General features: G+C 37.9%; 1 protein-coding gene and 15 non-coding genes across 16 annotated transcripts; 6 read left to right on the forward strand and 10 right to left on the reverse strand.

Moving 5' to 3' along the window:
- Nucleotides 1-2,727: 2,727 nt before the first annotated feature.
- Nucleotides 2,728-146,484, reverse strand: LOC145670716 (crustapain-like). Its single transcript, XM_081739497.1, has 4 exons — nucleotides 146,443-146,484; nucleotides 106,590-106,697; nucleotides 43,616-43,768; nucleotides 2,728-3,013 (listed from the first exon to the last, which is right to left on the reverse strand). Exons 2-4 carry the CDS (start codon nucleotides 106,683-106,685, stop codon nucleotides 2,948-2,950), a joined length of 315 nt encoding a protein of 104 aa, XP_081595623.1. The 5' UTR covers nucleotides 106,686-106,697; nucleotides 146,443-146,484; the 3' UTR covers nucleotides 2,728-2,947.
- A 41,500-nt stretch (nucleotides 146,485-187,984) lies between these two features.
- Nucleotides 187,985-188,058, reverse strand: TRNAN-GUU (transfer RNA asparagine (anticodon GUU)). The gene has a single exon. It is a non-coding gene; the product is annotated as a tRNA-Asn (tRNA).
- A 720-nt stretch (nucleotides 188,059-188,778) lies between these two features.
- On the reverse strand, nucleotides 188,779-188,850 carry TRNAI-UAU (transfer RNA isoleucine (anticodon UAU)). Its single transcript has one exon. It is a non-coding gene; the product is annotated as a tRNA-Ile (tRNA).
- A 1,038-nt stretch (nucleotides 188,851-189,888) lies between these two features.
- On the forward strand, nucleotides 189,889-189,961 carry TRNAV-AAC (transfer RNA valine (anticodon AAC)). The gene has a single exon. It is a non-coding gene; the product is annotated as a tRNA-Val (tRNA).
- Nucleotides 189,962-190,818: 857 nt separating this feature from the next.
- TRNAN-GUU (transfer RNA asparagine (anticodon GUU)) lies at nucleotides 190,819-190,892 on the reverse strand. The gene has a single exon. It is a non-coding gene; the product is annotated as a tRNA-Asn (tRNA).
- A 720-nt stretch (nucleotides 190,893-191,612) lies between these two features.
- Nucleotides 191,613-191,684, reverse strand: TRNAM-CAU (transfer RNA methionine (anticodon CAU)). The gene has a single exon. It is a non-coding gene; the product is annotated as a tRNA-Met (tRNA).
- A 1,055-nt stretch (nucleotides 191,685-192,739) lies between these two features.
- Nucleotides 192,740-192,811, forward strand: TRNAV-AAC (transfer RNA valine (anticodon AAC)). The gene has a single exon. It is a non-coding gene; the product is annotated as a tRNA-Val (tRNA).
- Nucleotides 192,812-193,668: 857 nt separating this feature from the next.
- TRNAN-GUU (transfer RNA asparagine (anticodon GUU)) lies at nucleotides 193,669-193,742 on the reverse strand. Its single transcript has one exon. It is a non-coding gene; the product is annotated as a tRNA-Asn (tRNA).
- A 1,829-nt stretch (nucleotides 193,743-195,571) lies between these two features.
- TRNAV-AAC (transfer RNA valine (anticodon AAC)) lies at nucleotides 195,572-195,644 on the forward strand. Its single transcript has one exon. It is a non-coding gene; the product is annotated as a tRNA-Val (tRNA).
- An 857-nt stretch (nucleotides 195,645-196,501) lies between these two features.
- TRNAN-GUU (transfer RNA asparagine (anticodon GUU)) lies at nucleotides 196,502-196,575 on the reverse strand. The gene has a single exon. It is a non-coding gene; the product is annotated as a tRNA-Asn (tRNA).
- A 720-nt stretch (nucleotides 196,576-197,295) lies between these two features.
- On the reverse strand, nucleotides 197,296-197,367 carry TRNAI-UAU (transfer RNA isoleucine (anticodon UAU)). The gene has a single exon. It is a non-coding gene; the product is annotated as a tRNA-Ile (tRNA).
- A 1,055-nt stretch (nucleotides 197,368-198,422) lies between these two features.
- On the forward strand, nucleotides 198,423-198,494 carry TRNAV-AAC (transfer RNA valine (anticodon AAC)). Its single transcript has one exon. It is a non-coding gene; the product is annotated as a tRNA-Val (tRNA).
- Nucleotides 198,495-200,144: 1,650 nt separating this feature from the next.
- On the reverse strand, nucleotides 200,145-200,216 carry TRNAM-CAU (transfer RNA methionine (anticodon CAU)). Its single transcript has one exon. It is a non-coding gene; the product is annotated as a tRNA-Met (tRNA).
- Nucleotides 200,217-202,195: 1,979 nt separating this feature from the next.
- On the reverse strand, nucleotides 202,196-202,269 carry TRNAN-GUU (transfer RNA asparagine (anticodon GUU)). The gene has a single exon. It is a non-coding gene; the product is annotated as a tRNA-Asn (tRNA).
- A 1,847-nt stretch (nucleotides 202,270-204,116) lies between these two features.
- On the forward strand, nucleotides 204,117-204,189 carry TRNAV-AAC (transfer RNA valine (anticodon AAC)). The gene has a single exon. It is a non-coding gene; the product is annotated as a tRNA-Val (tRNA).
- Nucleotides 204,190-225,249: 21,060 nt separating this feature from the next.
- Nucleotides 225,250-225,322, forward strand: TRNAV-AAC (transfer RNA valine (anticodon AAC)). Its single transcript has one exon. It is a non-coding gene; the product is annotated as a tRNA-Val (tRNA).
- Nucleotides 225,323-288,358: the final 63,036 nt, after the last annotated feature.

The raw sequence follows: 288,358 nt of genomic DNA on the forward strand, positions 1-288,358 counted from the left end.
CTCTATAACGGTTATTTCGGACGATCTTTTGGAAACTTTAACGATTTCATAGTTATGTGTCCATTAAAATAGATAAAAAACAGAATGTAATGAATTTCTTGGAAAAATGACGCCATATTTAAATATGGCGGCCTCATCACAATACTCTACCACCTTTTCTCATTTATATTATCTATTACCATCAATATGACATAAGAACTAAGCTTCTATCTTAATTCTGTGAGAAAATATAATTGCTTTATCTGAAAAAGATGTTTAGTAACACTATCCAAATGGTAGCTCAAAATGGCTCCCGAATGGTCGTCTAACTTTTACTAGTTTTTGATATGTTGTTCAAAATGGTTTTCTCTACTAGAAAAACTAAAAAATTAAGCTTTTCTTGCGATTTGTTAGCTGTCTAACCATACATTAACTGAACTAAATAGTTAAAATAGTTTCTAGAATTAGTCCTTCCAGAAGATTATAAATTATATGTCTTCATTAAGAGTGAGATATCCTACTAGTACTGTGATTATAATTATTATAAGTTGTATGATCATGGAAAAGTACTATTGTTTCTATGACAGGTGGTGCTGCATCTTGAAGCCTTAATTGCTTGCATTTGGGGCTCAGATTAACTCACCTATCTTCTATTTTTAGATATTTGGACATTACTATGTTCAGCAGAGGCAAAGTTTTGGTATGACTCTAGTGATGATGTTTGTTGATCTGAGAGTAATTCATAGAGATCTAGCAAAAGCTTCCCATATAATGAATACGGAACCTGGATTTGCTACCAAAGAAAGAAGTGATCCCACACTTGATACTATGTTGCATAGTACAAAGGTATCGGCGTAATAACATCGTAGTATTGCTCTTAGCCCCAGGAAACGTTAAAGAAGTATGCAATATTTATTTCTATGAATATTGCAATGTATTCAGTTCTTAGTCAGTCTGTTTTTATTGTTGTACCTATGAACAAGGAGAGTCAATGGAATATGTATGTTATAATAGCGAATGCCGTTTCCATGGAAGTACGTAGTGGAAGTGAATTTCTACGCAATAAGTATCGTGAAGTGATATTACTGCTGTGAGCTTGCCAACGTTGAATAAGAAAATAAACCTGAGTGTTCATAAGATTGAGGGAGATGAGGTTATTTGGGCTCCATGTAATGTTGCAATTCCTCTAAAGACCAAAACTTCTGTAGATTCGGCAACGAACACGATTGTAGCTTTGAAGTACGTTAGGGTACCAACGCCCATATCTTTGGTGAATGTGTAGTTGGTCTCTACAGTAAATCCTAGAAATCCGATTGGTAATATTGGATAAATTAATTCTAGTACTCCAAAGGGATCTTTTCCGAGTACCCTTATTTCTTGGGTTATAATGTGAAAAATTGTTGTAAATCCTCGTAAAATAATTCAGGATGACCAAAGAATTAGTATAGACGCTCACATAGAATAGGTCTCCTCCTTAAAGATCAGATAATGATGTATTAAGATTTATAACTCCTCAGTGTATAGTAATGGCCCCTCCCAGAACTGTCATTGATAATATAAATACAATTGTAATGACTACTGATCAAAAGAAGAAAAAGAAGAAGAATGAAGTTTACTACACATAAGATTGAGACTCCAGCTAAGTGATAAGAAAAGATGGATAGGTCTATACAAGGGCGCCCATGTTGTGGTTTCCAAGGGGGGGGAAATATAAGCGAGGTTTCAAATATAGTTTCAAATTTTGCTATAACCAATGTAAAAATTCTATTGGGCTTTCGATATTCTCAAGTACGATTTCCTCTTAGGGGGCGAGCGCCCCTCCTTGTCCCCCCTGATGGGCGCCCTTGGGTCTATAGATACTTTTCTATAAGGAAAAGCTCTAGAAAAGGGAGGATACGCTATTGATCCAGTTCCTGGTCTATTTTCTGCAATTCTTGGAGTTAAAAGTAGGACAAGAATGAGTTTAGTAATGAGATTTTTGTATTGTTTAGATGGGAGAAGGCTCTATTACCTAGGTAATTGGCCCTAGTATGAGAGGAACTAATAGCTTTCTAAAATACCCGATTATAATTGTTATATTGATACTATTGTTGATATTATGAAAATAATATAAAAATGAGTGGACAGTAAGTACTAAATTATAAGTTTGATCAACTCCGATTAGTCCACGTTGATGATGCAGTTCTGCTCAAATAGGAAAACTAAGTGATTTGCCTACTATGTTATAGTGTTGGATGGTAGAACTTCGAGCATCTCAGGTAAAATATTTTCTTCAACAATGGAATGAATTTTTAAATCTTCATATTTAAATCTTTCATTCTTTTTTCATTATTTTAAGTTTGTAAAGAACAAAATATTGAAACTATGCTTATTAGTAATTTTTCTCTTTTGTTTAAATCTTTCATAATATCGAATATGTTGAAATGGCACAAGTATATTCGAGGAAACGTCAATTACAGAATATGAAATATCACTTCAAATTCAATTTTGCCTACATACAACTCTGAAACTGAATTAAAACAATGAGTGCTACATGTTTAAACTTAGTTTTCTAAATACCAGTATATTATTATATTAATATCGTTCATGGTCTCGAGAAACAGAAAAATAGCAATATAATAAAAAGTTAAGTTTTCTAATTATATTTTATTTTTCTTTGACCAAATATAACATAGAGATTTTTCTATTTCTATAGGAATAACCAAAAGACATTTTAATCTACTTTGTGAAATACCCCAAAAGTTCCAAAGCTCGTCATAGTATTTGTAATAAAATAATGTAAGATGTGAAACTATAAGAAAGTTTTTGTGATAATCCAATTTTCCATTTGTGACATGTATGATGCTTTGCTGCTTTATGTGTCGCCACTTTGATTAACTAAATACGCTTTCTCATACTGCATTTCTAGTCAAGAATCATTATTATGAAACGCTGATGCTTGCAGTACTACACCAGGAAATGCGCAACTTCATTTCTGCCGTCCACTGCCATTCATCTTCGGCTTTTTGTAACCATGTGGGATTTCTTCGTATGTCTAAACATAAACACAAAATATAAGTATCTATTTATCTGAATCGATGTTCATAGCTATAACTATATATAAATCTTATTTATCTATTTATACTTCTATGCTACATTTTCAAAAGTTCGTTAAAAAGTTCGTCATTGGATTCTCTGTCTGTGTGTGTGTCTGCCTGTTATTTGCGAGTTTTTCGATTTTAAATCTTCCATCCGATAGAGCATCAAAAACTATCTGAGAAAGTGATAGAGTTTTTCGCGTCACTCTTACTGTTCCTTAGATATTGGCCAAAAAAGGTTCCAATTTCGGGAGACTTACTGCGCCATATCTCGAGAACCGTAACTCATAGATAGATGATATTAGTGTTGATCAATACCTAATAGTCTGGAGGAAATCCATCGAAACTAAAAATTTCAGTATGTCTAATGTTTCTCGGTGGCTTTTACCTAATTTGAGGGTGCTGAATCTGAATCTGCCGGGTTTACAAATGTACACCTTGAGCGTTTCGAGTAATTCAAGATGGCGGCCAATATGGCGGCTGTAAAATTGATAGGAATATTTTTGTATATTTTATCAAGATGGGTATCAAATTATATGTTTTTTGGGTTGCAGATTCCAATAATAATGTCAAAAATGTTATGAAATTGATACAAATCGAGGTATTCAATATGGCGGCCGTAGAATTGACAAGAATATTTTTGGAGTATTGTATCGACATGGGTATCGAATTATATGTTTTTTGGGTTGCAGATTTTAATAGTTACTTCAAAAACCTTATGAAATTGATAGAAATCAATATATTCAATATGGAATATTCAGATTCGCGATCCTCGAGCTAGGTACATACTTAGAACAATATCTGATACACTGAAATTTTGGATTGGGTGTTGATGCTTTCTCCGTCACCGCAACTCACCTTTTTTGCGCTCCAGAACATTTTCCCCCCATATTTTGGGCTTCTCTATATTTATTTACAAAACCATTCCTTTCTGTGTGCAAAAGAAAACAAACACAAGCTTAGATTTGAAGATTTTCTTATATTTTTTCTTGGACGTTTTCTTAATCAAGAATTATGTTGCTGGCCACATTAATGCAAAATATGTACATTTACAATACAAGATTGCCGATGTTTCTATGTTACTCCGCAACAAAATAATAAATATCACAGATCAGTCACTTGTCAGTCTTCGTCAGAAGAAGTATCCATGTTTTCGTCTTCTAGATTCCTAGTATTTTGACGTGTGAAGATATTCTGACATCGTTTAGAGGCTTCACAATTGCAGAAGTCAGTGCAGCTATTATGATTTTCCACACAGCCACAACGTCCTTTACACATGTTTTCAGAAAAACAGCCGCAACTCACCATCTTGAAGGTGTCTTTCGGTGCCAACACAGTTCCCGGTGGTACAGTAACTGGTTCCAATGTTTCGTTCAACTCATCATGATACCACCCAAAATGTGTCAGATTCATGTCTGGTGGGTCTGATTTATCTGCTTGTTTCCAAATACAAGCCTGGAAATGAGCTATTTTTACATTTTCAAAGAATGCCTCCTAAGTTGGTGGCAAGCTCTTCAATTTCCGGATATGTACCGCACACTTCTTTGATAATTTCTTCAGCCAGACATCTCTTCTGATATCAGACATTGTAGGGCCAGTTTTCCTACTACCATAGCAAGAAGCTATAAACTCAGTTGCCTCCTGAATCACATCTTCAAGTAGTGATGTCTTATTTCCAAACTTTCCAAGCTCCTTCCCACTTTGTAGTACTTTCATTGCCTTCTGCTTTCCAATACCATAAAGAGTAGGAACTGTATCGCAGCCAGAAAGAGAATGAAGTGCTAGTAAATTTGAAACAATATCACGGTGTTTGGACTCAGACAATCCAATTTCAATAACCCCTCTATGACTTTGAGTTGCCTCCATAAAAATGTTACAAGTAAGTTTTTGTGTGTGGTAGTGGTGCATCAGGAGGAGAAGAACATCCGTGTTATCACTAATTAGCTACATTTATTGTACAATTTCTGTCCAGCTGATTGGCTACCATCACTACTTGTGTGATAATTATACATCAGCCTCTTCGTGAGGTGTTTTTCATATCTGGGCGTTTCTTGATACAATCAGCAGTTATTTCTGTTGTAACATCTTCTGGTCCAGTGATAAATAGGCTTTTGGTGGAATCTGATGGCAACCCTTCTGTCATTAGATACTTGCAGATCAGCTGTATTCAGCACAACTTGTTGGGAGGGCAAGGACGTGTTGAAAGACAATTTATGATACCTGCTACATGTTGATCCTGTTATGAAGCTTCTTATTCCTCCTTTGGCGCTGTACTCCTTAGTCAAATATCAGGTACACGTTGCATTTGTTCAATTTTTCAAGCACATATGACCGATACAATTTTATAAAGTCAAGAACAGTTCCGTTAGATGGCCAGTTGATCACCCAAAAAACAGCACAACCATCAAGTATGATAGCATCTTCGTGCTTGTACCATCTCATAGACTTCTCTACCTGTAATATTTGTTTCAGTTTTGACTTACTTTTTCAAAACTTGGGAGTCCCATATTCATCAAACAAAGATGTGAGGACAGCGGCAAGCTCATATGAAATCACTCCTTTAGCATCAATATCTCTTGTAGATGTGAGACAAGAGTTCTGTGTCAATGACACCAATCCAATACTAGCTGTTCTTTTGACGTCATCGCAGCAAATATTACGAACCATTGTTTAGATTGGATCGTGAAAACGAGTTGGTAGTTTTTCTTCGTAAGAACACAACGCCTTCTCACCTATCTCAACAGCATTATCAACATTCACTTTCTGGGAACAAATTTTCCCTGTCTTACACAATATTCACAATAGTTTTTGGGTGATCATCGGTCTTCAGAGGATCTATACAATGAGACAGCTTTTAGTTTAAATTAATTCAGTCTGCAGCATCTCCTTTTACTCGAGATGGCATTCCTCCCTTATGTTTAGTTATTTCCATATCTCGTCCAGCATCTCTCATGACATAAATGTCATTTACTAAACGACTGCAGGTGTGAAGGCTTAAAGCCCATCGCTTCATTGCGATGGATTTAGTGTAAGTCCGATTATTCCTATTGGTCCATGGCCATAACGCATAAATGTATTCTCAATGAACATGTCTAACAATATAGCATTCCAAATACCTGGTTTGTGACGCAGAACATATTCGCCTTTCATAAATCGTTCTAGTATTACACTTAGAAGTGTCTCTTATTTTGTTTCTGAGATATTTTTCCTAAATTCAATGAAAATGCTACCATCTGTGAGCACAAAATTAAGATTTTACGATTTACTATTACTCATGTCAGTAAATATTTTTTTCAAAAATAGGTTTCAGAAATGACAACATAAACTTTTTTGCAGCCGCCATATTGGGCGCCATATTGAATATCTCGATTTGTATCAATTTCATAACATTTTGGACTTTATTATTGGAATCTGCAACCCAAGAAACATATAATTTGATACCCATCTTGATAAAATATACAAAAATATTCCTGTCACTTTTACAGTCGCCATCTTGAATTACTCAAAATGCTCAAGGTGTACATTTGTACACTCGGCAGATTCAGATTGAGCACCCTCAAATGAGCTAAAACCGCTGGAAAACATTAGACATACTGAAATTTTTGGTTTGGTCCAAAAGTAGGGTTTTTCCTCCAGACTATAAGAGAACAGTGAACAGTTTTATATTAAACAGTAACAGGTGGCAAATGGCCAACTACCCACCGTTTCCCAGATATTCGCCAAAAAAGGGGATTTTTCAGTTATTATTCTGTATTTGTTCCTTCAAAGCACAAATACTTCATTTTAGTTCTAGACGATTGACATTAATCTTAATTTTCTGCTTTAGAAGTGAGATTCTGATTTCAATCAAAATTTTCATATTCATAATAAAAATGTGTTATAAAATGTTTAAAAAAGGACAGAATATCATGAACGTAAATACAGCGTTTTTTAAATGGGTTTATTATTATTATTATTATTATTATTATTATTATTATTATTATTATTATTATTATTATTATTATTATTATTATTGGGGTATGTTTAGTACAAGGGGTCCAGAAGCGCGTAAAAAACACAAAATTTACAGGAGAAATGGGTGATGCAAGTGCTTAAACGTAACATAACCAAATCTAACCTAACCTAACATAAACTAACGTAAGCTAACCTGAACTAACCTAAACTAACGTAATATTAGTAGAAATAAGCGAAATTCTATGATTTTTTGGAAAATTATGCGGGACTAATATAACGTAAACTAAACTAACCTAACGTAACCTAAACTAGCCTAACATAACTTAAACTAACCAATCCTACCCTAAACTAACCGAATGTGAACAGAAATTACCAAAATTTGTAACATTTTTTAGAGAAAAGAGCTGGACCCCTTCTGCTAAACATAGGCCTTATTATTAAATATAGCCTAATGTTAATGTGTGTGTGTGTTTAGTTTACAACATCTTAGGTACGGTTGAAGGTGATGCAATAGAATTTTCTGTAATGATTCAGTACTGAGAGACAATTGTAAAACTACCTCTGTAAAGAGCTGGTGGAGTTGGTTAAAAATCTAGTTGCAATCGCCTTGGGGTTCGATGTATTCACCACACAACACTCAATTAAAAGCCGTCTGGTAGACTGTATTGTCCCGCAATATTATTATTATTACTGCGGGCGTTACTGGTCATCATGCTTCTTAATTACTGTATTATATTGTGTTTTACATGGAATAAATACTTGCGAATTTTATATAATAATTTGAACCTTATTTACATTATTACGATCCTTGGTTTACGATAGAAAAACATGCGTGCTCAGCATAATCAGTTTCCATTCTTAAATAAAGATACAGAGGCGAATGTAATAATTCACGCGCACATTTGAGATTTGGAAAAATGTTCAGCGAATCGGTCATGGTAAATTAGTGAACTGAAACAAGCACTATTAGACAATATGCTGTCAAAGCAGTCATTAGCTAATTCGATAGAGCTCTGACTTTCAAACTCTCAAATTACGACTTCGAGTTTAGGTCACATAGAATTTTCAAGGAACTAAAAAGGTCGCCATACAGAGATAGTAAGCCATACGGAAACCATATTGGTGTTGATCAATATCTAAGAGGATTGTGAACATTTTGGTAGCAAATAGTAACCAATCGCCATTGAACAATTTGCCGCCGTTCCCAAATATTAGCCGAACAATTTCGGATTTCGGGTAAGTCATAAGGGGTTATATTTTGGAGCATTGCCAACTGGTTGATGTTAGGCGATGTTACATCTTTTTAAGTATAAAACACATAGGTTTTCATTCTATATGATTGTTTATTCAACAATATAATTTATTTTTCTTCCTTTATAAACCTTTTATGCAACAGAACCTTGAGTAACACAAATAGTGATATAATGGAGCGAGAAGCAAGTCCTATATGACAATTAAATTACGTATAACAAATAGTTTCTTTAAAGTAATATGACATTTCCAGTACATGCAATGATATAGTAGTTTCTAGGTTACAAAAATATATTTTATATCAGAAATTGCGTGAGTTTGGTGAGAGGAGGGTGGTTACAGAATATTGATTGTTATATTAGTTAAATATAGGGTTCGGACAAAAACCTAAATGTTTTCAAATTGAAATTGTGACCAGATTAGTTGTTTCACATATGACTGTGTTATTTCCGAATTGAATTGTATCTCAAACCATTTTGCTACAACAATAGTTTATTACAATATCGCTCCTACCTTTTGAAAATAATATTTCTGAAATGTTTTTCCCATATCTGAGAACCATATTCACAAGTGGCGTAACGGAAAGATTGTTTCTACTTTCCTCCTTCTTTTCAGATTAATTCTGCGCATATGTCACTATTGATGTTGATTATGACATTGTAGTAATCTTGCCATAACATGTTACTATGAAGTGTTGGTTAGCTGAACATTGAGTATTCATCATAGAGGTTTGGAAAACAATGAGGGAATGACTGTAGTTCAGAGTACATTTCGACGGCAATGTTCATCAGAACTACAGCATTCCAAGCCGTCATAACAGAGTGATGTTGATTGGAAAAGTTTGGGAAAGAGCTTGACCCGGAAAGAAGAGACTTTCGGGAAACCAATGTAGTTTTCAAACTCCCGAGAATATTGACGTTGTTCTGTTATGGAAAATTCACCGTATTTGCAGCAAAACATACAAGTGCCCATTGAGTTTCAGACTGCTCTGTAAGCATTAAGCCATTTAGATCTTAATTTCCACCCATAAAAACTGCTGCAGCAATAGGATGTCGCAAATTAGGGAATTTGCAGTCTTTGTTACAATAATTTGAACATTTCTAATGAGGAAATTGTTTGAAAAATGTAATATTCAGAAAAAAAGCGGTATGTATCGTGCCTATTTATAGTAACCAAAACACTTCGGGTCATATTTCAGCTGGAAATAAAATATTTACAAAACATTTAGTCTCATCAAAACATCAATTTGCAAACAGAAAAGCTTTTCTGTTGGACCCTGTAGCACAAGTCAAAAATCCTTAAAAATTCTTCCTTCTTCAAAATGTTAGAGTTAACGCCTATTTTGATTTACGTATGTGAAGTTGGCCCCACCACTTTCAAATTTCGATTCGAAACTGAAGCCAATCGATTGTTTTTCGTTTGTTATTGATTGTTTTGAAGAAAAAATCCTTTGTTTCGAAAAACGTACAGAAATATTCAAAAAATAAAGTTGGGGGGCCAACTTCACACTAGCCCCCCACTTTCAAATTTCGATTCGAAACCGAAGCCAATCGTTTGTTTTTCGTTTGTTATTGATTGTTTTGAAGAAAAAATCTTTGTTTCGAAAAACGTACGGAAATATTCACAAAATAAAGTTGGGGGGAGTTCCTTCACGCTGCCCCCCACTTTCAAATTTTGATTTCAAACTAATGCTAATCGTTTGTTTTTCGTTTGTTATTGATTGTTGTGAAGAAAAAATCGTTTGTTTCAAAAAAGTTACGGAGATTTCACTAGATAAAATTTAGGGGTAGGCAATTTACCGTTGGGCTCTCTACTATGAAATGTCGACTCAGAACTGAAGCCAAACGTTAGTTTCTCGTTTGTTATTGGTTATTTCGAAAAAAAAACGTTTTTTCGAAAAACGTACGGACATATTCATAAAATAAAGTTGGGGGACACTTCACGCTGCCCCCCACTTTCAAATTTCGATTCGAAACAGAAGCCAATCGTTTGTTTTTCGTTTGTTATTGATTGTTTTGAAGGAAAAACCGTTCGTTTCGAAAAACGTACAGAAATATTCAAAAAATAAAGTTGGGGGGAGGCAACTTCACACTAACCCTTCACTTTCAAATTTCGATTCGAAACCGAAGCCAATCGTTAGTTTTTCGTTTGTTATTGATTGTTTTGAAGAAAAAATTGTTTGTTTCGAAACTGTTACGGAGATTTTCACTAAATAAACTTTGGCGGTTGGCGATTTCCCGTTGGGCTGTCTAGTATGAAATGTCGACTCAGAACTGAAGCCAATCGTAAGTTTTTCGTTTGTTATTGATTGTTTTGAAGAAAAATCGTTTGTTTTGAAAAACGTACGGACATATTCACAAAAAAAGTTGGGGGGTCTTCACGCTGCCCCCACTTTCAAATTTTGATTCCAAACTAATGTCAATCGTTTGTTTTTCGTTTGTTATTGATTGTTTTTAAGAAAAATCGTTTGTTTTGAAAAACGTACGGACATATTCACAAAAAAAGTTGGGGGTCTTCACGCTGCCCCTACTTTCAAATTTTGATTCCAAACTAATGCCAATCGTTTGTTTTTCGTTTGTTATTGATTGTTTTAAAGAAAAAAAATGTTTGTTTCGGAAAAGGTACAGAAATATTCAAAAAATAAATTTGGGGGGCCAACTTCACAATAGCCCTCCTACTTTCAAATTTTGATTCGAAACCGAAGCCAATCGTTTGTTTTTCGTTTGTTATTGATTGTTTTGAAGAAAAACCCGTTTGTTTCGAAAAACGTACAGAAATATTCAAAAAATAAAGTTGGGGGCCAACTTCACACTAACCCTCCACTTTCAAATTTCGATTCGAAACCGAAGACAATCGTTAGTTTTTCGTTTGTTATTGATTGTTTTGAAGAAGAAATCGCTTGTTTCGAAAAACGTACGTACATATTCACAAAATAAAGTTGGAGGGGACAACTTCACGCTGCCCCCCTCCACTTTCAAATTTCGATTCCAAACTAATGCCAACCGTTTGTTTTTTGTTTGTTATTGATTGTTTTGAAGAAAAAATCGTTTGTTTCGAAAAACGTACGGACATATTCAAAAAATAAAGTTGGGGGGCCAACTTCACGCTGCCCCCCACTTTCAAATTTTGATTCCAAACTAATGCCAACCGTTTGTCTTTTGTTTGTTATTGATTGTTTTGAAGAAAAAATCGTTTGTTTCGAAAAACGTACAGAAATATTCAAAAAATAAAGTTGGGGGGCCAAGTTCACACTAGCCCCCCACTTTCAAATTTCGATTCGAAACCGAAGCCAATCGTTTGTTTTTCGTTTGTTATTGATTGTTTTGAAGAAAAAATCGTTCGTTTCGAAAAACATACGGAGATTTTCACTAAATAAAATTTGGGGGTTGGCAATTTCCCGTTGGGCTCTCTAGTATGAAATTTTGACTCAGAACTGAAGCCAATCGTTAGTTTTTCGTTTGTTGTAGGTTGTTTTGAATCAAGAATGCTAAGAATATAAGTATTTTCTGTACCCTAATATCTCTACTAAAACCAGATCCGAAATAAATCTGTCACTTATAATTTCAATAATAATTGAAAAAAAATATCACACCATAAAAACCAAATTAAATCACATGGTGTACACGTGACACTGTCATTCGTTTAATGTGTAAGGAGAGGATGAAACGCTATTGTTTTATTCAATCTTTGTTAATCTCACATACTACCGTATTACTCTCTGTCTCCTCAATTTGTAATATATATAGCAATTATAAAGCATCGCATTATTATCTAATCTATATGTGTTGTACTATTTCAATTCTAATTTTTAACGTTTAAAATAAAAGAATGAACTACTAGTTTATTATCTAGTCTATATTCGATTTCGCGATTTAAGACCTTCCTGGAGCAACGTACTATGCAAAAATAAGCATTTATCACACACACACACACACACACACACATATATATATATATATATATATATATATATATATATATATATATATATATATATATATATATATAGGGTGTAACAAAAAGATAAGGCAAAATTTAGGGGGTGGATCCCTTATGGGTAGACAAGCAAAAAAGTTTATATCACTATATGTCAGCAAATGCATCGTTACAGAGTTATGGCCATTGTGCCGTCTGATGCTGTTAACAATCAAATTTTGGTCGCCCCTTAACATGACTCAATTTAAACTTCAATAGTTCACCCACTAATTAAGCTAGGAAGGGAATTTTAATATCAATGTGTTTCTGAAGAATGAAGCTTTCGGCTGATATATATTTCATGTATGGGGAGGGTACCACGGTAAACAGGGGAGGGTAACTACGTGTTTTTTTCGTTTGTTTCTTGCATCAGGATTTTGGGGAAGGCATTCATTCCCCAGGGGCGTCATTTCATATTTCGCTTCAGGCTGGCAACAGCACCACCGACATAAGACTTTCACGTTTTGCACTAGTATATTAGTAGACAATTGATTAAAGTAAATGTATTCCTCAAACCCTTGAGAAGGGAATTGCCCACTCCTGGCCTCCTAAATGACGCCCCTGTCCTTCCCCCTTCGGGGTACACTCAAAAAAGTTGGTATGTGAAGCAATAAAGTAGTCCACTATATGAAACCCCAAGGGTGTGGTTTGTTGATGCCAATTTGTATTCTTTGCTCTGATGATGCACATTTTGTGTTCGTAATTGGACTGATTTCAACAAAATCGTAGACTCTCACAATGGGAACTCTGGTGACACACTTAATTACCACAGAGTCATGATTCATACATCGTTGGAAACTCTAAAGAACGCAGATCTCAACGAGGCCTCCTCCCCCATACATTCAACAAGTACGCATATAGGGGTATTAGCATGTAGTGAACTACTTCATTGCTTTCTAAACCAATTTTTATGAGTGCACCCCAAGGGGGAAGGAATGCCATCTCCAAAATCCTGATGCAAAAAAAGAAGAAGAAGAAGAAGAAGAAGCTTCGCACCCCCGTCCGTAGAAGTACTGTCAGATACATGAAATACATATCGGTGGGATGCTTCATCCTTCATAATCACATTGATACCAAAATTATCTTCCTACTTTAATTAGAGAGTAAGTTATAGAAATTTAAATTGAATCACATCAAGGGGCGACCAGAATGTATTCTACAGCATGAAACGGCTCAATAGCACCCCTAGCTTTATTTTTTGAATATTTCTGTACGTTTTTCCAAACAAACAATTTTTCTTCAAAACAATCAATAACAAACGAAAAACAAACGATTGGCATCAGTTTGGAGTCGAAATTGAGAAGTGGGGGCTAGTGTGAGGTTGACTCCCCAAACTTTATTTTGTGAATATGTCGGTATGTTTCTCGAAACAAATGACCATTTCTTCAAAACAATCAATAACAAACGAAAAATAAACGATTGGCTTCAGTTCTGAGTCAACATTTCATACTAGAGAGCCCAGCGGGAAATTGGCTACCCCCAAATTTTATTTAGTGAAAATCTCCGTAACTATTTCGAAACAAACGATTTTTTCTTCAAAACAATCAATAACAAACGAAAAACAAACGATTGGCTTTAGTTTGGAATCAAAATTTGAAAGTGGGGGGGCAGCGTGAAGTTGGCCCCCCAACTTTATTTTGTGAATATGTCCGTACGTTTTTCGAAACAAACGATTTTTTCTTCAAAACAATCAATAACAAACGAAAAACAATCGATTGGCTTCAGCTTCGAATCGAAATTTGAAAGTGGGGGGGCCAACTTCACATACGTTTTTGATTTTACTATTATATTTCTTATTATAGTAATTTTATTTTTATTTATGTATTTGAAATATAATTCCAGGTACACCTGAATGACAGTTTACACTGATATATATATATATATATATATATATATATATATATATATATATATATATATAGATAGATAGATAGATATATAGATAGATAGATAGATAGATAGATAGATAGATAGATAGATAGATAGATAGATATAAATCAATGTGACAATAACATAAATGACAGCAATAATAAAACTAGTAACATCTAAGAAATAACAAGAGTGGTTAACAATAGTGGGTTTTATGTAAGTTCAGAATTAAACAAATGGACGGTTCGTTATCACGGTGCGAACGTGTTTGAGTGGTGGTATTTCGGAACTACAATTGTGGGAGTAGTGTTCGGACCTGAGTTAGCGAAGTGTAAGTTTATACAAATATTTAAGTTTATACAAGTATGTCAGGTCTTTGAATACTTTGTGTTCTTAAAAGCTCCAAAACGTACTATTGAAACGAAATAGTTTAGTACTGAAATTAACTTCGATATTATGGTAGGAGCTGTCATTGTCCACATATGTGAACAATCAGACGCGCTAACTTCAGGGGTACTCCAGTGCTCCAGCACACCTCATTATTTTCGTGGAGTCGTCTGCGCCTACACAAAAAAGAAGAAAGAACCAGTTGAGAATGCTCCAAGAGCATTGACAGAATGGACTTGAAAAGAATTATTTTTCTTATTAACTTGTACAAAATTTATACCTATTGTTCTACGTACTTTATTATTATACTCATTAAAGAATTCTTGTAACATAACCATCCATTTATAATTTCCTTGCGTACTGAATTTTTTTCCACACGTTTACTTTAAGACTTGTGTTAAAACGTTCTACGATATCTTGTTTTGCGAAGATACAAGCTCAAAATGGAGGACTCAAAATTGAAAATTTCGCAAAATATCATCTCTCTATGACTTACGGTTCTCCAAATATGGCTCCTTAAATCTCCCGAAATCCGAACTTCCTGGCCAATATTTGAGAACGGTGGCCATTTGGCCGCTGACTATCGGATACTATTTGGTATCAAAACGTTTACCATCCTCTTAGATACGATCAACACCAATATCATCTCTCTATGACTTACGGTTTCCGAGATATAACTCCTTAAATCTCCCGAAATCCAAACGTTCATGGCCAATATCTCGGGAATGTGAGAGTGACACAAAAAATTCCATTTCTTCTTTGAGATAATTTTTGATGCTTTATCGGATGGAGGGCTCAAAATTTAAAAATTCGCAAATAACAGAAACACACACACAGAGGCATAGAGAATTCAACAACAAACTATTTAAGTTCGTTACAAACTCTCTACTCGATCTAAACTCGAAGTTGTAATTTGAGAATTTGAAGGTCAGAGCTCTCCGAATTAGCTAATGACTGCTTTCACAGCATAGAGTCTAATGATGCTTGGTTCAGTTTAGGAATTTACTATGACTAGTTCTCTGGACATTCCTCCAAATCTTAAATGTACGCGTGAATTATTACGTTCGCTTGAGTGTCTTTATTTAAGAATGGAAACTGATTATGCTGAACATGTATATATTTTGCTGTCAATGTAAATAAGGTTCTAATTATTATATATAAACTTCGCAAGTATTTATTCCATTTAAACACAATATAATACAGTAATTAAGAAGCATGATGACCAGTAACGCCCGCAGTAATAATAATAATATTGCGGTACAATACAGCCTACCAGACAGCTTTTAATTGAGTGTTGTGTGGTGAATACATCGAACCCCAAGGCGATTGCAACTAGATTTTTAATCAACTCCACCAGCTCTTTACAGAGGTAGCTACTTTTACAATTGTCTCTCAGTGCCGAACGATCACAGAAAAGTCTATTGCATCATCGTCAAACGCGCCCACAATGTTGTAAACTAAACACACGCATTAACATTAGGCTACACTTAATAATAATAATAATAATAATAATAATAATAATAATAATAATAATAATAATAATAATAATAATAATAATAATAAACATATTTAAAGAACACTGTCAGTTACGTTCATGAAATTCCATCTTTTTTAACATTTTGTAACACTTCTTTATTACGAATGTGAAAATTTTGAAATCAATATCTCTCTTGTAAAGCAGAACATTAAAACCAATATCAGTCATCTAGAACTTAAATGAAGCCTTTGTGCTTTGAAAGTACACTTATAGAATACAAAATAAAAAATCCAAACATTTTTGTTCAATATGTGGGAAACGATGGGCAGTTGACCAGTGGCCACAGTTAGTATTTGACACCAAAATGTTCACCATTTTCTTAGGTATTGATCAACATAAATATGATCTCTCTATGACTTACGGTTCCTGAGATATGGCTCCTTAAATCTGCCGAAATTAGAACATTTTTTGGAAAATATCTCGGGGACAGTAAGAGTGACGGGAAAAATTCTATCACTTTCTCAGATAGTTTTTGATGATCTATGGAATGCAGGGTCTAAATTGAAAAATTCAATAATAACATATAGACAGACACACACACATAAGAGACATAGATAATTCAGTAACGAACATTTTAAGTTTGTTTAAAAAATAAAAATATAAAATGAGAAAAAGGAAAGGAAAACGTAATTATGCATGTTCACAAGATTGAAGCAACAACTAAATTGAACTCACAACTATGGCTAATTTTTCATCAAACGATTGCCTGTTCAATGAGATACTTTCTTTGCCGTAAAAGTAAGAAATTTTGAAGATTTTTATTTTGAACTAAAGAGAACTGCTTCCTTTAATTTGCTTTGTTGTACGCATTTTCATTATACAATAATGCATGTCCTAATTTTGTTATAATTAATTAAATTCATTTAAACTTTTTCCCTTTCAAAATCTGTAAATGCACAATTTACTGTTCAGAATGACGTGACAAGAACTAGCATAGGGGTTGAAACATAGAACCTCTTGGGTTACTCAGCCATACTCTGATTCCATAATATTTTACACTGTCCAGAAAGAAAAGATAACTGTTTAATTCCGTTCTAAAATACATAAAACTGCATTTTCATTAAACTGAATTTTCAAATATTCCAGGAAAGAATTCCCGCTAAGCCTGAGGTTTCCCACACTGATTTTCACACGGCACTACTGGGAGCCATATCTCATTTTGGAAAAAATTTCTGTCTTGGCAAATGCTATTCAAACACGAGAAGTTCCGTATTCTTGTTAATCTCTAGATGAGTCCTGGAATGCACATTGATTGCGTAGTTGCTGTGCCTATACGTTCTGTAAAAGTTTGGTGCCAAAAGTAACTGTGAGATCCTTATTAACTCTCGTGGTGAGCAGATAATTTAAGTTGTACGTGGTGTGGCAATATTTTTTCTTTAGATACAGTGTTATGGAATTACTTTTATTGAAGATTTATTTTTAAGCGCTATGCTTTACACCATTAGGAGAAAATATCTACATCGTTTTGAAGTAGCTCGGAGTTTCGTTTTTCCACTGTTGATTTCTCTTAAGATTTTTCAGTCATCTGTCAATAACAAAATTCTGCTGCAAGTTGAATTCAAGCAGCTAGCCAAATCATCCATAGTGGTCCAAGTACACTTCCTTGTGTTACTCTGGATGTTACAGGTATAGGCTAGACATCAATCCTACCAACACAACTCTCTGAGTGAGGTCTTGTAGATAGTCAACGGAAGGCTGTAGATTTAACGCAATAGATTTATGTGGTTTGCGTTCTTGCAAACCATACTTATTCTATCTTCAAACACGTTGCTGAGGTTAGTATGCAAAACTATTAATTATGAATCTATAGGGATATATTGATATGGTCATTGGCAAATTTGTAAAGATTTTCTTTGATAATCTACTCACAGATGATAGACATGTTTAACCGAAAGAGATAGATCTTTAGTTGTTTTCAAAATTAGAGAAAGTAGCCTTGAATGAAGCATCTGTTAAAAGAAAGGAAATACGGGAATAAATTAAGATTATATTTAACGTAGAAAGATTAAGTTTATATTTTCAGGGTATGAAACTTTCAGATGAGAGGGACAGTAATACTAACTCAATCTCTGTAGGAGTTGTAGATATATGTGATAACGTGAATAAGTAAAGAACGAGAAACGCGAATGGTATGTTTACATTTAAGAATATGTTATAAAGTGATTCCTTAAATGCTTGTTCTTTCGTTGTCTATCGCACCTGAGTCGCCATTTTACATTACAAGGTGTATAAACCTTATGAGAGTTCATAAGTTTTTAAGGTTGCTGATGCTGATGTCCGAAATTTTGAAATATAATCAAAATTTTGCATTTCGATATTTTTCTGTCCGTGTGACGTCTTATATCGCAAAAGTTATGTCATTTGAAAAAACATGCTATAGTTTACAAGCTCTTCTTATTACGCAGTGTTAGCGCGTCTCTCTATTCTGGTATATTGTATTTTTTTTTTTTTTTACTTTTTTCTCTGATCGGCCTTAAGTCTTTTACATTTACTGTAGCATGGACAATAGGGTGGAGTGAAAAAGAGGCCAACAATTTTTTTTTTTCGAAATTCGATTTTGGATAGGGGGCAAAAGTTGCATCGTATTATAGTACTTTACCATAGAAAATTTCAATTCTCTAAAATATTTTTTAACCGAGGCGCAATGAGCCTTAAGTTTGATAGATTACGTAAATAAGTGAAAAGAGGCCAATTTTTAAAAGTAAATCTAAATTCGAATTTGGATATGGAGCAAAAGTTGCATCATATCGTAGTAAAATTTCATTTCTCTAAATTTGTTTTTAGCCTGGGCTCAATAGGTCTTAAGTTTCCTAGATTTTGTAAACAAATACATGTTTGCTGTGTATTTGTGTAATTATTAGTTCTTTGCTTGAAGTAGACTGTAATTTGAGGGTTAGGATTCGTTGTCGCGACGAGATGAATTTTTAAAGCTACCGAAGTTCATATTCTATGTTACAGGCTACATCAACCCAGAATTCACCACTAAGAGATGACTACCGTCGAGTTCAATCCCACCCACCCTCAACATCAGATTGAATGTTTCGTAAGTTTCATTCGCGTCTTCCTGCAAAATACTGCGACTTTGTCTCAAAAGTAGGCATGTATCTTCTCGAGTCAATTTTGGAACGAATAAAGAAATCGCTCTCTCGTGCCTCACATACTGAAAGAAGCTTCACTAATCTCCACTAGTTGCGTATGACATTTGAACTCAGGGATATCAACACATGTATTTTCTAAAGAGCGAATTTCTTGCAATTTTTCATCTGTCACATGAGTCAGTATTGGCGGTTCTGTTATGTTACACTCAGTCCAGTTTATCATTTCTGTGTAATTATTAGCCTCGAAGTTTCATACTGGTACTTCGAAGGAACGAATTTCAGAAGGTTTAAACTGCTTTTAGGATTGGAATATTTTATCAGCAGCAAGGATTCGTGTAGCTGATCTGTCGTCACCAATCATGACAATGAGAATGTTTTAAGGATTCGCATAGAATGCATTTCTGGAAATTACTTTATTGACTAGAGTCTTGTATGGCTCTTGCAAACATCGCGAAAGTCTTATGGTCAAGAACAAATGGTTTAGCTCCGTATTTGACAAGAGGTTTCAGTTTGATGTTGAACCACACTGGTGCATATACTTTTACCACAAACTTTGTGAGAGTTTTGAGCTCCTCTGAAGGATTTGGCATTGATATATATAGACGCAAAAGTCGGTAAGCCATTGTTAACCAGCAAACATGCCCAAGTTTCCCAGGTTTCTTAATATGCTAGCTTTTATCACAGTTTTCTCTTATGACAGATTGGAGTACTTCACACAAGTACCTCTGATCATAACTGAGATCACTCACATTTAGGAGTATAGAAGGTTCTGAAGAAATCTTTTCGAAGCCGTACACTGAATTTGTTTCACAATTCACTAATGATCTACCAATAGAGCCAGAGAAAGTGTAAGGGCCAGTACTTATACCATCGATTTCTTTTAGTAAATGACGAAGTGGTAGTTCAATGAAATCCAATAAGCATATGCACCACTGCAAGGGCCTCCCTAAATCGTTTTCGAACACTAATCACTCCTTCTTTTGAACCAACATTAATGTTAGTGCCATCGCAGCCGATAGCTACCACATCTGATAGGTCCACATTATTTTCTTGTAATTCGCGGCAGATTAAACTAGCAATATTCTTTGCTGATGCTGATACGGTCAAAGAGGCATAGCCGAGAAATTTGTTACCCGTTTCTTCACGGATACAATAATGTTCTTCCATCTTCATATCTCTAACTCCGGACATCACGAACGTTTGGTCTTTCTTCCAAACAAAATATATGGCACGAGGTTTCACTTTATTAACAGTCTCTTTAGTTCTTACACTTACAGGATTTTTCGCAACCTCTCTTTGAATTTTAATTCTGTCAATTATGTTTTGCGACTGTTCTATTTAAAATCTTCCAAAACCGCAGTAGCAAATACTGCAATTTTTCTTCTAGTTACGCCGGTTTTCTCCTTCACTTTTGCTAATGTTGAGACGAATTTTATCATTTGCGTGCATCCAATCTGCGATTGCTCTCTTGTCTTCTTCAAAGGATACTTCCAACTGAAATAGGATCTCCTCTACCTTCAGTGTGTTCTTTATTGCCTTCCTATCTTGATTCCGAAGATGACAAGTAGTCTGAAGATTCTACAATGTAACTAATAGAATATAATACTCTATGGTTGAAAGCTTCACCGTAATATCGCTTTTTGGCTTTCTTTCCTTCTCTTTTCGTGAATGTCTTTGTCCAAGTAATATCAATAATACCGGATATCATTTTTTACTCACCACTCAGCGACACAACTAGGTTAGTTGTCACCCGGGGCAAGAACTCGCCTTAGCGCCCCGCTTCCCCGACCAACCAAACCAAAACGCTCCCCAACTATACCTGATATTGGCATCATACAGTAGTTCTCCTATTCCATTCTTTCTTGAAATGGTAAAGCTTGATTTCAAAATTGTAGTACATACTTTAATTTTTAGTACAAGATAAAACACTAAACTACTTTGTAACTGATTGACAAATAATCTTAGAGTAGCATGCTTTACACATTCTTAAAATCTTAACGAAATAACTGCAAATCGCAAGTTTTTGAATTATATCGGGATGTGCATATGTGTAGAATGAATCAACAGTCTTTTGCTTTTGAATAGTATATTTAATTATGGCAAACAATCAAGCTGTTGTCTCGAGTATACTCGGACATTTTACAAATCTCTTAAATCGATGTAAGTTAAATGAAAACACAAAAAAGATAGAACTAAAATTTAACCTTGCGGGCTCTTTTGGCTGCAAAAGTTTTTATAGTGTTCTCAAAAGATAACTTTAAGGCTAACTTATGATCTATGGATATGATCCTAAGGTTGATGAGTCGTTGTTATTCTCTTAAGTTTCTGAGGTAATTTTTTTTATGATCTTTAGTTTGCTAAAACATCTTTCCTTGCCTTATAGTGAAAATAAATATTTGCCCAGTTTTGCGCCCCCCAATTTGGCGTCCAGGGCACAAGCCCCGTTTCCTTCCTTAGTTACGTTACTGTCACCACCAACCAAACTATTGTACTATTGACAATACTACCAAAAATTCATTGTACGGTATAAGAAGACTTATTAAATAGCAAAAACCTTCTTTATGACAAACTCGCAAAATGCTTGTAGTTGATCACTTTTCGTCTTATTATTTCCAAGTTGCAGGACCACTGCGCCCCGACTAAAAATAATTTTAGAGAATTAAAAGTACATGTTATTATCTATTGACAAAGGATACATATTTGCTCTCTATCCACAATACACATTACAATCTACTTTCAGCGAAGATTTGCTAAATAGTTACATAGCAAACGGAAATTGATTTGCAAAATCTCAAATTTAAAGCCCCTTGCGCCCCGGCTAAAAATTATTTTAGAGAATTGAAATTTTCTATGGTAAAGTACAACGATATGATGCAACTTTTGCCCCCTATCCAAATTCGAATTTCAAAAAAAATTTTTTTAGCTCCACCCTAATGGACAACTTCAGTTAAGAAATCCAATTTCGCATCTATTATCCCTTCTAGTATATGTGTCTACTGCAATAGCCCCCCCCCGTCTTGGTGGGGACCTCAATGCAGTCTGCTTGAACCTTTTGTGTTTGAACTGGGTCGTTGACTATCGGAAGGAAAGAGTAAGACGGGGAACGCAGAAGGTCAATTCCAGAGACTTATGGTATGAAACAATTTTTTGGATGGGACCAAATTCTCTGGAGGAAAGTTTAGTCTCGGACTTGGGCGTATAGGATCGCGCCAGGAGCCTCACTTGGAGGGCCCCATCTTTCCTTCTTATGTAGCATGTAGGAGCCTCACAAAGTATACTGAGTTTCATCTTATTTTTTTCCGCTTTTGTATGACACTCTATTTCCAATGGAATTTGAAAAAGTGCTAACTGAAGCATTATCAATATAACCTGAATTAGAGCTAACACTCACAGATCGAGTATTATGAACAGTTCTAACACAAAAATGAAGTAGTTTCTTCACGAATGTTGTTTCAGTGGAAGCACAAAAGCCTTCAATTATATGTTGAAACATTTTAAGATTTTATTTTATGTTTCTTAATGTATATGTGTACCAAATTTTATTTATAGCCTATGTGTCTCTAGAAAACTAAAAGTTGTTATAAACACAAGGTATATAGTTTATTATATACAGGTATATAGTTTATTAAAGTATATAACACATGTTACTGAATCATATCATGGCACTGCTGGTAGACTCAAAATTAAAGGAAACACAAGAAGCTAACTACTTTCTAAGTTAACAGCGCAACAACTTCTCAAGTTCTTCGGAATATTCACAGAGCTCTTCTAACATCCTTTCAACATTGATAATACTAGAGACATCATATTCCATGCTGAATAACAAAGATTTCCAATATGTCCTGAGACAGGAGAGAGCGCAATTTTGTTTTAATTAATTTCAGTTTTGAGAATACTCGTTCGCAGCACACTTGTGTCCATGTAATGTTAAGGTATATTTATAGGCGACTATATTTATAGGCATATTATTAGAGTGCATTTAATGAACTCGTTTGTTGTATAAAATCAAAAAGAATAACTGATGCACAGGCCAAACATGTGCGACAGGCTATAGACACTAGGGATGGCCAGAGCCGGTTCCTAATGGAACTGGTTTTCGGCCCTGAACGTATTCGGTTCTAGAAGATTCGGTTCCGGAACCGGTTTTTCGGATCCAGGTCTGGAAACGGGTTTCCGGATCCAGGTCTAGAACTGGTACCTAAGATCTGGTTCTGGAACCGGGCTTTCGGATCCAGATCTGGAACCGGTTCTAAAAACCAGATCTCCAAGAACCGGTTCCGCCGGAACCGGAACTTTGTGGCCACCCCTACGCCAAACCCAAGCTGCTGACAGACTGTGAACAGTGTGCTAGATGAAATGGTGGAAGCGACAGGCAGGAGCTCAGGCGGCGGCCGCTTGTCTCATTTGGCTAACCAAACTGGGTAACTGGCAATCTCATTGCCTAAACAGCTCATTGACTGTTGGTGGGCTTCTTCTTCGAGACTTTGGGTGCTTTCAGATCCAGGTCTGGAACCGATTTCTAAGATTAGGTTCTAGAGCCGGGTTTTGGGATCCAGGTCTGGAACCGGTTCCTAAGATCCGGTTCTGGAACCGGGTTTGCAGATGCAGGTCTGGAACCGGTTCCTGACATCCGGTTCTGGAACCGAGTTTTTGGATCCAGGTCTGGAACCTGTTTCGGAGCTGGTTCTGAAAACCGGATCTCCAAGAACCGGTTCCTCCGCCATCTCTACTAGACACTTTCTTGCCCTTCCTTTCCTTCGTAGTCTTCATCGTTGAAAACCTTGATGCATTCCTGTTAGGTAGTTTGTCCACTTTCTTTAAAATTTACACCAACAGATAAAGCTTCGTAAATGTTTGCGAATTATACAAGTTCTTTAGATAGTTGAGCCATACCGAAGTTAAACGTTGTTGCAAGTGCTGCAAATGAATTCTCCGGAAGCCGTTCTTTTATTTCGTTGAAACATTTAGGATCTAGCAACTGCAAATCCTTAAGTAATTCAGAAAGATGTTAAAACCTTTCTTCCACACTGTGTACTCCTAAATTCAAAATCTCATAATAATCTTCCACTTTAAAGAGGTCTAATGGGCTTAAGCCTTTGTCCCTTTCATCAGATGACTTTTTATTAGCCATTCTTTTCTTCTTCGATTTCTTCGATATATTTAGAGAGGGACCCAACAGGAATCCTTGTCCTCCTGCCCTGGCAAGTCCGAGTCTGAGAAAGTTGAAATGACATGGTCAAAATTGTGCTTTCACATGCGTTATATTTTTACACTATCCCAAATCGAGTATGTGAATAAAATAGTCTATAAAATGCATCATTTGCATTTGATGTAGTTCTTTATTTTGATGCAACCTTTCCCCCACGAGCCTTTCAGTTATTGTTGTATATTATTATTATTATTATTATTATTATTATTATTATTATTATTATTATTATTATTCGTTTTGGCAGGTCCTGGGACTAATGAGGATTTTCCTTTTTTTAAATTTTAGGTTTGAGCCTTTCTCTTTTAACTGCCAATATTTCTTTTTTTCAAATCATCAATCAGTTGTGTTATTCTTCCTATTCCTTGCCTTTCTGCTATCTTTTCTTCTATGGCGGTATAAAGGAAACAATTTCTTCGCAAGATGGGTCCAATCCAATTGGCCTTCCTATTAAAGATGTTGGATAGAAGCGTCCTCTTCTCTCCTATCCGTTTCCAAACATCCTTATTTCTCACTCTCTCCGTCCATTTTATCTTCTCCATCTTCCTCCAATACCACATTTCGAAACTCTTTAAATATTTCTTCTCTAACTTCCGTAAGTCTCTGAACCATACAGTCCAATGCTGTAGACCATCTTCTTCCTTAGCCATTTATTAAACCTACTAGGTAAGAGTGATCTTTTCTTGTTGAATGCTTCTTTGGCTATGGCAATTCTTGATGTGGTATCTTTGGTACAGTAACTGTCTCTCGTCAAAATACTTAACAGGTACTTGAAATGATCGACCTCTTCAAGTTATCTTTGTTCTACTCTGACCCACTGTCAACTATTTTGTCAATCATTTCCTGTAGTCTTTTTTTCGGTTCTAGCTATAATAACTATATCATTGGCATATCTGACATTGTCAATGATCTCTCCAATCTTGAAATCTTCAATTCCCATTAATGCCTCCTTCATTAAATATTCACTGTAAATGTTGAATAATTGAGGCGACATACTACATCCTTGTCTAACTCATCTTCCAATCACCAGGCTACTAGTTTTTTCCTTGGGAAATAAGGCTAATGGTTCTGCGATTGCTGTACTTCTTTGCTTGCTTTTTCTTGGGTAATGCCATCATTGTAACATCAAAAAAATCCTTTGCCCATTCTCTACACAGGTAGATCTTGTTAATAAGAGAAGTCAGTACTTTCATTGTATTTTCTCCTAGTCCCTTGAGCAAATCTGCTAGCATGATGTGTCCAGTGGCCTTCCTTCTTCGCATGTCTTTGATGGCTTGTAATACTTCACTTTTCAATACAGTGGGTTCTTTTTCTTCATCATCCACCTCTTCCTCTGTTTCGATCACAAAATCTTTGGGATAGTTCTTCTGGTCATAGAGATCCGTTATGTATTCCTACCAAATTCTAAGAATTCTTTGATGGACATAGGAAACAGCAGTTCACTATCACAAAATCAATTCGTTCAACCACGATTCAGTCATTAGGAAGTTATATTCCAGTAATTTTCTGATATTAATAGCACAGTTCGTGAGTACACTTTTAAGGTAGTTTTCTGATCACTTTATTTTGGACCGGGATTCACATGAACATCACCACACAATGATACTAAATGCAAAATGTGGGATGCCTGGTTTGTCACAGTTTTCTGTCTGAAATAACGCTGTCACAATCACTGTCACTGTTTTCTTGCAATTTATGTTGAACGTTGTAAGCCATACATTTGCAGACTGTACCGAAACAAAACCAAATTATTCTTCATTATATTTCGAGCTCGTAGGTATGTGTGATGCATTTCCAATAATAGATTATAGCTGTAATCTTACCATTGAGATCACAATAAAGAGATAGTACAAATATCCTGCTTAAAACAGGAGCAAAATGTTCACCCATTCATTAATGAGTCGCCCTCTTGCCATGCACGCCACTTTCAAAACGACAATAAATCATATTGGATGTTTTTGAGAGAATCGAAACAATATCATGCAGTCTATTCACTAATATTAGAATATACCCCTGAAGTCATTATATAATCATATTTTATGTGCTTATTTTAATGGGAGTTATCAGCACTTACAATCGACATAACTAGTTCTTTTGTAGATTGAAAGTTACTCGATATTTTTACTCTGTATATTGTCATTTTCAAGTGATCTGAGAAATAAAAGTAAAGAGGAGTGAAGTTAGGTGATTTCATTATCATCATAGGTATTCTGCCCTTATTGCCAGGTCACTTGCCGCAGCTGAGAAGCTTCCATGCTCCACAGTCCTCCGCACAGACAATAAAATTAGGATATGTTGGTAAGTATTTTAATAAACAATGAAGAAATCTTGAGTAATAAAAGAAAAAAAGTACTGAAAAAGATTTTACAATATTTACGTTCCTTTCTATGTTCATTCAAATATAACAATTTTCCTTTCCTTATGACCTCAACTATTATGAAAAGTACATATTCACTATTATAAAAAGTACATACTCAATAATGTCTTGTAAAGTATTTTACAATATCTGCGTTCCTTTTTCTGTTGAATCAAATGTTAACAGAGCTTTCTTTCCACATAAATTTTGTTTTTATTATTCCGTCAACTACTGTCTGTTCCAAATGACAGGTCAAAACAGCAGTAGAAAATTGTTTTTGAAATAACATGTTTGATACTGCAAGGATGCGATGAAAAATTATGATTTAAAAAAATGTCCACGCAGTTACACAACGGCACTATGCTTTCGGAAGCTTGAAATCTCCCTGACTAGTAGCAGAAATTCTGACAATTACGTAACTTTTCTAGAAATTGCAAATTCCCTGACTCTTCCAGGATATCTCGCTCACCTCGCCACTATGTATTGCAAGTTATACAAATCTCCTCATAAGAAAGAGTAACCAAAAGCTTCCTGTAATTTATTTTTAAAGCTGATCCTTCTTTTTCTCATTTCATTTTGTTTCACCCTTCCTTAATTTTTTTCATTTCTGGTCTCGAAGGGGGGGTCGGAGCCCTGGACCCCCCCTTGGCTACGTGCCTGGTAAATACTATATATGTAAGGAAATTTTACGTTTTTTAAAAAAAAATACCTAACCTCCAGCAACATTAATGTGATGAAACGCAACATTGAAACAAACCATAAAGTACATATAGCAAGAAAATCTTAAAGTAAATATCATTTAGTGGAGGTTAAAATCATATTATCATACGTCATTGAAAACTCGAGGCGTTGCCAAAACATATATTTGTATGTATTTAATTTACTAGTATATTATTCAATTGAATTACAACTTATTGTTACATATGATATAAATGCAAATGTTATGGTTAAATTTCAGTAGTTAAAACTGAAAGGAACACAAAGTAATTTCCCCATAATAGTTTTTATTATCTCAGAGTCATAAAAATAACATATAGTGTTATTTTATGAATATTCTATTGTTGCTAGGAAACTTTACAATGTTTGTCAAGGCAAAATCGTGAGGTATGGTAAAGAGAACAGAACATACTAATCCTTAGTAATAACTATTGATTGTCAGTACTGCAAGCAATACAATAGTGCTCATACATACGATATGTTAGTAACAAATTATTAACGTGATAATTTTCCTTTACATCAGCAGGATCTACAAAAAAATTTTCAGAAGAACAAAAGAGATTGTAGTCGTTACTGTTAGTGTTAGAGAATGCGATACTCACGACGTTAGTGCTCCTGCGTGTATTAAGTTATTAATATATGAAAATGTAAAGCCAGAATAACTAGTTTTATAAATAAGATTTAACAGAAAAATCTTACCACTTCTGTAGTATTTGTTAGGATTTAAGGCATAATATAGTTAGTTATTCCACCAGACATACAGAATAACCCAATGCCGTAAGAGTCGGTGGACTACCGATGAGGAACTAGCGACATCTCACCAAAAATTGGCTGCCCGAATCGACGATACGTGGTGGCCCCACTTCCATTTTGAAAGTTATACCACCAGCTACCCACCAGCGGAAAAGACGCGACAAAACGCCAATGAGTCACAAAATTACTCCCCCAAAATATGTTCAATTGCCCATAGGCGTGATGTATTTACATTAAGATAAGTCTAAAAAACAAAAAAAAGTTTTAAAAAATTATACCCGAGGGTGGGCAAGTGTTCATCGTGCCTAGTACCTTATGATTACTAGGCGCGTGTTCTTTGGACTTCGGCACGGAGGCAGTGAATAAAACATTGCCTGTAGAAGGATAAATCATTGAGATCTTTTTAATTTGGCAGAGTACTCCTTTAACCGTGTATATTGATTGAGATAAATGCGTTCCCCATGTAATTTTAAAACAAAATTATGCGTGTCCATTTATTTTATTTCATAGTTCTCCCATATTCACGTTCTAATAATCGGTAACATTCATACAATTATACACACTCATCTCAAGATTTTTCACTTCATGATGTAGAGGCAGAGGTTACTCTTGATCCGTGGAGTTTACTATAGGAATAATTCGTCGAGAAAATATAATATATAATTATAACCGCATGCACATGAAGGCAATAGTTCGTTTGGTATATTCGCGATTCTCCCCGACGAATCGAAGGAACATGGCCCAAAATGAAGTCCTCGCTGCTACGCGGCGGTAACTTCAACATCCCGCCTCTAGATATATGTTTTGACTCGACGAAGAACTGCCATCTGTGCTACACTAACGGCAATCATTCGCGTTGCTATATCAACGATCAACATTTACAGGCAAGTGGGTCACTCGGTGTTGGCGACGTTTACGCCAGGGGAACTTTCCGGGGCGTCAGAGTGCACTTTGCCAGAGACTATGGAACTTCTGCTCGCTTCAACTATGATCTTTTTCGTACATTGTTCTTGTACATTTTTATCACTCGTGATCAATTGCTTCAGAAATGTTTCGACTTCGTTGTTTCAGTAGAGATTCGCAGATAGAAATTTGATCGAGTAAATGTGTTTGAGTCAGACGATGTAGCACTCGAACGTCGAGCTTCTTTCTGTAATTAGCTTTCTCCAAATGGTTTCACTTTGTATCATGACGGATGGTTAGGCCACTAACAATGTCCCAACTGTTTACATGCTGGTATTGCTCGACTTTTGTCAGAATATCATCAAATTTACTTGATTGTTGCTTTTGATAACCCATAACAAGGTTGCGTTAAATCTATCTATCTTATACAATGCAGCCTTGTGAGTGGGTTTCAATGACACTTTGCTGATAAATTGAGTCCCTTAATGCCGCGGTCCACTTCGGCGATGGGTGTCGTGAGTGCAAGAGGAGCTAATCTATTTTTCCCATATAGACGTAACAATGACCAAGAAACTAGAAAGACGGAACAAACGCCACTTGAAAGTTTTTGCACAACTGAACACAAACGAAAGCAGACCTAACTGCTGAACCATGCGTAGTTTTTTTTTTTTTTTTTTTTTTTAGATCTATCATAAAACATATCCAAATATACAATTTTCCGGGCTATACCCATCGTCACGCACTTGCTTTCTTCATATTTTTTACCATGTCCTCACTTTTTTCTCCATGTAATATCAGTCCAGACTTTTTTTTGCAATAGTTTATTCACATACAGAATTACTTTCTGTCCTAATCAGCAGTTCTTAACACTTTGCCCTCCTGATATATTACGCCCCAAAAATGGCATCAAAATCATAAACTTCATCTTTCTAACCCCCATAAATTTATGGTGCCAGTAACATCATAGCTGTGCATATTTCTGCAGACTTTTTACATGCAACAGTATTCAGCACAAAACGTGTAAACCCCCACTTTATGCTATTCCAACATACAGCCCATTTAAAACTGCAATTTTCTGTACTTTTTCTGGTGATTTCATGTATTAGTTTGCAACACTGCATATTTGTTTAGAAGCAAGAATATATATTTTCGTGTACCTCAGTCTCTCCTGTAAATATTCGATTTCGTTTGGTGTTAATCTGATTCGTACGTCCTGAGCAACTGTAGTTTTCGTACACGCTTGCAAATGCATAAAATGGCACTCCACCCACAACAAAGATGGCCGCCATTCAGGAACACTTGTACATACGACAACGTGAATAGTGTTATTGACCTTCTCATATACAAGGTTCATCACGCTCAAATTTTTATAATTTTTGGAAAAGGTCGAGCAATTTGCTCTGGACCACTTCGTATGGATTGATCCTTTGAGAAAATGGACATCTCACTTTTAAGAATGTATTACTCTGTGCACAGGTAAGAAACGCATGTTCATTCATCTCAGCGACCGTGAAAACTATGGATTTGTCACTAATGTTGGTTGGTTTGCATTATTTTTTACATGTCTCGGTATCCCCTCCCCCGGTGACCCCCCTGGTTCGCATTTAAAAAAAAACGCTTCGTATTGGCCTGTGCCTGGACCAAGGTATCCGTGACCAAAATTTGGTAACTCTGGTCCCCAGGCCGCACAGAGGCAGACAGGGAGGCAGACACACAGACAAACAAGCTCTTTATTTTATTTATATTAGATTAAATATTAATAATAAGTTTTAACTTTATAAAAAAAAAGTAATAAAATGAAAGAAATGAAAATGAAAATAAATGAATGAAACCGACTAAATGTTGTAATTGACTGTTTGTGTTTTGTATGATGTTCCCTTTCCTTGAGATTACATGCTATGTTGAATGTATCACTGACTAGTGACACCGAACCTACTGGGCCCGTATGGGCTCGTCATCAATAGTCACTGATAACTCACCAAGCCAATCATCTACGGAAAATAGAACTCAAATCTGGCCTGAAATATAAAGCTTCCAAACTCTCTTCCATCTCGACTCACAGTCCGATATCCAGGCCTGCAGTTCATCACCCACACCCCATCCGGAAATAGGTTGTGAACCACGACTACAGACACAGGACACCGACCTATTAGTGGAGCTGGCAATGAGCACAATGAAGATCTTAATGTTGTCTGTGAAAAGCCCTATCTGAATCCTTAAAAAAAAAAAAAAAAAAAACCTCAAAAACAGAATTTTGTAACTTAAAAAAAAAATCCGAACTGAGATTTTGATTGGAACTGATAAAATGATAAATTTTCTACAGATTCGGTTGTTTTCAACTCGGTCACACTAAGGAAAGTCTCTTCCCTGAATTTCACAGCTATTTCATTTCCCCAGTAAACTTATTACGTACGTACTGCTCTTTGTTTTGATCATGCTTCGCACGCATACCAAACATCAACTCCATATTTCTACTACTTCTTAAAACTACAAGATAATTAGATTTGCATTCGAAAAGAAAGATGATTTCACAGCTAGTAAGTTTATTCTTTAGAATATTCATGAATGTAGTGTTGGACAGAAATATTTGATAACAGGAAAATCTTCACATTAACTGACATACCCATCTAAGAGAATAATGTGATCAATTTCTATATCTTTCAGAGCCAAAACATTCTTTACTTTGCACATACATTCCCAAAATATTTATATTCCTTAATATTCATTTAATATTCTTGACTTCCAGAGCATTTACATTGAATCGACACGCAAAACAAATGAAAGGACACAACATAAATACAATACACTACTGAAAATAATACTTCACTGCCTACTATTGTGGTTAGCTACTTTCACTTTTGTTTATTTATTCTTTGGTGCTTAAACTTCTCTGTGCATAGAGATTGTGGCCGGCATAGAGGACTTACGCTCTTCGCGACCTCTCTTACAGCTCGGACCCAATTAAACAATCTAGCACAGGTAAACATTCACTTACATATTGACATACTTAAACCTAAATCCCTATTCTAACTATACTACCTTAACCTAAACAAGAATATAAAAAAAAATCACACATATACTTCATGAAGCACCATCCTTATTTTGTATTTATATTTTGTTTCGTTCCGCTACCACATTCATACCGAAGACGCAGTGGTTACTTGCATTAGTGTCGTTCTGAATACTTTGAGTTTCTAAAAAAAATAATAAAAAGATATTTACTAGTAATTATTAAAAAAACTGCAATTTCTAAACTTGATGGGTATCAGATTTAAAATATTACGAAGGTTTAGCCTATTGCCGAAAGTTTTCAGTTACCGGTACGCACATGTACCCTTGTACTTAACTGTAGACGTGAATCTGACACTTACTTACTAAAAATCGACGTTTAAAAATCATTTCGTTTCAAAACCAAAGAAAACATGCCAAAATAAATAAACTTAATTTCGAGCAGTGTTACCGAAGATGAATACTTTCAAGATTATTTTCCTTTTTGGGGAATCTAAAACATCCTTTCTTTACTGAGGGAAAATGTGTGTGGTACACACATTTTCTCGAGGTTACGACAATCGCTCTGTACTGAGATTTTTGCTTTCTTCTCCCCCCCATCGAATGAAATCACGGTGTCACTTTGCCCGAATCTGCATGTGTGCGGCGTTGAGGGAAACTTTACGCACTTAACACTTCATGTTTTGGATTTCACACATACACCAGAAAATATGATCACAAATATCTGTTTTCTCGAACCAAGGAAATTTTAAAGATGCCCAATGCCTGGAGTGAGTTTCACTTTCACAGGTTCTTACTTACGTGAATCTGCTTCTTAAACAGCGACTGAACGGATATATTAAAAAAAATTTCCTGAAGAATTTACTCCACTTGAGTTTCCTGGAAAACTCTTAAACTGTGGTCCCAAAACAATTTCGGATACTAACTCCTACAGCACCCATCCGTAAAAGCCATCGAGCATCGCTCAACTTCTTCTTCCTCGATGTCTGCACAACAACTCAATGTTTATTCTCCGTCACCGTCTCCTCCGGCTTCTCCTATGTTCTCTGGCTGACCGAGAACGTAAAATTTGCCAAGGAGATCATTCCGTAACAACAGACATCTTCCATACTAGTATCCCTTATACCATACGAAATCACTTCACAGTTAAAATCTTACTGGATTAATAATTTTGTTGAAAACACCAAACACAGCACGTTTATCTCTGCTGACAACTTCTAATACTCGCCAAAACGAAGAATTTATCACAGTTTAACGTAACCACAAATTATTCCACAATTTCTGCAGACGCTTAACACTGCACGTCTGTCTCCTGAAATGGCTGACGCCGTAAGACAAGAATAAATCACTGGTTTTAAATTAATGATCAATTATTCCACAATTTCTACAGACGCCGAACACTGCACGTCTGTCTCCTGATATGGCTGACGCCGTAAGACAAGAATTACATGAAGATGATCCCTAATTGGAAGATAATCGTGACGTAACTATCGGATGATAGGTTTCTGTGTGAAGATCAAAGAAAACCGAAATCTCAGCCGCAGCTGTGATTGTGGATTATCCAATCAAATAATTTACTTCGAAACAAAGAGATGCACCAAGAAGAAATTATGGCTGACTTTCTTAATTTGGAATTTTGAAGAAGATTTTTCGAAATAAAATTTTTAGCTTTCTTGTGAAGATTCCCTATGCCGAAATATGAATAGAAATAAACTGAAAATCATTGAAAAAGCTGGAATATACACTTATTTGTCTAAAATAATGATATATTCTTGGATAAATACGTAAAATATACAAACTATAATTAATAATCATGTAATCTTCATATAATATCCATTGAAACGATTTATTTTACTAAAATTACACAAAATCTTCGACCTACGGTTTTCCTACTATAAAATAAAAGTTTCTCTTACATTCTAAATAAAATTTACATTTTCCCTTCCAATATACAAGGTGCTCAAAAGCACCGGGCCATGTTACGTTATGCTGAGCATAAGGTAACATCCTCCGGGAGCTTCGAAAAAAAAAATCTGAACTTATGAGTTCTTCTTGAGTTTTTTTTTATTACTACAAAACTTACTGGAGACTATACAAGACAAAACTTTTCCTTTTTCTTTTTTTTTCAATTCTAATCACAACTATACATTCTAATCAATCCTAACCTAACCTTAACCTATAAACTAAGTTTTCTTTTTTTTTCATCCTAATAATTCCTTTCTTTTCTCTTCGGAACAACGAAACAATTTCAGATTGTCAAAACTCTGAACTCCTATGCTTTCTCCTTTCAGAGTTTGCAATCTCGCTGAATTTCGAGTTAAAGATACCACTTTGTAAGGTCCGACGTAGGTATGCATAAACTTAGCGAATACCCTTTTTGGTACCGACGACACATGGTGAGTTTTCACCATCACCAAAGAACCTTCTGTGACGATGTCTTGCTGTTTCTGCAGCTTTCTTTCTTTCTTCGGTTCTGCTGCCGGAATAGAAATTACGAATTTCTTGTCTTCCTTTACCTGCACCGTCTCTTTGGGCCAAATGAAGTTTTCTTTGAAGCTCTTGGATGCTGAATACGATAAGAAACGCTCCGCTGGAGTACATCCGAGAGCATCACACCAAGAGTGATTGCACAAATCTTGGGCGGCTTTTAGAAAATTACTCCATTTGGACTGGTTGTCACTGCAATACAGGCGGAGAATGCGATGAAGGTCACGATGTCTGCGTTCGATAATGCCATGAGAAGCCGGATGGTATGGCGTGGTAAGTATATGTTTTATCCGGTGTTTTTGACAAAACTCTTTCCAGACGCCCGATAAGAACTGCGGACCTTGGTCACTCACCAAATACTTCGGGTATGGTAGTTGATAATAATATCTCTTTTCCAGGACCGCCACAATCTCTCTTGTGTGTGCCGTCCGAAGCGGGAAGAAACACACAAAACGACTGTAGACGTCCAAGATGGACAAGATATATTTATATCCCTGGCTCTTAGGAAGAGGCCCGACCAGGTCGAGGCATTGCTTCTCAAAAGAAGAAGACGCCTCAACATGACAGGGCTCCTTTCTAATCACCCTGTAGGAGTACTTGGTTCGTGCACAAAGAAGGCACTCCTGGATATACTTTGTAAAAGTCTCACGCATACCTCTCCAATAGAACATGGCCTTAGGGAACGACAAACATCGCTTCACTCCAAAATGGCCTTTATTGTGGATTGCCGAAACAATATTTTTCACTGAGCTGGAAGGAATGACCAGCAACCAAACAGAATTTTGAGAATTTCTGACGTAAACTAAATTATTCTCCACACGTACCCTAGTATTGTTTTGACAACCCTTCCAAATGGTATGTAATTTTCTACAATACGGATCTTTCCGCTGTTCTCGCCTCAGTTCCGTGACCTTCAAGAAGTCAGTGTCTTCCGCGGTCAAGAAATTTACAAAATGATCCTCTTCTGCCTGAGGAATCTCTGGAGGATAGCGACTCAATAGGTCTGCGATTTCATTGTCCGAGCCTTTGATGTGAATGAACTGAAGATCAAAGCGTTGCAGTTTGAGTAGAAGACGAGTAGTTCGAGCATCTAGGTTCTTTAAATTAAAAGCATATGTGACTGCTGCATTGTCACAGTGGACCGTAGTCCGTCGACCTAATATGAAATATGAAAATTTTTCGCAGAGGAAAAGAACTGCAGCTAATTCCAACTGGAACACTGACAACGAGGCCTCGTGCGGTTTTATTCGCCGACTCGCATACGCAATAACCTCCGGATCATCCTGTCCCGGGGGATATTGTGCCACATAGCCGGCCAATGACTCAGCAGAGGCATCGCTGAACAAATGAAAGTCAAGATTGAAGTCCGGTTGCGCAAGTGCGGGAGGACTACTTAAAAGTTCTCTCAACTGATCAAATTTTTCCAGTAACTCCGGAGAGTATTCAATCTTTCGATCCTTTTTCAGAAGATCATAAAATGGAGCTGTTAACCCCGCAAAGTCAGGGAAATGTCGCTTTCGCCATCCCACGAGACAAAGAAATCTTCGCAAAGCTTTCTTAGTTCGTGGCAGAGGAAAGTGACGGATGGCCTCGTTACTTTTTGGATTAATTTTGACTGATGATCCTGAAATAATGTGGCCAAGAAAAGGAATTTGTACTTGAAGAAAATTACACTTTTGAAAATTGAGCGAAAGATTTGCCAAACGAAGAGTTTCAAAGACCTTTTCCAAATGCTGAAAATGTTCGTCCATAGATGATGAAAAACAAAGGACGTCATCAAGGTACACAATGAGGAAATTTTTGAAAGGTTCTAAGCCGAAAAAAGTATGCATGATTGATTGGAAAACTGCTGGAGATGACTTCAAACCCATGGTTAGACGTGTCATTTGATATTGACGACCTTTGTAAATGAAACTGACATATTTGTAGGAGTCTGGATGGATCGGGACACTGTGATATGATTGCGTACAGTCCAACGAGGTGAAAATGGTTGCACCACTGACTCGTGCGATTAGATCGGAGATCGGCTCGACCTGAATCTTTGGTGCAATCACACGCTCATTGATACCACGCAAATCGACTACAGGCCTTAGCTCTCCAGACGCCTTACGCACAATATGTACAGGGCATCTGTAAGGTGAAGGACCTTCTATGATGATTCCAAGTTTCAACCATTTATCCAGCACTTGCTCAAATTCCTTCTGGAGGTGAACAGGTACAGGATACAACTTTCCTACCACGGGAACGTCGTCTGAAAGCTGTATTCTATACGGCTCAACCTTCACGATTCTGGGATTCTCTGTAAAAAGACAACGAAACCTGATTAACAAAGAAAATAAACGATGCCTAGAATCTGAATCTAAATCAGTTCTCTGAGAAACAAAATTTTGAATGTCTTCTTTCGTAATAGTTGGTTGGTATAGAGAGTCTTCCTCTTTATCCGATGATACTTCCGCAACTGTGACTCGACAACAATGCTGCTGTTCCATATTGATGTAGATGGTCTGTCCAGAATCAGTCTCAAGAGAGACTTCTTTCGATTTGCAATTTAAAAGAACATGATACCGAATGAAAAAGGGGAAACCTAGAATACAATCTGTTTTTAATTTCTGAATCACATATACTGGAACCTCGAAAACGTAACCTTGAATCGTAAAATTTAGTATTTGAAAACCTTTGACCTGAAAAGATTCGTCTCCTGCGAAACCTCGCAATGAAATGTTGGATTTCGGACGAAGTTTAGCTGACGGATAACTTTCCTTGATCCTCCTCCAAACGTCTCCAGACAACAAATTCGTATCCGCTCCAGAATCCAGGACACAAACTAAAGTTAAACTCCCAACTGAACAATTTAACGTAGGTGAAGGATAAGTTAAAAGAATACCTTTCTCCGCACTGGAGTCACACTCCTTCTCGTCGATCACGAAACGAATCGAGAACAGAGGCGTGCCCAATTTTGTTTCCCGATTTTCGGAATCTGCCAAAACATTGAATTTTGAATTTGGAGGGTTAGTATCAAAATCGAACGAGGTTGTTACCAAATTGGGATTTCGACTACTCGCTAACCGATCTTGTTCTTTCTGGGGAGTTGAGGAATCCACATCGCAGTCCACACTCTCCCCTAATGAGGGCTGCGGTATGCATTTCCCAAACTATTCCCGTTCGTTTCCGGTGGCTGAGCCATCGTAGGTACGAATGTCGTATATTGCGGAGGCCATCCAGTGGACATCGCCATGTTCACTCCTGGGGAAGAAGTGGACGTGGAAGCCGCCACTCCCCCTCCAGGAAGTAAATTCGGCGCGTATCCCGGATAGGCTTGCGCTCCTGCTGAGTTCGTCGCGTTTGGCGCGCATGTCTGAGATGTACCCCGCGGATACCCATAACTCATCGCTGCTGGATAGTAGCGTTGGTTGTACCCATACGGAGCATTCCGATTTCCATTACCATCTCTTACCCAATTCGGTCTTCCTTGATTGGGCCAAGGTCTTCGAGACTGAAAGTTCCTTCTTCGACCCCTGCTTCCGGAAAATCGGACATCTCCTTTGCCATTGGAATTTCCTTCCTTCCTCTTGACTTCGTCTTCCTCCGTCTGAGACGAAGTATCTTTGGTGGTTTGTTTTCCTGACTTTTCGGTCTTTTTGACGACTTTCGCCTGACGCACCTGAAAGCGTCTAAACTTCTTGTCCGTGACCGGTTCACTAGGCTCTGGATGTCCCTCTATCTCGGCTATTTTGACCATAAGGTGTTGAATGTTCTTCGGCTCAACAGCCCTCAACAACTTGGCATCACCCGCTGGTAAACAATCCAAGACTATCTCAATAAGTTCGGTTTCATCCGGGTGTTGTGCCACCGCATAATATTCCGCTACAATTTTCCATGCAAAGTCCGTCAATCGGTTGTACTTCGCTCGATCATACTTCATTCCCTGAATGAACTTCTTTTGCAACCTTTCCATCCTTGCCGAAAAATAGTGTTCCCGGAACAGACGCACAAAATCCGCATAACTATTAATGTCTTGACACACAGTCTGAAACCACGTCTTGGCCCCAGCTGTTAAGCAACAAGGTACCAAGGTTAGACGTTCGTGTTCTGATGCCGAAATTACCTTAAAAGTTTGTTCCAAATTTTCTAAAAATGATCTCGCCAAACCATATTCACCAGAAAATGTAGGTAAGTGATTTAATTCTGAAAGTCTTAAATTTAGAGTTCGTTTACCAAAGCCTTCCTCGCTTTTACTGGGGTTCACGGGAGAATTGTGGCCAACGACGGGGCTCTTTGCACCCGAGTGATTTTGACCGAAAATAGAATAGTGTTGGTAATTTTGTCCAGAAGTTAAGTTATCTGGCATTGATACCACCGCGTGACCACACATTCCCTCCTGAACTCCAGCGCACGAAGGAGTCATGTCTGCTGCATTACCAGAGGACACCACATGGTTCAACCGACAACTAGTATTGGAAGATCCTGACACCTGAGGTGGAACTAACAATGGATTCGACCTCCTGGACGGTGCCTGACAACCTATTGTCTCAACACAGGATGTATGTGACTTGATTAAGTTCAACGTACGTGGGGATAATTCAAAGGGAAGGACATTTGTGCCGTGAATGTTGGTCGGCTGACAGACAGAGACAGTCACCGTGGGAATAGTACGAGTCTCCCCAACTGAAGAGACCGGTACATCCACTTGGATGTCTGACTCGGTCCCGTCAGACTCGATTCCATCGCCGACAACAAAGTCTCGCGCTCGTTTACGTCCACACCGTTTATCTTTTCTTTGGTTTTGTTTCTCCTCCAACGTCTGAATCCTGGCTTCAAGTGCCTGACACGACCTTTGGGTACTTAGTTCGAGATGTGAGAACTCCTTAGTCAAGTCATCACATCGTCGATTCTGCGCCTCAACCGATAACCGGAGACCTTCCTCAACGGCATCTACCCGCGCGTCTATTTTAGTCTGATAGTTCCCAACAGAGGTATATAAATCGCGAACTTCCGACCTAACAGCCTCTACGTCTTCGTTTACACGAGCCACTTTCTCATTAATCGTTTGCAACAATTCAAATTTGACATTGTCCAATTTCTGATTCACTGCCTGAAAGTTACTATTAATATCCTGGAATTTACTATCTACTTTTTCGAATTTTTCATTCATATTCTGAAAATTATTACTAATATCCTGAAATTTATTGTCCACCTTTGCAAATTTTTCGTTTAACGTCAAAGTTAACGTTTGACTAAATCGTTCCATCATGGCTGCAAAGTCCGTTAATTGCACATTTGAACCGGAAGCTACGTTTCCTCGACTTCCTTCCTCCTTGTCAGAATCGTTCGGGCTACCCCGCGTTACACGTTCACCTTCCTCACTCTCGGTTTCCGATGATTTCAGAAGTGGCAACACTGTCACCTGTTTCGCCAGGCAAGGCTTACATAGCCACGGCTCACTACTCTTGTCTAATTCCTGCACTTGTTCCTCTGACAAACCATAACATTGGGCATGTACCCATCTAAAACAACTGTCACAATAAACGCTGAACCCTGCAATTTCGTCACTACAGCATATATATTCGTTCGGATGACGAGATTCGTTACTTGATCTGCTACCCACAGACATTTTCACTTTCATTAAGTTTGTTTCCCACAACATCACGCACATACAGATCCAGAAGTGACCATGATTCATTCAATGCAGCGATTGTCATAATGATCCCCATTACAAATACTCTGCTGTGATTGTTTGTTTTCCTTAGCGCTCGCGTAGGATTGAAACAACAGAAATCCTGGATAATGGGTCGCCATTTTAACTTTATAAAAAAAAAGTAATAAAATGAAAGAAATGAAAATGAAAATAAATGAATGAAACCGACTAAATGTTGTAATTGACTGTTTGTGTTTTGTATGATGTTCCCTTTCCTTGAGATTACATGCTATGTTGAATGTATCACTGACTAGTGACACCGAACCTACTGGGCCCGTATGGGCTCGTCATCAATAGTCACTGATAACTCACCAAGCCAATCATCTACGGAAAATAGAACTCAAATCTGGCCTGAAATATAAAGCTTCCAAACTCTCTTCCATCTCGACTCACAGTCCGATATCCAGGCCTGCAGTTCATCACCCACACCCCATCCGGAAATAGGTTGTGAACCACGACTACAGACACAGGACACCGACCTATTAGTGGAGCTGGCAATGAGCACAATGAAGATCTTAATGTTGTCTGTGAAAAGCCCTATCTGAATCCTTAAAAAAAAAAAAAAAAAAAAAAACCTCAAAAACAGAATTTTGTAACTTAAAAAAAAAATCCGAACTGAGATTTTGATTGGAACTGATAAAATGATAAATTTTCTACAGATTCGGTTGTTTTCAACTCGGTCACACTAAGGAAAGTCTCTTCCCTGAATTTCACAGCTATTTCATTTCCCCAGTAAACTTATTACGTACGTACTGCTCTTTGTTTTGATCATGCTTCGCACGCATACCAAACATCAACTCCATATTTCTACTACTTCTTAAAACTACAAGATAATTAGATTTGCATTCGAAAAGAAAGATGATTTCACAGCTAGTAAGTTTATTCTTTAGAATATTCATGAATGTAGTGTTGGACAGAAATATTTGATAACAGGAAAATCTTCACATTAACTGACATACCCATCTAAGAGAATAATGTGATCAATTTCTATATCTTTCAGAGCCAAAACATTCTTTACTTTGCACATACATTCCCAAAATATTTATATTCCTTAATATTCATTTAATATTCTTGACTTCCAGAGCATTTACATTGAATCGACACGCAAAACAAATGAAAGGACACAACATAAATACAATACACTACTGAAAATAATACTTCACTGCCTACTATTGTGGTTAGCTACTTTCACTTTTGTTTATTTATTCTTTAGTGCTTAAACTTCTCTGTGCATAGAGATTGTGGCCGGCATAGAGGATTTACGCTCTTCGCGACCTCTCTTACAGCTCGGACCCAATTAAACAATCTAGCACAGGTAAACATTCACCTACATATTGACATACTTAAACCTAAATCCCTATTCTAACTATACTACCTTAACCTAAACAAGAATATAAAAAAAAATCACACATATACTTCATGAAGCACCATCCTTATTTTGTATTTATATTTTGTTTCGTTCCGCTACCACATTCATACCGAAGACGCAGTGGTTACTTGCATTAGTGTCGTTCTGAATACTTTGAGTTTCTAAAAAAAATAATAAAAAGATATTTACTAGTAATTATTAAAAAAAACTGCAATTTCTAAACTTGATGGGTATCAGATTTAAAATATTACGAAGGTTTAGCCTATTGCCGAAAGTTTTCAGTTACCGGTACGCACATGTACCCTTGTACTTAACTGTAGACGTGAATCTGACACTTACTTACTAAAAATCGACGTTTAAAAATCATTTCGTTTCAAAACCAAAGAAAACATGCCAAAATAAATAAACTTAATTTCGAGCAGTGTTACCGAAGATGAATACTTTCAAGATTATTTTCCTTTTTGGAGAATCTAAAACATCCTTTCTTTACTGAGGGAAAATGTGTGTGGTATACACATTTTCTCGAGGTTACGACAATCGCTCTGTACTGAGATTTTTGCTTTCTTCTCCCCCCCATCGAATGAAATCACGGTGTCACTTTGCCCGAATCTGCATGTGTGCGGCGTTGAGGGAAACTTTACGCACTTAACACTTCATGTTTTGGATTTCACACATACACCAGAAAATATGATCACAAATATCTGTTTTCTCGAACCAAGGAAATTTTAAAGATGCCCAATGCCTGGAGTGAGTTTCACTTTCACAGGTTCTTACTTACGTGAATCTGCTTCTTAAACAGCGACTGAACGGATATATTAAAAAAAAATTTCCTGAAGAATTTACTCCACTTGAGTTTCCTGGAAAACTCTTAAACTGTGGTCCCAAAACAATTTCGGATACTAACTCCTACAGCACCCATCCGTAAAAGCCATCGAGCATCGCTCAACTTCTTCTTCCTCGATGTCTGCAGAACGACTCAATGTTTATTCTCCGTCACCGTCTCCTCCGGCTTCTCCTATGTTCTCTGGCTGACCGAGAACGTAAAATTTGCCAAGGAGATCATTCCGTAACAACAGACATCTTCCATACTAGTATCCCTTATACCATACGAAATCACTTCACAGTTAAAATCTTACTGGATTAATAATTTTGTTGAAAACACCAAACACAGCACGTTTATCTCTGCTGACAACTTCTAATACTCGCCAAAACGAAGAATTTATCACAGTTTAACGTAACCACAAATTATTCCACAATTTCTGCAGACGCTTAACACTGCACGTCTGTCTCCTGAAATGGCTGACGCCGTAAGACAAGAATAAATCACTGGTTTTAAATTAATGATCAATTATTCCACAATTTCTACAGACGCCGAACACTGCACGTCTGTCTCCTGATATGGCTGACGCCGTAAGACAAGAATTACATGAAGATGATCCCTAATTGGAAGATAATCGTGACGTAACTATCGGATGATAGGTTTCTGTGTGAAGATCAAAGAAAACCGAAATCTCAGCCGCAGCTGTGATTGTGGATTATCCAATCAAATAATTTACTTCGAAACAAAGAGATGCACCAAGAAGAAATTATGGCTGACTTTCTTAATTTGGAATTTTGAAGAAGATTTTTCGAAATAAAATTTTTAGCTTTCTTGTGAAGATTCCCTATGCCGAAATATGAATAGAAATAAACTGAAAATCATTGAAAAAGCTGGAATATACACTTATTTGTCTAAAATAATTATATATTCTTGGATAAATACGTAAAATATACAAACTATAATTAATAATCATGTAATCTTCATATAATATCCATTGAAACGATTTATTTTACTAAAATTACACAAAATCTTCGACCTACGGTTTTCCTACTATAAAATAAAAGTTTCTCTTACATTCTAAATAAAATTTACATTTTCCCTTCCAATATACAAGGTGCTCAAAAGCACCGGGCCATGTTACGTTATGCTGAGCATAAGGTAACAAAGTAGTACCTGATCAGCAAATTTATTAACTTGCAATCTGTACGATACCAATCCCTGTTCATATCGTTCATTGTGTTTGTTTATCATACGCAAATTGTCTTCAAAAATTTTCCTTCTTTTCTGTTCTTCTTCGGGACTTTCATATTCTTTCTTATATTTTTTCTGTAAGAAATAATAACATATATGAAAGGTATATATTAAAATGTCATCAAGAAAATCAAGAAATATATTTTTAGAAACTAAATCATCTGATTACCATCGTAAGCATACGAGAGCTTACAGTTCCGCTCCAGTTGCAGTGTGTGTACGTATATATATATATATATATATATATATATATATATATATATATATATATATATATATATATATAAATGTGTGTGTGTGTTTGATGGCTTATGTGAGGTGCCTAGTATCAAAATCCTCACATCCATTTCGTTTAGTTTCGAATAATCTTACAAAACGTGTAGTATGAAATATTAAGCTTTTAAACAAAATTCTGTTTCCATGGCATTCCTTTATATCACACATATAACAAGCACTATATAACTCCATTTCGGTATAAAAAAAAATAATAATAATTGGCGGCTCTTGATACTAGGTGTCTCATATCTCGATAACTATGGGGCGGATCTGAACCAAATTTTGTGGACAAGTACCTCGCTGTCTATAGAATAAAAATCGATATATTTGGTGGCCAACCTTGGACGTGAACAGGCTCGACTCGGCAAGACAGGCTGTGCTTCGCAGTGTTGCCGAGAGCTTCTGAGGCTGGTTCATCTCGACTTGTATTTTAGTGCATTTAACTTGATACCTTGCTATTAAGAATTACATCGCTAACATTTTCTACAATCGAGTTTGAGAGAATGAGATCCACTTCTCATCTTTCAATGGAAGGAGATAGTTCCAAAGTTATTTTATCCATTCTTTAGAACGTTTGAGTACAGATTTCAAAGAGAAATATGAAATTGGCTATTGCTTATCCTAATACTTTATTTACCGAATGAAAAATTTAGTTTCTCTTTGAACACGGAGCAACCAAAGTGAGTAATATTCTTGCTTTCAAAAAATTGTACACATATTAACAAACAGCGCAGAATGATTAAATATGCATTCTTCAGCAGTTGATACAGTATGAAATAAACAAACAACATATGACATATATTAAAATTACGATGTCGATTGATTAATTAATTAATTAAAATTACGATTTATTAAAATTAAAATTACAAGAAAATTTCAGTTGCAAGAAAAATTAAAGTTCAATCGAGGGGAGGTAAGTCACCATTTATAATTAACAGATACTTTAAGAACCGAATCAAGGGAGAGTGACAGCGAAGCTTTAAAGTAAATTTTCGCAATATTGCTTCTAAATTTAGTGTTCATTTACGAATATTATCATATATTTCTATTTAAATTGAGGGAGAATATATTCACCCTCTCTTACACTTAGCAAATTTTAACTCCATGCTGTAGGGATGATCGCTACGCCAAAAAAATGTACCACATTTTTTTTCAAAATGAATACTTTTACAGTGGTTTATACTGCAAAATTGTTTTCAATGTCTATGTGCAGTTTTGCAAGATGTGATACGCTTTACCCCATTCTACTCCCTAATACTTGAATAACAATCCGAAAAAAATAGTTATTATGATATAAAAAAAAGCCTTGTCTCCATCATAAACACAAACTAAATACAACTTTCTTACAAGGCTGTCTATAATCTTTATTATAAATTAATTAGAAATAGTAGTCTGAAGAAGGAAGTGATACACTTCCGATACTGTAACATTTCTAATTAATTTATAATAAAGATTATAGACAGCCTTGTAAGAAAGTTGTATTTAGTTTGTGTGAAAAAAATAGTTCTATTTGTGCAATTTTTAAGCACACATCAACATTCATTAAAACCAGAAGTTTTGGATTGTTGCCGTGCAGAGGACGGACAATTGAACACACACACAAATGATGATTGAGTCCAATTCTGGAAGTTTTACTGACATTTGTTTCAATTACTTCCCGCATCCTTCATGTTTGATAGTATCAGTGAATACAAAAAAGTGTCTTACTTCGGGATTTCTTTGTTTCAATCCTATCCTGAACTCACTGGAATTTCACCTGAGGTTTTCCATTTATTGTTTTGAAATTAGAAACAAAGAGATTGTTACGTATGTGTTCATCAGTCGTCACTTTCTTCTCGTTCAACTATGATAATGCCAGTGGAAATGAATATAAAATGATTACTGTCTACGAATGAGCCAATGAATAAAAAGAACAACCACATATTCCTTTAGCATGAGAGATTTCTTTTTATGAGTACAGACTCTTAGGCTGTTCCCTCGGTGATGCCTTCAGAATACATTTTCCTTTTCAAGTAACAAAAGAAATAAGAAGCAAGAGCAGGCACGTAGCCAGGACTTCGTAATGGGGGGACGTGACATGAAATGCTGTGGTTATCACACCAGGGGCTCGAACATTCTAAATTATTTTATTGGCAGCATATATTAGTTTATAAGGGTAATAGAATGAGGATAAGCTAGTATGTATTTTAATAACAAACTCTGAAGAAATCTCGAGTAAAAGAATAAAAAAAGGTATTGAAAAAGATTTTACAATAACTACGTTCCTTTGTTGATTCAAATATAACAATTTTTCTTTCATTATGACCCATGGGCGTCCGCAGGGGGGATCGAACAGGCCAACCGACCCACTCCGTGGAATCTAGTGAGTACAGGCTAATATCTCTAAAATAAGAAGTAATTGTTTCAAATAAAAATGTATGTATGTTTTTAAAGAAAGAAGGATGTTTATAAAACTGGAGCTTCATATTGTTTAAATACATAAAATATCTTATTTACGCATTTCCACTTGTGTGCTAGTTATATAAATGCTTATTATGACAATCTTGAAATTATTTTCTTGGCAACCAAGAAGAGATTACTTTGACCTGATAGACCTCTTGGTGGGTCTTCCAAGTCAAATGTCAAGAAAACAATGTAGAATTACTCCGTCTTCCCAAGTGACCAAAACTTCATTGAAGAAAGATTAGAAGACACACTCATCGTTAAAAATATGCATTGCTCTCTCTCTCTCTCTCTCTCTCTCTCTCTATCTATCTCTGCGTTCGTTATATGAAATCCCTACAAACATGTGACTTGGGTTGGGTCAAGTGCACAATTGAAAATAAAAATTTGATTTCGGCTGGCGGTTTCCTCTATAAATCGAACAAAGGCGTTGTTTGTGTCTTCCCAGGAGAGCAAGGACAAGCACGCAAAACGGAACATCATTAAAAATAAGGGAGGACATGAGTTCGCTGGCTTGGGGCAGGCTCACTCTTCTTTTCTTCGTTGAAACAAGGAAAGAGACGGTATTTATAGCCTCCCTCTCTCTTCTCCCTTACCCGTATTCAAAAGCAAGACGCATAAAGCTATGACCTGCCACTTGTCACCAATAATGAATAATCGCTAATCCATATTTCAAGGTTGGGTAAATGACCTGACTACCAAACTTCCTATGTATGGAATGTTATTTTCGGCTGATAAAGAAGGGATGCTAATAAAATACACCATCTGTTGCCAGTTAGGCATTATAAATTTCTATTTGTGGTAGCTAGTCAATGTTTCAAGTAAAAGAGGTCAAGTTAGTTCAGTTGATTTCTTAGCTGTGTGGAAACCGCTTGTTGATATTTGTTTAAAATTTATTTTAATTTGTGCGTGGCATTTAACTAATAGTAGCCTTTTTCTCTGCTTCAACAATGGACAGGAAAAGGAAAAACAAACAAAGATTGATAGACTCTTAAAAAGAAACTACCTTTTCTAAAGACACTTCTTCTGCAGTAAGTGTTGGTGCAAACGTGGAGTTAAGTGATAGTGGAGAAGTGGAGTTATTAAATGACAGAGAAGTGAGTGTATTTTCCTCCAAATTTCCCAAATTTGATTCCACATTTTCTAACAGTGTTTTAAGTGACATGATCAGCTATGATCCCAAAGATATTGGGAAATATGTTGATTTAAATTCCCAGGCATATTTGTCGGACACTGACAGGTATGATATCCTAGTATCTCCATGGCAGCCTAGCCAAACGTATAATTTTGAACAAGATGCTGTGACTGGCAAGCGTTCTTTTCTAGTCAGTTTAGTCAGTTTCCTTGACTTTCATACTCTAGAAAGCTACAGGGAAGGCTATGTAGGCGTTGTGTTTTATTTCGGCCACCTATAAAAAATGGATTTCAGAGGTCTTTTATTGTAACTCCATTCCAAACGTACAATGTATTTTTTGCCTGTGGAAAAATCTGAATGGCACATCGCATCCACAGAACGTGTTCAAGCTTTTTCAAACGTTATGACTAACAAAACTTTACCTGTTGAACTGAAAGTAAACGAAGCAGCTCAGAAACAAGTTGAGGTAAACAGGAAAAAGCTATCATCTATTATTGAGTCAATTGTATTTTGTGCATCACATGACTTATCTTTGAGACGGAAGGATTTCAATTCCGGTGATTTCTATGATCTTCTCCAATTTTACGGTGGATTCTGGCGATGGTTTATTAAAACAACACTTTGAGACTGCCGCTGAAAACGCCACATATGTGTCAGTACGTGTTCAGAATGAGCTTATATCAATTGCCGGTAATGTTTTATTCCGAAATTATATAAAACCTAAGATTATGTCTTCCAAGTACTACAGCGTGCTGGCAAACGAGACAGCCGATATTGCGGGTATAGAATAATTATCGATAGGAATTCGATTTTATGACCCTAGTGAAAAGGTCCGCAAAGACTTCATCAGATTCATTCCATTACATGAGTTTAATGCCGAACACATTGCTAAGACAATTCTAAATGTTTTAGAGGAGACCGGTTTATGTGAATGTGAGCTTGTTGGACAAGGCTTTGATGGCTGTTCTACCATGGCAGGGTGTAGTAATGGAGTGCAAAATATTATTAGGAAAAATGTCCAAAAGCATTTTTTTACCACTGCTCTTCACATAAGCTAAATCTTGTTCTTAAATTGTGTTCCGTTTCCGATATATGCAACACTGTCGACACTGTTAAAGAAATCATTACTTTCTTTCGTGAAAGCCCATTGAGAAGGAAACATTCCTAGCATCCCACTCCCTTCAGATACTAGATGGACTTCTAAATACAATAGCATAATAATATTTTCTGAACACTTCGCTGAAATAATGCGTGCATTAGAAGAGTTATCTATAAATTCTCCTGTTTCACATGTAAGAAGCAACGCTTATCGCCTTTTCCGTACAGGATCTACAGGTAGTTTCATAGTTTCTTTGATAATTATCAGTAATTATTCTTCCTATCTTGAGTCAGTGGCGCAAATTTTACAAGGAATTCAATTGAACTTAATGGCAGCAAAGTCTCATATCAATGAGTTGATTGGTATATTTAGAAGTCACAGAGTAAACGCAGGAGAAACTTTTCAAGCGATTTTTCAAAAGTGCAATAGTGTAGCAAAAGAACTTGATATTCACTTAACAGTTCCAAGGACTCCGTCTCGACAAGTTCATCGTGTTAATCCCCCTTCTACTTGCACAGAAGAATATTATCGCAGAGCAATTTATGTCCCATACATCGATTCTCTTTTACAGTCACTAAATAACAGATTTTCTGAGGATAATAGTCCAGGTTTCTCTCTGTTTGCATTACATCCATCCGAGATGAGAAATCTTTCTAAGTCTCAGTTCTTGCAGACAGATTACTTCAAAATTTTTGTAGCACAACCTTTCCCAGAGTCCTCTTTTAAAATATTTCTTTCTTTCTCTTGTTATTTAACAAGTCCATATGACATATGCACTTCGAGTCAAACGGAAATACGTTTTATTCATATAAGAGCAACATGAACTGTTATCAACGCTGAACAGACAATTTAAAAGAAAAAAGTATATATTACTTACCAACAGCAGGAGAGACCACATTCAGGATTATCACAATAAAGATCACTATCAGCCTGCCAACGTCCTCATATTTCTGGTAACTAAAACCATTTCAGATTTCACTCACACAACTAAATTTTTTACTAAGTTTGATTTGAAGTACGAATTTCTATCCTTTATTATTCATTATACGAATCACAGTTAATGAAGTACTACTAATGCAGATATTTTACATATCTGGGAAGTTTGTTTGATAATGGCTCTTTTCAAAGTCACGTGGTTAATTAAAAAAAAAAACAAATTTGCTTCATCTAAATTACTATAATAAATATTAAAACAAAATTCACTAGCACACGAATAATAACCAATCAATACTTTATATGCGTTACTTTTTGAACAAAAATTGTACATGTCTTGGCATTTCTCCGAAGGCATCCAACACACCAAGTATAAATTCTGTTTTGTTATTTTGTACAGTTTTTCGATGGAGACTCATCATGCATAATCCTGTTAATCGTTCTTCATACATGGTAGATCTTAAGATAAGTTTTAACACGCCTTAATGTACTAAGACTTCTTTCAACGGTACAAGTTGTAACTGGAAGTACAATCATGGTGTATAATGTACATAGATTAATTTTATGTAATCCATCTTGTCATCTAATTTCATTTCGTATTTGTTGTCTTTCGCAGTTTCAAAATAATAACAGTATCATCAAAATTAATAATATTTTCATGTTTTGTAGTAATAGAAAAGCGAAAATGCTACTAAAAGGAAGCAGACATGTCATTTTAGATCATTTCAGATTTGGCTTGGGGGAGGGGAAGACCCCCACCGACATAAGATTTTCACGGGCTTTACTAGTATATTAGTAGACAGTTGAGTAAAGTATATTGTTTCTCAAACTCAGGGAGGGAAAATTGCCCTCTGCCTCCTAAACGACGGCCCTGAAAGGAAGTCGTGAATATCTTTCCCCATCCTCCAGACCACAATTACTTCGATTTTTATCTTTCTCAAAATAATAATAATAATAATAATAATAATAATAATAATAATAATAATAATAATAATAATAATAATAATATTAATAATAATAATAATAATAATAATAATAATAATAATAATCGCCTGGAATGTATGCAACATATTAATCTTTAAAGGGCTTGGAGTTTGTGTAATCTGGATTCCACCAGACAAAAATCATATAATAGCAAGCTAATCTTTTTGACCCACCCTGCGAAGTTTTCTATGGATCCCTCTGTTATGACTTCAACTATTATAAAAAGTACATATCCAATAATATCTTGTAAAATATTTTACAATATCTGCGTTCCTTTCTCTGTTGAATAAAATGTAAACAGAATTTTCTTTCTAAATAACTTTTTGGTTTTCATTATTCCCTTGACTACTGCAGGTTCCAAATGACAAGTTAAAGGAGCATTTGAACATTGTTTCTGAAATAACATGTTTGATACTGCAGAGAAGCAATGACCAAAACTTATGATAAAAAAGTCCATACTGTTACAGAACGGCACTATGCTATCGAAAGCTTGAAATTTAACTGACTAGTACCAGAAATTCTAAAAATTCCGTAACTTTTCTAGAAATTACAAATTCCCTGACTTTTCCATTTTAGCTGTTCATTCACCACCATGTGTTGCAAATAATAAGGTGCATTTCGCCAGCCCCCCCACCTTGGAGTTTCGAAAAAAAAACCTATGTCAATCGTTTGTGCTACGTTTGTGCCGAAATGTACCGCAAAAATTTTCGTTTGTACCACTTCCAGTACGAAGTTATAATAGTTTTAAAGTGGAGAGCTGGGGAAACGGCAGCCCCCCACCTAGGAATTTCGAAACGGAACCAATGCCAACCGTTTGTGTTACGTTTGTGCCGGAATGTACCAAAGTGGGGGGCTAGAGAAATGGCAGCCTCCAAACTTGGAATTTCGAAACAAAACCTATGGCAATCGTTTGTGCTACGTTTGTGCCGGAATGTACCGCAAAAATTTTCGTTTGTACCACTTCCGGTACGAAGTTATAAGGGTTTTGATGTGGTAGCTGGGGAAACGGCAGCCCCCACCTAGGAATTTAAAAAAAAAAGACCTATGCCAATCGTTTGTGCTACGTTTGTGCCGGAATGTACCGCAAAAATTTTCGTTTGTACCACTTCCGGTACCAAGTTATAAGGGTTTTGAAGTGGGGGGCTGGAGAAACGGCAGAACCCACCTCAAAATTTCAAAACAAAACCTATGCCAATCGTTTGTGCTACGTTTGTGCCTGAATGTGCCGCAAAAATTTTCGTTTGTACCACTTCCGGTACGAAGTTATAAGGGTTTTAAACTGGGGGGCTGGAGAAACGGAAGCCTCCCACCTTGGAACTTCGAAACAAAAACTATGCCAATCGTTTCTGCCAGAATGTACCGCAAAAATTTTCGTTTGTGCTACTTCGGGTACGAAGTTATAAGGGTTTTAAAGTGAGGGGCTGGGGAAACGGCACCCCCACCTAGGAATTTCAAAACTAAATCTATGCCAATCGTTTGTGCTACGTTTGTGCCGGAATGTACCGCAAAAATTTTCGTTTGTACCACTTCCAGTACGAAGTTATAATATTTTTAAAGTGGAGAGCTGGGGAAACCGAGCCCCCCACCTAGGAATTTCGAAACGGAACCTATGCCAATCGTTTGTGCTACGTTTGTGCCGGAATGTACCGCAAAAATTTTCGTTTGTACCACTTCCGGTACGAAGTTATAAGAGCTTTGAAGTGGGGGGCTGGGACACGGCAGCCTCTCACCTAGGAATTTCAAAACAAAACTTATGTCAATCGTTGGTGCTACGTTTGTGCCGGAATGTACCGCAAAAATTTTCGTTTGTACCACTTCCGGTACGAAGTTATAAGAGCTTTGAAGTGGGGGGCTGGGACACGGCAGCCTCTCACCTAGGAATTTCAAAACAAAACTTATGTCAATCGTTTGTGCCGGAATGTACCGCAAAAATTTTCGTTTGTACTACTTCCGGTACGAAGTTATAAGGGTTTTAAAATCAGGGGCTGGAGAAATGGCAGCCTCCGAACTTGGAATTTCGAAACAAAACCTATGCCAATCGTTTGTGCCGGAATGTACCGCAAAAATTTTCGTTTGTATCACTTCCGGTACGAAGTTATAAGGGTTTTAAAGTGGGGGCTGGAGAAACGGCAGCCTCCAAACTTGGAATTTCGAAACAAAACCTATGGCAATCGTTTGTGCTACGTTTGTGCCGGAATGTACCGCAAAGATTTTCGTTTGTACCACTTCCGGTACGAAGTTATAAGGGTTTTAAAGTGTGGGTGCTGGAGAAACGGCAGCCTCCAAACTTGGAATTTCGAAACAAAACCTATGCCAATTGTTTGTGCTACGTTTGTGCCGGAATGTATCGCAAAGATTTTCGTTTGTACCACTTCCGGTACGAAGTTATAAGGGTTTTAAAGTGGGGGCTGGAGAAATGGCGGACTCCCACCTTGGAATTTCGAAACAAAAAGAACCTATGCCAATCGTTTGTGCTACGTTTGTGCCGGAATGTACCGCAAAAATTTTCGTTTGTACCACTTCCGGTACGAAGTTATAATAGTTTTAAAGTGGGGGGCAAACTTCAGAAACATCAAATTTTATACAAATAGAGATAGAAACATTGAGTTAACGGCAATCGTTAGTGCACTTAATAGCACTAAGCACTAACGTTAGTGCTATCATATTTTGGGATTTATTCAAGATTTTTGGTGGTGGGCTAACTTCAGATATATCAAATACTATACAAATAAAGGTAGAAACATAGTGTTAACGGCAATCATTAGTGCATCATAAGTGCACTTAAACGCACTAAGCACTAACATTAGTGCTACTATATTTTGAGATTTATTCAAAAAAAAATTGGTGGGGTGGTCAACTTCAGAAATATCAAATTCTATACAAATAGGGATGAAACATGGGGTTAATGGCAAACGTTAGTGCATCGTTAGTGCACTTAAACGTACTAAGGACTATCGTTGGTGCTACCATATTTTGGGATTTATTCAAGATTTTAGATGGGGGCCAACTTCAGAAATATCAAATTCTATACAAATAGAGGTAGAAACATGCAGTTAAAGACAATCGTTATTGCATCGTTAGTGCACTTAAATGCACTAAGCATTAAGGTTAGCATTACCATATTTTGGGATTTATACAAGATTTTTGGTGGGGCCAACTTGAGAAATATCAAATTCCATACAAACATTTAGTGCTTTCTAGAAGCACTAACGATACACTAATGAATGGCATTAATTTTTTGTTAGTGCTTGAAGTTGACGCAAGTTCACCGTGCCCTCCAAAGATATTGTACCTGTAGCACCTACACTAATGAATTACTAACGTTAGGGGTTGGTGCACTAAGAACCACTAACAATTGCACTAGAAGATATCATTAGTGCTTTTGAATATGGCGGAAATTTGATGCAATTAAAAATTCCCAATAAATGTCTTATAGGAGTTCAGTGACATGTAATTGTCCATAACTACACTAATATTGAAGGGCAAACGAAACTGTTAGTGTTTTCTAGAAGCACTAACGATGCACTAACGATTGCACTAGAATAGATCATTAGTACTCTTGAATTTGACGGAAATTTGATGCAATGAAAATTTTCCCATAAATTTATTATGTTTCCTTACATGTAATTGGCCATAACTAAACTAATATTGAAGTTCTAACTAAATTGTTAGTGTTTTCCAGAAGCACTACCAATGCACTAACGGATGGCACTAAGTTTTTAGTTAGTGCTTGAAGTGGGGGCGCTAAGTTCACTCTGGCCTCAAAAGGTATTTTAATTGTAGCACATGTACTAATGAAGCACTAACCTTAGGTGTAGATGCGCTAAGAAGCACTAACAATGCACTAACGATCGCTCTAGAAGAGATCATTAGTGATTTTGAATTTGGCGGAAATTTGATTCAATGAAAAATTTGCCTAAATTTCTTGTGAGTCTCATGATATATAATTGGCCATAACTACACTAATAGTGAAGCACTAACGAAATTGTTAGTGCTTTATAGAAGCACTAACGAATTGGGCTTTTTTCCGTTAGTGCTTAAAGTGTCGGTGCGAAATTCACGCTGACTTCCCCATAGTTTTTTTTTACTTGTAACACCTACACTAATGAAGCACTAACGTTAGATGTTTGTGCTCTAAGAAGCAATTACGATGCACTAACAATTGCACTAACAGAGGTGATTAATGCTTTTTAATGCGATGGGAATTTGATACAATGAATAATTCCCCATGTGTTTCTTATGGGAGTTTTGAGACTTATAATTGGCCATTTATACACTAATGGTGAAACACTAACGAAACTACTTGTGTCTTCTAGAAGTACTAACAATGCATTAACGTATAAAACTAATTTTTTCGTTGGTGCTTGTAGTGGGGGCTAAGTTCACGATAATTTCGAAAGTTTTCTTTCCTTGTAACATTACTGCTTCCTAGTGCACCAACACCTAAGTTTCGTGCTTCATTAATGTAGGTGCTACAAGTAAGAAACCTTTGCGGGCCAGCGTGAACTTGGTTCCCAATTCAAGCAGTAACGAAAAATAAGTCCATTCGTTAATGTATCGTTAGCGCTTCTGCAAAACACTCATAGTTCCGTTAATGCTTAACTATTGATGTAGATATGGCCAATTATATGCCACAAAAATCCCATAAGAGATTTATGTGGAATTTTTCATTGCGTCAAATTTCCGCCAAAATCAAAAGCACTAATGACCTCTTCTACTGAAATCGTTAGTGCTTCTTAGTGCATTAACACCTAAGGTTAGTTCTTCATTAATGTAGGTCCTACAAGTAAAAAAAAACCTTTGGAAGCTTTCATGAACTTGGCGCCCCACTTCAACCAATAAAGAAAAAATTACAGCCGTTTTCGTTAGTGCTTCACTATTAGTGTAGTTATGGCCAGTTACATCTCAGGAAACTCACATAAGAAATTTAAGGGGAGTTTTTCACTGTGTCCAATTTCTGCCAAATCAAAAAGCACTAATGATCATTTCCAGTACAATCCTTAGTGCATCGTTAGTGCTTCTTCGTGCACCAACCCCTAACGTTAGTGTTTAATTAGTGTAGGTGCTACAAGTAAAATATCTTTGGTGGTCAGCGTGAATTTGCGCCGTCTTCAAGCACTAACAAAGTAATTAGTGCATTCGTTACTGATTCCTGAAAATACTGACACTTTATATGGAATTTTATATTTCTGAAGTTGGCCCTCACAAAAAATTTTGAATAAATCTCAAAATGTGGTAACACTAACGTTAGTGCTTAGTGCTTTTAAGTGCACTAACGATGCACTAACAATTACCGTCAACCCCATGTTTCTACCTCTATTTGTATAGAATTTGATATTTCTGAAGTTGGCCCCCCACAGAAAATCTTGAATAATCCCAAAATATGGTAGGAATTACAGTAGTGCTTAGTGTGTTTAAGTGCACTAACGATGCACTAACGATTACAGTCAACCCCATGTTTCTACCTCTATTTGTATAGAATTTGATATTTCTGAAGTTGCCCCCCACAGAAAATCTTGAATAATTCCAAAATATGGTAGCACTTTCGGTAGTGCTTAGTGTGTTTAAGTGCACTAACAATGCGCTAAGTTTAGTGAAAATCTGTCTGCATAAAGATGGGTGGGGGGCTAACTTCATATGAAGTTGGTCTCCCACCAAAATCTTCAATATCTCGTAAACGCTGATAGCACTAACGTTAGTACTAAATGCACTAACGTGCACTACCGATGCATTAACGATGTGCAACGTTTAGTGTAATTTGGGAGAGGTGGGGGGCCAACTTCAGGCACGTAAATTCTTTTCCGGTACATTCCGGTAAAAACGTACCACAAACGATTGACATAGTCCTATCTCGAAACTCCAAGGTGGGGGTTTCTGGAAACGGCACCCCCTACTTAAAACTGTCATACTTTTGTACTGGAAGTGATACAAACAAAAATGTTTGCGATACATTCCGACACAAACGTAGCACAAACGATTGGCATAGGTTTTGTTTTGAAATTCCAAGGTGGGGGGACTGCCGTTTCCCCAGCCCCCACTTTAAACTATTATAACTTCGTACCGGAAGTGGTACAAATGAAAATTTTTGCCGTACATTCCGGCACAAATTTAGCACAAACGATTGCCATAGGTTTCGTTTCGAAATTCCTAGGTGGCTGGCTGCCGTTTCCCCAGCTCCCCCCTTTAAAACCCTTATTAATACAGTCCCTGTCCATAAGACCCGTAGGAAAGTCGTGTCTGACGGCTGTTCTCTTCAAATCCTGTTAGTACATGTCTAAACAAGTGTAAATCACAAGGGTAGACTTTTTGACTTATGGGCAGTTTTTTTCTACAGGGGCGTAATCCTAGGGGTACTGCGCCCCTTTTGAGTTGTTGCCGACTTTTCTTAAAATGATTGTAGCTGCCATTGATATTGTAGCAGAACAATGAGTGAGGGTTGTTTTCTTTCTAAATAGTCCACAAAATAAACCTAGGTATAGATTTTTGGCGTAGCCGTACAAATAGAGGGGGTAAGAGGGGGACAAAGTCTAATTTTGGTTATTTTTTTAAAAGTCTGTTTTTATTTTCTTTCCATAATGTCCGAACGGTGATATTTCGTGTGACAACGATTTTTGGCCAAGATTTACAACAATCCTCTATACAAGGACGCAATTTTTGACAAAAATCTTCCAATAGTTATCTCCACAAAAAAATGTAATATAGTCAGATGCGCGAAATTTTTCGGGACGTAAACTTCCGTGGTTTCGTGTTTGCTTCACTACACACGTTGCAATTCTAATAGAAGTAGAGAATTATTAACATTTCGTTGTATAAACAACACTGATAATGTTCTGTATGATATTCCTGCTCCAAAAAGTACATGATGTACACGAATATTTCTATGTATTAAGTGGCTTTATTTAAGAAGCTTTTGCTAACTATGGACAACTTTGTTTTCATTTGGTGAAGTAATAATGAGTTTCAATATAAAATGTCTCGAATTTTACCTCTAAAATAGTAATTTTGTCGTATATGAATTTTTCTAGGTTTTCTTTACAGCAGCTACTAGAAAGGATGGAGACAAACATACTGATTTAGTGTGCCTTACTGCCTGGTATCTCCACTTAAAAAATTCTGAACTAGTTATCGCATAAAGTGTGAAAAGTTCTTTACGTGGACTGAAATTAACACAAGGAACTAGTGGTGATTTTGATCTTACAAAAGGTGTGATTTCCCAAAAGATAGACAAAGATCACAAGTCTACAACTTTAGTAATTTCTAGGAACAATATAAAAATGCTGCTGAAGTCAGGCAAGATGAAGTATTGCAGAGACTTCATTCAATGGATTCTGAAGTGGAATTTGTGTATCATTGCAATAATACCTGCTACAAGTCTTACACACTGAAAAAATCGATACTTAAATTACAAAGAGATAGTGACGCTACGACTCATGACTGTGAGGATGAAGAATCGGCAATTAAACAATCTACAAAAGAGCTACATTCAGACACACTATCCCGTACAGAACCATTATGTCAAGAAATCCAGTATGTAGTAACATGCGTAGTGTGTGTGGTCTCAATAAACACGCAGGTGTCAGGCAGAAGCACAGGATTTGTGAAAGTAACCGAGCTCTTGTCTTCCTCGAGGAAGCAGTGTTTTTTAAAGGCGATGTGTATACTGAACTTGTGATCTAGAAGATGAGTCGTCAGTTTGTAGAGCAGACTTATATTATCATAAAATATGCCTAGAAACATACCTTACTAAATTCAGAAGAAGTTCACAGGAAAACAAAAGCACTGAAAGAAAGTCACCTAAAGAAGAAATGAAAGAGCTTTCACCTGTAATCAAAGAACTCCTGGAAGATGGCTGCGGTGTGACTTTGTCATAAATACGAGATTACTTAAACAGTAAAGGGAAAGGAATCGTGAGAAGCAATAAAGAGGTCAAGCATTTTTTCTGAAGATTTTTGGAACTACGATTAAATTTTCTAAACCTACAAAAACCAATGGGTCTCTTACTGCCTATTCATCAAATTTGACTACCGAGAAACTAAGACAGATCGTCCGGAACCACAATGCTATAAGAGATGCCGGAAGATTAATAACAAACTCCTTCCAGTGTTTCACGTTTATGATAGAATCAATTACTTGAGGTGGGCATCCATGTATTTAGAGCGGATGCGAAACTTGGAATTTCAACATCCACAAGTTTTTGAAAAATTCATGAAAGGATGTTTGTATTCCAAAGAACCACAGGAAAATTCAATGTGGTTGGCTTGGACATGGCACTGAAGCAGACGATAAATAGATCCCAAAAATCACAAGGAGGAATAATTGGCCAAACAAAAGAAAAGAGTACGTTGTTGAATGGCAGTTAATCTACCACGAGATTCTTGAAATAAGAAATGCTTTTCGGTCATAGGCGTTGCAGTGGATGACTACGATCTTCAGATACATTACGAATTAGTAGGGAAACAGAGTGAGGAGATTGAAGCAAACATCCAGATGATGTGCTCTTATATTCAGGATACACAAAATCCTTGTGATACCACTGGAACGATGAAACTCCAAAATCTATCGACAAATGAACTTGTACCGCCACATAATGCAAAATCAATACTTTCCTTTGCTGCAAATGGGAATGCACTTTATCTTGAATTTAGGAATGAGAGGTTTCTTTCCAAATCAAAAGCACTATCTATCCCAATACAGCAAGTGAAGTTGCCATCTTTCAATTCTGTTGGTTCACAGGATGCAAAAAATGATAGGTCTAATTCTGTTACAGATATCATCCATGCGCAAAGACTTGTTTATGTTTGTAAGGAGAGAAGCATGTTATTGAGTGACATTTTAACTTATGACATTTTACCAGTTACAACATTGGTGGATAAAAACAGTGCAGCCATTAAACGGCAGAGATCGGATTTGCTGACTGCTTTGATAAGGAAATTATACGATTCCGAGTGCAGTTCTACTTTTGAAAAAATCTACCGACGTGTTTGATAGTGGATGTTATGAACCAAATCCACAGGATGCCTCTAAAGAAATTTAATACTTTCGGTGAACTTTCAGCTGCCCTCCTTAAAAGCATGAGTTCCATTCATCAAGAACAATCACGAGCGGAGTTGGTCTTTGATAGCTACGTAACAAACTCAATTAAGGACGGAGAAAGGGAACGAAGAGCTGCGGTTCAACAAATAACTGTATCTAACATTGCAGCTTCTACTCGATTACCGATTCAAATGAACAAATTTTGGGCGTCTATTTGGGCGTATGCTTCAGAACGCTTTGCGATATTATCTACAAGAACATTTACTTCCTTTGCAAGGAACTACTGTTCTGAGTAATGAAGTACGTGATGGAGGACCAATTCAGACTATAACAATCAAATCTGGCAAGTGCAATGAAGTTTTGGATGACAATTTAATGAGCCTATTGAAGAAGCAGATTTGAGAATAATTCCACATATATATCACACACTTAAAGAAGGCTACCAGCAAGTAATCGTAGCATCAACTGATACAGATGTACTTGCCATTCTTCTTTACTTCTTGAAGTTCTTTCAAACGAAAGGTCTTCAGGCTCTTTGGCTGCGAAAATCTTCAAACGAATGCATACCAATTCACACGTTAGCACGAAAAATTGACACATTATATGACGTTATTCTATCATTTCCTCACAGGTTTGGACGTCACTAGTAAAGTGGGGACCAAGTTTTCGGCCTTGAAAGCAAATCCTGAAAAGTACCTTCTATATTTTGGCTAGCAATTACTTGCAAATAAGGATATATTTCGACTAGCAGAAAACTATCTTGTACATGTGTTAAAGCCTGGGAGTCCCTCTGCAGCGTTTGATCAGCTACGGCTCGAACTATTTTCATATCCAAAGACTACAAATCTGCTATCACTACCACTAACAAGCTTTTCATTAAAGTACACATCTTCAGCGTAGCATTTTTATGGTTAACACTTGCTCTTCTGTATTCAGTTAAAACGCGTCACTGTTACCAGAACATTAGGTTGGTCAGTGGATGACAACTGTATGATAATTCCAGACTCTCATTTAAACTTCCTCCCAGAAGATCTCTTGATTACTTCTGGCTGCAAAATGAAATGTACAAAACGTTGTCGCTGTATCTCCAACTTTGTGCGTTGTATAGACTTCTGCAAGAGCTGTGAATTCCGTGAAAATCGAAAGAAAAATAACTTCTAACTAACGAATTTAAGAGAGGTGGGTAATTACGTAAACAAAAATATAAAATTTTAAATACTGTATATATATATATATCCCTCTCGATTAATGTCTCCTTGATCCCAACAACATTATCAGTGCTGTTTATTCTAAGAATCGTGAATAATAATACAACGAAATGTTAATAATTTTCTACTTCTATTAGAATTGCAACGCGTGTAGTGAAGCAAACACGAAACCACGGAAGTTTACATTCTGAAAAATTTCGCGCATCTGACTATATTACATTTTATTTATTTTTATTTTTTATTTTTTATTTTATTTATTTATTTTTTTTTTGGAGATCACTATTGGAAGATTTTTATCAAAAATTGCGTCCTTGCATAGAGGATTGTTGTAAGTCTTGGCCAAAAAATCGTTGTCACACGAAATATCACCGTTCGGAAATTATGGAAAGAAAATAAAAACATACTTTTAAAATATTAACCAAAATTAGAATTTGTCCCCCTCTTACCCCTCTATTTGTACGGCTACGCCAAAAATCTATACCTAGGTTTATTTCGTGGACAATTTAGAAAGAAAACAACACTCACTCATTGTTCTGCTGCAATATAAATGGCAGCTACAATCATTTTAAGAAAAGTCGGCAACAACTTTAAAGGGGCGCAGTCCCCCTAGGATTACGCCCCTGTAGAAAAAAACTGCCCATAAGTCAAAAAGTCTACCCTTGTGATTTACACTTGTCTAGACATGTAATAACAGGATTTGAAGAGAACAGCCGTCAGACATGACTTTCCTACGGGTCTTATGGACAGGGACTAGACTATATAACTTCTTACCGGAAGTAATACAAACGAAAAATTTTCCGGTACATTCCGGCACAAACGTATCACAAACGATTGGCATAGCTTTTGTTTCCAAATTCAAAGGTTGGAGGCTTCCGTTTCTCAAGCCCCCCCCCACTTTAAAAACCCTTATAACTTCATACAGGAAGTGGAACAAACCAAAATTTTTGCGGCACATTCCGGCACAAACGTAGCACAAACGATTGCCATAGGTTTTGTTTCGAAATTCCAAGTTTGGAGGCTGCCGTTTCTCCATCCCCCCATTTTAAAACCTTTATAACTTCGTACCGGAAGTGGTACAAACGAAAATTTTTGCGGTACATTCCGGCACTAACGTAGCACAAACGATTGCCATAGATTTTGTTTCGAAATTCCTAGGTCGGGGCTGCCGTTTCCCCAGCCCCCTTTTTAAAACTATTATAACTTCGTACCTGAAGTGGAACAAACGAAAATTTTTGCGGTCCATTCCGGCACAAACGATTGGCATAGTTTTGTTTCAAATTCCAAGGATGGAGGCTTCCGTATCTCAGGCCCCACTTTAAAACTCTTATAACTTCGTACCGGAAGTTTTACAAACGAAAAATTTTGCGGTACATTCCAGCACAAACGTAGCACAAACGATTGGCATAGGATTTGTTTTTAAAATTTTTAGGTGGGGAGCTGCCGTTTCCGCAGCCTCCACTTCAAAACCCTTATAACTTCGTACCGGAAGTGGTACAAACGAAAATTTTTGCTTTACATTCCGGCACAAACGTAGCACAAACGATTGCCATAGGTTTTGTTTTGAAACTTTAGGTGAGAGCTGCCGGGTTTCCCCAGCTCCCCACTTTAAAACTATTATAACTTCGTACCGGAAGTGGTACAAATGAAAATTTTTGCGGTACATTCCGGCACAAATTTAGCACAAACGATTTCCATAGGTTTCGTTTCGAAATTCCTAGGTGGCTGGCTGCCGTTTCCCCAGCTCCCCACTTTAAAACCCTTATAACTTCTTACCGGAAATAGTATAAACGAAAATTTTTCCGGTACATTCCGGCACAAACGTATCACAAACGATTGGCATAGTCCTATCTCGAAACTCCAAGGTGGGGGTTTCTGGAAACGGCACCCCCTAGTTAAAACTGGCATAGTTTTGTACTGGAAGTGATACAAACAAAAATGTTTGCGATACATTCCGACACAAACGAAGCACAAACGATTGGCACAAGTTTTGTTTTGAAATTCCAAGTTTGGAGGCTGCCGTTTCCCCAGCCCCCCCCCCCCATTTTAAAACCCTTATAACTTCGTACCGGAAGTGGTACAAACGAAAATTTTTCGTTTCTTTCCGGCACAAACGTAGCACAAACGATTGGCATAGGTTTCGTTTCGAAATTCCGAGTTTGGAGGCTGCCATTTCTCCAGCCCCCCCGCCCCCATTTTAAAACCCTTATAACTTCGTACCGGAAATGGTACAAACGAAAATTTTTGCGGTACATTCCGGCACAAACGTAGCATAAACGATTGGTATAGGTTTTAGTTTCGAAATACCAAGTTTGGAGGCTGCCGTTTCTCCAGCCCCCCAACTTTAAAACTCTTATAACTTCGCACCGGAAGTGGTACAAACGAAAATTTTTGCGGTACATTCCGGCAAAAACGTAGCACAAACGATTGGCATAGGTTTTGTTTTGAAATTCCAAGGTGGGGGGACTGCCGCTTCCCAGCCCCCCACTTTAAAACTATTATAACTTCGTACCGGAAGTGGCACAAATGAAAATTTTTGCGGTACATTCCGGCACAAATTTAGCACAAACGATTGCCATAGGTTTTGTTTCGAAATTCCAAGTTTGGAAACTGCCTTTTCACCAGCCCCCCCACTTTAAAACCCGTATAACTTCGTACCGGAAGTGGTACAAACGAAAATTTTTGCGGTACATTCCGGCACTAACGTAGCACAAACGATTGGCATAGGTTTTGTTTTGAAACCCTATGTGGGAGCTGTCGTTTCCCCAGCTCCGCACTTCAAAACCCTTATAACTTCGTACCTGAAGTGGAACAAACGAAAATTTTTGCGGTACATTCCGGCACAAACGATTGGCATAGTTTTTCTTTGGAAATTCCAAGGATGGAGGCTTCCGTATCTCAGGCCCCACTTTAAAACCCTTATAACTTCGTACCGGAAGTTTTACAAACGAAAAATTTTGCGGTACATTCCAGCACAAACGTAGCACAAACGACTGGCATAGGTTTTGTTTTTAAAATTTTTAGGTGGGGAGCTGCCGTTTCCGCAGCCTCCACTTCAAAACCCTTATAACTTCGTACCGGAAGTGGTACAAATGAAAATTTTTGCGGTACATTCCGGCACAAACGTAGCACAAACGATTGCCATAGGTTTTGTTTTGAAACTTTAGGTGAGAGCTGCCGGGTTTCCCCAGCTTCCCACTTTAAAACTATTATAACTTCGTACCGGAAGTGGTACAAATGAAAATTTTTGCGGTACATTCCGGCACAAATTTAGCACAAACGAATGCCATAGGTTTCGTTTCGAAATTCCTAGGTGGCTGGCTGCCGTTTCCCCAGCTCCCCACTTTAAAACCCTTATAACTTCTTACCGGAAATAGTATAAACGAAACTTTTTGCGGTACATTCCGGCACAAACGTATCACAAACGATTGGCATAGTCCTATCTCGAAACTCCAAGGTGGGGGTTTCTGGAAACGGCACCCCCTAGTTAAAACTGGCATAGTTTTGTACTGGAAGTGATACAAACAAAAATGTTTGCGATACATTCCGACACAAACGTAGCACAAACGATTGGCACAAGTTTTGTTTTGAAATTCCAAGTTTGGAGGCTGCCGTTTCCCCAGCCCCGCCACTTTAAAACCCTTATAACTTCGTACCGGAAGTGGCACAAACGAAAATTTTTCGTTTCCTTCCGGCACAAACGTAGCACAAACGATTGGCATAGGTTTTGTTTTGAAATTCCAATGTGGGGGGACTGCCGTTTCCCCAGCCCCCCACTTTAAAACTATTATAACTTCGTACCGGAAGTAGCACAAATGAAAATTTTTGCGGTACATTCCGGCACAAATTAAGCACAAACGATTGCCATAGGTTTTGTTTCGAAATTCCAAGTTTGGAAGCTGCCCTTTCACCAGCCCCCCCACTTAAAAACCCTTATAACTTCGTACCGGAAGTGGTACTAACGAAAATTTTTGCGGTACATTCCGGCACTAACGTAGCACGAACGATTGGCATAGGTTTTGTTTTGAAACCCTATGTGGGAGCTGTCGTTTCCCCAGCTCCGCACTTCAAAACCCTTATAACTTCGTAACGGAAGTGGTACAAACGAAAATTTTTGCGGTTCATTCCGGAACAAACGTAGCACAAACGATTGGCATAGGTTTTGTTTTGAAATTTTTAGGAGGGGGCTGCCGTTTCCCCAACCCCCACATGAAAACCCTTAAAACTTCCTACCGGAAGTGGTAAAAACGAAAATTTTTGCGGTACATTCCGGCACAAACCTAGCACAAACGATTGGCATAGGTTTCGTTTCGAAATTCCAGGTTTGGAGCCTTCCGTTTCCTCAGCCCCCCACTTTAAAACCCTTACAACTTCGTACCGGAAGTGGTAATAACGAAAATTTTTGCGGAACATTGCGGCACAAACGTAGCACAAACGATTAGCATGGATTTAGTTTTGAAATTCCTAGGTGGGTGTGGCGTTTCCCAAGTCCCTCACTTTAAACCCTTTATAACTTCTTACCGGAAGTAACACAAACGAAAAATTTTCCGGTACATTCCGGCACAAACGCATCGCAAACGATTGGCATAGCCTTTGTTTCGAAATTCAAAGGTTGGAGGCTTGTTTCTCAAGTCCCCGCACTTTAAAAACCCTTATAACTTCATACAGGAAGTGGTACAAACGAAAATTTTTGCGGTATATTCCGGCACAAACGTAGCACAAACGATTGGCATAGGTTTTGTTTTGAAATTTTTAGGAGGGGGCTGCCGTTTCCCCAGCCCCCCACATGAAAACCCTTATAACTTCTTACCGGAAGTGGTACAAACAAAAATTTTGCGGTACATTCCGGCAGAAACGTAGCACAAACAATTGGCATAGGTTTCGTTTCGAAATTCCAGGTTTGGAGGCTTCCGTTTCTTCAGCCCCCCACTTTAAAACCCTTACAACTTCGTACCGGAAGTGGTACAAATGAAAATTTTTGCGGTACATTCCGGCAGAAACGTAGCACAAACGATTGCCATAGGTTTTGCTTGAAACTCCTAGGTGGGGGGTTGCCGTTTCCGCAACCCCCCACTTTAAAACCATTATAACTTCGTACCGGAAGTGGTACAAATGAAAATTTTTGCGGTACATTGCGGCACAAGTTTAGCGCAAACGATTGCCATAGGTTTTGTTTCGAAATTCCAAGTTTGGAGGCTGCCGTTTCACCAGCCCCCCCACTTTAAAACCCTTATAACTTCGTACCGGAAGTGGTACAAACGAAAATTTTTGCGGTACATTCCGGCAGAAACGTGGCACAAACGATTGCCATAGGTTTTGTTTGAAACTCCTAGGTGGGGGCCTCCCACTTTAAAACCCTTATAACTTCGTACCGGAATAGGTACAAACGGAACATTTTGCGGTACATTCCGGCACAAACATAGCACAAACGATTGGCATAGGTTTTGTTTTGAAATTTTTAGGTGGGGAGCTGCCGTTTCCGCAGCCTCCACTTCAAAACCATTATAGCTTCGTACCGGAAGTGGTACAAACGAAAATTTTTGTGGTACATTGCGGCACAAACGTAGGAAACGATTGGCATAGGTCTTGTTTTGAAAGTCCAAGTTTAGCGGTTGCCGTTTCTCCAGCCCCCCACTTTAAAACCCTTATAACTTCGTACCGGAAGTGGTACAAACGAAAATTTTTGCGGTACATTTCGCACTAACGTAGCACAAACGATTGGCATAGGTTTTGTTTTGAAACACTAGGTGGGAGCTGCCGTTCCTCAGCTCCGCACTTCAAAACCCTTATAACTTCGTAACGGAAGTGGTACAAACGAAAATTTTTGCGGTTCATTCCGGCACAAACGATTGCCATAAGTTTCGTTTCGAAATTCCAGGCTTGGAGGCTTCCGTTTCCTCAGCCCCCCACTTTAAAACCCTTACAACTTCGTACCGGAAGTGGTACAAACGAAAATTTTTGCCGAACATTGCGGCACAAACGTAGTACAAACGATTAGCATGGATTTAGTTTTGAAATTCTTAGGTGGGTGTGCCGTTTCCCAAGCCCCTCACTTTAAAACCCTTATAACTTCTTACCGGAAGTAATACAAACGAAAAATTTTCCGGTACATTCCGGCTCAAACGTATCACAAACGATTGCCATAGCTTTTGTTTCGAAATTCAAAGGTTGGAGGCTTCCGTTTCTCAAGTTCTTCCCCCCCACTTTAAAAACCCTTATAACTACATACAGGAAGTGGTACAAACGAAAATTTTTGCGGTATATTCCGGCACAAACGTAGCACAAACGATTGGCATAGGTTTTGTTTCGAAATTCCAAGTTTGGAGGCTGCCGTTTTTCCATCCCCCCATATTAAAACCTTTATAACCTCGTACCGGAAGTGGTACAAACGAAAATTTTTGCAGTACACTCTGGCAATAACGTAGCACAAACGATTGCCATAGATTTTGTTTTGAAATTCCTAGGTCGGGGCTGCCGTTTGCCCAGCCCCCTTTTTAAAACTATTATAACTTCGTACCTGAAGTGGAACAAACGAAAACTTTTGCGGTACATTCCGGCACAAACGATTGGCATAGTTTTTGTTTCGAAATTCCAAGGATGGAGGCTTCCGTATCTCAGGCCCCACTTTAAAACCCTTATAACTTCGTACCGGAGGTTTTACAAACGAAAAATTTTGCGGTACATTCCAGCACAAACGTAGCACAAACGATTGGCATAGCTTTTGTTTTGAAATTTTTAGGTGGGGAGCTGCCGTTTCCGCAGCCTCCACTTCAAAACCCTTATAGCTTCGTACCGGAAGTAGTACAAACGAAAATTTTTCCGGTACATTCCGGCACAAACGTATCACAAACGAATGGCATACTCCTATCTCGAAACTCCAAGGTGGGGGTTTCTGGAAACGGCACCCCCTAGTTAAAAATGTCATAGTTTTGTACTGGAAGTGATACAAAAAAATGTTTGCGATACATTCCGGCACAAACGTAGCATAAACGATTGGCATAGGTTTTGTTTCGAAATTCCAAGTTTGGAGGCTGCCATTTCTCCAGCCCCCCCACTTTAAAACCCTTATAACTTCGTACCAAAAGTGGTACAAACGAAAATTTTTGCGGTACATTCCGGCAGAAACGTAGCACAAACGATTGCCATAGGTTTCGTTTGAAACTCCTAGGTGGGGGGCCGCCCACTTTAAAACCCTTATAACTTCGTACCGGAAGTGGTACAAACGAAACATTTTGCGGTACATTCCGGCACAAACGTAGCACAAACGATTGGCATAGCTTTTGTTTTGAAATTTTTAGGTGGGGAGCTGCCGTTTCCGCAGCCTCCACTTCAAAACCCTTATAACTTCGTATCGGATGTGGTACAAACAAATATTTTTGTGGTACATTCCGGCACAGACGATTGGCATAGGTTTTGTGTTGAAACTTTAGGTGGGAGCTGCCGGGATTCCCCAGCTCCCTACTTTAAAACTATTATAACTTCCTACCGGAAGTGGTACAAATGAAAATTTTTGCGGTACATTCCGGCACAAATTTAGAACAAACGATTGCCATAGGTTTCGTTTCGAAATTCTTAGGTGGCTGGCTGCCGTTTCCCCAGCTCCGCACTTTAAAACCCTTATAACTTCGTACCGGAAGTGGTACAAACGAAAATTTTTGCGGTAAATTCCGACACAATCGTAGCACAAACGATTGCCATAGGTTTTGTTTCGAAATACCAAGTTTGGAGGCTGCCGTTTCTTTAGCCCCCAACTTCAAAACCCTTATAACTTTGTACCGGAAGTGGTACAAACGAAAATTTTTGCGGTACATTCCGGCACAAGCGTAGCACAAACGATTGCCATAGGCTTTGTTTCGAAATTCCAAATTTGGAGGCTTCCGTTTCTCCATCCCCCCACTTTAAAACTTATAACTTCGTACCGGAAGTGGTACAAGCGAAAATTTTTGCTGTACATTCCGGCACAAACGTAGCACAAACGATTGCCATAGATTTTGTTTCGAAATTTCTAGGTCGGTGGTGCCGTTTCCCCAGCCACCTTTTTAAAACTATTATAACTTCGTACCTGAAGTGGAACAAACGAAAATTTTTGCGGTACATTCCGGCACAAACGATTGGCATAGTTTTTGTTTCGGAATTCCAAGGATGGAGGCTTCCGTATCTCAGGCCCCACTTTAAAACCCTTATAACTTCTTACCGGAAGTGGTACAAACGAAACACTTTGCGGTACATTCCGGCACAAACGTAGCACAAACGATTGGCATAGGTTTTGTTTTGAAATTTTTAGGTGGGGAGCTGCCGTTTCCGCAGCCTCCACTTCAAAACCCTTATAACTTCGTACCGGAAGTGGTACAAACGAAAATTTTTGCGGTACATTGCGGCACAAACGTAGCACAAACGATTGGCATAGGTCTTGTTTCGAAAGTCCAAGTTTAGCGGTTGCCGTTTCTCCAGCCCCCCCACTTTAAAACCCTTATAACTTCGTACCGGAAGTGGTACAAACGAAAATTTTTGCGGAACATTGCGGCACAAACGTAGCACAAACGATTAGCATGGATTTAGTTTTGAAATTCCTAGGTGGGTGTGCCGTTTCCCAAGCCCCTCACTTTAAAACCCTTATAACTTCTTACCGGAAGTAATACAAACGAAAAATTTTCCGGTACATTCCGGCTCAAACGTATCACAAACGATTGCCATAGCTTTTGTTTCGAAATTCAAAGGTTGGAGGCTTCCGTTTCTCAAGTTCTTCCCCCCCACTTTAAAAACCCTTATAACTACATACAGGAAGTGGTACAAACGAAAATTTTTGCGGTATATTCCGGCACAAACGTAGCACAAACGATTGGCATAGGTTTTGTTTCGAAATTCCAAGTTTGGAGGCTGCCGTTTTTCCATCCCCCCATATTAAAACCTTTATAACCTCGTACCGAAAGTGGTACAAACGAAAATTTTTGCAGTACACTCCGGCAATAACGTAGCACAAACGATTGCCATAGATTTTGTTTCGAAATTCCTAGGTCGGGGCTGCCGTTTGCCCAGCCCCCTTTTTAAAACTATTATAACTTCGTACCTGAAGTGGAACAAACGAAAACTTTTGCGGTACATTCCGGCACAAACGATTGGCATAGTTTTTGTTTCGAAATTCCAAGGATGGAGGCTTCCGTATCTCAGGCCCCACTTTAAAACCCTTATAACTTCGTACCGGAGGTTTTACAAACGAAAAATTTTGCGGTACATTCCAGCACAAACGTAGCACAAACGATTGGCATAGCTTTTGTTTTGAAATTTTTAGGTGGGGAGCTGCCGTTTCCGCAGCCTCCACTTCAAAACCCTTATAGCTTCGTACCGGAAGTAGTACAAACGAAAATTTTTCCGGTACATTCCGGCACAAACGTATCACAAACGAATAGCATACTCCTATCTCGAAACTCCAAGGTGGGGGTTTCTGGAAACGGCACCCCCTAGTTAAAACTGTCATAGTTTTGTACTGGAAGTGATACAAAAAAATGTTTGCGATACATTCCGGCACAAACGTAGCATAAACGATTGGCATAGGTTTTGTTTCGAAATTTTTAGGTGGGGAGCTGCCGTTTCCGCAGCCTCCACTTCAAAACCCTTATAACTTCGTATCGGATGTGGTACAAACAAATATTTTTGTGGTACATTCCGGCACAGACGATTGGCATAGGTTTTGTGTTGAAACTTTAGGTGGGAGCTGCCGGGATTCCCCAGCTCCCTACTTTAAAACTATTATAACTTCCTACCGGAAGTGGTACAAATGAAAATTTTTGCGGTACATTCCGGCACAAATTTAGAACAAACGATTGCCATAGGTTTCGTTTCGAAATTCTTAGGTGGCTGGCTGCCGTTTCCCCAGCTCCGCACTTTAAAACCCTTATAACTTCGTACCGGAAGTGGTACAAACGAAAATTTTTGCGGTAAATTCCGACACAATCGTAGCACAAACGATTGCCATAGGTTTTGTTTCGAAATACCAAGTTTGGAGGCTGCCGTTTCTCCAGCCCCCAACTTCAAAACCCTTATAACTTTGTACCGGAAGTGGTACAAACGAAAATTTTTGCGGTACATTCCGGCACAAGCGTAGCACAAACGATTGCCATAGGCTTTGTTTCGAAATTCCAAATTTGGAGGCTTCCGTTTCTCCATCCCCCCACTTTAAAACTTATAACTTCGTACCGGAAGTGGTACAAGCGAAAATTTTTGCTGTACATTCCGGTACAAACGTAGCACAAACGATTGCCATAGATTTTGTTTCGAAATTTCTAGGTCGGTGGTGCCGTTTCCCCAGCCACCTTTTTAAAACTATTATAACTTCGTACCTGAAGTGGAACAAACGAAAATTTTTGCGGTACATTCCGGCACAAACGATTGGCATAGTTTTTGTTTCGGAATTCCAAGGATGGAGGCTTCCGTATCTCAGGCCCCACTTTAAAACCCTTATAACTTCTTACCGGAATTGTACAAACGAAACATTTTGCGGTACATTCCGGCACAAACGTAGCACAAACGATTGGCATAGGTTTTGTTTTGAAATTTTTAGGTGGGGAGCTGCCGTTTCCGCAGCCTCCACTTCAAAACCCTTATAACTTCGTACCGGAAGTGGTACAAACGAAAATTTTTGCGGTACATTGCGGCACAAACGTAGCACAAACGATTGGCATAGGTCTTGTTTCGAAAGTCCAAGTTTAGCGGTTGCCGTTTCTCCAGCCCCCCCACTTTAAAACCCTTATAACTTCGTACCGGAAGTGGTACAAACGAAAATTTTTGCGGTACATTTCGGCACTAACGTAGCACAAACGATTGGCATAGGTTTTGTTTTGAAACCCTAGGTGGGAGCTGCCGTTTCCTCGCTCCGCACTTCAAAACCCTTATAACTTCGTAACGGAAGTGGTACAAACGAAAATTTTTGCGGTTCATTCCGGCACAAACGTAGCACAAACGATTGGCATAGGTTTCGTTTCGAAATTCCAGGCTTGGAGGCTTCCGTTTCCTCAGCCCCCCACTTTAAAACCCTTACAACTTCGTACCGGAAGTGGTACAAACGAAAATTTTTGCGGAAAATTGCGGCACAAACGTAGCACAAACGATTAGCATGGATTTAGTTTTGAAATTCCTAGGTGGGTGTGCCGTTTCCCAAGCCCCTCCCTTTAAAACCCTTATAACTTCTTACCGGAAGTAATACAAACGAAAAATTTTTCGGTACATTCCGGCACAAACGTATCACAAACGATTGGCATAGCTTTTGTTTCGAAATTCAAGGGTTGGAGGCTTCCGTTTCTCAAGTCCCCCCCCCACTTTAAAAACCCTTATAACTTCATACAGGAAGTGGTACAAACGAAAATTTTTGCGGTGTATTCCAACACAAACGTAGCACAAACGATTGGCATAGGTTTTGTTTCGAAATTCCAAGTTTGGAGGCTGCCGTTTCTCCATCCCCCCATATTAAAACCTTTATAACTTCGTACCGGAAGTGGTACAAACGAAAATTTTTGCGGTACATTCCGGCACTAACGTAGCACAAACGATTGCCATAGATTTTGTTTCGAAATTCCTAGGTCGGGGCTGCCGTTTGCCCAGCCCCCTTTTTAAAACTATTATAATTTCGTACCTGAAGTAGAACAAACGAAAATTTTTCCGGTACATTCCGGCACAAACGATTGGCATAGTTTTTGTTTCGAAATTCCAAGGATGGGGGCTTCCGTATCTCAGGCCCCACTTTAAAACCCTTATAACTTCGTACCGGAGGTTTTACAAACGAAACATTTTGCGGTACATTCCAGCACAAACGTAGCTCAAACGATTGGCATAGCTTTTGTTTTGAAATTTTTAGGTGGGGAGCTGCCGTTTCCGCAGCCTCCACTTCAAAACCCTTATAGGTTCGTATCGGATGTGGTACAAACGAAAATTTTTGCGGTACATTCCGGCACAAACGATTGGCATAGGTTTTGTTTTGAAACTTTAGGTGGGAGCTGCCGGGTTTCCCCAGCTCCCCACTTTAAAACTATTATAACTTCGTACCGGAAGTGGTACAAATGAAAATTTTTGCGGTACATTCCGGCACAAATTTAGAACAAACGATTGCCATAGGTTTCGTTTCGAAATTCCTAGGTGGCTGGCTGCCGTTTCCCCAGCTCCGCACTTTAAAACCCTTATAAGTTCTTACCGGAAGTAGTACAAACGAAAAATTTTCCGGTACATTCCGGCACAAACGTATCACAAACGAATGGCATAGTCCTATCTCGAAACTCCAAGGTGGGGGTTTCTGGAAAAGGCACCCCCTAGTTAAAATGTCATAGTTTTGTACTGGAAGTGATACAAACAAAAATGTTTGCGATACATTCCGGCACAAACGTAGCATAAACGATTGGCATAGGTTTTGTTTCGAAATTCCAAGTTTGGAGGCTGCCGTTTCTCCATCCCCCCATATTAAAACTTTTATAACTTCGTACCGGAAGTGGTACAAACGAAAATTTTTGCGGTACAATCCGGCACTAACGTAGCACAAACGATTGCCATAGATTTTGTTTCGGAATTCCTAGGTCGGGGCTGCCGTTTCCCCAGCCCCCTTTTTAAAACTATTATAACTTCGTACCTGAAATAGAACAAACGAAAATTTTTCCGGTACATTCCGGCACAAACGATTGGCATAGTTTTTGTTTCGAAATTCCAAGGATGGAGGCTTCCGTATCTCAGGCCCCACATTAAAACCCTTATAACTTCGTATCGGAGGTTTTACAAACGAAAAATTTTGCGGTACATTCCAGCACAAACGTAGCACAAACGATTGGCATAGCTTTTGTTTTGAAATTTTTAGGTGGGGAGCTGCCGTTTCCGCAGCCTCCACTTCAAAACCCTTATAGCTTCGTTTCGGATGTCGTACAAACGAAAATTTTTGCGGTACATTCCGGCACAAACGATTGGCATAGGTTTTGTTTTGAAACTTTAGGTAGGAGCTGCCGGGTTTCCCCAGCTCCCCACATTAAAACTATTATAACTTCGTACCGGAAGTGGTACAAACGAAAATTTTTGCGGCACATTCCGGCAGAAACGTAGCACAAACGATTGCCATAGGTTTTGTTTGAAACTCCTAGGTGGGGGGCCCCCCACTTTAAAATCCTTATAACTTCGTACCGGAAGTGGTACAAACGAAACATTTTGCGGTACATTCCGGCACAAACGTAGCACAAACGATTGGCATAGGTTTTGTTTTGAAATTTTTAGGTGGGGAGCTGCCGTTTCCGCAGCCTCCACTTCAAAACCCTTATAGCTTCGTACCGGAAGTTGTACAAACGAAAATTTTTGCGGTACATTGCGGCACAAACGTAGGAAACGATTGGCATAGGTCTTGTTTTGAAAGTCCAAGTTTAGCGGTTGCCGTTTCTCCAGCCCTCCCTACTTTAAAACCCTTATAACTTCGTACCGGAAGTGGTACAAACGAAAATTTTTGCGGTACATTTCGGCAGTAACGTAGCACAAACGATTGGCATAGGTTTTGTTTTGAAACCCTAGGTGGGAGCTGCCGTTCCTCAGCTCCGCATTTCAAAACCCTTATAACTTCGTAACGGAAGTGGTACAAACGAAAATTTTTGCGGTTCATTCCGGCACAAACGATTGCCATAGGTTTCGTTTCGAAATTCCAGGCTTGGAGGCTTCCGTTTCTTCAGCCCCCCACTTTAAAACCCTTACAACTTCGTACCGGAAGTGGTACAAACGAAAATTTTTGCGGAACATTCCGGCACAAACGTAGCACAAACGATTAGCATGGATTTAGTTTTGAAATTCCTAGGTAGGTGTGCCGTTTCCCAAGCCCCTCACTTTAAAACCCTTATAACTTCTTACCGGAAGTAATACAAAGGAAAAATTATCCGGTACATTCCGGCTCAAACGTATCACAAACGATTGCCATAGCTTTTGTTTCGAATTTCAAAGGTTGGAGGCTTCCGTTTCTCAAGTTCTTCCCCCCCACTTTAAAAACCCTTATAACTTCATACAGGAAGTGGTACAAACGAAAATTTTTGCGGTATATTCCGGCACAAACGTAGCACAAACGATTGGCATAGGTTTTGTTTCGAAATTCCAAGTTTGGAGGCTGCCGTTTCTCCATCCACCCACATTAAAACCTTTATAACTTCGTACCGGAAGTGGTACAAACGAACATTTTTGCCGTACATTCCGGCACTAACGTAGCACAAACGATTACCATAGATTTTGTTTCGAAATTCCTAGGTCGGGACTGCCGTTTCTCCAGCCCCCTTTTTAAAACTATTATAACTTCGTACCTGAAGTGGAACAAACGAAAATTTTTGCGGTACATTCCGGCACAAACGATTGGCATAGTTTTTCTTTCGAAATTCCAACGATGGAGGCTTCCGTATCTCAGGCCCCACTTTAAAATCCTTATAACTTCGTACCGGAGGTTTTACAAACGAAAAATTTTGCGGTACATTCCAGCACAAACGTAGCACAAACGATTGGCATAGCTTTTGTTTTGAAATTTTTAGGTGGGGAGCTGCCGTTTCCGCAGCCTCCACTTCAAAACCCTTATAACTTCCTATCGGATACGGTACAAACGAATATTTTTGCGGTACATTTCGGCACAGACGATTGGCATAGGTTTTGTTTTGAAACTTTAGGTGGGAGCTGCCGGGTTTCCCCAGCTCCCCACTTTAAAACTATTATAACTTCGTACCGGAAGTGGAACAAATGAAAATTTTTGCGGTACATTCCGGCACAAGTTTAGAACAAACGATTGCCATAGGTTTCGTTTCGAAATTCCTAGGTGGCTGGCTGCCGTTTCCCCAGCTCCGCACTTTAAAACCCTTATAACTTCTTACCGGAAAAGGTACAAACGAAAAATTTTCCGGTACATTCCGGCACAAACGTATCACAAACGAATGGCATAGTCCTATCTCGAAACTCCAAGGTGGGGGTTTCTGGAAACGGCACCCCCTAGTTAAAACTGTCATAGTTTTGTACTGGAAGTGATACAAACAAAAATGTTTTCGATAAGTTCCGGCACAAACGTAGCATAAACGATTGGCATAGGTTTTGTTTCGAAATTCCAAGTTTGGAGGCTGCCATCTCTCCAGCCCCCGCCCACGTTAAAACCCTTATAACTTCGTACCGGAAGTGGTACAAACGAAAATGTTTGCGGTACATTCCGACACAAACGTAGCACAAACGATTGCCATAGGTTTTGTTTCGAAATACCATGTTTGGAGGCTGCCGTTTCTCCAGCCCCCAACTTTAAAACCCTTATAACTTTGTACCGGAAGTGGTACAAGCGAAAATTTTTGCGGTACATTCCGGCACAAACGTAGCACAAACGATTGTCATAGATTTTGTTTCGAAATTTCTAGGTCGGGGGTGCCGTTTCCCCAGCCATCTTTTTAAAACTATTATAACTTCGTACCTGAAGTGGAACAAACGAAAATTTTTGCGGTACATTCCGGCACAAACGATTGGCATAGTTTTTGTTTCGGAATTCCAAGGATGGAGGCTTCCGTATCTCAGGCCCCACTTTAAAACCCTTATAACTTCTTACCGGAAGTGGTACAAACGAAACATTTTGCGGTACATTCCGCCACAAACGTAGCACAAACAATTGGCATAGGTTTTGTTTTGAAATTTTTAGGTGGGGAGCTGCCGTTTCCGCAGCCTCCACTTCAAAACCCTTATAGCTTCGTACCGGAAGTGGTACAAACGAAAATTTTTGCGGTACATTTCGGCACTAACGTAGAACAAACGATTGGCATAGGTTTTGTTTTGAAACCCTAGGTGGGAGCTGCCGTTTCCTCAGCTCCGCACTCCAAACCCTTATAACTTCGTAACGGAAGTGGTACAAACGAAAATTTTTGCGGTTCATTCCGGCACAAACGTAGCACAAACGATTGGCATAGGTTTCGTTTCGAAATTCCAGGCTTGGAGGCTTCCCTTTCCTCAGCCCCCCACTTTAAAACCCTTACAACTTCGTACCGGAAGTGGTACAAACGAAAATTTTTGCTGTTCATTCCGGAACAAACGTAGCCCAAACGATTGGCATAGGTTTCCTTTCGAAATTCCAGGTTTGGAGGTTTACGTTTCTTCAGCCCCCACTTTAAAACCCTTACAACTTCGTACCGGAAGTGGTACAAACGAAAATTTTTGCGGAACATTGCGGCACAAACGTAGCACAAACGATTAGCATGGATTTAGTTTTGAAATTCCTAGGTGGGTGTGCCGTTTCCGAAGCCCCTCACTTTAAAACCCTTATAACTTCGTACCGGAAGTGGTACAAACGAAAATTTTTGCGGTACATTCCGGCACTAACGTGGCACAAACGATTGGCATAGGTTTTTTTTTGAAACCCTAGGTGGAAGCTGTCGCTTCCCCAGCTCTGCACTTCAAAACCCTTATAACTTCGTAACGGAAGTGGTACAAACGAAAATTTTTGCGGTTCATTCTGGAACAAACGTAGCACAAACGATTGGCATAGGTTTTGTTTTGAAATTTTTAGGAGGGGGCTGCCGTTTCCCCAGCCCCCCACATGAAAACCCTTATAACTTCTTACCGGAAGTGGTACAAACGAAAATTTTGCGGTACATTCCGGCACAAACGTAGCCCAAACGATTGGCATAGGTTTCCTTTCGAAATTCCAGGATTGGAGGTTTACGTTTCTTCAGCCCCCACCTTAAAACCCTTACAACTTTGTACCGGAAGTGGTACAAACGAAAATTTTTGCGGAACATTGCGGCACAAACGTAGCACAAACGATTAGCGTGGATTTAGTTTTGAAATTCCTAGGTGGGTGAGCCGTTTCCGAAGCCCCTCACTTTAAAACCCTTATAACTTCGTACCGGAAGTGGTACAAACGAAAATTTTTGCGGTACATTCCGGCACAAGCGTAGCACAAACGATTGCCATAGGTTTTGTTTCGAAATTCCAAATTTGGAGGCTGCCGTTTCTCCATCCCCCCACTTTAAAAGTTATAACTTCGTACCGGAAGTGGTACAAACGAAAATTTTTGCGGTACGTTCCGGCACAAACGTAGCACAAACGATTGCCATAGATTTTGTTTCGAAATTTCTACGTCGGGGGTGCCGTTTCTTCAGCCCCCTTTTTAAAACTATTATAACTTCGTACCTGAAGTGGAACAAACGAAAATTTTTGTGGTACATTCCGGCACAAACGATTGGCATAGTTTTTATTTCGGAATTCCAAGGATTGAGGCTTCCGTATCTCAGGCCCCAATTTAAAACCCTTATAACTTCTTACCGGAAGTGGTACAAACGAAAAATTTTGCGGTACATTCCGGCACAAACGTAGCACAAACGATTGGCATAGGTTTTGTTTTGAAATTTTTAGGTCGGGAGCTGGCGTTTCCGCAGCCTCCACTTCAAAACCCTTATAACTTCGTACCGGAAGTGGTACAAACGAAAATTTTTGCGGTACATTGCGGCACAAACGTAGCACAAACGATTGGCATAGGTCTTGTTTCGAAAGTCCAAGTTTAGCGGTTGCCGTTTCTCCAGCCCCCCACTATAAAACCCTTATAACTTCGTACCGGAAGTGGTACAAACGAAAATTTTTGCGGTACATTCCGGAACTAACGTAGGACAAACGATTGGCATAGGTTTTTGTTTTGAAACCCTAGGTGGGAGCTGCCGTTTCCCCAGCTCCGCACTTCAAAACCGTTATAACTTCGTAAAAGAAGTGGTACAAACGAAAATTTTTGCGGTTCGTTCCGGAACAAACGTATCACAAACGATTGGCATAGGTTTTGTTTTGAAATTTTTAGGAGGGGGCTGCCGTTTTTCCAACCCCCACATGAAAACCCTTATAACTTCTTACCGGAAGAGGTACAAACGAAAATTTTTGCGGTACATTGCGGCACAAACGTAGCACAAACGATTGGCATAGGTCTTGTTTCGAAAGTCCAAGTTTAGCGGTTGCCGTTTCTCCAGCCCCCCACTTTAAAACCCTTACAACTTCGTACCGGAAGTGGTACAAACGAAAATTTTTGCGGAACATTGCGGCACAAACGTAGCACAAACGATTAGCATGGATTTAGTTTTGAAATTCCTAGGTGGGTGTGCCGTTTTTCAAGCCCCTCACTTTAAAACCCTTATAACTTCGTACCGGAGGTTTTACAAACGAAAAATTTTGCGGTACATTCCAGCACAAACGTAGCACAAACGATTGGCATAGCTTTTGTTTTGAAATTTTTAGGTGGGGAGCTGCCGTTTCCGCAGCCTCCACTTCAAAACCCTTATAACTTCGTATCGGATACGGTACAAACGAATATTTTTGCGGTACATTCCGGCACAGACGATTGGCATAGGTTTTGTTTTGAAACTTTAGGTGGGACCTGCCGGGTTTCACCAGCTCCCCACTTTAAAACTATTATAACTTCGTACCGGAAGTGGTACAAATGAAAATTTTTGCGGTACGTTCCGGCACAAACGTACCACAAACGATTGCCATAGATTTTGTTTCGAAATTTCTAGGTCTGGGGTGCCGTTTCCCAAGCCCCCTTTTTAAAACTATTATAACTTCTTTCCTGAAGTGGAAAAAACGAAAATTTTTGTGGTACACTCCGGCACAAACGATTGGCATAGTTTTTGTTTCGGAATTCCAAGGATGGAGGCTTCCGTATCTCAGGCCCCACTTTAAAAACCTTATAACTTCTTACCGGAAGTGGTACAAACGAAACATTTTGCGGTACATTCCGCCACAAACGTAGCACAAACGATTGGCATAGGTTTTGTTTTGAAATTTTTAGGTGGGGAGCTGCCGTTTCCGCAGCCTCCACTTCAAAACCCTTATAGCTTCGTACCGGAAGTGGTACAAACGAAAATTTTTGCGGTACATTGCGGCACAAACGTAGCACAAACGATTGGCATAGGTCTTGTTTCGAAAGACCAAGTTTAGCGGTTGCCGTTTCTCCAGCCCCCCCACTTTAAAACCCTTATAACTTTGCACCGGAAGTGGTACAAACGAAAATTTTTGCGGTACATTTCGGCACTAACGTAGCACAAACGGTTGGCATAGGTTTTGTTTTGAAACCCTTGGTGGGAGCTGCCGTTTCCTCAGCTCCGCACTTCAAAACCCTTATAACTTCGTAACGGAAGTGGTACAAACGAAAATTTTTGCGGTACATTCCGGCACTAACGTAGCACAAACGATTGCCATAGATTTTGTTTCGAAATTCCTAGTTTGGGGCTGCCGTTTCCCCAGCCCCCTTTTTAAAACTATTATAACTTCGTACCTGAAGTGAAACAAACGAAAATTTTTGCGGTACATTCCGGCACAAACGATTGGCATAGTTTTTGTTTCGAAATTCCAAGGATGGAGGCTTCCGTATCTCAGGCCCCACTTTAAAACCCTTATAACTTCGTACCGGAGGTTTTACAAACGAAAAATTTTGCGGTACATTCCAGCACAAACGTAGAACAAACGATTGGCATAGCTTTTGTTTTGAAATTTTTAGGTGGGGAGCTGCCGTTTCCGCAGCCTCCACTTCAAAACCCTTATAGCTTCGTATCTGATGTGGTACAAACGAAAATTTTTGCGGTACATTCCGGCACAAACGATTGGCATAGGTTTTGTTTTGAAACTTTAGGTGGGAGCTGCCGGGTTTCCCCAGCTCCCCACTTTAAAACTATTATAACTTCGTACCGGAAGTGGTACAAATGAAAATTTTTGCGGTATATTCCGGCACAAATTTAGCACAAACAATTGCCATTGGTTTCGTTTCGAATTTCGAAACGATTGGCATAGTTTTTATTTCGGAATTCCAAGGATTGAGGCTTCCGTATCTCAGGCCCCAATTTAAAACCCTTATAACTTCTTACCGGAAGTGGTACAAACGAAACATTTTGCGGTACATTCCGGCACAAACGTAGCACAAACGATTGGCATAGGTTTTGTTTTGAAATTTTTAGGTGGGGAGCTGGCGTTTCCGCAGCCTCCACTTCAAAACCCTTATAACTTCGTACCGGAAGTGGTACAAACGAAAATTTTTGCGGTACATTGCGGCACAAACGTAGCACAAACGATTGGCATAGGTCTTGTTTCGAAAGTCCAAGTTTAGCGGTTGCCGTTTCTCCAGCCCCCCACTATAAAACCCTTATAACTTCGTACCGGAAGTGGTACAAACGAAAATTTTTGCGGTACATTCCGGCACTAACGTAGCACAAACGATTGGCATAGGTTTTTGTTTTGAAACCCTAGGTGGGAGCTGCCGTTTCCCCAGCTCCGCACTTCAATACCGTTATAACTTCGTAACGGAAGTGGTACAAACGAAAATTTTTGCGGTTCATTCCGGAACAAACGTAGCACAAACGATTGGCATAGGTTTTGTTTTGAAATTTTTAGGAGGGGGCTGCCGTTTTTCCAACCCCCACATGAAAACCCTTATAACTTCTTACCGGAAGAGGTACAAACGAAAATTTTAGCGGTACATTCCGGCACAAACCATTGGCATAGGTTTCGTTTCGGAATTCCAGGTTTGGAGGCTTCCGTTTCCTCAGCCCCCCACTTTAAAACCCTTACAACTTCATACCGGAAGTGATACAAACTAAAATTTTTGCGGAACATTGCGGCACAAATGTAGGACAAACGTTTAGCATGGATTTAGTTTCGAAATTCCTAGGTGGGTGTGCCGTTTCCCAAGAACCTCACTTCAAAACCCTTATAACTTCTTACCGCAAGTAATACAAACGAAAAATTTTCCGGTACATTCCGGCACAAACGTATCACAAACGATTGGCATAGCTTTTGTTTCGAAATTCAAAGGTTGGAGGCTTCCGTTTCTCAAGTCCCCCCCTTGACTTTAAAAACCCTTATAACTTCATACAGGAAGTGGTACAAACGAAAATTTTTGGGGTATATTCCGGCACAAACGTAGCACAAACGATTGCCATAGGTTTTGTTTCGAAATTCCTAGGTCGAAGCTGTCGTTTCCCCAGCCCCCTTTTTAAAACTATTATAACTTCGTACCTGAAGCGGAACAAACGAAAATTTTTGCAGTACCTTCCGGCACAAACGATTGGCATAGTTTTTGTTTCGAAATTCCAAGGATGGAGGCTTCCGTATCTCAGGCCCCACTTTAAAACCCTTATAACTTCGTACCGAAAGTTTTACAAACGAAAATTTTTGCGGTACATTCCGGCACAAACGATTGGCATAGGTTTTGTTTTGAAACTTTAGGTGGGAGCTGCCGGGTTTCCCCAGCTCCCCACTTTAAAACTATTATAACTTCTTACCGGAAGTAGTACAAACGAAAATTTTTTCGGTACATTCCGGCACAAACGTATCACAAACGAATGGCATCGTCCTATCTCGAAACTCCAAGGTGGGGGTTTCTGGAAACGGCACCCCCTAGTTAAAACTGTCATAGTTTTGTACTGGAAGTGATACAAACAAAAATGTTTGCGAAACATTCCGGCACAAACGTAGCATAAACGATTGGCATAGGTTTTGTTTCGAAATTCCAAGTTTGGAGGCTGCCATTTCTCCACCCCCCCCCCCAACACTTTAAAACCCTTATAACTTCGTACCGGAAGTCTTACAAACGAAAATTTTTGCGGTATATTCCGGCACAAACGTAGCACAAACGATTGTCATAGGTTTTGTTTCGAAATACCAAGTTTGGAGGCTGCCGTTTCTCCAGCCCCCCAACTTTAAAACACTTATAACTTCGTACCGGAAGTGGTACAAACGAAACTTTTTGCGGTACATTCCGGCAGAAACGTAGCACAAACGATTGCAATAGGTTTTGTTTGAAACTCCTAGGTGGGGGGCTGCCGTTTCCGCAGCCCCCCACTTTAAAACCCTTATAACTCCGTAACTGAAGTGGTACAAACGGAAATTTTTGCGGTTCATTCCGGAACAAACGTAGCACAAACGATTGGCATAGGTTTTGTTTTGAAATTCCTAGGTGGCTGGCTGCCGTTTCCCCAGCCCCCCACTTCAAAACTCTTATAGCTTCGTAACGGAAGTGGTACAATCGAAAATTTTTGCGGTACATTCCGGCACAAACGTAGCACAAACGATAGCCATAGGTTTTGTTTCGAAATTCCAGGTTTAGAGGCTGCCGTTTCACCATCCCCCCCCCACTTTAAAACTCTTATAACCTCGTACCGGAAGTGGTAAAAACGAAACTTTTTGCGGTACATTCCGGCAGAAACGTAGCACAAACGATTGCAATAGGTTTTGTTTGAAACTCCTAGGTGGGGGGGCTGCCGTTTCCGCAGCCCCCCCACTTTAAAACCCTTATAACTCCGTACCGGAAGTGGTACAAACGAAAATTTTTGCGGTACATTCCGGCACTAATGTAGCACAAACCATTTGCATAGGTTTGGTTTTGAAACCCTAGGTGGGAGCTGCCGTTTCCCCAGCTCCGCACTTCAAAACCCTTATAACTTCGTAACGGAAGTGGTACAAACGAAAATTTTTGCGGTTCATTCCGGAACAAAGGTAGCACAAACGATTGGTATAGGTTTTGTTTTGAAATTTTTAGGAGGGGGCTGCCGTTTCCCCAGCAACCCACATGAAAACCCTTATAACTTCTTACCGGAAGTGGCACAAACCAAAATTTTGCGGTACATTCCGGCACAAACGATTGGCATAGGTTTCGTTTCGAAATTCCAGGTTTGGAGGCTTACGTTTCTTCAGCCCCCCACTTTAAAACCCTTACAACTTTGTACCGGAAGTGGTACAAACGAAAATTTTTGCGGAACATTGCGGCACAAACGTAGCACAAAAGATTAGCACGGATTTAGTTTTGAAATTCCTAGGTGTGTTTGCCGTTTCCGAAGCCCCTCACTTTAAAACCCTTATAACTTCGTACCGGAAGTGGTACAAACGAAAATTTTTGCGGTACATTCCGGCAAAATCATAGCACAAACGATTGCCATAGGTTTTGTTCCGAAATTCCAAATTTGGAGACTGCCGTTTCTCCACCCCCCCCCACTTTAAAACCCTTATAACTTCGTACCGGAAGTGGTACAAACGAAAATTTTTGCGGTACATTCCGGCACAAACGTAGCACAAACGATTGCCATAGGTTTTGTTTCGAAATTCAAGTTTGGAGGCTGCCGTTTCTCCATCCTTCCACTTAAAAACTTATAACTTCGTACCGGAAGTCGTACAAACGAAAATTTTTGCGGTACGTTCCGGCACAAACGTACCACAAACGATTGCCATAGATTTTGTTTCGAAATTTCTAGGTCTGGGGTGCCGTTTCCCAAGCCTTCTTTTTAAAACTATTATAACTTCGTTCCTGAAGTGGAACAAACGAAAATTTTTGCGGTACACTCCGGCACAAACGATTGGCATAGTTTTTGTTTCGGAATTCCAAGGATGGAGGCCTCCGTATCTCAGGCCCCACTTTAAAACCCTTATAACTTCTTACCGGAAGTGGTACAAACGAAAAACTTTGCGGTACATTCCGGCACAAACGTAGCACAAACGATTGGCATAGGTTTTGTTTTGAAATTTTTAGGTGGGGAGCTTCCGTTTCCGCAGCCTCCACTTCTAAACCCTTATAACTTCGTACCGCAAGTGGTACAAACGAAAATTTTTGCGGTACATTGCGGCACAAACGTAGCACAAACGATTGGCATAGGTCTTGTTTCGAAAGTCCAAGTTTAGCGGTTGCCGTTTCACCAGCCCCCCCCACTTTAAAACCCTTATAACTTCTTACCGGAAGTGGTACAAACGAAAATTTTTGCGGTACATTCCGGCACTAACGTAGCACAAACGATTGCCATAGATTTCTTTTCGAAATTCCTAGGTCGGGGCTGCCGTTTCCCCAGCCCCCTTTTTAAAACTATTATAACTTCGTACCTGAAGCGGAGCAAACGAAAATTTTTGCGGTACATTCCGGCACAAACGATTGGCATAGTTTTTGTTTCGAAATTCCAAGGATGGAGGCTTCCGTATCTCAGGCCCCACTTTAAAACCCTTATAACTTCGTACCGGAAGTTTTACAAACGAAAAATTTTGCGGTACATTCCAGCACAAACGTAGCACAAACGATTGGCATAGGTTTTGTTTTGAAATTTTTAGGTGGGGAGCTGCTGTTTCTGCACCCTCCACTTCAAAACCCTTATAACTTCGTACCGGATGTGGTACAAACGAAAATTTTTGCGGTACATTCCGGCACAAACGATTGGCATAGGTTTTGTTTTGAAACTTTAGGTGGGAGCTGCCGGGTTTCCCCAGCTCCCCACTTTAAAACTATTATAACTTCGTACCGGAAGTGGTACAAATGAAAAATTTTGCGGTACATTCCGGCACAAATTTAGCACAAACGATTGCCATAGGTTTTGTTTCGAAATACCAAGTTTGGAGGCTGCCGTTTCTCCAGCCCCCCAACTTTCGAAATTCTTAGGTGGCTGGCTGCCGTTTCCCCAGCTCCGCACTTTAAAACCCTTATAACTTCTTACGGGAAGTAGTACAAACGAAAATTTTTTCGGTACATTGCGGCACAAACGTATCACAAACGAATGGCATATTCCTATCTCGAAACTCCAAGGTGGGGGTTTCTGGAAACGGCACCCTCTAGTTAAAACTGTCATAGTTTTGTACGGGAAGTGATACAAACAAAAATGTTTGCGATACATTCCGGCACAAACGTAGCATAAACGATTGGCATAGGTTTTGTTTCGAAATTCCAAGTTTGGAGGCTGCCATTTCTCCAGCCGCCCACCCACACTTTAAGACCCTTATACCTTCGTACCGGAAGTGGTACAAACGAAAATTTTTGCGGTACATTCCGGCACAAACGTAGCACAAACGATTGTCATAGGTTTTGTTTCGAAATACCAAGTTTGGAGGCTGCCGTTTCTCCAGCCCCCCAACTTTTAAACCCTTATAACTTCGTACCGGAAGTGGTACAAACGAAAATTTTTGCGGTATGTTCCCGCACTAACGTAGCACAAACGATTGGCATAGGTTTTGTTTTGAAATTCCTAGGTGGCTGGCTTACGTTTCCCCAGCTCCCCACTTCAAAACTCTTATAACTTCGTAACGGAAGTTTTACAAACGGAAATTTTTGCGGTTCATTCCGGAACAAACGTAGCACAAACGATTGGCATAGGTTTTGTTTTGAAATTCCTAGGTCGGGGCTGCCGTTTCCCCAGCCCCCTTTTTAAAACTATTATAACTTCGTACCTGAAGCGGAGCAAACGAAAATTTTTGCGGTACATTCCGGCACAAACGATTGGCATAGTTTTTGTTTCGAAATTCCAAGGATGGAGGCTTCCGTATCTCAGGCCCCACTTTAAAACCCTTATAACTTCGTACCGGAAGTTTTACAAACGAAAAATTTTGCGGTACATTCCAGCACAAACGTAGCACAAACGATTGGCATAGGTTTTGTTTTGAAATTTTTAGGTGGGGAGCTGCTGTTTCTGCACCCTCCACTTCAAAACCCTTATAACTTCGTACCGGATGTGGTACAAACGAAAATTTTTGCGGTACATTCCGGCACAAACGATTGGCATAGGTTTTGTTTTGAAACTTTAGGTGGGAGCTGCCGGGTTTCCCCAGCTCCCCACTTTAAAACTATTATAACTTCGTACCGGAAGTGGTACAAATGAAAAATTTTGCGGTACATTCCGGCACAAATTTAGCACAAACGATTGCCATAGGTTTCGTTTCGAAATTCTTAGGTGGCTGGCTGCCGTTTCCCCAGCTCCGCACTTTAAAACCCTTATAACTTCTTACGGGAAGTAGTACAAACGAAAATTTTTTCGGTACATTGCGGCACAAACGTATCACAAACGAATGGCATATTCCTATCTCGAAACTCCAAGGTGGGGGTTTCTGGAAACGGCACCCTCTAGTTAAAACTGTCATAGTTTTGTACTGGAAGTGATACAAACAAAAATGTTTGCGATACATTCCGGCACAAACGTAGCATAAACGATTGGCATAGGTTTTGTTTCGAAATTCCAAGTTTGGAGGCTGCCATTTCTCCAGCCGCCCACCCACACTTTAAGACCCTTATACCTTCGTACCGGAAGTGGTACAAACGAAAATTTTTGCGGTACATTCCGGCACAAACGTAGCACAAACGATTGTCATAGGTTTTGTTTCGAAATACCAAGTTTGGAGGCTGCCGTTTCTCCAGCCCCCCAACTTTTAAACCCTTATAACTTCGTACCGGAAGTGGTACAAACGAAAATTTTTGCGGTATGTTCCCGCACTAACGTAGCACAAACGATTGGCATAGGTTTTGTTTTGAAATTCCTAGGTGGCTGGCTTACGTTTCCCCAGCTCCCCACTTCAAAACTCTTATAACTTCGTAACGGAAGTTTTACAAACGGAAATTTTTGCGGTTCATTCCGGAACAAACGTAGCACAAACGATTGGCATAGGTTTTGTTTTGAAATTCCTAGGTGGCTGGCTGCCGTTTCCCCAGCCCCCCACTTCAAAACTCTTATAACTTCGTAACGGAAGTGGTACAAACGAAAATTTTTGCGGTACATTCCGGCACAAACGTAGCACAAACGATAGCCATAGGTTTTGTTTCGAAATTCCAAGTTTGGAGGCTGCCGTTTCACCAGCCCCCCCCCTTTAAAACCCTTATAACTTCGTACCGGAAGTGGTACAAACGAAACTTTTTGCGGTACATTCCGGCAGAAACGTAGCACAAACGATTGCAATATGTTTTGTTTGAAACTCCTAGGTGGGGGGCTGCCGTTTCCGCAGCCCCCCACTTTAAAACCCTTATAACTCCGTACCGGAAGTGGTACAAACGAAAATTTTTGTGGTACATTACGGCACTAATGTAGCACAAACGATTGGCATAGGTTTGGTTTTGAAACCCTAGGTGGGAGCTGCCGTTGCCCCAGCTCCGCACTTCAAAACCCTTATAACTTCGTAACGGAAGTGGTAGAAACGAAAATTTTTGCGGTTCATTCCGGAACAAACGTAGCACAAACAATTGGCATAGGTTTTGTTTTGAAATTTTTAGGAGGGGGCTGCCGTTTCCCCAGCCCCCCACCTGAAAACTTTTATAACTTCTTACCGGAAGTGGTACAAACCAAAATTTTGCGGTACATTCCGGCACAAACGTAGCACAAACGATTGGCATAGGTTTCGTTTCGAAATTCCAGGTTTGGAGGCTTACGTTTCTTCAGCCCCCCACTTTAAAACCCTTACAACTTCGTACCGGAAGTGGTACAAAACGAAAATTTTTGCGGAACATTGCGTCTCAAACGTAGCACAAACGATTAGCACGGGTTTAGTTTTGAAATTTTTAGGTGGGTGTGCCGTTTCCGAAGCCCCTCACTTTAAAACCCTTATAACTTCGTACCGGAAGTGGTACAAACGAAAATTTTTGCGGTACATTCCGGCACAAGCGTAGCACAAACGATTCCCATAGGTTTTGTTTCTAAATTCCAAATTTGGAGACTGCCGTTTCTCCAGCCCCTCCACTTTAAAACCCTTATAACTTCGTACCGGAAGTGGTACAAACGAAACTTTTTGCGGTACATTCCGGCACAAACGGAGCACAAACGATTGCCATAGGTTTTGTTTCGAAATTCCAAGTTTGGAGGCTGCCGTTTCCCCAGCTCCCCACTTTAAAACTATTATGACTTCGTACCGCAAGTGGTACAAATGAAAATTTTTGCTGTATATTCCGGCACAAATTTAGCACAAACGATTGCCATAGATTTCGTGTCGAAATTCCTAGGAGGCTGGCTGCCGTTTCCCCATCTCCCCACTTTAAAACCCTTATAACTTCTTACCGGAAGTAGTACAAACGAAAATTTTTCCGGTACATTCCGGCACAAACGTATCACAAACGATTGGCATAATCCTATCTTGAAACTCCAAGGTGGGAGTTTCTGGAAACGGCACCTCCTAGTTAAAACTGTCATACTTTTGTACTGGAAGTGATAAAAAACAAAACTGTTTGCGATACATTCCGACACAAACGAGCAAAAACGATTGGCACAAGTTTTGTATTGAAATTTCAAGTTTGGAAGCTGCCGTTTTTCCAGCCCCCCACTTTGAAACCCTTATAACTTCGTACCGGAAGTGGTACAAACAAAATTTTTTGCGGTACATTCCGGCACAAACGTAGCCTAAAGGATTGGCATAGGTTTTGTTTCGAAATTCCAAGTTTGGAGCCTGCCATTTCTCCAGCGCCCCCCCCCCACTTGAAAACCCTTATAACTTCGTACCGGAAGTGGTACAAACGAAAATTTTTGCGGCATATTCCGGCACAAACGTAGCACAAACGATTGCCATAGGTTTTGTTTCGAAATACCAAGTTTGGAGGCTGCCGTCTCTTTATCCCCCCCACTTTAAAACCCTTATAACTTCGCACCGGAAGTGGTACAAACGAAAATTTTTGCGGTAGATTCCATCACAAACGTAGCACAAACGATTGGCATAGGTTTTGTTTTGAAATTCCAAGGTGGGGGAACTGCCGTTTCCCCAGCCCCCCACTTTAAAACTATTATAACTTCGTACCGGAAGTGGTAAAATGAAAACTTTTGCGGTACATTCCAACACAAATTTAGCATTAACGATTGCTATAGGTTTTGTTTCGAAATTGCAAGTTTGGAGGCTGCCGTTTCCCCAGCCCCCCACTTCAATACCCTTATAACTTCGTAACGGAAGTGGTACAAACGAAAATTTTTGCGGTACATTCCGGCACAAACGTAGCACAAACGATAGCCATAGGTTTTGTTTCGAAATTCCAAGTTAGGAGGCTGCCGTTTCACCAGCCCCCCCCCACTTTAAAACCCTTATAACTTCGTACCGGAAGTGGTACACACGAAACTTTTTGCGGTACATTCCGGCAGAAACGTAGCACAAACGATTGCAATAGGTTTTGTTTGAAACTCCTAGGTGGGGGGGCTGCCGTTTCCGCAGCCCCCACTTTAAAACCCTTATAACTCCGTACCGGAAGTGGTACAAACGAAAATTTTTGCGGTACATTCCGGCACTAATGTAGCACAAACGATTGGCATAGGCTTGGTTTTGAAACCCTAGGTGGGAGCTGCCGTTTCTCCGGCTCCGCACTTCAAAACCCTTATAACTTCGTAACGGAAGTGGTACAAACGAAAATTTTTGCGGTTCATTCCGGAACGAACGTAGCACAAACGATTGGCATAGGTTTTGTTTAAAATTTTTAGGAGGGGGCTGCCGTTTCCCCAGCCCCCCACATGAAAACCCTTATAACTTCTTACCGTAAGTGGTACAAACCAAAAATTTGCGGTACATTCCGGCACAAACGTAGCACAAACGATTGGCATAGGTTTCGTTTCGAAATTCCAGGTTTGGAGGCTTACGTTTCTTCAGCCCCCACTTTAAAACCCTTACAACTTCGTACCGGAAGTGGTACAAACGAAAATTTTTGCGGAACATTGCGGCACAAACGTAGCACAAAAGATTAGCACGGATTTAGTTTTGAAATTCCTAGGTGGGTGTGCCGTTTCCGAAGCCCCTCACTTTAAAACCCTTATAACTTCGTACCGGAAGTGGTACAAACGAAAATTTTTGCGGTACATTCCGGCACAAGCGTAGCACAAACGATTGCAATAGGTTTTGTTTCGAAATTCCAAATTTGGAGACTGCCGTTTCTCCAGCCCCCCCACTTTAAAACCCTTATAACTTCGTACCGGAAGTGGTACAAACGAAAATTTTTGCGGTACATTCCGGCACAAACGTAGCACAAACGATTGCCATAGGTTTTGTTTCGAAATTCCAAGTTTGGAGGCTGCCGTTTCTCCATCCCTCCACTTTAAAACTTATAACTTCGTACCGAAAGTCGTACAAACGAAAATTTTTGCGGTACGTTCCGGCACAAACGTACCAAAAAACGATTGCCATAGATTTTGTTTCGAAATTTCTAGATCTGGGGTGCCGTTTCTAAAGCCCCCTTTTTAAAACTATTATAACTTCGTACCTGAAGTGGAACAAACGAAAATTTTTGCGGTACACTCCGGCACAAACGATTGGCATAGTTTTTGTTTCGGAATTCCAAGGATGGAGGCTTCCGTATCTCAATCCCCACTTTAAAACCCTTATAACTTCTTACCGGAAGTGGTAGAAACGAAAAAATTTGCGGTACATTCAGGCACAAACGTAGCACAAACGATTGGCATAGGTTTTGTTTTGAAATTTTTAGGTGGGGAGCTGCCGTTTCCGCAGCCTCCACTTCAAAACCCTTATAACTTCGTACCGGAAGTGGTACAAACGAAAATTTTTGCGGTACATTGCGGCACAAACGTAGCACAAACGATTGGCATAGGTCTTGTTTCGAAAGTCCAAGTTTAGCGGTTGCCGTTTCACCAGCCCCCCCCCCCACTTTAAAACCCTTATAACTTCTTACCGGAAGTGGTACAAACAAAAATTTTTACGATACATTCCGGCAGAAACGTAGCACAAACGATTGCCATAGATTTTGTTTGAAATTCCTAGGTGGGGGGCTGCCGTTTCCGCAGCCTCCCACTTTAAAACCCTTATAACTTCGTACCGGAAGTGGTACAAACGTAAATTTTGGCACTACATTTCGGCACAAACGTAGCACAAACGTTTGGCATTGGTTTTGTTTAAAAATTGTTAGGTGTCTGGCTGCCGTTTCCCCAGCCCCCACTTCAAGACTCTTATAACTTCGTACCGGAAGTAGTAAAAACGAAAATTTTTTCGGTACATTCCGGCACAAACGTAGCACAAACGATTGGCATAGGTTTTCTTTTAAAACCCTATGTGGGAGCTGCCGTTTCCCCAGCTCCCCACTTTAAAACTATTATGACTTCGTACCGGAAGTGGTACAAATGAGAATTTTTGCTGTATATTACGGCACAAATTTAGCACAAACGATTGCCATAGATTTCGTTTCGAAATTCCTAGGAGGCTGGCTGCCGTTTCCCCAGCTCCCCACGTTAAAACCCTTATAACTTCTTACCGTAAGTAGTACAAACGAAAATTTTTCCGGTACATTCCGGCACAAACGTATCACAAACGATTGGCATAGTCCTATCTCGAAACTCCAAGGTGGGAGTTTCTGGAAACGGCACCTCCTAGTTAAAACTGTCATACTTTTGTACTGGAAGTGATACAAACAAAAATGTTTGCGACACATTCCGACACAAACGTAGCACAAACGATTGGCACAAGTTTTGTTTTGAAATTCCAAGTTTGGAAGCTGCCGTTTTTCCAGCCCCCCCACTTTAAAACCCTTATAACTTCGTACCGGAAGTGGTACAAACGAAAATTTTTGCGGTACATTCCGGCACAAACGTAGCACAAACGATTGCCATAGGTTTTGTTTCGAAATTCCAAGTTTGGAGGCTGCCGTTTCTCCATCCCTCCACTTTAAAACTTATAACTTCGTACCGAAAGTCGTACAAACGAAAATTTTTGCGGTACGTTCCGGCACAAACGTACCAAAAAACGATTGCCATAGATTTTGTTTCGAAATTTCTAGATCTGGGGTGCCGTTTCTAAAGCCCCCTTTTTAAAACTATTATAACTTCGTACCTGAAGTGGAACAAACGAAAATTTTTGCGGTACACTCCGGCACAAACGATTGGCATAGTTTTTGTTTCGGAATTCCAAGGATGGAGGCTTCCGTATCTCAATCCCCACTTTAAAACCCTTATAACTTCTTACCGGAAGTGGTAGAAACGAAAAATTTTGCGGTACATTCAGGCACAAACGTAGCACAAACGATTGGCATAGGTTTTGTTTTGAAATTTTTAGGTGGGGAGCTGCCGTTTCCGCAGCCTCCACTTCAAAACCCTTATAACTTCGTACCGGAAGTGGTACAAACGAAAATTTTTGCGTTACATTGCGGCACAAACGTAGCACAAACGATTGGCATAGGTCTTGTTTCGAAAGTCCAAGTTTAGCGGTTGCCGTTTCACCAGCCCCCCCCCCCCACTTTAAAACCCTTATAACTTCTTACCGGAAGTGGTACAAACAAAAATTTTTACGATACATTCCGGCAGAAACGTAGCACAAACGATTGCCATAGATTTTGTTTGAAATTCCTAGGTGGGGGGCTGCCGTTTCCGCAGCCTCCCACTTTAAAACCCTTATAACTTCGTACCGGAAGTGGTACAAACGTAAATTTTGGCACTACATTTCGGCACAAACGTAGCACAAACGTTTGGCATAGGTTTTGTTTAAAAATTTTTAGGTGTCTGGCTGCCGTTTCCCCAGCCCCCACTTCAAGACTCTTATAACTTCGTACCGGAAGTAGTAAAAACGAAAATTTTTTCGGTACATTCCGGCACAAACGTAGCACAAACGATTGGCATAGGTTTTCTTTTAAAACCCTAGGTGGGAGCTGCCGTTTCCCCAGCTCCCCACTTTAAAACTATTATGACTTCGTACCGGAAGTGGTACAAATGAGAATTTTTGCTGTATATTACGGCACAAATTTAGCACAAACGATTGCCATAGATTTCGTTTCGAAATTCCTAGGAGGCTGGCTGCCGTTTCCCCAGCTCCCCACTTTAAAACCCTTATAACTTCTTACCGTAAGTAGTACAAACGAAAATTTTTCCGGTACATTTCGGCACAAACGTATCACAAACGATTGGCATAGTCCTATCTCGAAACTCCAAGGTGGGAGTTTCTGGAAACGGCACCTCCTAGTTAAAACTGTCATACTTTTGTACTGGAAGTGATACAAACAAAAATGTTTGCGACACATTCCGACACAAACGTAGCACAAACGATTGGCACAAGTTTTGTTTTGAAATTCCAAGTTTGGAAGCTGCCGTTTTTCCAGCCCCCCACTTTAAAACCCTTATAACTTCGTACCGGAAGTGTTACAAACAAAAATTTTTGCGGTACATTCCGGCACAAACGTAACCCAAACGATTAGCATAGGTTTTGTTTCGAAATTCCAAGTTTGGAGCCTGCCATTTCTCCAGCGCCCCCCCCCCCACTTTAGAACCCTTATAACTTCGTACCGGAAGTGGTACAAACGAAAATTTTTGCGGCATATTCCGGCACAAACGTAGCACAAACCGTCTCTTTAGCCCCCCCACTTTAAAACCCTTATAACTTCGCACCGGAAGTGGTACAAACGAAAATTTTTGCGGTAGATTCCGGCACAAACGTAGCACAAACGTTTGGCATAGGTTTTGTTTTGAAATTCCAAGGTGGGGGGACTGCCGTTTCCCCAGCCCCCCACTTGAAAACTATTAAACTTCGTACCGGAAGTGGTACAAATGAAAACTTTTGCGGTACATTCCAACACAAATTTAGCATTAACGATTGCTATAGGTTTTGTTTCGAAATTGCAAGTTTGGAGGCTGCCGTTTCCCCAGCCCCCCACTTCAAAACCCTTATAATTTCGTACCGGAAGTGGTACAAACGAAAATTTTTGCGGTAAATTCCGGCACTGAAGTAGCACAAACTATTGGCATAGGTTTTGTTTTGAAATTCCTAGGTGGCTGGCTTCCGTTTCCCCAGCCTCCCACTTCAAAACTGTTATAACTTCGTACCGGAAGTGGTACAAACGAAAATTTTTGCGGTACATTCCGGCACAAACGTAGCACAAACGATTGGCATAGGTTTTGTTTTGAAATTATTAGGAGGGGGCTGCCGTTTCTCCAGCCCCCCACATGAAAACCCTTATAACTTCTTACCGGAAGTGGTACAAACAAAAATTTTGCGGTACATTCCGACAGAAACGTAGCACAAACGATTGGCATAGGTTTTGTTTCGAAATTCGAGGTTTGGAGACTTCCGTTTCTCCAGCCCCCTCACTTTAAAACCCTTATCACTTCGTACCGGAGGTGGTACAAACGAAAATTTTTGCGGTACATTCCGGCACAAATGTAGCACAAACGATTGGCATAGGTTTTGTTTCAAAATTCCTAGGTGGGGGGCTTCCGTTTCCTCAGCCCCCCACATTAAAACTCTTATAACTTCGTACCGGAAGTGGTACAATCGAAAATTTTTGCGGTACATTCCGGCACAAACGTAGCACAAACGGTTGGCATAGGTTTCGTTTCGAAATTCCAAGGTAAGGGGCTGCCGTTTCTCTAGCCCCCCACTTTATAACACTTATAACTTCGTACCGGAAGTGGTACAAACGAAACTTTTTGCGGTACATTCCGGCACAAACGTAGCACAAATGATTGCCATAGGTTTTGTTTCGAAATTCCAAATTTGGAGACTGCCGTTTCTCCAGCCCCCCCACTTTAAAACGCTTATAACCTCGTACCGGAAGTGATACAAACGAAAATTTTAGCGGTACATTCCGGCAGAAAGGTAGCACAAACGATTGAAATAGGTTTTGTTTCGAAATTCCTAGGTGGGGGGGCTGCCGTTTCCCCAGCCCCCCCCCACTTTAAAACTCTTATAACTTCGTACCGGTAGTGGTTCAAACGAAAATTTTTCCGGTACATTCCGGCACAAACGTAGCACAAACGTTTGGCATAGGTTTCGTTTCGAAATTCCAAGGTGGGGGGCGTCCGTTTTCCCAGCCCCCTCACTTTAAAACCCTTATAACTTCGTACCGGAAGTGGTACAAACGAAAATTTTGCGGTACGTTGCGGCACAAACGTAGCACAAACGATTGTCATAGGTTTTTTTTCGAAACTCCAAGGTGGGGGGGCTTGGGATGAAACAGTAATTTCAAATCCTTCAACAACAGCATGCATTTGATCAGAGTGTAACTAAGAACTGGGATGATTCCGATCGAGGTAATGATTCAGAAACAAGTAGTAAAGCCCATACCCACTCTCACCATAGTAACAGGCGTACAAATGAGGGTGTTAGGCACTCAACCCCAGTCAGTCGGCGGAAAAGATTGAGATTTTCGGATGAAGAGAAGGGCAATAGAGTACACCACGGGAGAAAGAGACTTAAGTTTGCCCGCAATGAAACAAGTGCAAATGGCAGTAGTACGGTTACCGCGACTTCGAGTAGCTCGTGCAGTGAGGAGTCTGATACCTCACACCAAGATAGGAAGTGGCATGGGAAAAAGTCAGTCTCGTTCGATCATAGAAAGCATCGTCGGGGTTCGTACTTCCGCGATCTGCGTGATTTTCCCCGTTTCAGTGGCGTTCTGTCCCAGGGGACAGCACGGATATTTCTGGAGGACCTCACTGAGACAATGGAGTTATATGATCTAAACGAGCGAGATAGGCTTTATATAGCAAGACGGTGTCTCGATGGATCCGCTAGATCGTGGTACCGTAATATTTCACATAAGGTTAAAACTTTCAATGAATTTGTTCGTCGTTTCAGGCGCCAATACATATCCTCTCATCTTGAAGAAGTTCAGAAAAGAGCATTGTATGGTTTGAAATACGATAAATCGAGATTTCTGTCTCTGGTAGACTTTGCCTGGTTTGTTACCGAAAAATACCATTCCACAGTTTCTAACCCATGTGAGCAGGAGCTCGTAGATCTTATAATGGAATGTCTACCAGCGGAGGAAAGCCGCATACTTAAACTAGGACCGATCACTACCGTCAGAGATCTCACGCTGAGACTCGCCAAGGTTGATTGCAAGCCTGGTGATCGGTTAGAAACATCTAGCAATCGAAATGGTAGTAACAGAAAACTCGCTATCCGTCAGGCAAAAGCAGAACAAATTACGCAGAGTAAAACTAATAATGTAGTTCCACCGAATTCTTTCAAGAATAGGGACAATCAGGAGGAACGAAAATATGAAGAGACTAAAACTACGCGAAATAATAGTAGCGTAAATAACACTCAAAATAGTAGCGATATTTGTAGGGGAAATAACCGTAAATATTTTAACAGCCGCAATAATGGTAATAAGAGATTTAATAATAACCGAAATGGAAATAGATTTAGGCAAAATTTCAATGTGGCAAATAATCAAAATTTTAATTCGGCTAAGAATAGTGCAAATAACAATGATTTTAGGATGCCTATGCCCCTGTATAATGGGTTACCTATTCCTCCTATGTACCCGAGATTCGGTATGCCTTTACCGTATTTCAGCTACGGTTACCCTGGTATGCCTCCATGGCATAATCAAACCAGCCAGAGTTATTCTTCTTCTACTAATAACCCTTCTCCTGTGGTAGCTAGTTCTACTGGCCCTAGTCAGGGTTCTGCTAGCACAGAAGCAAATCAGAGCCAGGGTTCGGAAAACTCGCGGTGCAGTCGTCCGTAAGTGGGGATATCGACGATTGCACCGGTGAATCTCTCTCCCCACAAGAAATAGATGAAAACGATTCGGAAACAGTAGTTAAAGAATTTATTTCGGTCAACTCTAATTTGTAATACCCTTTGAAATTTCGTACATATTTCGTGCTAAAAGAGGATCCCGAATACGAAGATAGAAATTTTGAATCCTATCCCTCACCATCAGTTGTTTGTGAGGTGGGTGGAATTCCCATTCGTGTAATCTTGGACACGGGAGCAGAAATTTCTTTGCTAAATTATAACGTTTAGAAGCGAATACAAGACTATCATCCCTCGGCAAAATTGAAGCCTGTTCCTAATTTGAGTCTAAGTGCTTTTGCAGGTCAAGATAGGTTTGTCATTAAGGGAATGCAAACACTGACAATTAATATACAGGGAAACCTATTTGATGTTCCAGTATTCGTAATCAAAGATATGAAATCAGATTTTCTTTTAGGTTCACCATTTTTCGCTAAATTTGGAGTTCACCTTGATGGTGAAAATAGAAAACTCTATTTGAGGAATAATTACGGTGACAAGGTTTCCCTAGATATTAATTATCCAAGTGTTTTGTTATTCCAAATCAAAGATGAAGTTTCCGGTGAATATAAAAAATCAATAGAAGATCTGGAGACAAGTGATTATAATCCTATCTCCGAAGAAGAGATTAGAAATTATATTGAAGACAGGAATGACTTAGATAGTAATATTAGTGATCAACTGTTGAAACTCCTGTTAAAGTACCGGCATCTCTTTTGTAAATATCCTCGTGAAATAAAGTGTGAACCATATAAGATCCAACTCACTGATAATAATCCGGTAGTAGGGAAATTATATCCCATCCCTCAATCGATGCAAGCTGAGTTTGAAAAAGAAATTGACAAGTGGATCAAACTGGGAATTGCAAGAGAACAACCAAGCCCTTATAGAAATCCAATCCATTGTGTTAGAAAAGCTTCGGGAGGAGTACGTCCAGTAATCGACCTACGGTTGTTGAACCAAAAGGTCATCACTCCCCGTATTCAAGTAGAACCTATAAATGAAATCTTAACCCGCATATCTCATAGTAAAATATTTTCTTCAGTTGATGCAACTATGGGATATTACGGTGTAAAGTTGCATGAAGATTCAGTATCATGCACAAGTTTTGTTTATTTAGGACGCCAATATGTGCTATTAAAACTCCCGATGGGATTAAAATCATCTCCGGCAGTATTTCAGAATGTTATGAATTCATATTTTGGGCTCAATACTAGGAATTTCGTAATAGTATACCTAGATGATCTTATGTGTTTTAGTAACTCAATCGAGGATCATTTTCAGCATTTAGAAACAGTCTTCAAAATATTTCAGAGTGCCAACTTTTCCTTAAATTTCAAGAAGTGCCAGTTTGTGCAATCTGAAATTTTATTTCTTGGGCATATTGTCAATGGATTAGAGATTAAAGCTAACCCCAAGCATAACCAAGCTATCCGACAATTCCCAATTCCAACAACTAAGAAGAGACTTCGTTCCTTCTTAGGAATTTTAGCGTGGAGGAAAAAGTTCATCCCTCACTTCTCCAGCCTGACAGGTCCTCTCTATGACCTCCTGAAGAAGGATCGTAAATTCAAAATGGAACATCAACACATTGAGCTTTTCCATCAATTGAAAGAAATGCTCAGCAGTCCAACGGCATTAAGCCAGCCGGACTTCAAAAAAGACTTCCATATCTTCTCAGACGCTGCTATGTCGGTTGGGGCTATAGCAGGATATTTAGCGCAGTACGGGGATACTCCGGAAGAGATCCGTGTGATAGGATATGCCGGTAGGCGTCTAAAACCCTACGAATTTTCGTACTCCATTTTCCAAATGGAGTTGTTGGCGGTAGTTTATTTGTGTGAATATTTTGACTACTACATCTTAGGGCGAAAAATAGTTGTTCACTGTGATAATAACGCTGTTACCTATGCGTTCACGTTACAGAATTTGGATCCGAGGACAACCAGATTGTTATTGAAGCTGCAAAGATTTGATATAACATTTGTCCACATTAAAGGAACTGACAATAGTATTGCCGACATATTAAGTCGTAATGTTCCTAATGATACCAGTGACGCTGGTGAAAAATGTATTTATTTTGTAACCAGTGCAGATGATTTCCCGTTAGATAGAGAAGAAACACTGAGAGAGCAAGGTAATGATGAACTCTGCAATCAGCTAAAACAGAAATTAGCGAATAATGCAGGTAATAATATTAAAGTAGTTGATGACATTCTATTCGTCCGGAACTCTCAGGATGAACGTTGGGTTTTGGTGTTGCCTCAAGCTTTGGTACAAAAGTTTGTAACTATCATACACAATAAAGGGCATTTCGGGGTGGACAAATGTGTGAAATTTGCCAAACAATTATTTTATTGGAAGAACCAGAGAAAAAGCTTCAAAGATTTTATAAGCGATTGTGAAATTTGTGCAAAGACAAAATATTCCAATCGGATTGTAAAACGGGAAACCTATAAAATAGAAGCTGACAAGCCACACCAAAAGATTTGTGTGGATATTGTGGGTAAGGTGCCATGCAGCTATGGATTTTATTTCATTTTGTCAGTAATAGACGTATATAGTCGTTTTGTATGTTACTTCCCGCTTCGAACGTCAGCTACGAAAGAAATAATTCGCGTACTGGAAAAGAATTATTTTTATACGTTCCCGTACCCGAAATTTATACTCTCGGACAAAGGTCCCCAATTTTTGTCTAGTCTCTGGCGTAAATACTGTGAGGCACATAAAATAATACACGTCACTACAACGCCCTACAACCCAAAAGCGAATGGGATATTAGAGAGAACTCACCGAGAATTGAATAGAATTATAAGGTTATGTTGCAATAACAACCACGCTAAATGGAAGGATGTGGTGAAACCAACGCAAGATCTTTTAAATTATAGTTACCATAGTGCACTTGGGAAAACACCTGCAGAGCTTTTCATCTCTTATTCCGCTGCAGAGCAACACAAAGATAACTTCCCGTGGCCAGATGAACTAAGAGATATTAAAAACGACAAACGTTATATCGAGGTTGTCCCCAAATTAGGAAACAGAAATAACAGAAAGGCACAAGGCAAGTCCCCATCAGAGATTGTTTTGGAACGTGGAAATTTAGTTATGGTAAAAACGCATCCATTGTCGGACGCTTCCAAACGCATAACGCACAAGTATATGTTGACATACCTCGGCCCGTATATTATCACAAAGATTAATAAAAATAACGTAGAATTAAAAGACTTAATAGGGAGAGAGGTTCGAGCACAAAATTTCTCAAATATTAAACTGTTCAATTGCAGTGAAAAGAAAAGAAAGGCTCTTTTAAAGGATTGTCCGGAAGAGGAAGAATAACAAATGTGTTAAATTTTGGTTCCTTTCTTGCATTGCTTCGTTGCTTTCCCTTGCAATTTGAGTAACTTTTGTTAAAGTGTATTCAACAATGCTTATTGTCTTCCGTTATTTAATTTTAAAATATATACATAGAGTGTGAGATACAAATAACTTTCTGGACTATATTATTGTCTGTAACATTGTATACGGTATTTAATAGTTGCTGTTCATTTTGCTTCATAATAGAAGTGCGCAGTGATTATTTCATTCTTACCAATTTTTCATTACTAGTGTAATAATTATTAATTAATAAGTGAATAAGTGAAGTTAGAATATTAATTTCCTAACTTTCGCGGGTATTCTTAGAAATTTCACTTTAGCCTGCAGTTGATAGGATCCTGCAGTGGTTTAATGAGCATGGTTGCTCAAGCTATTTGATTTTTTTTGTCATTGTATTGAATATTTATATATATGTGTATTCATCATTCATAAAACATAATCACTGTTGTGCTAACTCCTGCTATAATAAAAAAAAATGAATAAATAACAAATTCCATTAGAAATATGATTAACAAAAATAACATAAAGTTCAATTTGGCACTAAGTGGAACAAGAACAACAGCAACTAAACGGTACAGAATGATTCTTTAAATCTTGTGAAAATGTAAATTAATTTTAAACTATGAGGGTTGATCAAGGAGTAAGGGAGAGTCATGTGAAGCGAAGGAACTTAAAATCTGTTAAAAAGCATAAAAAGGCTAAAAAAAATATTCTGTCGAAATATTTTTTTTTACCAGCTGGGGGGAAATTGAAACAGTAATTTCAAATTACAGTTTCAAATGCATTTAAGTGGAGCGTTCATTCTATACTTGTACCAGTCTGTGTTAAATGGTACCTTTCAAAAGTAGATTATGCCATTCAGGTAACCATTGTAATTAGTATTTTCAATTGCGGTTATGAAAATATAGTGCGTTTAATATATATTTAGGCCAATAATAACTAAATTACCATACTCTACATGAAGCTGCACATTAGAATTATTATGAAAGAGTATATTTAGAATTTAAAATGGACAGGGGGCAAATTAATGACATAATGATAAATTCATAAATAATATTCACGGGGCTGCAATCTCAACAACAGAAAATAAGAGTTCGAAAAGAATGAAGACAAACACATTTGTATTTTGTTAAATTTTAAAGAAATCAAACAATATTAGGTACTCGTTTTGTGAGATTATTAACAGGAATAGGACAAAGTGCAGATTAAATATTATTTTTGGAGGAATAACTGATCGATTGTTACAAAATTTTCATTAAATCTAGTGTAAGCATTTAATCATTTATTGATATGCAGTAAATATCGCAACTATTCTGTTTAAATCGTGCGTGTGTCGGCATCTGTTGGTTGCTTTAAAATGTAATGCCAAGGTTGAAGCGTCATAAAGATTACAGCGTAGGTAAAAATCTGTTTGCATGCATATGAAACAGAATAAAATTGTTTTGGGCTAATATCTACAAAAATTTGTGTAAATCTTCTAAATTAATTGTTACGTAATTTAATACCTTTTTGCAAATAGAAACCATTGAAAAATCTTGAGTGGACCATGGGACTATTTTGACATGAAAATAGTCATCATGTGTTGCTCAGGAGAACGCGGATGTATTCGAGGTACTTGGATGAAGTTTGAATGAAGGGGGCGTGTCCTTTATTTATAAGCCAGTTAACAATTTGGGTAAAAATCAAGATTTACTTTCCAGATACAACTGATATAAGGTAACAACTAGAATAATAAGTGTTACTGAACCGTAATAAGTACTGACTAATCCGGGTGCTTGTATAATTTCGAAAGTGAAACAGAAAGCAAAGTATGGCTCGTAGCTAAACTTTGATTACACTGCCATGGGCAGCTTAGCCATTAGTTTGGGCATTGCGTAGATTTACTCCCTAATATTATGTGCAATTAAATTCAGCGTTATTAACCATGATGTAGCCTTTAAATTTCAGTAATTTGAGAATTTTATGTCTCCCTGTCTCCCCTCACAAGCTTCGGCTGCTAATTCAAAATTGAAATTTGAAGATTCAAGTAAGCATTGGGCAACAAGCAAAAATATTAAATATCATGGTATAGATTGACCTAGTTTCAGCACAGTTTCCGAATTATTATTCTAGTACATTGGCATGCCAACACTTAGTAGGTTAGTTTAAATTTCTGCAATTGATTGTGCATGTATATCGGAGTGAGTGAATGTGTGCATGTTGGTGATTGGTGCATATAGGGAGTTTCTGGTTTCTTGTGTTTTAATAGTAATTTAGTATGTTATCATGTCCATAAATGTATTTCATCGTCATGTACATCATCATAACGTTTGTTCGGTTTGAATGTAAGTGTAGCCTGATATAATGTTCCCTTCAGGAACTGATACTAGCTGGCTAAACTGGGAATTAATGCACCTGTCATAAGTTAAATAATATATTAGATTGTTTATACATACAGGTATACAAGAATAAGCATATTGCAAACAGGTGTATTCCAGTATATATCTGTAGCTCACGGAGGGACCCTAGGGAGTCCACGAGCTATTTACAATTAAAAAAAAAAGAGAAATAAAAAAAATAATTAGCTATTTCTTATATGTAGTTGTAATTGAAACTCCTCATAGGCACCAATTACTATTTTTCTTAGGTTAAATATTTATAACTTGCATGGATATGTGTTAGTTGCATGTACAGTGTGTGTAATCTTGTGATTTAAATATAGATCAAAGTAAATATTAACTAACTGTAAACAATGAAACTGTGCTTGATATTTATTACGAATGCTACTGAAAATGTATATACAAAAGTTGTACCTAAAAAGAAAATCCAAGGAAGTTTTGAGAAAACATTGGAAAACTATGTTCAGGTTTGTTGCGTGGACATATGACGTTCTATGTAAGCATATGTTAAATTATATCACGACAATCTACGACCATTAAAATAATCCTACTCTGAACTCGGTATTATTATTGTTGTTGTTGTTTACTATAAGCTATACGAATTTAAATCATAATATTAAAATACAGTAAACTTTATATTTAGGTCTTATGATGCTACGATAAATGGGTATAGATTAAATCAGTATAAATGGATTGAAGTCTCCATGGGATGGGGGAATGCTGTCCTTGGCAAGAACCTGGAAGAACTTATTTCCATATTGTGTTCCTATGAGAATCAAGCGAGAATTCCGTTGCGTGACACTTCTTTACAGTTGATCATGTTTAGTTATTGGGTGATTCAGTGTTGTGTTCGTTAGCTACTTACTTTCTTTCTTCCCCAGTCTTATGGACTACTACGCTTCTTCAGTGTGTGACAAATATGCATATGTAATTTACACGTAGAGAATCAGCATAACAGGAAAGCTGATACATGGTTGGCGCCCATGCGTATTTTCTCAGCCATGAGTAGATTCCGGCTATACTATTACTCATTCGAAATTCTAAATTAGTCCGAAATTTTAAATTATTTCGATATTATCACTTTGTGACATTCATCTTGATAACTAGTACATACATCTTGAGCCCACATTGGAAAAAGGGTAGTGGTCCAGGGAAGAATATTCATTTATACTCGTCGAAGGAACTTTTACTTATATTTGAGGGCCATAGCAACAACCATCGATAATGAAACGTAAAAACCGGATAGATTACAAATCATAATTCTTTTCCATAGTCATATGAAATGTAGTCTATCATTTGGGAGATATATTCTTTATTCTTTATTTACATTTATTTATCTTCTTTTCCTATTTTAATTATTTATATTATTATTAAATATTTGCTGTTACGGCATCGATAGGTTCTCCACCTGAGTATTTCTTTTGCAAGTGACACAATGATTTGTAAATGCTAAGGCAACGGTTACAGGGAAATGCACCTCAAATAATACATATTTCCTCATAAGAAAGAGTAGCCGAAAGCTTGCTGCAACTTTTTAGTTTTAACGCTGATTCTTCTTTTTCTTTTTCTAGTTTCTTTTTGTTTCATCCTTCCTTATTTTTTTCATTTCTGGTTTCGAAGGGGAGTCTGGACCCCCGGACCCCCTCCTTGGCTACGTGTCTAGCAAGAGAATGTCTTCTTCTCCCTCTTTCTTCACTGAAGCAGCCAGACTAAGCAGTGGTGTGTGTCTGAAAACAACTTTTGCGTCATGTGCATGGCAATTCTTGTCCAAGTGGAAAAGTTTGTCAACTGAAAGGAGGAAAACTTCAGGACACCCACTTGACTGAGCAGTGTTCGAAACCTCAGGAAGATCCACCTCAACAACAGAAAACCCCTACCTCCGCCCATGCTCAAAACACGTTTGTATGCATTAAGGCAAGAAGATAACGGTACCAAAAGATGTTCCATATTGTGCACCGGTTTCAAAATGGCCGCCATGATATGGTTCGGAAACTCCAGTACCCGTAGTGTGAAAACCATGGAAGGTAAATGAATGTAACAAAATTGAAATACGTAAATATCATAGGGCATATCGAACGGTGTGGTCCCTGTGATCCCAGTGGCCTCCCTAAAGGGGTCTTGGGGGCTAACTTCAAAATTTCAAATAGTAACATGAGTCGAGTGGTACCTCCTTCGATAAATCTTGCAAAATCTAATATATTGCAGGATAAAACGATTGATGTGAAATGGCAGTGTTCTCAAAAGGCCGCCGAAACATAGTATCCGTGTCAGAGAAAAGGTTTAGTACCCGTAGTATGAAAGCGATTGGAGATAAATCAACAAAAGAAAAACTGGAGTAGCTAACTGACGTAAGGCACATCGAGAGGTTTTGTCGGGGTGACTCCACTGAAAGGTATCCGGGGCCAACTTGAAAATTTCAAATAGCAGCTTAAAGCGAGTAACATCACGGTACATAGACAAATTAATATCAAACAGCTTCTGTAAGAAAATTTTCGACATGAGACACCGTTTTCAAAATGATCGCAAAGACATGGTGACTGTGTTTCAGAAAACGTCTAGTGCCCATAGTATGAATACGGTTAGACATAAATGAAAATAACGAAAATTAAATAGGAAAACCACGAAGGCGTTCCAAGGCTCGAGAATAATACAACAGAGATAAAAATATTAGAGTAAAATTGCCATAATGTATAGAGAGAAATCCAAGTCCTGCAAAATAATCTCTCCCTGCGCTCTGTATGTGAGTGGGGTGGAAAGTAAAGTGAAAGTTCAAACGAGAACTCTACTTTAATTCGTAAATTAAGGCTAACCTTACAAACAGGTATGGTGTGGTTGAAACATTTGTTTGTAAGGATGACGCTGTAGTGACTAAAAAAAGAGAAACTTTTATGCAATGCGTCCTGGTTACTCAGAAAGCATTTCGGGGATATACGTACACACCGTTTCGTCCCTCAAGCTCACAATATGACATGAATGCTAGTAGTTAATCAAAATGTAACTGTGGCCATCCGCGTTAACTTAGTGCACCAATTCTGTATGCATGAAGTCTGCCTTCCAAACAGCATTGGGTAGGTCAAGCGTATGCCCGAACCGTTGTCCGGTCGGACATTGAAATTTTGAAGTTAGCTCACAAGACCCCTTCAGGGAGGCCACTAGGATCACAGGGATTACATCATTCGATATGCCCTATGATATTTACGTATTTCAATTTTGTTACATTCATTTACCTTCCATGGTTTTCATACTACGGGTACTGGAGTTTCCGAACCATATCATGGCGGCCATTTTGAAATTGGTGCACAATATGAAACATCTTTTGGTACAGCGTTACTTAGTTTTCTAAGACCTTTCGAACGAGGTATTACTCGACCCATGTTCCCATTTGACATTTCAAAGTTACTCCCCGTTACCCCCATTTAGGGGGGCAGGGAGGGGTACTTGTGGCGGAATTGGGTTTCCCCCTTAGCAATATATAACGTGTACTTCAAAAATTTCTTCTATGTTTTATCATTTTTCAGATATTTCCGTGGATTAATTAAAATGGCCCACCCTGTATATATATATATATATATATATATATATATATATATATATATATGAAGCCAAACTTCACGAAAAAATTTTTAGCGACTTTTCACCGAAAATTGGAGTCATTTCATCTCCTATTTAGCGACTTTTTGTACCAACTTGTTGGCAACACTGGTCTCCTCCTTAAGTTTTACAAACCAGTGTATTGCGTAAGGAACATAAATTATAAGAAAATATTTGATAATGTTACGAATATGTTATAACTTTCATTCTTCAGATAACGCTAACGAAGAATACTAATGAAATCAGTTCCTACCTTAAAGTCTTCCCATTCTTTATCGACTTCTGAAGCCGTCGTCAAGTAACTTAGATAAAGAACTGATACGATTATAAAACTTAGTACGATTTTCATGATTTTGTTCTCCTAAAAAACAAATGCGAAAATTACTTTTCTATTAAGACTAGAAAAGTAAAGAAGTATTTTATAAACAAAGTAAAATTATTACTTCTACATTCTTATCAGCTATATGCAGTCGAATGCGTTGTTTGAAATTATTCCAAATATATAAGCGGCTTAGATGATAATAGTAAGTCACATTTTAAAATTTTCGAGCAAACTGAAAAACATGGTTGACCGTTTCAACGTAATTCAACGCAATGACGCAAAACAAACAAGTATCCTCTGCCTTCTCCAACTACATTTCCGAATTAAAACTACTTACACATTCTTTTGTGATTCAATTGCAGCCAATTTCATCTAATAACACAATTTGAGGAAGTGGCGCTTACCATTGTGTTCGGCCAAGCCATTCATATATGTCGTATGTAACACATCCACCTACACTGAGAAAAATCCGTTCTCCGGACAGTAGTATATTGTACAAATATAGGAATCCTCTTGCTTACTACAGAAATCAGTATGGAGCATACGTTATCCATATGATACATACGCAATGCCCTTAGATGTTGCAGGGTGTTTGACATCTCAGAGTTTTCCGTATAGCACATGCATATACTTATGTTATATTCCTCAGCTATATGCTATATACGTCCATTTGTATGTGAGATCCTGACCGCCTACATTGTTTCACACGAAAAGTACGTATAAATGCAACACTTATACGGAAAGTATTATAAAACATGCGTTTTCAGTTGTACGTCTGCTGTACGTGTGAAACAATGTAGGCGGTCCAAAAACTAAAGGAATTACAATTCCAAGTCCAAAAACTAAAGGAATTACGCATGAAACCTACGCAACCTACATTTTTTTTTTCAGTGTATTAAATAGCAACTAGGATTTCCTCTTGCCTCCGATATAGTAACAGCTTTACGGATGCAATTTTATGCCCGTAGTCATTCTGTATTATGCGTACCGAAGCTGCATGTAATACGACTTTCCATGGCTAGATGAGGTAGTGATGCCTTAAGAGATTGGATGAGTGACTACATTTCGACCCACATAGGTTTGTCACCCGAGACGATTGTCGAACATGGAAGAAGCTAGAAGGATATTCACAGCATGAATATGACTAATTGTGATAAGTTAGATGAGGTTCAGCCCACGGATCGTTTCTATGATTTAAATTTGACGGAGCAACGTAGGGGAGGAGAAGGAGGGGGAGATATATAAAAATCAATTTATATAAGACTGAAAGTGGCTATTTTTCCAACTTAATAACTCTTGAACTATCAGACCGATCTCAATCAAATTTTCAAGATATATGAGGTTCAGGTCTGGAAATAGTTTTGTAATTTCACTTTAACGGTAGATCCTAGGGAAGGGGAGGGGAGGGGGAAGTATAAATAAAAACTAGTAAAACCTAATAACTTTTGAACCACCCAACCAATCTCGATCAAATTTTCAACATATATGACGGCCGACATATACTTCCAGGCCCAAACCTCATGTTGAAAATTTGATCGAGATCGGTCGGGTGGTTCAAGAAATTAGGAATCACAAAAATAGTCACTTTCAATTTTATAATATAGACTAGCTGAGGCCCACAGCTTAAAGCTCGTTATTTCTCACGGAAAATAATTTATCTTGTCTGATATGAACTTGTGATGTCTAATACATCACATATTATTATTTTCTATTACTATAGGTTTCTAAGTATGTTGTTGCCAACTATATGTATATAATTATTCAAGTTACCATTTTTTAATTTTTGTCAGTGACTATGACCTATTTATTTCTTTTGTCTGGGTAGAAAAACTATCAAACAGATCAATAACAACTTAGTACAGTGTAGTATGTGTACTAAGGCGGCTTCTAAAAGCATTTTATATGATACTGTAAAATGGGGTAGAATGGGGACGAGTGAGGTATACTTCAGTGTTCCAATGAATTCAGGATTAATCTTGTTTAATTCCATCCCGGTTATCCTTGGAACAGCGAAATTCTTTCCAGTTTTGTTTTCACAGAAAGATGGACAGTGTGAGGGACGTTCATCAGACACTATAGCGGTTGTCACCAAAGCAGTGTTACCAACCCAACAAAAAGTTATAATTTCTCTAATAGCACAACGTCAGGTTTCTGCACCTATGGAATGAACATGTAAGACGTAAGCAAACAGGCTACGATTGTCTGTCAGTTTTGTAAACTAACACCACTATAGCATGATGAATATTACAAGGGATTCACTGCAAGTCATAGTTCCTTTTCATCACTATTCAAACTTGATTCTCTCTCTCTTATATATATATATATATGTGGGGGGGGGTTTGTGTGTTGTGTGTGTAGCAGGTTAGAAGGAATAAACTAATAGAAAATAAAATATTTAGGTGCCAAAAAATAATCAGGAAAAATATATATACTATTTTTATAACGTGCACTTGGCAACACTGCCCCAGAATAATAGCTCAGAGTGACCCTGCATGTTGTAATACCAAAGTTGTTCCAAAGGAAAGTACAATAAGTAGCCAAAACACTGGAATGTAACAGTTAGTGTTTGCGGTGAATAGCTCTTTAGAACTACAAAGGTGGGTTTTGAGGCTCACAACATTTTCTTTATTTATAAATAGGAAAAACAAAACACTAAAAACTAAGCAAGTACGTTTTTTTATTAATGGGGTCAAGCTTGACAATATCATTTTTTTTAGATTTTTTATGCAATCAGAAATGTTAGAAAATATAACAAGCATAATTTGTGGGCCGCCGAGCCCCCCCCCTTTGATGTTCCTAGGGTTAAATCTGTCATATCTGTTGTTTGGTGTGGAGAAGAAACAAACTTTTGAACGAACGGTTTAAGAACAACTCATGTTATTAATATAAACTTTGCCGAAGATTATTAACTTATATCATCATAAAAGAAATACGAAAGACTTTCTGAAACGAAGAAAAATAACATACAACTTTCCAAGCAAAGGCAAAGAAACCTAACGTAACCAGACTAAACACAAATCATTTACAGCGTAGTCATCGTGGTTCAGTGGTCAAGGCGCTTGGCCAGTAATCTGGAGGTTTTTGGATCGAATATACGTCGGTCATTTTTTTTTTTTTTTAACTTTAGGAATTTTGATGGCGAGTGGTCGGCAATGACATACGTTTTATTATATTCAGATATTTTGAATGAATTATCAAATCTTGAGGAATAATAATAGTAATAATAACAATTATCTCGTAGAAGATTAAAAATTAGAAACTTGTTATCGCCCAGGTCATACCATTACAAGCAGAAACGTGACATTTGGCAAAAAAAAAAAAAAAAAATATTTCGGATTTGTTTAAAGTTGCTGACGAGAAGAGAAATTTTTCATCTCGTTTCTTAAACAAACAAAATAACATGAGAATTAATATTTTACATTCGAGATGGGACAAGGCTAACTCAAATTATCGTCTAGCTTTGGAAATGAGAATCGAGATGAGGCAAAAAGTATCGTAAACATTTCTCGAAATAGTGCATGCCACTCTTTAAGTAGCAATTGCTCTGTATACTGAATCTTCTACGTTATTTAGTTACTTTGTATTTCAGAGCTCACTGAATATATACTTTTGTAACAAAGCTTTATAATTACATCTGCATATTCTACAAGTTAGTTTATTATATGCCTTACTGTTCAATGATATTCACTTATTTTTATTACAGTTATTTTCCTTAAAACGTACAGTAACAAACTTTCTACATGAAACTTTAGTGGAACATTTTCGTTTAAATTTGGGTAGTTACAGAGTTGTGTCTTGAAGGTACGGAATCCCTTCCACGAAATTCCTACGTTTAAGTAAGTTTTGAAAACTTTTAGGGCAACTTTAAAACTTTTAATAACATTATTATTATTATTATTATTATTATTATTATTATTATTATTATTATTATTATTATTATTATTATTACTGAATACTTGATACCTAAATATTACGTTATATTCCATTGCAAATAAGCATACTGACGTTAAGAAAAATGAAAAGAAATTATTTGGACCCTCTATAAGGATGAACTGCCTTATAAGAAATACCTTGGAAGGAAAAGAGGACGGAAAGAAAATGTCAGCTACTAGACAATATGAAAATCGAACCTTTTGATGCCTTAACAGAAACTAAGCAGGATTTTTCTTCATCACGATACATAGTAACGCCCTTTCTTTGGGTAAAAGACATTGGATTATGAATGCGTTATATTGATACTTTAACAAAATATACATACAAATATTAAAAAATACAGTACTTGATATTTACCAATTTTGGTGGAACGTGTTGAAAATGGCGAACGAAAATGTTATTATTATTATTTCTAGTAAGAGTGGAAGAACTTAGAAACAATTCCACAATGACGTTTCACACAAATTATGACTCACACTAGGCCTTAAGGATGATCCTTTCGTAACCATGAATTGTTTGCAGAACACGCTGTTTTCAGACAGTAGGTACCGAGATTGTAGACTGTGATGTCATGTTGTTACTTTTCTCCTGAGAAGGAAATCCTTTCAACCCTTACTTGTAAGAACGAGAGAAATTTACTATTTTTCATATTATACATCAGAAATGTAAGCATTGTAAATTATAAACTTTTTCTTAATTTCTTCATAGGGAATCGAACGGCGTTTACCAAAAGCCCGAAACGAATGCTCAAGCCACTACCCTGAGTTTGATTATACTTAAATAACATACAGAAAATTAACAACAACTTGACAACTGCCATAACAAATTAAATTAAGAGAATAGCTGTAACAATAGCTGGACTTATTAAACATCAACATATAAGAGAAAACCACAACAAAACGAGACATACTGAAGGTGTCTCTTACGTACCCGCCTAGATTCAGACGTACGGGAAGGAAAGAGTCTATAGCAACACCACCTCTAAAAACCGACTGAAGAGACGCCGCACAGTGGGGCCGAACACCCGTTTTGCGGACAAAATTCTCGATAATAGTGTAATGTTGGTAGAAGAAACAGACGATGGTGTGCTCCCTTGTATGTTGTGGTGGTGTATCAAATGAAACCATTTCCGGAACGTTACGACTGACTGCACTCAAAATGTCGCGAGATATCTTCTCAAACAGAACATTAAATTTAGCTGTGTGAACTTCTGATGCATACAATGGATGATGCTAGTCAGAAATATATATATATATATATATATATATATATATATATATATATATATATATATATATATATATATATATATATATATATAAAAGTACAATTTGAGGAAGTCAGACTCTGCAAAATATTGTAGAATAAATAAATCATAGAGAAATAACATATACAAAAAAGTGTGCTAAACACAATATTGTGTCATTTTATATCTTAATTATAATACAAAGAAACGGTATGTTTATATGAGTGTTTTCATAAGTCCATGACTTGAAAATTACAAAACTTAGATTGCAGTCTTCAAAAACGATTTTTGTATATTTTAAAGGTGAAAAAACAACTTGCTTTATTCATGTCGGGAAAAGGCTGTTCATTCTATTAACAACGGTGTATATATTCTTATTATATGTATAACACACTTTAAAAATAATTTACAGGAGGAACTGAAAAGACAAGTATTTTTCAAAGAAAATCAAAATGTATAATCCTGTAGCTTCAGTACTTAGAGGAAGATGTTTCTTCTTTAGTTCGGGCGTCAGGAATGTTATGTATGGGTCTGATGACTCGAGGATTTTATGGAACGCATCTTCATTGGTGGCTGTACGGGAACATTTTCTTGTATGGTGAAGCCTGTAATCCTTATAATCTTTATGAAGAGTTTCTTGCGCTTCCTCTGAAAGTAACCCGATAGGCAGAGCTGCAGCTTGTATTATTTCGGCCCCATGTATCAATACTTTGTGCACTGTAGAAGGCATATAGTACCACGGGTATAACTGTATAGCTAATTTAGCCGTTTCTGCTGTGTACAATCTAAATTTATCTGAATCAATTGCAGAGTTGCTGTTAATTACCTCCAGTATTATACCAAGCCGACGAATCAAGTTTTCGTCTATGTGTGTAATCTCTGCTGTTAGAGAAAAATGTCGGAAGAATATCCTGGATGTATTTCCGGTATTCGTCGAACCATAACCCTGGTTTACATCAACTTTAATCCCGAGCTCATTCATAAATCGTTGTTGGATGTGTTTCTTTGCAGCTTCTTTGATTGGGAGAGTATCTTTCGTAGTCCTCCACGACTTGAATTGTTGATTGTAGCTTAGATGTAGTGCATATTCCATGAACTTGATTCGAGCATGAAGAGGTGAAATCCCAAGTTTCAGTACTTTTTCATTAGATTGCTTCCGTTTAAGTTTCGATAAGTCGCTCATCTCCGATCGGCAAGCCCCACAAATGAAGCAGTTACTTGCTGCAGATGTCTCATTAATATGTTGAGCAACTTTTCCGTCCAACATTGTCAAATGTAAAACATGTTTTACAGTGATACAGTTGAGCCCTAGGTTCAATCGTGTTTCTTGCAAGTTCTTGATTTCCCTTTCAACCCTCAATTTCTCAGTTTCTATTATTTCATGTGTCTCTTTTATGAATTTATACCTGAGTGATCGACAGTGTCGCTTCGAGGAAGATCTATGATTAACCCAAATTGATTTATCTTCATTCCCAGATAGGGTTACTTGTAAAGGCACAATAGAAGTCATAAATAAATTAGCATCTCATCTCGCGTCACTTTCACTTGCAAACCGTTGAGAGAACTCGTTCTGGCCAGACGAGCCATCAAAACCCCATTTTGTATGCATTGTCAGTGCCTGGCAGTTCAACGTTTCTAATTCCTTCTCATTTATTGTTTTTAGGGTCCTTTCGGCTGTATGATTAAGTAAACTTTGGAGCGGGACTTCTGCGGAGGTCTCGGTAATTTTGATATCATTAGGGTGACAATCTTTCTTTGCGCACTGGATTTTTTTATAGCTGGGGAAAATATTAAACCCTTTTTCTTTTGTGGCAGCTCTGATTACCTCGTATTGATATTTGGAAAGCTTAGCCTGTGTAAAGAGTGATAATGCCAAATCAGCACTGAAACTTTCCGATGTGTTTCCTGAATACGACGAAGCAGCAGCATCTATTACGCTTTGGGAATGTGATGCTCTTAGATCGTGAACTTTACGTCTTTTACTTCTCTCACAACAATCTTCAAAACACTTATTAGGCCTTCCAACAGGATTGGAAGACTTCGGCGAATGAGCATCATCACTGGGGAAACTAATCACAAATTCACCATTCATCCACTCGCGATACTTCTTGCGAAAATATGTTTTACTGTGATTAACTATTTTTAGTTTTTGTACATAATGCAGCAAAAATCTTTTCTTTATTTCATCAAAAATTCGAGAAAGTTTATTTTTATGCATGTGCTGATATCTTTCGCGAATAAAACACTCCAGTGATCCACCTATAAGTAGCACTTCACAAACTTCGGCATATTTTACTGCTTCTTCCATTATACGAAAAGAGCACACACTCTCACTGAAACAACTACTGTAACTACTGAATAGAAATTCCATGATAGCCAATTGACTTTATAGTACTCGCTGCAAACGGCCCTATTTATACCTCCTACTATGTTGCTCCACGGGAACTGGGTTTTCTCAAAGCAGTCAGCCAGCTTACAACGGTGCTATGGCTAAATTTTGTGACATATTTTGATGCAATTTACAGAGAAAGTAGTTTACTACAGTAGTTTCAAGAAAACGTTTCAATTAGAGCGGAGCTTTTTTTATAAGCCTAGACATGTGTGCAATTCCTTGAAAAATTCACTATTTTGCTCAAATTACCCCTTCTATGTAACTTTTTTTGGCAAACCAATTGTTTGTTGCATGCTTGCCTGCATTCACATCAGTCACGTTAGGGCAGCTATTTTTCCCCATAAAGCAAAACTGTATTTTACCTCTTAATAAGCCTACGTAAACTCAGCAACTTCAACATTGTTGAGTTTTAAATACAATTTACTAATTGCAAAAGAATGCTAATTGCAAAATAATTATCACAATCGGATTCCTCGCTTCATTTACTATAGAAAACGTATAGATTATCGCCCAAATTGTCACTTTCATGACATTCCATTTTGTCCGCCTTGGCTCCACTGTGCGCCGGTCCACCTCGGGAGAGAAAAGCTTTCTGCGAGGGCGTAGCAAAAATCAAAATACGTACAGGTATCAAACAAAGGCATGTACAGCTGAAAATAAAATATCATACATGCAATTAGGAAGAGCAGCGCATAATGTTTTGCTGGTGGGAAAACAAATCTGGAAATAGCATGCAATCAACAGTCAACAGATGCGGTGGACGGCGGTTAATACGACCTAACATCGCTGTCAGAATTGTCCAAATTGAGCAAGCACCTATGCACTGCGTATAACTATGGTCCAATGTATCTTCTTTATTGCATCTTTCAAAATCGCATCAGGTGCGCGTTGAGCACCAAATAAACGCGGACAAGTAGGAACGAGCTGACGGACAGCTTTAAACCAGGCCTCCTGCATGTAAGAACGTTACAGAGACCAAAACTATTAACCCAGACTTGTGGCCAAATCACCTGGGAGAAATGGAGGAGTATTCTAAGGCGTTTCTGAGGATACGTTAACTCCAAAAAGATACGATATAATGTACGTGCAATGGACGTCTATCATCATCCAAGCGTAGGTCCAATTACGAAGTAAGGTCATAACATAGGACGGACACTGGGCCGCAAAATGTTAAAAGGAGGGTTCAAAGGATATTCATAACACGGCCAGAAGCAACGAATCCATCGCTGTGTTCAAGGAGAGTGTCCAAGGAGAACAGCATTATAGCACATGAACATTGAAATTGCACATGAACAATGTTTGACAGTTAAGGCGAAGGTGAGCGGAACTTAATCCGCCACGTAAACGCGGAAGGTAAAGTGGTATACGGGGAATGCGGAAAAATAACCAAAAATGCCAAAGAAACAGGGATTCAAACTTACGTGCATACATTTCCTGTAGCGGTAAACTCTCGCCCAGTAGCACAGTTTGGCTGCCTCATAAACCTTAATATACTGAATACGATGTAATAGTTGTAGTGTTCGAAAATTCATGGAATGCGTACTTGTGATAACAGTGGGGATCAAATCTCATCATAATTCTGAACTGGACACCACGTGAAGGGAATTCCTAAGATTGTTAAAGACGTGACATGAGGTTAGAGTGGTCCCACTTATTGGTAAGTGAAAACCATGAAACCGTAAAACGTGTGTTTTACGTATATTATAGTGGAGACCGGAACAACGCGAAAATCGCTGCAAAACTGGGAAACATTTCATTATAGCTGCGGGATCCACTCCGGTGATGTTCAGATAGTCAGCATATGCAAACATATTTTGACAGCGAAACATAGAGGGGCCAAGAGACGATAATGTGGCCAATCGCCGAAGTAAAAAGTCTAGCACCAATGCAAAAAAGCGTGAAAGATAAACTACAACCCTGGCGCAAGCCTCGTTTTAACTGAATAACAGGGGATAAATGGCCATTAATCTGAATGCGAAAGTTCGCTGTAGCATAAAGGTAAGGGAGGACCTGTCGGAAGGCTAACGGGTAGTCCCAGGCTTCGAGAGTTAACGCTAAGAAGCCATGATCGATGCTATCATACGCTTTCTCCAGGTCCACCGCCAGTGCTCTCGGCGAAACATGACGAGAATGAAAATACGCAAAAAGATCTCTAAATGAACGAAGAGTAACTGGAGGTTATAGGTCTCATGGAGTGCCGCCTGAAAAACACTAGCATAGAAACGAATAATTGGTTGGTCGCAGCCGTGATGTGGGAACCTTCGTGAAGAGCTTTAGGATGACCGGCAATAAAGAGATAGGGTGGAAGTCTGAAACCTCAAATGCGCAAGAAGATTTAGGATCAAGTACAGCGACAGTGGTGCTATGCGAAAAAGCGACACATAATAATAAATTGTTAAAGATAGTGACGAGTGTAGCACTGAGACATGTCCAACAACGTATGTAAAATGCTATGTTTAAGCCATTGATTCCAGGGGCACTACGACCTTTCACTTCCTTGAGAACATTTAACATTTCAATTTTGGTTATGGGACTCATTAACAGGTGAAATCCTTGATTCGTGAGTTTGGTGGGTTAGCGCGGACAAGAATTCCCGTCTATACGCATAATTGATCGGTTTTTCACTCGCAATGTCGGTATAATAGCGTGTAAATTCATTTAAAATCTGCAAAGCATCGTTGGTAGTATTCCCGTCACTTCAAACAAGGTAAGGGATGAAAGTCGAACGCCTAGTTCGTAGACGTCAGTCAACGTGGTATATAGACGCAGTTTTATCAGACAGCCAATGATAAAAGTCCTCAGAAAAATAAGCTTGCAGAGATGAATGCGTGAAAATCTGTTTCAACCGGCATTTAAGATCATTAATACGTGCTAAGATTTACAGTGAAGTAGGTGCAGCCCAAAGTTCACAAAGAGCAATATAAAAAAGTTCGTGAAACTGACGATCGTCTTCGCGCGCGATTCGACTGCGCCTTTGACAAAATTCGGATTTTGGACTTACAATATAAGTTCCACCAAGATCCGACAGTAGGATAAAATTTGTGCATACTACTACAATAATATACAAACCAAGTAGAAAACACCTCCAGTACTTCCTCCTGTGACATAACTTCAATATTAATTTTCCGAAACGAGAAACCACGTGCCGCAGGTATGAAAAATGGCAATTTAAATGCCACTTCAATTGTGGCATGGTACGAAAAAGACAAGCGAAGAGTCAATAAATGGACCACTGTTGAACTTAAAGGTGCCGTTACGAATTCGCGATCGTTTCTGTCGAGACACTGAGGGCATCATGCAGCTGTATAGCTCGCACAAGCATCACAAACGCATAACATAGACGTGTGGGGGTGAAAGAATCTTGTGGGTTAATTACCTATCAAAATACACTGATTAATGTCGGCCGAAATTAAAGACGGAATGGTGTGTGCATAAAACTGTTCCCTCTTAGTACCATGAGATAGCCAGACAGACCATACAATAGAATTAAACAAATATTTTGAATCTAACAACGAATGGCCCTCCCATCGGGAGATATCACCACCCTATCATACGTAAGAACCTTCCGTACCAAAAGTGCCATCCTTGTATATGATTCACAGTTAATTATTGCGTAAAAACTGCTAAGAAAGTCTAACGACGGAAAAGACAGTTCAACTATACCACATACGTCGGGGTGACGGTGCTCAATAAATTGTTTAAGAAGGGACTTATTAGACGCTGAACTGATACGATTAATGTTAAGTGATAACACTTTAAAGGAATTTACAGCTGACATTTCGTTGCAAAACAAGAAAAAATTAACACAAAGAATATACTCACTACGAAAATAAGAATCGATTTCTTCGCACCCGAGTGAAACTCCCCGAGTCACCCATGTCACCTCGTGTAATATAGAACTCTGGTGTTTCGTAACAGAAAATAAAAATAATCATCCAGACATACATAACCAACGTGATGCCACAAAAAATGCTCACTGTTAAAATAATGATTCAACCTACACTCACGTGAGTTCCGAACTAGTAATAGCATGAGCTTGCGATCTAGGGTCACTGATTCTGTTTTATCTGTTAATTTAACTGCACCAAGAAGTAAACTCAATCTTTTTTCCTCGTCAATGACCTTGATATCCCTAGCCTTTTTGTTGGGAAGCGGGATCAGGGAAAACAGACACATCATCTTGAGGAACTGTAGGAGAAATGAAGACTTCTGAATGTTCTAGAGCGGAGTCACTTATCCGCGGAAGATTATCAGGGAGCGAGACACTAGATGATACTGGGCGCACAACATCCAGTGATGTATCTTGTAATTTCGTGGGTTGTAAATTTGATACTGACTCTGCCAAACTGCTTGTTCTGGTGTTAACACCGTTAAGGGGCGTGATTTTGGTAACTCAGAAAACTCACCCTCATCATTCAAAAAAGAAAGTTCTGGGCGGTCCCGAACAGGATCCTGGTGGACTTCTGTTCGAACCTCCAAAAGCCGTGAAGACGGAATGAATTGTCGCACTTTTCCACGTTCAGTAATTTGAACAAACACAGGAGCAGCTTTCGCATTCAAATGTTTTGATTTTTTCCAATGGACAAATGGAGATCTATGTAAATGCCATTAGCAGAAAAGCAAGTAATAGGTTGACTATCATAGGATACACCCATTTTTTAGCCCTGTACTATTAAACGAGACGGAATATGTTTCTGTAGTTCCATATGAATAATCCGGATACCAATATCAATCCCCGGAGGAAAACGAGGTGCCCAAAATTAGGGTTCCACTTGACGCACCTTGGCGTAAGAACTAAAACGTTCTTCAAGAAACTGTAATGGCGCCTCCAAAGGGAAGTCACATATTCTAATTTGCTTTATTGGAGTTTCTGCTCGTAAAGTCCTTACAGTGCTAGGATTTCCATCGGCATAATGAAAAATCACCGAATCACGGCAGTAAAAGCAAACTGTACATACGGCTGTATAATCTTAAACTTCACATAAATACTATAAAACTCTGCGTGTAACTGAAGCGCACAAATATTGTCAAAAATGATGAGAAAAGTCTCAATTAACCACTGATAAATTTGACTTAAAGTCGGGCCTGAACTTCGGAATTTTTTGTCAAAGAGAAATTTAAATTGCAGGTCCTTTTTGTAATCCATAAATACTCAGACAGAGGCAACTGCAAAAAAAAAAAAAAAAAAAAAAAAAAAAAAAAAAAAAAAAAACACTGAACTTAAAGACTGCTAGGCACTAGCAGACCAAACATAATAAGCACTAGCAACGTTAAGAGCACACAAGTTCGCAGGAATAGAACATATCTAACACAGCCATATTACTGCATGATGTGCTTCACACGACGATTTGAGCGGAACTGACCCTAATACTGCTCTTTTAAGTAAGAGTCAAGAAACACTCGTGAATGTAGGAAATTGGAAACGTTTACGATTCCAATATTTTATTAACAATGAAACACTGATTTCGGTTATGATAAAATACCATAGTCCAGATGATTCAAGTTTAAATTAAAAAGGCCGAAAGTATCTCCGTAACTTATCTCTATTTTATTCAGTTATTCTTGTTTTACATTTATTTCCCGTAACCTTCAACGACAGGGACACGAACACAGATACATCGAGGACATTTAATATTTCAAAGGCTCTCCCACCGGAAATCGAAACTGAGAACCCGCCTAATAAATCATCTGAGTAAGCTTGAGACGGACAAATCGTGCTCGTGGGTTTTCTCGGGACACTCCCACTTTCTCATTCCACCAATTCGTCTATTTTAATTCATTTGTTTTAATCACGGTCTTCCTCAACCTAACAGGAATAATCATGGGACAAACGTAAAGATTACATTTTCAAGCTGTTAACCCCTAACCAATCCGAACCGAAAAACTGTTGTATTTTCTATTGCTCATTAACGTGTTTTCACAAAAATATATATATATATATAGAGAGAGAGAGAGAGAAAAATACCTGGGGAATCTTAATTCCATTCAAAAGTGAAACACCAAGCTTTAATACCTTAACCTAAAACGAAACCATTACATATCGTTTGGAACTTTCCAAAATATATGAGTATATTCTGAAAAAATGTCAATATATTGTCTATTTTCACACAAAACTGAACCAAATTACGGTTCGTTTTCTGATATAAACGGACACATTCTGTTCAAGTTTAGCCGAACCCAAACAAGTTAAGGCTGAGATGTCGTGGATCAATGAAAACTTGACCCACGACCCACTGACCCAGCGCCCAACGTGACCCACTGACCCAGCACCCCACAGTGCCCCACGATCCTCTGACCCACCACCCACCATGACACATCACCTACCGTAACCCACTCTAACCCAAGACCCACCGTGACCCATCATGACCTACTCCGATCCACCATCCACCATGAACCACTGACCCACCAAAACACATCTTCAACTCTGCCACATGATCCACGGCATTTTCTCTATCGACTAAAGAGTTTTCACTTGTAATACAACGAGATTGTGAAATTCTAACTAATTGCAGTTTGAATTTCTACGATCAATCGCTCAAGCAACCCCCTGTTACGGTAACGATGGATCTGACCTTTTCGATGTAAAATGGTAAAGTGTATGTCATGGGTAAAATTCGATGAATTTCGATTAAATTATCATGGTTTAATTATTTCCTTGTTGAATTATCAATATTTTTCAGTGGAAAAACGGATGAATTTTTTAAAGTTCCAAATCGAGGTAAGTAGAGCAACATATAGAAGATTACGTTATAAAATTTGTCTATTTTTCCTTCAACTTTATGGGTTGATTAGCCTGTGCTCTAAGCGCTCCATATAATAAAGAAGCTTCAGCAATTATTATAATAGAAAGCGCATGGGAAGCAGAGACGGATCTAGGGGGAGCAACCGGGGCAATAGCCCCCTCCCAGAAGAGGAAACGTTCTTATTTTATATATAAATAAAACCCAGAGTTCAGAGATCTTAAAAGTAGCTCTAAGTACCAATATTACAACCCACCGCCCCAGAAGTGCGTCCTGGATCTGCCAGTTATGGTAAGCGTATTTGGATATATGATGCGAAGCACTGTATTGTATGTTTCTCAACTAATATCGATTGTTTTCGATTATTTTTACAAACTAACCCACTATCAATTTACCATATATAGAAAGTGCCGCCCTTCCCCATAAAGGAGAAGTTTTAAAATGCTAGGGATCGTTCTGTTCATTTTCAACAGAGTTAATATACTGAATTTCAGCTCTGTAAGTTGAACTGCTTGTAAGATGCACAATGTTTTTCGTAAAAATTCGGATCCCCACTATCCCTTAGTATGTTGTTATGACTACCCAATGATTACACACCAGTTTGGATTAAGGACTAACTATATACCAAAATTCATTTCATTTGACTGCCATTTGGCCGTGATGATTGGGCACACATACTTACATTCATTTTTTATATAATAATTTATATATTACAGTAGTTAACTCCTTTGAAAACTCACAGGCTGTGTGTCTCGAAAGCCATGTAGTAGATACACATCTCAGATAGGTAAACAGAAACAAATGAAAACGGGAAATGGAGGCCTTGAAAGTAAAACGTAGACAAATTCAGCGATTTTCAGAAGCATATTTTTAAATCACGCTCGACCCTAAATACGCGTTTATCGTTAGTTGGAGTTATCAGTTTCTCGTCACATAGCATAAATATAGCAGAAATCAACTATCTTTACTGACGGTCTTCGTGGCCGAGCGTACTAGCGCAATACGCTAGTAATTATAATTGCTTTTGGCGAGGGTTTTAAATCGGGCCAAGGAAATAATTTTATTTTTATAAAAAAAATAACACTCAAAAAAGTGATTTGCGTTACGTGTGCAGTTTTGCTATACGATTCCAGTGTATACGTAGCAGTAGTAGTAGTAGTATAATTATAACAAGGTCTTCTAAAAGTCCTTCCAATATTCAGAACTAAGGATAGCTGTAGTAGTAGTACTAGTACTATTAATAGTAGTAAATTGTTGTATTAAGAATAGTAGAAATAGTAGTAGTTGTAGGAATGGGTTAGAAGCGCCGCAGGGCTAGTTTTGTTACACCTTGACTTCCAGGATATAAATTTCAACTCAACTGCTTCTTCACTATTCTTCTTCAATTCCAACAAAGTGACAATTTTCTTCTATTACTACTATAATACACAATCCATACACCAGAAAATTTGGACAATCGCAAACTGCAAGCAATCAGAAACGTGTTTTAGTATCTATGACAATTGGCCTAACTAGGATATTTTCTTACGGCGGCCATGGCTCCTCAGTTCTGAAAATGGGAAGAATCTTCTAGAAGACCTTGTTATAATTATATTACTACTACTTATACACTGAAATCATACACAAAAACTGCACACGTCACGTAATTACTTTTTGAGTATTATTTTTTATAAAAATAAAAAATCTTCCCTTGGCCCGGGTTTGAACCCACACCTAAAGCAATTATAATTCCTCATGCATTGCGCTAGTTCGCTCGGAAAACCAAGACCGCCAGTAACAGGCAAATGATTTCTGCTATATTTATGCTACGTGGCATGAAACTGATAATTCCAACTAATCCGAAACGCGTATTTAGCTCCTATGACTAAGGTCAAGCGTGATTTAAAAATATGCTTCTGAACACTGGTGATTTTATCTTCGTTTTACTTTCAAGACCAACATTTCCCTTTTTCATTTCTCTCTGTTTACTTACCTGAAATGAGTATCTAACTAACTAACTAACTCTATGGCCTATGGAACCCGGAGGTTCAGTGCCGCGTTCACAAAAGCTCTCCACTGACTTCTATCCTTAGCTAATTGCATCCAGTTTCTATTTTGTATTCCTATCTCTGCGAGATCCACCTTAATATTGTCCTCCCATCTGCGCCTAGGTCTTCCTAATGGTCGTTTTCCTATGGGTCTACCAGTCAAGACTTTGAAAGCGTTTCTACTTTCTTCCATTCTAGCTACATGACCTGCCCACCTAAGCCTCCTAGACTTGACGACCCTAACAATGTTGGGTAAACCGTATAAACTATGTAGTTCCTCGTTATGAAGCTTCCCCCATTCCCCATTCTCGTTCCTCTTGGGTCCGAATATTCTTCTCAGGATCCTGTTCTCAAATACTTTCAGTCTATGTTCTTCCCTCAAAGTAAGCGACCATGTTTCACAACCATACAGAACAACAGGCATGATTATCGTTTTATATATTTTAAGCTTCAAATTCCTCGACAGAATTCGCGACGACAAGAGATTTTGAACCGAATAGTAACACGAATTCCCTGCTTTTAGTCGACATTTAATTTCTTCGTGAATATGATTTTCGTCTGTTAATATTGATCCTAAATATTTGAAAGTATCCACTTTATCAAAAGCATTATTTATAATTTTAACGCCTCCACAATTTGCCGTATTACGGTCCCGACGCACTTCTATGTATTTAGTTTTCTCTGCATTTACTTCTAAACCCATGTCCCTGCAAGCGTTTAATAAGATCTCTGCATTTATTTCTACTGTTCTCCTATCATCCCCTATTAAATTTTCATCATCAGCATATGCCATAACCTGGTGAATGCCGTTCAACTCTAGGCCCTGATTGCTATCTTTGATTTTCCTTATGGCGTATTCCAGCACAAAGTTAAATAATAATGGCGACAACGCATCTCCTTGTTTCAGGCCATTTTCGACGTGGAAGCTCGTAGCCAAAAATTTTCCTATCCGGACTTTACTTTGGGATTCACTTAAACATATCTTAATTAATCTAATTAGCTTTCTCGGTATTCCAAGTTCTGTAAGAACGTTGTATAATGTTTCTCTCCTAACCGAGTCGTAAGCCTTTCTAAAATCAATAAATAGTTGATGTACCGGGGTATTGTATTCCCACTTCTTTTCGAGTATTTGGCGAATGGTAAATATTTGGTCGATAGTTGATCGATTTCGTCTAAATCCGCACTGATAATCTCCAATAATTTCATCTGCGTATGGGGTCAATCTTGCTAACAGAATATTTGAAAGGATTTTATAGGATGTTGACAGAAGAGAAATGCCTCGATAATTATTACAGTCAGTTTTGTCGCCTTTCTTATGAATTGGAACAATGATTGATTCTTTCCACTCTTGTGGCAATTCTTCCTTGTTCCAGATAAGGAGAATGAGTTTGTGTATCTTGTTCCACAATTTTTCGCCTCCAGCTAAAATTAACTCAGCCGGAATTTCATCTACACCCGGAGATTTGTGTTTCTTCAATTTCTTTATAGCGGCTTCCACTTCTATTCGATTGGGTTCTGGAATATACGGTTCTGCGGTGTGTATCTCCTTTTCTCCACGCACATTAGTTTTTGGCTGCGTGTTCAGCAAATCGTCAAAGAAATCTTTCCATCTATTTAAGAGGCTATCCGTATCGGTGAGAACTGTTCCGTCAGATTTCTTTAATATATAAGCACGAGGTTGATAGCCTTTCTTAAATTCGCTGATCCCCTTATACATGTCCCGAATATTTTTATTTTTACTATTATCTTCAAGTTCCTTAATTTTAGCTTTCAAAAAATTCCGTTTCTTTGTTCTAAAAGTTTTGGAAGTTTCCCGCCTGATATCTGCGAAATTTTGTGTAGTTGTTTCATTCGGATTTTGTAGCCACCGTAATTTTGCCTGTTTTCTCTTCTCTGCTAGTTTAATGCATTCTTGGTCGAACCATGGTTTGTTCCTATGTATTTCCGCGTGTCCCAATTTTTCTATTGCTGAACTTTTAATGCTATCTCTAATTTCAATCCAAGTATCCTCAACACTAGTGCACTCCGAGTCTTCTAAAACCGCGAATCTATTCGAAACTTCAATCTGGTATTCCTCTCTTACCTGGCTCTCTTCTAATTTCTTTAAATTAAATCTCTCCGTTTTCGGACATTGAATATTACCTTTATTCAACGATAATCTCTCCCGTATTATAACTACTACCAGGTAGTGATCAGTGTCACAATCAGCCCCTCTAAACGACCGGACGTCAATTATGCTAGATTGTCTTCTTCTATCTACTAAAACGTGATCAATTTGATTATGTGTTTTTCCGTCTGGTGATGTCCAAGTGTATTTATGAACGTCGCGATGTGGGAATTTTGTACTCTTCACGATTAGGTTTTTGGATGTTGCAAAGTTCACGAGTCTAACACCGTTGTCATTACTTTCCTTATGCAAACTTTCGTTCCCTATAATCGGTTTGAAAATATCCTCTCGTCCTACCTTCGCATTGAAATCCCCTAATAGAATCTTCATATGGTATCGCGGGAGTTGGTCAAATATCCGTTCCACTTCTTCGTAAAAACTATCTTTTATATCGTCACCCTTATCTTCAGTTGGAGCATGTACATTTAAAACAATAATATCACACCACCGTCCCTTAAGAGTAATAAAAGAAAGTCTGTCAGTAACAAATTCAACCCGTTTAATTGCTGGTAATATTCGTTTGTGAATGAAAAACCCTGTTCCTAACTGGTGATTTTTATTTCCTTCCCCGTAAAAGAACGTAAAATTTCCGGAATTCTCAGATCCATTTCCTTCCCACCTAACTTCCTGAACTCCTACTAAGTCCATCCTGTATTTCTCTAACTCACTCGTTACAGATTTTAACGCGCCTGCCCTATAAAGACTTCTAATATTCCATGTTCCAAATCTCATGTCCATTTTCTTTTGCTGATGTCGTGCCAAGTTATCAGTCCTTGTCCGAGGCTTTTGTGAATGTTTCTGAACAAGTACCTTTTTTTTACAGGATGAGGGTGTTAGCCTTACCCAAACCCCCAAGCTGGAGGACCACTCCTAGTCGTCTGTCCGCGACTGCTTATTCAGTATATTCGCAGCTAACCTCTATATCTAGAGGCCTTCTCCTCGATCCGCAACCTGAGGACGCGCCATGCCGTGGTGACAGGAACCCACGATACAGAAATGAGTATCTCTAAGTGAAAAAATAACTTGAGGCATTTTTGGATATTGATACTTGTAATTGTAATAATAACAATAGGACTTATACTATTACATGGCTTTCGAAACACACAGCCTTTGAGTTTTTAGAGGAGCTAACTACAGAAAAAATACATTTTTGAATCAATGTAATATCTAAATTCTTAAACACAAATTAAACATAACTTTCTTACAAGGCTGTCTATATTCTTTATTATAAATTAGCGAGAAATGTTACAGTTTCGGAAGTATATCACTTCCTTCTTCAGAATATAGACAGCCTTGTAAGAAAGTTATGTTTAATTTGTGTTTAAGATGGACACAAGGCCTTTTTATAAATATATCTAAATTCTTATATAAAAAATTGAATGTAATACATGTTATTAATCATCACGGCCAAATGGCAGTCAAATTAAATGAATTTTGGTATATAGTTAGACCTTAATCCAAACTGGGGTATTATCATATTGCTTTCATTATAATAATATTCTAAGGGATAGTGGGGAACCCAAACTTTTGCGAAAAAATTGAGTATCTTACAAGCCTTTCAACTTACGGAGCTGAAATTCAGTATATTAACTCTTTATTGAAAATGAACAGAAAGTCTCCTAGCATTTTTTTAACTTCTCCTTTATGGAAAGGGGCGGCACTTTCTATATATAGTAAATTGATAGTGGGTTAGTTTGTAAAAATAATCGAAAAAGATCGATATTAGTTGAGAAACAAACATTACAGTGCTTCGCATCATATAGCCATATATGCTTACCATCAGGCGCGGATCCAGGACGCACTTCTGCCGGAGTTGGGTTGTAATGCTGCTATTAGAGCTACTTTTAAGAGCTCCGAACTCTTGTTTATTTATATGTAAAATAAGAAAGTCCCCTCTTCTGGGGGCGATCGTTCCGATTGCCCCCTGGGTCCGCCGCTGCCTACCACGCGCTTTCTCCTATAATAATTGCTGAAGTTTGTTTATTATGTGTAGCGCTTAGAACACAGAGCAATCAGCACATAACGTTGTGAGAAAAATAGACATAACATTTCTAATGTAAGCTTCTGTACGTTGGTTCACTTACCTCGATTTGGAACTTTAAAAATTTCATCCGTTTTTCCAGTGAGAAGTATCGATAATTCAACAAGGACATAATTAAACCATGATAATTTAATTGAAATTCATCGTAATTTTACCCATGGCAAACGACTTTACCATTTTACACCGTACAGGTCAGATCCATCGTTATTGTAACAGAGCGCTGCTTCAGCGACTGACCGTAGAAATTCCAACTCCGATTAGTTAGAATTTCACAACCTGGTTGTATTACAATTGAAAACTCTTTAGTCGGTAGAGAACAGGCCGTGCGTCATGTGACAGAGTTGAAGATGCGTTTTGGTGGGTCAGTGTTTCATGGTGGATGGTGCGTCGGAGTGGGTCAGAGTGGGTGGTGAGTCAGAGTGGCTAACGGTGGGTCATAGATCAGAGTGGGTTACGGTGGATGGTGGATCATGTTGGGTCCTGGGTAATGGTGGGTGGTGGGTCAGTGGATCGTGGTTCACGATGGGTGCTGGGTCAGTGGGTCGTGGGTTAAGTTTTCATTGTCCCACGCCATCTCTGGGTTAACTGGTTTGGGTTGGGTTTAAGCTTCAAATAGAATGTTCTCGTTTATTTCAGAAAACGAACCGTAATTTGGTTCAGTTTTGTGGGAAAATACACACTATATTGACATTTTCCAGAATATATACATATATTTTGGAAAGTTCCAAACGATATGTACTGGTTTCGCTTTTGGTTAAGATATTGTAAGTCTGCCGTTTCACTTTTGAATGGAATTTTGATTTCCCGTGTTTTTTCTCTATATGTTTTTTGTGAAAACACGTTAATGAGCAATAGAAAATACAACACTTTTTCGGTTTGAATTGGTTAGGGTTAACAGCTTGAAAATGTAATCTTTACGTTTAATGTCCTACGATCGTGTCTGCTAGGTTGACAAAGACTATAAATAAACCAAATAAATTATGCTGGACGAATTGTTGGAAAGAGAAAGTGGGAGTGTCCCGGAAAAACCCACAAGCACGATATTGTCCGTCTCAAGCTTACTTGTCTTGGGAACGAACCACCTACCCAACCCATCAGATAGTTTAGTAAGCGAGGTCTCAGTTTCGATTCCCGGCGGGAGAGCCTTTGAAATATTAAATGTCCTCGATGTATCTGTGTTCGTGTCCCTGTCGTTGAAGGTTACGGGAAATAAATGTAAAACGAGAATAACCGAATAAAATAGTTAAGTTACGGAGATACTTTCGGCCTTTTTTAATTTAAACTTATTCTCTGGACTATGGTATTTTAACATGACTGAAATCAGTGTTTCATCGTTAATAAATTTTGGAATTGTAAACGTTTCCAATTTCCTACATTCACGAGTGTTTCTTGACTCTTACTTAAAAGAGCAGTGTTAGGGTCAGTTCCGCTCGAATCGTCGAACGAAGCACATCGTGGAGTAGTGTGGCTGTGTTAGATCTGTTTGTTCTACTTCTGAGAACTTGTGTGCTCTTAACGTTACTAGTGCTTATTGAGTTTGGCCTGTTAGTGCCCAACAGTGTGTGAGTTCAGTGCTCTTACAGGTGAATCCATCTGAGTAGTTAAGGATTACAAGAAGGACCTGCAGTTTAAATTTCTCTTTAATAAAAAATTCCGAAGTTCATGCCCGACTTTAAGTCAAATTTATCAGTGGTTAAGTGAGACTTTTCCGAGCATTTTTGACAATATTTGAGCCCTTCAGTTACACTCAGAGTCTCATAGTATTTATCTGAAGTTTAAGAATGTACAAGCGTATGAACAGTTCGCTTCTACTCCCCTGATTTGGTGGTCTTTCATCATGCCGATGGAATTTGCCACTTTAAGTATTTTACCAGCGGAAACTCCAATAAAGTGGATTAGAATATATGACTTCCCTTTGGAGGCGCATTTACAGTTACTTGAAGAACATTTTAGATCTTACGGCAAGGTGCGTCAAGTGGAACGCCAAATTTTGGCAGCTCGTTTTTCTTACGGGATTGACAGTCGTATCCGGATTATTCATATGGAACTAAAGAAACATATTTCGTCTCGTTTAATTTTGCTAATCGCGTTTACATATGATCTCCGTTTGTCCGTTGAAAAAATCAAAACCTGTGAGTGCGAAACCTGCCCCGCGTCTGTTCAAATGACTAAACCTGGAAAAGTGCAACAATCCATTCCGTCTTCACGGCTTTTGGAGGCTCGAGCAGAAGTCCACCAGGATCCTGTTCGGGGCTCCCCAGGAGTTTCTTTTTTTGAACGATGCGAGTGAGTTTTCTGAGTTTTCAAAATCACGCTCCGTATCGGTGTTATCGCCAGATCAAGCAGTTTTGGCAGAGTCAGTATCAAATTTACACCACTGGATGTTGTGCGCCCAATGTCATCTAGTGTCTCCCTCCCTGATAATCTTCCGCGGTTGAGTGACTTCATCTCTAAAACAGACAGAGATCTTCATTTCTCCTACAGTTCCTCAAGGTGATGTGTCTGTTTTTCCTGACCCCTCTTCACAACAAAAAAAGCGAGGAGTAACAAGGTCATCTACGAGGAAAAAACTGAGTTTTCTTCTTGGTGCAGTTAAAGGAACAGATAAAACAGAATCAGTGACCTCAGATCGCAAGAACATGCAATTTCTGATTCGGAACTTACGTGAGGGTAGGTGCGCCTGTCCTTTGAATCATTTTTTTAACAGTGAGCATTTTTGTGGCAACATGTTGGTTATTTATGTCTGAATGGTTATGTTTATCCTCTTTATTAGGAGACAACAGAGTTCTATATTACACGAAATAACATGAGTGACTTGAGCATTTTCACTCTGGTGCGAAGAAAACGATTCTTATATTTGTAGTAAGTATATTATTTTTATTTTTATTTTATTTTATTTTACTTTTGTTTTTTAACAATATGTCAGCTGCAAATTCCGTTACAGTGTTAGCTCTTAATATACATCAACTGAGTTCAGCGCCTAATAAGTCCCTTCTTAAACAATTTATTGAGCACCGTGCCCCGACGTATGTGGCATAGTTTAACTTTCTTTTAAGTTGTTAGACTTTCTGACTGATTTCCACGCAATAATTAACTGTGAATCATCTACAGAGGCGGCGCTTTGGTATGGAAGGGTCCTACGTATGATAGAGTAGTGATATCTCCCGATGGGAGGGCCATTCACTGTTACATTCAAAATATTTGTTTAATTATATTGTGTGCTCTATCTGACTATCTCATAGTACGGGAAAGGGAACAGTTTTATAAACACACCATTCACTCTTTAAATTCGCACGGCATTAATCAGTATTTGGTAGGCGATTTTAATGTGCTAATTAGCCCCCAGGATTCTCTCACCCTCAAACCTCCATATTATGCGTTCGTGTTGCTTGTGCGAACTACGCAGTTACATGATGCGCTCAGTGTCTCCAAATCGCCACATGCTTTTACGTTCTGTTGTTCGAGAACTAAAAGCAAAATCAACAGCGCATACGTAACGGTACCTTTAAGTTCAACAGTGGTCCCTTTGTCGACTCTTCACTTGCCTTTTCCGGTCCATGCCTCAATAGAAGTGGAATTTAAATTGCCTTTTTTTATAACTGCAGCACGTGGTATCTCTTTTAGGAAAATTAATACTGAAGTTATGTCACGAGAGGAAGTGGTGAAGGTGTTCTCTACTCGGTTTGTCTATTGTTGAAGTATGCAGAAATATTATCCTGCTGTCGGATCATGGTGGAACTTATATTGTATGCCCAAAATTTGTAGCGTTTTTCAATGGCGCGTCCAATCGCACGTGAAGACGATCGTCAGTTGCAGGAATTTTTTAATAGTGCTCTTTGTAAACTTTGGGCTGCAACTGCTTCACTGGAAACTTTAGCATGCATTAACGATCTAAAATGTTGATTGAAACAGATTTACACATATTCGTTCATGCAAGCTTATTTTTCTGAGAATTTTGCCATTGTTTCCCAGAGGAAATTGCGTCTATATATCACGTTGACCGACTTCTAGGGACAAGGCATTCGACTTTCACCCCTTCTTTTGGGGCCGCGGTGGCTCAGTGGTAGAGCGTTCACCTCTGGTGCTGGGGTCCCGGATTCGATCCCATCCCCCGCCAAGTGAACTTAGTGGTGGACAAACACCGTGTGCGTGTGTTTTCTCGGGGTTCTCCCGTTTCCATCCACATTCTTCATTCCACCGTTTTATTCATTACTCATCATCAGCGTCTCCTTTAGCCTAACCGGCATAAAAGTGGGACGTAAAACTCAAAGATTTCATTTCATTTTCATTTCATCCCTTCTTTTGGTTTAAGTGAAGGGACGACTACCAACGTTGCTTTCCAGATTTTATATGAATTTACACTCTATTATACCGATTTTGCAAGTGCAAAGCCGATGGGTTATGCGTATGAACCGAAATTCTTATCCACGCTAACCCACCAACTCTCGGATCAAGAAGGTCACCTGTTAATGAGTCCCATAACAGAAATTGAAATTTTAATAGTTCTCAAGAAAGCAAAAGCTCGTAGTGCCCCTTGAACCGACGTCTTGAACCTAGCATTTTACTCACGTTACTAGCCATGTCTCAGTGTAACACTCGTCACTATATTTGACAATTTATTATGAGGAGTTGCTTTTACGCACAACACCGCTCTCCTTGTACTTATTCCTAAATCTTCTGCACGTGAGGTTTCAGACTTCCGCCCTATCTCTTTATTGCCAGTCTACTTAAAGCTCTTCACGAAAGTTCTCACCTCGCTGCTACGACCAAATATTCGTCGCTATATCAGTGCTTTTCAGGCGACACTCCATGCGACTCATAACCTGCAGTTACTCTTCGTTTACTTAGAGATCTTTTTGAGTATTTTCATTTCTGTCATGTGCCGCCGAGAGCACTGGTGGTGGACCTGGAAAAAGGGCATGATAGCGTCGATCATGGCTTCTTAGCGTTATCTCTCGAAGCCTGGGGCTTCCCTTTAGCCTTCCGGCAATTCATCTTCTATCTTTATGCCAGAGCGAACATTCGTATTAAGATTAAGGGCCATTTATTCCCCGATATTCATTTAAAATGAGGCTTGCGCCAGGGTTGTAGTCAGGCCTGTGCTGGCCCACCGGGATATCGGGACATGTCCCGGTGCGCCCTTCCAAACATCTCATTATAAATAGAGGTACGAGTGTTTTTTTAAATAATATATTCTTACAGTTGTTATTGGTAAAGAACCTGTGGTAAGTACACTGCACCCTTTATATAAGGCGCCCTTGCGAAACTACATCAAAGAAAAACGGATTTATTTATTCATCTGTATGGCACAGTTCTGTACAATAAATACATGCTTTTACTGTTGGTAAAGAACCCATAAAGGGTACACTGCGCCCTTTATATAAGGCGCCTTTGCGAAACCACATAAAAAAACGGATTTATTTATTCTTCTATATGGCACAGTTCTGTACAATTAATACATAATTTTACTGTTGGTAAAGAACCCGTGAAGGGTACACTGCGCCCTTTATATCAGGCGCCCTTGGAAACCACATCAAAGAAAAACGGATTTATTTATTCTTCTGTATGACACAGTTCTGAACAATAAATACATGCTTTTACTGTTGGTAAAGAACCCGTGAAGGGTACACTGTACCCTTTATATAAGGCGTCCTTGCGAAACCACATACAAAGCGGATTTATTTATTTTTCTATATGGCGCAGTTCTGTACAATGAATAGATAATTTTACTCTTGGTAAAGAACCCGTAAAGAGTACACTGCGCCTTTTATATCAGGCACCCTTGCGAAACCACATCAAAGAAACACGGTTTTATTTATTCCTCTGTATGGCAAAGTTCTGAACAATAAATACATGCTTTTACTGTTGGTAAAGAGCCCGTGAAGGATACACTGCGCCCTTTATATAAGGCGCCCTTGCGAAACCACATAAAAAAGCGGATTTATTTATTCTTCTATATGGCACAGTTCTGTACAATTAATACATAATTTTACTGTTGGTAAAGAACCCGTGAAGGGTACACTGCGCCCTTTATATCAGGCGCCCTTGGAAACCACATCAAAGAAAAACGGATTTATTTATCCTTCTGTATGGCACAATTCTGAACAATAAATACATGCTTTTACTGTTGGTAAAGAACCCGTGAAGGGTACACTGCACCCTTTATATAAGGCGTCCTTGCGAAACCACATACAAAGCGGATTTATTTATTTTTCTATATGGCGCAGTTCTGTACAATTAATACATAATTTTACTGTTGGTAAAGAACCTGTGAAGGGTACACCGCGTCCTTTACATAAGACGCCCTTCCGAAACCACATCAAAGAAAAACGGATTTATTTATTCTTCTGTATGGCACAGTTCTTCTGTATGGTAAAGAGTACAATCACTTTTCAAATTATGTATAGAGCCAGTAAAGCAATTAACATGTAGGTCTATTTGATAAGATAATGTAGAAGGTTTTCGTGCTGCTACTCATTTATTGACAAAAAAAAAAGTTTCAGAAGTTAAGCGTAATCAATAAAGCGCAGTTTAAGCAATTCAAGTTTATTTTAAGCTTTTTATTACTGATGCGCACGAGACAAGATTTGTGGCTGTCTCGTCTCGAAAATGTGCTGTAAAAGTGATGTCCTGACTCGAATTGTAAGAGCCCTGTCTCGACTCGAATTTTGTCAGGGAAACCGTGTTTCGACTCGTCTTGTGCGCATCTCTACTTTTTATTTACAAATTTGATTGTTGTGTGTTTTAGAGCTGTGTTCGAACAATCGTTTCATTGTATTTCTAAAATATAGCTTGTATCACTATATTGATTTACTGGTATATATTTAGCTTCATTTTGTTGGACAAAAAGTTTATTAGATGAAATAACAATGTTTCTCTAATAAAGACGTTTTCACGGTTTAGCTATTTACGTTACTAAACAAATTGGGTGAATTTAATACATAAAGTGGCGCACTATATACACAGGGGTAAATTAATTAATATAACAAACGTCCTGAGGTGATTCCTGACACTCGATGTAAATGCCTTCTTTCAGCACCTTGATCACTCAAAAATTTGTCGAAAAATGTGAAAACAGCCATAGCTCAAGAACAAAACTACGGATCAAAGTCAGGTAAAAGAGAATGTCCATTAATTTTAGATTCAGCTAGAGTACAATCGGATATAGTGCAATGGCGGCGCAAGGGTGACTCCCAAAGAAAATGGAGTATTCTTTTGAGTATTTTATCAAACGTTGCGTGAGGGAAATGAACAAAAAGTCAAATTCGAGATTTCAACAATCAGAAATAATAGTATATCGTTCAAGTTAGAAGAACACTTATAATTCGAAAGAAAGAGAGACACACACGGGTAATTAATCTATTTTGTCTCAATACAGAATAAATTCTCGGAAGAAAAACTTAAGAGGCGTCATCCTGTCGAAATTAAAATACCGCTAATTTTACAGTAATTATGTGATATCTTCAAATAGATAAAAGATAATTGAAATATGGAACAAGAGCGCCCTAGACAATATTATTTTGCGTGAGGTACCGTTATCACAAGTCTCCTAGTGGCTTTCTGTTTTCAGCCGTTTAGAAACGCGAAAAGTGAGAAAGCAGATAAGTGAGTCGTGTTAACGCTATCTCATGTAAAATGATATTGTCTAGGGCGCTCTTGTTCTACATTTCGATTATATTTTATCTATTTGAAGATATAACATGATTACTGTAAAATTAGCGGTATTTTAATTTCGCCGGGATGAAGCCTCTTAAATGAAACGAAATCTTTAACGTATCACAGTTATATCTTCTGGGCTAATGGTGACGGATGATAAATGAACAGCTTCCTGTCCAAGTTACGAGTGTGTAAAAATGAAAAAAATAACTTTGATTAAGATTAGGTTTAAAACGATAGTGCATAGGACAATCAGGTGGCATATAAACAAACATAACATGTAGTATCCAAAAATGCAAAGATCATAAGCGATGAACGAGTGTACAATGGATTCTCCACATGACACAAGATTCCCAAATATTTCCTGAATACATATTTGTAAAAGGGTTAAAGCTGGATTAAAGGGTTTCCTCTTCGTAATATGTAATTCCGTGATATATATATATTTCTGTGCACAGATGCAACAAAAATAGACGAAACACGAGATGCTGTACATGTTACATATCGATGCGAAGAAATGCACTGGGTGAATATACTTGATTTATCCGTTAGGTGAATATTCTTACAGGGATATTTTCGATTTGCTTTTCCCCTCCCTTGGAGTTGGCAAATCGCCCCTTACCCATGAGCTACAAAAAACTACATTGCTATTGTGAATATACCAAAATCGCGTCCTGGTGTAGCTCACTTACATTTTGATTTTGTCACTGCTGTAGAAAATTTCTAGAAGAAAGCTCGTTGGAATTACATCCAAAAATTGAAGAAAATATTTTCTCGACGTTCTATGCCTTGTAGATGGATGAAAACCTACATGGAGCAAAGAGAATGTGGCACTTTTCCGTACATGTAGCAGTGCATACGTAGCTTAAAGTACTTTCACTGAGGGTAAGATGCTTTTGTCGCACATTACGGAATTATCGTCCCTTGTGTGTCAATTGCGAATGGATCGCAGATGATTATCTTGCAGTTTTACTGTGGAGTCAGTTAGCGTGGCTGTGCTATAGTAGGCATCAACGCAACTTGAGTGATATATGTAGTCCGATGGAATTGCTTTATAACAGAATAGGAAATGATGCGTTCAACGCTAGAAGGTTATACCTAGGTATTCACGGTCGTGTAAAAATGTAGACGTTGGTGTTTAATTAAAATTGATTGTGTTAACCTGTTTGTGCCTGTGCAATGGCAGATTACCCTATCAATGAGGTAGCAGATATGCACCTCATTTATGGATATGCAAAGAGAAATAGCCCAGAGGCGATTCATTTATATCGTGACCGTCGCCCTCAAAGGAGACTAATTTTCCCTGTATTCTTTCCACGCGTCCATATTCCATTTCCCCTACGTGAATTCGGAATTGCGCCATGTGGGCAGTTGAATTTGAAGACAGCGAACTTGGAATGATCAGAGACCGTCCTGAAACTAGCAGTAACCAAGTGTTGGGCATAAAAATTAACATTCAACTCAAGTGAACGATCAGCAGTATAGATGTAATGTGAGCGTGCTGTGCAATATGGTGGATAATTTTGGGGTAGAAACTTATTTATTGCCGACTCGCCTGTGAGAGGACATACTTTTTATTTTTACGTAGTGTTCTCCCGAAATTGTTAAAACATATGCCCTTGAACATAAAACAGCAGATGTGATCCCAGTATGACAGAGCACCTGCACACAGAGCACCTTTAAAAAAATATGCAGACCTACCTAAATGAAACATTCCAGATCTTTGGATTGGGGAGAAGGACCTGTGTTATGACGACTTCGTTCATCCTACCTCACGCCCCTTTGATTCTTTTTTAAAGGGGGTGATTGAAACGCCTTTTGTGTGCAACACCAGATACAACAGCCGAAGAACTTGTTGCTCGAATTAATATAGCTGCGGCAGTCAATTGCGAAATTTCAGGTGTGTTTCACCGCATGCGGAAAATTTTGCTTCACCTATATCATCTTTGCAATACGGTCAACGATCTACAATATCAGACTGTGAACTCTTATTCACAGCTGTCTCGTGTTACACATACTGCATTTTATAAACACTGTACAAGGTCCCTTGGGTATTTCATAGCTTTCTTACTTTGTACGAAAGAGAATAAATCGGTAGTTCTGTATTTCCTTCTATCATTGTGCAACAAGCGCAACAGGTTGTATTTCGTCGGGTTTCATTACTTCTGTACTCCGAATTATTATCTTTCACAGAATTGCGTATTACAAGGAGGAAATCTTTTAATTTAGCTTACTTTCTCAAAAATTGTGTTGACATCATTTGTAACAATCGTTGTTGTCATGTGAAGAATCCCTTGTACTCTCGTTCATCATATATGATCTTTGCCACCTGACTGTCTTATGCGCAGTCGTTATAAAACTAATCTGGATCAAAGTTTTTTTTTTCTATTTTCACACACTCTTAATTTGTACAGGAAGTCGTTAATATATCATCCGTCACCATTAGCCTAGAAGATATAACTCTGATGCCTTAAAGACTTAAAGAATTCTTTTCATTTAAATTCTTCTTCCGAGAATGTATTTATTGCCGTGACATTCCAATATCACACATGTGTATCTCTCTTTCGAATTCTAAGTGTTCTAATTTGAACGCTGTACTATTACTTTTGATTGTTGAAATCTTGCACTTGATTGTTGAACATTTTCCTCATTCAACATTTGCTAAAATACTCGAAGGAATACTCCAGTTTGTTTGGGAGTCACCCTTGCACCGCCATTGCACTACACCCGATTGTATACTAATGGAATCTACAAATAAATATAATGGACATTCTCTTTTGCCCAATTTCGATCCAACATTTTGTTCTCGAGTATGGCTTTTCTTTGCATTTGTCCGAAAATTTTCGGGTGGTCATAGCTCCGATGCATCTTTACTGCCAGGTTGGCCAATACTTTCCATCCTATCTCTGGGACAGCAAACACCCCCTGACGTTTACCACATTAATTAAGTTATACCACACACCCACACCCACCCACCTACGCACACACACACACACACAAATACACACACACACACACACACACATATATATATATATATATATATATATATATATATATATATATATATATATGTGTGTGTGTGTGTGTGTGTGTGTGTCTGTGTGTCTGTGTGTGTGTTCACGTTTGTATGGGCGCCCTTTTGTTAGACTTGTCCACCGGCCCGTTAGTATCCCAGCACGGCCCTGGTTGTAGTGTGTCTTTCACGCTTTTTACATTAGTGCTAGACTAGAGATGCAAGGGCTCGGAAAAAAACCGGCTTTTTTGAAAAAAAACTCGGTTTTTTCTGCTTTGCTTTTTTGCTTCGGAAATTTTGGGCTTTTTTCAAAATACTGCTTTAAATTGATAAAACAGACTTTGTATCGCTTCTCTATAACACAAAAAATCATTTAATTAGTGGTTGATGCTGATAATAATATAAAACATCGAAAATAAAGTATGAATTTCGAAAATATATTTCAAACAATTTTTCTTCAACATATATACATTATGAATTCTACAGGATTAACCAATGTGTATATAATAAGAATTTTTTAACCTCATATATACAAAAGTAAGCAGAGTTGGCAAGAACCGTGGTGGTTTTTGAAAATGCCAAAAACCCGTTTTTTGGGGGATGTTTAAACCAGGCATTTTTGGTTTAAACCAGGCTTTTTTAACTTAGATTTTTTGCTTTATGGATTTATATTACATATTCACAGAAATAAGTTTGTTTCGCCTTGATGTTATTATGCAACAGCGGGGTTATGCCGGAAGAACTGCCATAAGCTTAAAGAAGTGCGGTCAGTAAATTTCTTAAGTTGAGAATCTCCCGCCCTAGCCATTGGGAAAATCCCGTCATTACTTGAAATGTAAGACAATAACGGGAAAATCCTGTTATTGCTTTGCATGTAAAATTTAAAGGTCAACGTACCATAATCAGTACGCTAACACTGAGGTATTAAATTACAAATTTAGTACCGGTACGTAGATATCATTGAAAGTCCAATCCAAGCTAATGTTGGAAGCTACGTAGGCAATCGATAAATTTTGCCAATTTCTATCAATATATTTAAGCAATATTGGCTTCTTTATAAAACAACACGCATTTAGGCATGTAGAAATATACAATTTGGTTTGTTTCGTATATTTAGGCTTAACATCCTTACGAAATACCGAGGTTATCAAGGAGAAGACTTTCGCTTAAACTGATATCCGAACCGCTACTTGGGTTACGCATGAACGAAGGTTTATGGTTCGACCGAGAATTGAACATGGGACACCTTGATTAAGAGGTGAAAGGGAAATAAAGCTATTGCAGGTGGTTTGATATCTGGAAAAGTTACCATGAAGTTCACACGATTCGCATTTTTCATTCTTTTTATTTTTGTGGTTTAAACCAGTTATTAAAAAAAAAAAAAAGTTGGTGTAAACCAGCCAACCCTAAAAGTAAACACTTCTTTTTAAAGAATACACAAATAACTAGCAAAATAGTATGTAGTATTTTTACTTCAAAATATTCCATACCCTCTTTTTGAAACAAAATAAAATTAAAATAAAACATAAGAGAAATATTTAGATTTATACGATACACTTAAAGGCTGCACATCTAGAGCTTTTGGTTCTGTATATTCTTGAAATTCTACAGTTAAGTTTTATAGAACCACCATCACAGTTTACCCAATCCTCAAGTTTTCTGAATTTTTAACAAGAGGGATTCAACATATCATTACGGAACTCCTCCCCCCCCCAAAAAAAAAGACTACGGAATATATTTAAGTTAAGCTAAATACAACTGCACAACAAACATGACTGAGTGATTAGCTTTTGCGCTTCTATCGGAAGTCCGGGATTCAACCAGCATTCGACCATTCTGACAAAGCTTTTCTTCATTCCATCTGTGAATGTAGAAATAGTGCGTGTACTGTGAGTTGGGCGACTTCCTTTTTTATTGTTTTTAAATCGTTACTATTACTAATTACCAGCAGTGACGGTTTTGCGAAGGTTAGGGGGGCGGTCTTTCGGACTGAAGCCCGTTCCCCAAAGTTACGGAATGTCTGCAACAAACGAAATATCTATTATTTATGCCTTTACTCATAAACTTTAAGCTCCCATCAAATAAAAATTACGAATGTTTAAAAAAACTAAACATTAGTAAGAAACCCTTCTCAAAATACTTTTCTAAATCCGCCACTGATTCTCAGTATAAAATGATTTTTAAAGTTGTATCCGGAAGATTATTGCTAAACATATAAACGAAACGAAATATTAGTTATGCCTGTACTCATAAACTTCAAGCACTTCCTAAATAAAATTAGGACTTTTTAGGAAACGAAACAATCAGAAAAATCCCTCCTAAAGTACTTTTCTAAATCCGCTACTGATTATTTGTATAAATTGGTATTCAAGGTTGTGTCCGGAAAATTATTGCTAAATCACTTCACAGCTACAGTATAACAGAAATGTGGAAGTACGGTTTGACGGATATATTGAAAAACGTACGCTTTGACGGATAAATAGAAAAACGGGCAAGTTTAACTTTCGCGCTAGAAGCTAGAGTACTAAAAGCTCTTAGAAATGAAACACGGATGACAAACTAGAGAAGAAAAAAGATGTCGATAACTCAAAAGTTAAAATAAAGTTAAATAGCCTCTAAAATTACCCTCAAATACTACATTCTTCATGTTAGCTTTAATTCGTAAAACATGTGCTCCGTCCATCTTGATAGTGAATTTCAGAGCGAAATATCACATTCAGGTCATGGAATTCTTATCTAACTATAGAATATACTATAAGAAAGCTATTTAGATAGAAAAATCATGAAGTTGAAAAAAGCCAAAATTTCCAAAATTCTCGTTTTTTTCCCAAAAAAGCCGGCTTTTTATGTGAAAAAAACCATCGATTCAAAAAAGCCGGCTTTTTTGCATCTCTATGCTAGACCCTTTACTTCGGCGATTGACCACATTATCATTTCCTGGCCCCTGTATTTCGCAGTCAAAATATATTTGCGTATGCTGACGATCTGAACATCACTGGAGTGGATTCCGCAGCTATAGTTAAAAGTTTTCCAGTTTTACAGCGATTTTCGCGTTTTTCCGGTCTCCACTATAATACCCGCTACCGAAAATGTATGCACGTAAGTTTGAATCCCTGTTTCTTTGGCATATTTGGTTCTTTTTCTGCATTCCCCGTACAGTACTTTACCTTCCGCGTTTACGTGGCAGATTAAGTTCCATTTTCCTTCGCCTTAAGTGTCAAACATGGTTCATGTGCGATTCCTATAATGCCCTACTCCTAGACTCTGTAACACAGCGATGAATTCGTTGCTTCTGGCCGAGATAAGAATATATTTTGAACCCTCCTTTTAACAATTTGCGGCCCAGTGTCCGCCCTATGTTATGGCCTTAATTCGTAATTGGTCCTACGCTTGGATGATCATAGAACCCGTCCGTCACAATGCATGTACATTGGGATACGGACAAAATCTGACGGCCGAAACATCGCCGCCCAAACTCTCGCCGGCCAAAACCTCGCGTGGCCAAAGCCTCGCCGCCCACAACCTCGCGGGCCAAAATCTCGCCGGGCCAAAACCTCGCGTTGCCAAAACCTCGCCACCCAAAACATCGCGTGGCCAAAACCTCACCACGAATGAAACTTTTCTTTAAAATTTACCCAATGAGTTTCTTAATATGCAATTCCACATTACAAATAATAATAATAATAATAAATCTCTAGCTACGGCTCTGTATATAGTAGTCGCCATTACCTGATCAAAGACTTCTGTCCGGCACTATACATGATTGAACACGAGAACATGCAGCATAGCGCTCTAAAATCCACCCACCATGGAGACAAGGTCCACAGGGGTGGTCAAGAATACAATGCACATACGCAGAATAAGGGGAGTCTCTCATGACGAAACGTTAACGATTGTTGGTTGGCCACTATATAAAGACTGGCAACACATCTAATACAGAAGACGCCAGCAGGTAGTCGAATACCCAAGTGATATACTGTGTCAAGTTGTTCCAGCAAAGAGGAGTGAGCAGGCGTATAAGCAACACAGCCGTAGTCTAACGTGTCCGAGTTAGACTATGGTATAGACGGAGCAAAACAGTACTAGCAGCATCCCACGTGTAGCAGAACGTTAGATTCTTAATTGAATTCCGTAAGGAGGTAAAATACCCGACATGGAACGATTGTGCTTTAAAACTGTATATACAGTAACTGAAACCAAATATTTCCTGAATAGAATCCCTCGTCACTCTGTGGATAGCGTACACACTTTTGGCGTGAGAGACTTGGGTTCGGTTCCGGGCGTAAGCTCATGTGCTCAGATTCTACGTTAAGTTGTAGGTAAAAAATCGCATATAGCCTCGCCACTGAAAGAGACGCTAAACTAAATTCTAATTTCCTGAATGCTACCATCGAATGCTGTGTCCGAGGTGGTAGTTAATAAAAAAAGACGAAACTGTTAATTGGGAGGTGTTATGCAACAACTACTCAACCCGCATTTTTTTTAAATGAGCTAAACCTGCCGGGGGGTTCGAACATATGTAAGGAACATACTAAAAAATTCTGGTAACGCGTTTGCGGTCAGTCTCCCATCAATGAAGAAAAAACTCAACCTATATACGGTAATATCTTGGGGTCGAGAAACCTATTACTGCAATTTCCTCAAAATTGACTCGCTGTGGGACGACCTATTCGGAAGAGTAATGCTCTCGCAAGTACGTTTTCTCGCGCGTTACTCTAGCCAGCTGTTTTACGCGCTATCCTAGTCAGCTGTTTTAAGTTAGTCACAAAATTTATATCATGAAGTACAGGGGGAACAAAACGAGCCCTGCGGGGCTTCTAACCAGTTCCTAGTACTGCTACTACTTATCTCCACAAAAGTAAGTACACTTTTTTGAGTATTATTTTCACCTTATTTTAATTTAAAAGGTGTTATAAAAATGTTTAAAAAAGAAAGAAATTTCTTTGGGCCGGGTTTGAACTCACTAAAATAGCTACACCCGTTACTAGCATATAGCGCTAGCTCACTCGGCCACGAAGACCCCGACAGCAGCAAATGTTTGATTTCTGCTATTTGAATTCTATGTGGCAAGAAATGGATAACGCCAACCAATCAGAACTCTGCTTTTCGTTTCTACTTCCGCGAGCATTACTCTCATGAGCCAGTCCTGTTGTGGGTTGAATGGTTGTTGCATAGCACCTCCCAATTCTTAATCAAATATCTTACAGATTCAAATGCTCTTTACACGTTACTTCATGTTATACATTTAAAATTCACTTATTGTTTATTTCATTATTTTATCTGTTATTTATCACTGATTTATTATCTCCATTTATTCATTGTTTTTATATTCGTTGAAAATCAAATAGCAGTTAATGTTTCATTTTATAAAATATGAATTTACACGAGCAGTAATAGTGACCCCGACGACTCGTAAAGCCTGGGCGCTACACGAATGATAAAACTGCTTTCCGTTACGTGTGATGCATCGAAATGATTCTGAATGATTCGTGGAGCTACCTTCCGAACGCACACTTGAGAAAATGGGAAACAGCAGGAATTCACTAACAACGTTGCTAAATTTAGAAGACATGGCAAACGAGCACTGTTGGATAAGTTACTTGTAAAAATGTAACGCGTTACAAGTTACTTTACTTTCCCTTAAAATGTAAAGCTTTACTTGCACCAAAAAAGTAACTGTTACCCTACTTCAAAAGTAACGCGTTACTTCTAGATCTGAAACTTTGAATATGTGAAAAAAAAAAAACGTATTCCTTCAATTTTCCGTACTACTAGCACTACCGCTATTATTATTATTATTATTATTATTATTATTATTATTATTATTATTATTATTATTATTATTCCATATTCTGAATCGTTTTATCTAAATGCAAGAACAAATTCTTACTTGACAGCTATATGAATATTTTCATACCTGTATAATGTAACACTCACTGAAATCTCATCCTGCATTACTTGTAGGGATGGGTACAAGCCAGTTCAAACGAGTTTTCTTTGAAACTCGACTCGAATCGAAACAGACATCTTTGAGCTCGATTCGGGAACACGGTTCGAAAAATTTCTTTCAACTCGACTCGAAATTGGGTTGAGTTTCGAGTCGAGCCAAATCCTGTGTGGAGTTTCAAGTAATTTCTTCAACTATCCTGCATAGACAATATAATTATTATCAATGATACTACTACTACTACTACTACTTATTATTATTATTATTATTATTATTATTATTATTATTATTATTATTATTATTATTATTATTATTATTATTATTATTATTATTATTATTATTTATAACAACCCTGTGTATAAATATGAAAGACAGACAGTATTTATCTGGATACTAAAAAACAAGTTGACTGCCAACCTCAGTAGTCTTGAAGTCTAGGAGTCAAGGACATTTTTCACGAGCTTCTGAATTTGAGGTGTTGATTATTCGGGTTCGAGCTAAACATTGTTAAAGTTATAATGCGCTGGCCAAATATGTTCAAACCTGCTCGGCCCGGCTTTAGAATTGCGAACGACTCGAGCAGCTCAGCTTGCAGCTCATTCAGTATCGATCCGAATCGAGAACTGAGCCGGATAGAGCCCTCGGCCGAGTTGAGCCGAACCGAGCAAATGGCTCATCCCAACTAAGCCGTCTTGGGTCAATGGTTCACCCCAAGCAAGCCGGCTCTAGCCATCGGCTCAGTTGAGCCAAGCCGCACTGAGCTCGCTATAAAAATCTCTTGTGGGCTCGTTATCGAGACGAGACGAGATGCGAGCAGTGTACTCTCTCGTGTGCAACATTAAAAGTATTCCACATTACTGCTTACATTTCTCATGGGTTTCGCTTTCCGAGGTAATCAGGCTATGATTTCAAAACGGGCTGAACGAGCGAGCCATTTATCAAACTCGACTCGACTCGAAACTCGACGTCAAAAACAGTGAGTCGGCTCGGAACTCGACTAGAGAAAATTACCTTTGACTCGAGTCGAGTCGAGTTTTAGCTTGGCTCGTGCCCATCCCTATCCGTTAGAAAAAATGACTGCTTATTATTATTATTCTGTTAAACTAATTATATAATAATAACAATGTTGTTATGTAAAATTAAAAATACATAATATAGAGAAGCATTACACTATATCTAATAAAATGAGAACACATGAAGTGGGAGTGAATCAACACTTCCCAGTAACTCTAAAATCGATACATGCTTTTAAGTAGTTGTTCCAAAATAATCAACGGGACTCTAGGATAGGCAAATTGATCTGAAAGAACTGCAATATTACATACCATCAGCAAACTATTTTCTAGTAATGAAGTAGCCTGCTCATCATAATACAGTGTATTCATATTAACCCGTTACTGTATATCGTTAATCATACCCTAGTTGTTGATAAATATTTTCCGCTGGAACTATGATCCTATCTGTTTCTCTGTGTGTCGGTGACAGTCGGTCACTGACATACGTAGTTCATATGCTCCATTGTTCCATTCTGAGATATTCACTTAAAGGAAAGAAATATTTGTTTTTTTTTTTAAAAAAAAACATATTTTGTAGTTACTCATCCGAAATGTAACGCGAAAAAAATAACGCAACCTTTGTACGTTACTGAAAAATGTGTAACGCGTTATCGTTACAGTTACTTTGAAAAAATGTAATGAATTACTAGGAAACGTTACTTAAAAAGCAATGCGTTACTTCCGTTACGTTACTTCCCAAGACCGCAAACGAGCGACAGAAAAATAGTACTTAAAGAACTAAAGCACGAACTATGACAATACAACAATAACAATAATAATAACAACAACGAAACGAAACTCGTACATTCCAGAACACAGTACCCTCAGAAGATGTTCTCCGTCTAACACGCGAGACGACAATGGCAAAATTTCATGGGTGAGGTTGACGACTGGGACACACCTTCGTGTTCTATTGGGTGTTGAAATTGGTAAATCTAGGTCAAGCTTCACGAGTCCTCGCGACCACTGTAATAGTTATGATGTAAAATTCAAAGTCCAATAAAATAGGATACTGGTTCTTCCTATTACGAAAATAGAGAACCTATAAACCGTACAGTATTATCTTTACTATTGCATTGTATTTAGGCCTGTATGTCGCAGAATAGGTCCAGTACTTTAAAGATTAGGTTAACTTAGGCTATGGTAGGGTAGGTAGATTAGTTTATGGTACATTAGGTTAGTTTAAGTTACCGTAATTTAATTATGTTAGATTAGTTTAGTTTCAGCTATGTTCAATATTCTTGGACCTACTCTATGGCATTCATCAGTTGGACAAAATATATATATATATATATATATATATATATATATATATATATATATATATATATATATATATATATATATATATATATATATATATATATATATATACTATTCATTTTGTTAATATTACTTTCTTTTAATTTTTTATGACTTGATTACATGATTAAGGTTCAAGAAACTAGAGTTATTGAAGAAAACGTCTACCTCTCTTGTGTAAATTAACATTTCAGGAGTTTTGCTTAGTTATTATCTCTAAAGTAAAACAAATTACAACTATTAAAGATTATTCATTTGTTACCTTAAAGAAATCCTTTTGAATATACACAACCTTCTTTCTTTCTTTCTTCGTACTTGTGACCAATATTCATTTACTTCATCATGAATTATTGTTTGCTTAATCTTTTATTACGACCTTTATCCTCAACAGTTATTTTGAATTATTAAATTATTTACAGTAACGCCTTTTTTAATGTTCAAGACGATTTTAGTAATACAGTGTAGTGATATTCAATTTGTTTACTTGGCATTAAAAGAATTTTATATAGAACATCAGCAAAAGGTAATAAATTCTGCCTTTACTATTTTGAAAAGGATTTTTATTTAGTGTATCTGCAATAAAAATTTTATGTTCCTTGAATACATTTAGAATTTTGATTTGAAATTAATTATTAGAATTGATTGCAAAACAATTTAAGCAATATAAATTATAAATTTCTGGAAATTATTAGAAGTTTTATAATAATGCAGGTTATTAAGTTTGATTTTTCAAAAGTTGTCTCCATATAAAAATGTAAATTATGAAACTAAAAACTGACTAGCTTGTATCGATTCCAAATTGAAAATAATTTGTTAGCACCATTAATTGAAACACATTATGACAAAATTCACCGGTACTTTGTCATGTGTCAACGAACAACAACAACAATAATAATAATAACAGAACACAAACAATAATTCCTTCAGCAATATTAATAGCAACTGGAATATTAAAGTTCTCTTCTTTTTGTTTTCATCCAACATTCTCAAAACAAAGAACACTTTTCCTTTTCAATTTCCAACATTGATTGCTTAGCACAATTGTCAAATCGGTTTTCTTATTTTCTATCTTTATTCATAGTTTTCTTTTATCATTTCTGATGTTTTTCATTTCTGATGATTTTCATTCTTATTTGTGGTAAATTACCATTGATCATTATTATTTCATTACTTCATCCATTATTTACTCTAGATCTATTAAACATCCACCATCCATTTAGCCATTTATTTATATGCGTTGTGAAACAAATATATGTTAATCTTCCATTTTCTATGAGTAATGGATTATATATCGTGTTGATTAGACTTGATGTGTAATTGATAGTTACGTTGTAAAATGCATTATTCACGGTTCGATAAAATAGAATACTATAGATATACCACATTGACTTGATACCTAGTATTCCATTCCAAGCGCTGCTATAGGCCCTTCTTGGCTCAACACATGCGTGTGAGTTTTAGTTCTCATTTTTGCCACAGCTCAAGACTTTGGCAGCACTATAAATATTTGTATCATGCAAACTAAAGAAATTTTGACAACATGAATAATGCCGTAGAGCGTGGAATTACTGCAGAGGAAAATTAACCCCTCTTACACGGGAGGTACTTGAACCTAAACTCACAAAGTGGGGATCATGTATATATTTCCTGAAAGCTTGGTTTAAAATAAGATCAAAACCGGTTACCAAAATTGGGGAGGTCTCATGTATTTCGCTTGGAGGCAGCACGTTACTTTTAATTTTAAAAAATTAAGTAATAAGATTTTTATTAAAATCTTCAAGCGTAAAGTCCGTTCCAAACCCGAAAAATCCGAAACTGTAAGACAGATATGAAAACAGAAAAATTAGCATTTTTCTTTTAGCATTTTAAAAGTACAACGTATCAAAATAAAATAAGTTGTCCCAGGGTCCCCCGCGGGGTCCCAGACGGGACCCAACTCAAAATTTTTAAATGGAAAGTGGGTCAACTTGCATATCCTATGAAAGTTAGTGTTAAATGAAAGAAGATTAATCAAGTCTCGACTCTCTACGATAATCCTATGCAAAATAGCAATGGGTCAAATATCAATTCCATCTTCATTACAAAATCTATGGCCACTCTTAACTGAATCTGAAACGGTGGGATATGTGTAAAAACAAAAACATGGATATGTCATTATTTCAAAACGTATAATGATTCAAAGTAAAAAAAATCCAGGGTCCCTCGCAGTGTCCCATACGGGGTCCAACTCAAAATGTTGAAATGAGAAAGAGTTTCAAGTCGAGTATTTTTTTCTAGAAAGTCAGTCGTAGCGACATTAACAAGTATCGTATTAGTTGCAAAAGGAAATGGAATTTCTCATGTTTAACGGGGAAGAGTATGCGCGATTTCTTCCAAATTTCTCAGGCATTTCCCACTAGCACAGTCACGATTTTTTCAATAAGTTTCGTCTTTCCAATTTTTACATAAACAACATCCACCCGGGGCCTTTTTTCTCTCATAATCCAAGCCTTGTTGTAGCGAGAGGACGTAAACGTTTCTGGGGGTTACTAATCAGTACATGTTTATGCAATGGCAATATGGTTGAAGTGTTAACAAAATAACTATTCAAGTTCAATTCGTTGGCATTTGAAACTTTTGAGTTGGATCCCGTCTGATATCCTGTGTGTGACCCTGGGATTTTTCTTTCTTACTTTGATACGTTCTAGTTTTTTTTTTTCGTACACCTGTCTCACCGTTTCAGATTAATAGGAGTGACCATAGACTTTTCAATGATGCTTGTGTTGACATTTTGACCCACCGTCATTTTGCACAAGCATTTACACTTATTTCATCTTCTTTCACTCAACATCAACTTTCACACGATACTCAACTTGAACAACTTTCCAATTTCAATATTTTGAGTTGGACCCCGTATGGGACACTGCGAGGGACCTTGGATTTTTTTTTCACTTTCAATCATTATACGTTTTGAAATAATGACATATCCATGATTCTGTGTTTACACATATCCCACCGTTTCAGATTCAGTTAAGAGTGGCCATAGATTTTGTAATGAAGATGGAATTGATATTTGACCCATTGCTATTTTGCATAGGCTTATCGTAGAGAGTCGAGACTTGATTAATCTTCTTTCATTTAACACCAACTTTCATAGGATATGCAAGTTGACCCCCTTTCCATTTAAAAGTTTTGAGTTGGGCCCCGTCTGGGGCCCTGCGTGGTACCCTGGGACAACTTATTTTACTTTCATACGTTGTACTTTTAAAATGCTAAAAGACATGTTTCTCTGTTTTCATATCTGTCTCACCGTTTCAGATTTTTCGGGGTTGGAAGGGACTTTACGGACACGCTTAAAGATTTTAATAAAAATGAGTAAAATGCTGCCCCCAAGCGAAATGCATGAGATCTCCCCAATTTTGGTAACCGGTTTTGATCTTACCTTGACCCAAGCTTTCAGAAAATATATACATCACCCCCACTTTTTGCGTTCAGGTTCAAGAACATCAATAGTATAGTTAGACAAGTTAACCGTTCACTAGATCACGTTTTGCTTCTGGCGTAAAACAAATTCGAATTATTTTAAAATATGATAATTTTGGTACTTTAGAAAAATCATTTTGGTGTGAATTTTCCTTCTTCGGTACTTACTGCCAATATAGTTTGGCTTCCACAAGCCCAAACTTTTATTACGGTAAGTATTCCTAAAAGTTATTTTCTATTATTATATTGTATATACCAATTAGTTGTAATAACACTCTACTGCCTTGATGACCTGCCATATCAATGTCGATGAACAGTGAGTTCCTCAAGCCACGCTGCAACAACAGCTATGTGAATGGGTGCATTATCATCCTGGAAGATGGCGTCATTGTCCGGGAACAACATCCGGACCATAGGATGCAAGTGGTCTCTTAAAATTGCGACATAATCGTTGGCAGTGATTCGTGCACTAAGTGTGACCACAGGCGCCAATGAAAACCATGATATGGCGGCCCACAGCATCACCGAGCCGCCGCCATGTTTCACAGTTGGGCGGAGACACTGCAGATCATAAGCTTCTTTGGGCGTTCTCCACACATAAACACGGCCCGTGGTTGGGAATAGGGTGAAGGATGACTCATCCGACCATATCACACGTTTCCAGTCCTCAACGGTCCAAGTTGCATGGTCGCGGCACCATTTGCGGCGTGCGAAAGCGTTATGGTCCCTGATGAGCGGTTTGGCCCGTGCAACACGACCCCGTAAGTTCTTGTCATGTAATTCGCGTAGAGATGCAAAAAAAAAAAAAAAAAAAAAAAAGCCGGCTATTTTTGAATAGATGGTTTTTTGCACATAAAAAGCCGGGTTTTTTTGGGAAAAAAACCGAGAATTTTGGAAATTTTGGCTTTTTTCATTTTCATGATTTTTCTGTTTAAATAGCTTTCTTATAGTATACTCTAAAGTTAAATAAGATTCCATGACCTGAATGACATATTTTGCCCTGGAATTCACCATCATGATGGATGGAGCACATGGTTTATGAATTAAAGTAAACATAAAGTACGTAGTATTTGAGAACAATTTTAGAAGCTATTTAACTTTATTTTAACTTCTGAATTATCAACATTTTTTTTCTTCTCTAGATCAGTTCTTTTTAGTCATCCGTGTTTCACTTCTTAGAGCTTAGTACTCTAGCTTCTAGCAGATAATTGAATTTATGTTTTTCAATATATCAATCAAAGCGTACGTTTTTCAATATGTCTGTCAGAGCGTACTTCCACATTTCCGTTATACTGTAGCTGTGCAATGATTTAACAATAATCTTCCGGACACAACCTTGAATACCGTTTGATAGAAATAATCAGTATCGGATTTAGGAAAATATTTGGGAGGGTTTTTTTTCTGAATAATGTTTCTTTTTTCTAAAAATTTCTAACATTTATTTAAGAGGAGCTTAAGTTTATGAGTACGGGCATAACAAATATTTCGTTTCGTTTGTATATTCAGCTATAATATTCCAGATACAACCTTGAAGACTATTTTATACTGATAATCAGTGGTGGATTTAGAAAAGTATTTTGGGAGGGGCTTTAATTATTAATGCTTAGTTTTTCTAAAAATTCCTATTTTTTTATTTGAGGACAGCTTGAAGTTTATGAGTAAAGGCAAAACTAATATTTAGTTTGTTTTAGAAATTCCGTAATTTCGGGGTAGAGGCTTCAATCCGGAAGACATCCCCACCCTAACCCTCTTCGCAAACCCATCACTGCTAGTTATTAATAATAACAAATATTTAAAAACGATTAGAAAGTAAGTCGGCCAGGACTCACAGTACACGCACTATCTCTACATTCACAGATGGAATTAAGAAAAAACTTTTGTCAAAATGGTCGAATGCGGGGTTGAATCCCGGACGACACGATAGAAGCGCGAAAGCTAACCACTCACTCATGTTTGTTGTGCTTAACTTAAATGTATTTTCTCTCTCTCTTTCTCTATGGCCACAAAAGCTTTCCATTGGCTTCTGTCCTTATCCAATCCAATCCACTTTCTACTCTCTATTCCAATTTCTGCTAGATCCATCTTAATATTGTCCTCTCATCTGGGCCTAGGCTTTCCTAATGGACGTTTCCCGATTGGATTTCCAGTTAAAATTTTAAAAGCGTTCCTACTTTCTTCCATTCTGGCTACATGACCTGCTCACCTGAGCCCCCTAGACTTGATGACTCTAACGATGTTTGGTAAACCGTATAAATTATGTAGTTCCTCCTTATGAAGTTTCCGCCATTCCCCATTCCCGTTCCTCTTGGGTCCAAATATTCGTCTCAGAATTTTATTCTTAAATAATTTCAGTCTGCGTTCTTCCCTCAGCGTAAGCGACCATGATTCACAACCATAAAGCATAACAGGCATGATTATCATTTTATATATTTTAAGCTTTAAATTCCTTGACAGAATTCGCGACGACGAAATATTTTGAACTGAATAATAACAAGAATTTCCTGATTTTATTCGACGTTTAATTTCTTTGTGGGTATGATTTTGGTCTGGTAATACTGATCCAAGATATTTGAAAGTATCCACTGCGTCGAAAGTATTATTAGTAATTGATATTTTAACGCATTCATTATTTGCCGTAACTTCCTTGTGAACTTCCTTGTATTTAGATTTCTCTGCATTTACTCATGTCCCTGCAAGCGTTTAATAAGGCCTCTGCATTTCTTTCGATCGTTCTATCAGATTTACATCGTCAGCATGCACCATAACCTGGTGAATACCATTCAACTCTAGGCCCTGGTTCCTATCTTTGATTTTTCTTATAGCGTACTCCGTAACAAACCTGAATAATAACGGTAACAACGCATATCCTTGTTTCAGGCCAATCTCGACGTGGAAGCTAGCATTTTTCTACTCGGACTTTACTCTGGAATTTATTTAAACACTTAAAAAAATCTAGCTTTTTCGGTATTCCAAATTCTGTAAGAATGTTGTATAATGTTCCCCTCCTTACCGAGTTGTAAGCCTTTCTAAAATCAATAAACAGTTGATGTACTGGGTAATATATGCCCATTTCTTTTCGAGTATTTGTCGAATGGTAAAAATCTGGTCGATTTCGACTAAATTCACACTGATAATCTCCAATAATTTCATCTGCGTATGGGGTCAATTTTATTAACAGAATGTTAAGAGAAATGCCTCGATAATTATTACAATCAATTTTGTCGTCTTTCTTGTGAATTGGGGCAGTGATTGATTCTTCCACTCTTTTTGAATGTATTCCATAGTTTTTCTTATATATATAAAAGTTTGGTAACTATATGTTGAATTTTCTTGTTAAAAATTCAGAAACCTTCAGCATTGGGTAGACAATGATGGTGGTTATATATTCTACAGCCTAGGAAACCATACGCTCAGATGAACCGTCTATTACGTATATGATCCATGAACAGAAAATTCGATACTTTCCCGATTCTGAACAAGCTTAAGGAGCAGTCAGTGCATTACAGAATTTGGAGCTTTACCGATTTTGCAGATCCGAAGCACCTGATAGGTGGTAACAGATTATTACGTATGTGATCAATCAGTGAAAAATTTGTTCGAAATATTCATACAATGTATATGAAAGTTAAAACTTAACTGAAAAATTTCAAGAATGTACAGAACCACCCAAAACGAAGTTCTTGATGTGCAGTTTTCTCTCATGTTTTTCTTTATTTTGTTTCAAAAAGAGGGTGTGTGACATTTTGAAGTAAAAATACTACATACAATTTTGCTAGTTATTTGTGTATCATTTTTTTAAAGTACTTATTGTATATAAGAGGTTAAAATATTATTACATATATTGGTTAATCCTTTCGAATTCATAATGTAAATATTTTAAGAACTTTAAAAAATCTTTTTGAAATTCATGGTTTATTTTCGAGGTTTCATATTATTACCTGCATCAACCACTATTTAAATGAGTTTTTTTGTTGTAGAGAAGCAAAACAAAATCTGCTTTATCAGTTTAAAGCAAAATTTTCAAAAAAGCCCAAAATTTCCCAAGCAAAAAAGCGAAGCAGAAAAAACCGAGTTTTTTTTTTTTCAAAAAAGCCGGTTTTTTTCCGAGCCCTTGCATCTCTAAATTCGCGGCGGACTGTGATTGTCGAAACAGGATAGGAGAGGTGCTGATTGAGTTCCTCCGTCACTTGCTCCGCAGTGGCACGATGGTTCTGCGTGACAATGCGCTTTAATACCCGGCGTAACCTGTCATTCATGATTTTCTTCCGCCCACTGTTCCGCTTCCCCGATGTGGTTTTCCCGTGTGTTGTGTAGGCCGTCATCACCTTCGACACTGTCCCACGCGACACACCTAACAAAGTAACCACTGCCGTCACACTCACTCCACATAACCGCGCACCAACAATTTGCCCTCTTTGAAAATCTGAGAGGTCTCCCATTTTACACTACCTCCGTCTGCTGCAGCCACTGGACACTGCTGTTCCACTGCGCCTGACGTAGTATGGAGACCGACCTAACACACCACCACCAGCGGTCCGGCGCTGCGGGCGCCACGACACCACTGCCAACCCATACATCTGACGTGTTGCCAACTACAGTTGTTTCCACTTTTCTGATCACCATCTGTATATATATATGTATGTATGTATATATATATATATATATATATATATATATATATATATATATATATATATATATATATATATATATATATATATATATATATATATATATATATATATATATATATATATATATATATATATATATATATTAATACATGCAAGTAGGTATGGATGTTCCAGCATAATTGTAGACTGTCTTGAGCAATTTTAATCACACTCGGTACACACATTACACATAGTATGCAAAAAGAACTGTGAAGATACTAGCCTTCTAGCACACCTAGAGAGAATAATAGAAAAAATAATTGGAAACGACCGGTATTAATGTCGAACCCACACTTGTCGAGATCGCTGACATGAATAAAACACTCCTGACGCCGTTTAAGTACAAGTTTATCTCCCATGAGCACCTCCAGTGGGAATGGTGAACATTTAGTAGTCTTTTCCATTCATACGTTTCTTCATCTCGCTTAGCTCAAAAGATTCTCCCTAAATTATTTTCACAAAACATGAAATTATTTTTCTTCCCTCAAATTAATTTTTCAAGTTTAGCATATTCTACGATTCCAGAGTAAGAAATAAAACAATTATGGTCTTGTGTATTTCTTATTGAATGAGAAGATAGTAGGCATATTTTCTGTATTGGGCAGTGACAAGCATTAAGCATAAAGAATTTATTAAAAGCCTAAAGTTTTCCAAAGCAATATTGATCCCTACAGACAACTATTTCTTAATATAAGCAAACAGAAGATTGTTTCCTTATCTCTTTTGTGTATGTTTTGACGTAGCACCGCAGTGTAGCTTCTAGAAGACTGTACGTTTTTGCAGTTGGATATACAACAGCACCATTATTTCCTTCACAGCTTTATTCATCGATTCTCGAGACCAACTCTGGCGATCTAGGTTTTTAAATACATTTTAATTATATCGGTTACTAGAAATATAGATAATAATAATAACACTTACATCCTACTTGCATTCAGGAAATAATGTTTATCACATAGATAAAAAAAACTGTTGGATCCTGAAGTTCGTACAAGATGACGAATTTCCCATCTTGTCCGCCTACCTAGGTCGTCATCATAACCGAAACAGCAAAGGAAAGAATGTTATTAAATTACTTTTGAGTTACATTAAACTGTTTTTTTTTATTACAATGCTAGCCAAAGCTAGCTACCTTTTACAGGGTTACGCCCTGTTTTAGGGAAGTGCTGTGAGGAGACTGAGGTTTAAAGGTCGGGAGGTGGTCTAATTGCTTTATTACATCTTTATTCGTTGAAATGCTGGACTTAAGGAACTTTGCGTTCCTTAACATTTGGCTTGGAGAAAGAACGTTCACAGTTAACATATATTGATACAATGATGAATACATTCCAGGAATGAAAGACATACATACATTCATTAGTTGTTAGGAATTACAAAATAACAAATTATTAATTACAAACATTTATGATTGTTATTTTACAATAATAAAAAAAATAATAATAATGAAATGGAAAGTGAGATTGCCAGTACTGAGAAAGTGATGGAAATAGCATACATAATAAGAGAGAAATATAACATGGATGAAAAGAGGCTTATTGTGAAATTAGGAAATATAGAAACGATGTGGTGTAATATACGATTCTGTAGTTAGGTGATGATGGAGATGAAGGATGGAGTGAGGTACAATGCACAAAACAACACAACGGTGAGATGTTAACAGACGCAGGGGGACTCTAGGCTATGATGTAAGACGGTGGGAACCCAAGTTAGTATACAAAGGAAATCACTGTGCGTGAAATGAGGGGAAAATGAGGGGAAGATGAGTATGAATGGTGTAATCATCTAGAAGCATAAGCATGGGATCATCGGGAGGAAGTGTGTAATGATATAACGTGAAAAGAAGGAATAATGGAGTGTGTACATGGCGTGAAGGCGTAGGATGTAGTGCTAAATAATGCATTGTGTCAAACAGAAGAGGATGGTGAGCTTGAAAACGGCTACAGATGTAGGAGAGCCGGAGGGTTTCGAGGTGATATTGCAACGTTGGGAAAGAAATACGGCTATAAAGGTCACGTGCTGGGCTAGGCCATTGTATACGAAAGGCTATGCGGAAAGCGTGGCGTTCAAGGACAAGTAGCTTATGGTAGAATTTGTCGGAAGCGGCTATCCAAGCTGTATACCCATACATTAAAGTAGGGCGAAGAAAGACCTTGTAAGTGTTTAGAATAGTGTGCGGTGATAGACCCCAAGTTGTACCGGCGAGACGTTTAAGTAAATTAAGTCTATTATAAGCTTTTGTCGTAATTGCTTTAAGATGTTGCATCCATGTAAGATGAGTATCAAAAGTGATACCTAAGTAAGTTACTGTTCTGGTAGCTTGCAACGGAACCTGATCCACATGGAGAGAAAGACAACGTCTATTTCTGCGTACTTTAGATGTTTTCCGCTTCGGGAGAAAGATGATGGCCTGTGTCTTGGTAGCATTTATTGTAAGTTTCCAGTGTCTACACCAGCGGCAGAAGTCGTCTATAGCGAGTTGCAAGATACGGTTGATATGTTGAATAGATGTGCCAAGAGCAAAAAAAGCAGTGTCGTCTGCGTACTGAGAGGCGTGGACGTGATCTGGGAGGCGTGGCATGTCAGCTACAAATAGAATGTATAGGAGAGGGGAAAGAGCGGAACCTTGCGGAGCTCCTGATAATAAGAAAATCGGATGAGACAGACTATTGCGAATGGCAACATAGGTAAGGCGGCCGGAGAGAAAGTTAAAAATGAGACGTATGTATTCGGTAGGTAGCTGAAGTCTAATGAGTTTGCGAATTAGTCCGAGATGCCACACTTTGTCAAAAGCTTTTTCCAAATCAAAGAGAACCAAACATGATGAATTCACTGAATTGTAATGCTTGCTGATTAGGCTGGTGAGGCGTAAAAACTGATCATTTATAGAAAACATAGGGCGGAATCCTGCTTGGGTGAGAGGTAGGATGTTTCTGCGAGTGAGGTAGCTATGGAGGCGTTTTACGAGAATACGTTCAAGTATCTTGCTGAATGTTGCTGTTAGTTGAATCGGTCTGTAGGAAGAGAGTTCGTGAGGTGGTTTATGCGGTTTTGGGAACATAAGAGTTTTTGAAGTCTTCCAAGACATAGGAAAGTATCCAGTACGCAGGATGAAGGTGAAAATATTTGCAAGAAGAAGTAGCAAGGTAGAAGGACACTCTCGGATTTGGCGATATGTGATGTTATCTAACCCTGGTGCTGTATTTCGTTTATACCGTATGGTATCGCTGAGATCTGTTACTGTTATGGGTACGGTGATGGGTTGATTTTGGTTGAGTACATGTAGATGACTAGGTTGTAAAAAGGGGGTAGGTGGGTTTATTCGATCAGCTATGTGTGGCCTGCCCTCAGAGGGTGGGGGTGTGAAGATTGTCTGGAAGTGATCAGCAAAAGAATTTGCTGTATCTGTATATGTGGGAGGAGCAGAGTTCCCAATCAGTATGGGGTATGGAGTGTTGCTGGACTTGCCGCATAAAGCGTTGAATCTTTTCCAGTATCTTGTTGCACGACTTGTGGTCGCTAGGTGGTTGCAGGGTTTCACCCAGCATCGTAATTTGTATGCTTTAATGTAATTGTGCACTGTGCGCTGTATTTGTTTATGATGATGTAAGGATTCGGGGTTTCTGGTGCAAAGGTAATCTCTGAAAAGTTGACGTGAACGGGTTATCATATTCAGATATTGTGGTGGTAGGCGTGGCTGATATGGAGTGCATTTACTAGTTGGAATATAAAGTTGACTGGCTTCCTGGATGGAAGTGGTAATAGAATCAATAGTAGAATATAGTTCCTCTTCGGTAGTGGGTGATGTGAGATGAGATGTATGTTGCGTCAAGTAACTGTGATAATGGGTCCAGTTTGCTTTATCGAAGCGATAACAAGTACGGGAAGGCATCTGCGATCGAGGTGATGCAGTAGGGTGTAGTTGAAGCGTAAACTGGACAGAAGCGTGATCGCTACTGATTGTATCAAGAACATTAAGGAGGCTATAGGTGGAGAGATTTGAAGAGGTAATGACAATGTCGGGTGTTTTGTTGGAGATGGGTCGAGTAGGCTTTGGGAGAGGATGTATGATTCCAGTTGTACTTGTGGTTATAAAAGCTTCAAAATTGACACGATCCAGATGTGAGCGACTATGGAGATTGAAATCGGCCATTATGATATAGTGACGTTATGTGTTTGAGATATACTGAACAAACTGAGTCGGTAGAGGGTGACCAGGACGTACGTAAATGGTTGCAAACGTGATGTTGAGAGATTTGAAATATATAGTGGTGATGAGATGTTCGGGTAACAGATTAATGGCACAATGATGCTAACGATATGGGAGATGCGGAGAGAAACCAATTACCACGCCCCCATTTGCGCGTTGTGCTGGGATCTGATTGACTGCCCTGAGTATAGTGTAGCCTGGTATGCGACATGGAGTTGCTTTTGTCAAGAATGTTTCATTTAGCAGGAAGACTGTGATACGTTCCTCCCGAAGGAGAGTCTCAAACAGGAGTTTGTTTGTGGTGAATGATCTGATATTCAAATACAGAAAGCTCAAAGCCATGAAGTAGGAGTGATTAACTGAAGTGAGTGGTTGGAGATGCATGAAAATGTACTGTATTACCAGAATACGTAACTGTAAAAATGATATGAAATGTGGTTTTGGCTGCCAGAGTAATTTGCTGTAGAATGTGTGGCCGTATGAAAAGGTGAATATTCTGGAGTGCCAGAGTGAAAAATGTTAGCAATTGATTTAATGTGACAGGGGTGTCAGTGGATGGCGAAGTGGAAGGGGCGACGGATGCCGTACGTAGTGGTACAACAAGTTCGGGATGGGCTGGTGTTGGTTCCGGCTTGGCTTTACACTTGTAACTATAAGTGGGATGGTTGTCAGGTCACGTCGAGCACTTCGCTGGTTGGTTTAAATTGGTGCAGAGCCGTGTTGAGTGAGGTCCGGCACAGTATCCGCACTTGTAGTTGTTTTTACATTCAGATGTGGTATGAGTATTGTATTCCTGACAGTGCTCGCAGCGTATGGGCAATGGTGCTAGTGAACGCGATGGTTCAACTCTGTGTTTGCGATTATCAATATATGCCCCATGAGCGAGAAGATCGTCAATCGTCTCTTGATGCGGAGTAAGAATACGGACCATGTAGGTGGGCCCACGGTCGTTACGGATCCTAAGTACTTTAGTTATAGAGTAGCCATCGAGTTTTAATTCCTCATGGATTTCATCATCTGTGTATGATGGATCTACCCCGCGGATAACCACAGAGAGAAGTGAAGGCCGCCGTGGTGGAGGTGGTTGTTTGCGAAATGAATCTGACAGTCGAGTGATTTCGGCGTTTACCCCGAAAGTATCTATTGGGACCTTGTTGCGAATTGTGGTATAAAGATCAGGGTCTGCTGTTTTGAGAATGTACCCATTTCGGGTATGAACTATTTCTTTGAGAGCAGCACGTGGTAGATATTTGCGAAGTTGGAGTGAGACAAACTTCTCATTGGAAAACTTGCTGTCATAATTACGGAGTAATATAGAAAAAGTTGGAACACGTAAAGTTGGCGTTTCGGAAGCTCCTATTTCCATATTGTCAGTACCAGAGTCTTCGTGATGATGTTTTTTCTTTGGTGGGGAATCTTGCACCCTTGACGCATAGCTGTCTTTAGACTGAGGTGATCTGGATCGAACGGAGGTCGTGGATTCTACAGATGCAACGGAAGTATGAGAATCTCTGCGTGTGCGAGAAGTTGTGGCACTTGTCTGCGCTTTTGACGATCGCTTCCGTGACCTCACCTTCGTGGGACACACAGGAGGTTCGTCTACGACAGAAGGAAGAGTACTATGCCGACTGCTTATGCGTTTGCCAGAGGTGGTGCGTGAATCCGCCATCTTTAAAGACCGTCAGTTGGGCGACTGCCCAGATGCAAAAAACTAGCGTGACTAATGTATATATGATGATAATGAGATGTGTGAATGATCTCAAGGTCAGACTACCCGTTTGGATAGTAGTCCAGGTAAGACAGTTCCCCTATTAATGCAGTGACACTGTACACCCTTTGCTGAGATAAGTCTGATGAACAGTGTCCTGTAAAAACGCGGAGAAAAGTCCAGGGTAAGGAGTAGGAAGGTTTCTACAAAAAACGTCACCGTTTTAGATAGGTGGCGCTTCAGAGGCGAAACCTCTGGAAAAGTATGTAAACTGTTGAAATAAATAATATCCTATGGTAAAACACAGAATTTGATATCGTGGGAACTTACCATAATTGCTTTCGATGCTATTTTCTGCCACGAGAATCTTACCTTGTACCTTCGTGAAAACTTCCAAAGCACTCTCACTACACTGGAATATGGCTGGTTGGAATTATTTCTATTTCAAAACACAGTGGCACAAGTTCCCTTCAAACCGCATAAAGGCTGTGTTGCCATCTCTTTTCAGTGTTATGAAATTGAATATTTATCATATTGTCCATTTCGTTATCTTGCCCTTCTTTCCTCTATCAGAAAACATCAGAATGTTTTCAAATATTTTTGCTTTTCCTCTGCTGATTTTTATGTTTTTCATAAATTACTCCCAAGGAAGGTAACTGGGCAAAGTTATATTTTGGGGACAATCGAACTGGCAGTGAAACAATTAGTAAATAGCATGAATCACTTAATTAAATATTGTGCTATACTTGTAGTTATGATATTTCTCATAGGCCGACTTCATTCGATTTTAAACATCCTTCTAGAGTTAAAATATGAAAAATGTATCAAATTTAGGACTTAAGAATTACTGGAATCAAATTTTCATATGCATACTGCAATATTATCTTTCAAATTCCATTTCTGGTCCGACCAAAAATACAGGAAAAATGATCCAGAACTGAAGGGAATTCATAAACATTTAATGTTCGTTTTTCGAAGTTAGTCTCTAGAAGGCAGTCTAGGTTTCTGTGAACAGCGGTGTGCCATTTCTATGAAAACACTACGTAGTTCTATTCTCCTAGAAGTAACTAGGGTTTCAAAATCCACCTGCAAACCTCTGACAAAAACTTCGGAAAATAAATAAAAGCAATGTTTTTGGCTTGTAAAATTGAAACTATAGATATTCCACAGTTGCCCACACTTAGAGTCCCACCGTTTTTATGTGTTTGTAGTTAGTAGAAAACGAATAAAATAAAAAATAAAGAAAGATAACTATATAAAGTACCTTAGTAGAGTGCGTGTTCAGTCTTAAATTTCTATAGTTTAAGAGACTTCCAAAGATGCAGCACGTTCTTCTATCATTTAATTTGAAGAAATATAATTTCAAATACAACAATGTGAACAATAACTAATAGAAGTGTAATACATGTAAGCAGTGTATTTAAGAAATTTCCTGAAACTACACAGACTAAAATATTGTACTTATTAAACGTGAAATTGCAAGTAACCAACTACAAAGTATTGTATTATTTTGATTGGGGTTAGACCAGTGACGACGCCAGCTATAAGTTCATAGGGAAGCAAAGGAGGGTCAGAGGTATTATTTGGGGGGGAGCTATCTTTGCATACCGAAAATGATAGTCTTACTATGTTTGACTTACATTACAGTGCAACGTGTATTACATCGTTATTTTCATGTTATCTATAATATAAAATTAAAAGTGACTATGTTTGTGGCTCTTAATCTCTTGAACCGCCCGACCGATCTCAATCAAATTTTCAACGTAAATGCGGTTTCTGGCCAGCGAGTGTTTTTAGCTATTTACTTTGACGGTAGAACTAGTGTAAAAAAAAACGTTTTTTTTCTGTGAAGTTTTTTTCAATAAAAAACATCGTTCTTTTCCATGTTTTTTTTCCAAATGCCTGTTTTTTTCTGGCAACTATTATTTATTGATTTACATTGCAGATTATTGAAATACTCAACAGAACTTGAGTCTAAGCCCTCGTAACTTACAAATCGTTTGTTTCTTTGTACGTATATACTAGCAAAATTGTGTGATTATTCCTTTCGGCCCCAGGTCATTTTTGGCGTTTTCCTACATTTCCAGTTTGTGACTTATTGCTCAAAAACTATTCATTCGATTGATATAGTTAAGGCCTTGTTTTTTAGAAAATAGAAGTGGCTATATTTTGGTGCAAGTTGCATTGCATTGTTGCCAACGGGTGGGAAATTATTGAGGGAAATGTAGGGGTGAAAATTTACAAAAAATTCCCTAAACGAATTTCAAATTTTTTTGTATCTAGCACCACTGCTGCTATATGGGTTCAAGTTACCTAAACAAATCTTTGGTGTGTTGACAAGGTACAGTGAAATCCTGAAGTCGCTGGCTTCCATTCAAAGAGGGAAAGAAAAAATCTGTCATACACATGAAATTCTGTCACTTTTTACGCCTCAGAAGCAAACCTCAAATATGCCGGGGCTACAGCTTCTCTAATTATCCTATTAAAACTTTTTATGGTGCGTTCTGTAGGGCAAAGAGGAAGCTTTCAGGTAGTGATACGTTTGTTTCAATGTCAGCCAGTAAGAGGATAATAATAGAGGGGAAAAGGGAAATTTTCTGAATTTTTCACCTAATAGCGAGAATTAATAGTTTTGGCTGGAAACGCTGCCATCAGACAGACGAAAACTATCTGAAGAAAAACCGTAGTACTCCAAGAATATATCCTACAAGTATCATGGCGATATATAACAAAGTAAGCATGAAATTGAAAAAAATCTCATTCCACCTCAGAAATGTACCAGTTTCTTACCATTTCCAGAAAATGGTTTATTATAAACCTCAACTGTACTTCCCCTAATTATTCTAGTGAAACGTTTTGTGGTGCGCTGTGTAGGCTAAGGATGAGGCTGTTAGACACTGGTACGTTTGTTCGAATGTAGCCAACAAGAAGGAAATAATAGAGACAAAACATGTATTTTTTTCAAAATTTCCCCCTAAAATCTGGAATTAAAATTTTCTGTAGCTGGCAACACTGCAACCAGATAGGTGCAAACTATCTTAAATTAAACATTGGTACACCACTAATATATCCTACAAGTATTATGGCGATATTTAAGAAATAAAATTTCTAATTACCAAAAATATATTACGGTAAACAGAAAAGTAGGGAAAAGCTAAAAAAAAATCAAGGGTTTGAACCTAAATACGAATTTTACGCGCGCCCCCTAATTATCCCATTGTAACGATCTGTACTTGCGTTTGTTAAGTAAGGACAAATGTTCGATTGGGATAAGTTGACTTGCACTCGGACATATAGGTACGGATTTATAAACAAAAATCTCGAATTTTTTGCCCAAATTTAGGTAAGTTTTAATTTCCCTAATTAGTAATACTACGCACAGGCCCGTCCAATTGATGTCAACAGTTAGGTGTCCATCCGAGGTATCTATCTGGCAAGTCTTAAGGATGTCTTTCTACAACGAAGGAAGCTACAGGAAAACAAGTAAAGGAAATTCGAAATTAGAAAATTCTCGAATTTTTTACTAGCGTGAAATTTGAGATGGAAATTCGACACCAGAAGAAAAAGAAACTAATATGATAAACTATAGTCCAGCCATATTTTGCAAGAATAATATCCCGATATCTAATTAGTGTCCACACAGGAGAGGATTAAACAAGTGACGCACCCGTGTGTGCCACTTTGGCCACCTGAGCCACTGAGTATACATTTGATTACATTTTTTTTTTTTTTACTACTAACTCGTGTTGTCGTAGTTATAGTCCCGACAAATAATAATATCGTTGTAAACAATAACTTTATAAGGAAAATTTTCTCTCCTTTTTACATCTTAGTTCCAACACTGTTGGTGAGAAATGCAGGGTGTTTCAAAATAAATTTTGGTGTTTTAAGTCTTCGTAGTACTTATTACATTTTACGTACAATTATAAGCAATGCATCAAGTAAAAGAGCACCTCAAACACTCTTTGCTACAAGTGTTCAATGTGAGATTCATTCGTCACACGGCACACATCTAGTCGATAGGCGAGAAAGGCCCATAAACTTTCCGCCATATGGCACAAAACACATACAATTTAGGGGAGTCTCGTTTCAACTGTACCATCTCCTGAAAATTTGCTGAGGGCCAGATGCAAACATTATGAGTGTTCACATTAGCTCTTAGGTGAAATGTCGATTTATCACTGAAGACGACACGATCCAGAAAATCTTCATTGTTATGCAGAAATATTTCACTTGCGAAATTGGCACGTAAATCCTAGTCTGTAGGCTTTAGATCTATAACAACTGCAAACGATAAAGAAATAGTTGCAAGCGTCTCCTTAATATTCTTCACAGAGACGGTTACACTGTACGGATTCAGTCTTTATTAAAACACAAAAAGCTTTTTGTTCTCTAATTTCCATCTTTGCTACTTGCTCTTTCTAAGGGCAGACAGAAGAAACAATGCATGTACATGCGTGCTTACAAAACTGTTTGAATTGCTCTTTCATTTGATATAATATTTATAATTGTAAGTTAATTGTAATAGATACTACAAAGTTTCAAAACCCTAATATTAATTTTGAAACACCCTACATTACTTCAAATTAAGTCATCCTATATTCATGTCTTTTATATACATATCATCAGGGCCGGTCCTAGTCAATTTGTCGCCTCGTGCAATGGTATAATTTGCCGCCTCCCCCTTTCTCCAGAAAAACAAATCTTAAAAGTCATGATTTTAATTATGCTACTCCAAAGGTGAGGGTAAGTGCAGTCGCACTCAGAAAGGCTTAAATTCTTACTAAAAATGCAATCCCGTTGTGTTTGCTTTTTTTATTTAAATATTAATCTATTATATTAGTGAAAGATAAAGCAAACACACCTGCAGAGGAAAGATGGTGATCCTTTTTATAGAATTCACTATCGAGCTTCAATCTCAATGCATCAGTTTGCAATTTCAGTGCAACTAGCTCTTTTGTCTTGATTTCTTGATTTTTCTTCTACATCTTCTAACATTTTTTTTTTTTAAAAACTTGTTTCTATCTTCAATGATAAGGAACTTGCTTCTGACAAAAATAAGACTAGTTTCATATCAAAACTGTGATAACTTACTAAATATAACAGATATTCACTACTATTCGAGAATTGAATACTTGCATTTGACAACAATCAAGCAATTTGTGATCGGATTTATTCGACCATTTGCTTTAGCATTGTCCATGTGGCCTTAAACTAATGCAACCTACACATAATTTATGAATGTAGTATTCAAAAAGAAGGTCAGCTTAGTAAATGTAACTACCATCATCATGAAGTCTGTTTCCAACAAGAAATATTTAATTTAAATAATATAGTTATGACAAATTTTGCCGGATCATCCAAGCTTGCCGCTCCACGCAAATGCACGTGTTGCATACATTGTAGAGCCCGGCTCTGCATATCATATATATCTAGTCGACAAATTATTTATATATGACATTTAGAAAAATACTATTAGGCAAATTAGTATTGTTTTTACCTTTAGACAAGTTATTGGATACTGTTCGTGACATTATTTTTGTACTTATTAAAGGCCTGCTTTCACGAAAAAACAAAATTTCATTTCTATTTGTATCTCTTAGTTGATATTGATGAAAACTGCTGAAACCCGAATTGTTAATAGGTATGGTATTCATGTAAATTGTAAAATATTTGTAGCGTATCAGTATCTAGCGTATAATTTATGTTGCATTTTACGGTAATTACACCTACATAAAAATATTTCATACTTAAATAGACGTAAGATGTATTACAAATGACGATTTGAAAAAAAACGAAATTTAGAAAGAAACGAGAGGCAATGTTTTTTATAAAAAAAAACGTAAATTTCTGAAAAAAATACGAACCGTTTCTTTTCTATTTACAACACTAGGTAGAATTTAGGGGAGGGCGAGTTATAAAAAGATAAATAAAACTTTTTAACTCTTGAACCACCAGACCGATCTCGATCAAACTCAAAATAGATAAGGTTCGGGCCTGGGACATTTTTGTCATTTCACTTTTACGGTGCAACTTAGAGGAGGGAGAAGGCGGAGATATACGGTGTATGTAAAAAGTATAAAAATAAAGGTGACTGTATTTGTGACTTCATCACGCTTAAACTACCCGACCGATCTTAATCAAATTTTCCATATAGATGAAGTTCAAACCTGGGGTGGGTTTTATCATATCACTTTGGCGGTTGAACTTAGGGGAGGGGAAGAGGAAGGGACAGATATATATATATATATATATATATATATATATATATATATATAAATATAAATATATATATATATATATATATATATATATATATATATATATATATATATATATATATATATATATATATATATATATATATATATATATATGAACTTAATAACTCTTGAACCAGCCGACCGATCTCGACTAAATTTTCACCATAGATGAGGTTCAGGCCAGAATTTTTTAAAAATATATTTTCACTTTTACAGTAGAACGGGGAAAGAAAGGGAGATTTATACATAAAAATAAATAAAATTAACTCTTGAACCACCCAACCGATTTCTGTCAAATTTTCAACATAGATGTCGTTAGGGCTTGGGATGGTATTAATCTATACATTTTGACGGTAGAACTTAGGTGAGGGGGAGGAAAGAGTTGAAAAATAGGTAAAACTTTAAAACTCTTGAACCAAACGATCAATCTCGATGAAATTTTTAACGTAGATGAGGTTCGGGTCTGAGATGTTTTCTATCATTTCACTTTGGCGGTAGAACTTAGGGGAGGAGTAGGAACGGGAGATATATAAAAATAAATAAATCTTAATAAATAACTCTTGAACCAACTTACCGATCTCAATCAATTTTTCAACCTAGATGAAGTTCAAACATAAGATGATTTTTTGTTATATCACTTTCAAGATGTAGCTTAAGGGAGGGGGGAAAGACATTTACAAATGATCGATATTAGTGTCGAATCTATAATTTTTGAGGTCGCAGAGATGAACAGTGACACTTCTGATGCCGTGCCCCGCAACATGGGGAGGAGAGGATATATAAAAATCATCGAAAATGAGGAGAGAGAATATATAGAAATCATCGAAAATGACTAATATCAAGGAGCGCTTTAGTGATAATAAAAAATGACTAACTAACGGAACATATTATTACTCTTTCTGAATTTAACCAGCGAAGCGGGTAATTGATGCTAGTACAATAATAAATTAAACTTATTTCAAATAAAATTTGCAACTAACAAATAAGGTAACGTTTGAGTATGAAGTATTTGATTCCCAGTGGGAGAGTATTGACATTTGAACCCATTACTTTGTTCGAATTCCACGTTGAATGGTCTGTCTGCATTTTACATAGCATTGGTGGTAAGAAAGACACAAAACTCCTATGTAACCAACCAAATTGAAGATATTTCAGTGAACCTAGAGTTAACTGTCTACACCATCACCTATCAGGATTCGGAAAATGTTTCAAATAAAATTTACTTTTTTCCCCCTAAAAACCAGTTCTGCAATTAAATTGACGGGTTTTCATATAATTTTTCAGTTTACTACGTTCCGCCCCTAAGAGGGGAAATGAAAATGAAATTTTGAGTTTTACGTCCCACGGTTATGCCGGTTAGGCTAAAGGAGACGGTGATAATGAGTAATGAATGAAATGGTGGAATGAAGAAAGTGGGAGGAAACTGGAGAACCCCGAGAAAACCCACGCACACGGTGTTTGACCACCACAAAAACCCCTAAGAGGGGAAATGGAAAGACAATTTTATCATAGGTATAGTAGATTTCTCCCTGCAAAGTATAACGTTTTTATTTCGTAAATTTTTCGCCAGATGCTTGTTTCTTAAAATATTTTACAGTATGAAGTAACCAAGTTCACCCTATATATACACTCTCATCCCTCGTTCCAATGGACCTTCTCCACTGTTTCAGTCTGTTAAAAATAGAGCATGAGCTGTCAAATGTTTCCGATTGTCTGTAAGATCCAGCAGTAGCTAATAACCACTGAAGATGCCTGCAGTGGCTAATATTTTATAATTTCATTGCGAAAGAAAATTGAATAATACAGCGGTAATCAAGCATAACATTCAACCTGGCAGTAGCGGTTCGTGGTCTGTAGAAGCACCGGTTGCAATCTTGCAATATCAACGGTATCTAGTTACGCGCAAGTGTTCCCCTCCCCCAGTATTCTTGAGTCTTATCCAAAAAATATTCAGAAAATATCAAGAAGGAAGTCTTTTAAGCTTTCAAACAACTACTATCAGTGTAAGTTTATACACTATTTATATACAAAACTTCTACGAAAATGAAAAAAAAGTTTAACATTCCAGGAATTTAGACTAAAGAAGACAGATGAGTATTGAAAGTGTCGATTTGAGATTAATTTTTATGCTCTCCGCCGGAAGTCGAACACCGAATCATGTGCGCGAACGACACAGAGCTAGGAATTACACCAGTGGTAAGACATTTTCTTCTTCGAGACTCGATCGCCCCCCCCCTCACTCTCTCCAGAATAGGATATTTTTATTTTAAAAATAAAATCTATCCCAAGAATTTTTACTTTTGTATTATAAATGTAAAATAAAATCTATTGACTTCGAACGACCGCCCTTCCCCAAACATTCAGCCTGGATCCGCCCCTGCTACCACCAGACTCGTATTTGTAATTTTGCGAGTTTCTGTTTGGTGAATAACTTCTTTCTTCCAAGTGTCTATATCTCACTCAACCTATCAATTGAGTCAAGCGCTGCCAAGCGGAGGAATTCGTAACTACTACAGAAGCTGACTGTTGTATACCAGTTGAAAACGAAGTAGCAACTGGAAAAAAGGTATACGGGAGGATAGCAGCGACGCAAGAATAAATCCACTTCCTCATGTTAAGAGATAGGAGCTCGCTGCCATATGCTCAATGTTACTGCTTCCAGTTGCAACGCTCTTTGCCACTGGATTTGTAAATCACTCTCTTTCTTTCAGTATTTAAAATTTATTTTTTTAGAAATTCATCAATACTGTTTTTTGCTCAAGAGCAAAGGTTTATTTTTTACTGATACACTACTTTAATACTTTTAAATATCTGTAGTATTAAAAAAACATATCCGGTTGCACAACCATGCAACATATAGTACCAGCCGCCACTGCAACCTGGCCGTTCAAAATACCACATACGTTGTAAATATATATCACAAGGCAGTAAATTCAAAAGTTTTGTTTAAAATAAGGACTTTTAGACTGAATCGGCTCTTCCAGACTCTGTGTGTTGCTTCCGAAGTTCGTTAAAAGGAGAAATAGGTCAGTGCAATTAGACCAAAAATGGGCAAAACCCGGACATTCAGAAAAACAAGCCGAAAACTTTTCTAATATGATCATGCTCTATACAGTAACTCAGACAAAGTCAAAAAAATCCCGCGTCGGGTTTGGTCACTATGGCCAACATATTGGATAGCCTATTTCCAATGCTAAAAGTTTTCGAGGAGACCTAGCATTCATTTTAATTGACTATAATACAGGTTGTAAACATAGTAGAGATATGAACCATACCTCGTTGAAAAGATATTTAATTAGTTGTTCTTATTCCGTAAAAATTTTGAAATTTACATATTCTCGAAAGGGAAAAAACCGAAATTCTACAAAATTTCCCAGAACAGAAGTGAAAAATTGAGTTTTGAGATTTTTATTACAATATTGTAGGGAGAAGAAACAAAAACAATATAAAAACCTTTTCTAAAATGATCATTATACTCTATTCAGTAACTCAGAGAAAGTTGCAAATAATCCCGCTTCGGATTTGGTCACTATGGCCGGCATATTGGGTAGCCTCTTTCCAATGCCAAAGTTTTCAAGGAGACTGGCATTCACTTTAAATTACTATAATCAGTGGTGGCTCGTGCTACTTATACTTAAGAGGCCTGCATAAAATAAAACAACTTATTTAAAAAATTAATTCCATACGATGGTCCTTCCTCGTAGTAAACTTTTCGATAACTCTATCATTGAAGTTAGGGATCTTTCCAACCATTGATAACATGGCATGTGCCATTAACCATTCTCCTTCCATTGTATTTCTTAGAAAAGTTTTCACTCTTTTAAGGGTAGAAAAGCATAATTCAGGTTCACCTGTACTTAAAGGCAGCATTATGAATATTTTCAAAAGGTTTAGCACTTCACAAAAAGTGGAAACAAGACTATTGCTTATAATATACTAGAGGAAATTCACAGCACCACCAAGTTTCCTGATCTCTTCTCTTGTACAAACTACACTAAGTTCAGTATGAAGTTTATCTTTATCAAAAACAAGAAAGAGCTCTGTACTTTATTGAAGATCTTTGAAAGGAAGGAAAGGAAGCACTAAATTAATCAAAATTAGATTTCTGCAGAAATGAAGATATAGATAAGTGACCTGTAAAATAGAAGCGCTGGTATATTTGGTTTAAAATAACGTCACACTTCTTTGGCTAAGGCTGCTCTTAACTGTGTATTTGAAACACAGTCCTTTTGTTTTGATTTTACGTTTCGGTTTCAATTAGTCCTACTGATTCCCTGATTTTATTAATTTCTGTAGTGAAGGTAGATAAATATGACTGAACTTTTGCTGCATCTGCATAATGACTATGTAGTTGGTTATATAGAATATCTAGATTTTGCGTAACTAAGTCGAACAAATTAGCCACAAACAAAATTCTTCATTCAATAAGCATTAGGGTATATATCTTTCTCACTACAAGGCAGACGCTTCATTTATTGTTGTAGTGCTTAAGGCCTCGGATTCTGACAAAATTTGGAAGCATTCTTTTAGTTCATTCTGCTTTTCATACACCACATTAACAGTCCTAGATTTAAAAATTCATCTGGTTGGTCCACCACCATTGGGTATCCGCTTTGCAAAACAGGAATCTAAAACTGCTTTTCTGTTATGAGAGAAAGAAAAATACCAGGATAGCAGAAAGATTAGAAAATAATATTCTGGCTTTAGTGTTTTGTATGAGGGGTCTTTCCATTACAAAATTTAATTGATGAGCAAAACGGTGCACCAAATAATCATTAGGACACACCTCTCTCACTTTGGCCTCGACTCCATTTATACCCCCACTCACTACACGTGCGCCATCATACCTTGGTCCAATAAGAAGGCCACTCACAAGAACGAAACAGACCACTCTAAAAGAAGCGCAAAAAATGTAATTGTATAGTTTCATATTTCATAGATTTTTTCACTTGTCTTTTGGGAGCACTGATACAGAAGATAAAAATTACAAGTAGCACCAGGTCACTCGCACGACACTACGCAAATACTGAAAGAATTAAAGAATTAAATATAATCGAATATTGCACAGAATAAATCAGTTGCCTACTAGAAACATCCCGCCAGCAGACAAACAAACGCTAAACAACATAAATATTCTTAGCGTTGCTAATCAAAGAAATAAGGATTATGCAACTCGAAGCTAAAATCAGAAACTAAAGTTTTGTATAGGATTGGACAGAGGATATTTCCCTGGAGTTGGCAAGCCTGATTATACGTACTCATCGCTGATCAATGCAGACGAACTCAAAATGAGGGGAGGGCGCTTGCGCAAACTGTCAAGCATGAGAAAGGACTGCCCACGCGTTACCAGTAAAGACATGCTAAAAAGAGGAGGAAGTGGAATCACAACATCGTGAGAAAGGCCAGGCGAGATTGTACTGACAGTCCCAGGAGGTGAAGTGGAACAACAATTTGCTTCAAGGAGGTGAAAAATTGAGCAAAATATGCGCGTAAAAAGGGCATAAATATAAAGATTGATTATTAAGTCTCTAATCAAAAATATGGAATTACGTCGAGGGGGCTGCAGTCCTGCAGCCTTCCCCCACGGACCGCCGCTGACTATAATACAGGTTGTAAACACAGTAGAGATATGAACCATACCTCATTGAAAACATATTTAATTAGTTGTTGTTATTGTGTAAAAATTTTGAAAATTTACACTTTCCCAAAAGAGAAAAAGGGAAATTCCACAAAATATCCCAGAAGAGAAGTGAAAAATTGAGTTTTGTGATTTTTATTAACATTGTAGGAAGAAGAAACAAAAAGCAATCCAAAACCTTTTCTAAAATGATCATTATATTCTAGTCAGTAACTCAGAGAAAATCCAAAAAATCCCACGTCGGATTTGGTCACTATGGCCGACATATTGGGTAGCCTCTTTACAATGCCAAAGTTTTTGAGGAGACCTAGCATTCACTTTAACTGACTATAATACAGGTTGTAAACACAGTAGAGATATGAACTATACCTCGTTGAAAAGGTATTCAATTAGTTGTTCTTATTGTGTAAAAGTTGAGGTTTACATTTTCCCAAAAGAGAAAAAAGGGAAATTCTACAAAATTTCCCAGAACGGAAGTGAAAGATTGAGTTTTGAGATTTTTATTACAACATTGTAGGGAGTAGAAAAAAAAAACATCCAAAGCGTTTTCTAAAACGATCATTATACTCTATTCAGTAACTCAGATAAAGTCAAATAAAATCCCGCGTCGGATTTGGTCACTATGGCTGTCATATTGGGTAGCCTATTTCCAATGCCAAAATTTTGGTGAAAACCATAGCATACACTTTAACGGACTATAACACAGGTTGTGAAACACAGTTTAGACATAAACCATACCTCGTTAAAAAGATAATTAATTAGTAGTTCTTATTCTGTGAATCTCGGGTTCAAATCCTGCTCCCGCCAAGTGAACTTTGTGGTGGACAAACACCGTGTGCGTGGGTTTTCTCGGGGTTCTCCCGTTTCCTCCCACTTTCATCATTCCACCATTTCATTCATTACTCATCATCACCGTTTTTGATTTTTATTACAACACTGTAGGAAGAAGAAACATAAAATATATATACAAAATTTTTGGTTACATCTTTCTTAGTTAAACATTAAAAAATACATAACATAATATATCCTAAGAGCTTGGATTTTGAAGATTCATATAATGCATTAAATTCTCTCTTGATCCATATTGTAAGATTTTCACCTCTGCATCCACAAGTTTTGAGTGAAGTTAACTTATCAGTGGGTAGGTATTTGCAGAGACCTGAATAGCCTCTACAAACTTAAATATTAGCTTGTTTTGAGACATGAAGAACGGGAAATTTCCGATAATTTCATGGAAATTTTAATATATACGTATATAGTCCTTGCATGTAGGAATAGTTGGAATAAATTAAAATGTATCCGCAAGCATTGGTAAATTCTTCTTTAGTCAGAAAGTCAATCGAATTTCAGGTTGAGACTTTTTCTAGTGATTGTAATATTGATTAAATGTTTAAATAGCGCATACTTATTCATCCACTTAGTCAACATCATCCTACGGAAGGCAATGGCAAACCACCATGGGCTTACTTTGCCCTAGGAATTTTGGATGAAAGACTTGCATTCAAGCAGAACACTACGTCATCATTATCATCAATTCAGCTAATTATTATGTAAAACTAGAGTATATTTTACTAAAACAATAACTCCCGAAGTTTGTAAAACAAAGCTATTTCATAGTTAGACGAGGAATTTTCCTTCAACTACTACTACATGGGTTCATTCCATGTCTACATATTCAAGAATAGTGGAAGCTGTGGAGAAATCCACTGATGTTCCCCCGCCTCCTCCAAACAACATGTTGACTTGAGAGAGTCTCGTCAAACTCGTGACGCCGAAGATGTCTCTGTTTCATCAACCGGCTCCGAGAACATAAACCATTCGAGAGATCATCCCAACTTACATCATATCTACTGATTTGGTAGCAGATGAAAATGTAAATTGTGATAAGGCATTAGAAGTTAGATTTGCTGTGATGAAAAAGATTGAGCAATTCAGTGAAATTCATCTGAAACGCAAGTCAAGCGTGAAGTTTTTGGGCAGCTTAACAAGATCATTAACTGTGCGTAATGAAGCAATGTGTGTAAACCCAAACAAGCTCCTGCACTCTATGGTATACACAGTTAGCTCTGAAGAACAGTTGTCTGAGACTTTAAATATAAACTATCTGCGCATCCTCTCTCCTTAGTTTATAAAGGAGGTATAATGAGGAAAGGTACAAAATCATGGACAATAACCGTTTTCTCCTGAACTTCGAACCAGAAAACAACAAGTGGTGCCGCAAAACAGGGTGTATCCTACACAGTCGATGGTGGCATTTCTTGCATCGTGTTGTATTGCAGTGTCCAGCCACGTGCAAATAAATATGTCAGCAATATACTGCGTACGTTGATACACATTACGGAAAAAAAACTCTCCACGTTTTGGATGGAAATAATGAAGCTAAAAGGACAAAAGATGAGGAGCATCTGCGACGTGCAGGACAGACTTGTCACGTAGACATAGAAGATAATATTACTGTTATTAAAGGGCAGACTGAATTATATACCTCTATCATCGGAAACACCCTTAATTGTTTGCATACTTCCACAAAACATACAAACACCAAATTTTGCATACTTGTTCGTCATGGGATGTGAGTAATGGGAAAATTCCGATATTACGAAAAAGGCGACATTTTCCATGTAAATGAAGTGTCGACATTTTTCGTCGTTTCGAAATGCTGGTTTTTAGAGTAGTTACGCACACCATAGAAACGTCATATTTTGTCAGGCAGTGAAGCTAGGAACATAGTTTATGATAGAAAAAAGAGCATTAAAATTCGTTTTCGTTTCGCGGCGCAAATCGAAAAAATGTGAAATTTGTGATGGCTGTATGTAGGACGTTGAAATTTCGAGGTGATGTTTATTCTGATGCGTAGTTTGCGAATCCGCCCTTAAACTTGAAAAAAATAGTCATGTTCGGTGTAAGAAAGTGCTAGGAATGTTATAAGGGTGCGTCTAATTCTACACAACTTGTAGATATGGTGGAAACACGAAATTGCGTTCAAGTGTGTAGATTACAGCGCATGTGAGGGGAAAAATCCGACATGTTGGAAAAGTCGTCATCTTCGATTCAAAATGGCGGCTCAAAACTTTGTAACCATTAAAATTGTAAGTTGTGCTCTTGGTAGGTAAGCCAGGTTTCGCTATGTTATTAAGGACGTAGTTCAGTGTCAGTGAAGAAACAAATCATTGGAGAAGTCGCCATCTTGAATGCAAAATTGCCATATTTTTGAATTCCCTTCATTTGGACTCCTATGTGGTATATTGAGGAGAATAAAACAAACAGAATTCAACGTAGTAAGTTAGCTCCGCGGTAAAGTGTGTTTTCTGAGTAGCAGGTCTGGGTTCGATTCCCCGCCGAACCTTGTTTTATCTTACTTTTTTTCTTATCACGTTGCTTCGTTTTATCAAAATAGTTTCTGTTGGCATTGCGTGAACAAAATATTTTCGTTATTACAGACATAGACGAAAAGAATATATTTATACACTAACTGTTGATATCGTCTCGAAACTAGGCAGTATGTTCGTGTGAAGCTTCGAGACGATACTCAACTATTTAGAAAGAAACACATGTAGCTTTAGAGATGGGGCAACACCAGTGTTTCTTTCAGAAACAATGTTCCTGAGGATCACAGTTAGTATTCCCAGGGGCACTGCTCATAGTATTCTATTTATTATTCTATTATACACGTATTATTTGGTCTCCTGCGGGGGCACTCTAGAAGCCCCAAAGAGGCAGTGTACCCCCAAAACCATTTTGGAAAAAAACATTGAGCATCATTTCCACAATATAGTATACAGACGAGACAAAAATACATTTTGTCTCGCGAGGATAGTGTGTGCTTCGAACGGGAAATAATTGAAAACAATCTCCCTTTTTATACTGGTCGTTTAGATAGATGCGTATACCAAGTTTGAAGTCTATACCACAACTGAAAAAGTATAAGATTATAACTTTTATGGAAAAACACACACAGACAGAAACACACAAACACACACACACACACACACACACATATATATATATATATATATATATATATATATATATATATATATATACACCTTTTGACCATTTTCTCGTTGGCAGCGTATATAGTTATACTATACGGGATACGTGGAAAAGTGCCTCTTTCGGTTCAGTAGTTTGTTTACAGGACCGGTTGGAGTGAAATGCGTTTTATAATAGACTCAACCTTATAGGCAAACAATATATGCTATAAAAATAAACTTTCAAAGAAAGAAAAAGTGAGAAAATATTGTTAGGGAATCGAACCCAGGTCTCCTGTCCAGTAGGCTCATTTCAATAACCTTCACCACCGATTTCCTTAGATTTTCGACTTCGTTCTTACTGTTCACATAATACTGGTACGTTGCGGCCGGCATCTGTGGGGAATTATATAACTCTATAATCGGAAACACACTTAATTGTTTGCATACTTCCACAAAACATACAAACACCAAATTTTGCATACTTATTCGTCATGGGATGTGAGTAATGGGAAAATTCCGATATCACGAAAAAGGCGACATTTTCCATGTAAATGAAGTGTCGAAATTTTTCGCAGTTCCGAAATGCTGGTTTTTAGAGTAGTTACGCACACCATAGAAACGTCATATTTTGTCAGGCAGTGAAGCTAGGAACATAGTTTATGATAGAAAAAAGAGCATTAAAATTCCTTTTCGTTTCGCGGCGCAAATCGAAAAAATGTGAAATTTGTGATGGTTGTATGTAGGACGTTGAAATTTCGAGGTGATGTTTATTCTGATGCGTAGTTTGCGAATCCGCCCTTAAACTTGAAAAAAAATAGTCATGTTCGGTGTAAGAAAGTGCTAGGAATGTTATAAGGGTGCGTCTAATTCTACATAACTTGTAGATATGGTGGAATCACGAACTTGCGTTCAAGTGTGTAGATTACAGCGCATGTGAGGGGGAAAATGCGACATGTTGGAAAAGTCGTCATCTTCGATTCAAAATGGCGGCTCAAAACTTTGTAACCATTAAAATTGTAAGTTGTGCTCTTGGTAGGTAAGCCAGGTTTCCCTATGTTATTAAGGACGTAGTTCAGTTTAAGTGAAGAAATAATCATTGGAGAAGTCGCCATCTTGAATGCAAAATTGCCATATTTTTGAATTCCCTTCATTTGGACTCTTATGTGGTATATTAAGGAGAATAAAACAAACAGAATTTAACGTAGTAAGTTAGCTCCGCGGTGAAGTGTCTGCTTTCTGAGTAGCAGGTCTGGGTTCGATTCCCCGCCGAACCTTGTTTTATCTTACTTTTTTTCTTATCACGTTGCTTCGTTTTATCAAAATAGTTTCTGTTGGCATTGCGTGAACAAAATATTTTCGTTATTACAGACATAGACGAAAAGAATATATTTATACACTAACTGTTGATATCGTCTCGAAACTAGGCAGTATGTTCGTGTGAAGCTTCGGGACGATACTCAACTATTTAGAAAGAAACATATGTAGCTTTAGAGATGGGGCAACACCAGTGTGTATTTCAGACACAATGTTCCTGAGGATCACAGTTAGTATTCCCAGGGGCACTGCTCATAGTATTCTATTTATTATTCTATTATACACGTATTATTTTGTCTCCTGCGGGGGCACTCTAAGAGCCCCAAGGAGGCAGTGTACCCCAAAAACATTTTGGATAAAAATACTGAGCATCATTTCCACGATATAATATACAGACGAAACAAAAATACATTTTGTCTCGCGAGGATAGTGTGTGCTTCGAACCGGAAATAATTGAAAACAATCTCCCTTTTTATACTGGTCGTTTAGATAGATGCGTATACCAAGTTTGAAGTCTATACCACAACTGAAAAAGTATAAGATTATAACTTTTAAGGAAATATACACACACACAGACACACACACACACACACTCATATATATATATATATATATATATATATATATATATATATATATATATATATACGCACCTTTTGACAATTTTCTCGTTGGCAGCGCATATAGTTATAATATACGGGATACGTGGAAAAGTGCCTCTTTCGGTTCAGTAGTTTGTTTACAGGACCGGTTGGAGTGAAATGCGTTTTATAATAGACTCAACCTTATAGGCAAACAATATATGCTATAAAAATAAACTTTCAAAGAAACAAAAAGTGAGAAAAAGATTGTTAGGAATCGAACCCAGGTCTCCTGTCCATTAGGCTCACGTCAATCCCCTACACTACCGATTTCCTTAGATTTTCGACTTCGTTCTTACTGTTCACATAATACTGGTACGTTGCGGCCGGCATCTGTGGGGAATTATATACCTCTATAATCGGAAACACACTTAATTGTTTGCATACTTCCACAAAACATACAAACACCAAATTTTGCATACTTGTTCGTCATGAGATGTGAGTAATGGGAAAATTCCGATATCACGAAAAAGGCGACATTTTCCATGTAAATGAAGTGTCGACATTTTTCGTCGTTTCGAAATGCTGGTTTTTAGAGTAGTTACGCACACCATAGAAACGTCATATTTTGTCAGGCAGTGAAGCTAGAAACATAGTTTATGATAGAAAAAAGAGCATTAAAATTCGTTTTCGTTTCGCGGCGCAAATCGAAAAAATGTGAAATTTGTAAGGGCTGTATGTAGGACGTTGAAATTTCGAGGTGATGTTTACTCTGATGCGTAGTTTGCGAATCCGCCCTTAAACTTGAAAAAAAATAGTCATGTTCGGTGTAAGAAAGTGCTAGAAATGTTATAAGGGAGCGTCTTATTCTACACAAATTGTAGATATGGTGGAATCACGAAATTACGTTCAAGTGTGTAGATTACAGCGCATGTGAGGGGGAAAATGCGACATGTTGGAAAAGTCGTCATCTACGATTCAAAATGGCGGCTCAAAAATTTTTAACCATGAAAATTGTAAGTTGTGCTCTTGGTAGGTAAGCCAGGTTTCGCTATGTTATTAAGGACGTAGTTCAGTGTAAGTGAAGAAACAAATCATTGGAGAAGTCGCCATCTTGAATGCAAAATTGCCATATTTTTGAATTGCCTTCATTTGGACTCTTATGTGGTATATTGAGGAGAATAAAACAAACAGAATTTAACGTAGTAAGTTAGCTCTGCGGTAAAGTGTCTGCTTTCCCTTATTTTACTATGACATTACATGTAATTATTAAGGGAAGTGCGAATATTAAACAAAAGTAAGGCTAGCAAAAGTGAAGTAAGCATATACGGAGAAGAACAATATTTTCGAGTTTTTGTATGAAATGTTAAGAGACAGTCATGAAATGATATTGTGTAGATTATGATAGATGAGTCAGGAGAGCGGACAAAATGCTAGAAATTTAAAATAATAAGCCACTTTTGAAATATGGGCTTAAATACGAATAAGAAATGGCATCTTTGAATTTAAGGTCCGTCTGTTATGTTCTTTAGACTAATGGGGACTACGATTAAAACAAACGAATGGTTATGGAAGAATTAGTAGAATGAGAGGAACTACGAGTGTATCAGAAAACCAACGGACACGATGTTGTCCACCACAAAATTGGCTGGCGATCGAACCAGGGGTAATCGCTCTAGCAGTGATCCGTCGTGCCCCCTATCAATAAGAATTCAAGATAAGAACTTGTTGGAAAAGGATCCAATGAGAAAGAGCTGGAAATTGCACAGCTAAAAACTTACCCAACTCATGTGATGGATGATGCTGTCGAATTAAATTCAGGGAAAGGAGCTAAGAGTTAGATTTGATTATCGCTACTAAAGTAATAATCCAGCAGAAGATCTTAGGTGACGAGTTTTCGTATACAACTTCGACATTATTGATGATTATTTCATTAGTACATTTCGAATTAAAATAGAAGGGATAACTAAACTATCGCCCCCGGTTGGGCTCGAACCACCAACCTTTCGGTTAACAGGCGAACGCGCCAGCCGATTGTGCCACGGAGGCCCACTATCTTATTTGAGCGCTGTTTCGCAATACTACAGCACCACAACACGCCTATACTCTACTTTGAATACGCGATATGATAATGTGAAAAGTAATTTATCAACACCCTTTGATAAAGCTATAACTATTTATTTCTGAAAATTGCTGTATGTAATTCTACATATTCACTTTTACTAAAACGACGAATCTTCTTTCTCTTTTCCAAATTCCTCCTGCTATAATTAAATCGTTTTCATGATTAACTGACAAATGACTTTCCTTTTGTCAATATCCTTCTCATTGATCCAATTCACTCAACAATGTGAGCTTCTTACACTTTGAGATCATGTTGTTCTATTATATTATTTATGTGGGTTGCACACTTCGTATATCACGTATGTGGGATATTTGTGCGTTGTTTATTTACTCTCTCTATGGGCAGTGTTTCTTTATATAAAAGGATTTTATGCGTACTAGGCATGTGAGAGCGTAGTAATAATACTTTTCTCATCTCAATTTTGAAAATTTTTAAAAATTTAAAACAACGGCAGCAGCACCTTTACGCGATTTCATGTTAACATTTTCTCCAGAACTACTAAGTAAAGACTGCTCAGATTGTTCTAAACGAGATTTCCGAATCATATATAATTATATGAAGGGAGGCGTTACCCATACTGAACTTGTCTTCAAAATGCAATTTCCTTCGTGATTTCTTAACTATGTGAGAAGCAAAATGAATTAGCAGAGCGTGGTTTCGATCCACAGACCTCTGGGTTATGGGCCCAGCATGCTTCCACTGCGCCACTCTGCTGCTGTTTGATAATATACTGTTTGACTATCCAAATTCATTATTGTTATTTTGTATTAGCAGATTGCAGTACATTATGAGCAATATATAACACACAATGTAGTAACTGAGTAAAACAGAGAGCAGTAGTGTTTCTTGAGCGGTCTCACTGTTCTATTTTCATTCTCTTCGCTCTTCATCATATTTCACTGATACCAATTAATAATATCGTACAATAATTACAAAGAATCGAAACTTGCCACAGATTTCAGATTAGTTATTTAAGTTGGAGAATCTCCGTTTTCACGTCTGTATTTCTTACATAAGATATATGTTTTTCCTAAGTTGTAATCTTCTAAATTTTTCATGTCAATAATCGCCAGATCAACTAATTCAATTACCAAATTGGCTACAATGATGTAACCAAATGAACCCGTCAGGACTTGATTGGTATGTCATTCGCTGTCGTACAAACTCCTAAACACAAAGCGTCCTTCCCCGTCATAGTATGTGGCAGTCCAGATAGTAGGAATACAGAGTTAGAATGGAAAGATCCAATTTACGCACGGCCCATAGGTCCCAAGGGGCATATTTTTAGAAATTGAGAATAAAGTATGGTAAACGGAAATAAGAGGCTGTCTACAAATGTAAGGTGAATCATTACTGATGGCAATGGTGATGCAGTACTACATCGCGACCTTTGCAACGCTCCTCTTTGTGTAAAACTAAAATGGGTTATTTTTCGTGCTGTGTTTACTAGGTTTGTTTCATTTACAAAGGCATTGCTATAGAAAACAAAACGAGAGACTCAAAATATGTTGTGCGAATAATATGCCGAACGGTAAATGTGTTAGATACTGCCCTGCACTTAGGCGTGATCTCTCATTTTTCAGGTAAGTGAAATATACGTTTGAGTATGGTTTTCGCATGCAAAATTGTGGGTAATCCAATCTCGTGTTTTACAAATACTAGTTTATACGAAATATGAGTACAGGTCGCAAGAAGTTACGCATGTGTTCCGTACTTCACGTGAACATTCTTCCATTGTTTTGCTTGAGTATAAGCAATCATCAATGTGTGTGCTCGTGGCAGTTCCGCTCGAGCCGTCGAGCGAAGCACATCGTGGAGTAGTTTGACTGTGTTACGTCTGTTTGTTCTACTCCTGCGCACTTGTGTGCTGTGACAGTTTCTCGTAGTTATTGTGTTGGGCCAGTTAGTGCCTCCCAGTGAGTGAGTTCAGTGTTTTTTGCTGTTGCTTGTTTCTTAGTAATTATGGCTTACAAAAAGGACCTGCAATTTAATTTTGTCTTTGATAAAAAGTTTCGTAGTTCACGCCCGACTTCCAGTCAAGTTTATCAGTGGTTAAGTGAAACTTTTCCGGGCATTTTTGACAATATTAGTGCTCTTCAGTTACACGCCGAGTCTTATAGTATTTATCTGAAATTTAAGAATGTACAAGCGTATGAACAGTTTGCTTCTAGTGCCCCTGATTCTGTGGTCTTTCATCATGCCGATGGAATTTCTAGCACTGTCAGGATTGTTCCGGCGGAAACCCCAATAAAGCAGATTAGGATATACGACTTCCCTTTGGAGGCGCCATTACAGTTACTTGAAGAACATTTTCGTGCTTATGGAAAGGTGCGTCAAGTGGAACCCCAATTTGGGCAGCTCCTTTTCCCCCAGGAATTGATAGTGGTATCCGCATTATTCATATGGAACTCCAGAAACATATTCCGTCACGTTTAATAGTTCAGGGCTATAAAGTGGGTGTATCCTACGATGGTCAACCTACTACTTGTTTTTTTTTTTTTTGCCAATCTCATTTACATACCATATCCATATGTCCGTTGAAAAAATCAAAACCTGTGAGTGCGAAACCGGCCCCTGTTTCTGTCCAAATGACTGAACTTGGAAAAGTGCAACGTTCTCTTCTGTCATCACGGCCTTTGGAGGTTCGAGCAGATGTCCACCAGGAACCTGCTGGGGGTCCCCCAGAAGTTTCTTTCTTGAACGATGCGAGTGAGTTTCCTGAGTTACCAACTTCCCGCCCAGTATCGCAGTTCTCATCAGAACAACCTACTTCGGCGGAGGCAGTGCCAAAGGTACCACCCCGATAATCCAAGAGCCGCCACTGGATGTTGTGAGCCCAGTGTCAACTAGTGTTGCGCCGCCTAATACTCTTCCGGAATCGAGTGACTCCTCTTTAGTACAGGCAGAAGCTTTCCTTTCGCCTACAGTTCCTCAAGGTGATGTTTCTGTTTCTCCTGATCCCGCTTCGCAACAAAAAAGAAGACGACTATCAAGGTCATCTGCAAGGAAAAAATAATTGAGTTTACTTCTTAGTGCAGTTAAAGGAACGGATAAAACTGACTCACGAGCCTCTACATCAAAAGTGCATGCAATTTCTGATTCGGAACTCACGTGAGTGTAGGTGTGTCTATCCTTGGAATTCTTTTTCTCCCAGAAAGAATTTTGTAGCAACAGGTTGGCTATGTCTGTCTGTTAGTTTATGTTTCTCTTTGGTATTGTTACGGGACAACAGAACTCTATATTACAAGCAGTGCCATGGGTGGATAGTAATTTCTCCCTTGTGTGCGCAGACAACGATTTTCATTTTCATAGTGAGTGTGTTATTGTTGTTAATTTTTTCTTTCTTTGTACCGATATGTCAGCGGTAAATTCATTTACTGTGTTAGCTCTTAATATTCATCGCATCAGTTCAGCGTCTAATAAAGCCCTTCTTAAACACTTCATTGAGCACCGTCACCCCGACGTATGTGGTATCGTTGAACTGACTTTTTCGTCGTTAGACTTTTTTAGTGACTACCATGCAATAATTAATTGTGAATCATCTACAGGGGTGGCTCTTTTGGTACGGAAGGGTCTTACGTATGATAGAGTGGCCTTATCTCCCGATGGGAGGGCAATACGTTGTTATATTCACGATATTTGTGTGATTCTACTCTATGCGCCTTCGGGCTATCTCATGGTACGAGAAAGGGAACAGTTTTATAAGCACACCATCCCGTCTTTAATTCCGCCTGGCATTAATCAGTGTATTTTGATCGGTGATTTTAATGCTGTAATTAACCCCCAAGATTCTCTCAACCCCTCACCTCCATGTTATGTGTTAGAGGCGCTTGTGCGAGTTATGCAGCTACAGGATGCGCTCAGTGTACCCAACTCGCCGCATGCGTTTACATTCTGTGGGTCCACAAATAAGAGTCGCCTCGATCGAGCGTATTTAACGGCACCTTTAAGTTCGACGGTGGTCCATTTGTTAACTCTTCACTTGCCGTTCTCCGTCCATTCGGCCATTGAAATGACTCTTAAATTACCGTTTTCCATACCTGCCGCACGAGGTTCTTCTTTTTGGAAAATTAATACGGAAGTTATGTCACGAGAGGAAGTGGTGGAGTTGTTTGCTACGAAGTTTGTCTATTGGTGTAGTATGAATAAATATTATTCGACTGTCGGATCATGGTGGAATGTATATTGTAAGCCCAAAATCCGTAGTTTTTTTTTCAATGGCGCGGTAGAATCGCGCGCGAGGACGATCGTCTGTTGCACGAATTTTTTTATCGTGCTCTTTGTGAACTTTGGGCGGCTCCTGCTTCCCTGGAAAATTTCGCACGTATTAACGATCTTAAATTCCGGATGAAACAGATTTACGCACATTCCTCGCTGCAAGCTTATTTTTCTGAGGATTTCTATCATTGTTTCCCAGAGGAAACTGCGTCTATATATCACGTAGACCGCCTGCTACGAAAAAGGAGATCGACTTTCATCCCTTCCCTTGTTTTACATGATGGGACGACTACGAACGATGTTTTCCAGATTTTACATGAATTTACGCGCTATTATACTGCGTTTGCGGGTGCAAAACCGATTAATTATGCTTACGGAACGGAATTCTTGTCCACGTTACCCCACCAACTAACGGAGCAAGAAGGTCAGGCGTTAATGAGTCCCATCAGCGAACAGGAAATTTTCAATGTTCTCAAGAAAGCTAAAGGTCGCAGTGCCCCTGGAATAGATGGCTTGAACATAGCGTTTTACAAACGTTATTGGCCATGTCTCAGTGCAACGCTCGTTACTCTCTTTAACGATTTATTATCGGGAGTCGCGTTTTCGCACAACACCGCCGTCCTTGTACTTATTCCTAAATCATCTTCCGCACGTGAGGTTTCAGACTTCCGACCTAACTCTTTATTGCCGGTTGACCTCAAACTATTTACGAAGATACTCACCTCGCGACTACGACCAATTGTTCGTCGCTATATCAGTCCTTTTCAGGCGGCACTCCACGAGACCCATAACCTTCAGTATACTTTACGTTCACTTCGAGATCTTTTTGCGTATTTTCATTCCCGTCATGTGCCGGCGGGAGCACTGGCGGTGGATCTGGAAAAAGCGTATGATAGCGTTGATCATGGCTTCTTAGCGTTAACTCTTGAAGCCTGGGGTTTCCCGTTAGCCTTCCGGCGGGTCATCTCCAATCTGTATGCTACAGCCAACTTTCGCATTCAGATTAATGGCCATTTATCCCCCGTTATTCAGTTACAACGAGGTTTGCGTCAGGGTTGTAGTTTGAGTTTCACGCTCTTTGCATTGGTGCTAGACCCTTTGCTTCGGCGGTTGGCCACATTATCGCCTCCTGGGCTCTCTATGTTTCGCAGCCAAAATATCTTTGCGTATGCTGATGATCTGAACGTAACCGGAGTGGATCCCGCGGCTATGATGGAATGTTTTCCTGTTTTGCAGCGATTTTCGCGTTGTTCCGGTCTCCACTATAACACCCTTAAGACTCACGTTCTACAGTTTCATGGTTTTCATTTAGCTCCCAGTGACCCTGGTACACCACCTTTACCTCATGTTACGTCTTTAACCATCCTCGGGATTCCCTTTACCTTCGCATTATGATGAGATTTGGGCCCCACTGTTATCACAAGTCCGTCAGCTGTTGTATTCCATGCGTTTTCGAAGACTCCATCTATTACATCGTATTCAATTTATTAACGTTTATGTGGCGACCAAATTGTGGTACCGTGCGAGAGTCTACCCTCTCCCGGAACTGTATGCACGTAAGTTTGAATCCCTGTTTCTTTGGCATATTTGGCGCGGTTTCTTTTTCCGCATTCCTCGTACTGCCCTTTACCTTCCGCGTTTTCATGGGGGATTAAATCTCGTTCACCTTCGCCTTAAATGCCAAACTTTGTTTATGTGCGACTTCTATAATGCTCTTGTCATTGGAGACTCTGTAACACAACGATGGATTCGTTGCTTCTGGCCGAGCTATGAATTTCCTCTGAACCCTCCTTTTATACAATTTGCGGCTCAGTGTCCATCTTGTGTTTTGACCTTAATTCGTCATTGGACCTACGCTGGGACGATCATTGATCCCGCTCGTCATAATGCCCGTACATTATATCGTCTTCTTTTAGAGTTAACATATCCTCAGACACGACTTCGAATACTCCACCATTTCCCGCAGGTGATTTGGCCTAAAGTCTGGGCCAATATTTTTGATGCTGTATTACCTTCTTATATGCAAGAGGCCTGGTTTAAAGTTGTTTATCAGCTTATCCCTACGCTTGCGCGTTTATACGCAGTTCATCGCGCACCCGATGCGCTTTGCGAAAGATGCAATGAAGAAGATACATTGGACCATCGTTACACGCAGTGCGTAGGTGCGTCCTCAATCTGGAAAAATCTGACGGTGATGTTAGGTCGTATTAGCCGCCGTCCACCACACCAGTTCACTGTTGCTTACTTGCTACTTCCAGATTTTCATTTCTTCCCACCCGCCAAACATCATGCTGTGCTCTTCCTAATTGCGTGTACGATAATTTATGTTCAGCGCTACACGCCTTTGTTAGATGCATGCACGTATTTTGACTTTTTGCGACGCACGCGCAGAAAGCTCTTCCCTCCCGCAGTGGACCGGCGTCTCTTCAGTCGGTTTTTAGAGGTGGTGTTGCTATAAACTCTTTCCTTCCCGTACGTATGAATATGGACGAGTATGTAGCCAAAAAATTTTTTTCTTTTCTTTTTTTTTAATAATCACTTCTTTTTCTTAAATAATCATTTCCTTTATAATTTTTGAGATATGTTGATTTTTTTTTGTGTGTTAATATTAGTTCGGTACAGCTATTGATAGAGCTGCTTTCTTGTGTTAATTCATACCGGAAGTTGTCCGGTTCTTGTTAAGTTAGTGTATGTTCTGTAAGTACAATAAAAACTCAGTGGTGTAGTGGTTATTACATCCGCCTAACACGCGGAAGGTCCCAGGTTCGATCCCTGGCGAGCACACTGATGTTTTATTTTATTACGTCTATATTAACGAATGGTGGTCTGCACTTTCACAGTCAACCTTAATATGCCTTCAAGGCAGTACCTATGCTATTCTATCATATACAACATGCGATTCCCTTATTTTACTATGACATTACATGTAATAATTAAGGGAAGTGCGAATATTAAATAAAAGTAAGGCTAGCAAAAGTGAAGTAAGCATATACGGAGAAGAACAATATTTTCGAGTTTTTGTATGAAATGTTAAGAGACAGTCATGAAATGATATTGTGTAGATTATGATAGATGAGTCAGGAGAGCGGACAAATTGCAAGAAATTTAAAATAATAAGCCACTTTTGAAATATGGGCTTAAATACGAATAAGAAATGGCATCTTTGAATTTAAGGTCCGTCTGTTATGTTCTTGAGACTAATGGGGACTACGATTAAAACAAACGAGTGGTTATGGAAGAATTAGTAGAATGAGAGGAACTAGGAGTATATCAGAAAACCAACGGACACGATGTTGTCCACCACAAAATTGGCTGGCGATCGAACCAGGGGTAATCGCCCTAGCAGTGATCCGTCGTGCCCCCTATCAATAAGAATTCAAGATGAGAACTTGTTGGAAAAGGATCCAATGAGAAAGAGCTGGAAATTGCACAGCTAAAAACTTACCCAACTCATGTGATGGATGATGCTGTCGAATTAAATTCAGGGAAAGGAGCTAAGAGTTAGATTTGATTATCGCTACTAAAGTTAATAATTTAGCCGAAGATCTTAGGTGACGAGTTTTCATATACAACTTTGACATTATTGATGATTATTTCATTAGTACATTTCGAATTAATATAGCAGGGATAACTAAAACTATCGCCCCCGGGTGGGCTCGAACCACCAACCTTTCGATTAACAGCCGAACGCGCTAGCCGATTGCGCCACGGAGGCCCACTATCTTATTTGAGCGCTGTTTCGCAATACTACAGCACCACAACACGCCTCTACTCTATTTTGAATACGCGATATGATAATGTGAAAAGTAATTTATCAACACCCTTTGATAAAGCTATAACTATTTATTTCTGAAAATTGCTGTATGTAATTCTACATATTCACTTTTACTAAAACGACGAATCTTCTTTCTCTTTTCCAAATTCCTCCTGCTATAATTAAGTCCTTTTCATGATTAACTGACAAATGACTTTCCTTTTGTCAATATCCTTCTCATTGATCCAATTCACTCAAAAATGTGAGCTTCTTACACTTTGAGATCATGTTGTTCTATTATATTATTTATGTGGGTTGCACACTTCGTATATCAAGTATGTGGGATATTTGTGCGTTGTTTATTTACTCTCTCTATGGGCAGTGTTTCTTTATATAAAAGGATTTTATGCGTACTAGGCATGTGAGAGCGTAGTAATAATACTTTTCTCATCTCAATTTTGAAAATTTTTAAAAATTTAAAACATAACGGCAGCAGCACCTTTACGCGATTTCATGTTAACATTTTCTCCAGAACTACTAAGTAAAGACTGCTCAGATTGTTCTAAACGAGATTTCCGAATCATATATAATTATATGAAGGGATGCGTTACCCATACTGAACTTGTCTTCAAAATGCAATTTCCTTCGTGATTTCTTAACTATGTGAGAAGCAAAATGAACTAGCAGAGCGTGGTTTCGATCCACGGACCTCTGGGTTATAGGCCCAGCACGCTTCCACTGCGCCACTCTGCTGCTGTTTGATAATATACTGTTTGACTATCCAAATTCATTATTGTTATTTTGTATTAGCAGATTGCAGTACATTATGAGCAATATATAACACACAATGTAGTAACTGAGTAAAACAGAGAGCAGTAGTGTTTCTTGAGCGGTCTCACTGTTCTATTTTCATTCTCTTCGCTCTTCATCATATTTCACTGATACCAATTAATAATATCGTACAATAACTACAAAGAATCGAAACTTGCCACAGATTTCAGATTAGTTATTTAAGTTGGAGAATCTCCGTTTTCAAGTCTGTATTTCTTACATAAGATATATGTTTTTCCTAACTTGTAATCTTCTAAATTTTTCATGTCAATAATCGCCAGATCAACTAATTCAATTATCAAATTGGCTACAATGATGTAACCCAATGAACCCGTCAGGACTTGATTGGTATGTCATTCGCTGTCGTACAAACTCTTAAACACAAAGCGTCCTTCCCCGTCATAGTATGTGGCAGTCCAGATAGTTGGATAACAGAATGGAAAGATCCAATTTACGCACGGCCCATAGGTCCCAAGGGGCATATTTTTAGATTTTGAGAATAAAGTATGGTAAACGGAAATAAGAGGCTGTCTACAAATGTAAGGTGAATCATTACTGATGGCAATGGTGATGCAGTACTACATCGCGACCTTTGCAACGCTCGTCTTTGTGTAAAACTAAAATGGGTTATTTTTCGTGCTGTTTTTACTAGGTTTGTTTCATTTACTATAGAAAACAAAACGAGAGACTCAAAATATGTTGTGCGAATAATATGCCGAACGGTAAAAGTGTTAGATACTGCCCTGCACTTAGGCGTGATCTCTCATTTTTCAGGTAAGTGTAATAGACGTTTGAGTATGGTTTTCGCATGCAAAATTGTGGGTAATCCAATCTCGTGTTTTACAAATATTAGTTTATACGAAATATGAGTACAGGTCGCAAGAAGTCACGCATGTGTTCCGTACTTCACGTGAACATTCTTCCATTGTTTTGCTTGAGTATAAGCAATCATCAATGTGTGTGCTCGTGGTGTAGTCGTTATCACATCCGCCTAACACGCGGAAGGTCCCAGGTTCCATCCCTGGCGAGCACACTGATGTTTTATTTTATTACGTCTATATTAACGAATGGTGCTCTGCACTTTCACAGTTAACCTTAATATGCCTTCAAGGCAGTACCTATGCTATTCTATCATATACAACATGCGATTCCCTTATTTTACTATGACATTACATGTAATAATTAAGGGAAGTGCGAATATTAAATAAAAGTAAGGCTAGCAAAAGTGAAGTAAGCATATACGGAAAAGAACAATATTTTCGAGTTTTTGTATGAAATGTTAAGAGACAGTCATGAAATGATATTGTGTAGATTATGATAGATGAGTCAGGAGAGCGGACAAATTGCAAGAAATTTAAAATAATAAGCCACTTTTGAAATATGGGCTTAAATACGAATAAGAAATGGCATCTTTGAATTTAAGGTCCGTCTGTTATGTTCTTGAGACTAATGGGGACTACGATTAAAACAAACGAATGGTTATGGAAGAATTAGTAGAATGAGAGGAACTAGGAGTATATCAGAAAACCAACGGACACGATGTTGTCCACCACAAAATTGGCTGGCGATCGAACCAGGGGTAATCGCCCTAGCAGTGATCCGTCGTGCCCCCTATCAATAAGAATTCAAGATGAGAACTTGTTGGAAAAGGATCCAATGAGAAAGAGCTGGAAATTGCACAGCTAAAAACTTACCCAACTCATGTGATGGATGATGCTGTCGAATTAAATTCAGGGAAAGGAGCTAAGAGTTAGATTTGATTATCGCTACTAAAGTTAATAATTTAGCCGAAGATCTTAGGTGACGAGTTTTCATATACAACTTTGACATTATTGATGATTATTTCATTAGTACATTTCGAACTAATATAGCAGGGATAACTAAAACTATCGCCCCCGGGTGGGCTCGAACCACCAACCTTTCGATTAACAGCCGAACGCGCTAGCCGATTGCGCCACGGAGGCCCACTATCTTATTTGAGCGCTGTTTCGCAATACTACAGCACCACAACACGCCTCTACTCTATTTTGAATACGCGATATGATAATGTGAAAAGTAATTTATCAACACCCTTTGGTAAAGCTATAACTATTTATTTCTGAAAATTGCTGTATGTAATTCTACATATTCACTTTTACTAAAACGACGAATCTTCTTTCTCTTTTCCAAATTCCTCCTGCTATAATTAAATCCTTTTCATGATTAACTGACAAATGACTTTCCTTTTGTCAATATCCTTCTCATTGATCCAATTCACTCAACAATGTGAGCTTCTTACACTTTGAGATCATGTTGTTCTATTATATTATTTATGTGGGTTGCACACTTCGTATATCAAGTATGTGGGATATTTGTGCGTTGTTTATTTACTCTCTCTATGGGCAGTGTTTCTTTATATAAAAGGATTTTATGCGTACTAGGCATGTGAGAGCGTAGTAATAATACTTTTCTCATCTCAATTTTGAAAATTTTTAAAAATTTAAAACATAACGGCAGCAGCACCTTTACGCGATTTCATGTTAACATTTTCTCCAGAACTACTAAGTAAAGACTGCTCAGATTGTTCTAAACGAGATTTCCGAATCATATATAATTATATGAAGGGAGGCGTTACCCATACTGAACTTGTCTTCAAAATGCAATTTCCTTCGTGATTTCTTAACTATGTGAGAAGCAAGATGAACTAGCAGAGCGTGGTTTCGATCCACGGACCTCTGGGTTATGGGCCCAGCACGCTTTCACTGCGCCACTCTGCTGCTGTTTGATAATATACTGTTTGACTATCCAAATTCATTATTGTTATTTTGTATTAGCAGATTGCAGTACATTATGAGCAATATATAACACACAATGTAGTAACTGAGTAAAACAGAGAGCAGTAGTGTTTCTTGAGCGGTCTCACTGTTCTATTTTCATTCTCTTCGCTCTTCATCATATTTCACTGATACCAATTAATAATATCGTACAATAACTATAAAGAATCGAAACTTGCCACAGATTTCAGATTAGTTATTTAAGTTGGAGAATCTCCGTTTTCACGTCTGTATTTCTTACATAAGATATATGTTTTTCATAAGTTGTATTCTTCTAAATTTTTCATGCCAATAATCGCCAGATCAACTAATTCAATTACCAAATTGGCTACATTGATGTAACCAAATGAACCCGTCAGGACTTGATTGGTATGTCATTCGCTGTCGTACAAACTCCTAAACACAAAGCGTCCTTCCCCGTCATAGTATGTGGCAGTCCAGATAGTAGGAATACAGAGTTAGAATGGAAAGATCCAATTTACGCACGGCCCATAGGTTCCAAGGGGCATATTTTTAGATTTTGAGAATAAAGTATGGTAAACGGAAATAAGAGGCTGTCTACAAATGTAAGGTGAATTATTACTGATGGCAATGGTGATGCAGTACTACATCGCGACCTTTGCAACGCTCCTCTTTGTGTAAAACTAAAATGGGTTATTTTTCGTGCTGTTTTTACTAGGTTTGTTTCATTTACAAAGGCATTGCTATAGAAAACAAAACGAGAGACTCAAAATATGTTGTGCGAATAATATGCCGAACGGTAAATGTGTTAGATACTGCCCTACACTTAGCCGCGATCTCTCATTTTTCAGGTAAGTGTAATAGACGTTTGAGTATGGTTTTCGCATGCAAAATTGTGGGTAATCCAATCTCGTGTTTTACAAATATTAGTTTATACGAAATATGAGTACAGGTCGCAAGAAGTCACGCATGTGTTCCCTACTTCAGGTGAACATTCTTCCATTGTTTTGCTTGAGTATAAGCAATCATCAATGTGTGTGCTCGTGGTGTAGTGGTTATCACATCCGCCTAACACGCGGAAGGTTCAGGTTCGATCCCTGCCGAGCACACTGATGTTTTATTTTGTTACGTCTATATTAACGAATGGTGCTCTGCACTTTCACAGTCAACCTTAATATGCCTTCAAGGCAGTACCTATGCTATTCTATCATATACAACATGCGATTCCCTTATTTTACTATGACATTACATGTAATTATTAAGGGAAGTGCGAATATTAAATAAAAGTAAGGCTAGCAAAAGTGAAGTAAGCATATACGGAGAAGAACAATATTTTCGAGTTTTTGTATGAAATCTTAAGAGACAGTCATGAAATGATATTGTGTAGATTATGATAGATGAGTCAGGAGAGCGGACAAAATGCAAGAAATTTAAAATAATAAGCCACTTTTGAAATATGGGCTTAAATACGAATAAGAAATGGCATCTTTGAATTTAAGGTCCGTCTGTTATGTTCTTGAGACTAATGGGGACTACGATTAAAACAAACGAATGGTTATGGAAGAATTAGTAGAATGAGAGGAACTAGGAGTATATCAGAAAACCAACGGACACGATGTTGTCCACCACAAAATTGGCTGGCGATCGAACCAGGGGTAATCGCTCTGGCAGTGATCCGTCGTGCCCCCTATCAATAAGAATTCAAGATAAGAACTTGTTGGAAAAGGATCCAATGACAAGGAGCTGGAAATTGCACAGCTAAAAACTTACCCAACTCATGTGATGGATGATGCTGTCGAATTAAATTCAGGGAAAGGAGCTAAGAGTTAGATTTGATTATCGCTACTAAAGTTAATAATTTAGCCGAAGATCTTAGGTGACGAGTTTTCATATACAACTTTGACATTATTGATGATTATTTCATTAGTACATTTCGAACTAATATAGCAGGGATAACTAAAACTATCGCCCCCGGGTGGGCTCGAACCACCAACCTTTCGATTAACAGCCGAACGCGCTAGCCGATTGCGCCACGGAGGCCCACTATCTTATTTGAGCGCTGTTTCGCAATACTACAGCACCACAACACGCCTCTACTCTATTTTGAATACGCGATATGATAATGTGAAAAGTAATTTATCAACACCCTTTGATAAAGCTATAACTATTTATTTCTGAAAATTGCTGTATGTAATTCTACATATTCACTTTTACTAAAACGACGAATCTTCTTTCTCTTTTCCAAATTCCTCCTGCTATAATTAAGTCCTTTTCATGATTAACTGACAAATGACTTTCCTTTTGTCAATATCCTTCTCATTGATCCAATTCACTCAAAAATGTGAGCTTCTTACACTTTGAGATCATGTTGTTCTATTATATTATTTACGTGGGTTGCACACTTCGTATATCAAGTATGTGGGATATTTGTGCGTTGTTTATTTACTCTCTCTATGGGCAGTGTTTCTTTATATAAAAGGATTTTATGCGTACTAGGCATGTGAGAGCGTAGTAATAATACTTTTCTCATCTCAATTTTGAAAATTTTTAAAAATTTAAAACATAACGGCAGCAGCACCTTTACGCGATTTCATGTTAACATTTTCTCCAGAACTACTAAGTAAAGACTGCTCAGATTGTTCTAAACGAGATTTCCGAATCATATATAATTATATGAAGGGAGGCGTTACCCATACTGAACTTGTCTTCAAAATGCAATTTCCTTCGTGATTTCTTAACTATGTGAGAAGCAAGATGAACTAGCAGAGCGTGGTTTCGATCCACGGACCTCTGGGTTATGGGCCCAGCACGCTCCACTGCGCCACTCTGCTGCTGTTTGATAATATACTGTTTGACTATCCAAATTCATTATTGTTATTTTGTATTAGCAGATTGCAGTACATTATGAGCAATATATAACACACAATGTAGTAACTGAGTAAAACAGAGAGCAGTAGTGTTTCTTGAGCGGTCTCACTGTTCTATTTTCATTCTCTTCGCTCTTCATCATATTTCACTGATACCAATTAATAATATCGTACAATAACTACAAAGAATCGAAACTTGCCACAGATTTCAGATTAGTTATTTAAGTTGGAGAATCTCCGTTTTCAAGTCTGTATTTCTTACATAAGATATATGTTTTTCCTAACTTGTAATCTTCTAAATTTTTCATGTCAATAATCGCCAGATCAACTAATTCAATTACCAAATTGGCTACAATGATGTAACCCAATGAACCCGTCAGGACTTGATTGGTATGTCATTCGCTGTCGTACAAACTCCTAAACACAAAGCGTCCTTCCCCGTCATAGTATGTGGCAGTCCAGATAGTGGGATAACAGAATGGAAAGATCCAATTTACGCACGGCCCATAGGTCCCAAGGGGCATATTTTTAGATTTTGAGAATAAAGTATGGTAAACGGAAATAAGAGGCTGTCTACAAATGTAAGGTGAATCATTACTGATGGCAATGGTGATGCAGTACTACATCGCGACCTTTGCAACGCTCCTCTTTGTGTAAAACTAAAATGGGTTATTTTTCGTGCTGTTTTTACTAGGTTTGTTTCATTTACTATAGAAAACAAAACGAGAGACTCAAAATATGTTGTGCGAATAATATGCCGAACGGTAAATGTGTTAGATACTGCCCTGCACTTAGGCGTGATCTCTCATTTTTCAGGTAAGTGTAATAGACGTTTGAGTATGGTTTTCGCATGCAAAATTGTAAGTAATCCAATCTCGTGTTTTACAAATATTAGTTTATACGAAATATGAGTACAGGTCGCAAGAAGTCACGCATGTGTTCCGTACTTCACGTGAACATTCTTCCATTGTTTTGCTTGAGTATAAGCAACCATCAATGTGTGTGCTCGTGGTGTAGTGGTTATCACATCCGCCTAACACGCAGAAGGTCCCCGGTTCGATCCCTGGCGAGCACACTGATGTTTTATTTTATTACGTCTATATTAACGAATTGTGCTCTGCACTTTCACAGTTAACCTTAATATGCCTTCAAGGCAGTACCTATGCTATTCTATCATATACAACATGCGATTCCCTTATTTTACTATGACATTACATGTAATAATTAAGGGAAGTGCGAATATTAAATAAAAGTAAGGCTAGCAAAAGTGAAGTAAGCATATACGGAGAAGAACAATATTTTCGAGTTTTTGTATGAAATGTTAAGAGACAGTCATGAAATGATATTGTGTAGATTATGATAGATGAGTCAGGAGAGCGGACAAATTGCAAGAAATTTAAAATAATAAGCCACTTTTGAAATATGGGCTTAAATACGAATAAGAAATGGCATCTTTGAATTTAAGGTCCGTCTGTTATGTTCTTGAGACTAATGGGGACTACGATTAAAACAAACGAATGGTTATGGAAGAATTAGTAGAATGAGAGGAACTAGGAGTATATCAGAAAACCAACGGACACGATGTTGTCCACCACAAAATTGGCTGGCGATCGAACCAGGGGTAATCGCCCTAGCAGTGATCCGTCGTGCCCCCTATCAATAAGAATTCAAGATGAGAACTTGTTGGAAAAGGATCCAATGAGAAAGAGCTGGAAATTGCACAGCTAAAAACTTACCCAACTCATGTGATGGATGATGCTGTCGCATTAAATTCAGGGAAAGGAGCTAAGAGTTAGATTTGATTATCGCTACTAAAGTTAATAATTTAGCCGAAGATCTTAGGTGACGAGTTTTCATATACAACTTTGACATTATTGATGATTATTTCATTAGTACATTTCGAACTAATATAGCAGGGATAACTAAAACTATCGCCCCCGGGTGGGCTCGAACCACCAACCTTTCGATTAACAGCCGAACGCGCTAGCCGATTGCGCCACGGAGGCCCACTATCTTATTTGAGCGCTGTTTCGCAATACTACAGCACCACAACACGCCTCTACTCTATTTTGAATACGCGATATGATAATGTGAAAAGTAATTTATCAACACCCTTTGATAAAGCTATAACTATTTATTTCTGAAAATTGCTGTATGTAATTCTACATATTCACTTTTACTAAAACGACGAATCTTCTTTCTCTTTTCCAAATTCCTCCTGCTATAATTAAGTCCTTTTCATGATTAACTGACAAATGACTTTCCTTTTGTCAATATCCTTCTCATTGATCCAATTCACTCAAAAATGTGAGCTTCTTACACTTTGAGATCATGTTGTTCTATTATATTATTTATGTGGGTTGCACACTTCGTATATCAAGTATGTGGGATATTTGTGCGTTGTTTATTTACTCTCTCTATGGGCAGTGTTTCTTTATATAAAAGGATTTTATGCGTACTAGGCATGTGAGAGCGTAGTAATAATACTTTTCTCATCTCAATTTTGAAAATTTTTAAAAATTTAAAACATAACGGCAGCAGCACCTTTACGCGATTTCATGTTAACATTTTCTCCAGAACTACTAAGTAAAGACTGCTCAGATTGTTCTAAACGAGATTTCCGAATCATATATAATTATATGAAGGGAGGCGTTACCCATACTGAACTTGTCTTCAAAATGCAATTTCCTTCGTGATTTCTTAACTATGTGAGAAGCAAGATGAACTAGCAGAGCGTGGTTTCGATCCACGGACCTCTGGGTTATATGCCCAGCACGCTTCCACTGCGCCACTCTGCTGCTGTTTGATAATATACTGTTTGACTATCCAAATTCATTATTGTTATTTTGTATTAGCAGATTGCAGTACATTATGAGCAATATATAACACACAATGTAGTAACTGAGTAAAACAGAGAGCAGTAGTGTTTCTTGAGCGGTCTCACTGTTCTATTTTCATTCTCTTCGCTCTTCATCATATTTCACTGATACCAATTAATAATATCGTACAATAACTACAAAGAATCGAAACTTGCCACAGATTTCAGATTAGTTATTTAAGTTGGAGAATCTCCGTTTTCACGTCTGTATTTCTTACATAAGATATATGTTTTTCATAAGTTGTATTCTTCTAAATTTTTCATGCCAATAATCGCCAGATCAACTAATTCAATTACCAAATTGGCTACATTGATGTAACCAAATGAACCCGTCAGGATTTGGTTGGTATGTCATTCGCTGTCGTACAAACTCCTAAACACAAAGCGTCCTTCCCCGTCATAGTATGTGGCAGTCCAGATAGTAGGAATACAGAGTTAGAATGGAAAGATCCAATTTACGCAGGGCCCATAGGTTCCAAGGGGCATATTTTTAGATTTTGAGAATAAAGTATGGTAAGCGGAAATAAGAGGCTGTCTACAAATGTAAGGTGAATTATTACTGATGGCAATGGTGATGCAGTACTACATCGCGACCTTTGCAACGCTCCTCTTTGTGTAAAACTAAAATGGGTTATTTTTCGTGCTGTGTTTACTAGGTTTGTTTCATTTACAAAGGCATTGCTATAGAAAACAAAACGAGAGACTCAAAATATGTTGTGCGAATAATATGCCGAACGGTAAATGTGTTAGATACTGCCCTACACTTAGCCGCGATCTCTCATTTTTCAGGTAAGTGTAATAGACGTTTGAGTATGGTTTTCGCATGCAAAATTGTGGGTAATCCAATCTCGTGTTTTACAAATATTAGTTTATACGAAATATGAGTACAGGTCGCAAGAAGTCACGCATGTGTTCCCTACTTCACGTGAACATTCTTCCATTGTTTTGCTTGAGTATAAGCAATCATCAATGTGTGTGCTCGTGGTGTAGTGGTTATCACATCCGCCTAACACGCGGAAGGTTCAGGTTCGATCCCTGCCGAGCACACTGATGTTTTATTTTGTTACGTCTATATTAACGAATGGTGCTCTGCACTTTCACAGTCAACCTTAATATGCCTTCAAGGCAGTACCTATGCTATTCTATCATATACAACATGCGATTCCCTTATTTTACTATGACATTACATGTAATTATTAAGGGAAGTGCGAATATTAAATAAAAGTAAGGCTAGCAAAAGTGAAGTAAGCATATACGGAGAAGAACAATATTTTCGAGTTTTTGTATGAAATGTTAAGAGACAGTCATGAAATGATATTGTGTAGATTATGATAGATGAGTCAGGAGAGCGGACAAAATGCAAGAAATTTAAAATAATAAGCCACTTTTGAAATATGGGCTTAAATACGAATAAGGAATGGCATCTTTGAATTTAAGGTCCGTCTGTTATGTTCTTGAGACTAATGGGGACTACGATTAAAACAAACGAATGGTTATGGAAGAATTAGTAGAATGAGAGGAACTAGGAGTATATCAGAAAACCAACGGACACGATGTTGTCCACCACAAAATTGGCTGGCGATCGAACCAGGGGTAATCGTTCTGGCAGTGATCCGTCGTGCCCCCTATCAATAAGAATTCAAGATAAGAACTTGTTGGAAAAGGATCCAATGACAAAGAGCTGGAAATTGCATAGCTAAAAACTTACCCAACTCATGTGATGGATGCTGCTGTCGAATTAAATTCAGGGAAAGGAGCTAAGAGTTAGATTTGATTTTCGCTACTAAAGTTAATAATCCAGCCGAAGATCTTAGGTGACGAGTTTTCGTATACAACTTTGACATTATTGATGATTATTTCATTAATACATTTCGAATTAATATAGCAGGGATAACTAAACTATCGCCCGCGGGTGGGCTCGAACCGCCAACTTTTCGGTTAACAGCCGAACGCGCTAGCCGATTGTGCCACGGAGGCCCACTCTCTTATTTGAGCGCTGTTTCGCAATACTACAGCACCACAACACGCCTCTACTCTCCTTTGAATACGAGATATGATAATGTGAAAAGTAATTTATCAACACCCTTTGATAAAGCTATAACTATTTATTTCTGAAAATTGCTGTATGTAATTCTACATATTCACTTTTACTAAAACGACGAATCTTCTTTCTCTTTTCCAAATTCCTCCTGCTATAATTAAATCCTTTTCATGATTAACTGACAAATGACTTTCCTTTTGTCAATATCCTTCTCATTGATCCAATTCACTCAACAATGTGAGCTTCTTACACTTTGAGATCATGTTGTTCTATTATATTATTTATGTGGGTTGCACACTTCGTATATCAAGTATGTGGGATATTTGTGCGTTGTTTATTTACTCTCTCTATGGGCAGTGTTTCTTTATATAAAAGGATTTTATGCGTACTAGGCATGTGAGAGCGTAGTAATAATACTTTTCTCATCTCAATTTTGAAAATTTTTAAAAACTTAAAACATAACGGCAGCAGCACCTTTACGCGATTTCATGTTAACATTTTCTCCAGAACTACTAAGTAAAGACTGCTCAGATTGTTCTAAACGAGATTTCCGAATCATATATAATTATATGAAGGGAGGCGTTACCCATACTGAACTTGTCTTCAAAATGCAATTTCCTTCGTGATTTCTTAACTATGTGAGAAGCAAAATGAATTAGCAGAGCGTGGTTTCGATCCACGGACCTCTGGGTTATGGGCCCAGCACGCTTCCACTGCGCCACTCTGCTGCTGTTTGATAATATACTGTTTGACTATCCAAATTCATTATTGTTATTTTGTATTAGCAGATTGCAGTACATTATGAGCAATATATAACACACAATGTAGTAACTGAGTAAAACAGAGAGCAGTAGTGTTTCTTGAGCGGTCTCACTGTTCTATTTTCATTCTCTTCGCTCTTCATCATATTTCACTGATACCAATTAATAATATCGTACAATAACTACAAAGAATCGAAACTTGCCACAGATTTCAGATTAGTTATTTAAGTTGGAGAATCTCCGTTTTCACGTCTGTATTTCTTACATAAGATATATGTTTTTCATAAGTTGTATTCTTCTAAATTTTTCATGCCAATAATCGCCAGATCAACTAATTCAATTACCAAATTGGCTACATTGATGTAACCAAATGAACCCGTCAGGACTTGATTGGTATGTCATTCGCTGTCGTACAAACTCCTAAACACAAAGCGTCCTTCCCCGTCATAGTATGTGGCAGTCCAGATAGTTGGATAACAGAATGGAAAGATCCAATTTACGCACGGCCCATAGGTTCCAAGGGGCATATTTTTAGATTTTGAGAATAAAGTATGGTAAACGGAAATAAGAGGCTGTCTACAAATGTAAGGTGAATTATTACTGATGGCAATGGTGATGCAGTACTACATCGCGGCCTTTGCAACGCTCCTCTTTGTGTAAAACTAAAATGGGTTATTTTTCGTGCTGTTTTTACTAGGTTTGTTTCATTTACAAAGGCATTGCTATAGAAAACAAAACGAGAGACTCAAAATATGTTGTGCGAATAATATGCCGAACGGTAAATGTGTTAGATACTGCCCTGCACTTAGCCGTGATCTCTCATTTTTCAGGTAAGTGTAATAGACGTTTTAGTATGGTTTTCGCATGCAAAATTGTGGGTAATCCAATCTCGTGTTTTACAAATATTAGTTTATACGAAATATGAGTACAGGTCGCAAGAAGTCACGCATGTGTTCCCTACTTCACGTGAACATTCTTCCATTGTTTTGCTTGAGTATAAGCAATCATCAATGTGTGTGCTCGTGGTATAGTGGTTATCACATCCGCCTAACACGCGGAAGGTCCCAGGTTCGATCCGGGCCGAGCACACTGATGTTTTATTTTATTACGTCTATATTAACGAATGGTGCTCTGCACTTTCACAGTCAACCTTAATATGCCTTCAAGGCAGTACTTATGCTATTCTATCATATACAACATGCGATTCCCTTATTTTACTATGACATTACATATAATTATTAAGGGAAGTGCGAATATTAAATAAAAGTAAGGCTAGCAAAAGTGAAGTAAGCATATACGGAGAAGAACAATATTTTCGAGTTTTTGTATGAAATGTTAAGAGACAGTCATGAAATGATATTGTGTAGATTATGATAGATGAGTCAGGAGAGCGGACAAAATGCAAGAAATTTAAAATAATAAGCCACTTTTGAAATATGGGCTTAAATACGAATAAGAAATGGCATCTTTGAATTTAAGGTCCGTCTGTTATGTTCTTGAGACTAATGGGGACTACGATTAAAACAAACGAATGGTTATGGAAGAATTAGTAGAATGAGAGGAACTAGGAGTATATCAGAAAACCAACGGACACGATGTTGTCCACCACAAAATTGGCTGGCGATCGAACCAGGGGTAATCGCTCTAGCAGTGATCCGTCGTGCCCCCTATCAATAAGAATTCAAGATAAGGACTTGTTGGAAAAGGATCCAATGACAAAGAGCTGGACATTGCACAGCTAAAAACTTACCTAACTCATGTGATGGAAGATGCTGTCGAATTAAATTCAGGGAAAGGAGCTAAGAGTTAGATTTAATTATCGCTACTCAAGTTAATAATTTAGCCGAAGATCTTAGGTGACGAGTTTTCATATACAACTTTGACATTATTGATGATTATTTCATTAGTACATTTCGAATTAATATAGCAGGGATAACTAAAACTATCGCCCCCGGGTGGGCTCCAACCACCAACCTTTCGATTAACAGCCGAACGCGCTAGCCGATTGCGCCACGGAGGCTCACTATCTTATTTGAGCGCTGTTTCGCAATACTACAGCACCACAAAACGCCTCTAGTCTACTTTGAATACGCGATATGATAATGTGAAAAGTAATTTATCAACACCCTTTGATAAAGCTATAACTATTTATTTCTGAAAATTGCTGTATGTAATTCTACATATTCACTTTTACTAAAACGACGAATCTTCTTTCTCTTTTCCAAATTCCTCCTGCTATAATTAAATCCTTTTCATGATTAACTGACAAATGACTTTCCTTTTGTCAATATCGTTCTCATTGATCCAATTCACTCAAAAATGTGAGCTTCTTACACTTTGAGATCATGTTGTTCTATTATATTATTTATGTGGGTTGCACACTTCGTATATCAAGTATGTGGGATATTTGTGCGTTGTTTATTTACTCTCTCTATGGGCAGTGTTTCTTTATATAAAAGGATTTTATGCGTACTAGGAATGTGAGAGCGTAGTAATAATACTTTTCTCATCTCAATTTTGAAAATTTTTAAAAATTTAAAACATAACGTCAGCAGCACCTTTACGCGATTTCATGTTAACATTTTCTCCAGAACTACTAAGTAAAGACTTTTCAGATTGTTCTAAACGAGATTTCCGAATCATATATAATTATATGAAGGGAGGCGTTACCCATACTGAACTTGTCTTCAAAATGCAATTTCCTTCGTGATTTCTTAACTATGCGAGAAGCAAAATGAATTAGCAGAGCGTGGTTTCGATCCACAGACCTCTGGGTTATGGGCCCAGCACGCTTCCATTGCGCCACTCTGCTGCTGTTTGATAATATACTGTTTGACTATCCAAATTCATTATTGTTGTTTTGTATTAGCAGATTGCAGTACATTATGAGCAATATATAACACACAATGTAGTAACTGAGTAAAACAGAGAGCAGTAGTGTTTCTTGAGCGGTCTCACTGTTCTATTTTCATTCTCTTCGCTCTTCATCATATTTCACTGATACCAATTAATAATATCGTACAATAACTACAAACAATCGAAACTTGCCACAGATTTCAGATTAGTTATTTAAGTTGGAGAATCTCCGTTTTCACGTCTGTATTTCTTACATAAGATATATGTTTTTCCTAACTTGTAATCTTCTAAATTTTTCATGTCAATAATCGCCAGATCAACTAATTCAATTACCAAATTGGCTACATTGATGTAACCAAATGAACCCGTCAGGACTTGATTGGTATGTCATTCGCTGTCGTACAAACTCCTAAACACAAAGCGTCCTTCCCCGTCATAGTATGTGGCAGTCCAGATAGCTGGATAACAGATTTAGAATGGAAAGATCCAATTTACGCACGGCCCATAGGTCGCAAGCGGCATATTTTTAGAAATTGAGAATAAAGTATGGTAAACGGAAATAAAAGGCTGTCTACAAATGTAAGGTGAATCATTACTGATGGCAATGGTGATGCAGTACTACATCGCGACCTTTGCAACGCTCCTCTTTGTGTAAAACTAAAATGGGTTATTTTTCGTGCTGTGTTTACTAGGTTTGTTTCATTTACAAAGGCATTGCTATAGAAAACAAAACGAGAGACTCAAAATATGTTGTGCGAATAATATGCCGAACGGTAAAAGTGTTAGATACTGCCCTGCACTTAGCCGTGGTCTCTCATTTTTCAGGTAAGTGTAATAGACGTTTGAGTATGGTTTTCGCATGCAAAATTGTGGGTAATCCAATCTCGTGTTTTACAAATATTAGTTTATACGAAATATGAGTACAGGTCGCAAGAAGTCACGCATGTGTTCCCTACTTCACGTGAACATTCTTCCATTGTTTTGCTTGAGTATAAGCAATCATCAATATGTGTGCTCGTGGTGTAGTGGTTATCACATCCGCCTAACACGCGGAAGGTCCCAGGTTCGATCCCTGGCGAGCACACTGATGTTTTATTTTATTACGTCTATATTAACGAATGGTGCTCTGCACTTTCACAGTCAACCTTAATATGCCTTCAAGGCAGTACCTATGCTATTCTATCATATACAACATGCGATTCCCTTATTTTACTATTACATTACATGTAATTATTAAGGGAAGTGCGAATATTAAATAAAAGTAAGGCTAGCAAAAGTGAAGTAAGCATATACTGAGAAGAAAAAATTTCGAGTTTTTGTATGAAATGTTAAGAGACAGTCATGAAATGATATTGTGTAGATTATGATAGATGAGTCAGGAGATCGGACAAAATGCAAGAAATTTAAAATAATAAGCCACTTTTGAAATATGGGCTTAAATACGAATAAGAAATGGCATCTTTGAATTTAAGGTCCGTCTGTTATGTTCTTGAGACTAATGGGGACTACGATTAAAACAAACGAATGGTTATGGAAGAATTAGTAGAATGAGAGGAACTAGGAGTATATCAGAAAACCAACGGACACGATGTTGTCCACCACAAAATTGGCTGGCGATCGAACCAGGGGTAATCGCTCTAGCAGTGATCCGTCGTGCCCCCTATCAATAAGAATTCAAGATAAGAACTTGTTGGAAAAGGATCCAATGAGAAAGAGCTGGAAATTGCACAGCTAAAAACTTACCCAACTCATGTGATGGATGATGCTGTCGAATTAAATTCAGGGAAAGGAGCTAAGAGTTAGATTTGATTATCGCTACTAAAGTTAATAATTTAGCCGAAGATCTTAGGTGACGAGTTTTCATATACAACTTTGACATTATTGATGATTATTTCATTAGTACATTTCGAATTAATATAGCAGGGATAACTAAAACTATCGCCCCCGGGTGGGCTCGAACCACCAACCTTTCGGTTAACAGCCGAACGAGCTTTTTTTTACACTTTTTTATTGTTCTGAAGGATTACAGAGTAATTACATATGAAATACAATATTACTATAACAGCAGGAGTATTACATGATTACAGGATTAATATATCAAAAGTGTATATAGCATTTATACAGTAGAGAATTATCACACAGATATCGACAAGTAGTATGACAAGAGTGCTAACATCGTAATTTCATGGAAAGAAGTAGAATTTTACCATGTTATTTTGAACTTCATATATATTCAGAAAGTACAATGTCCAGGTAGTACGCAAGGAGCTTTTTCTTTCTAGCGGGCGGAAAGTGTCTGTATTGAGTGCACAAGAAATTTTGATAGTCTGTTACAAAGCGTGGTTTTGAGGATTGTAGTATGTATTCAATCGTATGAGCTGCTAACCAGGTAATTTAATTGTGTTTAGTGATTGGATAAAAATGAAAGTCCGGTAGAACGAATATGCGAACTGTGGTAAGAGTAGGAACTGTACGGCAGATTTTACTGACAGCTGTTTGGAATGTGAGCCATATTTTCGCTGCAGATCCACATTGAATTAAGCGATGCACAATATCATCTTCATTACCACATGTGACACAACTGGTAATGTCACTAAATTTGAGACGGTGCTTTTTGGCATTCGTGGGAAGAAGCTCATTGACAACAGTGTACCAAGTCGATTGAACAGATCGTGGCATGCGACGAGCAAACACATTGCCCCAAATCTGGGACCAATTGTTGTTTGGATGTTTCAGTTCCATACGAGGAGGCTCAAGGTTCAGCTGGTTGAGGAGCAATATATAAAAGCACTTCACTGAAGTGATGGATGCTTGTTGTTCAGCACTCATATAAATATAATCAGCAACCACGTCTCTGAAATACCAATAGCAACAAGGGATTGAAGTAATGTGTAGAGGCAAGTTTGAACCTATACGTTCGATACAATCAGCTAAGATACCATGGCTGACCCAATTTACATTGTGTTGAATATTTTCAAAGGATCGAAATTTGAATAAAGCAGTAGCTTTACATTCAATATGAACAAGACCCAAACCTCCGTGTCCGGTGGGTAGACAGGTATATGGGTATTTGACCCTGAAGACGTGACCGTGCCAAAGAAACCAATTCCCAACACTGGTAAGACGTTTTGCAATGTAGGAGGGCATAGGTAGGATCTGGGCTAGATACCATAGTTTGGAAAATGCGAAGACATTTAGAAAATACACTCTGGACTGTAAGCTGAGTTGACGGGATCTGTGAAGTGGGAGAACATGTCGCACAGTATTAACTAACTGGTTATAATTTAACTGTATGGTTTCAGCAAGGAGAGGCGTGAAGGTTATCCCAAGGATTTTCAATTGGTCGACCGTTCGTATTTGTGTGATAAAAGAGTTCTGTACAAGTGGCAGTATTTTGGTCTTTTCACGATTTACCAGAGTGCCAGACATATTCACATAATCTTCAATGCATGTTTCTACAGAATGAAGATCCTCTTGGTCACGTAAGAACACCGTCACATCATCCGCATAACTGCAAACTTTTAATCCATTATTATGAAAAGAAATCCCTTGTATATGTGCTGCAATGTGCCTGAGTAAAGGACTAAGGGAAATAATGAAAAGGGTCATGCTCAGAGGACAGCCTTGTCGGACACTGCGTTTGATTTTTATGGGCTCACTCAAAAATCCGTTTATTTTAAGCTTTGTTTGTGCTTCATCATAGAGTACACGGATCCACCCGATGAATTTCTCCCCTATGCCAAACTTTTGTAGAAGCTCCCATAAATAGGCATGATTTACTCTATTAAATGCCTGATGGAAATCAATAGATAAAACCGCAGGAGTGCTAGAGGAAGCTTGGCAACTAGCAATTACATCCCGAATCGTTTGCAGAAGATGATAGATTTTCCTATCTCCTACACTTGCAAATTGGTATGGCCCTGCCAAGGATTCCAAATATGGTTGTAGTCTGTTATTCAAGCAGCGGGCCAGAATTTTATAGTCAGAGTTCATTAGTGTGATGGGTCGGTAATCAGTAACTAAAGTTGCAGTATTTACTTTGGGAATAAGTACTGTCACTCCTGGAGATTTATAATTTTGCACAGGCGCATCACTGAAATATTCATTGACTATGTCTGTTAATGTGTCTCCTATCAAGGGGAAGAAGCGTTGGTACCATTCTGCTGGAAGTCCATCTAGACCAGGAGATTTATTAGAAGGTGCATGCATCACAGCAGATTCTACCTCTTCTTTCGTAATCGGGGTGTCCATCGCTCTAGCTGAATCATAATCGAGCACTGGAGAAAGGTTGTGGAAAAGCTGCTGTTGGATGTTTGCTTCGCCGCATTCACCAAATAGGGAACTATAGTAGGTGTAAAACGCTGTTTTGATTTCAGGGAAAGAAGAAAATGTGTTCCCTTCGTCATCTTGAATGCGTGCTACTAATTTACTCGCACCACGCTTATACTCCTGTATAACATGATGTAGTGATGGCTCTTCCTCGAGGTCAAATATAGGAGATTTACTTCTGATAACTACACCTTTCATTCTATTCCTGGTCATGGTTAAAAGTTTTGCTTTAAATTTATTAACAGTACATAGGAGCGTACGATCAGAAAATGCTGAATGTTGAGCATCACATAAACATCTGTAATAAAAATTGTACAGGTTACGATTATCTCGACTCTTCTCTGACGAATACCATCTGGAGAAACTAGAGACCCGAGGTTTCAGATATTGATGCCACCATTCGCTGAGCGTTCGAAAATGTCGTCGTTGTGTCAACCAATAGTGCCATTTAGCTGTAAAAGTTTCACAGTAATTGGTGTCAGCGAGAAGGGAAGTGTTGAGGTGCCAGTATCCTCTACCACGTGCAATTTTAACATCAGGAAGTTTCAAGGATATGGCGTATGCGTGATGATCAGAAAAGATCATAGGAGTAACTTCCACGTCTATAATCTTTTTAGCAAGGCTGGGAGACAAATACATACGGTCAATTCTCGAAGCGGAATTATTTCGAACGTAAGTATATCCACGTTCATGTGGACGTTTCAATGGCCAGCTATCTTGTAAGTGAAAACCTTTAACCAGTTCATTTAAGGTAGGGCAGTAGTTAAAAACAGGAGATTGGTCTTCAGGACGGAGTACGGCGTTGAAATCCCCAGGCAGTAAAATATGTTCATTGTTTGAGGAGAAGGCAGATGGAACATCATGTACATAAAATTCATTCCTTTCTACACGATGATGTAAGCCGGATGGTGAATACAGATTTACGATCTGTATGCTTCCTAACGTTCCGGTCATAATTCTGCCGGTTGGGTGAAATATCCCAGGTGTGAAGTTTACGTCACTCTTGACTACTATTGCAGTACCTGTGCCATTGGTGGTGTAATTATTATAAACTGTATAAGCTGCACCGAGATTTAGCCTTTCTAAGCCAACTTCCTGTAGTAGCGCGACATCTATATGCGACTGACTTAGAAAATCACGTAACGAAAATTCTTTCGTAGGTGACTGCAGGTTGTTAATATTGATAGTAGCTATTGTAATGAACATGATAATGAAGAAGAAAAACATTGCAGAAAAATGTAAATCGGTTTGTAAAAACACCATATTTGACACAAGCTATTGAAATCAATAAGAATCGATATGCTGAATAGAAATATCCTACAAACGTCACTATTGCTGGAAACGGAAATGTCATACAACGTTCAATGTTGTCAAGATATTGACAAACAGGGAACAGACACGAAGCGTATACTGTACACAACTAACGTTAGGTTAGAGTACTTACTTAGTATCGGAGGAACATGCAGAAACTCTGTGGTCAGACAGTTGATCATTTCGCTGAGAGAGGGCTTTACTCAGTTCTTGTCGTTTTGTACGTTTACGTTTAGTATGGTCGGGGGAACTGGGTGCACTTCTTACTGTTTCTCGTGGAGATGGGCACTCCTGCACTTGATCATCTGCTGGAAGACTGAGAGCGGGGGAAGACAGAGACGTAGCACTGAGAGTTCCTAAGATTGGTTGAATGGGGGTTGCACTTTCGTCGGTAATCATGGTACTAGAATCGTCTTCTGGACAAGAGAGGAAGGAAATAACCATATTAGAAGGGGCGCCAAGTGGGGAGGGAGTTGAGCGTTGAGGATGCAGTATGGTCTCCGGAAGATCACCGTGTTGTTTGTCCAGAGAGGGGCGCTCATCGGCCTCATTATCACAGGAAAGAGTTTTGTCACTATCAGCAGCACATTGAGACACGAGGGGTGGAAAATCACTGGTATTGTTGATATCAGAGGACACAGATGCTACGGTATTATGCACACTAACATTTGAAACACAATTTTCAGACACTGAAACCTTTGGAGACACTGCAGGTAAACTTGTTTCACTTCCTCGCGGCAGAATAGGTGGGGCAAGGTTGGAAAATGTCGGAACGAAATCCGGCGGGGATGTCAAATTCGAAGGCTTTGGAACAGATACTCGTCCAGCATAACTCAAGGTACCAGAAACAGACAGTGGGGGAGGACGGAGTGGACAAGCCGAGTGAAGATGTTGGAGAGAATTGCAGCGCAAGCATGTTTTTTGTTGACCGGGATAGGTAACACAATATCGACTGTTCTGAATACTTATGAACGAAGGGATGGCATGTTTCAGTTCCATTTTGATCAACTTAGTACCAGTTCGTATAGGGTAGACATGGTCGGCTGAATACAGTTCGTCCTGTATACTATATATCTTACCGTATTTCTCAAAGACATCCCTCACTTCATTATGTGACAACTCCAAGGGAGTAACATGCAGTTTCACTGTTAGAATGCTAACATGTGCCCAAGTTACTTTTATGTCATATGAACTTTGTGAATCGCGAAACTTTACAGTACCATTCGTATCACGAAGTATTTTCTCACATAAATGTAAAGAGACCAATTTGACAAAAATACATTTACGATACATATCCATTTCGATACTCAACACCTGATCAACAGTAAAGGCGAAGGTGTTATGCAACCACTCATGAATTACAAGAGACGTAGGTCGCTCAGAGACAGGGCCAAAATCAAACTTCAGAGTGTTTACTCGTTTTAGAGTTGACATCTTCAAATGGATCACAGTATTCAACCGAAAAAAAAAACAAAAACTTTTTTTTAAAAAAAAAGCACTTGAAAAGCAATAAATACAAACGTCACTATATGAAACAAGGCCAAAAAAACACTCACACGTGTAAAGCGAGGTATTTGACAACCAAGAACTAGGAAGTGAGTCAATCGCAGAGAGCGTGAAGCACACGTCCACACACTGCAGCAACGAAACACGTTATGCTAGCCGATTGCGCCACGGAGGCCCACTATCTTATTTGAGCGCTGTTTCGCAATACTACAGCACAACAACACGCCTCTACTCTATTTTGAATACGCGATATGATAATGTGAAATGTAATTTATCAACACCCTTTGATAAAGCTATAACTATTTATTTCTGAAAATTGCTGTATGTAATACTACATATTCACTTTTACTAAAACGACGAATCTTCTTTCTCTTTTCCAAATTCCTCCTGCTATAATTAAATCCTTCTCATGATTAACTGACAAATGACTTTCCTTTTGTCAATATCCTCCTCATTGATCCAATTCACTCAACAATGTGAGCTTCTTACACTTTGAGATCATGTTGTTCTATTATATTATTTATGTGGGTTGCACACTTCGTATATCAAGTATGTGGGATATTTGTGCGTTGTTTATTTACTCTCTCTATGGGCAGTGTATCTTTATATAAAAGGATTTTATGCGTACTAGGCATGTGAGAGCGTAGTAATAATACTTTTCTCATCTCAATTTTGAAAATTTTTAAAAATTTAAAACATAACGGCAGCAGCACCTTTACGCGATTTCATGTTAACATTTTCTCCAGAACTACTAAGTAAAGACTGCTCAGATTGTTCTAAACGAGATTTCCGAATCATATATAATTATATGAAGGGAGGCGTTACCCATACTGAACTTGTCTTCAAAATGCAATTTCCTTCGTGATTTCTTAACTATGTGAGAAGCAAAATGAATTAGCAGAGCGTGGTTTCGATCCACAGACCTCTGGGTTATGGGCCCAGCATGCTTCCACTGCGCCACTCTGCTGCTGTTTGATAATATACCGTTTGACTATCCAAATTCATTATTGTTATTTTGTATTAGCAGATTGCAGTACATTATGAGCAATATATAACACACAATGTAGTAACTGAGTAAAACAGAGAGCAGTAGTGTTTCTTGAGCGGTCTCACTGTTCTATTTTCATTCTCTTCGCTCTTCATCATATTTCACTGATACCAATTAATAATATCGTACAATAACTACAAAGAATCCAAACTTGCCACAGATTTCAGATTAGTTATTTAAGTTGGAGAATCTCCGTTTTCACGTCTGTATTTCTCACATAAGATATATGTTTTTCCTAACTTGTAATCTTCTAAATTTTTCATGCCAATAATCGCCAGATCAACTAATTCAATTACCAAATTGGCTACATTGATGTAACCATATGAACCCGTCAGGACTTGATTGGTATGTCATTCGCTGTCGTACAAACTCCTAAACACAAAGCGTCCTTCCCCGTCATAGTATGTGGCAGTCCAGATAGTAGGATAACAGAGTTAGAATGGAAAGATCCAATTTACGCACGGCCCATAGGTCCCAAGCGGCATATTTTTAGATTTTGAGAATAAAGTATGGTAAACGGAAATAAGAGGCTGTCTACAAATGTAAGGTGAATCATTACTGATGGCAATGGTGATGCAGTACTACATCGCGACCTTTACAACGCTCCTCTTTGTGTAAAACTAAAATGGGTTATTTTTCGTGCTGTGTTTACTAGGTTTGTTTCATTTACAAAGGCATTGCTATAGAAAACAAAACGAGAGACTCAAAATATGTTGTGCGAATAATATGCCGAACGGTAAAAGTGTTAGATACTGCCCTGCACTTAGCCATGATCTCTCATTTTTCAGGTAAACGTAATAGACGTTTGAGTACGGTTTTCGCATGCAAAATTGTGGGTAATCCAATCTCGTGTTTTACAAATATTAGTTTATACGAAATATGAGTACAGGTCGCAAGAAGTCACGCATGTGTTCCCTACTTCACGTGAACATTCTTCCATTGTTTTGCTTGAGTATAAGCAATCATCAATGTGTGTGCTCGTGGTGCATTGAGTTCCGCTCGAGCCGTCGAGCGAAGCACATCGTGGAGTAGTTTGACAGTGTTACGTCTGTTTGTTCTACTCCTGCGCACTTGTGTGCTGTGACAGTTTCTCGTAGTTATTGTGTTGGGCCAGTTAGTGCCTCCCAGTGAGTGAGTTCAGTGTTTTTTGCTGTTGCTTGTTTCTTAATAATTATGGCTTAAAAAAAGGACCTGCAATTTAAATTTGTCTTTGATAAAAAGTTTCGTAGTTCACGCCCGACTTCCAGTCAAGTTTATCAGTGGTTAAGTGAAACTTTTCCGGGCATTTTTGACAATATTAGTGCTCTTCAGTTACACGCCGAGTCTTATAGTATTTATCTGAAATTTAAGAATGTACAAGCGTATGAACAGTTTGCTTCTAGTGCCCCTGATTCTGTGGTCTTTCATCATGCCGATGGAATTTTTAGCACTGTCAGGATTGTTCCGGCGGAAACCCCAATAAAGCAGATTAGGATATACGACTTCCCTTTGGAGGCGCCATTACAGTTACTTGAAGAACATTTTCGTGCTTATGGAAAGGTGCGTCAAGTGGAACCCCAATTTGGGCAGCTCCTTTTCCCCCAGGAATTGATAGTGGTATCCGCATTATTCATATGGAACTCCAGAAACATATTCCGTCACGTTTAATAGTTCAGGGCTATAAAGTGGGTGTATCCTATGATGGTCAACCTATTACTTTTTTTTTTTTTTTTTTTTTGCCAATCTCATTTACATACCATATCCATATGTCCGTTGAAAAAATCAAAACCTGTGAGTGCGAAACCGGCCCCTGTTTCTGTCCAAATGACTGAACTTGGAAAAGTGCAACGTTCTCTTCTGTCATCACGGCCTTTGGAGGTTCGAGCAGATGTCCACCAGGAACTTGCTGGGGGTCCCCCAGAAGTTTCTTTCTTGAACGATGCGAGTGAGTTTCCTGAGTTACCAACTTCCCGCCCAGTATCGCAGTTCTCATCAGAACAACCTACTTCGGCGGAGGCAGTGCCAAAGGTACCACCCCGATAATCCAAGAGCCGCCACTGGATGTTGTGAGCCCAGTGTCAACTAGTGTTGCGCCGCCTAATACTCTTCCGGAATCGAGTGACTCCTCTTTAGTACAGGCAGAAGCTTTCCTTTCGCCTACAGTTCCTCAAGGTGATGTTTCTGTTTCTCCTGATCCCGCTTCGCAACAAAAAAGAAGACGAGTATCAAGGTCATCTGCAAGGAAAAAATAATTGAGTTTACTTCTTAGTGCAGTTAAAGGAACGGATAAAACTGACTCACGAGCCTCTACATCAAAAGTGCATGCAATTTCTGATTCGGAACTCACGTGAGTGTAGGTGTGTCTGTCCTTGGAATTCTTTTTCTCCCAGAAAGAATTTTGTAGCAACAGGTTGGCTATGTCTGTCTGTTAGTTTATGTTTCTCTTTTGTATTGTTACGGGACAACAGAACTCTATATTACAAGCAGTGCCATGGGTGGATAGTAATTTCTCCCTTGTGTGCGCAGACAACGATTTTCATTTTCATAGTGAGTCTGTTATTGTTGTTAATTTTTTCTTTCTTTGTACGATATGTCAGCGGTAAATTCATTTACTGTGTTAGCTCTTAATATTCATCGCATCAGTTCAGCGACTAATAAAGCCCTTCTTAAACACTTCATTGAGCACCGTCACCCCGACGTATGTGGTATCGTTGAACTGACTTTTCCGTCGTTAGACTTTTTTAGTGACTACCATGCAATAATTAATTGTGAATCATCTACAGGGGTGGCTCTTTTGGTACGGAAGGGTCTTACGTATGATAGAGTGGCCTTATCTCCCGATGGGAGGGCAATACGTTGTTATATTCACGATATTTGTGTGATTCTACTCTATGCGCCTTCGGGCTATCTCATGGTACGAGAAAGGGAACAGTTTTATGAGCACACCATCCCGTCTTTAATTCCGCCTGGCATTAATCAGTGTATTTTGATCGGTGATTTTAATACTCTAATTAAACCCCAAGGTTCTCTCAACCCCTCACCTCCATGTTATGCGTTAGAGGCGCTTGTGCGAGCTATGCAGCTACAGGATGCGCTCAGTGTATCCAACTCGCCGCATGCGTTCACATTCTGTGGGTCCACAAATAAGAGTCGCCTCGATCGAGCGTATTTAACGGCACCTTTAAGTTCGACGGTGGTCCATTTGTTAACTCTTCACTTGCCGTTCTCCGACCATTCGGCCATTGAAATGACTCTTAAATTGCCGTTTTCCATACCTGCCGCACGAGGTTCTTCTTTTTGGAAAATTAATACGGAAGTTATGTCACGAGAGGAAGTGGTGGAGTTGCTTGCTACGAAGTTTGTCTATTGGTGTAGTATGAATAAATATTATTCGACTGTCGGATCATGGTGGAATGTATATTGTAAGCCCAAAATCCGTAGTTTTTTTCAATGGCGCGGTAGAATCGCGCGCGAGGACGATCGTCTGTTGCACGAATTTTTTTATCGTGCTCTTTGTGAACTTTGGGCGGCTCCTGCTTCCCTGGAAAATTTCGCACGTATTAACGATCTTAAATTCCGGATGAAACAGATTTACGCACATTCCTCGCTGCAAGCTTATTTTTCTGAGGATTTCTATCATTGTTTCCCAGAGGAAACTGCGTCTATATATCACGTAGACCGCCTGCTACGAAAAAGGAGATCGACTTTCATCCCTTCCCTTGTTTTACATGATGGGACGACTTCGAACGATCTTTTCCAGATTTTACATGAATTTACGCGCTATTATACTGCGTTTGCGAGTGCAAAACCGATTAATTATGCTTACGGAACGGAATTCTTGTCCACGTTACCCCACCAACTAACGGAGCAAGAAGGTCAGGCGTTAATGAGTCCCATCAGCGAACAGGAAATTTTCAATGTTCTCAAGAAAGCTAAAGGTCGCAATGCCCCTAGAATAGATGGCTTGAACATAGCGTTTTACAAACGTTATTGGCCATGTCTCAGTGCAACGCTCGTTACTCTCTTTAACGATTTATTATCGGGAGTCGCGTTTTCGCACAACACCGTCGTCCTAGTACTTATTCCTAAATCATCTTCCGCACGTGAGGTTTCAGACTTCCGACCTAACTCTTTATTGCCGGTTGACCTCAAACTATTTACGAAGATACTCACCTCGCGACTACGACCAATTGTTCGTCGCTATATCAGTCCTTTTCAGGCGGCACTCCACAAGACCCATAACCTTCAGTATACTTTACGTTCACTTCGAGATCTTTTTGCGTATTTTCATTTCCGTCATGTGCCGGCGGGAGCACTGGCGGTGGATCTGGAAAAAGCGTATGATAGCGTTGATCATGGCTTCTTAGCGTTAACTCTTGAAGCCTGGGGTTTCCCGTTAGCCTTCCGGCGGGTCATCTCCAATCTGTATGCTACAGCCAACTTTCACATTCAGAATAATGGCCATTTATCCCCCGTTATTCAGTTACAACGAGGTTTGCGTCAGGGTTGTAGTTTGAGTTTCACGCTCTTTGCATTGGTGCTAGACCCTTTGCTTCGGCGGTTGGCCACATTATAGCCTCCTGGGCTCTCTATGTTTCGCAGCCAAAATATCTTTGCGTATGCTGATGATCTGAACGTAACCGGAGTGGATCCCGCGGCTATGATGGAATGTTTTCCTGTTTTGCAGCGATTTTCGCGTTGTTCCGGTCTCCACTATAACACCCGTAAGACTCACGTTCTACAGTTTCATGGTTTTCATTTACCTCCCAGTGACCCTGGTACACCACCTTTACCTCATGTTACGTCTTTAACCATCCTCGGGATTCCCTTTACCTTCGCATTATGATGAGATTTGGGCCCCAATGTTATCACAAGTCCGTCAGCTGTTGTATTCCATGCGTTTTCGAAGACTCCATCTATTACATCGTATTCAATTTATTAACGTTTATGTGGCGACCAAATTGTGGTACCGTGCGAGAGTCTACCCTCTCCCGGAACTGTATGCACGTAAGTTTGAATCCCTGTTTCTTTGGCATATTTGGCGCGGTTTCTTTTTCCGCATTCCTCGTACTGCCCTTTACCTTCCGCGTTTTCGTGGGGGATTAAATCTCGTTCACCTTCGCCTTAAATGCCAAACTCTGTTTATGTGCGACTTCTATGATGCTCTTGTCATTGGAGACTCTGTAACACAACGATGGATTCGTTGCTTCTGGCCGAGCTATGAATTTCCTCTGAACCCTCCTTTTATACAATTTGCGGCTCAGTGTCCATCTTATGTTTTGACCTTAATTCGTCATTGGACCTACGCTGGGACGATCATTGATCCCGCTCGTCATAATGCCCGTACATTATATCGTCTTCTTTTAGAGTTAACATATCCTCAGACACGACTTCGAATACTCCACCATTTCCCGCAGGTGATTTGGCCTAAAGTCTGGGCCAATATTTTTGATGCTGTATTACCTTCTTATATGCAAGAGGCCTGGTTTAAAGTTGTTTATCAGCTTATCCCTACGCGTGCGCGTTTATACGCAGTTCATCGCGCACCCGATGCGCTTTGCGACAGATGCAATGAAGAAGATACATTGGACCATCGTTACACGCAGTGCGTAGGTGCGTCCTTAATCTGGAGAAATCTGACGGTGATGTTAGGTCGTATTAGCCGCCGTCCACCACACCAGTTCACTGTTGCTTACTTGCTACTTCCAGATTTTCATTTCTTTCCACCCGCCAAACATCATGCTGTGCTCTTCCTAATTGCGTGTACGATAATTTATGTTCAGCGCTACACGCCTTTGTTAGATGCATGCACGTATTTTGACTTTTTGCGACGCACGCGCAGAAAACTCTTCCCTCCCGCGGTGGACCGGCGTCTCATGAGTCGGTTTTTAGAGGTAGTGTTGCTATAGACTCTTTCCTTCCCGTACGTATGAATATGGACGAGTATGTAGCCAAAAAAATTTTTTCTTTTCTTTTTTTTTAATAATCACTTCTTTTTTAAAATAATCATTTCTTTTACAATTTTTGAGATATGTTGATTTTTTTAATGTGTTAATATTAGTTCAGTACAGCTATTGATAGAGCTGCTTTCTTGTGTTAATTCATACCGGAAGTTGTCCGGTTCTTGTTAAGTTAGTGTATGTTCTGTCAGTATAATAAAAACTCAGTTACGTTCGTGAGACTTCGTGCTATTCACATCGTCTCTCGCTCGCTGTTAGTGTTGTAACACACGACGAGTCGATTTAAGTTTGTGTACTGTGCGATTATCTTAGTGGGATATTGAATTTATTAGTGTCTTATAGCTCTTCATATCTTTATTTCTTCGAGTGATTTTGTGGTCGTTCTACGACGAAATTTCGACATGAGTTGTTTACGTGAAAATACCTTACGCGTAAATTTTGGTCAAGTAAGTCAAAAGCCTTCTACAATTTTTGTCCATGAATGGATCCGAAACACGTTTAAATTAACCATAGATCAAATCCACAGCATTGAACTGGACTATATCAAGAAACAACTGTATATTAAGTTAGTCAACACGGTTCTGTGTGAACGAATTCTATCTTCTACTCATGGTGAAGTCGAATTTACCGATAGTGACAAGGAATATTTACTTCCTATTGATCTCGCTGACAACAGTATTACCGTCGTTAAGGTGTCTTTGTGCCCCATGGAACTTAGTAATCAACAGTTAACACGAGTGTTTTCTCAGTATGGTGAAATACAGTCAATCCTAGACGAACAGTATTCTGCGGATCATGTCTATGTCACCCGTACTGGACGTAAATTAATTAAAATGAAGGTTAAACAAAATATTCCTTCATTTATTACTGTGTGTGGTTTGCGCCTCTTCTGTAGTTATTCCGGTCAAATCCAAACTTGCGCGTTGTGCAATTCACAGGACCATTTTGTTCAAGAGTGCCCCCGAAAAAAAGGTCCGCCCTTCCAAGTTCACCCTCCAGTTCGCAGCTCTCCACTGCCACCGCTTCGTACCCCTTATAATCTCCCACATGAAAAGGTGTCTCTGCATACTGATAACTATACGGAATTTCCTCTGCTCACTTCTGCTCACCCTGGTATTTCTTCAAGTCCTGACGTTCCAGCACCTGAAACATCCCACGATCCCGTCATTCGTCCCGACCTACAAATGGAAGAAGATCGTACTACTGACCCGGAAATTATTGCCCCTCTGGAATCTACTGCAGTACCTCAGTCTACTCCTGAATGCAAGGCCCAAGAAATTCTCAAGGAAGGACAACTAGCTCAGGTAGGTGACCAACAGTCAGTAAAGGACTTACAAATGGATTCTAGTGCTCCCTTGGACCACGATAATCAGTCTGTTGTGCCATTGGTAGCCGAATCGAATAACCCCCGTGACCGGAATGTGCAATCCCTCACAAGTGATTCCGCCAGTGAATCCGATCTTAGTGCCCCTGTATATGAAAAACGTAAACTTTCCAAATTAAAGGCAACTGTTACTGGAGTTTCAAAAACTTCTAAAGGAGGTCGTTCTTCAGATGTTACACCTGTTTCAGGTGCACGAACACGGGCCACCTTGAAAAAGTTGAAAGCTGGTACCCCTGTTGGGGAAGATTTATAATTATTTTCTTTGTATTATTGTGGTATCATTTTCAGCCCTTTATGCAGTGTTTACCACTTCGTTTCACTTTATTTTTATTTATGTATAGTTTTAGTTTTGCCACCGTTAACCTCAATGGATTTACTTCTCCTGTTAAACAAGAAGCGTTAAGAGATTTTATTTACAAAGCAGATATTGATGTGTTGTTCGCTCAAGAAGTGGCCCTTCCAGAATATGGTTCTCTTTCCAATCATACATGCTATTCTCGTTTTACAGAGAATGGGCTCGGTACAGCAATTATCTATCGTAGTGATCTAGCTTTTAAGACAATTAATGATTACCCAAATGAACGAATCTCCCTTGGTATGCTTGAAAGCATCAAATTATGCACTATTTATGTCCCCTCTGGTTCTCATAACAAGAGAGAGCGCCAAGATTTCTTCAATACTGACCTTGCTCAGGCTCTATTTAATGGTACTCACCCTTGTATATTAGGTGGAGATTTTAATTCCGTTTTACAACCCATTGACCAGACTCCGAACTTTAACTTTTCTCCCGAACTCCAGCGCATAGTAAATACGTATGATTTAGTGGATGTGTGGCGTCATTTTCGACCCGCTGACCCGGGTCACTCATTTCATACTTCACAATCATCTAGTCGCTTGGACCGTTTTTACATAAGCCGCTCACTTGTTGCACAAGTGCGCAATATTAAGCTCGAACCTGTTTGTTTCAGTGATCACTATGCTCTAATTATGAGAATAACCCTACCAGTATCCAAATTTTTGAGAAGTAGTCCCCTTTGGTATTTTAACACCTCTATACTTATGGACCCTGAGTATCAGCATTTAATTCGAGAGGAATGGCGGATCTTGTTTCCGTTAATATCACGCTATCAGGGCAAACTTATGTATTTTTGGGACAAGAGAATTAAACCTAGATTTCGATCCATAAGTAAACAATATTGTATTCAACGGACCCAGGCATACAATACTCAATACAACTATTACTCTAGTCTTCTCAAAGAATACATGCAAGAACAATTACGAGGCCGTCCGGTCAGGCCTCAAATTCAAGAAATCAAAGCGCATTTATTGTCGTTGCATAAACAACGCATGCGCGGTTTTTTTGTTAGAAGCAAACTTGTCCAGGCCGATGACACGGAACAAGCTAACATCGTGCAAATTCACAAAGAACGACTCAGAGGCAAACAAAAGCTAATTTCTTCTATTAAGGGCAAGGATGGCCAATTTTATGAAGGTTCGCAGGTCCTTCCCCAATTTGTTCAGTATTATAAACAATTGTATACAAAACCTAATGTACATAATGAAGATGAATCTCTTTTGGACTTTATTCCTCTAAACTTAGATGTAAATGCTCAAGAGTATCTCAACAGTCCCTTCACACTTGATGAAGTCAAGAGATCAATTCAATTAGGGAAACGTGGTAAATCTACTGGTATTGACTCTTTACCATTAGAATTTTATATTACTTTCATTGATATTCTTGCCCCGTTTCTTACGGATCTCTTCAATGAATATCGAGATACCTGTATCTTAGGGGAATCTCTATCCACGGGTATTACTGTATTAATCCCTAAACTGCCTAACTCTAACTTCATAGACAATTATCGTCCTATCAGCCTTTTAAGTGCAGACTTAAAAATTTTAACACGATGTCTCGCGCTTCGTATGAAACAATATGTGGGAGAGTTATTAAGTTCCTGTCAATATGGACATGGGCAACAAGCTTTAATTCATGAAGCCTTAGCTAACATAAGAGATTTTATAGCCTATCATGAGACTGCCTCTCCTACGCCCGTTGCTATTTTATCTACCGATTTCTCGAAAGCTTTTGATAGGGTATCACACGAGTATCTTTTTAAAGTTCTACAAAAATTTGGTTTCAATGGCGCCTTTTTGTCCATGCTCCAAGGAGTATATCATAACAGGACAACTAAATTACAACTCAATGGTAGTCTCAGTTGTGTCATTCCTTTCTGCAATGGTATTCTTCAAGGTGATAGCATGTCGAGCCTTTTATTCAGTTTCTCGGTTGCACCTCTCATATACGCGGCACAAACCAGACTCACTGGCATACAAGTTTATCAAGCTTCCATTTCTGTCGCAAGTTATCTTGATGACGTTCATTTCTATGTTAACAGTATTTCTACCTTAGAAGATATTCAGAACCTTTTACACAGGTATCAACAAATTTCTGGAGCGATTTTAAATAAAGACAAAACAAAACTACTATGTATACACCCCGAATACCGGACTACATACAGTTCGCACTATACGATTGCTGACTCAGTTAAAATCCTAGGTATTGAATGGTTCAATAACACCAAACAAACAATTCACTACAATTCTGACATAATTGCAAACAAAATACGTGGTCTTTTAATACAGCATAAGCCTCGCAATATGAACATGATCAGTAGGAATTCATTTCTCAAACAAAAAGCATTGAGTCTTTTGTGGTATTTCTGTCAGATTTTCCCTCTTCCCACAAAAACATACAACTTCCTCAACAGTCACGCTTTGTTCTTTCTGTGGAAACACAAGCTGTTGAGAATTGCACGTGATCAGCTTGAGCTTTTACCAGCTCAGGGTGGCGTAGCTTATGTAAACATAGCCCTCCAGGCAAAATCACTACTGCTGAAAAGAAGTATTGAATTGTTTACGAACGATAGGGTCAGTGTGTCGTCATCTGTTCTCTCCGCATGTTTAGGTTGCATCGACCTTGAAGCTCCGATTCATATTTTTCCTTGGGGAATTAACTTCCCACACTTGTGTGCACCCGTCTTAGATATCGCTTATGCATTAATTGAACGAGCACAAATTGAGTTAATGCCTGTCAAAGCACTCTACCGACATTATCTCAGAACGCAACATATCGTCACGCCCCACATTCAATTGAAAGAACCACAACTTCATTGGAATTATATTTGGCAAAATATTAATGCTCCCTTTTTAACTACCCAGCAACGATCTCTTTGGTATTTTATCGTTAATAATAAATACGAAACGCGAGACAGACTATATCAGCTCGGTATAGTGTCTTGTAATCTGTGCGACTACTGTCATAATATAGATACTCTTGAGCATCGCTTCCAATACTGTACAGAGATTCAACATATATGGACCAAATTTAGTACACTCATAAGTAAGATTTGTCATTCTTCACCATCTCATATTACTGCTACTGATGTTCTGATATATCCAGATTTTAACTATTTTCCTAAAGCAAAAAATAACAGCGTAGTCTGGCTCGCTGCATATACGCTTCTTTATGTGCTTACCACACCTCGACCATATCATGTCGATGTGTATTTGTCTTATTTAAGGTACCATTTGCAGCAAATGAATGTGCAGTATAAACAACACTTCGCAAATTATTTTGTTGTCTTAGCTCCATAACAATTCTGTAAACTTTTCAGATTTATAACCAGTTTTTTTTTTTTTTTAAATCAACTAGCTCTTGTATTGCTTTTCTAACTGTCTAATGTACATGTGATAGAACTGTTAATAAAAAAAAAAAAAAAAAAAAAAGTGGTGTAGTGGTTATCACACCCGCCTAACACGCGGAAGGTCCCAGGTTCGATCCCTGGCGAGCACACTGATGTTTTATTTTATTACGTCTATATTAACGAATGGTGCTCTGCACTTTCACAGTCAACCTTAATATGCCTTCAAGGCAGTACCTATGCTATTCTATCATATACAACATGCGATTCCCTTATTTTACTATGACATTACATGTAATTATTAAGGGAAGTGCGAATATTAAATAAAAGTAAGGCTAGCAAAAGTGAAGTAAGCATATACGGAGAAGAACAATATTTTCGTGTTTTTGTATGAAATGTTAAGAGACAGTCATGAAATGATATTGTGTAGATTATGATAGATGAGTCAGGAGAGCGGACAAAATGCAAGAAATTTAAAATAATAAGCCACTTTTGAAATATGGGCTTAAATACGAATAAGAAATGGCATCTTTGAATTTAAGGTCCGTCTGTTATGTTCTTGAGACTAATGGGGACTACGATTAAAACAAACGAATGGTTATGGAAGAATTAGTAGAATGAGAGGAACTAGGAGTATATCAGAAAACCAACGGACACGATGTTGTCCACCACAAAATTAGCTGGCGATCGAACCAGGGGTAATCGCTCTAGCAGTGATCCGTCGTGCCCCCTATCAATAAGAATTCAAGATAAGAACTTGTTGGAAAAGGATCCAATGAGAAAGAGCTGGAAATTGCACAGCTAAAAACTTACCCAACTCATGTGATGGATGATGCTGTCGAATTAAATTCAGGGAAAGGAGCTAAGAGTTAGATTTGATTATCGCTACTAAAGTAATAATCCAGCAGAAGATCTTAGGTGACGAGTTTTCGTATACAACTTTGACATTATTGATGATTATTTCATTAGTACATTTCGAATTAAAATAGAAGGGATAACTAAACTATCGCCCCCGGTTGGGCTCGAACCACCAACCTTTCGGTTAACAGGCGAACGCGCCAGCCGATTGTGCCACGGAGGCCCACTATCTTATTTGAGCGCTGTTTCGCAATACTACAGCACCACAACATGCCTCTACTCTACTTTGAATACGCGATATTATAATGTGAAAAGTAATTTATCAACACCCTTTGATAAAGCTATAACTATTTATTTCTGAAAATTGCTGTATGTAATTCTACATATTCACTTTTACTAAAACGACGAATCTTCTTTCTCTTTTCCAAATTCCTCCTGCTATAATTAAATCCTTTTCATGATTAACTGACAAATGACTTTCCTTTGGTCAATATCCTTCTCATTGATCCAATTCACTCAACAATGTGAGCTTCTTACACTTTGAGATCATGTTGTTCTATCATATTATTTATGTGGGTTGCACACTTCGTATATCAAGTATGTGGGATATTTGTGCGTTGTTTATTTACTCTCTCTATGGGCAGTGTTTCTTTATATAAAAGGATTTTATGCGTACTAGGCATGTGAGAGCGTAGTAATAATACTTTTCTCATCTCAATTTTGAAAATTTTTAAAAATTTAAAACATAACGGCAGCAGCACCTTTACGCGATTTCATGTTAACATTTTCTCCAGAACTACTAAGTAAAGACTGCTCAGATTGTTCTAAACGAGATTTCCGAATCATATATAATTATATGAAGGGAGGCGTTACCCATACTGAACTTGTCTTCAAAATGCAATTTCCTTCGTGATTTCTTAACTATGTGAGAAGCAAAATGAATTAGCCGAGCGTGGTTTCGATCCACGGACCTCTGGGTTATGGGGCCAGCATGCTTCCACTGCGCCACTCTGCTGCTGTTTGATAATATACTGTTTGACTATCCAAATTCATTATTGTTATTTTGTATTAGCAGATTGCAGTACATTATGAGCAATATATAACACACAATGTAGTAACTGAGTAAAACAGAGAGCAGTAGTGTTTCTTGAGCGGTCTCACTGTTCTATTTTCATTCTCTTCGCTCTTCATCATATTTCACTGATACCAATTAATAATATCGTACAATAACTACAAAGAATCGAAACTTGCCACAGATTTCAGATTAGTTATTTAAGTTGGAGAATCTCCGTTTTCACGTCTGTATTTCTTACATAAGATATATGTTTTTCCTAACTTGTAGTCTTCTAAATTTTTCATGCCAATAATCGCCAGATCAACTAATTCAATTACCAAATTGGCTACATTGATGTAACCAAATGAACCCGTCAGGACTTGATTGGTATGTCATTCGCTGTCGTACAAACTCCTAAACACAAAGCGTCCTTCCCCGTCATAGTATGTGGCAGTCCAGATAGTTGGATAACAGAGTTAGAATGGAGAGATCCAATTTACGCACGGCCCATAGGTCCCAAGCGGCATATTTTTAGAAATTGAGAATAAAGTATGGTAAACGGAAATAAGAGTCTGTCTTCAAATGTAAGGTGAATCATTACTGATGGCAATGGTGATGCAGTACTACATCGCGACCTTTGCAACGCTCCTCTTTGTGTAAAACTAAAATGGGTTATTTTTCGTGCTGTGTTTACTAGGTTTGTTTCATTTACAAAGGCATTGCTATAGAAAACAAAACGAGAGACTGAAATATGTTATGCGAATAATATGCCGAACGGTAAAAGTGTTAGATACTGCCCTGCACTTAGCCGTGATCTCTCATTTTTCAGGTAAGTGTAATAGACGTTTGAGTATGGTTTTCGCATGCAAAATTGTGGGTAATCCAATCTCGTGTTTTACAAATATTAGTTTATACGAAATACGAGTACAGGTCGCAAGAAATCACGCATGTGTTCCCTACTTCACGTGAACATTCTTCATTGTTTTGCTTGAGTAAAAGCAATCATCAATGTGTGTACGCGTGGTGTAGTGGTTATCACATCCGCCTAACACGCGAAAGGTCCCAGGTTCGATCCCTGGCGAGCATACTGATGTTTTATTTTATTACGTCTATATTAACGAATGGTGCTCTGCACTTTCACAGTCAACCTTAATATGCCTTCAAAGCAGTATTATCTGTCAGGAAAGTAAATGTACACCTGTTTTTCGAGTCTGGCATTCCTGCTTTCCATCCGTGGAGAGTATGAGAATTAAATCAATCAAATGTTTACTGAGGGGCAAAAATTAAGTTTAATCTGAATAAGACATTGCAGAGGGACACAAGCTTTTAACATGAATAGTGCATAGTTAAAATAAAGGACGACACCGAAAGAGAAAGCCACAAACAGCTGTTAAACTTAGAAAAAAGAGTAAAAATTGTTGAAGTGGGAACATAAAACACAAACACAACAAATACGCCGAAAACTAAATGTTCACTATGCCATGATCTTGGTGTAGTGGTTAAGGTGCTGGTTTACAAATGCAAAGGTCGCCAGTTCGAATCTTCGGTGAGGACATTTTTAAAATTTTTTGTTTATAATACATGCAGCTCATGAGAGATGGAAAAAAAGGTCGTATTTAGTCTTTCGTAGCAATTATTATTGGTAAGGTTTAGTACTGATAATACATTTTGTCTATGCGTATTGCTTTTATTCTTTTCTTCATTTCAAAAGAGAAAAATATCCGAACAAATGCCACCAAATTTCCTCATATTTTGAATGTAAACGCAATTTGCAATTAGTAAAGAATAAAAATTGAACGTTCCGATGTAGCTGCAAAAAGTAAAAAGAAAAACATGGAAGTAGACCATACTCATGGTTAGTAAAAATACAATCTTTACTTGCCTTACACCTCCCGACCACGTTTCTACGTTAGCAAGTAAGAGGTTTGTGTTTAGGTTAGGCTGGTCAATACGTTTTGCAAAGGGGCCTGGTTTAGCTCTGACGCACTACAGGTGCGAGAAAGGAGCAAAACACTTTTTCTCTCTACCTCTGTGTGTCTGTTTATCTATCTATCTGTATATATATAACGCTATTTGTGAATGCCATAACCACCCTAATTTTCAGCGGATTGAGATGAAACTTGGCACAAACATTAATTGTTGAAATATCATCAGTTTGTTAACCAGAATAATCAGACGAAAGTGTTCAAAACGGTGGCCCTTTAAACTCTTAAAAACTTCGCCAAATTTCGCCCATAAATGGGTATTCAGAAAGTTTGAATAACTTTTCCTCTTTTACTGAAATATTTGTGTGCAGAGACTTATTGAAATATTGGACCCCATTAATCGCATAAAGAATGTTCACGCCCTTTTCGCTACTGTCAGGCCTTTTTTTTTGCAGGAGGGGGTTATTTTCGTATCGGAACAAGATGATTGCTAGTGATGATATGAAATTACACATTGAAAGTGAAGTAACTTGTGAAACGTGTTATTTGAAAGAATAATATAATAAATGTGCTTTCTCTAACACAGAGAACTGTAAATCATGTAATTCGAGTTCGGGAGCCTGAATGGCGAGGAGTGTTATTTGATTTGCTTTTTAGTAACACATTGCATTGCAAATAAAGGTAGGCAACATTAGTGGTAAGTAAAACAACAACAACAACAATAATAATAATAATAATAATAATAATAATAATAATAATATAATAAAAATAATAGGTGTTGTTTGTGGCAAGGCAATATCTTCCTCAATTCTTCTTCAAACGTAATAATTGTAACGCCATATCTCCCTTACAAACAAAATATTAGCAATTTATATCGAGAGAACGGGAAACTGTTGAGTGATGGGAGCAACGTTGGACACTATGCACTCATAGTACTCAGAAAAATAAGCGATTTCAATGAAAAATGAACGAAGAGTCATTGCCGTGGGTAGTCATGGAGAAAAGCAGAGCCCTCTTTAGGCAAAATGTCGATAACTTATATCCAGAGAACAGGAGGTGATAGTGAGATGGGACCAATGTTGGACACCGTGGACCCATAAGGCGCATCGAAAAAATTGGGGTGGGGCGGGCACCAGCCAGCCTTACTTATTTCCACATAATAATATAAAATTATATTGTCGAAATACACACACGAGTTAGCTAGTAGTATTTCATATTATTATTATTATTATTATGATTATTATTATTATTATTATTATTATCGACAGCGTCTTTTCATTACCTGTGCATGTTTGACATGAAGCCAAAGAGAAGATCCATCATTCGTGGAAATAATAAGAATAGCCAGTTACTTTAATTGTGAACGACGGCGAAAAATACGAAGAGTGTGACAACCTTAGAGAAAAGAAACAATACTTTCTCTCAAATGGATAATATAGTCAAGCCGAGATAGATTCGAACTCGCATGGACGGCGCGAACAGCCAGTTCATTGTCCACTTTTTTTTTTTTAACTGACTCACCGAACGTGTTTCAGTAACTTACTTATTGCTAATTTTACTTGCTTCACTCGTTTAACTTGCTTTTTCTAATAACTTATAACGACAGGGACACGAACACAGAAAAATCGAGGACAGTTAAAAATCTTAGATGCTCTCCCGCCGGGAATCGAACCCGGGACACCATACAGCAAAGGCGCACGTGCTAGCCACTAGACCAGCGGACAGGGCACTGCTCAACCCTCTGTGTCGTTAGGGATTACGACCACTGTATTGCAAGCTATCACTTCTGTGGGTTGTATACTATGATCACATGTTTCTTCTATGCTGGAAGAGTTAAACCTACATTCTATGTAATACATGAGGTATTTAGACCTACATCATCTTCATATAATGTAATAAAAGTGTCATGCTGGGAATAAGAAAAAGAACCTTCCTTGGAAAAACGGAAACTATTGGCAACAGAAATATTTATCTACGAGGCATGCGCAGTAGTATATTTCAGAATAGTTACTGTTTAGTTCAGTAAATGAAGAAAGGGGTATAAAAAAGCAAATATGTCGAGTCAACGAGATCGACTAGAGTTGACAGAGGCGAAAGCAGATGTGTAGTAATACAACAACTTCGTTAAATTGATAATTGGTTCTTTATTCTGTAGTAGATCGTATCAAAACTTTACGGGAGAGCAGAGAGAGATTTACTAACGCTGTCATATAGTAAGCTTTAGTAACACGATCATACAGACACAAATGGATGTAACTGTGAGTACTACAACTTGGATTTAACGAAAGCTGTTAGGTTTTCAGTGATTTGGATGGTAGTGTAAGACACAAAAAGTTAAGACACAATACAATTCTTCACACCTCAGCTTCCAGTAACTAGATACATGCAATTTCAGGATAGATACTGAAACTGCTGTCGGATTTTAATACATGACATATTGCAGGATACAAAATGCTTTGCATTACTTGTTTGTTTGTAGACAGCTACTAGCTTAGTGTTCTGAAAGGTTGTGTATAATCTAGGGATAGTCAACTCCGGAATTATTACTTTTCGGACTCCCGAAAGTAAAACCGGACAAATTCCGGAATTCGGAAAAATCCGGAATTTAGAAATTTCTGATTTCTTTATCATTCCGGAATTCGGAAAAATCCGATTTTTTTCGAAATCCGGAGTTTTTCTCAATTCCGGAATTTTCTAAATTCCGTATTCTTTCCGAGTTCCGAAATTATTCTGAATTCCGGAGTTTAACTGAATTTCATAATTTTCCGAAATCCGGAAAGTGAAAGTTCCGCTTCGGAAAAATGAATTTATTTTGGTTAGTATGAATCGTGGCGGAAATAAGTCCTTGACCAGGTAATGGCGACTTCTTTGAAAGAAATGGGATGTATGAGATTTCAATCTGTCATATTTGTAGTTTCGTGTGGAGAAAAAAGAAACTTGTGAACCAGCGGTTTAAGAACAACTCAAGTTATTAATGTAAACTTTTCCGACTTCAAAAAGGAAATACGAAAGACATTTTGAATCGAAGAAATATAACATACAAGTTTGCAAGCGGAGACAAAGAAACCTTACGTAACCAGACTAAAAACGAATCTTTTACCGCATAGCGATCGCGGTTGAGTGGTCAAGGTGCTTTTGCGAATGCACATTGCAATGTCTTTTTTTTTTTTTTTACTTTAGGATTTTTGATGGCGATTGATTAGCGATAACATATGTTTTATTATATTCAGATATTTGAATACTCGGATGTTTCAATATTTGAACTATCAAATCTTCAGGAATAATAATAATAATAATAATAATAATGAACTAATAATAATTATTATTATCTCGTAGAAGATTAAAAGCTAGGAGCTAATTATCGCTCAGGTCATACCATTACAAGCAGAAGCGTGACATTTGGAAAGAATATTTCGGTTTGGTTTAATGATGCTCACAAGAAGAGGACTTTCTCATCTCGTTTCTAAAACAAATAGAATAACATGAGAATTAACATTTTACATTCGAGACGGGTCAAGGCTAACTCAAAATTTTCGTCTCTCTTTAGAGATGAGAATCAAGACGAGACGAAAAGTATCGTAAACATTTCCCTTCTTGTCTCGATTCTCGAAATAGTGTATGTCCATTCTTTAAGTAACAATTGGTCTGTAGACTGAATCTCATAGGCTATTTCGTTACATTATATTTCAGAGCTCATTGAATTATGCTCTGTGTAGGTATTTTGTAGCAAAGCTTTTATATTTACCTCTGCATATCCTAAAAATTAGTTTATTATATGCCTTACTGTTGCGTGATATTCAGTTATATTTATTATAGTTATTTTCCTTAAAACATACAGTAGAATACTTTCTGCATGAAACTTCAATGAAACGTTGTAGTTTAAAATGTTGGTAGTTGCAGAGGTGTGTCTTGAAGCAGTAGCGTAGCCAGGATGTGTGTTTGGGGGGGGCAAGTGCTGTTATAGGCACATATACAAAAATTACAAACAAAAAATATATAAACATAAAAATATATAAAAAATTACAAACATCAAAGTACCAAAGTACATTATCGGACCTCTTTGGGGGGCGGCCCCTCCGGTCCCCCCTTCCCTACGCCACTGTCTTGAAGGTACGGAACCCTTTCCCCGAAATCTCTACTTTTAAGTAAGTTTTGCCAAATTTCAACGGCAAGTTTAAAACTTTTATTATTATTATTATTATTATTATTATTATTATATCAAAACCGTGTATAATCTTTAAAAGATATACGGTTTGTATCTGAATAGTAAAAGCTAAATGACTGTCGATCTCGGTCGTCGAGAAGTCTTCAGGAGGGAAGGACATCGGTCACGTTCTGGGTTTGAGTTCCGAAGGGGCAAGTTTTCGGGCTCGAGCAAAAAATTGTTAAAAGTTATAGGCTTCAGCCAAACATGTTCAAAACAGCTGGGACCGGGTTTAGGCTTCTCAACGGCTCGAGCGGCTCGGCTTACAGCTCATTCACTATCGAACCGAACCAAGAAGTGAGCCGAGCCAACAGCTCACCCAACCGAGCCGATTTGAGCCATCGGCTTAGTTGAGCTGAATCGAAACGTGCCGATGGACTAATTTTACCTTAGCTGGCTTGAACCAGTTCACATGAGCCGAGTAGGGACACATCCCAACCGAGAAAGCTCGAGCCATCGACTCAATTGAGCTGAGTCGATGGCTCGTTCCAACTGAGCCGGCTCGGGTCATCGGCTCATCCCAACCGAGCCAACTCGAGCTGTTCGCTCAGTTGATACGAGCAGAGCCGGTTGATATAGCTACCCGAGTTGGTCTTCTGCTTGGGCTCAAAAATTCGGCAGTGCAGGTCTCAGCCTTGATTGTAAGAACAACAGTATATACTTATATTGGTGATTACGACACTTGAGGCTGTCTCGTAATAATAAAAAAAAACCTTGTCTTCTCGTTTATTAGAGGAGACGAGATACACAAAAATTGCCTCACGAGATGCACTAAAATTACGAGACGAGACGCACCCCTGTCATGAGCAGCACTAAAAAGTATTCCACATTAGTGCTTACATTTCTCATGGCTTTCGCTTTCCAGTCTAATTAGGCCATTATTTAAAAAAGAGTTAAAACGAGCTGAACGAGCGAGCGAGCCATTATCAAACTCGACTCAACACGAAACTCGCCCTGGAAAACAGCTTGACCTTGATCGCTACGCGGTAAACGATTCGTCTTTAGTCTGGTTACGTTAGGTTTCTTTGTCTCCGCTTGCAAACTTGTATGTTATATTTTTTTCGATTCAAAATATCCTTCGTATTTATTTTATGATGTCCGAAAAGTTTACATTAATAACTTGAGTTTTCCTTAAACCGTTGGTTCACAAGTTTATAATTTCTCCACACGAAACTACAAATATGACAGATTGAATTCTCATACTCTCTATTTCTTTCAAAGGAGTCGCCATTACCTGGTCAAAGACTTATTTCCACCACGATTCATATTAACCAAAATAAATTCATTTTTTGGAAGCGGAACTTTCACTTTCCGGATTTCGGAAAATTATGGAATTCAGTTAAACTCCATAGTTCAGAAGAATTCCGGAACTCGGGAAGAATCCGGAATTTAGAAAATTCCGGAATTGAGAAAAACTACTCATTTCGAAAAAATCCGGATTTTTCCGAATTCCGGAATGTAAACGAAATCAGAAATTTCTAAATTCCGGATTTTTCCGAATTCCGGAATTATTCCAAAATCGGAATTTTCCGAATTCCAGAATTTGTCCGGTTTTACCTTCGGGAGTCCGAAAAGTAATAATTCCGAAATTGGCTGTCCCTAGTTTATACACAACTTTTCAGAACACTAAGCTAGTAGCTGTCTACAAACAAACAAGTAATGCAAAGCATTTTGTATCCTGCAATATGTCATGTATTAAAATCCAACAGCAGTTTCAGTATCTATCCAGAAATTGCATGTATCTAGTTACTGGAAGCTGAGGTATGAAGAATTGTATTGTGTCTTAACTTTTTGTGTCTTATACAACCATCCAAACCACTGAAAACCTAACGGCTTTCGTTAAATCCAAGTTGTAGTACCCACAGTTACATCCATTTGTGTCTGTATGATCGTGTTACTAAAGCTTACTATATGACAGCGTTAGTAAATCTCACTCTGCTCTCCCGTAAAGTTGTGATACGATCTACTACAGAATAAAGAACCAATTATCAATTTAACGAAGTTGTTGTATTACTACACATCTGCTTTCGCCTCTGTCAGCTCTAGTCGATCTCGTTGACTCGACATATTTGCTTTTTTATACCCCTTTCTTCGTTTACTGAACTAAACAGTAACTATTCTGAAATATACTACTGCGCATGCCTCGTAGATAAATATTTCTGTTGCCAATAGTTTCCGTTTTCTCCAAGGAAGGTTCTTTTTCTTATTCCCAGCATGACACTTTTATTATATTATATGAAGATGATGTAGGTCTAAATACCTCATGTATTACATAGAATGTAGGTTTAACTCTTCCAGTAAAGAAGAAACATGTGATCATAGTATACAACCCACAGAAGTGATAGCTTGCAATACAGTGGTCGTAATCCCTAACGACACAGAGAGTGAGCAGTGCCCTGCCCGCTGGTCTAGTGGAGGTCGTGTTGTAGCAGCGGTGGCGAGCAGACCTGCGGAATGCGCTGTTGCTTGTTTATACGGCATACCTTCATACTTCAAGTTAGAATTCTTCTGATCGTCTAAATGGTAGTGAAACGAGTTAATACTTTGCGTGTAAACTTTAGTAATGTGCCTACTCGCCCAATTACTTATAGAATACATGAATTCATATTTGGCAATTTCAAGTTAAGCAATGACCAAGTTGTGAGTATTGAATTAGACAGTTACCGACGTTGTGTGTTCGTTAATATCCCAGCTTTTGTGTGAACAGATAATTCGAGATAATAGTACTGGATTACGATATACTGATGAAAATGGAGTGTATGAAGTGAATGTGGAAGTTGCAGATAAGCCTGTTACTTTAGTTAAATTATCTTTAGTGCCAAGTGAATTGGACAATGAAGAAATACTAAAAGTGTTGACACCATATGGTAGTGTCAAAAATATCAAGGATGAGTTTTATGATAGTAGTCATCGATACCGAGTGCGTACTGGGCGGAAACTGGTGTACATACAGTTAGATAAGGCAATTCCATCGTCTATTGAAATCCAAGGTCAACGATACTTAGTATCTTATTTTGGTCAGGAACGTACCTGTTTTGCTTGTAATAGCCCACAACATCGATATGACCAATGTGATAGACGTAATGTAAACTCTAAACCTATAGTGCAATCTTCAACCGAAGTTAACCTAGTCCGGACACTTAATTCAGTTACGAGTGTACAACCTATTGTTTCATTACCTTCGTCTTTTAGTGACAAGGATTTTCCCCCATTAACTAGTGACAGTGATAAAGTTGTGTCACCTTCTTGTGCGGAGATAGTGAATACTGACACTGCTAATGTTCCATCGGTAGCTTCGGCTACTTCTGAATGTAGATCTAATCCAGTACTTGAGCATACTTCGGATAATCAGCCACCTGTCGAGGTTTCTTTGCCTCCCACATTAGGTTCTGTTTCATCTCCAGTTATAATTAGTGTATCCGACTCGATACCTCCAGCGGTTTCTATCGCTGACGCTGCTGACTGTGTTTCTGACGATATAAGTGATGTGGCAGATGTTCCTATTACTATTGACAGTGGTCCATCTGAGAGTGAGAAATCCATTTCATCTTATAATCATACCTTCGTTTTAGCCTCAGTTCCCTCGCAAAGTTCTAAAGAGCGATCCTCTCAAGATAAGAAGAGACGGAAAACAGTGAAAGACGGTAAAGTTTCTTCATCTGCTAGAAAACCTGATAAGCCAGCTAGTGATGCTTTGTACAGGATAACTAGTGCTAATGTTTCCAAACAATTGCAGCTTGTTGCAACAACTTCAGTAGAAGACAGTGCTTCTGGATCTGTAGAGTCTCCACTTTCTGGTGTCACTGTCACCTAGTGATTCTTGTGTGTGTGACATGATATGTTCCTAGTGTGTTTCCGAGTCAGTCCTCCCACTTCGTATCTACGTCATCTCATCATGTACTACCAAGTCTGTCTCCTTCCCTACCTTTTCATGGCAATTGTTCTTACCATTGCTAGTATTAATCTAAATGGAATATCTTTACCCACACAGTATCATGCTCTGTCTGATTTTTTGTTGAAATCTGAAATTGAGGTGGCTTTTCTGCAAGAGGTAGGTCCGGAAGTGGTGAATGTACATGATTCATATAACGTTTATAACAATTCAACGTATAATCGTCTTGGTACTGCGATTTTGGTTAAAGATGGGTTACCGTTTACGAATGTACAATGTCACCCCAGTGGTAGAATTATACGAGGTGATTTGTTTGGTATGACTATGATCAATGTGTATTCCCCATCTGGAAGTCATAATCCTGGTGCGCGCAACACATTTTTTGCGACTGATGTTGCGACATCGTTTAGTTGTGCCTCAGACAATGTCATTTTGGGGGGTGATATGAATTGCGTATCGAATAGAGCAGATATGGACCCAGGGTTTAATTATTGTACTTCTCTTGATGAACTCATCTCTCATTATCCCTTTGTAACGCCCCTTCCACCTAGCATACACAGAAAGCTTCCAATCCGACAACTATTATCATTTAAACTAATAATAATAATAATAATAATCGTCAGACCGAATGCAATCCGATTAACGCCTAGTCGATGGGACTTTGAACCGGAAGATTTAGTTCTCCATCGTAAATCCAGTCAGTGTGAAAGTGAATTATCATTCCAATATTTCCAAACAACAGTAAATTCAAAGTAAATAGGAGACAAAATAATTATATAATAAATAAATGACGACAACCAAAAATTTCAATTTTCAATAACAAATTTATTAATAATATTGAGTTATATATTTGCACTATTTCGTTAGAATAATGTAAATATACTATTCAAAAATACAACCAAAAAAATTTATATTAAAAAAATTATACTATCAAAAAAACCTGAGTGAATCTATAATCAAAGAGTTTCTTTAATAAACTTGAATTCTAAATAGTAAATATCCAAATATTCTTAAATGAATCTTCTATTAGGCAAGAAACTACAAATGCAATACGTTAAGTTACTCTAAATATCAATGATTCTCAATGATTCTATAAACGTTACTTATTATCTGAATTCATAAAGATAATCAAACTAACAATTTACAAGCGCGCATCTAAATTCTTCTCTCTTTAAGAATTCTAATAATATTTTAATACTGAAATATTCAATTTCAAGCAAATAAGTCTATACAATATGGCTATATGATATATTAAACAATGCATCAATTATATGAACTCTCAGTCTCGATTTTTAGAAAAAGTGGAATGAAAATGTTGAATCTCAATTCTTCTTGACGTAAACATATATTATTCAACATTTCAAACAATTCTCAATCAATACCTTTTTAATATCTTTCATTACTCTTTTCAATCAAGTGGAATGAGAATGTTAGAGGAAAAGATATTTGCATTCTAGTTTTCTAACGGCAAAATACTCGGAACTTCTCATATAAAATGAATCTTAACCAAATACTGTAAAAGAAACCAAATTAAACTGGAAATATTGGAATTCTTAAGGATTCTTAATAATTGGTCACTTTTGTCGCCCGTACTACTTAACTCCGAATAGATGGAAAATTCCATAAAATTCTAGAAATCTTCTTAAGGGTGCAAAAATGATGGAATTGCCTTAGCAATACAACCCAAAGTGGATTTCAATTCTGACAACCTCACAAAACACAGAATAAGACAAGTCACAGTCACTACTTGTAATAAGTCAAAAATTACACTCACCTTATCTTGTTTTGAGTATGGATTACCTTTAATGTGTAACGCTCGCTCTCTTATGGTAGTCAGGCTTCCGTCTGAGCTTTCTGATATTCGATTGAAATCAGATTTTTGGAAAAAACTTAAGTTTTCGAATGTAAATTAATTCCTTGCAATAATCTTTCTATGCCTTAGTTTCCGAGCGAAAAAGCAAAGCAAGAAAGAATTATTTCTGGTATTTAAGCTAACCACACCAGCTAGAGCCCGATTGGAATTACTAATAATGTGATCTAAGCGGGCTTTCACTCGGCACAATAGGCCCCACAAGAACTGCCCTTTGGAAGTCACTATTCCTCTGCACAGAAGTAACAAAAAAAGAAAGAATAAGCTTACAAAACAAATAACTCTCTGTGCTATTAATTCACAAGCATATAATTCACTAAGAAAGAAAACTTTTACTCTGCTATTCACTTTCATTACTTAGCGGCCACAAAACGAGGAAACAAAAAGAGCCCGTTTGACTTGCCACTAAGTTTGCTTGCGAGAATAGAATAGACGAGGAATAAAACATTCCTTTTTCCACTGATCACTTCGTTATTTAACTGATATAACACCAATATGATTTCATCGACAGTCGACGATAATACTCTCATCACACAAATAGGAAAAACAACGGTGAACAAGTTCTCAAAAGAGAAACCCTGCCGAATCGAAACAAAATTCCATTGACTGCACAATCCTCTCGTTAAACCAATACTCCGTTTTGACACTATTCCAGCTATACAATACGAACAGAGTAATCATCCGGCAATACCACTACGAAAACAGAAGGGTAACTTTCCGGTTAAATAAATACGACAGAGTAACCTTCCGGCTAAGTAAATCTGAACACAAGTCAAGTAGGCACGGGACCCACCTTAGCTTGTAGATTCGGATTTTTAAGACCACGCCCACTATTCGCGACTGCAATCTTTCCTCTAACAGTCTTACCAACTCTCCTTACACTTTTAACAGTCTCAATACTTTTCTTCCTTCCTTCCAACATTTTTTACTTTTCCTTTATTTTATAAAAAAGAAGACATAATAAGTCAAAACCAATGAATCTAAAACAACCCATAGTGACTCTTACAATGGCAATTGATTAACTCAATCTAATTTACATTGTTTTTATCCTTCTTTGGATTAAATTCTCCTTGTGTCGTGTCCATACTCGTCGGCCTCATTCCTCAGTCGGCCTCATTCCGAAAGCGACACGGCACATTCACCAGGCCTTTACAAAAAAAATTCTGCTCCAGAATTTTTGACAATAATGGTATCTATAAATATAGAAAATTTACATTAATATACAAAATATAATTTCATAAATATTTCTTAAATTCACACAAAAATATATGTCTAACTACTACATTATATAATATAGGATAAAAATTTAATTATTATATACAACTCTATATACAAAAATTTCGATAATCATGGCCGTGATTAAAATATATAAATAATTATTTACAATTTTAGTAGTAGCTTTTGACATTTTATTATATACACATATATACTATTTTCTAATTTTCTATACCATTGTCCAATTTTCTATTTTTCATTTCCAATTTTCTATTTTTCATTTCCAATTTTCGCTTCCAGCTTTTCATTTCAATATTCAATGTGTCTGGACCCGATAAATCTTAATTTCGGAGACGTGACTCCGCTTATACGAATCAGGATTATCGTTCTCGTCCGAAATTAGAACAGTATTTGGTGTCAAGAACCTCCTGACTATAAATGGTCCATTCCATTTATCACTTAGTGATTTAGCAACTTTATCTTTTAAGGAAGATTTCACATGAGCTCTAATTAGTACTTTGTCTCCTACCTGGAACGCTACATCTCTTCTCCTTTGCAGCATAAGTCTTTTCCTTCTAATCCAACTTTTTTCCATATTCTTTATGGCATCCAACCATAAAGCTTTAGCTGACTTTCCGGCTATATCAACTTCTGAGATGTCCCGTCGATTTTCTAGTGGGGTGTAAGTAGGACGTCCTAAAAATATTTCGATAGGGCACATCTTAAGACCGGAATGCTCGCTAATATTTAGTGTATACTGTAAATCTGGTATTAGAGTCGACCAAAGATGTTGCTTATCTGCAAAATAAGCACGGATAGAAGACTCGAGCGTTTTTATAAAACGCTCCGCTGCGTTCGCTTCAGGGTGGTATGGACTTAATGTAATATGTTTTATCCCCAGTCCAAATAAGAATTTCTTAAAGAACTCAGAAATAAACACAGAAGCGTTATCGGTGGAAATAGCTTCTGGATATCCTAAACGACTGTAGATATTAGACATTTTGTCCATTATTGAGGCTGACGATAACGATCTCAATTTCTCTAGCACTACAAATCTGCTAGCGTTATCAACCCCAATTAATATATACCTATACCCTTTAGAGTTAGGCAATACACCAATAATGTCAAAGTACCAATGGGATCCAATCCTCTTACTATATTCTGATATCAGTAACCCCATCTTTCTTTTATTCTGTTCCTTTGAAAGCTGACACCTATGACAACATCTAACATATTCAGCCACTTCCTCTTTCATATTTCCCCACGTAAATCTTTTCATTAGCTTTTTCAGAGTCCGATAGGTACCAGAATGACCTCCTACAAGCTTGTCATCATGATAGTACTCTATCAAAACTCTACGAAGAGCCTTAGGAATAAAAATTTTAAAAGGGTTATGAACTGAATTGGTTTTCTTCATAAGTATCTTTTTGTTTAAAACAAAACCAGAAATGATGTCGCCATTTTCTAATCTCTCAATTATCGCTTTCAATTCTGGGTCTTCTCTTTGAAGATCTTCTATTGGTTCCTGAATCAGAGGCAACTTCCAACTATGAGCTAACCTTAAGTTGCTATCAAAGGCCGCTAACCCCAAAGGTCCGTCTACTAAACTAAACTCAAATGGATCGTAAACTCTTGTGAGAGTGTCAGCTATCACGTTATCTGCAGACCTAACGTGTTTGATCTTAAATGAAAACTGACATAATGTCTCAACAAGAGGGCCATACTTTAATAGACGCTTTGAGTTACTTAATATCCAAGTCAAGGCCTTGTTATCTGTCAGGACGTCAAATTCTTTAACCAAATAGTATTTAAATCGGGACATAGCTTTTACTAGGCTTATAAACTCTATCTCGTATATGCTTCTATGTTTGTCTGCTTCTAATAATTTTTTGCTGAAGAAACAAACAGGTTGAAGTTCCCCGTTACTGTTCTCCTGAGACAAACAAGCAGCTATGCTCTTTCCTGATCCGTCTACATTTAATACAAATCTTTTATTTAGATCTGGGGTCTTTAACACAATATTATCCACCATTATATCTTTTAATTTGTCTAGAATCCTTTGGTGTTCAGGACTCCAGACAAATTTGTTCTTAGGAGATTTTAGTTCACTGAGAGGTCCTATCAGTACCTGGAACTCAGGAGCGAATTTCGCATAATAACTGAAAAGCCCCAAGATCTTCATAAGACCTCTCCTATTCCGTGGAGGTGGTATATTTCTAATTGCTGAAACCCTAGCCGGATCGATTTCCATCTGATCTCCGGTAATAATATAACCTAGATAATTTATCGTACTCTGAAAGAACAAACATTTATCCGGAGATATAGTAACGTTATATTCTCGAAATCTTTCTAATACCTTAATTATAGTCTTCTTATGTTGTTCTATCGTATCTGAAAATATGAGAACATCATCAAAATTAGATCGTACTCCTTCCCCTTCCAAATCTCCAAGTATTTTATACATCACTCTATTAAGAATGTTACTACCAGTTTTAATACCTACTGGGACTCTCGTAAATTGATAAAGACCCTTTGGCGTAACTATTGTAGTGATGTCACGTGATCTAGGATCAAGTACCACTTGAAAATATGCTTTCTTAAGATCAATCTTTGAATAGAATTGCTTGCCTGATAGGCCAGCTAAACATTCTTCTATGTTCGGAGACGGGAAAGGATCATTCACTATAAGCTCATTTGCTTTAACAAAGTTCCCTACAATACGATAACTGCTGTCCTTATTCTTCACCAAGAAACAACTACTGGCGTAGTTCGAATGGTCTACTTCAACTAATATAGCCTGCCTAACTAATTCTGAAATTTGAGTATCAAATTCCTTTTCTTTATTCTTAGGCACAGGGAATGGATTTTGCTTAAAAGGTTTGTTGTCGGACAGATATAATTTGCCTATACAACCCTTTATACATCCGATTCTATTCGTAATAACGTCAGAGTACTTAGCTCTTATCGAACCCATGAAAGAATCTATTTCAGGATTCCGAAAACTCCACGATTCTCGATTAGAGTTTTTCACCTGTATGTTTTCTGGGTTTTTCACCTGCGGGAATCGATCAGAACTATTAACTAGATCACGATTAATTTCCTCCCCAATATATTTCATATTCTTCTTCAACAAGTCGTGGAATTTTTCTGATTGCTCGACGTCCACGTCAGAAGTTTCCGAAGATCTAGATGGTTCATTGTTGTTAACTTTCGAAGTCGCTGCAGGAACTACAACAACGTTCTTCTTTTCCTTTTCACACACAACACTACGATCGTGCTTAATCTGATGATCATTTGCACAATCCATAATTTTTGTCTTCTTTTTCTTTGGCCTCTTCTTCTTCTTCTTCGATTGTTTCTGTTTCTTAATCTTGGGATCCTTCTCTGAAAGGTCTAAATCCGGAACAGTCTGGTAACCGGTGTCACAATTCATATCTTCTTTCAAATTGTTCTCATCTTCAATGTCACCAACATTCGTCGAAATCATCGCTAAGTCCACTGAAGGTCTACGATGTAAACCATCTTGATCACTATCCAATGACTTATGCGTGATGGAAGAGGTTTCTGGACATCCCTGATCAGTATCCAACCTCCGAATCTGCTGATCCACACTATTGCTGTCTCTCGATAACTCTCCTTTAATTAAATTTCGTAGCCCAAGAAGCTGCGAAGCATCAGGAGCATTTATAGTTAATAAATGCTTTTCTAGACGTTGAAGATCGAGATCGCACTGTACTCCCTTTTCGTTAGGATGGATTGAATACGAATCTGCCCTAATAAACATTGAAGATATTTCCGAAGATTTGTTAGATACATTCTTCTGTCGAAACTTTACACCAGTCCCTTCTCGTTGACTAGACTGTTCTCCAGATCTAACTCCCTTTCGAAATGATTCCACAAAATCCCTGCGATAATTAAGTCGCACACGTTTCTTTCCATTACACAGCACCAACAAATGTTTCTCGTAGTCCACTAACGCCGACGTTGAACGCAGATATGGAATTCCCAACAAACAGTCGCAAGGAAGATTATCAGTTATTCTGAATACCACAGATTGAAAAAATCCGGATAAGTTAATCACCAAAGTCACCTCTTCGTCCGTAACAAAGTTAAGACCAGAAGGCGCATTGATGGTTCGTTCTTCCACCTTACGAACATGTTCTTCCACATTGCATCTTTTCACTAGATCTCGATTCACTAAATTAAAACTAGAGCCCCCATCAACACAAATATTTGTTAAAATATTATTAATTTTTCCAATGACGAACGTTGCCACCAATCCGTTCATCACTGATGGGACACTATTATTCTTATTATTAATTGGAGGAACAAATCGATTCCTATTAAGGTTCCCAGAAAATCTTGAAGAATCCGAAACCCTAAAACTATTCTTCATGAGGTTCGATTTTACATTAGGTAATGTAGAATTCGGATTATTATGACCATATTCTTTCTTATTTACTGAAGAACCTAAATTCGAACATGACATTTTCTCTTTGCCTTTGTTAATCCTCAGTAATTTAACATACTCCATTTGTTCCCTATTTTGCGAAACATATTGTTCTGATATTTCTAACAATTCTTGTCTATTTGCTGGACAGTAATAATTTAGCATTCGAAATCTTTGATTTGGATTCATACCATTTAAGATTATACCAACTAATTGACCTTCATTCAACCCGAGTTGTAAAATATCGATAGATATCATTACTGATTTGACATAATCGTTAATTAATTCTGTTAACCCCTGTTTTCTATAAACCTTTTCACCTACTAGTGAATGAACAACTGTGGGTGTAATATATCTATGCAATATATTATTCCTAAAATAAACCCAATCTATGTTATTATTTAAAGCTGAAGTAACATCCTTCAATATACTACCGTCACATCTAGAGAGAATTACTGAAAGAATCATATTAAATGAATAACTAGTATCCATTAATATTTCTTGGATCTTAAATAACATCTCAAAAGTCTGAATGCTATTATTTCCACTAATGTTCTTAATTTCTGACAGTTTATTCTCTAAATATGTTAAAGATTTATGAAAAGTAAATTTAGTCATCAGCTTATGTTCTAGATTAAGGTCTGAATATACATGATCTAGTCTATTCGTAGGAACGTTAATATCCCTATTACCTTCGGAACTATTCTGATTTCTATAATTCGAGTTATGACCATGCATTCTGAGATTCGGATTATTTAAACCCACTTTAGGAGTCGAACTCAAAACAGAAACTTTTTTATAATAGTTTCCAAGATTTAGATATCTATTCTGCATTCCAACTCGTTCTCCTGAGTTACCATTATCAGAAATGTTTGGAATATTTCTACCTAAAGGCAGTTCCGAAAAAGTTACTCTAGGATCATTTCCAGGAATTTGACTATTATATGGATTAGCCATACGACTAGCTCTATCTAGATCAACTGAGTTCATAATCGATTGATTATTATCAATAAGAACACTAAACGATCTTCCATTAAAGCTATTAGCTAATGGAGGAGTAAGTTCCATGCTCAAATGACCAAAAGTTGAGATTTGATCCAAACTAGGATAACCAGTAGCGTCTACTGTTAAGAAATCGGCATTCGACATATCGATGCTAACATAGTCTTGTCGAGACTCCATTATATAATCAGAATTTAAATGGACAGTTCTATAAAGAACAACAATACAATATAAAAATAATATAGTATAACTAAACATATACTACTATTTTCTACTCTACAATAATACTAAGATGGAAATCTACACGACCAAAGCAACAACGCTGGAAGGAAAATCGAAAATTTTCAAAGATTCCAATAGCATTAATATATACAAAAATTTGTAAAGGCTGGCTGAAATATTTCTATCAAATTTCAAAAATTCAATGAAAAATACTATTCAATTGAATTAAAATAATTGAGTCACTAATTTTCGAAAGTTAATTCTACAATTAATTCTGTATTCAGAATTCCCAAAAAAATGTTTTTGGTGAAATTATAATGTTGGAGGAGAAACAAAATTTTTCTCAATTTCAAAGTATTTTGAACTACTATAAATTTATTTTTCAAAATATAAATCAATAATTAAAGAATTTATTAGAGACTGAGAATCTATTTTAATATTTGCAATAACAATAATATTCTAAACTAAATATAACAAAAACAAAAAAAATAATAGACTTGTGTTCATATCTTGTAACGCCCCTTCCACCTAGCATACACAGAAAGCTTCCAATCCGACAACGATTATCATTTAAACTAATAATAATAATAATAATAATAATCGTCAGACCGAATGCAATCCGATTAACGCCTAGTCGATGGGACTTTGAACCGGAAGATTTAGTTCTCCATCGTAAATCCAGTCAGTGTGAAAGTGAATTATCATTCCAATATTTCCAAACAACAGTAAATTCAAAGTAAATAGGAGACAAAATAATTATATAATAAATAAATGACGACAACCAAAAATTTCAATTTTCAATAACAATTTTATTAACAATATTGGGTTATATATTTGCACTATTTCGTTAGAATAATGTAAATATACTATTAAAAAAATACAACCAAAAAATTTATATTAAAAAAATTATACTATCAAAAAAACCTGAGTGAATCTATAATCAAAGAGTTTCTTTAATAAACTTGAATTCTAAATAGTAAATATCCAAATATTCTTAAATGAATCTTCTATTAGGCAAGAAACTACAAATGCAATACGTTAAGTTACTCTAAATATCAATGATTCTCAATGATTCTATAAACGTTACTTATTATCTGAATTCATAAAGATAATCAAACTAACAATTTACAAGCGCGCATCTAAATTCTTCTCTCTTTAAGAATTCTAATAATATTTTAATACTGAAATATTCAATTTCAAGCAAATAAGTCTATACAATATGGCTATATGATATATTAAACAATGCATCAATTATATGAACTCTCAGTCTCGATTTTTAGAAAAAGTGGAATGAAAATGTTGAATCTCAATTCTTCTTGACGTAAACATATATTATTCAACATTTCAAACAATTCTCAATCAATACCTTTTTAATATCTTTCATTACTCTTTTCAATCAAGTGGAATGAGAATGTTAGAGGAAAAGATATTTGCATTCTAGTTTTCTAACGGCAAAATACTCGGAACTTCTCATATAAAATGAATCTTAACCAAATACTGTAAAAGAAACCAAATTAAACTGGAAATATTGGAATTCTTAAGGATTCTTAATAATTGGTCACTTTTGTCGCCCGTACTACTTAACTCCGAATAGATGGAAAATTCCATAAAATTCTAGAAATCTTCTTAAGGGTGCAAAAATGATGGAATTGCCTTAGCAATACAACCCAAAGTGGATTTCAATTCTGACAACCTCACAAAACACAGAATAAGACAAGTCACAGTCACTACTTGTAATAAGTCAAAAATTACACTCACCTTATCTTGTTTTGAGTATGGATTACCTTTAATGTGTAACGCTCGCTCTCTTATGGTAGTCAGGCTTCCGTCTGAGCTTTCTGATATTCGATTGAAATCAGATTTTTGGAAAAAACTTAAGTTTTCGAATGTAAATTAATTCCTTGCAATAATCTTTCTATGCCTTAGTTTCCGAGCGAAAAAGCAAAGCAAGAAAGAATTATTTCTGGTATTTAAGCTAACCACACCAGCTAGAGCCCGATTGGAATTACTAATAATGTGATCTAAGCGGGCTTTCACTCGGCACAATAGGCCCCACAAGAACTGCCCTTTGGAAGTCACTATTCCTCTGCACAGAAGTAACAAAAAAAGAAAGAATAAGCTTACAAAACAAATAACTCTCTGTGCTATTAATTCACAAGCATATAATTCACTAAGAAAGAAAACTTTCACTCTGCTATTCACTTTCATTACTTAGCGGCCACAAAACGAGGAAACAAAAAGAGCCCGTTTGACTTGCCACTAAGTTTGCTTGCGAGAATAGAATAGACGAGGAATAAAACATTCCTTTTTCCACTGATCACTTCGTTATTTAACTGATATAACACCAATATGATTTCATCGACAGTCGACGATAATACTCTCATCACACAAATAGGAAAAACAACGGTGAACAAGTTCTCAAAAGAGAAACCCTGCCGAATCGAAACAAAATTCCATTGACTGCACAATCCTCTCGTTAAACCAATACTCCGTTTTGACACTATTCCAGCTATACAATACGAACAGAGTAATCATCCGGCAATACCACTACGAAAACAGAAGGGTAACTTTCCGGTTAAATAAATACGACAGAGTAACCTTCCGGCTAAGTAAATCTGAACACAAGTCAAGTAGGCACGGGACCCACCTTAGCTTGTAGATTCGGATTTTTAAGACCACGCCCACTATTCGCGACTGCAATCTTTCCTCTAACAGTCTTACCAACTCTCCTTACACTTTTAACAGTCTCAATACTTTTCTTCCTTCCTTCCAACATTTTTTACTTTTCCTTTATTTTATAAAAAAGAAGACATAATAAGTCAAAACCAATGAATCTAAAACAACCCATAGTGACTCTTACAATGGCAATTGATTAACTCAATCTAATTTACATTGTTTTTATCCTTCTTTGGATTAAATTCTCCTTGTGTCGTGTCCATACTCGTCGGCCTCATTCCGAAAGCGACACGGCACACCTTGTATGATGCGTGGCAACTAAGGAACAGTGATCTGTTGGGGTACACCCTGATTCGCCAGAATAGTGCCTCGAGAATCGATAGATTCTATTTGACGGAATCTCTTAAATCTCAGCTTTTTGATATATACCGTTATCCTGTTTGTTTTAGTGATCATCTGTCTTTAGTGATGAAAGTTAAGATTCCATGTGATAAAATTGTGCGTGGACGTGGTTACTATCATATGAATGAAACACTATTAACAGATGAGGGATTTCTTACATTGTTTCAGAGTAAATGGGACTATTGGAGACAGCAAGCAAAACGGTATCCAAATATCCTCGTATGGTGGACTACCTATTTTAAACGTAACCTAGTACACTTCTGTAAATGGTACTCTGGTAAACGCTCTCGTGATCGCCTGAAATTGTATAATTTTTATTACGGATGTTTATTAGAGGCTTAACGAGATGCTCTTTCCGACAGAACATTGTTGCCCCTTGTTAAAAAATATAAAGCAAAACTCTTAGAATTTCATAGGATTCAAGTTCAAGGTGTAAAAATTAGGAGTAAGGCTCTTATGTTTGATGTTACTGAACAGTGTTCTCTTACTCACGTTTTGCAAGAAAACCGGCGTGGCAAGCGCCGCCTGATCAAGACGGTTCTTACTCCGGATGGAGATCCCTGCAAGAATGTTTTTGCAATTCAAAAGGTATTTTATGATCATTATTTAAAACTTTTTGGTGAATCACGAGGACTGGATGTTGACAATTTTATTTTTGAAGTTATTCCTAACGTCATAACAGATGATGATAATATGTCTTTTACGGCGCCCTTTACACTTGAAGAAGTAAAGTTGGCAACATTTGCTGCAAAGCCAGGAAAATCGCCCGGTCAAGATGGAATATCGGGTATATTGTATCAAAAACTTTGGCCCGTCATAGGTCAGACACTTACTGATGTGGTCAATGCTTGGTTTTTTGCTTCCGAACATATCTGTCGACCCAATCCTGCTGTCACTATTTTTATACCAAAAGTGCCTCAACCAACAATGGTTGAACATTTCAGACCTATTTCCCTTTTAAATACTGATGTTAAAATTATTAGTCGTTGTTTGGCTTCTAGATTAGCTCCATATATGAATAAGTTGCTGGGTGATTTGCAATATGCTGCAGTTAAGGGTAAGACTATATATCAGATTTTAATGAATGTTAGAGATTGTATTACAATATGTCAAGATTGTGAGATTACCGCAGCTATTGTTAATTTAGATTTTCAGAATGCAATTGATAACATTGAGCATTCCTATTTGTGGAGAGTTTTGACTGGTTTTGGTTTTAATGCTCGCATTATACAATGGTTTAAATTCTTCTATAAAGACGCTGCGACTAAATTAAATATTAATGGTCATCTTACCCTTCCCATCAAAGTAGTTCGTAGTATTCGACAAGGAGATCCTATAAGCTTACAAATATTTACCTTGGCTATTGCACCCTTCTTGTATGATGTAAACCGCAAGATTCAGGGTTTTGATGTTATTGCACGTCCTCTACGTGTGTGTGGATATGCTGATGATGTCAATGTTTTCCTGCATTCTGTTCATGACTATAACCTTTTAATGCAAAGTGTTGCTAATTATCAATAAGTGTCTGGAGCTCTCTTGAATAGAAAAAAATCAACCGGTCTTATAATATATAATTCTGAGGAGTTTAGTAAAATTCAGGACATTGCATTTCAATCGAGGATTAAAATACTAGGAATATCATTTATGAGTAATCTTGTTGAAACAGTAAAATATAATTATGACCTTGTCATTAATAAAATCAGGCATTTAAGTCTCTTGCATAAATGTAGGTCACTATGTTTATTGTCTCGTGCTCGACTTCTCAACGTTTATATTTTGAGTAAACTGTGGTATGTTGCTAACGTCTTTGCCCTGCCTTCTACAGCAGGCAAAAAACTACAAAGTGTTTGTGGTTGGTTTTTGTGGAACAATTGTGTGTTTCGTGTTCGCTATAATGACATCTGTTTATCGGTAGCGAACGGAGGCATTAACATGACTCACGTGCAGTTCAAGGCTGAGAGTTTGTTTATAAGACGTAACTTGACTGCCTTAGTTGAAGATGTACCCTCTCCCACTAGACACTTGCTACGATATTTATTGGATACGATCGATCCAACACTGCCGTTGGCGATCGCTTCCCTCCCCTCCAGTTGCTCTTACTTAACTAATGTCTTGTGTGCCTATATCTATCAATGTCAGCGAACTCCCGATGTTTTGACTTTAACAAGTAAACAATGGTACATGCACCACCTACAACAGTTATCACCATGCAAATTAATAGAAAGAGAACCAGAATACAATTGGCATATAATATTTCGTAATATACACTCAAAATATTTAACAGCAGAAAATAAATCCTTTTGGTACATAGTAGTGAATGACATTGTAGATACGAAAGTAAAACGAAATAAATGTGGGTTTAGTGCTGATATAATATGTTCTTTCTGCGGTGCTGCTGATTCCTTGAGTCATAGATTAACAACTTGTGTGAACAGGAAACAAATCTGGTACCAATTGCAGCGATTTTTGGGCCTTATTATGCGCCAACCTCGTCGCTCAATCGAGGTCAATCTCCTGTTACGACCGGAATATTCTCTGTATCCCAAAACGAAACACAATGCTGTTACCTGGCTTATAGCGCAAACAATTACGTATGTACTCTCAGTGGAAACTGCAGGTAATTCTTCGTTTTATACTGAATATCTTCAAACTACTTATGACAAAATGAGCTCCATTATGAAAACTTGTACTTTTGCTCGTTTTCTCGACAATACCATATGTGCGTAATTAATTTGTACTCCTTTGTTATTCCAATGAGTTTTTAGTCATTTGTAAAACTTGTGTATATGCTACATACGTTCTTTTTTAAAAAACGCACAAAATGTACAACTTGTATCTATGCTCCATAAGCAGTTTTTTTTCTCTTCCCTTGAGTTACATTGTGCATTATTAGCTGTATATATTTATATTGTTCTGCAGTTGTGTTAATGATCATATGTATCCAACTCTATTAGTTAATAAAAAAGTTGTTAAAAAAGTGGCTAGCCCGTGCGCCTTTGGTGTATGGTGTCCCAAGTTCGATTCCCGGCGGGAGAGCATCTATGATTTTTAACTGTCCTCGATGTTTCTGTGTTCGTGTCCCTGTCGTTATAAGTTATTAGAAAAAGCAAGTTAAACGAGTGAAGCAAGTAAAATTAGCAATAAGTAAGTTACTGAAACACGTTCGGTGAGTCAGTTAAAAAAAAAGTGGACAATGAACTGGCTGTTCGCGCCGTCCATGCGAGTTCGAATCTATCTCGGCTTGATTATATTATCCATTTGAGAGAAAGTATTGTTTCTTTTCGCTAAGGTTGTCACACTCTTCGTATTTTTCGCCGTCGTTCACAATTAAAGTAACTGGCTATTCTTATTATTTCTACGAATGATGGATCTTCTCTTTGGCTTTATGTCAAACATGCACACGTAATGAAAAGACGCTGTCGATAATAATAATAATAATAATAATAATAATAATAATATGAAATATTACTAGCTAACTCGTGTGTGTATTTCGACAATATAATTTTATATTATTATGTGGAAATAAGTAAGGCTGGCTGGTGCCCGCCCCACCCTAATTTTTTCGATGCGCCTTATGGGTCCACGGTGTCCAACGTTGGTCCCATCTCACTATCACCTCCTGTTCTATCGATATAAGTTATCGACATTTTGCCTAAAGAGGGCTCTGCTTTTCTCCATGACTACCCACGGCAATGATTCTTCGTTCATTTTTCATTGAAATCGCTTATTTTTCTGAGTACTATGAGTGCATAGTGTCCAACGTTGCTCCCATCACTCAACAGTTTCCCGTTCTCTCGATATAAATTGCTAATATTTTGTTTGTAAGGGAGATATGGCGTTACAATTATTACGTTTGAAGAAGAATTGAGGAAGATATTGCCTTGCCACAAACAACACCTATTATTTTTATTATTATATTATTATTATTATTATTATTATTATTATTATTATTATTATTATTATTATTATTATTGTTGTTGTTGTTGTTTTACTTACCACTAATGTTGCCTACCTTTATTTGCAATGCAATGTGTTACTAAAAAGCAAATCAAATAACACTCCTCGCCATTCAGGCTCCCGAACTCGAATTACATGATTTACAGTTCTCTGTGTTAGAGAAAGCACATTTATTATATTATTCTTTCAAATAACACGTTTCACAAGTTACTTCACTTTCAATGTGTAATTTCATATCATCACTAGCAATCATCTTGTTCCGATACGAAAATAACCCCCTCCTGCAAAAAAAAAGGCCTGACAGTAGCGAAAAGGGCGTGAACATTCTTTATGCGATTAATCGGGTCCAATATTTCAATAAGTCTCTGCACACAAATATTTCAGTAAAAGAGGAAAAGTTATTCAAACTTTCTGAATACCCATTTATGGGCGAAATTTGGCGAACTTTTTAAGAGTTTAAAGGGCCGCCATTTTGAACATTTTCGTCTTATTATTCTGGTTAACGAACTGAAGATTTTTCAACAATTAATGTTTGTGCCAAGTTTCATCTCAATCCGCTGAAAATTAGGGTGGTTATGGCATTCACAAATAGCGTTATATATATACAGATAGATAGATAAACAGACACACAGAGGTAGAGAGAAAAAGTGTTTTGCTCCCTTCTCGCACCTGTAGTGCGTCAGAGCTAAACCGGGCCCCTTTGCAAAACGTATTGACCAGCCTAACCTAAACACAAACCTCTTACTTGCTAACGTAGAAACGTGGTCGGGAGGTGTAAGGCATGTAGAAATTGTATTTTTAATAACCATGAGTATGGTCTACTTCCATGTTTTTCTTTTTACTTTTTGCAGCTACATCGGAACGTTCAATTTTTATTCTTTACTAATTGCAAATGGCGTTTACATTCAAAATATGAGGATTTTGGTGGCATTTGTTCGGATATTTTTCTCTTTTGAAATGAAGAAAAGAATAAAAGCAATACGCAAAGACAAAAAGTATTATCAGTACTAAACCTTACCAATAATAATTGCTACGAAAGACTAAATACGACCTCTTTTACCATCTCTCATGAGCTGCATGTATTATAAACAAAAAATTTTAAAAATGTCCTCACCGAAGATTCGAACTGGCGACCTTTGCATTTGTAAACCAGCTCCTTAACCACTACACTAAGATCATGGCATGGTGAACATTTAGTTTTCGGCGTATTTGTTTTGTTTGTGTTTTATGTTCCCACTTCAACAATTTTTACTCTATTTTCTAAGTTTAACAGCTGTTTGTGGCTTTCTCTTTCGGTGTCATCCTTTATTTTAACTATGCACTATTCACATTCACAGTTTGTGTCCCTCTGCAATGTCTTATTCAGATTAAACATTTCTTTTTGCCTCTCAGTAAACATTTGATTGATTTAATTCTCATACTCTCCACGGATGGAGAGCAGGAATGCCAGACTCGAAAAACAGGTGTACATTTACTTTCCTGACAGATAATACATGATTGCCAGAATAGAAGTAGTAATAGGGTTCTTTCTTATAAATTGTGTGTTTGCTGTCCAAAGTTAATTGGAAGAAATAATACCGGTTCAATTGAAGTATGTGTTGGTAACAGGTGTGTGCTGTAAAGGGAAATGAATTCCTCAAGGAATAGTTTTCTAGAACTTTGACACCTTATGGCAAAGCGAGTTTTTCCTATATTACAGCAACAAAATGAGATTCAGCCATCTTTGGAGTAAGCATCTCCACAAATCAGGATACAAAGTACTCCAGGCCAAGGTAAATGTTGGTATGCTGATTGCAACCATGGCTATTACAGAGGCCAAGAAAGGCCTTAGAATTATTTTGATTGGTGAAGACAGATTTATTAGTTCTTCTAGTTGCTCTTGCTTCACCAGACACATCTTTAAAAATGATTATGCCAGTCCAGTCCCAGACAAGATTCATCATATTGGAACTATTCAAGATGATATAGTTGATGTGAAGGGCTTTCTTCTAATTATATACGGTTTCACAGGATGAGATTCAGTTTAGTCAGAAAGGCAAATCTCTGCTTACAAAAAGTTAGAGTAATAAGAAACATAGAGAGAAACTAAATATTTTTAATAATTCTTGAGTGTCAGCTGAAGCTGTGGCTTAAGCAGGTGAATCTTTCTTTCTGTGACTGTATGAGTCAAAAGATATCGGGAACTTGGACATTTTATGCCACCAACTACATGAGAAGACAATTGCCAAACAGTCTATACATTTGCAGTTTAGCTTAGCTGTACTTCCTATTACAAAAGGAGCCGCTCGTGATCATTCACTCCGAGTCTTTTATCAAGTGCAGCAATGGCGTAATGTTAACATGGACACTTTACGCTAGGGTTTGAAGATAGTCAATAGTTATCTACGTCCCATACCAACTTCGAAGTCCACTGCTCCTGAAGACTTACTACATCTTACCTCATGTTCCTTGCACCGATGACTGTGAATGAAGTTCTGAGTGCTGGAGAGGTATGTTAAAATGCTCAAACATGTATATGTATTTCGTACGACATGGATGTACCAACTGAAACATAGAAGATGAAGTGGAAATGGATGGAAATTTGTTAGTTCCCGAAAAGGATATCAAAGAAGAGACATTCCAAGACGGCAAATATCCTCGTCTGGAATAGATTCAAGTAAACGTAAGTTACTTTCAAATCAAAATTATCTAAGTTTGAAACCTTGACATAATAAAGAATTACTTTTTATGCATTTTCCTGGCTCAAACATTACGAATTTTTATATGTTACTAAACATGATTTTTTCAACAATTTTTACACACATCAAATTTTTCCGACTAATCTGGCTTGGTAAGAATAAAGCATTTTTCCCTTCCCCAAAATAGTTAACATCGAGTTTAGTAAAAGATATTGCTGCTTTTTCAAATGCCTATTCATTTATAAGTTCAGTCAAAACTAGTGGATGCACAGGTGAAAATTTTACAATATTTGGACAAGAGCGGAATTTAACGTAAATCTAAGTTTAAAATCCCAGTTTTAGAAGGCAATTATGTTACGTATTTTTAACGTTTTACTGAGAAAGTTTTAGCCAACAATTTGCACATACTTTATGTTTCTTCTCCCTACAGTATTGTATTATAATAAGGATCAAAAAACAAAATTTTTCACTTCTGTTTTGAGGAAGTTTGTGGAATTTCCCTTTCTTCCTTCTAGGGAAAGTGAAAATTTCCTCAAGATCAACTATTTAAATATATTTTCAATGAGGTACAGTTTATATCTCTGCTGTGTTTACAACCTGTATTATAGGCAATTCAAGTGAATGCTAGGTCTGCTCGAAAACTTTCGGCATTGGAAATTGGTCATCCAATATGTCGGCCATAATGACCAAACCCGACGCGGGATTCTTTTGGACTTTCCCTGAGTTACTGTATAGAGTATCATGATCATTTTAAAAAAGGTTTTCTTTCTTTTTTTCTTTCTTTTTTCTTTTTTTCTTTTTTTTTGTTTCTTCTCCCTACAATGTTGTAATAAAAATCCAAAAACTGAATTTTTCACTTCAGTTCGGAATAATTTTTGGAGAATTTTTAGTTTTTTCTTCCTTTCTTTCCTTTCTTTCCTTTCTTCCTTTAGTTTCCCTTTCTTCCTTCTAAGGAAAGTGAAAATTTCCTCAATTTTCATACAATAAGAACAACTATTTAAATATATTTTCAATGAGGTACAGTTTATATCTCTGCTGTGTTTACAACCTGTATTATAGGCAATTCAAGTGAATGCTAGGTCTGCTCGAAAACTTTCGGCATTGGAAATTGGTCATCCAATATGTCGGCCATAATGACCAAACCCGACGCGGGATTCTTTTGGACTTTCCCTGAGTTACTGTATAGAGTATCATGATCATTTTAAGAAAGGTTTTCTTTCTTTTTTTTCTTTCTTTTTTCTTTTTTTCTTTTTTTTTGTTTCTTCTCCCTACAATGTTGTAATAAAAATCCAAAAACTGAATTTTTCACTTCAGTTCGGAATAATTTTTGGAGAATTTTTAGTTTTTTCTCCTTCGGGAAAATGTAAGTTTCCAAAATTTTTACACAATAATAACAACTAACTAAATATATTTTTTCAATGAGGTATGGTTTATAACTCTGCTGTGTTTACAACCTGTGTTATAGTCACTTAAAATGAATGCTATGATTTCCAGGAAAACTTTTGGTGTTGGGAATAGGATTTCCAATATGGCGGCCATTGTGATCAAACCTAACGCGTGATTTTTTTAGACTTTCTCTGAGTTACTGTATACAGTATCATGATCATTTTAGAAAAGGTTTCGGCTTGTTTTTGAATCTCCGGGTTCAGATCTAATTGCACTGTACTAAAATGTGTATAAAGGCTATAATTAGTATAATTATTTTCACATTCTTTGAATATGCGATTAGCGAAAAATAAAATAATAACATTAACGCTGGAATGGTAGACTTGATAAATCTACCCCTCATTTTCTGTCTACTCTTCAATTTGAAAAATATATAACATTGATACCGATCAGTGGCGTATTTACGATTTTGTTTCGGAAGGGGCTTTGCTAACTTTCGGGGGGCTATGCCTGAAAATGTGACAATTCTACAAGATATTTCATATACTTTAGTGTAGTAAGTAAGATTTCGGGGGGCTTAAGCCCGGAAGCCCTCCCCCTAAATACGCCACTGAATGAGGAAATCAATGAAACACAAAGGGACTCTCTTTCGTCATATGCATGATGAAGAAGTGAGTAACGTAGTTTAAAGGTGGTAATTTGTCAACAGATGATGCTTTACGTCGAGAATGACCGGAACCAATGATTGTCCCCATGGATGAAATTCATGACATTATTCTCAAAATTTTCAGAATTTCAACAAAACGTGTGGCAGAAATTGTGGGCATTTCTCTGGAACATGTAGGTAAGATAATTCATGACTTCGGCATGTGCAAGCTCTCAACATAATAGCATTTAGGAGATCAAAAGAGTGGCTTCATCAAGGGAAGTCTTCTCTCATTTTTACAGCAATGCTGATCAATTTCTGTCATGAATAGTAACTATGGACGAAACATGGGTTGTACCACTACGATACTGAAACAAGACAAGTGAATGGAGTGGCAACATTCACCCCACGCCCCAAGAAGTTCAAGAGAGAGAAGTCTGCTGGGAAAGTGTTTGCAACATTCTTCAGGGCTAAGGATGGAGACTACCTGCCCAAGGATCAGACACTGAATGCAGAATCTCTACATTAGACACGAAACTGAAAGACTAACTGGTCTGTCCAATATGGTAGACGTCACGTCAGTACTTTGAAGCAAGAAGGAGCACTAGTACATACCAATTACTAATTAAAGATGAGCACTCTGACAATAAATTTTATATGGGCCTAACATGTTTTATTATAATTTTCAGTACGAAAAAATACAACACTTTCAATATCCTCCAAAAATTAAACTCTGATACTCACAAGTAAGCTGTTATAAGCCCATTCTATGAATACTGAATGTCGAGAATAATGTTTCAGAAAGAAAAATAGAACTTTTAAATAAATTCAAGTGTGTAATGAAAACTTCAAATCTGGATAAATTCACACTATTTTTTAATGTATATAATATAATTAATTGTTTTACCTATATTTTGTTTCTAATCGATCTCCTTTCAGTCAAGCATCCGAAAGTGACATAGATGGTCAAGCTTTGGACATTGCTCCAAACCAACCTCCACCAATCTTCGGTTATGTTCTCACCAATGCTGACACCAGATATTCTAAACCTAAACATATCATAATCCAACTCATGAAATACTATCCAAGAGCTAATGTATCAGAAACGGAATGTGGGTCTTTACTAGAAACGGAATCATCATCAAATCTCCAGGCCAAAACTTCGCTACTACAATCCAGATCAAAGCAGGCTTTCACATTTTTCGCGGCAAACCCAACATTCAAGCTCTCTCACAAACCAGAAAAAAACAACCACCACCACCTAAAACCCAACCCATATTCTCAGTGTGATAAAAGGCATTCCACCAGCATATTGAGCCGATGAAATCATTGACGTATTACAACTCGACTGTTATGAAGTACATAAATGCATTCGCATTAACTGTCAATCAGGCCCCACCTATCTTGGACGAGTTCTTACAGCATCCAAGGAAACAGCAGACGATCTGCTTCAAAATTGTGCCTATATTTATCACAGACGCCACAGGATAGAACCATCCCGCACATGGCTCCCACTTCCTGTACTCTTAGGACGCTGTCAAACATATGCTTCACACCTAACAAAAACTGTCCTAACTCACTCCGATGTGTACATTGCAATGATGACCATACAACCAACAACTGTCCCAACCATAAAAAAACACCTTTATGTAATACCTACCATCAACAACATCCAACCTATAGCTACAAATGCTACCAAAAACCGGCTCTACCAACTGACCGACCTGAACTATCAGTTCCAATGCGCACTACCGATTCCGCTACTTCGTGCAAACTCCGTAAGAGAACCCGTAACAGTAGAAGACTTGCTTCGCTTCACGACGCTCATTCTACAAAATATCCACCAATTCTTACGCCCTCACATTCTTATGCAGATCGATAAAACGCTCAACTATTATTTGATCCACAGTTTTCTGCCACTGATACAGGTCCACATGCTCACTTTTCCACAACATCTACCGAAACGGATCCAGAATGGCCATCTCTGTAAATACGAAACCTATCCACACATTTTTGCTTATGGTATCAATCATCATGGCAGTCATTTTCCTCTTAATATTCGATCTCTTTTCACTCACAAAGCAGTTTTTGAATAACTTCTCCGAAAGGAAAAGTACAGGCTTTTGCCCTAAGTGAAACAACTCACACCTACCAATAATATCCACCTTCCTCAGTTTCAATTACAACGTCAGCCCTTCCTAGACCTCATCAACGAGCAAATGGTCTCACAGCAATTGGAACATATCACACTATTCCTATGCGCTCTCATACTTTCCCAAAGCCACATAATCGACCAAAATATTCCATAGTCACACTGTATTTCCGCACAAAAATTGTTACTCTCTGTACCATATATGTCAGACCAGACCACCTTTTTCAATACATCGACAATACGGTCAGACATTATATCACCATGGCAGACATAAATATTCATAGTCGTTCACAGGCAGAGAAACAACGTTTCCAAAACTATATTTCTAATATTCTAGCCTTCGATTACTATCATCTACCATCGCCATCACGCCAAATAAGCAATACTTCACTCTACATAGTTATCAGTACTCCTTCTCTGACTATTCACAATCTGAGTTCTCCCACCTTTCGGCAGCGATCATGCTCCGATACTAATTGATATTATTATCGCCACACATCCTCAAACACAACCCCCGCCAATTCACTTCTTTCATTACACTCAAGCAAACTGGACTAATTTTCAAACCGACCACACCACTTCATTACAAAATCTACAAGAGCCCACTACTGAACAAGAACTCTATAACCTTATAGACCAAATCACAGCACCCCTCGACACATTCAACCACAACAACGGGTTAATATCCTTGTCACGGTCACGGTCACGGTAATGTTGAAGTTGTGTGAAGAGTATCGGGCCGAAGCCCCCAACTCCATGAGTAAGATGGCATAAAGAATATATATATATGTGCAGGTGACTTGTTGGGTATTACTATTGTTTTATTGTCTGGAAGTCTACATCCGCAACTGTCGCAGAGTAGCTGATAATGTAATTACGAGTTATATACCTCTATAATCGGAAACACACTTAATTGTTTGCATACTTCCACAAAACATACAAACACCAAATTTTGCATACTTGTTAGTCATGGGATGTGAGTAATGGGAACATTCCGATATCACGAAGAAGGCGACATTTTCCATGTAAATGAAGTGTCGAAATTTTTCGTCGTTTCCAAATGCTGGTTTTTAGAGTAGTTCCGCACACCATAGAAACGTCATATTTTGTCAGGCAGTGAAGCTAGGAACATAGTTTATGATAGAAAAAAGAGCATTAAAATTCGTTTTCGTTTCGCGGCGCAAATCGAAAAAATGTGAAATTTGTAATGGCTGTATATAGGACGTTGAAATTTCGAAGTGACGTTTATTCTGATGCGTAGTTTGCGAATCCGCCCTTAAACTTGAAAAAAAATAGTCATGTTCGGTGTAAGAAGTGCTAGGAATTTTATAAGGTGGCGTCTAATTCTACACAACTTGTAGATATGGTGGAATCACGAAATTGCGTTCAAGTGTGTATATTACAGTGCATGTAAGGGGAAAAATCCGACATGTTGGAAAAGTCGTCATCTTCGATTCAAAATGGCGGCTCAAAAATTTGTAACCATGAAAATTGTAAGTTGTGCTCTTGGTAGGTAAGCCAGGTTTCGCTATGTTATTAAGGACGTAGTTCAGTTTAAGTGAAGAAACAAATCATTGGAGAAGTCGCCATCTTGAATGCAAAATTGCCATATTTTTGAATTGCCTTCATTTGGACTCTTATGTGGTATATTGAGAAGAATAAAACAAACAGAATTCAAGGTAGTAAGCTAGCTCAGCGGTAAAGTGTCTGCTTTCTGAGTAGCAGGTCTGGGTTCGATTCCCCGTCGAACCTTGTTTTATCTTACGTTTTTTTCTTATCACGTTGCTTCGTTTTATCAAAATAGTTTCTGTTGGCATTGCGTGAACAAAATATTTTCGTTATTACAGACATAGACGAAAAGAATATATTTATACACTAACTGTTGATATCGTCTCGAAACTAGGCAGTATGTTCGTGTGAAGCTTCGAGACGATACTCAACTATTTAGAAAGAAACATATGTAGCTTTAGAGATGGGGCAACACCAGTGTGTCTTTCAGACACAATGTTCCTGAGGATCACTGTTAGTATTCCCAGGGGCACTGCTCATATTATTCTATTCATTATTCTATTATACACGTATTATTTGGTCTCCTGCGGGGGCACTCTAAGAGCCCCAAGGAGGCAGTGTACCCCCAAAAACATTTTGGAAAAAAACATTGAGCATCATTTTCACGATATAGTATACAGACGAGACAAAAATACATTTTGTCTCGCGAGGATAGTATGTGCTTCGAACCGGAAATAATTGAAAACAATCTCCCTTTTTATACTGGTCGTTTAGATAGATGCGTATACCAAGTTTGAAGTCTATACCACAACTGAAAAAGTATAAGATTATAACTTTTAAGGAAATACACACACACACACACACATATATATATATATATATATATATATATAATATATATATATATATATATATATACGCACCTTTTGACAATTTTCTCGTTGGCAGCGTATATAGTTATACGGGATACGTGGAAAAGTGCCTCTTTCGGTTCAGTAGTTTGTTTACAGGACCGGTTGGAGTGAAATGCGTTTTATAATAGACTCAACCTTATAGGCAAACAATATATGCTATAAAAATAAACTTTCAAAGATTGTTAGGAATCGAACCCAGGTCTCCTGTCCAGTAGGCTCACGTCAATCCCCTACACTACCGATTTCCTAAGATTTTCGACTTCGTTCTTACTGCTCACGTAATACTGGTACGTTGCGGCCGGCATCTGTGGGGAATTACAGCTCTAAAATCGGAATAGTAATCGGGTTATATATACGTTTTTTAGTATCATTAAGGTAATGATGTCTTGTTATTTAATTGTAATAGGAAATGAGAAAGCCACCATTCTAATACACTGTTATACTACTATGCAAAAAAGTGGTTTGTTTAAAATGCTATAAACAAATTTTAAAAGCCTCCAATAATATTCATATTCTAAATTACTTAGTTAATAATCGTCTTCATTGAAAATATGAGAGTAAAGATACACGAAGACTCTATGTAATTGCCCAGTGTATATAAACATTTCAAGAAGCCTTGCTGCCCAGTAAGTACATTTTTTACAAAAGGACACCATTATAATAAGATGTACTACGTTACACTGCAAAAACTAGTGTTGAATCAAATGTTATGAACTAATGTTTAAAAAGCCTTAACAAAATTCGTTTTTATAAATTACCTACAAATTGTAGTCTTTATTGAAAATACAAGACGAGAGATACAGGTTGACTGCAAGAAATTTTCCAGTAAATATGAAATATTTGAAAAAGTCTTGCTGCAGGTAATATGCATTATCTGTCAGGAAAGTAAATGAACACCTGTTTTTCGAGTCTGGCATTCCTGCTCTCCATCCGTGGAGAGTATGAGAATTAAATCAATCAGATGTTTACTGAGTGACAAAAAGAAAAGTTTAATCTGAATAAGACATTGCAGAGGGACACAAGCTGTGAATATGAATAGTGCATAGTTAAAATAAATAACGACACCGAAAGAGAAAGCCACAAACAGCTGTTAAATTTAGGAAAAAGAGTAAACATTGTTGAAGTGGGAACATAAAACAAAAACACAACAAATACCCCGAAAACTAAATGTTCACCATGCCATGATCTTGGTGTAGTGGTTAAGGTGCTGGCTTACAAATGCAAAGGTCGCCAGTTCGAATCTTCGGTGAGGACATTTTAAAAATTTTTCGTTTATAATACATGCAGCTCATGAGAGATGGTAAAAGAGGTCGTATTTAGTCTTTCGTAGCAATTATTATTGGTAAGGTTTAGTACTGATAATACTTTTTGTCTTTGCGTATTGCTTTTATTCTTTTCTTCATTTCAAAAGAGAAAAATATCCGAACAAATGCCACCAAAATCCTCATATTTTGAATGTAAACGCCATTTGCAATTAGTAAAGAATAAAAATTGAACGTTCCGATGTAGCTGCAAAAAGTAAAAAGAAAAACATGGAAGTAGACCATACTCATGGTTATTAAAAATACAATTTCTACATGCCTTACACCTCCCGACCACGTTTCTACGTTAGCAAGTAAGAGGTTTGTGTTTAGGTTAGGCTGGTCAATACGTTTTGCAAAGGGGCCCGGTTTAGCTCTGACGCACTACAGGTGCGAGAAAGGAGCAAAACACTTTTTCTCTCTACCTCTGTGTGTCTTTTTATCTATCTATCTGTATATATATATATAACGCTATTTGTGAATGCCATAACCACCCTAATTTTCAGCGGATTGAGATGAAACTTGGCACAAACATTAATTGTTTAAATATCTTCAGTTCGTTAACCAGAATAATCAGACGAAAGTTTTCAAAACGGTGGCACTTTAAACTCTTAAAAACTTCGCCAAATTTCGCCCATAAATGGGTATTCAGAAAGTTTGAATAACTTTTCCTCTTTTACTGAAATATTTGTGTGCAGAGACTTATTGAAATATTGGACCCGATTAATCGCATAAAGAATGTTCACGTCCTTTTTGCTACGGTCAGGCTTTTTTTTTTTTTTGCAGGAGGGGGTTATTTTCGTATCGGAACAAGATGATTGCTAGTGATGATATGAAATTACACATTGAAAGTGAAGTAACTTGTGAAACGTGTTATTTGAAAGAATAATATAATAAATGTGCTTTCTCTCACACAGAGAACTGTAAATCATGTAATTCGAGTTCGGGAGCCTGAATGGCGAGGAGTGTTATTTGATTTGCTTTTTAGTAACACATTGCATTGCAAATAAAGGTAGGCAACATTAGTGGTAAGTAAAACAATAATAATAATAATAATAATAATAATAATAATAATAATAATAATAATAATAATAATAATAATAACAACAACAATAATAATAATAATAATAATAATAATAATAATAATAATAATAAAATAATAATAGGTGTTGTTTATGGCAAGGCAGTATCTTCCTCTATTCTTCTTCAAACGTAATAATTGTAACGCCATATCTCACTTACAAACAAAATATTAGCAATTTATATCGAGAGAACGGGAAACTGTTGAGTGATGGGAGCAACGTTGGACAGTATGCACTCATAGTACTCAGAAAAATAAGCGATTTCAATGAAAAATGAACGAAGAGTCATTGCCGTGGGTAGTCATGGAGCCAAGCAGAGCCCTCTTTAGGCAAAATGTCGATAACTTATATCGAGAGAACAGGAAGTGATAGTGAGATGGGACCAACGTTGGACACCGTGGACCCATAAGGCGCATCGAAAAAATTAGGGTGGGGCGGGCACCAGCCAGCCTTACTTATTTCCACATAATAATATAAAATTATATTGTCGAAATACACACACGAGTTAGCTAGTAATATTTCATATTATTATTATTATTATTATTATTATTACTATTATTACTATTATTATTATTATTATTATTATTATTATCGACAGCGTCTTTTCATTACGTGTGCATGTTTGACATGAACCCAAAGAGAAGATCCATCATTCGTGGAAATAATAAGAATAGCCAGTTACTTTAATTGTGAACGACGGCGAAAAATACGAAGAGTGTGACAACCTTAGCGAAAAGAAACAATACTTTCTCTCAAATGGATAATATAATCAAGCCGTGATAGATTCGAACTCGCATGGACGGCGCGAACAGCCAGTTCATTGTCCACTTTTTTTTTAACTGACTCACCGAACGTGTTTCAGTAACTTAGTTATTGCTAATTTTACTTGCTTCACTCGTTTAACTTGCTTTTTGTAATAACTTATAACGACAGGGACACGAACACAGAAACATCGAGGACAGTTAAAAATAATAGATGCTCTCCCGCCGGGAATCGAACCCGGGACACCATACACCAAAGGCGCACGTGCTAGCCACTTTTTTTTAACATCTTTATTTTCCAAGGTCACTTACATACCTGAAAGAAATTGGTCGTGTAGACATAAGACATAGACGGTAAATACAAGTAGAATGTTGGCACATACAGAGTGCTTTAAGAACAATACAAATCACAGCATCATATTACATTTTTTGAACTTATCAAAGTAGACAACAACGTTTAAAAGAGAGACAGTATTATACAGAAATTTAGGGGTACTACAAATAAGATCTTACAGATATTACACTAGTCATATCATGTTAAAATGAGGCAGTCAGAAAGTTTGCGAAATTCTTGTGGAAAGGTACCATACCAAAAGTTTTCCACCTGGTGCGTTTTAAGAATTCATGATAATCTGTGACACTTATGTGACTGCGCCTGGAATCAATATAGTATAAGGTGTGCCCTATTAGCCAAGTAACAGCATTATTGCGGGTTGGAGGGTACCAATGATAATCGGGTAAGGTAATAATATCAGGCGTAAAATGGTGTGGAGATGTCCGACATACGATAGCAAGGAGAGCACATAGTTTTAACCACACAGACCTGACTATCTGGCAAGAGGTGTATCTGTGGAGAATGGTGTCGGGGTGTCCACAATGGGAACACGCATTATGTGGTAGGCGATGGATGTCGAACAAACGTTGATTAGTAGCATGAATATCATGCACAACACTGTACCATAAACTACGTACACAAGTAGGAAGAAACTTTCTATGAATATTAAACCATATGCGGTTCCAGTTACAACTATTATGGTTCTGCTGTACTCGTATCGTAGTTGTAGTAATGGTCATTTTTAAAAAAATACAGATAAAGTCCACGAGAACAGATTTCGCTTAACTCATCATGTTGAGGTAGATAACTCCAGGCTAGGACGAATTTATATACATATAAGGGTGCTTGTTGAAGGAAAGGAACATTGGGTGGATTTGGAGCAGGTAAGGTGGGCGTCCAACATTGTAGCCATTGTTGTGTATGACTATGGTCCAAATGATACAATTTATAGCTACGTAATAAAAATAATATTTTACACTTGAGTCGGACATTGATTAAAGCAAGGCCACCATTGTCTACTGGTAACACCATTACTACCTGTGGAACTCGGAAGAAAAAGCCGCACCAAATAAACCAGCCAACGATCGATTGCACTTTTTTGGCACAGATTTCAGGAAGTGGCCATACCTGTGCTGTATACCATAATTGAGAACATATATAAGTATTTACATACCATACTCTCTGGATTAAATTCAGCTGTCGATGGCGATTTTGGAGAACAACTGTCCTGATTTTATTGATTATTGGCGTCCAGACTGTCTCAGAGTCTGGATCAAGATTACTTGTAAAATTAACACCTAAAATTTTTAGTTTCGTCACAATTTCTGAGTGACAGATAGTTAACCCTTTATTGACCGTAGCCCAATTATTAAAAGTTAAACTCTTCGTTTTATTGACATTAATACTTGCTCCACTAGCATTACAATAGCTATTTAAGCACTTATGCACATAGTTGACCTGAGCAACAGTGGTACAACTGATTGAGACATCATCAGCGAAAGCAAAACAAACAATATTTTGAAAATCATGTAAATGTGAGACTGGAAAACAGGACAAATTTTGCAATAAAGGTTCAAGAACTAAGCCAAATAACAACATTGACAATGGACATCCTTGGCGGATACCTCGCTTGATAGATATGGGGGAGCTAAAGTGAAGCTGGGATTTTGCATTGTGATATAAATTTTTAATAGTATCAATAAAGCGTGAATCAAAACCAAATGCTTGTAATACAGCGTACAGATAGTTATGCTCAACAAAATCAAAAGCATGTTTGAAATCTATAGAAGTGACACAGGCAGGAAGCTGTTGCACTTGAAAATATCCCATGATGTCTCGTAGGCTACACAGGGCATAATAAATATTACGTTCTTTTGATAGCGCTGCTTGCTTACCACTTAAAAGTTTCACGAGAACTTTTTCCATGCGTACTTTATATACTTTAGACAATAATTTTACATCAGTATTTAACAGCGTAATGGGTCTAAAATTAGAAATATGAGCTGGGGCTCCTTTTTTTGGAACTAAAATAATGATACCATCATTTTGCATAACATTGCCAGAGTGAAACATATCATTAAGTACAGCAGTAAAAGTATCTCCTACCACATCCCAATACTGTTTATAGAAGAGAAAAATGAGTCCATCCTTTCCAGGACTGCTACAATGCTTGGTAGTATTTAACACATCATAAATCTCTTGTTTAGTAATCGGGGCTAACAGTGGCGCATTGTCAGCCTCTGTTAATTTACAGGATATATTGGAAAAGAAAGTGGGCCATATCTGAGTAGCAACTGGATGCGATGCAAATAGTTGTTCATAATGCTGTGTTAAACTGGACATAATGTCAGGTAATGCAGTGACAACTTGGCCATTTTCTAATACAAGGTGTTCCATAAAATTAGTTCTCCTTCTATTATGTTGCCGCATGATGTGGAAAAATGTAACTCGTTCATTGGACAACAATAATTTCGAATCGAATGATTTAGTGATAGTCTGTAAGTAGTCGTTTTCTAATCGAATTAATTTTGCTTTTATTTTATTAATATGCATATACGTGTGCGCAGAGGGAGGCTGTTGCCACAACTCATGTAACACTTTGTACAGATAGTCAATGGTATTTTTGCTATTCTGACGATATTCAGAATGCATCCATTGGAAAAAGGATTTAATTTTATGCTTAGCATATTGAACCCACCACAAATTTAAACTGTCGAAATATCTCTGTTGTCGACACCAGTAATCCCATTTCTCTCGAAACAGTTCTTTAATATCATCAGATTTCAGAAGCTGTGGATTAAGTTTCCAGTTAGAGGGACCGAACGTTGGGTTCAAACCAAGGAGAGGGGGAGGAAATTTGAGCAACATAGACACAGTACTATGATCACTAAACGGAGCCATAAGAACACTAATGTCACACACACGAGGTATGAGATCGAAGGAGGTATAGATCCTGTCTATGCGTGACTTCACTGATGGAGTGACATGCGTATAAATGATATCAGTTCGTTTGGACCGCCAGGTGTCAACTAATCGGAATCCGTGGACCAGTCGTTCTAACGCTAAGCATTTATTAAAATAGCCAGTAGAATCGTCACAAAACAAAATGGAATTGAAATCTCCAGCAAGGATAATACTCGTATGCGGCACAGAAAACAGAGGCACGATATCAGCATTAAAAAATTTTTCACGGTCAGTTTTGTATAGAAAACCTGACAGGCAATACACATTTACATATAGAATATTATCGCATACAAGGCTGAGCCCATTGCCAGATGGTAAACGAGTAAGGTGGTGCACATGGATTCCTTTCTTCACTAATATTGCAGTACCTCTACCACTATATCCAAGATTAACAAAACAATTATACCGATCTATAAAACTTAAATCGGCAATTTTTAGTTCTTGCAAATTGAGTATATCAAAGTCATGTAATCGTATAAAGTTTTGTAACAAGCGTTGTTTCGTAGGACTAGTTATACCATTTAAATTTAAAGTACCCACTTTACGAACAGTGACAATAGGGTAAGACATACACAGCTGATAGAAAGTAAATAGAGTTATTAGAGCTGCAAAATAAACAAACTGCATGATGAGACCTGACAAACAGAAAAAAGAAAAAAACAACACTATTCAGGTTGATTCTTTACACTGTCTGTTTGTAGTGAATCGTCAAGGACAGTCGAGAAGCTAGGTTGCGATGATGTAATCGAAGCACCAACAACAGGTTCACGTGAGTCACGTGTCACGACAGCCTTCCCTTTCCCTGTGTTTGTTTTGATTTTCTTGTGTGTTGACAAGGCAATCTTACCTGCTTTTTCACTTATATAAACCGTTCTCACAGTTTTGCTGCTTTCCGCATCTACTGAGTCAGATAAAGGAGGCGGAAGGTCGTGAAGTACTTTAGTAGACGGTATCTGAGAAGCACTGGTATTAGAAGCTTCCTCTATTGCCGACACACTCGTTAACGAACACTGGTCATTGACATCAGGCACCATGGGCGGATCTCCTATATCTTCGGGGGACGCACTAGTTATCGAATCCTGTATCCCGGTATCCGTGGGTCGATCCATGGAAGTAGGCACATTCAGCACAGGAAACTCATTGAGGTCCAGTAGCGATGGAGCACTGTGGGCACTGGGTAATGAGTCAGATAAGACCGTTGTTAATGTACTGTTACCAGGTTGAAAGCTCTGATCGGCTGTGTAACGAGGAGTTTGAGGAAGAGTTTTTCCAGATAACTGGGACATATTGAGCGTCAGAGGAGCAGTACTCAAATGTTTGGAGCGCTGTAGACGTCGGGGACAAGAATTAAACGTGTGATCGACCTGGTGGCACGCGAAGCAAGTTGGGGGTTGCCCAGAGTATATCACACTTGTTCGATAACCTTGGATGAGTAATTTCGAAGGAATATGCTTCTTGAGTTCCATATACGCTATACGTACGCCATTAAACACAGGAAAGCGGTACTTCTGGGACCACTGTTCATTTTCTATCTTTTTCACACTTTCGTAATTACTGAGGGCAGAATTGAGAAAACTAACATCTAGTTCAAGGGGAAGATCTGTGATACGCACACGTGTAAGAGTATCTGAAGCATTTTGAACTGAAACAAGACTCCGGGAGCCATCTTGATGCAAAAAGGGAAGATCACTAGGTGTATTAAGGAGAAATTGTTCAAATTTTTCTGGAGAACTAAATTTTAAAAACACACAATATTCCTCACTGTTTAATTGAATACCATCAATCTGATCCAAATTCACATGTACCTGTTCATCCAGCCAAACATAGATATCCAAAGCAGATGGGCGTATATGTCGTGTACTTTTATCGAATGCAAGTTTCACTGTGTTCTGACGTAAACCACGAAACATGATGCGCACCAAAGGAAACAAAAAAAATACTTTTCAAACAATAACTAGATACTCTACAAGTATCAAAGCTGTTCACTATAGCAAGATAGCACTAATAACAGACACTTGAAATAGCACTTAGCTAGCCGCACTTAACTGGCGACTCGGTAGTCACAACGAGCAGGAGCAAACGTCCGCACTCCTTCACGTATACCGGTGAACTTACCATCTATCCACTAGACCAGCGGGAAGGGCACTGTTTACTCTCTGTGTCGTTAGGGATTACGACCACTGTATTGCAAGCTATCACTTCTGTTGGTTGTATACTATGATCACATGTTTCTTGTTTGCTGGAAGAGTTAAACCTACATTCTATGTAATACATGAGGTATTTAGACCTACATCATCTTCATATAATGTAATAAAAGTGTCATGCTGGGAATAAGAAAAAGAACATTCCTTGGACAAAACGGAAACTATTGGCAACATAAATATTTATCTACGAGGTATGCGCAGTAGTATAGGCCTATTTCAGAATAGTTACTGTTTAGTTCAGTAAACGAAGAAAGGGGTATAAAAAAGCAAATATGTCGAGTCAACGAGATCGACTAGAGTTGACAGAGGCGGAAGCATATGTGTAGTAATACAACAACTTCGTTAAATTGACAATTGGTTCTTTATTCTGTAGTAGATCGTATCACAACTTTACGGGAGAGCAGAGAGAGATTTACTAACACTGTCATATAGTAAGCTTTAGTAACACGATCATACAGACACAAATGGTTATAACTGTGAGTACTACAACTTGGATTTAACGAAAGCCGTTTAGATATTCAGTGATTTGGATGGTTGTGTATGACACAAAAAGTTAAGACACAATACAATTCTTCATACCTCAGCTTCCAGTAACTAGATACATGCAATTTCTGGATAGATACTGAAACTGCTGTCGGATTTTAATACATGACGTATTGCAGGATACAAAATGCTTTGCATTACTTGTTTGTTTGTAGACAGCTACTAGCTTAGTGTTCTGAAAGGTTCTGTATAAACTAGGGATAGTCAACTCCGGAATTATTACTTTTCGGACTACCGAAAGTAAACCCGGACAAATTCCGGAATTCGGAAAAATCCGGAATTTAGAAATTTCTGATTTCTTTATCATTCCGGAATTCGGAAAAATCCGATTTTTTTTCGAAATCCAGAGTTTTTCTCAATTCCGGAATTTTCTAAATTCCGTATTCTTTCCGAGTTCCGAAATTATTCTGAATTCCGGAGTTTAACTGAATTTTATAAATTTCCGAAATCCGGAAAGTAAAAGTTCCGCTTCCGAAAAATGAATTTATTTCGGTTAGTATGAATCGTGGCGGAAATAAGTCTTTGACCAGGTAATGGCGACTTCTTTGAAAGAAATGGGGTGTATGAGATTTCAATCTGTCATATTTGTAGTTCCGTGTGGAGAAAAAACAAACTTGTGAACCAGCGGTTTAAGAACAACTCAAGTTATTAATGTAAACTTTTCCGACTTCATAAAGGAAATACGAAAGTCATTTTGAATCGAAGAAATATAACATACAAGTTTGCAAGCGGAGACAAAGAAACCTTACGTAACCAAACTAAAAACGAATCTTTTACCGCATAGCGATCGCGGTTGAGTGGTCAAGGTGCTTTTGCGAATGCACATTGTAATGTCTTTTTTTTTTTTTTTTTTTACTTTAGGATTTTTGATGGCGATTGATTAGCAATAACATATGTTTTATTATATTCAGAGATTTGAATACTCGGATGTTTCAATATTTGAACTATCAAATCTTCAGGAATAATAATAATAATAATAATAATAATAAACTAATAATAATTATTATTATCTCGTAGAAGATTAAAAGCTAGGAGCTAATTATCGCTCAGGTTATACCATTACAAGCAGAAGCGTGACATTTGGAAAGAATATTTCGGTTTGGTTTAATGTTGCTCACAAGAAGAAGACTTTCTCATCTCGTTTCTCAAACAAATAGAATAACGTGAGAATTAACATTTTACATTCGAGACGGGTCAAGGCTAACTCAAAATTTTCGTCTCTCTTTAGAGATGAGAATCGAGACGAGACGAAAAGTATAGTAAACATTTCCCTTCTTGTCTCGATTCTCGAAATAGTGTATGTCCATTCTTTAAGTAACAATTGGTCTCTAGACTGAATCTCATAGGCTATTTCGTTACATTATATTTCAAAGCTCATTGAATTATGCTCTGTGTAGGTATTTTGTAGCAAAGCTTTTATATTTACCTCTGCATATCCTAAAAATTAGTTTATTATATGCCTTACTGTTGCGTGATATTCAGTTATATTTATTATAGTTATTTTCCTTAAAACATACAGTAGAATACTTTCTACATGAAACTTCAATGAAACGTTGTAGTTTAAAATGTTGGTAGTTGCAGAGGTGTGTCTTGAAGCAGTAGCGTAGCCAGGATGTGTGTTTGGGGGGGCAAGTGCTGTTATAGGCACATATACAAAAATTACAAACAAAATATATATAAACATAAAAATATATAAAAAATTACAAACATCAAAGTACCAAAGTACATTATCGGACCTCTTTGGGGGGGCGGCCCCTCCGGTCCCCCCTTCCCTACGCCACTGTCTTGAAGGTACGGAACCCTTTCCCCGAAATCTCTACTTTTAAGTAAGTTTTGCCAAATTTCAACGGCAAGTTTAAAACTTTTATTATTATTATTATTATTATTATTATTATTATTATTATTATTATTATTATTATTATTATTATTATTATTATTATTATTATTATATCAAAACCGTGTACAATCTTTAAAAGATATACGGTTTGTATCTGAATAGTAAATGCTAATTGACTGTCGATCTCGGTCCTCGAGAAGTCTTCAGGAGGGAAGGACATCGGTCACGTTCTGGGTTTCCGAAGGGGCAAGTTTTCGGGCTCGAGCCAAAAATTGTTAAAAGTTATAGGCTTCAGCCAAACATGTTCAAAACAGCTGGGACCGTGTTTAGTCTTGTCAACGGCTCGAGCGGCTCGGCTTACAGCTCATTCACTATCGAACCGAACCAAGAAGTGAGCCGAGCCAACAGCTCACCCAACCGAGCCGATTTGAGCCATCGGCTTAATTGAGCTGAATCGAAACGTGCCGATGGACTAATTTTACCTTAGCTGGCTTGAACCGGTTCACATGAGCCGAGTAGGGACACATCCCAACCGAGAAAGCTCGAGCCATCGGCTCAATTGAGCTGAGTCGATGGCCGTTCCAACTGAGCCTGAGTTGGTCTTCTGCTTGGGCTCAAAAATTCGACAGTGCAGGTCTCAGCCTTGATTTTAAGAACAACAGTATATACTTATATTGGTGATTACGACATTTGAGGCTATCTCGTAATAATTAAAAAAACCTTGTCTTCTCGTTATCTAGAGGAGACGAGATACACAAAAATTGCCCCACGAGATGCACTAAAATTACGAGACGAGGCGCACCCCTGTCATGAGCAGCACTAAAAGTATTCCACATTAGTGCTTACATTTCTCATGGCTTTCGCTTTCCAGTGTAATCAGGCCACTATTTAAAAGAGAGTTAAAACGAGCTGAACGAGCGAGCGAGCCATTATCAAACTCGACTCAACTCGAAACTCGCCCTGGAAAACAGCTTGACCTTGATCGCTACGCGGTAAACGATTCGCCTTTAGTCTGGTTACGTTAGGTTTCTTTGTCTCCGCTTGCAAACTTGTATGTTATATTTTTTTCGATTCAAAATGTCCTTCGTATTTATTTTATGATGTCCGAAAAGTTTACATTAATAACTTGAGTTTTCCTTAAACCGTTGGTTCACAAGTTTATAATTTCTCCACATGAAACTACAAATATGACAGATTGAATTCTCATACTCTCTATTTCTTTCAAAGAAGTCGCCATTACCTGGTCAAAGACTTATTTCCACCACGACTCATATTAACCAAAATAAATTCATTTTTTGGAAGCGGAAAATTCACTTTCCGGATTTCGGAAAATTATGGAATTCAGTTAAACTCCATAGTTCAGAAGAATTCCGGAACTCGGGAAGAATCCGGAATTTAGAAAATTCCGGAATTGAGAAAAATTACGCATTTCGAAAAAATCCGGATTGTTCCGAATTCCGGAATGTAAACGAAATCAGAAATTTCTAAATTCCGGAATTTTCCGAATTCCAGAATTTGTCCGGTTTTACCTTCGGGAGTCCGGAAAGTAATAATTCCGGAATTGGCTATCCCTAGTTTATACACAACTTTTCAGAAAACTAAGCTAGTAGCTGTCTACAAACAAACAAGTAATGCAAAGCATTTTGTATCCTGCAATACGTCATGTATTAAAATCCGACAGCAGTTTCAGTATCTATCCAGAAATTGCATGTATCTAGTTACTGGAAGCTGAGGTATGAAGAATTGTATTCTGTCTTAACTTTTTGTGTCTTATACAACCATCCAAACCACTGAAAACCTAACGGCTTTCGTTAAATCCAAGTTGTAGTACCCACAGTTACATCCATTTGTGTCTGTATGATCGTGTTACTAAAGCTTACTATATAACAGCGTAAGTAAATCTCTCTCTGCTCTCCCGTAAAGTTGTGATACGATCTACTACAGAATAAAGAACCAATTATTAATTTAACGAAGTTGTTGTATTACTACACATCTGCTTTCGCCTCTGTCAACTCTAGTCGATCTCGTTGACTGGACATATTTGCTTTTTTATACCCCTTTCTTCGTTTACTGAACTAAACAGTAACTATTCTGAAATATACTACTGCGCATGCCTCGTAGATAAATATTTCTGTTGCCAATAGTTTCCGTTTTCTCCAAGGAAGGTTCTTTTTCTTATTCCCAGCATGACACTTTTATTACATTATATAAAGATGATGTAGGTCTAAATACCTCATGTATTACATAGAATGTAGGTTTAACTCTTCCAGCAAAGAAGAAACATGTGATCATATTATACAACCCACAGAAGTGATAGCTTGCAATACAGTGGTCGTAATCCCTAACGACACAGAGAGTGAGCAGTGCCCTGCCCGCTGGTCTAGTGGCTAGCACGTGCGCCTTTGGTGTATGGTGTCCCGAGTTCGATTCCCGGCGGGAGAGCGTCTATGATTTTTAACTGTCCTCGATGTTTCTGTGTTCGTGTCCCTGTCGTTATAAGTTATTACAAAAAGCAAGTTAAACGAGTGAAGCAAGTAAAATTAGCAATAAGTAAGTTACTGAAACACGTTCGGTGAGTCAGTTAAAAAAAAAAGTGGACAATGAACTGGCTGTTCGCGCCGTCCATGCGAGTTCGAATCTATCTCGGCTTGATTTCTTATCCAATTGAGAGAAAGTATTGTTTGTTTTTGCTAAGGTCACTCTTCTCGTATTTTTCGCCGTCGTTCACAATTAAAGTAACTGGCTATTCTTATTATTTCTACGAATGATGGATCTTCTCTTTGGCTTCATGTCAAACATGCACACGTAATGAAGAGACGCTGTCGATAATAATAATAATAATAATAATAATAATAATAATAATAATAATAATAATAATAATAATAATATGAAATATTACTAGCTAACTCGTGTGTGTATTTCGACAATATAATTTTATATTATTATGTGGAAATAAGTAAGGCTGGCTGGTGCCCGCCCCACCCTAATTTTTTCGATGCGCCTTATGGGTCCACGGTGTCCAACGTTGGTCCCATCTCACTATCACCTCCTGTTCTCTCGATATAAGTTATCGACATTTTGCCTAAAGAGGGCTCTGCTTGGCTCCATGACTACCCACGACAATGACTCTTCGTTCATTTTTCATTGAAATCGCTTATTTTTCTGAGTACTATGAGTGCATACTGTCCAACGTTGCTCCCATCACTCAACAGTTTCCCGTTTTCTCGATATAAATTGCTAATATTTTGTTTGTAAGGGAGATATGGCGTTACAATTATTACGTTTGAAGAAGAATTGAGGAAGATACTGCCTTGCCACAAACAACACCTATTATTATTTTATTATTATTATTATTATTATTATTATTATTATTATTATTATTATTATTATTATTATTATGGTTTTACTTACCACTAATGTTGCCTACCTTTATTTGCAATGCAATGTGTTACTAAAAAGCAAATCAAATAACACTCCTCGCCATTCAGGCTCCCGAACTCGAATTACATGATTTACAGTTCTCTGTGTTAGAGAAAGCACATTTATTATATTATTCTTTCAAATAACACGTTTCACAAGTTACTTCACTTTCAATGTGTAATTTCATATCATCACTAGCAATCATCTTGTTCCGATACGAAAATAACCCCCTCCTGCAAAAAAAAAAAAAAGCCTGACCGTAGCGAAAAGGGCGTGAAAATTCTTTATGCGATTAATCGGGTCCAATATTTCAATAAGTCTCTGCACACAAATATTTCAGTAAAAGAGGAAAAGTTATTCAAACTTTCTGAATACCCATTTATGGGCGAAATTTGGCGAACTTTTTAAGAGTTTAAAGGGCCGCCATTTTGAACATTTTCGTCTTATTATTCTGGTTAACGAACTGAAGATTTTTCAACAATTAATGTTTGTGCCAAGTTTCATCTCAATCCGCTGAAAATTAGGGTGGTTATGGCATTCACAAATAGCGTTATATATATACAGATAGATAGATAAACGGACACTCAGAGGTAGAGAGAAAACGTGTTTTGCTCCCTTCTCGCACCTGTGGTGCGTCAGAGCTAAACCGGGCCCCTTTGCAAAACGTATTGACCAGCCTAACCTAAACACAAACCTCTTACTTGCTAACGTAGAAACGTGGTCGGGAGGTGTAAGGCATGTAGAAATTGTATTTTTAATAACCATGAGTATGGTCTACTTCCATGTTTTTCTTTTTACTTTTTGCAGCTACATCGGAACGTTCAATTTTTATTCTTTACTAATTGCAAATGGCGTTTACATTCAAAATATGAGGATTTTGGTGGCATTTGTTCGGATATTTTTCTCTTTTGAAATGAAGAAAAGAATAAAAGCAATACGCAAAGACAAAAAGTATTATCAGTACTAAACCTTACCAATAATAATTGCTACGAAAGACTAAATACGACCTCTTTTACCATCTCTCATGAGCTGCATGTATTATAAACAAAAAAATTTTTAAAATGTCCTCACCGAAGATTCGAACTGGCGACCTTTGCATTTGTAAGCCAGCATCTTAACCACTATACCAAGATCATGGCATGGTGAACATTTAGTTTTCGGAGTATTTGTTGTGTTTGTGTTTTATGTTCCCACTTCAACAATGTTTACTCTTTTTTCTAAGTTTAACAGCTGTTTGTGGCTTTCTCTTTCGGTGTCGTCCTTTATTTTAACTATGCACTATTCATATTCACAGCTTGTGTCCCTCTGCAATGTCTTATTCAGATTAAACATTTCTTTTTGCCCCTCAGTAAACATTTGATTGATTTAATTCTCATACTCTCCACGGATGGAGAGCAGGAATGCCAGACTCGAAAAACAGGTGTACATTTACTTTCCTGACAGATAATACAACTACGCTCAAGGTTTCCATTATAATCCACTGTACTACATTACAGTACAAAAGTAGTGTTCACTCAAATGCTATGAAAAAAATTTAAATAATTTCTAACAATATTCATATTTGTAAATTACCTAGTAAATTGTAGTCTTCATTGTAAATACAAGAATAAATATGCAGGAAGCCTGAAATATTTTCGCACTCTTATATCACAGATGTGAATTACTTTTAGTGCAGGTAATATGTACAATTAACAACAGGGACACTATTAAAATACATTGTACGTACTAAATTCCACTGCAAAACATAATATTTAAAAGGGTCAATAGTTAGCTACGTCCCATACCAACTTCGAAGTCCACTGCTCCTGAAGACTTACTAGATCTTACCTCATGTTCCTTGCACCGATGACTGTGAATGAAGTTCTGAGTGCTGGAGAGGTATGTTAAAATGCTCAAACATGTATATGTATTTCGTACGACAAGGATGTACCAACTGAAACATAGAAGATGAAGTGGAAATGGATGGAAATTTGTTAGTTCCCGAAAAGGATATCAAAGAAGAGACATTCCAAGACGGCAAATATCCTCGTCTGGAATAGATTCAAGTAAACGTAAGTTACTTTCAAATCAAAATTATCTAAGTTTGAAACCTTGACATAATAAAGAATTACTTTTTATGCATTTTCCTGGCTCAAACATTACGAATTTTTATATGTTACTAAACATGATTTTTTCAACAATTTTTACACACATCAAATTTTTCCGACTAATCTGGCTTGGTAAGAATAAAGCATTTTTCCCTTCCCCAAAACAGTTAACATCGAGTTTAGTAAAAGATATTGCTGCTTTTTCAAATGCCTATTCATTTATAAGTTCAGTCAAAACTAGTGGATGCACAGGTGAAAATTTTACAATATTTGGACAAGAGCGGAATTTAACGTAAATCTAAGTTTAAAATCCCAGCTTTAGAAGGCAATTATGTTACTTATTTTTAACGTTTTACTGAGAAAGTTTTAGCCAACAATTTGCACATACTTTATGTTTCTTCTCCCTACAGTATTGTATTATAATAAGGATCAAAAAACAAAATTTTTCACTTCTGTTTTGAGAAAGTTTGTGGAATTTCCCTTTCTTCCTTCTAGGGAAAGTGAAAATTTCCTCAATTTTCATACAATAAGAACAACTATTTAAATATATTTTCAATGAGGTACAGTTTATATCTCTGCTGTGTTTACAACCTGTATTATAGGCAATTCAAGTGAATGCTAGGTCTGCTCGAAAACTTTCGGCATTGGAAATTGGTCATCCAATATGTCGGCCATAATGACCAAACCCGACGCGGGATTCTTTTGGACTTTCCCTGAGTTACTGTATAGAGTATCATGATCATTTTAGAAAAGGTCTTCGGTTTTTTTTTTTTTTTTGTTTGTTTGTTTGTTTATTTGTTTCTTCTCCCTACAATGTTGTAATAAAAATCCAAAAACTGAATTTTTCACTTCAGTTCGGGATATTTTTTGTAGAATTTTTAGTTTTTTCTCCTTCGGGAAAATGTAAGTTTCCAAAATTTTTACACAATAATAACAACTAACTAAATATATTTTTTCAATGAGGTATGGTTTATAACTCTGCTGTGTTTACAACCTGTGTTATAGTCAGTTAAAATGAATGCTATGATTTCCAGGAAAACTTTTGGTGTTGGGAATAGGCTTTCCAATATGGCGGCCATTGTGATCAAACCTAACGCGTGATTTTTTTAGACTTTCTCTGAGTTACTGTATACAGTATCATGATCATTTTAGAAAAGGTTTCGGCTTGTTTCTTGAATCTCCGGGTTCAGATCTAATTGCACTGTACTAAAATGTGTATAAAGGCTATAATTAGTATAATTATTTTCACATTCTTTGAATATGCGATTAGCGAAAAATAAAATAATAACATTAACGCTGGAATGGTAGACTTGATAAATCTACCCCTCATTTTCTGCCTACTCTTCAATTTGAAAAATATATAACATTGATACCGATCAGTGGCGTATTTACGATTTTGTTTCGGAAGGGGCTTTGCTAACTTTCGGGGGGCTATGCCTGAAACTGTGACAATTCTACAAGATATTTCATATACTTTAGTGTAGTAAGTAAGATTTCGGGGGGCTTAAGCCCGGAAGCCCTCCCCCTAAATACGCCACTGAATGAGGAAATCAATGAAACACAAAGGGACTCTCTTTCGTCATATGCATGATGAAGAAGTGAGTAACGTAGTTTAAAGGTGGTAATTTGTCAACAGATGATGCTTTACGTCGAGAATGACCGGAACCAATGATTGTCCCCATGGATGAAATTCATGACATTATTCTCAAAATTTTCAGAATTTCAACAAAACGTGTGGCAGAAATTGTGGGCATTTCTCTGGAACATGTAGGTAAGATAATTCATGACTTCGGCATGTGCAAGCTCTCAACATACTGGGCATTTAGGAGATCAAAAGAGTGGCTTCATCAAGGGAAGTCTTCTCTCATTTTTACAGCAATGCTGATCAATTTCTGTCATGAATAGTAACTATGGACGAAACATGGGTTGTACCACTACGATACTGAAACAAGACAAGTGAATGGAGTGGCAACATTCACCCCACGCCCCAAGAAGTTCAAGAGAGAGAAGTCTGCTGGGAAAGTGTTTGCAACATTCTTCAGGGCTAAGGATGGAGACTACCTGCCCAAGGATCAGACACTGAATGCAGAATCTCTACATTAGACACGAAACTGAAAGACTAACTGGTCTGTCCAATATGGTAGACGTCACGTCAGTACTTTGAAGCAAGAAGGAGCACTAGTACATACCAATTACTAATTAAAGATGAGCACTCTGACAATAAATTTTATATGGGCCTGACATGTATTATTATTATTTTCAGTACGAAAAAATACAAACTTTCAATATCCTCCAAAAATTAAACTCTGATACTCACAAGTAAGCTGTTATAAGCCCATTCTATGAATACTGAATGTCGAGAATAATGTTTCAGAAAGAAAAATAGAACCTTTAAATAAATTCAAGTGTGTAATGAAAACTTCAAATCTGGATAAATTCACACTATTTTTTAATGTATATAATATAATTAATTGTTTTACCTATATTTTGTTTCTAATCGAAGCTGATCCAATACGACAGAGCAAGTCGAACAACTCTATTATTATTGTTCGCTAGGCACAATGAAAGCTGTTTTCAGTTGGATCAGATCTACAATTGTAGCAGATTCTCCAAAAAAGAATCTTGTCTATTCTAACTATTGGAAATTAAATAAAACTCACAAGAAAGAACCATAACTAAAATTGATCCGAAAAAGGACTAAATTAGGAAACATAAATATACGTGGATATCCAGATAGCCAAAGAAGAAAGCTTGTGCAGTAATTCGGTGCATAGTAAATGCATGGATAATCCAATTTGACAATGAAATTGGCAACGATATGAACGTATAAAATACCATATTTAAAATGTTTAAGTTGGTTGAGTCTGGGAGCCAGTCTGGGGACAGAAGTAGAGAGACTTATCGTCTCGCCCCCTTGCTTCCCTCTGGCGTCGTCACTGGGTTAGACCCAGAGCCCCAGTGAAACGTATACTCTCTCATCAGCTTGACGTACCATATGTTACAAGCTATGTTTTGACCAAGCCCAATCTAGCTGGGAAATATTACCGTGCCTTCAAGGTCATTGTGTTGCATACGCACAATCGATACCAGCAGGCATATGCTCTCACTGGGACTTTCAGTGCTAGAGGGCGATACCTATAATCATCATTGCACTCTATCTGATCATCTCACCTCATTTGGACATCTGTCAGTTTGATCGTTCTTGTTCTCTTCGCATCTTGCTTATCTCTAACACATTGTACTGGCTTCAGCCATATAGCAGTCTTCAAGATCCGTGGATCCAAGTGGACCAAACCCAAAACGGGCCAAAATCCTCAAAAATGATCAGGTGATGCACTACAATCTCAAAGTAAGAAAAACGAAACATGATCACGATCTCCTTTCAGTCAAGCATCCGAAAGTGACATAGATGGTCAAGCTTTGGACATTGCTCCAAACCAACCTCCACCAATCTTCGGTTATGTTCTCACCAATGCTGACACCAGATATTCTAAACCTAAACATATCATAATCCAACTCATGAAATACTATCCAAGAGCTAATGTATCAGAAACGGAATGTGGGTCTTTACTAGAAACGGAATCATCATCAAATCTCCAGGCCAAAACTTCGCTACTACAATCCAGATCAAAGCAGGCTTTCACATTTTTCGCGGCAAACCCAACATTCAAGCTCTCTCACAAACCAGAAAAAACAACCACCACCACCTAAAACCCAACCCATATTCTCAGTGTGATAAAAGGCGTTCCACCAGCATACTGAGCCGATGAAATCATTGACGTATTACAACTCGACTGTTATGAAGTACATAAATGCATTCGCATTAACTGTCAATCAGGCCCCACCTATCTTGGACGAGTTCTTACAGCATCCAAGGAAACAGCAGACGATCTGCTTCAAAATTGTGCCTATATTTATCACAGACGCCACAGGATAGAACCATCCCGCACATGGCTCCCACTTCCTGTACTCTTAGGACGCTGTCAAACATATGCTTCACACCTAACAAAAACTGTCCTAACTCACTCCGATGTGGACATTGCAATGAAGACCATACAACCAACAACTGTCCCAACCATAAAAAAACACCTTTATGTAATACCTACCATCAACAACATCCAACCTATAGCTACAAATGCTACCAAAAACCGGCTCTACCAACTGACCGACCTGAACTATCAGTTCCAATGCGCACTACCGATTCCGCTACTTCGTGCAAACTCCGTAAGAGAACCCGTAACAGTAGAAGACTTGCATCGCTTCACGACGCTCATTCTACAAAATATCCACCAATTCTTACGCCCACACATTCTTATGCAGATCGATAAAACGCTCAACTATTATTTGATCCACAGTTTTCTGCCACTGATACAGGTCCACATGCTCACTTTTCCACAACATCTACCGAAACGGATCCAGAATGGCCATCTCTGTAAATACGAAACCTATCCACACATTTTTGCTTATGGTATCAATCATCATGGCAGTCATTTTCCTCTTAATATTCGATCTCTTTTCACTCACAAAGCAGTTTTTGAATAACTTCTCCGAAAGGAAAAGTACAGGCTTTTGCCCTAAGTGAAACAACTCACACCTACCAATAATATCCACCTTCCTCAGTTTCAATTACAACGTCATGCCCTTCCTAGACCTCATCAACGAGCAAATGGTCTCACAGCAATTGGAACATATCACACTATTCCTATGCGCCCTCATACTTTCCCAAAGCCACATGATCGACCAAAATATTCCATAGTCACACTGTATCTCCGCACAAAAATTGTTACTCTCTGTACCATATATGTCAGACCAGACCACCTTTTTCAATACATCGACAATACGGTCAGACATTATATCACCATGGCAGACATAAATATTCATAGTCGTTCACAGGCAGAGAAACAACGTTTCCAAAACTATATTTCTAATATTCTAGCCTTCGATTACCATCACCTACCCTCGCCATCACGCCAAATAAGCAATACTTCACTCTACATAGTTATCAGTACTCCTTCTCTGACTATTCACAATCTGAGTTCTCCCACCTTTCGGCAGCGACCATGCTCCGATACTAATTGATATTATTATCGCCACACACCCTCAAACACAACCCCCGCCAATTCACTTCTTCCAATACACTCAAGCAAACTGGACTAATTTTCAAACCAACCACACCACTTCATTACAAAATCTACAAGAGCCCACTACTGAACAAGAACTCTATAACCTTATAGACCAAACCACAGCACCCCTCGACACATTCACCCACAACAACGGGTTAATACCCTTGTCACGGTCACGGTCACGGTAATGTTGAAGTTGTGTGAAGAGTATCGGGCCGAAGCCCCTAACTCCATGAGTAAGATGGCATAAAGAATATATATATATATATATATATATGTGCAGGTGGCTTGTTGGGTATTACTATTGTTTTATTGTCTGGAAGTCTACATCTGCAACTGTCGCAGAGTAGCTGATAATGTAATTACGAGTTATGAAAAGATGTTAAATACGTGGCGTGCAATGAACATTCCGTAGAGCGGATTCGGTGCCGATGGTGGCTATAGCTGGATTAACATGTCTTGGTAAAGTATGCCAGAACTTATGATGAAGATGCAGGAGAACTTCTCTAACAGGGGGCAGCTCTAAATCTTCCAGAATTTGGTTGTTGCCTGTATATCTATCGTGACCAGTGATGATGCGACCGGCTCTCGTTTGCACACTTTCGAGTGTTTGAAGATGACTATTAGAAGCATCTTGCCAGGCAGCGCATGCATAAGAAAGTGTGGACAGGACTATCATCTTGAATATATGCACGCGGACCTCGTGCGAGATTGAACTGCAGCGAAAAATGGGGTACAGTGCCGAGATTTTCCGTAATGCTCGTTGCTTTATATCATTGATGTGTGGGGCGAACGTGAGCCCACGATCTAAAGTCGCACCCAAATATTTCGCATGCGTGGCGGGAGGAATGTGTGCGTTCTCATAGATTAGATGTCGAGGGTCGAGGACGCGTCTTCTACTGTGGATGACAGCGCAACTTTTGTCGGCATTTACTTTAATTCTCCAACGCCTGGCCCATTCCTGAAAACTCTCTAGTTGACGTTGCATATAGATGTAGCACTGTGCAAGTGAACTACTTGTTGTGAAAAAGGCGGTATCATCGGCATACGTTGCAAAAAAGCAGTTTGGTAGAGTCGGAAGATCTGCTGTATAGAGATTATATAAAAGCGGTGAAAGTACAGTGCGTTGTGGGACACCTGCTTAAATTGGCCTAGACGAGGATTTGACACCATCAACCGACACATGAAAGGTTCTGCCAATGAGATAAGAACGAAGTAAATGCAGAAAACGATCCGGAAAACCTTGAGTGTATAGCTTATATAATAATCCAGCTAACCAGATTTTATCAATTGCTTTTGACACATCCAGGTATACTCCAAAGGTCTGGTGTTTTCTATTGAAAGCCACTGTTAAGTGATCAACTATTCGTACGAGTTGTGAAGTAGTGCTATGTTGAGCACGAAACCCAAACTGATGGAACAGTAGATCACTATTGGCGACATGTTGTTTCAGCTTCCAGAGGAACACACGTTCAAATAATTTACTCAAGTGTGACAGAAGACTTATCGGCCTATAGTTTTCCGGAAACAGCGGATTTTTCCGGGTTTAGGGATGGTGATGATACGAGCTTCCTTCCAGGTCTTTGGAAAGTAGCATGTTTGAAAGATGGCATTAAAGAAATACTCCAAAAAGACCAGTAATTTTCGAGTTGGATGTTTCAGTATCTCCGGTCGAATCCCATCAGGCCCAGATGCTGTCTTTGTCGGTAGACCTTTGATGTGTCTTTCTATTTCCCGAGGTATAACTAGGTTGATGTCATGTGTAGGGTTTTGAGTTCGTATACTATATAAGGTAGTTCTAATGTGCTGGTGGAGATAAGGATCGAGTTGGCCTCTATTGGGCTGGAACTGTGCTTGCAGAGAGTCAGCGAAAGTAGCTACTTGCAACTGAGGGTCTTGAGTCAGTCCTTGTGGTCCTTGGAGGACTCTAGCTCTGGAAGCATTAGTAGCCCGTTGGAAGGATTTAGAGTATGTCCAAATTTTACGATCGTTTACTGTGAGGTTACGAAAAATATCTTCCCAGTACTGTTGATTTTGTCGCTGAGTCAGCATCTTAATCTTTGCACGCAGTTTATTCCACAGTGTCTTGTAGGCTGGATGAAGCGTGCTGCCCCCGACGTCTAGCCCAACGTTTTAAATGAATATAGAGTTGCAGATGTAGACTGTCGCATTGACCTGTTTGCGTTGGAGAGATTGTAGTAGTGGAGCTTGCTGCCTCTGCTGTACAAAGTGCTAATGTGATATGAGAAACTGCCTGATCGATGTCCTGGATGGTGGCGAGCCGATCTCTTAGATCGATCAGGGTGTTTAATTCTTGTTTAAACAAATCCCAATCAGTTTCTATGTGTTTAATAATAGGAGCAGTATGGGCGATGCTACAGTGGGAGACATGAAAGATGACCGGATCGTGGTCTGAGTCTAGGTCCGAAATGATATAAGGATGAATACTAAAGGATAAGTTTTTGCAAAGAGCAACGTCAAGCACGTCGGGTTGTCTGCCGAATTTTGGATAATGAGTTGGATCTGGTGGAGCACTGATGATGAAGTTGGACGTGAGGAGATATTGATGTAAAACGTCTCCAGCAATGTTTGGAGTAATGGAGTTCCATTCTCCATGCTTAGCGTTAAGGTCACCAGCTAGGATAACTTTGGGCCCTAAGTTTGCGATGATGTCGAAGTCAGTCGGTTCTAAGTGTGTGGCGGGAGACCTGTAACCAGTGACCAGTACTAATGGAACTCCTGGAGTTATTAGCTCAACAGCAAGTGCCTCGTAAGTAAGTAGATGTGGTATTGTAAGCGACCTTACTGGTAATGACTTTTTGATCATAAGCAGCAATCCTCCCCTGTTTACCCACTTTGTCCTGTCTGTGCAGAATGTAATTAGATAGGCGTCAAGTAGTGATGCGAGCAGTAAAATGTGTTTCTTGGATGAACATGACATCAACTCAATGCTTTATTAGAAAGCGGAGAAGCGTTTGTTTCAGTCCCTCGAGACCATCTGCATTCCACGTAGCAAGTACAAGTGTGTGGTGGAGGACGCCGGATTTAGAAACAGCCATCGTCAACCATTTCCGCTTTTGTTTCGATTACTGCTGCAGCCCTGGAAACGGAGTCTGCAGCTTGTCGAAAACCTGTGATACCACGTTTAATGAGCGTAAGTATTTTACGGAAATGTAAGCCCTTGAGAAATGAAAGAACTGATTTTAAGTCAAGGTCTTCGTTAGAGTTCTCTTGTTGGACGGCAGTAACTGGTTGGGTGTGAGAAGAAGTGGGAGCTTCAACATCTTCGTTATCCGTAGTCACGAGTTGTATATTATCAGCAGTGGGAATGGAAGTTTTCTCTGAGGATGGTGGGTGGAAATTTTTCTTAGGTATTCTGGGTGTTTGTTCGGTTGTTGCACCGGCAATTTGAGAGTTTCTGAGTAGGATTTAAATACCGGACAGCCACGGTAATTTGCTGGGTGATTTCCCTGATAGTTTGCGCAGGTGTCTGGTTTGTTACATGACTGGGTGAAATGTGATTGCCCACATTTGAGACACCTCGGGTGGGCTTGGCAGGTGTCTTGCCAATGCCCCAAGCGTTGACATCTGTAACATTGCAAGACTGAGGGAGGCTTGTAAGGTTCAATTTGAACCCGGTAATGAAGCAAGTTGTTTATAGCGTATATTTCTTTAACAGCTGCAGTTCGTTCTAAAGCAACCAGGAACAGTGGCATCATTACTTTTGTGTTATCCCTTTTACTCTTGCGAGACATTTGGTGGATTATTGTTGGTTTATAGCCCAGTCGGAGGAATTCATCCTTCAGATCGTCTAGTTCAGTGTCAATAGGTAGTTTTCGAACAACTACCTTAATGGGCCTTTCATTTTTTGCTACTCCTGTGGCATATTCAGTATTTGTTTGTTCGCAATACGTCTTAATAGAGTTGTAATCATCTTTGTTAGCTGCTTGAAGTCGAATGCGCTCCTTATTGGCCTGTGCTAAGGGAGGCTCCTTCAATGCTCGTGACAAGATCTTTATAAAGGTATATGTGTTTGTAATTCCGTATATGAAAATTGGAGGGGGCTTGAAACTGGAGGGCTTGTTATTCGGCGCAGTGTTGTTACTGGCACTAGTATTGTCTGTTTGTTCGAATGACAAAACAGCGAACTTATTGCTAGTGGGAAGAGGTGGATATTCTTGAGTGCTATTAGTTTTTCAGCGTTGTTGAGATTTTCCAAAGAAGACCTACGCCGCTTAAGTGTTCCCACTACTGTGAAATCCATGTCTTTAGTGTTATTCGACGTTGATGGCTGCGAATTACTTGTCTGTTTAACTGTAGGCGTTTTCTGTTAGAGTTTGTAAAGCAGTTTGTAATTTTATTGGACAAAGTGTTAATTTTTAAAAGAGACAATTGAAGAGCGTAATTATCTTTACGTGGAATTATCGGTTGTGATGGATATGGATGAATTGAGTATACAGTGGTTGTAATATTAGTAATAGTTTTTGTGGAAGTGTATATAGATGGAAAATATGTTGATTTTTGAAGTTTGTGGAACTGTAAAGAAGTCTAGGTTCTTTAAATAAAAAGGACAGGTCTAGTATAAGAGGTTAACTGTCCAGATAACAAGAATTAGTAGTGAAAACTTTTTACGTTCTAACAGATTGGCGCAGTCGACAAAGTAATCTACGCTTTCACGTTCACTATGGCATCTTTTTCGAATTTTGAAGTTTTTGATGTTGTAACAGGTCGTGTTCAGGTATATATAGAAAGATTCGAGCAAGTATCCCTATCGTCTGCATTACCCGAGGACAGGAAAGTATCTACATTTTTGTCGGTGATAGGATTATCAGCATATGAGGAGTTAAGGAGTTTGTGCTCACCAAACATGCCGGCAGAAAAGTCGTTCAACGAGTTAAAGAGACTGATGTTAGAACATTATGGTCAAAAGACGCACGAAATTGCTGAAAGATATCCTTTCACAACCTTAAGCAATTAGAATTCCAGTCAATATCTCAGTTTGTAATGGCCTTACGGAATCAAGCAAGTTATTGTAATTTTGATTCCTGTTTGGAACATTCATTGAGGGACCAGTTCGTTTTTGGATTAAAGAACAATGTGTCAAGACGACAGTTGTTGGCAGCAAACTCATTAACATTTCAGCAAGCTATAGATATAGCAACTGCAGTAGAAAATACCGAAGAACAGATAGCACTTTGTAGTGGTTCAGATTTGCAGCGCCAGCTGATTGGAAAAATTGACAAAAGCCAAGGAAGAGGGAAGAAAAAGAACATAAATCATTCTGGTAGTACATCGAGTACTCATCGTTCACCTAGGAGCATGACTCAACGATATGGGTATTCGTCGTTGTCAGACTCCACCGAACTAGAGGAAGGAAATTATGTTAAGTGCAAAAAATGTCGAAGAACACATGTAAGAAGAGAATGTCCAGGTTACGGCAAGCGTTGCTTCCGATGTACAGGACTCCACCATTTTGCTCGTGCGTGTGTACTGCAGTCTGTTGAGAATAAGATGGAACAACTACAGATGAGAAGCTGCGAAGATAGCGATGACAAAGTTACAAAGCCCAGTGCAGATGTAGCACTATTAGACCAAGAGGATGTTAGTGATCTGTACCAAACTTTAACTATGAACACCTTGCATCAACAAACTGAGGTGGGTAATTTACCAGGAATCGTGCATGAGGCAGAAGACGATTTAGTAGACTTAAAAATGTTAGTAGGCGAATCGAAATTACTGCCCTCTAGTTGTATGAATATTGATGAAAGTTGTTCTAGTAATTGTTCACAGAAGGACGGCAATGCCCGGTTAAAGATGGCTCTAGAAGAACGAAGAAGGTTAAAAAATCTCAGCTTTAAATATAGATGGTTATCTGATTCGGAAGAGGAAGAAGATAAATTTAAATATGACAGAGAGAGACGCAGCAGTCATAAGGTTAGAAACCTAAGAAGAGGTTACGAGAAGAAGGAAGACAGCAAGAGGCCTACGGTTCTTCAAAGTAAAGAAACGGAGAAAGAATTGAAGTTTAATACGAAACAGGAAATATTATTCTGTATGTTTTCAGAGCTTAGATGTAAGGATAGAGAAATACAGATTCTGAGACAGAAAATTATGGAACTAGAACAAAAGTTGTTGAATTTAGAGAGGAGGAAGAAGAAAAGTAAACACTGTTAAGAAATGTGCTGGGTTAGGTTAGATGTTAGTTTATGGTAGTTTATCTTCTTTCTTTCTTTCTTTCTTGGCAAACCCCGGGAGGATGTTAGAGTTTGTAAAGCAGTTAGTAATTTTATCGGAAAAAGTGTTAATTTTTAAAAGAGACAATTGAAGAGCGTAATTATCTTTACGTGGAATTATCGGTTGTGATGGATATGGATGAATTGAGTATACAGTGGTTGTGATATTAGTAATAGTTTTTGTGGAAGTGTATATAGATGGAAAATATGTTTATTATTGAAGTTTGTGGAATTGTAAAGAAGTCTAGGTTCTTTAAATAAAAGGGACAGGTCTAGTATAAGAGGTTAACTGTCCAGATAACAAGAATTAGTAGTGAAAACTTTTTACGTTCTAACATTTTCAATTTTGACTTCGCTGGAGCGATCGTTTGCTTGTTTTTACCTAAAGGCACAAGGAAGTCTTCTGGTTTATATGTTGATCTTATTATTTTGCCCCTGTTATTAGGAATCTTGGATGATTGGGCCTTTTCTCAGATTTCACTGGTGTCTTCTGAGAGACCATCTTTACACTTAAAGTAGGAGATGGCGGCAGCTTACCACAAAGGAGGGTAGCGGTGTACCTTTTAAATGATTTGTTCTTAGAGAAATGCTCTAAGTTTTTAGGTTATTAATCTGCTTCCTCCGAAGAGGAAGCACAAAAATTAATCGGTAACCAGTAGAGATGCCTAAGTCGTCAACTAATTTTGCTTGTCTCTTCCTCCAAAGAGGAGAGTAACAAAATAAATTGTGAAACCAAAAGAAATAGCAAGGTCGTCAACAGTTAAGGTCAAGTTGGTGGTAGCCTCCGTGGAGGGTTAAAAAAATTCGACGGTTGTTTCCTTGAACCCAAAGAGCCAAGTAATCCAACCGTATGTAAGATGCTCGCGATATCAATTCAACCAATGGGGATGGAAAGACTAAGTGACTCACTTATTTTTCTCCGCCAGCTACGGATACCCTATTTTTTAGCCTGGTTAGAGCTCCAGGTGGCCAGTTCATAACCTTGAATTTTTTTTACAAGGCTAGCTTGAAAGCTAGCTACCTCTAAGAGGGGTACGCCCTCTTTCAGGGATGGGAAGTTACAGGATAAATTTTGGTGCATGGATTATTTGTGGATGGTCTAATGGATAACCTTGGATTTTTTAAGGCTAGCCA

The sequence above is a fragment of the Thermobia domestica genome, chromosome 14, assembly GCF_964235325.1.
Source record: "Thermobia domestica chromosome 14, izTheDome1.hap1.1, whole genome shotgun sequence".
Lineage (NCBI taxonomy): Eukaryota > Metazoa > Arthropoda > Insecta > Zygentoma > Lepismatidae > Thermobia > Thermobia domestica.

Excerpts from the sequence above, each read along its gene's own strand:
- LOC145670716 (XM_081739497.1), bottom strand. The coding sequence starts at position 106,685 with ATGAAAATCGTACTAAGTTTTATAATCGTATCAGTTCTTTATCTAAGT. Across the intron at positions 43,769-106,589 it reads AAGAATGGGAAGACTTTAAG|AAAAAATATAAGAAAGAATA; the intron begins GTAGGAACTGAT and ends TATTTCTTACAG. Across the intron at positions 3,014-43,615 it reads TTAATAAATTTGCTGATCAG|ACATACGAAGAAATCCCACA; the intron begins GTACTACTTTGT and ends GTTTATGTTTAG.